Source organism: Aulonocara sp. 'chitande type north' Nkhata Bay, linkage group LG19 (genome assembly GCF_057382095.1).
Source record: "Aulonocara sp. 'chitande type north' Nkhata Bay isolate Kocher_YH1m ecotype deep benthic linkage group LG19, A_spYH_male_GT1.1, whole genome shotgun sequence".
Lineage (NCBI taxonomy): Eukaryota > Metazoa > Chordata > Actinopteri > Cichliformes > Cichlidae > Aulonocara > Aulonocara sp. 'chitande type north' Nkhata Bay.
In genome coordinates, this window is record NC_141362.1 from 21,687,157 (window position 1) to 21,896,770 (window position 209,614).

The 209,614-nt window shown below is 40.1% G+C and overlaps 6 protein-coding genes across 10 annotated transcripts; 4 read left to right on the forward strand and 2 right to left on the reverse strand.

Moving 5' to 3' along the window:
• Positions 1-8,647: 8,647 nt before the first annotated feature.
• On the forward strand, positions 8,648-35,104 carry slc7a14a (solute carrier family 7 member 14a). Of its 2 annotated transcripts, XR_015126363.1 has the most exons (11): positions 8,648-8,775; positions 20,708-21,233; positions 21,576-21,812; positions 24,840-25,057; positions 25,200-25,346; positions 27,029-27,237; positions 27,325-27,472; positions 28,397-28,892; positions 29,004-29,240; positions 30,366-30,734; positions 32,034-35,104. XR_015126363.1 is itself a non-coding variant. In XM_086274519.1 (10 exons), exons 2-10 carry the CDS (start codon positions 20,927-20,929, stop codon positions 30,662-30,664), a joined length of 2,298 nt encoding a protein of 765 aa, XP_086130645.1. In that variant the 5' UTR covers positions 8,648-8,775; positions 20,708-20,926; the 3' UTR covers positions 30,665-35,104. The 2 variants fall into 2 exon arrangements, 1 of the variants encoding a protein (XP_086130645.1); XM_086274519.1 differs by having other exon boundaries at positions 30,366-35,104.
• A 3,450-nt stretch (positions 35,105-38,554) lies between these two features.
• Positions 38,555-41,650, reverse strand: cldn11a (claudin 11a). Its single transcript, XM_086275372.1, has 3 exons — positions 41,221-41,650; positions 40,796-40,960; positions 38,555-39,949 (listed from the first exon to the last, which is right to left on the reverse strand). Exons 1-3 carry the CDS (start codon positions 41,444-41,446, stop codon positions 39,687-39,689), a joined length of 654 nt encoding a protein of 217 aa, XP_086131498.1. The 5' UTR covers positions 41,447-41,650; the 3' UTR covers positions 38,555-39,686.
• A 31,431-nt stretch (positions 41,651-73,081) lies between these two features.
• LOC147306973 (uncharacterized) lies at positions 73,082-77,782 on the forward strand. Of its 2 annotated transcripts, XM_086275077.1 has the most exons (3): positions 73,151-73,256; positions 73,489-73,569; positions 74,689-77,782. In XM_086275077.1, exon 3 carries the CDS (start codon positions 74,713-74,715, stop codon positions 76,462-76,464), a length of 1,752 nt encoding a protein of 583 aa, XP_086131203.1. In that variant the 5' UTR covers positions 73,151-73,256; positions 73,489-73,569; positions 74,689-74,712; the 3' UTR covers positions 76,465-77,782. The 2 variants fall into 2 exon arrangements, with proteins under 2 accessions (XP_086131202.1, XP_086131203.1); XM_086275076.1 differs by lacking the exon at positions 73,489-73,569 and having other exon boundaries at positions 73,082-73,256; positions 74,689-77,777.
• A 627-nt stretch (positions 77,783-78,409) lies between these two features.
• LOC147306974 (uncharacterized) lies at positions 78,410-82,410 on the reverse strand. 2 transcript variants are annotated; one of them, XM_086275080.1, is made up of 4 exons: positions 82,241-82,410; positions 81,928-82,008; positions 79,799-80,808; positions 78,410-79,122 (listed from the first exon to the last, which is right to left on the reverse strand). In XM_086275080.1, the coding sequence occupies exons 3-4, from the start codon at positions 80,630-80,632 to the stop codon at positions 78,802-78,804; spliced, it is 1,155 nt and encodes a 384-aa protein (XP_086131206.1). In that variant the 5' UTR covers positions 80,633-80,808; positions 81,928-82,008; positions 82,241-82,410; the 3' UTR covers positions 78,410-78,801. The 2 variants fall into 2 exon arrangements, with proteins under 2 accessions (XP_086131206.1, XP_086131205.1); XM_086275079.1 differs by lacking the exon at positions 81,928-82,008.
• A 5,464-nt stretch (positions 82,411-87,874) lies between these two features.
• Positions 87,875-177,352, forward strand: LOC147306975 (glutamate receptor ionotropic, NMDA 3B-like). The gene is made up of 12 exons (XM_086274197.1): positions 87,875-88,747; positions 137,733-138,433; positions 144,403-144,899; positions 145,976-146,247; positions 146,867-147,103; positions 151,678-151,824; positions 153,098-153,243; positions 156,042-156,157; positions 170,673-170,824; positions 172,026-172,190; positions 173,466-173,533; positions 174,314-177,352. The coding sequence occupies exons 1-12, from the start codon at positions 88,214-88,216 to the stop codon at positions 175,266-175,268; spliced, it is 3,990 nt and encodes a 1,329-aa protein (XP_086130323.1). The 5' UTR covers positions 87,875-88,213; the 3' UTR covers positions 175,269-177,352.
• A 3,581-nt stretch (positions 177,353-180,933) lies between these two features.
• Positions 180,934-202,524, forward strand: LOC147306976 (phospholipid phosphatase-related protein type 3-like). Of its 2 annotated transcripts, XM_086275105.1 has the most exons (10): positions 180,934-181,050; positions 181,469-181,690; positions 186,333-186,436; positions 186,800-186,985; positions 189,489-189,618; positions 190,345-190,540; positions 193,986-194,043; positions 196,195-196,368; positions 197,205-198,017; positions 198,452-202,524. In XM_086275105.1, the coding sequence occupies exons 3-10, from the start codon at positions 186,356-186,358 to the stop codon at positions 199,403-199,405; spliced, it is 2,592 nt and encodes an 863-aa protein (XP_086131231.1). In that variant the 5' UTR covers positions 180,934-181,050; positions 181,469-181,690; positions 186,333-186,355; the 3' UTR covers positions 199,406-202,524. The 2 variants fall into 2 exon arrangements, with proteins under 2 accessions (XP_086131231.1, XP_086131230.1); XM_086275104.1 differs by lacking the exon at positions 180,934-181,050 and having other exon boundaries at positions 181,141-181,690.
• Positions 202,525-209,614: the final 7,090 nt, after the last annotated feature.

Below are 209,614 nucleotides of genomic sequence, written 5' to 3' on the forward strand. Positions count from 1 at the left end.
CCTTTGATGATTTTTGGATTGAAGATAATAAGATATTCAAAGTCTTCACAGTTTGTAGATGCCGATTTTGCAGAATGACGAACCTCTGACAGTCCTAATTTCTGAGAAATTCTTCCTCCCACAGATGTTCTTTTTTTATAGTCAGTCATGGTACTGGCCTGTTGCCAATTAACCTAATTAGCTGCAAAATGTCCCTCCAGCTGTTTCATTTCTTTTGTTGCCCCCATAGCAACTGTCTTTTTTTTATACATGTGCAACTCAAATTCAAAATGAGCTAATAATTTTCATAAAATAGTAAAATGTATCTTTTCTATTCTATTGTGAAGCAAATCTGGATTTATGTGACCTGCAAAACATTGCACTCCGCTTTTATTTGCATTTTACATTTTACTGTAGCTTAAAACAGGTTATGCACAGTTTCTGATATATTTAAAGTAGCTAGAGGTGCTTTGTGAAGCAAACATATTTGTAGAGATCTGCATATCCTCATAAATAATTTCCCCCAGGGATCAATAAAGTATTCTGATTCTGATTCTGATTCTGATCTTATGGTCACCAGGGTCATTGCATAATGCACAAACAAACTCATATTTACATTTTTTTCTGTTATTGCTGTGGAACTGAATAAAAGTCTTTCACATATGTCACAATTTGCTACACTGAAAAGAATGAATTCCTCTCTGATGGCTGAAACAACTTTTTATACAAAGAAATAAATATGAAAAGAATGAACCTTATCAAGGGCAGAAGCCCTTTACTGTGCACTAATCGAACAGAAGGACGGAATGAAAAAAGACAAAAAATCTTAGACATTTATTTTGCTGTGCCAGTTTGTCATCAAGGTCCCATACCACCATTGTGTTGAGATTACTGAAGAGAGACGTACTCTTACTACAATAAAACTACAAAGAAGTGCACATTTATGGATTATAAGCACTTAAATCCATTGGTTATGAGTCATATAGGATTTCAGACACAGACACACAACCTGCACACATTGTAGAGCTTCCACACAGGATATGAAACCAACTGATATAAGCAGACTTAACAGATAAGGTGGTACTGTCCCTCTGGCTAATGACAAAAGTAAGCATATGGTTCATCAACAAATATTAAATCACAAATATAATTTCTATATTAGTTGTTACACAGGGAAATTTTAATGGCATCATCAGTCCTAGCTACCTGCATCTAGCTACCAAAAGTTATTGGTATAGACCAATAAAAAACATTTACTTATGAGGTTGTTGTCAGATTTTACTATTTGGCTTTAAAGTGTTAAATGGTTAAATAATTTAGAGCTTTATTATTTACAGAAAACATCTGCTCTTAGCTGGGAGCTTATTTTAGCAAGATTTGCACACTGCGGCACCAAAACTATGAGCTAACAGAGACTAAAAAGCTCTATAGTGCCTGTTGTTGACTGATAATTCTCTGTGGATTTGTCACAATGAGCAGTGCCTCTCAGAACGCAGGATTTAGTTTTATAATAAATATTACCAAACAGCTGTGCTTTAGGTTAATTGCGACAGCAGCTGTGTAGTCTAACAATATCTATTGCTTCTATTAACACTGTGGACCTTATGAATAAACATAGAATATGTGTGCAGTGTTTTAGTCTACTGCTCTCAGATGAGCTCAAGTATGTGTCTGGGATGTTTTGATCGAGGGATATATGCATTTGTGACTTTCACTTCAGGGTAAACGTAGATATAAGATTAATCCAGTGTTTGATCAGGGTGTCAACCTATAGGCACCTAAAATAGCCCCAATTTTCTTATTACCACACACATCTAATTACTATACAATGGTGTATGTGTATACGCACATGATAGATGTAGAGGACATTGTGTCGTCACCCAGGGTAAACACTGAATGAGTCATGCCTTGCCTCAGGTGGATTTCATTAACGGGTGAATAGCATCTATCTTTATCTTAACAATTTCTAAAACAAGATGCAGAGACAAGGAAGAAGAAGGATGAATGAAGCAAGGCTTACTGATGATATCAAATACGGCAACGTGGCAACTGAAAATTGTGCAGACGCCATAATGAAGACATTATGAAAAAAGTGATAAAGGGAAAGATCCAAGAGATAATGAAAAGCTGGCATCAGGGATGTTTTGTCCAGATTTTCATAAAACAGAACACCCCCTCCTTCCATCTTTCATCCCCATGGTGACGTGTTTATGTGTGTGGGCAGACACTGAGGAGAGAGAGGGCAAAGCTGAGGAAAACCATTAACGGAAGGAAATAAAGAGAGTGCAGAAGAGCAGACTGGTCAATTCCCCAAGGTAGGGGTGGTAAATTATTTTTTCCCCTCTCTGACAGAGCACTTATAACAATAGCAGTAGTAGATACACTGAATATTGTCTACCCCATACACAAAGACATACACACCCTGGAGATAGCTTATCATCTGCATTTTTATTTAATTACAACAAGTTCTAGAGAAATGTTGGAATGCTTCACCCACCCTGATATTAAAAATGATATTCCTCTGAGCCATCTCTGTTTTTTCGCACTTGGCTGCGTTTACAAGGCTCAGTTTACAACTTAATTACATCTTGGTCTCCGTGAGATTACATGTGACAGGACATGCTCCACATGCGAGTCATACTTACCCATATGCTTGCAACAATTGCTCTCACAGTCAATCTCCCATGGACACTCATAAGCTGGAATGTAATTGAATCATTTATTGAATCCTGAAATGTTATATTTCCTGAGCCTGCATGGAGAGCTGCTATCTGTATGCTCATTCATTGATTGCAACCTAAGGAAACAATGATGAAAGGAAGTAGGAGGACCAGCCTTTCTGTGTGGAAAGCAGAAAAGTAAACACCGCTGTAGAAACAGCCCATTATACATAACCGAAACATCTTTGTATCGATTTTTGAGATGACGGTGATTCAAATGCATTAAAGTAATTACAAGTAATAATTGTCATCTTCATTTTCATGATTAAAGTTGATTAATGAGTAATGTTTGCTTCTAACATATGTTTAGAAGCTTCTCGTGCTAAACACACACACACACGGTTGCCGTGGTTACCAAACACCACACAAGCATACATTAGTATAATTGCCTCGATAATAACACCCAAACCGAAATGTCAAGAACTCATCAGCATTAGAAAATGAGGCCATGGGCTTCATGGAGATACAAGGTTTTTTTAATCCAGCAGCTCTGAGCTCATTTTAGAAACATGCAACTCACGAGCTACCTCTGTGACAAGAGATGTGAGATATCTTCACCTGGGAGATGTACAAAGCACATTGATAATGTGAATGTGTGTGTGAGTGACACTGTGATATGTGGAAGATGAGGAGACAGGGGAAGGGAATTGAGAAGAATTTCATACAGTGAAACAATGGGATAAAATTATCATCCATTTCAAATATTCGATAGCATTTTAGGTATGTCCTGTGCGTGCTTCTTTTAAAAGAGGACACTAGCTGGGATCCTTATATTTTCTTGCTATCCATGCATCAGGACAAAAAAGATTGTCCCTTACACTTTAATGCTTGCTAGTGTTCTTGAAAATTGTGAACAGGTCAGCAGTTTCCTGTTTGTATTGGGAGACATTTGTCACAATAAATTGCACTGTTGAAGCCAACTGAATGAAACCACAATATGCTGTTAATCATCGCTGAAATAAGTAATACGTGCACAGCCAAATAGGCATACAGCGCACAGACACCAATCGATACACATCCACAGTTATAAATCTAAACTTGGTGCACTGCACAATTAGGCTGGTTCGAGTCCAGCTACACAGAGTTGTTTGTCAATTCCTGCTGAGCTGCCGAAGCTGTTTATTAAGTGTGTGTTCTTTTTTGTGGGTGCATGTGCATTGTGAGTGCATGGCTGCTGGGTCGAAGCAGCCGGGGGAGGCCATCGATAATGACCCCATGTGTGGAGCTCACACCTGTGGGAACAGCCAACCTCAAAAGCGCTGTAAAGGATCATGGCACAGGAGCCGCCATGCCTCAAAGAGACTCCAGAAACCATGGCATTAACTGACAGCGCTGCCAATTAGTGGTGTGAACCCTCTGGGTTTTGCCTTTTGCAGACCAAGTTTGTGTAAAATTGCATTTGCACAGAGATAACAAGGTTTGTTTAAATGTTGGTTTAGAGGAGGTGACCATGCGGCACAACACAATGAAAAGCACACTCTTTAAGAAGTCATGGAAAAGGTATGTTAAGATTTTTGGTAATGACTTCTGCAGCAAAACTTTTTTACTATCATATTCTGATCAAAAACCAAGCTGACTAATATGGGGAGTTCATCAGTTTGTCTATAATACCATCTGCATATGGTACTACTTAAAAATACATTTGTTTTAAAGTGCCACTGAAAGTGCCCTTAATGGAGTGTTAAACTTTTGGCCACTGTGCTTTGGAAACTTTTGCCTTCTTCAAAGAGCTAGTTTAAAAAAATGCCTGCATGTTAAATATAGAGCTGGAGGAAGAGGACCATTTAGCGTTTACTCCTCCTAGTTCTAAACTTAATTAATGTAAGTTTAGAATATCATAAAGCTCAATTTTATCATATAGCTTTCACCAACAACCTATTGTTGGTTTGGCCTGCTGTTTTCTGTCAAAGATCTCAAGTAATGTTTATTCAGCATCAGATTAGGAAGGTCGATTTTTTATCATATTATCAGCTTTGTTGTGTTTCATTGTAGAATGAAAGACTAAATTTATCTCCATGTATTGAAATTTAATGAGGCAAACTTGGCTGGCTGCAGACTGAAGAGGATAAGAAACACTCCAAAAAAGACAGGACTGCAGTGTCCTCAAAGCTTCTTCAAAGCCAAAGTGTTCAAAAATATATAAAAACATATCTGTTTAGTCTTTTCCTCCTTTTCAGCTCCCCCGCTCTGTCTGTGTTGCTCTCTTCATGGTGTATCCTCTCCTTTATATCTCGTATTCCTTCTGTTTTAGCTTTCTCAACTCATCACATTCCGTTCCTCTAATTTTCACTTCACTTTTTCACTCTTTAAGTTTTTTTTCTTGAATCCTCCCTCTTCTTAGCTCTCCTCCATCCAAAGGGAGTAAGAGGACTACTTCTTAAGAATTTGTTGAATAATACATGCCTGTTCGAGCACAGTAGAGCTGAGGAGGCTGACATGGATAGAAGAGAGACTATTGAGCTGGATATAGAGTTTTTATAACGTGTGACTATGGAGCATTTATTATGTTGAGAAATGAGCAGACAGGTTCATTACAGGGCGAAATTATAAGATTTGATAAATCTTTTAGGTTCTTCCTGGCAAAAGTGAAAATGTGTAAAAGCACATGTTTATTTTTTAGATGTTTTTAATGAGCATACAGACTTTTTCATAAACATGTTAACAGCCAGTTCAATGTGTTGATGGTTAAACCTCACTTCAAATATGTATAAGCAAAGATATTGACTCTTATCTGAGATTTGAGGAAGCAGGACGTGTTTGTGGTCTGCCCATTCCTGCAGAGTCAGATCTGTCAGACATAAAGGGTCACTCCTGCCCTGTAGCCCAGTGACCCCATCAGACAGTGTTGAATTATGGGTAGTGGCACTTAGGTCTCACAGCTGTCTCACCGCTTTGGGCACAGTGATAGTGAGTCATCTCTCTCTACCTCTCTCTCTTTCTCCCAAACACACACACACACACACACACACACACACACACACACACACACACACACACACACACACACACACACACAGCAGCAGCTGGACTGCAGAGTCGCTGACATTTAAAAGTGAGGGAAAGAGCAATGAGTGGGAGCTGGAAAAAAACAGAGCTGCAGCCATGATGGTAACAAACACATCAGAGCACCAAAGACTAGAATAGTCATAGATTTGGCCTACTTGTGTTTAAAGCGAGTGTGTGCTTTTTGGCCTGTACTTATTCTCTTTGCTACAGCATGTTTTTTTTATGTGAATTTTCAAAACATTTACAAGAATTTTAGTCATTCAATCTGCTTTAGAGATTAAAACATCACACTAAATGAAAGCAAATTAAACAATTACACTTTAAAACGACATTTAAGGTGTATTAAAACAACATTCCATTATTTGCAGATACTCTTGAATTTTAGTGCAGTCTGGAAATGCCTGTGGGAATAAATATGATTTCACCTGAGATATGAAAATCAGTAGTGAAGCTGAAATGTCTGAGATGGCCTTTAGAGAAAGTTTGAAAGCTAGTTTGGATTGAAGACCTACTAAGAGCTGCTTCTCCACTGACCTAAGCAAGTGATAAAAACGCAATAGGTCTAACAGATAAGCCATATTCAATCAATTCAAACACTCAAAAACAAGATTTTAGGTTGAGGTGGATATGATTTACACACAGTCTCTTAGCCTAGAGCAGGGGTGGGCAACTCCAGGCCTCGAGTGCAGCTGTCCTGCAGATTTTAGATGTGTCCTTGATCCAACACGGCTGATTCAAATGGCTAAATGACCTCCTCAACATGTCTTGAAGTTCTCCAGAGGCCTGGTAATGAACTAATCATTTGATTCAGGTGTGCTGACCCAGGGTGAGATCTAAAACCTGCAGGACACCGGCCCTCGGGGCCTGGAGTTGCCCACCCTTGGCCTAGAGGTTAGGTGGCACGTCTCTTGCTATATATCTGCCTTTTTATCTTGAAATGAAATAGGAATAACATTAGATATTTTCAACTAAAACCTAAACGTGAGAAAACACTTACTTTCACTTAGAAACTAAAAAGATTGATGAATGGCTAGATTAGACTTGACCGCGCAGAAGCTAAAATTATACAGGAAATGTCTTCAGCTGTAATCTTGTAGTCAAGTAGGTCAAATGAATCGACATCACAAACAACAGGGGGCACTGGTGCGTATAATTCTTTGAGATGGGGTTGTTGACATGAGTGTGAGTTAATTGCCAGCACATAATATTTTTCTATTTTAATAGCTGTTCTCTAAACAGATCAAATCTTTAAGGATATTTTTTTTCTTTTTCAGTTTTGGATCCTTGTCCTTTTATTGAGTCACCCAATTTTACTTTAAATTTATGTTTTGGGTGTTTTAGTTTATGTTTGAGTATTATTTTACATCTTAGCCTAATCAGCTCGGACTCTTCCTTTGTCAAAGGGTCTGTTATCTACCCTTCTGTTTTGCCTGGCTCATGGCGATGTTCTTTTTGGGGGATTTTGAACTCCCCCAAATCAACCACAATAAAGACTCTTTTCATTGGATCCTGTTCACGTCCATGTTATGATAGAAACTAATAAGCTATACAAAAACAAAAAAATGATTAAAAATCAAAAACTAAACTGAAATAAGGAAACTGACCTACTGTCTGAAATCTAAACAAGGCATTTTTAATACAACAGTGCAAATAACTAATGAAAAATAAATTACAGTAATGTTTTGCAGTTTGTTTTACTCTTGTCTCTACGACGTTTGGTGCGAACACCACTTTACACCACCACATCTCATCTATCTGTTTGCAAAATTGCTAAAAAATTACAAGTTATCTGGATCTGGATCCAGGAATATTTGCAAGTATTCTTTACTGTTGCGAGATGTTGCAAGATACATTTTATGAAAATATGTTTATTTTATTTATTTATTTTTCCTTGTTATTCTTTTAAGAGCAGTTTTTTCAGCTGAGAACAATCTCCAGACTAAAATATTTCTTAAAATCATGTTTTTTTTTCAAGCCTTGAATAGTCTTGAACATGTATATGTTGTATCCATACAACGTAAAGATTAATAAGACCTGCTTCCCACTCAGTATTGCCCACCTTACTTAATGTCCTGGCAGCAACAGAGAGCTTTGTTTGTTAGTTTTTTCTAAAAACATATATGTTGGCATATCTGTAAAGAAATATTGCTGATAAACAAGTGTTAAGGTCTGTGTCGGGTTAATGGCTGCTGAAATTGGTGAGTTGGAGAACAGGTTATTCACTGGCAATGTTGATGTTGCACAGGAAGTCAAATACACAGCCTTTGTCTCTCTTTCTCCTCAACATACTCAAATACACACAATGACATAAACAGGCTATCTATGGCAAACAACATAGCCATCTGTTGAATATTTGATCAGAGACCAGCGCAGCCTTAATAATTTGGCAACAGGCCTTTGCATGACTCTCACTGCTAGTGAATGTTGGGTCCACTTGGCACACTAGGAATCAATTCTGCCACTTGACTAGAAACTATTCAACAGCTGTCTAAATCTGATATCATTATATTTTACAGGCATGCCTGAATACCACCTGCTTTACATTATGGAAGATGATTTATTGCTGCAGATGTGTTTGGTAGTTTCATGATATACTGATAATCCGCTCAATGAAATTATAAAGTACTAAAACCGGCATGAAAATATTAAACCTATTTAAGCTCTCTGTACTAATTTCGGAACTAAAAAAGGGTAATTCCTGTAGTCTTAAAAGCAAATATTTTCTTAGTGAGTTGAAGTTTTTTCTTTCATACATACTGTAGTGATAATCCTTGTGTCATGGCTGGATCAGTTTAAGTCACGGGGGGGTAGTGGACTGCAACGGTGATGTCCGGTCAGCTTGGTGTCTTGGCCGGTCAGGAAATAAACCGGATGAATAATACACAGTGTCGACGGTCACATGTCGTGCAGCGGGCTCCTGAATGATTTAAAGCTTTTTACATCATCAGCCTCACCCTCCCTCCCGCTCTGTCTGCCGCTGATGCACCGCGCAGCCCGGAGATGCTGCTGCTGATGCTGGTGACCGACTGCAGCATCCGACATGGGTATCCTCTAATCCGGCCGTGCCACAGTGAGTGTTTTTCCTTCGCTTTTCTCCCCTTTGTTCTCCTTGCCATCGTGTTATCTTAAACTTGATCACCTTCCACCCTCCTCCTTCGTTTATCACCTATCCACCCCTCCTCTTCACCCACCCTTTTTTGTTGTCTTCCTTTGTGCAGTTTTTTCACGAGTGATGGCGCATTATAACGTGGCGGAAACCGTGCGTCTTTCCTATAGGGAGTGTGTTTATGATTTCGCGGAGTGGACGGAATGGTCGGTCAATGGTCCCGTCCTGTCACCTTAACGGTGAGCGTTAGAAACAAGGGGGGAGGCAGAGTTTAGGGCGGGTATCGCTTCTCCCAGCGGACTAGAGCTGCAGGAGGCTATGCTTGGAGGGTCGAGAGGAGGACAGGGCAAGACAAAGTGGCGACTTGGACCCAAATGAAAGAGGGTGGGTTCTTTAATTGAGAACATTTGCAGTTTTTAGTATGTATGCGGTTATTACCTAGACTGTTGGCTCAGTGGGTGTGTCGGAGAAAGAAAAGATTACATAATTAGAGTTAGACTTGATCTTTATGATCAGGGCAGGGTAGGAAAAATAAAGCTGGACATGTGGACATTCTATCTATCTATCTATCTATCTATCTATCTATCTATCTATCTATCTATCTATCTATCTATCTATCTATCTATCTATCTATCTAGCTATCTAGCTATCTGTCTATCTGTCTGTCTGTCTGTCTGTCCAGTAAAGCAAACTACTATGTTACTTGATTCATGTGTGTGTCTGTGAGGACAAGAGGACTAAAGCTTCAACCAGTTCAACTAGGCTAATCCCTAATGACATGGCCAGATCTCTCTCTCTCTCTCTCTCTCTCTCTCTCTCTCTCTCTCTCTCTCTCTCTCTCTCTCTCTCTCTCTCATTCTTTCTCTCTCATTTGCCATAAGGCCTTGTCTCATTTTTCTGCTCTTAATTCTTTAAAAAACACACTTGTGGTGTCGTGCTGTCCATGGTGCTGAAAGCAGTCGTCTGCAGATGGCTTGCTAATACGCTGAAGCTTGATGGCCCTGTCATCGCTCAACAGGTGCCTTTTACTGCTACAGCTACACAGAAATAAGATAAGTTGATTTCAGTTGTAACTCTGTCATTTAAAACGGGTGTTGTGATTGCATGCACTCTGAGTTTTTCTCTGAAATGGCATGCTCCTGACACAGAAGCAATTAATTTGCCAACATGGAATTATGCAATTCAAAGGGCAGTGGGCATTGCAAAATTACTGCTTTTTAACACACATTATTTTACAGATTTTTGGGTTTGTGATACTGCTCTGAATTTCAGGATGTATCAATAAGCAAAAAATCTTGGGATGATTACCATAGAATCAAGCAGTAAAAATGTATAAATATTAATATCTGATCAATATTAATGCTTAATAATAAAGTATTAATAATAATTAATACTTTATTATTTCAAACAGAAAAATCTATGCTGGACAGGCAGTAAACGTTCAGAAGCTCCTAGCATTTAAGTCAAAAGCAGTCCATCCAAACCATTGAATGGACATCCGATAGGAAAATGAAAACCATGGTGATGCTGATGATTGAGTTGGTGAAAACAACAATAAGAAGTAGAAGCAGAATATTATATAACAGACCAATTTAGCAACTGCACTATGTCTGTCTGCATATCCCTCACACACTCTGTCAAACAGCCTCCAGGATATCCAGGTCTCACATTGGAGGATGAAGTCACATGTAGAGACACACCATAAGCTTGAGGGGCAGTCGTTCCTTGCTTAAGGGCACTTTAGCAGTAACAAAGGTCAAGAGTGGGGCATCTGCACCCCCCTCCTTTTATATTTCTTTTGCACTGGCTGAATATTATCATGTTGAAGAGATGTATTGAAATTGCAGCTGAATGAAGAGGATAAGGCACAACTCATTTGTTGGTGACGTTTATTGAGCATTTCTGTCTTTAGCTGTCTTCACAATTTAACTCCAGACAGTGTTAGAAGAATCACAGGACACAGCAGGAGGCTGTCTGCTTCAGATGTGTTCTCACTACTGGAAATAAAATGTTTAGGGTTGGGATGCACTTGCAGGAAGAAGGATATAAGATGGCTATTACTTGGCTCTGATTTCACTGGACTATTGTCTTCATCGATCTCATATTGGCACAATAAACTTGAAACAGATTTGTACTAGCGAGCTGACATGTCAAAGACTGCTTGATTACTAATACGACTGCTCTGTACATGTGCATTCTCATGCATACGTTGGATAATGTTTAGAGAAGTCGATATCTACAGTGCACATGTGATAATAGCTTTTATTAGATAACAATATTGGAGATGTGGCAAAGAAGGGGTAGAAAAATGGTTCCTTCAATGCAGTAAAGTAGTACGTTTAATAAGTGTTTAAAATATTTTGTATATTATTGTTTACTTATCTATTTATTTTGTCAGCCTTTAATGTATCTGCTTGTAATAATGCTAATCTAATGAAAACACTTTTTTGATGCCACATCTTTAGGGTACCATTCATAAACTCATATGGGTTTTTTCATGTGTTACGATTTCTTCGTGTTACAAATTTTAAACAACTTTAAAACAATTTTAAACAGCATACATAAACTAACAATGCGCTCTTAACCTAGACGATGCAATATTTGATTCATCTGCCATTTTCGGGTGCTGTAGCTGGGTTGAGCAGGCGACACATATGTCTTAAGGCCACTTCAGAGGCTTGTGGGTTCATATGTGCGCCGAGGCTATTTATTGCATGTCTCCCCACTGCTCTCTCCCAAGATTCTTGTCCTGCATCGACAAAGGCTAACAAATTGTCATTTTTTCAGTATCGATTAAATAAAACTAGCAAATGCTGAAACGTGTGGAAGTGCAAGTAAAAAAGGGATAACAAAATAAACGAACAGACTTAGTAATATCAGCTTGGCAGCAATATTAATCGAAAGCTTTCGGACTCTTGCCCCAGTGAGCAACTAGAGACTAGCTGGTCGTGTCAGATGTAGTAAGGCTTCAGCAATGAAACCCCTGAATCTAAATATTGCATTCACATAAATAATATATGTTTTATTTTCAATTTCAAAACCACACTGTCTTGCTCCTATTCAAGGCTTTAGATGCAGGCAGGAACTATGTTACTGCAGAGGTTATGAAATGCTACTGGCCTCTCATTCATTTTTATTAGCAATAATAGGCGCTGACAGAAGAGTTGTGAGTGTGTGTGTGCGTGTGATAGATACAAGACACATACGAAAAAGGGAATTGATATTTATTTTTAAAATCTTTATTTGCCTTCAACACAAAATATTTCTGGTATATTGCAAATAACTACTTTAGAATAGAATATGAGCAGCACAGTGATGCACTGTTAAGCACACAACAATAGAGTTCTGGATTTGAATCCAGGAGCTAGCTGCGGCCTATGTGGAGTCCCTGTGCTCTCACTTTGCTAGCCTGAGTATCCAGGTACTATGACTCACAGTCAGTTGGTCAGTCAATTCTTAACTGACTGTAGGTGCAGCTGTGAGTGTCTTTCTCTCTTTGCAGCAGTAGACAGATGACAGGTACAGGTACACCTGAATTGGATAAGAGGTTAATTGATTTATTGAGATTGATTCTTTAGAATAGGTGATGTACTAATTTCTATACTGTAAAATATAGCTGTGACTAACCAAGAGAAAATCAGACACGTAAACATCAGCTCTTAATTTTATGGCCTCCATCACCCTTCCTCTATGAGATGCTGCTCAGCACTGACGTCAGTGAGTCTGCTTGCGCATAAAGGCTAATATAATCAGAACACACACACACACACACACACACACACACACGCACGCACACACACACACACACACACACACACACACACACACACACACACACACACACACACACACACACACACACACACAGAAAAAAGACTTGAAGGCCAGTATGTTATCTGATCTCTGATTTGAGAAAGTGACTGCTTATTTAGGAGCAGATTTGCATAAAAATAGGCTTTTTCTACTTTTCTTTTCACAGGCTTCACTTGCAATTTTGAGATCGTTCCTAAAAATGGGTGTACGGAATCACACTAAAGCTAAAAGCTGCCACTTAAGCATATGTTTCTAAGCTGGAGAAAAACACTTTGCTAAAAGGTAGCTGATGAATATAAATGGCTGGATCATGCAGTTTTGTAATCTGTATAAAAAAGTCTTCACACACTGATGTATTTGCCACTTTCAGACACAGCACCCATTTCTTCCACTCAAGGTTTGCCTTTCAAAAAACAATTGGCTCCCATTATTTAAAAAATCAATAAAATAGTGAACCAAGGCATTCTGTTCCACTGACAAATGCAGTCAATGATTTTGGAACTTTACAAAGTAGCTTCAATCTGTGGAATTGGTTGTGTAGGAATGATTGGATGCCTCTGGGGCTCTGTCCTATTTCTACCCCGAACAGTCCTATTTCCCCTCATTTTCCCTTCATTTCAGTGTTGCCCAGGGTATATTGGAAAACAGCAACAAGAAACAGTTAACTAACCTAATATTTGCATCTTTACATCAAAGAGACAATAGTAGCGCAATACAGGAATGTAAAAAAGATCTCTGAAAATAGCTCCATATTATAAAACGATATTAATACAATGCTGTCAGAAATGTATTCCTCAATATGATGTATTTCATAAATAAATGTTCACCCCAAAAACAAATGAAAGATCATTAGTTAAATGCTTATAAATGTATTAATTTGACTCAGTTTGTCTCGCTTTTTTACAATATCAAGTCAGTCACTCCTCAAAAATTGCATTGGTCTGTTCAAAACTGTCACCACTGACCATTAAGAAAGGTCAAAGAAAACAAAGCACAGAACATCATTCAGTCTTGTTTAACTTTGAATCTGGCATTTATTCGTGTGTTAACTTTAAAATGCAAGGTTGTTTTCCACTAATTCGGTCAATTCAATTTATCCATTTGCTTTCTTTGGGAAAGTACCCCAAGGCTTTCCTTTGAAAGAAGTCAGAGAAACACTGCCAGAGAGAGAAGGGGATGAAATACACCTGGGAGTGTGGAGTGGTCGAACGGGTGAAAGTGGAATCGAAATATAAAAGACTGTCAACTGGCAGAGGACTGTTTCGACATGGTGAGCAGTGCACACAACAGGCGCTACATTCATTTAGTGCTGAGCGGTATGAGATGACAAACAATTCTCTGCACTGTCGGAGCTGAAACGGGAATATATCAGAAAGGAAATGTGGAGATTAGAGAGGGTTGTGTTAAAGGCATGGTTTATGATAGATGTATTGTCAGTGATATAGAATTCTGACTGAGGAACTACAGAGTGACAATCCTGGACACAGTTGGGAGTATATTTGTATATTTTTGTATATTTTATTTATTGTTCACTCTATTTAATTTGTAAAATATGTGTATACACACACACACACACACACACACACACACACACACACACACACACACACACACACACACACACGTAGAAAAATATTTAGTATACACATCCAGAAATGCATATACTATTATATATTGTACATATATTTATTAGTTTCAGATGTAGCCATTCTTGTATTTTGCTTGTTTACATTATTATATTTTGCACAACTCTGTTGCTTGTGAAGCTCGCACACAAGAATTTCACTCACATGTACTGTACCAATGTACCTGCACATGTGATGTGACAATAAAAGTGATTTGATTTGATTTGATTTGATTTGAGAGGGATTAGCAAATTGGACATATAGTGACAATACTGTGAGGAAAAAGCATCATTTGGCTGCCACAGGCAATATTTCCTTTCCCATTGGTTCAGAGTGTTACCAGCGTTTCATGGTTTTGGAGTTATTTGTCAAAGAATTACTCAGCAGGGCACGCCTAAAGTCTGCCACGGAATCAACAAGCCAGTTTTAGGGCCAGGTCTTCAGTTGAAGTTTTAACATTAAGGGAGTCACAACTGGGGTAAGTCCCTGAGTGTGTCAGATGGCCCTGTTGTTTCTTTAGGGCTTTAGGCCACATTGACAGAGATGTCATTGATATGGCTGGTTAAGCACAGAGCCAGAGGGAATGACAGCACTGTTTTTGTTTATCTTGCAGTGTAGAAGCAGATCCATTTTGCTTTAGGCTCCAGGCCCCGACTGTGCTACATTAGGGGAAGATAGATGAGGATGTAGCACTGCAAACTGTGAGTGGAGCAGACCAGCTGACAGGTCAGTCATGCAGAGCAATTGGTCTGTACCTTTTTGGACTAGTGCCAGGAGATTCCACACTGTAAACTTTTGATAGATAGGCATTATATGTCTTAAGTTGACTGAGAAATGGAACATTTCCTCCCTGTGTTTACTGGTTTCTTAGAAATCTAGAATATGCCTCAACAGGTTTAAGGTTAATGGTTAAAATTTGCAGCGATTATAGTCCAGGTAGTCATTAAAAGAGTAATCCTGTGAGACAGCCAAAAAATTGATTCCAGTACTCTAAAGGAATAGAAATTCCAGTAACGTGGATACTATATACATAACCTGGAAACCTCGAGACATTTAACCACTCATTGGTTTATACAGTACATTAGTTGTGGTTTTTTTTTTTTGGCTTGTTTAAGAAAATCTTTGCCCAATCTACACTTGGACACAGATTTCTTGTGTTTTCCTGAATCTTAATTAAGGTTCAGCAGCATCTTCTACGAGCATGCTGTTTATTTACACTGTGAGCCGAGCCCATTTCAAGTTCCAAGGCCACACGGTCTGTCTTAATTCTGTCTTGTGCTCCATAATCATAACATTTTTATGAATGAATTAACATATTAAAAATCACAAGATTAGAATCAAAAGATAAGAAAATCGTGAATAAGAGTTTTTCTGTAGTAACAGATGAGAAAAGCATGGTAGGTGGCTCTTTTCTTAGTGATCTTAAACCAGATCTTGATGCGTGAGTCGTACTTATATTAACACATAATACAACATGCTAAAAAACAAACACCAAAAAAATTGTTTTGATCTAAATGTAGTTTATCAGTTATTACCATAAAGTCAAGCTAAATGTTTACTGTGGTTTTTTCCAAGTAAACAAGACAGCAAAAATATAGATAGTCTTAGGATAGTCCTGTTGTCTACACTTCAAATATAGGCGATCAGAATGTATATAGCTCTACATTTAGAGCTATATACATTTTATATGTGTTTCTACATATGAAATAGCTTATAAAACATATCATAACAGCATGAACAAATAAAGATATGTACTTAAGTGGCTCTTGTGCACTGTGTGTGCACCATTACTTTACAATATGTTATTTACCCCTTGATGAATGATGACGCCTTTTCCCCAGGTAGTCTCATCCTGTGTTTAAGCAAAGAAACATTTTTCATGTGTCTTCATCTGCCTAAAATAAACAGTGGGTCGGCAATTGTATTATTATGAACTGAAAATTTAATTAGTAGATATCAATCCAACAAACATCGTTGGATCATGATCTCTACTGGGCCCCAAAACCATATAATTTCAACCAGTTGACCGATGGATTCACACACAGGACCTTCTCTCTGTGATGCAACATTGCTGGACATTGAACCACCAAGTTTAAATCTCTTTAAATTAACCATATTTATCTGCTCTTCTTAAACCTTTAGTCAGTTTATTTTACAATATAAACCAGAGGAGCATGAATTGAGTGTTACCTAGTTATTTTAACACATGTGCAGTTTTCTTTGTCTTTGCTCATGAACTGACCATATTGATATGCTGTGTCTATTGCACTGGTGGTCATTTAGTTTTGTTTGACATTAAATAAAACAAATGATGTATGATATTAGCATATTCCTGCTCGATGAAACTCCAGAAAATCAAAGTTCATGTATACAGTAAAAAACAGCCTTTGGTCGTACAGGGATAGGTACAGTGTGACTGATGAGCCAGACAACATAATCAACCTGGCAGGTGGCAATTTCTCTTTTATGTCAGATTCATTAGGCTTGTCAGACAGGGACACTGTGGCCGGGGAGCCAAGACACTAAATCAGCCACACTGCCACCAAGATCAGCCATGCAGAGGAAAATGAATTTAGGACTTCCACTTCCACGTTAAAACCTTCAGTTACTGCTGATATTTATTGATCTGCTGACTGGGTCATTGTGCTTTTAGCACAATAGCTTTGCTCCCAGGTACGAGACCTATAGGAACTCATGAAAAATAGAGCTGGTTTATATAGACCAGAATATATTTAATAATAATGTATGACTAAATGGAATTAGCTGTGATTAAATAAGAGGGTATTTGCTATTAGTCATAGTGATTGATAGTAATACATTATTGTGTTCAAGACTCGATGGGGCTCTAAGCACTGATGTGTAACACTCCACAGAGGCTAGCCTCATAACTCCTAATACTGAGAGGCACTAATATGGAGATATGCACATACACACATGAATTATGCATAATAATATTTTCTCTTTTACATAAGTTGTTTGTGTGTCCGTTTGTTAAGCTAAAATGAAATATAATTTAGCATTTTTATATACTGCTATTTGCTAATTGTGCTAAAACAAAAGCAATTGCAAAGTGACAGACTTGCTCACTTGTATTTTACATTAATTTCTCTTTCAAAAAAACATCCAAATCATCAGTGACACTGACATCGAGTGTGTGATAAAACGGAAAACAAACTCACACAAAAATTGTAATTTCCCTGACTCAGGTGCTCTACCAAGAACTGCTTCCTGTTCTGTCTGCAGGATGTGAGAATGGGGCCAGGGCAGCATGCCAGGTCTAATTTTTGTGGAGGCCAGGGCCATGCATTGCAGACTGGTTTCCACGTCAGTGTTGAGTGAATTAGAAGTGCTCTCAACTTTATTAAACCACAGCAGCTCTTACTGTAAAGGCAATGAGAGCTCAATCAGGTTATTCATCCAGTTAATTCAGACACAGGCAGGGGCGGACACAGAAACAAGCTTAGTCATGGCTGATTAGACACAAGTATAGATGTTCTGACAGCTCTCTTATCTGGAGAGGAAACACACTAATGTTAAGATGCTAGAGGTGGCTGTGGTGATTATGATGACAGGGATTTAACTATTGATCTTTATACATCTGCGCAAATGGGTGTTTGTTTAAGCGTGTAAAATTATGGAAGAAGAACAAAGAAGTGTCTAGTTCAAAAATCCATTAGAGTGTGAAACAGTTCCTCCCATGCTGGGAGACGAAAGCGATGCTTTTAGCTCTTTGTGTTGTGCACATTACACATTTCTTGATACGTACGTGTTAATTTCCAAGATTTCTTCCCCTGCAGTTCAGTGACAGAAATAATTAGATCAACTGATGAAAAGATATTTAAATAATAGGCAAAAATCTAAAATGTATTGCCTGCAACCACACTCTATTAAATAATTTAGTAGCCAGTGTCACCACTGGCATTTTAGCTTCTGCACTGTACTCCGAAGAACAGCAGTGTCTGTCTCTGTTAGAGGTGCTCAGATTTTCTTTTGGATGCTGTGATGATGCACTCATTACTAATGAGGGAGGTTTTGGTTTTCATTATATAGGGTGATCCAGAAATTTGCCTCCTGGTTACAGACTCTCATTGATCCATTCATCATGCCACCTGCTAGAAAGCAAAGTGTATTTCTTTACCATAAAAAGGTCACACAGAGAACATCAACAGGACACTTTATCACATAAACCTTTAACCCAGGAACAACTATTAGCAAGATGAAGTCATTTTTCCAGAGCAGATGGAACACCTGCTGCCACGGGGCTTTGTGCGGCTCTGTTTTGTTGATCTAGAGTACGACTGTTCAAATAGCTCGCACTCAATGCAGGACAGGTGGTGGTCATCATCAATGAAAACTGGCCTAGAATATTTAAGTGAGCAGATGTTCTGAAAAGCAGAGCACTTGTATGATCTGATTAAAGATATAGACTGATGAAAGGTTGTATGTTTATGTGTGGCACTTACTCTAGTACACACAAAATGGAACGTATGTCTTCCTAATCTGCCACTTTTATGACATTTTTGAAACTGGCTGAATGTGATTGAATTCATGTATAGGTATCATTGTTTCAAATTTAAGGTATTAAGGTCTGGCTGGCTTGTCTGGACACTCATGTTCCATACACGGGCGCACACACACACTCATGAACCCGCACATACACACACATTGATTGACAAAGCAGAGCCAGGTGATCAAAGCTTAGTGCACTAACGAAACCAGATTTGCTGTTTTTCAGTCTGCTCATCATCCTCATTCTTTTCTCCTAATGTGTTCATCTTCTTCTGTCTTCTGTACACACACACACACACACACACACACACACACACACACACACACACACACACACACACACACACACACACACACACACACACGCACAAGTATTGAGCAGTATTACGCTCAATTTAAATTTTCTTATTTCTTATTGATTGCTTCTATGAGATGACGGAAATAAAATCTTGTTTCCACAAATATCAGGTTGTTTGTCCAGTGATTGTAACACATAGCTCACTTGTGCGTCACATTTTGTGACTGCGTCATTCATTTAAGTACATTTTCATATAAAACATAAATGGCACTAGAATAAATGAGTTTTTATTGCAGTAATCTACGATAATTGAATAAGATGTCATCATTTTATGTCTGAAGAGCAATAAAAACTTTTGTTAGAATGTGTGTGCAAATACAGAATAGAAGCAGAATTTCATCTACATGCCCAGGAGTAAGAACTCTACTGATCAGATGCTCTTAAACGTAAATTATTATATATGGTTATGACTGGAAATTTCTGAATTTTAATTTCAGAAGGGTTCTGCACGTCATTTATAACTACAGGGCTTCATACCAGCTCCATTAAGGAAAATCCCTTTTGTCAGAATTTAAGAGGTACCGCCCCACCCAGAGCTAACCACCATGCTCAAAGTGAATCACCTTTTAAGCTTTCTATACTGCTGCACATGTAATACACCCACTAAGTGCAGTGACAATAGCAGCCCCACTCTATCTGGTTAAATAGCTGAGTAATTGCAGTCATCATTTGAGTGGCTTATGTTATAGTTGAGGGCGCGCAGTGTGGGTCTGCTGAATGTAAGTGTGTTTGTTCAGTAACTTGAATTTGTTGTTTAAAGTAGATGAATGGTGAGTGTTAGTTCATTGCTGTTAAGAGAGACAGAGGTGGACTCGGCTACAATTGATGGCTTTAATAGCTCTCTTTTCAACAGCATCTCTAATCTGTTACTCACTCGACTCAGCTAATGCTTTGTTTAAACGTGGCAGGAAAACCTGCATTACAGCAGCACTAGGAATTTACATAGTTGCATTTGAATTATTCTGATAAATTCTACTTATACTGAAAGGAAAAAAAAACATTCAGCCCCTATGATTGCCATGGCTTTGCATGTAATATTTTTTAGCTTGTTTTGAAGTAATGCATCATATAATATGGCATTTATTTATGTGAAAACACAGGCTAATAAATTAAAAATAATTATGTAAAAAGACCCCAGTATTATTTTCACATGAGAGTAAAATGTAAATAAACGTGTTAAAGATTTCATTCTGAATTTTAATGGAGTGATCGTTAAGTATGGCGAAGATGTTGTAGTTGAAGTACATTGCCTCTGATTCTACAGTTATTTATCAGCAAACACAACAGAAGAGGTTTTGCCAAGGTTTAATATTGCTATCTCTCCCCCTTACAAACAAAATAAAATGTCATTAGGGCTGTCACTAATGAGCTTTGCTACTATAGCGACATGGCTTTGGGGAGAGGATTTCTAATTAGCTGTTTCCTCATTCAGGTACACCTCATTTGTGGACAAACTTGTAATACATTTCCCCTTTTGAACTAATATGTCTTGGCATGCATACTCCAAAATAAGCATTGTGTCAGATGAATAATAGTAGGCAATGGGCTGTGAAATGCTGTAAAAATAAATTATCCCTCTTGTGTCTTTCAGATTACTTTCTCTCTCACTATGTGGGGAAAAACTGACGTGGCATTCTACTGAGCCTGAAAACAGAGGCGTGGACTGCAAGACAAAATCAGATTTTCTTCATTTATTTGGATTAGGAATAATTCCTCACATCTGCACATCTTCTTGAAGAACTCATTCACAGAACTTAAGGAAAAACACTGGTCAAACAGTATCTTCCGCTACTCCCCATTGGCTTTCAATATGAGTGGTCTGGTAGGGAAGCTGGATCCTCGCAGGATACAGTGGGGGTCGACATGGAACACCTTTGCATCCCGTGTCCTCAGGACCAAGCCTGTGGAGTCCATGTTAGATTCAGCCATATCGGGTACAAGCTCACATGGAACCAGACTGGCCCGGGTTTTGTCTACGGTGGACCTAGTGTCGCTGGGTGTGGGCAGCTGCGTCGGGACGGGGATGTATGTGGTCTCTGGACTGGTCGCCAAGGAGATGGCTGGCCCTGGGGTCATTGTGTCCTTTATTATTGCTGCTGTTGCCTCCATTCTGTCAGGTGAGACTAGAGCTATGCATGCTCATTTATGCAAGGCTTCTCTAATCACATAAATACCAAGGGGACAATAGCCGCAGTATAAAGGTTGCTGTCCTTCTTATTACCATTAAACTGGTAAGATATATTTGAAAAGCCTTTTAATACCTATGTAATTATTACAAGGGCAATGACATTACAGGGGCACAGCTATAATAGGTTCAAGAGATAGTAAAATATACTTTAATGCTCATATCAATAGTTTCAATTCAGCCTTTCACTCTAGTGATAATGCAGTCAAATCACTGATATGTGTCTGAATTTATGTGTGTCTATATTGTACTCCTCTTCCTGTCTCCCCCACAGGAGTATGCTACGCAGAGTTTGGTGTCCGTGTGCCTAAGACCACAGGTTCAGCCTACACATACAGCTATGTGACAGTGGGGGAGTGTGTGGCTTTTTTCATCGGTTGGAACTTAATTCTGGAATATCTGATTGGCACAGCAGCGGGGGCGTCAGCTCTCAGCAGCATGGCGGACTCACTGGCCAATCACACCATCAGTAACTTTATGATTTCACACATTGGAACACTCAACGGCTTAGGTAAGTAACACAAAGATGCAGTGCTATGACAGCTTTGATACATTTTCTCTCTGGTTCTAATTTTCTCAGGATTGAAATTCATTCAAGTACTGTGTAAAGTACTGCAGGTTTACTGTGAATGCTTTTTTCAGTGTTATATTTACAATATTTCAGGGAACTGAAGCCAAAGTGCTTCTTAGAAATCACCTGTGAGATAATTTTCTTGAAGGCACATTTTTAAAGGCATTAAGAAGCAGGGTAATTCATTTAGAATCGACATCTTATCAGCAATCAGCTACAGTTAGTTGTTTTGGTTCAGCTGTCAAACATGTTTGCTTTAATGGTAAAAACATGCATTGACCCAAGTGACTTTTGGAGAGATGTTATCTTTTTTCTCCCTCCCCACTCTCCTCAGAAGGTCAGACAGAGCTCTGTTCCTTTTGCTGTAGTTGTAGTTAAGACAAATACTTCCTCTTTGAGGTCTTGAACAGACTTTGACATTTAGACTTTGAGAAGTACATTTAATAAATCCAGCCTTTGCTCTGCTTCCGTATTTGCACACTAACACGACTTGCTCCTAAGAGTCATGATTTACTTTATCAGTGTGGAATAGAAGCGCAGCGCCATTTCTATCATACAAAGGATCTCCCATTGCCTTGATAATCACAACACATCTTTCACATTTTAATAAAAACACCAAGATAAAAATGCTTACATTATCTCAGAAACCATTCAAACCATACCAATTAATTTTTCCCAGGAACATCCAAAGAATATTATGCAGCTTATCTTGGAAGTCATACTGTCACGGAAAGTAAAAGCAGGCACATCAACTTGAATTCTATATAACACAGTTTTCCATAATCTTACCATGAGGAGGATGCCTGCTTATCTTGTGCAATGCTCCAGCTGATGTGTGTGCCAGCTATGTTTCTATCTGGCTGACACTGCCTCATCAGTTGCTTCCTGTTAGCCTTTGAAAAAGTGATGGTAGTGATCACATGACAAGTGTCACGGCCAGCCGTTCCAAATGATCACGGAAAGCTGATGTTTCCTTTTCCTGTTGGAGAGAAATGATTGTTTCTCCACACCCAAGGGGAAAAAATGTGAAATCTAACTAAAATATATCTCATTCATTTCCAAATACACACAGGCTGAGTTCTTGTGGAACATGTGCATCTAAAAATTTGTTGCCGTAATGGTCAACTGGGTGGGGTGAATCTAATTTAGGAATGCAGTACTTCACTATGACGACTTATCTTACAAAAATAGTTCAGTTGATGTGCCAAATCTAAAGGTGTTTCCAACTTTCTGTTGCCAAGAAATTAAACAGAGTTGGAAAGTTCAATTTTTTATTAAACCATGGCTTTGGGTGTTTTATTGGACCATTGGGGAATGTCCTGTGAATTACACATGAATTCACTGGAATACCCTTGGATAATTATCTACACATACTCCAACATACTCTATGAGAGCGGCTGAAACTCTTGGAAACAACAAATTAGTCTGGGATTATTTATTCTGATTAATAGTTGTGGTCAAATGTTTACATAGAGTGATCATGGACATGATTTCATATCGTGGAAAGTTTGAGCATTTAATGATTACTTTGAACAGTTTCTGTCTATGTGGGTTCTCAGTAATCTCTTAGATGAGAGGTTCTTTCTCTTGGTAAGAATAATTGTACGTCAAACATCTTTCGTGACAGATTCCATGATCATCACTTCAAATAATTGTACATAAGTAAAGTTATTCAGATGGGCCACCACTTTGTCAAAGTCTGAAAAAAAGGTCCAAACTGTCACCCTCAGATGAGAGAAAATTGGTTAAGACATGTGGAGCAAGCCAGGAACCACTGAGGCCTTAACCACTTAAGCCTGCCATGAACTGGAAACTGCTGGAATACCAGGGTAACAGTTACATCGCCATGGACTGAAATGGTGATGACCTTGAAAAGACACTTTTCCAAAGTTGACACCTTTAGGCTCAACTTAAATTTTCAGCTGCCCACATGGATAAGCTAAATTTCTTATAGAGAAAGGTTTGATGGTCAGGCGAGACAAAGATTGAACTATTTGGCCACAATGACAAGAGTTATGTTTGGAGGAGTAAAGATGAGGCTTTCAAACCTATGAACATGCTCTGCATCTCTGCCACTATTGTATTGGTACAATGCACTAAATGGATGGAATGATACAGAAGCAAGAAGCTTCTTTATGCTTCTCCTCAAAATCCATCAACTTCACCTCAGATCAATAGCTAGATGACACAAATGGGTGTTCCAACAGATAGATCAAAACTGGTTTTGGAATGGATAAAGCAGGCTAATGTTAAGCTTCTGGAATGACCTTCCCAAAGCCCCACTCTCAGCCCTTCTGAAAATGTGTGTGCTATGCTTAAAAGCCGGGCCGGTGCCAGGAAACCAATTCTGCCAAGAAGAGTAGTTAAATATCCAGCCAGAATTATGCCAGAGGCTTGTCGATTGATACTAAAAGTGTCGGGTTGAGGTGAAGAGTGGTACATTTGAAGTTGTATGTTTGACCCTGTGTGGATTACAGAAAATCCAAAATGAATTCAAAATGTTGAACCCGGTTCTTGATTTTAGATGTATGTTGTACAATTATTCGACCCTGGAAAAAGAAAAATTCAGAGAAATTATTAAAAGACCAAATTTGCATTGACATTTATCCCATTAATGATTGTACTTTATGTGTACTTCTGATAAAAAACTATATTTAGTTAAACTGATTTGACAGCGCTTTGGAACTAGCACCAATAATGTGAGGATTTTCTACTTTTCTTTTTAATTTGGCGTTAATCAGACAAAATAAGAAAACGAAAAACATTTCTCTGAGAAACCTGCTTAACTGTGAGAGGACTTGTTCTTGTTCTGACAATTTAGTATTTTCTTGAAAAAATAACAAAGCACTTACTCAAACAGTTTTACGCCAAACACACAGGAAAATGGATATATTCATCTTCAGCGCCACAGGGTGACAGCACTTTTATGTCTTTCTGTGTATTCAAGCATGCTTGTTTCCTCTCCAGGTAAAGGAGAACAGTCCTACCCAGACCTACTGGCACTGCTGATAGCACTGCTGGTGACAGTGATAGTGGCTTTGGGAGTGAAGAACTCTGTTGGTTTCAACAACGCATTGAACGTCATCAACCTTATAGTGTGGGTGTTCATGATGATCGCTGGCCTGTTCTTTGTAAATGGGGAGAACTGGGACGAGGGGAGATTTCTGCCTTTCGGCTGGTCAGGGGTATGCATCCGAATGTATATATAAACACACACAATAAATAACAAACAAACAAACAGAAACCCCCCTACCATCAGCAGGGTATCTGTGCTGTTTGGTTGTTTTCTTTAGGACATCCATCAGCTCTGTTTCCTCTGTGTTGCAGGTGATGCAGGGTGCAGCCACCTGCTTCTATGCCTTTATTGGATTTGACATCATTGCTACAACAGGAGAAGAGGCCAAGAGTCCCAACACCTCCATCCCCTATGCTATCACCGCCTCACTCATCACCTGCCTCACTGCCTATGTCTCTGTGAGTTAGCTTTATAACATATTGCATAAACAAACATGACCACTCTATTCTTTATATATCTATTGTTAAGTAATCGACAAATCTATTGTTATTCACACTAATAGTTTTGTGTATAACAAAGTAGAGCGTCATTCATGTTATGGTGGTTTCCGTTGATATATTTTGTAAAATGACTTAATTTAATTATAAACCTAAAGAATATTGATCACTTATCATGTGCTGAAATTCAGCTTTAGCTTCAGCTGCCTGCTCTCCCCCAAATGTTGACAAGTTTCCAATACACGGAATGAATAAATATGAAGATGCTGTATTTCAAATTTGTGGGTGTATATCTAATCTATGATCTCCACCTTTACAGCCCGTACAGCTTTCCTGATTACATAATGTGTGCTGGATGGTTGTTGCTATGGGTGCTGTGGAACAGCAGCCTATCAGATATAAGATGTTTTTCAGCATTTTGTGTGGCAAAGATTGCATCAACTTCAAAAACTCGAGTGCTTCTTTTTGAAATCCTTGTCTCTCTCTTTCACAGTCACATCTATTCCTCCACATCATCGCTCTCCTATGCACCAGCCTCTCTCTAATCTCCACCTTTCTTTGATCTCACTCACTGTAGGCTGCTTGGAATAACTTTTCTGCTGCTGTGAGGATCCCGTGGTTGCTGCTGTTCAATCTTCAGAAATCAGCTTAAACACATTACCTGTCACATCTTTTTGTGTGTGTGTGTGTGTGTGTGACATTGATTTTTGCAGTACATTTAAATCAAAGAGTTTGCAAGGCAAACTTATGCTTGTTTGTCAGTTTCTGAGCTTTTCATTCACTGTTAGTGATGACATATCTATCCTTGTACGGCCTTGCAATACTGTGGTCTTCAGTTTAGGTTGGGGCAATGAGCAGCAAGGGAGAGAATTGTGCTGATTATTTTTTCTGGGAAGTCCTTTGCTCTGGAGATGGGTAATATGAATTTGCCAACTAAACTTAGCCGACTGTGAGCTGAAGGGGACACTGAAAAATACATTTTGGGATCGGATTTGTGCTCTAAGCAAATATGTTGTTGTAGATTTGTTTTAGATTACTTTACCCCCTTATGACTGGTTCACACACAGTGTTAGCCAGTCTTTTCATACAGTAAATAATGGATGTTAACTTCCTTTCTGTAAGGGGTTAGTGCTTTTTATTATTATCACTCCCCTTCTGTAATCCGTTGATGCAAATCTATCTGATTAGCAGCACAGCATTTGTGACAGATGGCTCTGCATGATATCACACATCAGACACAGGGACACACATATTGAGTGAGGCACGAGTAATGACCACTTTGCATGTGATGGAGCATGCTCTGTGCTGAGCATATTAGCTAAGCAAAACTAAGCTCTAAGGATGTAGCTCAACTCTTTTTAGTATCTAGGGTCTAAATGTTGATGTGACTATAGGCTCTACAGAGTTACTCTGAGAAGAGCCTCCACAAGAAGTCGAATTAGTCTCTTTTCTGCAGCATCATCCCGCAGCATTAATACACTATAATTCTGGCAGCAAAAATCTAATATTTCTGCTTGTTAACACTGGTATTAAAGTTTCTCTGTACTTTAATAGATTCATGATGAGATTTTGATTTTATGGTGAGAACTGCAGTAAAGATTTCTTAGTAATAATCAACACTATGTTTGTTTTTTTTATTCCAGGTTTCTGTGATTCTGACACTGATGGTACCATACAATGAAATTGATGAGGATGCACCACTGATGGAGATGTTTGCCATGCATGGTTGTATGTTCGCAAAGTACATAGTGGCGGTAGGCTCTATAGCTGGACTGACTGTATCCCTCTTGGGTTCGCTGTTCCCCATGCCCAGGGTCATCTATGCCATGGCAGGAGATGGCCTGCTCTTTAAGTTAGTTCACACTGTACTTGCATTTTTATTTATATGTCATTCTTAATGATGTTTGCATATGAGTCTCATCTCATCTCTTTTTTATAGGTTCCTGGCCCATGTGTCTTCCTACACAGAGACCCCTGTTGTAGCCTGTGTGGTTTCAGGCTTTCTGGCTTCCTTGCTGTCCCTCCTGGTCAGCCTTAGAGACCTCATAGAGATGATGTCCATAGGAACGCTTTTGGCCTATACCCTGGTGAGTGTTGGATAATAATAATGGAAACATGTACATCATGAAGCTTACTCTCAATATTATTTAGATCAATTTTCTTTAAAGAAGTTTTTCCTTCCACATTGAGGGGCATCTGATTGTCTTTACCTTACAATATAAAGTGCCTTGAGGCAACTGTTGCTATTTGGTGCTATATAAATAAAATTGAATTGAACTGAATTGAACTGAATGCATTTAATATATCTGGATAAAGCCCTTGAGATGTATTTAAGGATGTCTAAACAAACATACTAGCAACAACTGCTAAGCAGAACAATACAAAGCCACAATCTCACTGTATTACACTGCCTTACAGAGATCAATTCACAGTATTTTGTAACCAGGGGGCATCCATAATCCAGCAACAATTGTTTTATAAGAACTAAGTGAAGATGCGTTGCTCAGCTTTCATCTCAACTCTAAGAAATTTATAGCCTGAAAACAGAAAGATTGGTGTTTCTTCTCCTAAGTAGCTATACATTCAGATTTGACAAAAAAGCACTGCTCTTTAAAGGAGCTATGAAATACTGCACACAATAACAGATACCTTGCTAGGAAAAATAATCTCTCTAGTGCATGATTTCCTATGATAACAGGATAGCTGTATGTGTTCATAGACAACAAATCTTAACAGAGTCACCAGTATGTACAAGACATGTGGGCATGTGTTTATCAGGCTCTAAAGATTACCTTCTACCCATGGCTGCACAACACTAGTTAGATGGTAAGCAGTTAACTAAGATAATAATGAGTCACTGATTTATGAACCAGTCAGTTTTTGTAAAAACTAATTATTGAGCTGTTTGTTTTGAAATAAAACATCCACACAATTCCTGTGGAATGGGAATGTCACTACTAAAAATGGTTTTGTGATGGAGCTCCTGTTTATAAATGACATGTGTTTTGCAGGTGAGTCTCTGTGTGCTTCTCTTACGCTACCAACCTGAGGGAGACATCCATGGTTTCGTGAACTTTCTCTCTGAGGAGCAGAATAAAAAGAGGAAGGAAGGCGTTCTGGCTGAGTGTGAGAAAGACGCCTGCTCACCAACCAGCGAGGCCGATGAGTATGGCGGTCCGCCCACTAACACCTGCGGAGCCAAAAACCTGCCTTCACTGGGTGACAATGAGATGCTGATTGGCAAACCAGATAAAAATGCATACACGGCCAATCACCCTAACTATGGTACAGTGGATATGACTACTGGTATTGAAGCAGAAGAATCAGAAGGTGGCCTGTCCCGGCGGTTAAAGAAGCTGATTGGACCACGCTACTACACCTTGAGGATCCGACTGGGCCTACCGGGAAAAATGGATAGACCGACTCCAGCAACGGGGAAAACTGTCACTGTGTGTGTTCTGCTGCTCTTCATCTTCATTTTTGCTTTCTGCTCCTTCATAATTTTTGGTGAGAACAAGTTAACAAACTCACACTCACATTTGTATGATTCAGGCACAGATTGGTCAACAAATAATAAAAGCGTTGAACTGAATTGAATGAATTATTTCTTCCTTTCAGGAGCTAGCACTATTGGGGAGGGTCGTTGGTGGGCCTTGCTGCTATTGATCGTCTTCATCATTATCATTGCCCTATTAGTCATCATCATCCTGCAACAACCAGAGAATCCTAAGCGACTTCCCTACATGGCACCCTGTGTGCCCTTCGTACCTGCTTCAGCCATGCTGGTTAATATCTACCTCATGCTCAAACTGTCTGCAATCACCTGGATACGATTTTCAATCTGGTGCCTCGTGGGTAAGTAAATGATGTTTTATTTGTTTGCTTTTAAATTAACTTTAAAACATTCGGAAAGAGAAAAGATAATGCTTTTATTTAGTCAGTTCCACACCTGTCAGTCATGTAGAAGGACAAGCAGGAACTTAATGAGACTTTTGTTTTAGTTTTGTCGTGTTTAATCACTATGCAGGTTGGTTGCTAAATTATTTCTATGTTGTATGCATGAAAATAATTCAATATAATTATAGAATGTAATGTATATATGTTTGGCAATGGTTTATATGAAAACTGGCTGCTTCCATCTCAATATAGCAGTGAAACAAAAAGCCAACCAAAATATTGCACTGTAAGCAATGACTCATGACAGTTGATACTTAGTGTAACGACTGAGTAATTAAAAATAACTATTTTTTTAATTTAAATTTTGTGACCAATAAAGAACAGACTGTGTGTGACTTCTTGTTTGTTTTATTGTGGAAGACCTGGGGCATCTAACTTTCCTTTTCCTTCCTGCCTCAGTTGTATCTATCTGAGCACCTATTTTTAACTTGCCTTTATAGCTGCAAGAGTGAAAGGGGAGGTTTACAAGAAGGTAGTGAGACCTGCTTTGATATGTGGTTTGTAAACAGTGGCACTGACAAAACTTCAGGAGCCTAAGATAAAGTGACAGGGATGAAGATGCTAAGATTTTCTTTGGGAGTGACCAGGATGGACAAGATTAACAATGAGGACATCAGAGGGACAGCTCATGTCGCAATAGCAAGGCTGAAATAGCTTGGGCATGTACACAGTACATGGTGGGTATACTGGACAAAGGATTTTGAAGATGAAGCTACCAGGCAAGAGGAAAGGAGAAAGACCAAAGACAAGATTCATGGATGTAGTGAAGGAGGACATGCTTGTTGTTACAGAAAAAGATTCTAGGGACAAGGTGAGATGGAGGCAAATGATCTGCTGTGGCAACCCCCAAAAGGATACGGCTGAAAGGAAAAGGAGAGTCCAACAGAGCTTTTAGGTTGATGGAGATTTTCCTTTTTTTCTGTATTTTTATTTAAGCAACTAAAATCATGCCCCAAGGTCTAATAAATATGATCCACTGGATTATGTATGTGTGAAAAATATTAACATGTTCTGTTCTTGTAGGTGTGCTCATATACTTTGGCTATGGCATGTGGAATAGTACTCTGGAAATCACAGCCAGAGAGAATGAGGTGCATGCTTCCACCTACCAGCGCTACGATCAAGGTGTTGACGAAGGCTTCTGCGGCTTCGAAGATGATTTCTACCCACCTACCACTGACGCCTGGGGTGCGCCAGACGGGGCATCAGGGCAAACCTCGCCCCCTGTGGCAAAACCTGAAAATGATGGGATGCCATCGAAAAGTGGAGGCAGAACCATTGCCAATCATGGCCTCGCGGAGGAGGATCCAATGGATTTCTAAGGGACTGACTCTGCGTTACCCTGAATGTACTGCCTTGTCTGCTGCCTGGGGGATGGGTGGGGAAGAATATGTGAGTGCACGAATGACTCTGTGTGTGTGTGTGTGTGTGTGTGTGTGTGTGTGTGTGTGTGTGTGTGTGTGTGTGTGTGTGTGTGTGCGTGTTCATGCCAGCATGTGTGTTTTTTTGTGTGTCCAACTCTTGGGCTAGATTGTTTGTTGGCAGTGGAACTGCTTTTCTATCACTTTATTCCACCGTGCCTGGCTCCCCCGCTTCCACAGAAATTTAGATGTCAAGGTCGTGAGTGTCTTGACTCATTTTCTTGTTATTACTTACTGGAATCCACATGCCACACAAAGAAAGGCCAGACAGAAAAAGTGCAGATGTAGCAAGAGATAAAATACAATGTGGCTCTTTGAACTCTGAACCAAATGAGAGTGTCTGTTAAGCAATTTTCTTAACTGTTTATTTCTCGGAATTACGAGATACAATAGAGGAGAAGGCAACGAGATAGGGCAGATGAATCAGCATGTTCCATCCTGTTTTAACAGACAGGCAGGAAGGTTAGATGACAGCACGGCAAGCCCAAATGACTTCCTGTGGACAGCTCTGGTTTTCTCCGTTCATTTGGAATTTTCAACAGAAAGCAAAAGTGCTGTGCATACCCTCAAAATAATAATAATAAAAAAAAAGTTAACCCTCAGTGTTATTTCATGCTTTAAATGTTTCCCTGACCCCGAACATCTAGCCCAAGTGATTCTGAGTTGAATGTGGGAAAGGGTGTTGATGTTTTCTGTCACAAATATTACTTGGACTTTGCTTGCAATAGTGCCTTCATCTACTGTATGTGTACGTGAGTTTCTGATTATGTCGGTTTTCTACTTTAATTTTGCCTGCGTGTGTATTTGAGGGTGTACTGCATGTACACTCAAAATCCACCTTTACATGGGTTATTATATTTGTGTTCGTATAAAGTGTGTTCTTCAGATTGTTTTACTCTGTATGTATAGATATATTTTCCCACTCTTCCCCAGCATGAAGCTCAGCGTGAATTCACTTGCAACAAATCAACTCATCAGTATATTGGAAAATAGGAGAGAGTAGTCGATAGCAAAAGAGAATGAGCTGAATACTAACTGGTAACCACTATGGTTACTCTGAAGAAAGTCATGTTTTCTCCTGATTTTTTTTGCATGATAAGTTTACGATTTTATTTAAAATTCATTCAGAATGTTTTTTGACTTATGATCATCTGTTCTTTTTGCTTTCTTTTTTACCAAATGAAATGAAATCTAATCCTTCCTCTTCCTCCTTTCCTTTTCTTTCTTCAATTCCTCCTTCTTCTTCTTCTTCTTCTTTGCATTTTATAAGGTTCCACAATTCCTTTCTTCTTCCAAACCAACTCTACCTTCCTCTCGCTGCCACCTCACCCTCGGCTTGATATCCATCGGGCCATGTCATCCACTTTAAGCCACAAGTGATAGAGCCAGGATTGGTTTTCAGTCAGGATTTGTAACAGCAATCTGTTCATGGCCTGTCGATCTATTAGCTCCTGTTTCGCTTAAGGGTGTCCGCTATCGCTTTTCTGGTTTGTCACTGGAGCGTTTACTACACTCCCTGTGGTCCTGCTCCCACTTAGGCTCAAGCTGGTATGAGTGAACCTCACTATTTGGCCCTACTTTGTTTTTAAAGCATGTAGCTTGTGCTGAAGTCCCACTCTTCACATTGTACCTACATTGCTGGTGCACTCAGAAGAGCTTGTGAAAATCAGCTGGATCAGATAATGAGCCAGTGTGGTTTAACATGTAGGACAAGTAAGCTACAGCCAAGGTTAGGGGTTGGATTTCATAATTAGTATGTACTGCAAAGCATGTTTAAGAGTAAAACACTTTTAAACAAGAGAATACAAAGTGCTTTACATTGAAGGGATTGTGCAATGTATCCATTCATGGCACTATAACTGATTTTGGCATCAACCAAAGCACCCCCCACCCTTATAGGTGGGGGGTGCTTCTTCTATATAGCTGCTGCTGCTGTCTGCCCTGATTGTCCTACTTGTACCTTTTGCCCCTGTTGCTGCATCAGTCCCTTCCAGGGAAGCCTTATTTGTCTAATGCACTAAATCTAAGGATGCCACGCTATACCCCCACCCCACCTCTGCCCCCCTCACAACCATACACATTCCAAAAAACAAGAAAACAAAAATAAAACAAACCAAAAATGAAAAAATAAATTAAAATAATTATTATATCAACAGGCCCTTTGGTGATGTCCATTGAAGAGATTATACCAACTCCATATACACAGGGATTTATGTTCATATTGAATGATTCTGCGGGTAGCCAGCGCACGGAGCAGTATGCTGTGCAGGCAAGTGGAAGTTTAGGGAGTTGGAATTTAGTTGCAGTTGAGTGTGAAGCCTATGTAGTCTGCCAAGGTCATGACTTTAGTATCTTTTATGGAAATGTGACTGGGTTATTGACTTGAGGGGGGGAATCATATTTTACGACCACAATATTACATTAAACCACACTGTAAGTTCCAGCCATGGATGTTAGAACAACTGATATTTTATAGCAGTTTTTTTACGGTTGGCACAGGAAAAAATAATAGAAAGTTTTGCAGAATTGTCCAATATAAACATTATTCTAGGTGATACAGTTGGAAAAGCATTTGCACATTAAGTCTCGCACACATCTAAACATATTTTCATTTTGTACTTTTGAGCCAAAATACCCACTCAGATCACTTCCTAACTCAGCCAAAAGAATCCAACAGCTTTGCATTCATAGCTCAGCCAAAACAAAAAAGTAAATTCAGGCGATGCCATTCCTCTCACACTGGACTGTACAGCCGACTTTCTATATTATCTGATCTGCGTGTGTGTATAAAAACTGTGCGAATGCATGTGCTGTATGTGTGTGCGATGTGTGTTTGTGGTCTACGCCTGCGCCTCAGTGTGATCGTCTGGTGAATGTGTAGCATGCTGTCATGCACGAGGCCCAGACTATACATGTTGTACTTGCATGCGGTGACTGATCGCAATGACCTGTAATGGAACACTAAACCAAACCAAATGCAGGCTTAATTCTTATACCTGGGAACGTTGGCCTCTCTGCTCTGGAAGGACTAATGTTTAACAATTTAATAGGTTAAATAAAACCACTATCCTACAGGATGATTTTGTGCATTTGTTGCACTTTGCTGCATTTTCTATTCTGATGGGAACCCAGAATTTTACTTTATAACTCAATACTATGTTAAATGAAAGAGCTAAAGGAATATTATATACGATATCTCCTTGCCCAGGTATGAGAACCAGGACTCCATTTGAAAAAGAAGGAGTACATGTAGCAAACACACTGATGTGGGTTGCTCTTCTCACATCCTTCCTCAAGCACTTACAATATGCCTACTTCCTCTTTGTCCATCTTCTCAACCACAACCTCTGCAAGCCAAAGTCCACAATGTTTGTTTACTTTTCACGTACAGAAGGCTGTAGTTTCTTCAGAGTGAAGACCTGAGAAAAAAACAGAGCTAAATTTTTTTCTTCTCTTCTAATAAGCTACTTTATCACAAGCAGACAGATTTTTCTTTTATTAAAGTGACTTTGGTCATTGGTATAAAGGATAATTTCTGAATTTTTGCTAGTATTTCGTTAATATTTAAAGTATTAGTGTAGAATCCGATGCATCTGTTCTGCAACGACACGATGCGGTGAAAAGTACAACACTATAGGAGGAGTGAACTAAAAGAAAGGTATTTTTCTACAGCTGTTTCCCATTCACGGATCCTCCTCGGGAAGGTGTACACAGCAGAGTTGGGTGGAGTTATCAGTCTTCACTGTCTGTGGTTTTGTTTAATCACAAGGAGGCCTGGGAGAAACTGCTAAAATATATTTTTAACAGCCATAGTCTCTCTAGAATGAAAAGGCTCATTTATAAACGTTAATATTTTCCTTTGAAGGTTTTTCAAATGGTTGTTCAAGACGTCAATACGACTATAGGTGGTTTAGGAGTAAGAATACTAATAACTAATAAGAGAAAACACGCAGAAACTATTTTAATACGATTCTATAAATGGTAAACTACACACAAAATCAAAGATTGCCTCTGTTGCTTTTAAAGTCAGTTACTGTTTGTTTATTTAGTCTTGGAGAAGGTGTGCCATGTTCTTCCTGTGCTCTGTGTTCACTGTGGCCAAGCGTCCAGTCAGTGTGTGTTGGACTTGTTGAGATTGGCTTCTCTTGCAACAGCAGATTTTATTCCTTTTCACTTCTGTATATTTTGGCACAAAGCTGTATAATGTAATTGTTTTTAATTTTTGTTTTTTAAAGGTTTCTTCCATATGTGTGGTTAATTTGCTCCTGGGTGCACTGTTTTTGCTGAGTTGTTGATATTGCTTCCATGCAACAATGAAAGTTAGTTATTGCAATTACAAAACAGTGGCTTGCTCGTTTATTCGCACATTTATTCACACATTAGGTGAATGCACATGCATACACAGATGTTTTCCGTGTCTTTTCCCTCTAAAACTAAAAATTTAAAATAGATATATTTTTATTTTTTATTACATACAAATTCTTATGTCTGTGCAAAAGTATGCAGTCAAAGTTTTTGGCTGCAATGCAGAAAGCAAGCTATTTTATGTTATATTCTATTTTTAACCGAAATGAGATACAAATTTACTTCTATTGACCATTTTAAAAAGGCATACGGATTGATTTCTCAAAATATAAAACTGTTGTTTTAGCATTTTGTCATCAGTATAAGATGTCTCACTGTTGCCATGTCTACAGAGGAGGACAGCTGGACCCCTACAATGGGGGACCCAGACAATACTGTGTATATTTCATGTTTCCACAGTATGATCGACTTTATTTGTTTTGAAATACTAGTATTTGGTATGTAAAAATAGACTTGTCCTGTTTTTTTAGTGCCCTCACAGCTATATGATAAAAAAAATTCTCATAATTAGCAGAACAGAAAACATAAAACATGCTAATTGCACACTAGTCTGTGTATTCAAAGCACTGGAAGGAAACCCTTGCACATGTGTTTCCTGCACTGACTGAAATGGCAGCTCAGGTGCATTTATAAATTTATGACCCCCTTGAACTCCTCTTTTGATCTGTTTTAATTTTAGTTAGCTCTCAAAATCAGAATCAGAATCAGAAAGGGTTTTATTGCCAAATGTTGAGCAGGTTTACCACATTAGGAAATTGCTGCGGTGCTTCAGTGCAAACATACTGTCATAAATTACGCTAAAATAGACATGAAAATAAAAATAAGAATAAGAATTAAAAGTGCTAAGTAGATAGATATATACATGAGTGCAGGTGGTGATCAGTGCCAAACATGGAATGATGCAGTGAACACAGTGTAGGGTCATGTGTTAGTGGTGGGAACAGTCATACGGTTATTGTTCATGTGTCCGACAGCAGAGGGGAAGAAACTGTTCTTATGGCGAGAGGTTCTGGTGCAAATGGACCGGAGCCTCCTGCCTGAGGGGAGCAGGTCTAACAGACTGTGTCCAGGGTGAGAAGGGTCAGCTGAGATCCGAGCTGCACGCCCCAGTGTCCTGGAGGTGTACAGGTCCTGCAGAGATGGGAGTCTGCAGCCAATCACCTTCTCAGCAGAGCGCACAACACGCTGCAGTCTCTGTTTGTCCCTGATAGTGGCTCCAGCGTACCACACGGTGATGGAGGAGGTGAGGATGGACTCGATGATTGCAGTGTAGAATTGCATCATCGTCCGTGTTGGCAGGTTGAATTTCTTCAGCTGCCTCAGGAAGTACATCCTCTGCTGGGCTTTCTTGATGACGGAGGTGATGGTGGGCTCCCACTTCAGGTCCTGGGTGATGGTGGTACCCAGGAAGCGGAATGAGTCCACAGAGGTGATGGGGGTGTCAGTCAGGATGATGGGGGGGAGTGGGGCTGTGTGCTTCCTGAAGTCCACAATAATCGCTACTGTCTTCTGGGCATTCAGCACCAGGTTGTTGTGGCTGCACCAGGACGCCAGACGTTCAACCTCCCTCCTGTAGGCAGACTCATCCCCGTCCGAGATGAGTCCAATAACGGTGGTGACATCTGCAAACTTGATTAGCTTGACAGACTGGTGGGTGGAGGTGCAGCAGTTGGTGTACAGGGAGAAGAGCAGAGGAGAAAGAACACAGCCCTGAGGGGAGCCGGTGCTGATGGTCCGGGAGTCCGAGACATTCTTTCCCAGCCTCACATGCTGCTTCCTGTCCGTCAGGAAGTCAGTGATCCACCGGCGTCTCAGTTATCATAGAATACATCTCAGAATAAATTGTAGGCACTTGCACCTGCAGGCACAGCTTTCATGTCTGTGTCAAAACAGCCTCTGACCCCTGTATAACATCTGTTCCTTATATCCAGGTCACTCCTGTGCTATTTTACTATTTCACTGTTTTGAGATTCTCCCATGAACCCTCAAAAACCATGTACCTGTCTCTGCAGGAACCTGGGCAAACACAGACAGTCGTCATGACAATGTCAAGGTTCCCCTTAAACTTTATCACCATTGTCCAATAAAACATAATTTCAACTTTTAGGTTAAAAGAATGACATTTTAACCTAAAAGTTGAAATCTGGTACTTGAACAGCATATAAGGATTAAATGTACTTAAAATCTGGTATTATTTATAGTCTTTTACAGTATGAAAATACAGTGAGGGACATTCTGCATCAGTGATGAAGAAACTGTGAGAAATCCATTACATAACAGGCAGAAATAACAATGAAACACCCACATCAGCAGTGTAGACCAGTGCGTTGTGGTCAAGGGAAATCAAACATTACTATGATTTTCTTCACAGCTGAAGAAAAATTAATGGATGTTTACATAGTGGATTTGAACTGGATTCGGGACTGAAATGGAAATAGAAAAGCTAGGTTGAATGATGGCGCAAACACAAGAAGAGAAAATTAAATACTTAGTCAGAAAATAAAGATTGGTGTATGAGAATGTCCCAGGAGAGATTAAAAAAATCCCACAATTAGTTTATTCTTTGCTATAAACTGCCAACTGTGACTCCCATGATGTACCTACGTTGTAAGCATCATTAGGAACTGGTAAGTACTTTTAGCTACTGAAAATGATACAACATGGTAAATGGGAGCCATATTACCTTCAAACTTCTTAGTCAGTTCTGTCCCTGATGGACAGCAGCAATATTTATGTATAGGATATCATAACACTACAAGTCTTTTTCAGCAATACAGGACAGCTTGTATGCTTGCTATCCTCCCACTGGCCTCCTGTTGACTGGATGGCTTTATGCCTAGAACAGCATCACATTTCAGGGAATCTACACACCGACATGATCACACACCTGCACTCACAGGCGTGCCAGGAAATTCACATGCAGAGCGACAATGATATGCAGAAATACAGTAACACAGTGGAAATCTGTACGCACACTATAGATGGTTGCGTGTGTGGTAGGAGAAAAGCTCAGGACAAAGAGATAGCACATTTTGTTTTCAAAGTGTCATGTCATATCTGTGGTATGACTAAGTGACCTCGATATGGGCACAGAAGTGCACACGAAGGAAACAATTATCTTTCTTAGTTGCATATTATTTGTGTGGTTGAAACAGGCTTTCATTTACTGATTTAACTCAAGGTCACTGAGTCACATTTTATCACAGCGCGTAATGTTTTCTCATTGTCTTCAGTTCAGATTTGTAAAAAATACAGACTCATGCACAAACACGCCAATTATAGTTTGTCTTTGTAACTAATGTGCAACAAAAATCAACACAGCATGTTACATTGCAGTATATCTCACACATCCACACCACATGCTTTCTCCAGTTTCTTTCCACCCATAAATAGAAAAAAAAGAAGATAAAAAATACCCTTCCAGCATTATTCATTTCACTACTTTGCCTTTATTGCTGAAAATAAAACAACACATAAGTAAAAACAATAAATAGTCATTGCCGACGCTGCTTATGTACAGAGTTGCTTGAAAGTATCAGGCTCCATCTGTGTTATATTCTTTCACGAGAAATTAATCGACACAATGCTGCTTTTTTGCACACACAAGTTAAACATACTTTTAGCTGTAGACATTTTTCAAGAGCTAATATATGAGAAAATTTAACTGATATTTTGTGGGAAAATTTACAACACCTGAAGTTACATTTTGCCAGAAAGTCATTATTCAAACATTAAACTGTAGCAAAAGAAGGGACTAAGAAATACTGCTATCAGATGACATAGTTCAAAGTTGTATTCTACAGTAAGGTTTTTCAGTGCAAAAAGTGAGACTTTAATGAAGCCTGTAACACTGGTAAAGCTCTCCTGTAAAATTTATGACCTCATAGTTCTACCATCATTCAGTGGGGACTAGAACAGAAAGCAGTGGTACATCATTTTAATCAAGTCTATCACTCAAGAGGCTAGAGAGTTGTATAACACTGTCAAAGAAAATCAATGTGCATAAACATTGAACATGCTTTTAATTCCAAGAACAATACTGTCATACCCTGCAAAAATCAAAGCAATAGGTCATGATATTATTCAGTTTAAAAAACACATTCATTAACAAAGGCACTCAAAGGATTTCATCTTTAGGTACACAATAGAAAAAAAATAGAATACAGAATAGAATACAATGTCTGAGTGACACAAGGCCTCATCTGACTATGACCTCAGGTGACTGAGCATCCGTTGCTCAGAGATTCTACAATTATGCAACATTTGGGAATGTTTGCACCGCACCCAAGATGAGGAGGCTGGAAGACACAAAAACAGTCCACTGGTGGGAAAACGACTCCACCAAAACAGTCTTTTATGTTTGGATTTTTGTGTATGCATATGCGCGCATTCAAAAATGTGAAATTTCCATTTCATGAATGGGTGTGAGAATGGGTTGCCTTCTCTTCTGGGACATGTAAAGATTACTGCAATAAACGGGGATATATTAACACTCGTGGATAGGTCTCTATGTACAAACCACTGCTATCAACAATCCACATGGGCTTAATCTCCAATCTTAGACGTGGGCGCTTTTGGCATGATTGGTGGAGGGCGCAGCTGGTGGGTTGCTGCCTCCCTGTTTGGAGTAATAAAAATGGTTGTTCTCCTGGTAGGAGCGAGACGAGGAGGAATCGGATGAGCAGGTGACGATGGATCCACCGAGCAGGCTGAAAATAGTGCCCACCCACCCAGAATAGAGGGAGAAGCCAAATGACATGAGGCCATACTCACGATGGGCCCCAATGGGAAACCAAATAGTGGACACCAAACCGCAGATTGCTGAGGAGAAAGAGACAGACAAAATGTTCAGTTAGAAACAGGAAATTAATGTAAAAAAACATATGATTAGATTTTATGAGAACCGAATCTTGAATTTAAACTCATCCCAAAAAGCCTGTGTAAAACAAACAATGTCTAAATGTAAAAAATTACATTTAAATAGTGCACTTAAATCCATCCTATATCCAGTATCATTACATACAAGAACAAATTCTAAGTGAACACGATCAAAGATATATAAATGATACGGCTACTTATGTAAAGAAGTAAGCACAGATATAAAGATAAAATGTGGATTATAGTTTTACAGACAACAGAGTACATATAGTAACATATAGTTACAATAAGGCAACATGCCCACTGAATTTTAATTATGCTATCCAATAAGTATTTAAAAACATGCATACCCATATATGTTCCTGATAGCTAAAGAAAACTTTTTACTAGCTTCATTAAATCTGAGCTTCATGGTGAAAGAAAATCTGTCATGAGAAAAATGGGCAGTATGAAATGATTTGGTCACTAGGGTTGAAATTTCATTTCAGGGACACAGGCGCTGGAAATGCTAAAGCACCAGTGAAATATTTATAAGCACAGAGTTCATGTTGTTCAGGACAAAGACAGGGTGTGGACGAGTAGGTGGAGGAGAGGAATGTGATGGAACCTTGGGGGTGGGTTCAATGGAACAGGAACATATAGGAGTGCATGTGTACCCCAGGGAGGAAAACAGTCAAATTCAACATCCTGTGCTCGCCACAGCTTGTAAGCATCTGGTGCACGTATAAAAGTGGTCAGAATCAGGAAGGTTCAAAGAGATGTTGACGTGTATATTAACTAATCTCTTACCAACTATGAGTATAAGCACTCCTCCCAGGATGGCACGCTTGTTCTTTGAGCTCTGGGGTTCACTCCCAAGGTTGATGCAGGGCATGGACATGAGGAGCATAACCACTGCTGGGAAACCGAGGATTGAACCTGTGATCATCAGGGCACGAGTAGTCTGGATGTAGGCTATAGACGCAGAAAAGGAAAGTTATGCGAGGAATGTACACGGCATAAAAAACAATGCAGTTTTTTTGACAATCAACTCATGAATCAATAGATGAAAAATAATGAAATTATAAAGAACTTGTAGTTAGATAACGGGAAATAAAATAATTAGTGTCAAAAATATGGTGTAACAAACCGCATGAGCTCAAGTGAAGAGAATAACTCAGCGTGTATAAACAAACACTGTGCTGTTCAGACAACGTAGACGGAGCAGTGTCTACCTGGCAGATCCAGGATCTGTGTAAGGGATACGCAGTGGTAGAGCCCTGTAGAGATGACACAATGCGCCCATGGTCCCCTGGCCTCCAGCTCATCCATCTTCTTACAGGTGTTTAAACCGTATTTACAAATATTCACCCAGTCAGTGGTGGATGTGGCGATCACTATACCTAGCCACCCGAGGAAGCTGAGGAGAAACCCGCCCAGTTGGAGACAAGAGTTTGCCATGATGAAAACTGCGAGTAAAGACCACTTGTCCCGAGTTCAGAAACCGTAAGAATCCCTAAAACTAAAGCTGAGTAAAATGACAAAACAGAAATGTAAGTGATAAAGCGTTAAATCAGTTCCACCACACAAGATAATCCGGTCCACGTCCAATTGAATAATTCCATCAAATGAGATCTGTTGCGTACTTCAAAAGAAAGGTTTAATATGACGATACCTTTTATAAGGGGAAGTTCAGTAAAGAAAAAAAACTAGCCTAAAACTTTCAGCCAATCAGAAAATCACGTTTGCTATTTCCAAAAAACAAAATGTGCACTCCCCTTTACCGGATCAAGTGATGCAGACTGTGTAGGTGGCTGAGATTGAAGCACAGAATGTTTAACAAGAGGCCTGCTGCCATCTACTGGTCATTCTGCATTCTCTTCAAACGGACTGGCAGAAAGGTGCATCGTCTCCAACGAAACAATCCCTCAATAAAAAGTTGGAGAAGAATAAAAGAAGACCCGAGTTAAGGTACACATTCCTCACTATATCGCTACGTTTATTTTCCGCACTTCTATTATTGTGTGATACGTTGCGGGATAATAAAGTTATTTGAAATCCACAATTTTTATGTACTTTTATATTTTTACTGTATATAATTTTCTGTCTGTGACCGCCTGTTATTTCCCTTAAAATAACAAAAGTAGATCGGTTAATTTACTATATATTACATGTTAATTTATTATTATTATTATTATTTTTTTTTTGGGGGGGGGGGGGGGGGTTGGTTAAAAAAAAAAAAGACTCTTCCTGGCGTAAATTTTACCATTTTTGATAAATCTTTTTCTATCGTTGCTGGAACTAAGCCCTACATGACAAGTAATCTTCTTTATATAGATGCTAATTAAGGAAAGAGGACAAGCTCAGCATCTTAATTTATTGGGCAAACAGACACAAGGCATGATCAAGACCGCTAGCACAATCAACACTGTGAAATAACCTTGAATGTCTATCTGTGACAGCAGTCCAATTTATCAGCACTACATGTTCAGCATCACCCAAGAACAGTCAGTAATAATTTTATATGTTGTGCAGTGGTTCACACATTCACCTAACAAGCAAAGGATCGATTCTAGAAGTAGACACAAATCCATCGGGGGCTGTGTCAGTTAGGAAATCCACCTTAAAAATATGTCAAATCAAATATGTGGAGCTACCTTCTGTGCAACTCGTCTCCTTCTTCCTTTTTTTGACATATACAGGCTGTGGCTGACAATGAGCATTTTATGTTTGCTGGTCTTGTTTACCACCTAAACGCCAGCTTCCTCTGCCTGTAAAGTGACTTAGTTGTCTTGGGGTGTAAGGTAAACTGATTAATTTTGTCATGTGACGACGCAGGGTGGGAGATCAGAACCACATACTCAGTGTTCAGCTGAAGGAGCCTATCTATGTATCAACATACAACATGATAGCCCACAGGAATTGGGGGCTCTACCTAACAAATGATGATGATCTCAGTAGATTAAAATTGTTCAGTCATCGCAGATTAAATATCATAGCTGTTTATTTTTCTCCTGGATTTTCTGCTCTAATTTATTGTCCACATGTATATACAGTGCCTTTTCCTTAAAGCAAATTGGAGTAGATTTGTTTATTTGGCTGCTGTACCAGGGTGTGTTAGGAAGTATTTCCAGTCACTTTACTCTGTTCTTTTGTTTCCTTTGTTTCTGTGCCGGCATCTTTTCTCTTTTTTTGCCTGGCTTTTAACTCTCTGTCACCTCTCCCATATAGTGTACTACAAGCCTGGGAGAAATTTACTGTGTCCTCCTGTAGTTCACAAACAGGTGAAATTAGCTTCATTTTTTCATACCTATGAGTCTTAGATGCATGCCCACTTTTGATCTACACCCACATTCAGTATGATTTCTGCTGGTTACTCTGTGCTGTTACATGTAGACACAGTTTGGGACTTCTAACATCATGGTAAAGATCCCTCAATCTTGGAGCCACTAGTTAATGATCCAAATCATCAACAGGGGGCGATAAAGCACAGCATTGGTCCACCGTTTACATTCAGGTGTTGTATGACAAGGTGTTTCCTTCCACCCGTCCTTGCTGGATGGAGTTAAGTAAGTCCTCCATCACTCACATCACTCAGTGACGTGGCAGCAGCATAGCAATCATTCTGAGAGGAAGACTGAAACTGACTGAGACTTTTCAGATACCCCAAGGTCACTGACTGTAATGGCATCTTTGGGCTACATCCTTATTGCGTGTTTTGCCCATTGCTCTTTGCCACAGATGCACAAATCTCAGATTTTATTTATTTCAGCACATCTCATCAGATCAGGTATGATCAGAATATCTAAACAGAAATGGCCTCTCATCAGGTAGGCCTATGCTATTTTCAGCCTGAAAGAAAACGTTTCTCGACAAGTATCCTGAAAGCAGTGTTACTTTCAATGTATCTGTCATAGCTTCCAGGTCAATGGATTTTACTTTGAGAAAATTTTGACATCAGAGATGTGGGCTCGATAGTATTACCTCACCCTGCATATCAAAATTTAACACAGACTGCATACTTCTTTAAAAAAAAACTCCACCAGGTACTGTGGGGAAAAAAACAGTAAGGAAAGACTAAGACTTAAATGTATCAGCAGGACAAAAAGCTGCTGAAAAGCCAAAGTTGTTGGTATCAGATTATTCTTTTTTTGGGTAATAGCAATGTATCTTGTTAATGCAGTTTCAATATTTCTTTCAGCTGCTTCAAAGAGAAAACCTTCCACTGAAGATAATCATTTATGACTTTCACTTGGGTCCAACAGAGCTATTGAGTTATAGTCATTCAGTGTAGCTTTGTTATATTTTAAAAGAGACTACTTTGTTTCAGATCAATATTTATACTTTGTTCCATTCAAGACAGCAAAGGGGTTTGCTGCATGCACTTGGTGGTGTTAGACTATTAAAAATGTCTTTACCATTACACCATCTGCAGCTGACACCACTGACTTTTTGTAGGCTTTTGTTTTATTGTAGATTACCTTGCTTTTACTGGGTTAATCTTATATCCAAAATGTATTAATGGATGCACAGGCAGTGTGTTTAGTGGTGAGTAAATGAAAGAAATGAAAGAAAAGAAGGAAAAACACAAACGTATATCTTCAGATAGTATCTCCAACCTTATGAGACACAGTCTGTGTGCATCACATTAGTGTAAAAGTGGTGGGATAAAAACACATTAGATAAACACATAGATCATTGGGGTAAGTGGTTTAAGCCAGTCAGCCATATAAGAAGTGTTACACTTCATCTCTCCCACCATTTAACTACTCTGTGTCATTCATATCGCTCTCTGTCTCTCCCCTCAACTCTCCAGCTCAACTGCCTAATAGAAATGGATGAATGCATAGATAGAAAGATGGATGGATATAGATAGATTGCTCTTAGTAACTAAATCAAAGATGGAAAAAAGTGAGGGAGTATCCATGCATGAACGGGGGAAACCACATGGAAAAAAAGAGTCAAAAAATAAGAAATGTCCTGAACATGGGAAGAGAAAATCCCACTATGATTCCCTGAGCAGTTCGTAAGATACTGGTTGAGTCAGGCGGCAAGGGGATGGGAATATTATGCTAATGGATTAAGGACTGCAACAGTGACACTGACACAGAGGGATGATGGGATTCTATCCCTCCTAGGGAGAGAAAGAGGGGAGGGGGCAGTGCATGCAGCATGTTTGTGTGTGTGCCTGTGGACAGGGCATTTGAACACAGAAGACAGGAAGCACAAGAGAGTAACTCCTCTCTAACCCCTCATGCTGTCAGAGCTGTCAGTCAGTCAGGTGGAAGAGATGAAGACCAATGACATGCTCTTTGTCTCTGAAAACCCGGACTAGTCGTCCAGTTCAGAGGTGGAGTTGCATTGGAAGAGAATGAGTCATGAGTGGGGAGGTGAAGAGAAGCAATGATAAAGTGATTGGAAGAAGAAGGTTACCGTTTTAGGCCAGCCCACTGTGATGGAGTGGCAGCCATATTGGATGAGTCATCCCCAGCCTAAGGGAATGATGGGTACTTTTTCAAATAGATGTCAAGTCACATTCTGTGATTAACAGGAGCCAGAAGCGGAGGAGAAGACGATCATTCCAACAGTGACGTGACTTGCACTGATGAGATTTCAATCAAAGTGCTTCACAGTTGATGTGTTGAGGAAAAAACGAGTATGCATCATTTAAATGTTAAACACAAAGCATCTGCTCGTCAAAAGCGTTATCAAGAACATAAAGTATCAACTTGACTTTTTATGATGTTGGGTCATTTATTAACTATATTTTAATTACTGCAGTTATGTTTTTCTGCATAGTGACAGTCTCTGTTGTTCCATTATGCATCTCTTGGTCATTTGACAGAACTATGCAAAGACGTTTATATTTTGATATTAAGTTGAGAAACAAGGGCAGCAATTTATTTACACATTTGCAAAGATACATAAAAAATAAACCATATAAGTCTTAAAAAAGGGGTTTTATACAATTCCAGTGAACTTGAAAGTCAATATTGTTATGGATACCTTTGTTCTTCAACACCTCCTGAACTCTCTTTGGCAAGCCTTCTTTGAATATACATAAGCAGTCTTTAAAAAGGCTTTTTGGGAGGACATTTCAAAGCTTTTTTTAAATTGTCTTTTATGTGTAAACACAACACCCCTTGAGTTATGTGTTTTTTATGCTTGAATAAGTCAAAGGTCATTGTTAAATGGCTTAAAAAACAAAATCCCAGCCCAGACCTCCTTCTCCCCAACCATCTCCTCCAGCCTTTCTGGGGGAACATCGACAAGGCGTTCCCAGGCCAGCTGAGCTATATAATCTCTCCTGCGTGAATCCAAAATATATATTATATATAAATATATGTATGTAGTGGACTGAAAGTTACTGAAAAAGTAGCCAATAACCAAAGAAAATCTTCGCTCAACACCACTTAAAAATTAAAAATGATAGGAAAGCTAGATATACAGAAATAAGAGCTGGGTCAAGAATTTTGCACAGTACTGTATTTCTCAAAGCAATGTTTAAATTACATAAATTATGGTGAAGTTTGGTTAAGTAAAACTAAAGGATGTATTTTAGGCACATAGGCACACTTTTGCTGACATTTCCTTATGCAATTATAAGACATTAAAAGGAAAGATCCTTTCTTTCAAATAGACTTTAGTGCAGAGCTCCCAAATTTAAATTGCTGCTTAGTTGTACTTTTGAAAATTGTTATACATCCCTGGATTTATGCCTGGCGTGAACATGCATCTCTTGTTGGGATATTGCACAGACACAATAAAGATGGATTACACTTACATTTTCTATTCTCCTCCACTGTGTACATCCATCATTCACATCACTTCCTGTAATAATGTTGCTGAGTTATTAGATCATTTGATTGACATACTCCTGCAATTTCCATTTTGTTTTTTTGATTTTTTTTATATGAACGTTTGCACAACACCTTCACTTCTTTGGTATTGTGCTTTTTTAAATGTCTTTTTTGTGAAATTGCTTTGGTGGCTCATAATTTTTCTCATTAAAATGGGTTTCCACTAATTAACTTTATTTGAACACCAGTTAATGTTAGCCTTTGGCTGTCAGGAAGTGGATCTCACTGTGACAAAAGTCTTCAGTAAAACCACTAGTGAAGTAAGTGGCTGAGTGCTACTTTATGGTCTCACACACATATCTCTTTGATTTGACTGCACTGTAGATGGCAGAGCAGTTGGAGCATGTTGCTGCAGTTGGAGCAGAGTTGGCCATGTGTTTGCAGTGTAGCAGCCATCACTCACCACTAACTGTGTTAGCCATTAGTATCAATTAATCTCAGCAAATGCTGTTGGCCATTACACTCAATACATCACCACTGGCTCTGCTAACTACATACCACACAGAACATAACAGAGTGGTAGAACCCCGTCGCTCTCTGGGAGAAGATGAGAGATACATGTGTCGTTCCCCATATGGCTGAAGAGAGGGAAGAAAGTTACAGCTAGAGAACAAGCAAGGATAAAGAGGGAGGGAGAGACAAATGGAAACAAAGGTGATATATAATTCATCCTGACCCTCTGGGACCGAGGAGCGCAGATTCTGTCAACACAGTAAATGCACTCACAGGATTTGTCATAATATTTCATTAATGCTGGGAAGAGATTTACGTAGCTACCAGGGGTTAGGAGGGTGGATTAAGAAAGGGGTGTTTTCCAAAATACATGTTCTGAAACTCTTGTATACAAACATATTTTGAAGCTACCTGTCAGCTGGCACATGAACTTGTTTCTAACCCTGAGCTCCGTCTTTCCCATCTCGTCCTATTCCTTTCATACAGCTCCTCTCTCCGGCATTTTCAAACTGCTTAAATTAGCCTCCTCATCATTCTGCTCTTTATAATCCTCCTCTTCCCCTCCCCTCTCCCCTGTTGTCACCAGGAATAGAATAATCTATTGCTCTTTACACGGTGGGCTGTGCATTATCTAATATAGGAGATGGGAATGTGTTGGGCAGTGAGACAGAAAGAGAGAGAGATGGAGAGATATAGGGAGAAGGAGCCATGTTGTGACTCGTAAATCATTTTGATGAGAGGCTCTGCAGTAGTGGACTGAGTTGAAGTTGGGCCATATGTGAACCACAGGATTACGTTAGACCAGTTAAAGGGATAGTTCGACTCTGTGTGTTAAATGAGGTCCAGAAGTCAGGACATGTCTGACTTAGTCCGAGCAACAATTTGTGACTGCAGGCAGGTTTTAAGCATGGCATATATATCTGTACTGTGTGCAGATAAACAGAAGCATGATGGTAACACTCCTGGCAAAATTATTGTGATGACAGACTGTTGGAATAGTGCCATAAAAAGTCCTATCTGTCACTGGTTAAGAAATTGTTCCAGCATATACAGTAAGTTTCCCCAGAACCTTAAATCATCTAAATGAGCTAAAGCACTTACATTTTCCTACTTTAAAGGAAGCTGCAGGCAGAGCCATGCTAGCTAGCTGCTTTCATTCTTTAAGTTGAGCTAGCTTACGCACCAGCTCAGTGAATGTATGGGTGACTGAATTCACAAATCAAGTAAGCCCAGATTTATATCTTCTAAAATGGAAAATTTTAACACATTAATCAAAAATAATCGTACAGTGAATTCCGGCTATCATTTGCGTGTCATTAACTAATTTCTTTGGTGTTATATCCCTAAACATTACTTTTCTCACTGCTCTCATAACCCTTTTCCCAGAACAGCAGTTGGCTGTTTTCCACCATATACTACATGCCCTGCACCAAATGACAGTTAGCACACTGACCATTTAACTTTATGGACCATTTAGTAGCTAAAGATTTTTTCCTGTGCTTTGAGGCACCAAAACTAATCTAAAAGGAGAGCTTCATTCGATCGGTTTAAACACAAAACTCCAAACGCCTGCTAATGTCACATTTTCCATTTTAGAAGTATAGCAATATGATTATTAAAAAACAAAATTGGAAGAAAAAATAGTGTAAAAAATCTAGATTGAGGTTTGGATAAGTAATTAAAGTTCTTTGTTTTCATGAGGAGACCTCTACACCTTAACACCTCTACCTTTATTTTAAATATCGCAGCGACAGAAAGGTATACCGGAAAAGATCATTGGAGTAGTTAAGAAATTGTCACGGTCTGGCTGGCAGACCGTGGGGGATGTAGGAGAAAGGACCCAAAACGCAGACTTAATGGAATGAACAGTGGGTTTATTTACAGTGAGGTAATTGTACACCACACATTAAATCTCCAAAAGTGCTCCCTCGACTCCCGTGACGTGTCTTCTCCCAAGTGCTGGTATCCCGTGCTCTCTGCCCCTGTGCCTTCACACACCCCGTGTGTCTTGCAGTCCTGTGTTCCGCTGTCCTCCTGGGGAAAAACACAGACACAGCCATTATGGCACCAACTCCGGCAGGCATACACTTTAACAACACTAGAAACACTGACATGGAGTCTAACTCAACGATCCTGCGCCGGAGGAAGCTCCATCGCTCTGTTAAGTAGCTCCCCCGACGATCCTGATCAGAAGCAGGTGTGTGGTAAGCTAGGCGTGACCAGCAGCTGGCAGGGCCACACCCATCAGGCCTGCAGGTGGCTGTCCTTCATCCTCCAGCCACACACACACACACACACACACACACACACACACACACACACACACAAGAGCACAGTGCAGCAAACATACATCCAATACACTAATAACAATAAAGGTCCACACTGTTCACGAACCCCGAGTCCCCGGAACCGGGTCCGTGACAGAAATTGTGCAATCATAAGCAGTTTGTCCATTATAGTAAGATAACCAGATGCTGACAGTGAGACAAGCAATGTGTTCATGGGAAATCTGCATCAACAACGGTGGAATATTATATTGGTATATATTTCTAGGAGTTTCTGAATGTTTCAATCCTGAAAAAAAAAATGGTATTGACATTGCCCATAAAATTCAGTATCAGACACACTTTATATAAAGCAGCTGTGTCCTTCACACAGCTGCTTTATATTTTTGGTATCCTTCAAACAGGCAGGAATTGACACTTTTTAGTATGAGTGCTGACGCATTGTCAAGAGTACTGATCCACTTCAGTGTGGCCTCATAGGTGAATTTCATTATTTATTTTTCAGATAAGATTAACTATAATGGACGGAGGTCAATGACCCAAGAAGATCATTACTTATCCACTGACTCAGGCACCGGCCTATACTTTGCTATTCCTCAATTACCAGCTGACAGACAGGAGTGTGGAAAAGGGGTCATGCTAAAGCCCAAGCACCCTCACCCTCTACCCCCCATGTAAAGTCGGCTAAATCTCCTTCCTTTCACCCCTCTACCCCTATCTGGGACTCTCTGGGGAACGTGGATAAGATTGAGTGCTCCATTGTTTCAGCTAATGCGGTTTAGCTGCCTGTCAAAGAGGCAGTTGGGATCTGCGCCAGCCTTAACCACCAGCTTGTCTCCAACAATTTCCCTATATGTCTGTGTGCACATGTGTACATGTAGCGCTTTAATTTGTAGCGTGCACAAACATAGGACATGAGTCCTATGCATATTGTATGTGCAGATTTTGCAAGTATTTATTTCATTAGTCACGTCTTATGTTCCTCTGCCTATTTTATCCTACCTCAATCCTTAAAAACTTGAATTTATTTGTCGTCCCCCCCCCCCCCCCCCCCCCAGCCCCCCGTTCATAAAACCCTACAAGTGCATTTAAATGTATTTACCCCCTATCTGCCTTTGCTCCCTGACTGCCAACCCTGCTTTCTCCCTCTTAAATAAACCAATTTAATCATGGAGGCTTCTTTGCCCTCATGCATTTCTGTGTGTGTATGTCTTTGCTTGTTTGTGTTTAGAAGTGACTGTGTGTGTGTGTGTGTGTGTGTGTGTGTGTGTGTGTGTGTGTGTGTGTGCGTGTGTGTGTGCGTGTGTGTGTGCGTGTGTGTGTGTCTGATAGAGAGCCGGAGAAATCCCCACAGGCTCGTGTGGGTGCTTGCGAGCATGCACGTGCAGCCTTCCCCCTGTCAGTGCTGGGTTCAGTGATGCCCAGCATACTCATCCCAAATCGGTGTGACCTTGCCAGTCAGCTAGTCAGTCAGCCATGGCAGGGCATCTAGTACACCTGCCCTCTTATGCTGTTGGGGTGTGTGTGTGCATAGAGTTTGTGCACGTGTAGCTCATTTCCTCTTCCTTCCTGTCTTATTTGTGTGGCTTCAACTGTAGCAGACAAACAAGGCCCCATTTTGTCCCCTAAGATCAGATGATTAGCATCTGATTGGGTCTTTTAATCCTAATGACTTTTTCCACCACACGCTTTAAGATCACACCAGCTTTGTCACCAAGTTCCAGCCAATAATAATCACTTCCTTTGGGCCTGTCCCGAAGTGACTGCAGTCATTGCATAATGTCAGATCTTGAATGTTTTTGAATTTGAAAAGTTGCCGCTTGAGATTGCAAGGCAAGCTAGGATACCCAGGCAGCGAAAAATAGAAAATAAACACTCTCCTTTTCCCTTAACAATTACTATCAAAATGTCCTGAAGCATATATCAGATGCATATTCCCTTTTTGCGTTATTTGAAACAGTTAAGCAGCTGACATGTTACAACTCTAAGTGTTCTTGAAACTGCCTAGATATGAATGTTTTTAACTGGCTAAATAAATGTGAAGCAGAGTGTTACTGCATAAAGAGCCTAAGTGCTGAGCAAACCCTCCTTGGATAAATACAGATTAGAAACACACATATATACAGAGTTGGCAGCCAGGTCCTATGTGAAATAGACTAGACTCAAGGCAAATACCACACAATACAGCGTGGAGCTCCGATAATATAATTTTAAAATGAGCCTGAGTAAACCTGCCAAAGGAAATTTTTATCTCACACCTCATCAATCAATTTTTGTGCAAAAAAACAACACCTGCAAGATTTTTTGCTTTGATTCTGTTCAGTTCCGTAAACCTCCCGTCTCCTGTGTATGGGGGATTGAGCTTAATTCATTTCTCAGAAGAAGAAATCTGGCTGTGGGCCCTCCGTGTGGAAAACCAGAGCAGTGTCTCCATCAACCTAATATCAAAATGGCCCGCATCCCTCCCTCTGCCCCTGATCTGTTCTAGCTGGCACGCCTCAGGGCCGTTTGTCACACAAACAGCATCTCATATGAGACTGAGGCTGACATTGGTCCACCAGGAAAGACGGATGACACATTTCGCTACACCTTTATACAATTGCAGAGGCTTGTCTGTCAAACTGCTGCAGAGAGGAGGAATGAGTGAAAACCCAGTGGTCAAGGCAGAATTTAAAATGAGCATCGGTTCTGATTCTTCACTGTCCTCTTTGCTCTGTTCTTTACGTTTTTCTCTCTTAAATGGACCGCCCATCACAAACACTCAGAAATCAAAAATCATTACATGTAGAAAGTGGATGTATTTTTAGATAAGCCATCAAAGTTTGTAACTAATAATTTTATTATCCTGGGTAAAGTACTCCTTAAATTGTATTTAACAAAATAGCACATTAATTAGCAGTTGTCAACAACAACAAACCACCTATTATCCGATAGAAAAGTTATCTGATGTTGAGATGATAATCCTCACTGAATTATAGCCTATAAACAGCAGTTTTTCTTTTAGGAACAGGTGAAGTCTAATCATGAAATGCTTGAAATCAACATTTCTCTCTCTTGTGTGCAGCTGACATAATAGTTTTTGTTTTTAGTTTAAATTAATTTTGCTCCTTTCTTCTCCTTGCCTCCTGCAGGCTGAGATAACTATTGGAAGTGATTTAGTATCAGAAGTGCTGGTGAGGAGGAGGGAAGGGAGCAGAGGTGGAGTTGTCTAAAGGGGAGTAATAGATGGACGGGCCAAGGATCACAATGGCACGCAGGAGGGCTGTGCAGCTGACACTGAATTCTCTGAATCAGGCTTTCTCAAGGACTTTAGTAATTCACAGTTTGAACTTGGCCTGGGGGATCATAAGGAGACAAACAGAGGAAAGGTAGACAGGAGTAACGGGCCTTCGCTCTTTGGGGCTTCACTCTGGCTGAATAAATTGAGAGAGCAATTATTTGAGAGATAGGAGATGGATTGGTCACTGATCCAGTGCAACTACAATGACCAATGTGTCTGTTTGTTTCTCAGAACAACAGAAAGCAGCTGGGGTGATCTGTTATAAAAGTGTGCAGAGAGGTGGCAAGTGCTGACAATTAATGAGACTTGGGAGACTGTCCAGCACCGGAGATTAATGCTGGATATTCAAGCTAGTAGGGGATAAATCAGGCCTCACGTTGCCAGTTTGAAGCTCATAAATTACTGAGTGGCAGAGGAATACACAATTTAGTTAAAAATCAGCTCAATTGTGGCTTGGCAGACCTGTTATAAAGGCATTTGTATAAGTGGCCACTGTGACAAAAGTGACCTATCATCTTGCTCATTCAATAGACTTCTCTGTTTTAACTGTGGTGCAGCAACTTTATTGATTGTAAAACAACAAAGCACTAATTGTCTCTTCAATTTGCAGTGCATTTAAGTCTCGAGAGGATCGTGTCCTTATCAGCGCTGAGCAGGCACCAGGAAATGGTGCTGAAGTCTCACACAATAGCTCTTTCCATTGAATGTATAGACTCTTATGCATTTACACATGCAGACTTATGCATATGCATATGTTTGTGTAAGTAGTGTAAGTACATACAATGGGTACACTCTAGAACTAACACAAAAATACACCTAAAAATGCACACCCCTACCTGTCAGTGGACTACAACAGAGGCTGTTTCATGTTTCCAGTCATGTATGTGTGTGTTTGAATACCTCAAAGGCTTGTGCTGTTGCCCGCCACTCGGCTTGCTCTGCAGCCCTAAGCTGCAAGAAGCAGAAGAAAGGGGATTTGCAAGTTCACTAGTGGCTGCTGAAATGAGTGTGATGCTTTGGCGAGTTCTGCTCGTGTGGGATTTAAGTGGCTGAGAAATTCGAGGACAGTTTTTACTCCTCTGATTCAATCCACTGGCTGATCTGTCTTTGGCAAATTTAATACACAAACGAAAAATTTAAACCTCAAGGGCCAAAAAAGCTCTTGACTACTTCCTTTTCAGTATGTTGTAATAAAAAGTGTGATTGTGAGTAAAATACTCTCCAGAGCTTTATAGGTGTAATATATAACATGTCTATATATGCCACACCATGCACAGACAGCCAGTCCCCCGGATCAAGTCACAAATGTTTAACACCGGGTGTGTAGGAGGAAGCTCTACGGCACTATTGAAATAGCAAAGTTAATCACTTAGAGCCACAGATATTCTGCATTACAATATTTCTATATCTATCCAAAGTGTCCCTTCCAGTCGTTTCCTTTTGCTTATCCTTAAGCCAAGACCAGCTTAGACTGATAAGAAGAGCTAGCTGAGGGTCATCAACTGCTTATCCTCTGTTGGCCTGTGTGCATGTGTGTGTGTGCGCGCATGTACATATGTGTCCATCCATGGGCACGCCTATCCTTGCCTTTCTTTATGATACCAAGATGTGGATGTGTGGTAATGTGCATACACATGCATCAATATTCATTATGTGCCATCGCCATGTGTTTTGTCAGCAGTGCTGATAGGCTGAGGTATTCAGAAGGCTGGGGATCTGCTTTATCTTAGCTCTCTGTTGCTGTATCAGACTTTTCTGACCACATTCAGGGGCTCATCCTATACTGTCCCTGCACCTGCACTAAAATATGGCCTTAAAGGCAAAAAAATATGATGTTTTGTCAGTAAACTGAAAAAAACATGGTATCAAATATCAAATAATTGGTGTCAGTTTACAGATTTTACATTTTGTATTATAATCCTAGTTTATGCTGCGCTCCGTAACTGTTTTTACTTACTCAGTATATTATTATGTCATAATTTAAATTTATTCTATTATGTATATTGTATTGCCTGTTAGTTGTATTCTTTCTTCTCACTTTGCAGAAACATGCAGAGCATGAAGACACCAAATTACATTTTGTTTAGTCTGGAGAACTTGGGGAAAATGTTTAGCATAAAAGTTAGAAAAGGGCAGTTCCACCATTAGCTGTCTTGATTCCACAGCAGCAAAATTATGTGAAAAGACTCTTAACTGCACCAGCCATGCGGTTTAAAAGAAAAGGATGTTCAACCTTACTGTGCATCAAATGCCCCAGGGGGTCTACAGTCTCATTATCCTTTTTGTTTTGTCACCTAATGATTTAATCATTAAGAAGTAACATATATTTTCTGACTGAGTTGATACTTAAATATATTTTGTGCCTCTATTACAATAATTAGTGTAAAGAAACAACACCAACCTCGAAATGCGGCTTTAAGTAGTGTAAATGTTTCCTTAAAGAAGTGAAGACACAGAGCTGTACTCTACTCTGTCCTGCTTTATTGTAAGCTGCTAAAATGTGCTCCAATCTATTTTAACCTGATCTATGTCATAAAACTAACCCCTTAACATCATTTTGTATCACACTTTTCTTGGTTTAAGAATCAGAATACTCTAATAATCCCTAAGGAAATTTAGTATGTTTTACTGTATTATGTATGTATTAAGTATATTTTAAACAACAACATGGTTCAAAGGATATCCATAAAGCTAAATAACGCCTAAATGATATTTTTTTAACACGTTTACTGACAGTAAATGATCTGTATCCCCTTTAGACTAGTTTACTCAAGGAGGTCAGTGGTGTGCTGTCACATAAAACCAAAAAAATAATTTTTATAGTTTGTTGTTTTATCAATCAAACAAATGAGATATAATTTGTTACTTAATGAGCTTTAATTGTTGCTGTTATTGGTAGGTGACTTTTACTCACTATGGCCAGCTAAGCTGTTTTGCTTTATCTTTATGCTAAGCTATAAACTAACTGGCTGGTCTTTCCGGAAATGTAAAGATCTTATCAAGAAAAGTCGAAGAGAGGAGAGGAGAGGAGAGAATCTTTCATAATCTAATGGGGAACAGGGACTGCAGAGAAATGAGGCAGCATTGGCTGTAAGCACATTATATGGCTTTTAGATGATTTTAGATGATGAGTTTGCTTTTATGGTATTTCAGGACAATCAGCTCCTGTATAAAAGTTATTTACTATGCCCTTGTAAATCGTGTTCCTTGTTCTTTTCAAATTATTTACTACACAGTTTCATCTAAGACCCAAGTGACATTATTCTCGGAGGATTAGGGGAACTGAACAAACTTACCTTCTTGGCTTAGCTAAGCTGTCACTGGTAAAACCGGACAAGTTGCATTAACAACGCAAGTGAATGCAGCAACAAGAATCATTGTCTGTAACACTGTAATTTTAGAAACACTTGCCGGTGGTAAATAAACTACGTCTAAAAGGGTCTGCAACAGTTTCTAAACAGCAGGAGGTAATTGCATCGCTTCATTGGTAAGTGTGAGACCGTCTACTTTATCTGCTTTACATTCTTACAGTTGGAGAAATTCCTTTGATGTCGAAATTTCCATCGCAGGATTATTGATTCTCTTTAAGTCAAGCTGTGAATTGGGTCCAACACAGAAGAAGACGCATGAATGAAATACAAAGCGTTTCTGAATTCATATAAATTCATACAACACAATCTCCTCTTCAGTAATATCATACACCCCGGCGCAATTATCTTAATGCTTTTCAATTCTGTTTAGATGACAAACAATTTTTTTCATTGTCAAGACGGATCCCCATATTAGATTTACCAGGATTGAATCACGTTTCTCATTAGTTGCTACTTTTGTATCTTTTTTCTTTTTTTTTTGAGTGAGTGAGTTGACATGAGTGGATCAATAACCAGCTCTGTTTGCTATGTGATGCAAAAACACCCAGCAGGCCATCATTCTGTCTCTGTGTGATAGTAAAGATGCATTATAAACATATTCCAGCTGGCTTGATGCCTGGAAATTGATTATGATTTTATTGATAATCACTGTAGTATGTCATAGTGAGGATAGTGATATGAGGAATATTAGGCCACTGATAACACAATCTTCCTGCTCTTTTCAAAACGTTGACCTTGACTTATAAATAGGTGGTAGAACATATGATCGTTATTCAGTGCTTGTCATTTTAGCGCTTAATTATAAATGGTTAGAATTAATGCAACTCTTGTATGATGAATGCTTATCATTGTTCCGGGTGGCGCCATGTGCCGTCGGCGACAGCAGTTTACGCTCTCATTTCTCCTCTCAGCCCTTGGTGAGTTCATACCCTGTGACCCTGTGTGCCCCAAACATTTTGTGCTTCTGTAGACTGACTGTTAATCGATGGGGTAAATTGTCTCATACATAAGAAATAATGCAGGAGTGCATGGAGGTGATGAATCGGTAATGTAGGCTTGTCCCTGGGTATCTTTTTTTTTTTTTTATCTTTTTTCCCCCTGGTTGTTCCAATTCATACATTCTGTATTCAGAGCACTTCAAAGGCTTCAGTGGGAGTGGGGGGAATTCTCAGTGGAAATATACTCACCGGCCACTTTGTTAGGTACACCTGTTCAAACAGACAGTAGAATGGGTGATTTAAGGGGTTTTGAACATGGTGTGGATGTTGGTGCCAGGTGGGCTGGTCTAAGTGTTTCAGAAACTCCTGATCTGCTGGGATTTTTCTGCACTGCCATCTTTGAGGTTTATAGTGAATAGTCGAAAAAAGGGAAAATATCCAGTGAACAGCAGCTCTCTGGGTAAAAAATGCCTTGTTAATGCCACTCCTGTGGGTGCCAATCCTGTCAACTAAGAATGAGAAACTGAGGGTACAGTTTTCACAGGCTAACCCAAAAATAGACAACAGAAAAATGTGAAAACATTGCCTGATCTGATGAGTCTCAATTTCTGCTGTGACATTTGGATAGGGTCAGAATTTGGTGTAAACAACAAGATGGATGCATCCTGCTTTATATCAGCAGTTCAGTATGATGGAGATGATAGTAGGTGGTAGTGTGGCCTCTTAGAACTAAAAGCACATAACCTACCTGAGCATTGCTTCTGACCAGGTGCACCCCCTTATGATTACATTGCACAAATCTTCTAAAGACAGCTGCCATCAGGATAGCACGTCATGTCACAGATCTCAAACCATATCAGACTGGTTTCTTGAGTAAGCTGACTGTACTCAAATTATTTAGCCCCTCGACAAAAAGTGTCTAAAGGGAAAAGAAATGCATGCAAAAATCAAGACATATGGAGAAAAGAAAGAAATTACGAGTTTTTGAAAGAAACAGAATCAGCTTACTTAAAACTCTGAATCAGTAACAAATGAAATATAAGGAGGAGGATGGAGACTTGTAAGGTTGACGATACTATTTGTCCTGTTTGAGTTTCTTTTTCAAATAATCTGCTTTCAGATGTGCCTTTTGTTCCAAATGTTTGAAAGGCGAGCTGTAAATTTGAGATAAACAGTTTAATGGGGTGGCATGGGACTGGCATCTACGGGTGTTGGTGTGGTCCGGGTTTCTCGTTGCTTTAACATTTGATTGAAAACATGTATTCTTCAGCTGTAGCAAAGAGATGGTGCTCTTTGTCTTCCTGCTAGGTGTATGGGTGTATGTCTGTGTTTTTAAACGCGGGGCCTTATTTAGAATCGTCCCAGGTGATTTCCAAAGCACTTTGGGTTGAATAAAAGCACTGGTCTTTAAATGAACTCTGACAGTTTATACCCACACCTCAGTGAGTTATCAGTCACCATCAGCTGCCCCACTGCACTGGCGGGTGCAGAGGTCTTATTGGAACTGTGTCTGTGTGGTTATTGACATCAGCAGAAGGACAGAAACACCCCGAGGTTAACAGAGGATGTAAACCTTCTCTGACGTATTTTCATTTCAAACCATACCTCAAAGGAGTTACTTACAAACCCTCGTACTCATTTACAAAGCCAGACATATACACATATGCACACATCCACTGTAAGCGCATATGCACAGCCTCACTGAAATCTGAGGATTAAAAGCTTCTGTTTGGTCACAAATTAAACATGTGTGCCTTTCTGTTTATGTGTGTATTAACCAGTGTGTATAATGTAGTGTATGATGAGAGGGAGAGGGGCAGAGAGAGGGGGGGAGATTTTTTGGCAGGGTGCTGAGCAGAGAGAAGGTTCAAAGCTGTGGATTTTTTTTTCCATCTCCCTGCTTCAGCATGTGCACCACCAATGACCTCAAATAGCTCTGTGTTTGATAGACATACACACAGAGCATCCTCAGATCACACACATACAGACAGTAGCAAATACTGAGATATAATATAAAAAGGGAAGAGGAAAGAGAGAGACAGTAGTAGCGATAGGATGTAGCCCATGCCATTGAGCTGCTCAAACCTGTTTTTTGTTGGCCTCCATTTCATCATTAGAGATAAACCCTGACATCCCTGGTTGTGCTGCCTGTTGGTCATAAAGAGAAAGAGTGTGACGGAAAGGGACAGAAAACCAGGAAACAATCACGGACTCTATCAGCAATGAGAGAGGTTACGGTGATCAGAAGTTTGTTATGGCTCAAAGAGAGAAACTATAAAGGAGTGAGGTTCAGAAAACCAAAAAAGAAGACAGAGTGAAGAAGGAGGATGGCTTTTTTTTTTTTTTGAAGAAACCAAAACATGAAGGAAGAATAAGAAAAATGCTGGGACTGAAAATGGATGAATGAATGAAAGGAAAGTGACAAGGTAAATGAATGAAAAGCAGAAGGAAGGAGAATTTTTTTTAAGAACGTGAAGATGAAGGAAGATAAATGAATAGGAAGACAAAGAGGAAGAGTCGGGCTGTGCACAGATGTAGATGGCGAAAGCAGGGATCTGTCAAACGGCAGGCTCACTGAAAAACAGTTCTTTGACCTTCACGGGACAAGCTGCCGCCACTGACAACAATTTATGCAAGCTCTCACTTTGTGTTATTGGGTTAGAACAGCACGAGTGCATATACGTGTGCTCAGCCATGCATACGCGTGTGCTTTGTAGTGTGCGTGGCCATATGTGTTTGTGATGAAGCATGAATGAACGTAGGAACATACTCGAGAATGTGCGTATGCACTGTGTGTGGGCGAGTAACAGCCACAGCATGAATGAGGTAAAGAGTAAGGGTTTTCCCCTCATCACACATATTCCGATTTCTCTCTCTCTCCCCCTCGCACTCTGTCTCACTCTCTCAGCGGGAATTCCATTAGAGCTTGCACCGTGTTATCTTATCTTGGAAAAATAGCCAAACCGCCCGTGGTTCAGAGCAATTATAGTACACCATATCTCAGGGGGGGTTTACAAATTAAACATAACTTGGGTCGTCCACGTTTATCTTTAAGCAACAGCATGCAAACAAATGTTTATGTTGCAACATATTGTATTATGCATAAAAACTGGCATGGCTTTCAAACGGCTCACGCACTTTTGTAGGAAATAACTTAAAGAAGGGATTTGAACAAAGAAAAGGTCATCGTATTATATTAGAATAAATAATCCACAATCTCAAACAATGGAAATTATTGAGCGAACACTAGAGAGGTGAATGGGAGAGTCATTGGTGGCTTCCGGGGAAAAAAAAATACTTTTTTGCTTCAAATCTCCTGAAGGAGTTGGTAAATAATGATGATTTTCTGTCTGAAAGGCAATTAACTCAATTAATTATGATGTGACTCCCCTGGCACTCTTCACTACTGTAGATACAAGCTTGGTCCATGTGAGGCAGAACTGCTCAGTGGTCAACGCTATGATTTTTACCACTTCCACTGAAACACCACTGGTGCACTCTACAGTCAAAACATTAATGCCGATGGATTAACGAGAAAACTATTTCCCCTTTTTCAACAAGTGATCCGTTTGCTGTGAAAGCTTATCAATCAAATGGAAGCTCTCAAGCGAAATAATGTCTCACAACAAATTTCCAGGTGATATGGGTACTGAGCATGCACAATTAGTCATGCAATGTGAATAGTTATTACATAGAGATTCGATTTTGCTACGTATTCCTATTTCATGTTCTTAACTTACAGTGGTGGTGAGAGATGAGTTTATTCTTGCTTATTCAGCATATTTACTGAATGTTTTCAATTAGTTTTGAGGTTTATGGATAGTTACTTTACACGTCGAAATAATGCTACTGAATTAAATGCAGCCCATGGGGATGAATACAGATGAACTGTGGGAGGCACATTTTAGATGCTTTCCGCACCACTGCTGTACTTAGAGGGAATACAGTAACCAAAACAAATTGCTTCCTTGTAGCTATCCTGCAGTACTAATGCGGGATAGTTGCACGGAAGGCGGAATTTCTACAATAGCCACCGCAGCAGGTTCATTTTCAGTGGATTGAATAAATATCTGCTGCGCAGCTCAAAATGTCAGGGAACTTAAATAAATGTACACCAAGGGAGAAAAAAAGTCAGTCTGCACACTGCTTTTTTTTACTGTTTGTTCCATCTCTGGCGTCTTTTCGTATCTTGATCTGATGCTATCATCTGCACATGTGTGTATGGTTGTGATGGTAAGGCTTAGTATTTTAAAAAGTCGTATTTGGGTTGTTGGATTGTTTTTTTGTGTGCATTCTTTGCTTTAGACCACAGTTCTTCTTTCACTTATGTATACACACCCTAACATGTTGCTTATCCAAGAGGAAGTTGTCCTACAACAATCTTCAATTTCTTTATTTTTCTTTATATTTTGTTAGGAAAATGGGAAATTGGTGCACTGATTTATTGAACCATGTATAAATATACATGGGAATTTGGTACATAAGACAAAAATACATTTTCCACAATTTTAATGAGTTTAAAAGCCAACTTTTGGTATCACCATACTCTTCAACAGAGCCTGAATGTTCAGCTTTGTTGTAATTTCTTTGAGTAGTCTTCAGGCATAGTTCTCTGGGCTTCTTGAAGGGCATTTTCTTCCATCGTCTTTTACATCTGGTTGTAGACACTCACTGCTGTATCTCTCTTCTGACCTCCTACGATTTGAGCAAAAAATGTTAAATCTGGATTCATCCCTCCATAAGACCTGTTGCCACTGATATTCAGTCCAGTTTTTGTGTAATTTGACATACTTCAGCCTTTCTCCCTGTTTCCCTTTCTTAAGAATGGCTTCTTGACAACCACCCGTTCACTGAGACCATTTCTGATGAGGCTTTGATGAACTGTAGATGGCTCACCAGAAGAGCCAGATGCATCTCTCAGGTCTGTGTCAGATTTAAGGACATGGCTTTCAGATATTGTTCATCTGCTGTAGACAGATTTTTAGGCCTGCCACTTCTTCTTTTATCCTCCACTTGTCTAGTTTGCGGAATGTTTTAAAGACACACTGTACATGATGCCCAGATATGGCAAGTTTAGGGCAAAATACAAAAATACTGTTTTATGCCTGTCAACCTACATTATCTTTGGTATTTTTTTTTTATAGATTAAGACACGAGAATAAATAACAACAGGTTGCTAATAACAAAGTGTCTAAAGAAACTATTTAAAAGTGGTTCTTTACTAAGCTGCCTGTTATGTGCAGATAGGTGTCTAGGTGTCTTTTTTATGCTCGAATGATTCGCAAGTCAGTGTTAAGTTCATTCATCAGAAAATGATCAGGTACAAAGACAGAATAAACAAAAAACCAGCCGATGTCTGAATAAAATTTTTAAGAGACCTTCAGGAAGTCAGGAGAACTACTGCTCAAAAACACTCCTTGGAAGCAAAATATAAAGAACTGAAGGATGGTCAAGACTTTTGCACTGTATATTCCCAAACTTATGTTATAAATGTGGAAATTTAGATGACATTGAAGTAGCCATCTGTGGTCCTCCTCTCTATGTCCTTCCTTTGAGCTTTGTCATTGCAATATGTATCATGCCTTAGTATCAGTGTGCATGCCTGCATGTGACTTAGCGTGTGTTATCCTGATTGCAGGAGGCTCACAGGCACAATCTGGCTGCTTGAGAAGCATCTGCATCTATGAGGGCAGTCATCCACCTGTTGTGGAAGCCAACAGTACGGAAGGCTTTCCAAGAGTTTGGAGAGTAGAGAGAAATTATCATAAACACAGACTGATAGCTTTTGATGTGTGGCCATGAAGCCAGTTGGTGATTTGTGGCCACACCCCAACATGAGATTTGAAAAATTAGAAGAGAAAACTTTTCACTTCTACAACTTCTTTCATCTGTATGAAAACACACTAATACCTGCAGACACTCAGCGGGCCTTAAAACCTGCACAACACACACAGAGTGGACCCATGAAGGCTAGAGGCTGTTTTGTGACATGTGATTAGTGATGACTCCTAAAAGTTAAACTTGCCTCTGGTTGCACATACACACATGCATACACAGATACTAAACACACACTGTACACACAGACACTCAGGTAAGTTAAAAAGGTTTTCTGCCCCATGGTTGTCCTTGGGCAATATCATCACAGAAAGAATCAATAGAGCCATCGCTCAGAGTGAGTAGAAAGAAGAAGAGACACAGAGAGGCATTGAGAAATATATAGCAAGGGCTGACTGGGGAAGAGGGGGAGTAAAAGGGAAAGGAAGGGAGAAACAGCAAAAGCAAATGAAAGTAAAGGGAAAAAACAAACAGAAAAGTAAGCAAAAGAGTGTATCATTAGAGGGAGTGAGACCAGGACACAGAGGTATACGAGGAGTAAGGAGCTGGCAAAGGTGTTGGAGGCAAGCAGGACAAAAGGAAGCCAGATACAAGTGACAAGTGACAAGGACGGATTAGGGTTGCAGGTAAAAGAACAGATGTAGAAAAGGTGGTGAGTGAGTGAATAAAGGAAAAACAGGCAAGAAGGAAAAGAGAACAGTAAATTAAAAGTACATTAAAAATAGGAGGCTATAAAATGTGGGCAGAGATGAAGAACAGAGAGAAAAAGTAAGATGGAAGGAGGATGAAAATGAAGACAGGACAAAAGAAGAGGAGAAAATGGAATGAAGTGGAGAAAAAAGAGTGATTAAGTGTTTGAGTGAGTCAGTGATTAAGTGAGACAAAGAGTGACCCTGCAATCAAGTTTTGTCAGGTTTATGGTGTACAGTACATGAATGACATGTTGTTATGCTTGATGGTCAAATTGTAATGTAATTGCTCTTGTCAACATTGGCTGATCAGAGCTTCTTGAGCACTAATGAATGTCTTACAGTAAAGCTGAAAATAAAACACAGCTGGAGCTTTGGTGCAGTACACATCCAAAGCACTATTATGAGTTTTCAAAGCTGTGCCGAGGAGAGATTTTATATTCACAATGGCTCAAAGGGCTGTGAAGTTTTAACAATTGTTAATCATGGCCAACAAATAGAAATATAACCTGTATCAAAAGATTTTATTACATGTACAATGCATACAAATGTATTTCAGTTCATTGCTTTGGTTTTACAGCCTGAACTTTTATTGTTTTGGTTCAACAGATCAACTTATTTCCATTTGCAAGCTTCCAAATGATTGGCGCTCACCAAATGTTAGCAGCTGGTTGTGAAAGGGTGACAAATTCAATGCTTAAGGTCCCAAATATCTTTCTTGGGAGTTGGCAAAGACTGTCTTTAAATGAGACTTAATAATGGTCTTTTATTTAGCAGGTAGTCAGAGATATGGTTCTAAATTAAAGCAGATGTTTTCCATATCTCTTTCCTATACAAAAAACTAATAACTAACACATTCCCACATCTACTTTATAAAGTGGTCATACTGTCGTTGCTCTATTTAAAGCTAGCTTCCACTTCCACTGAAGGGCAGCAAAGATTTTAAGGGATGTTTACTTGACCTTGTATTGTAAATTAGATCATCCTGAGCAATATCCTAAACAGCAAAGAAGAATTTAATACCATAAATACTGTTAAGGGCTGTTGTCACTTGTGTGGGTGTGTGTGTGTTGATAAAGGTGAAAGGAGCTCAGACTGTTAAGACGAAAGGACGAGTAGCAGTAGTTGGATGGAGCGGATGTGCTTCTGTGAAGCTATAATTACATTGGGCCAGTTATGGCCAGGAACTGTGCCAGTCTGTTGTCAACTTCATTAGCAAGTCCCATGTTAATGCAGTGACAAATGGCCTACATGGAAAAGTGACTGATTAGATTGAAATAGATCATAGAAGACACAGATTAGCTCATATTAGCCTCATACAAGACCTCACATTATTACCCAGCTGGCCTGTGTTCCCACTCTGAGGTGAGCTGTGTCTCCCCACTCTCCCCTCCTCTTCATCCTCTTCTCACCCACTCTACACATTGCAAAGTGCTGCGAACGCTTGGGGAGAGGCATAGTGGCCTATATTAATGTAATCCCCTGCACCCAGCACTGCCAGCTCAGCACAGTACAGCCTCCCTTATGACAATGGGAGTAATGGGCACAGCTCTTACCTATTATCACAGCTCACTGTAGCCAGGAGGGACATTAACCTGTGGAACTCAACATGTACATCTTCTGCAGCCTGATGTTTTCTTTTTTTCCACTTTCGGTCACGCCGTGGAGAAACCGATCCACCAACGTTCAATATGGGCTGAATCTATACTGCTGTGCCAGGGGAATATCTGTCTTAGAGAGAAAACAGTGGGAACATTTATTTTTCCACAGTTAAGGAAATTGTAATTGAACAGTTGCAAGGTATAGCTAATCTTTCTAGCCTGTAAATGAGCGAAAAATGTAATTAACCCACATACCCCTCAGGCATGAAATGAAAACGCACAAACACTTTGCTCACTTATCAGGTTGATCAAAGACAGTTGGCTCTATATTTGTTTCGATCTGAGAGATAGTAAATCTCAGTTGAAACAGTCATAAAATGCAACTTTGAGACTTTTAAATGGATCTGCAAAGACTGTATGAAAATGGGCAAATATTGTGGATCAAAGACAATATGATGATGAAATGAAGAGCATAATGATGAAAATTAAGAAATTAAGCTTCTTGAGAAACACAAGCTTTTTTTCTAAGAGAGAGAAACAGAAAGTGTGGAATTTCAGACCAAACAGACTTTTAATAGCAGTGTGTGATAAAGTAGATAGACGTATCGAAACATTATTTATTGGAGCATTTTCAGGGCAGATCCTATATGTTTTACAGACACCGCATAAGCAACTGAACTGGAGAAACGCGTTAGCAAACGTTATGTGTTGTATATCATTGTCAAATTAATTCTTAAAGCCTGCTGTAGCCTAATTATCCCACTTAAATGAAACCATGGTTGAAAGGATTGCTGTAGCCTCTATTTTCCTGCGGTCGGTCTGTGTTGGTGCATCTCTAAATTAAGATCACATTTCCCATAAAAATTCATTACTTTTTTCAGCAAAGTGGCGCTGCAACTAGTCACTTCTCCTCCTCCTGCCTAGCATTTCCCTGTCCCTGTTTTTCTGCTTTTTTCTTTTTAATGTTTTTGGTAAGAGGATGAAGGTGTTGGAGGCATTTCTAAGCTTTTCATTCATTCTGACATCTGCATATTAAGTTCAGCTTCTCCCTCCGTCAGTTGTGTGCTGTAACATGATGTATATAATGGTGTGCATCCACCTTTGTATTTTCTTTATTTTGTAATATAATGAATTAGATCTAAAGTATTTTGTGTTGTATAGTTGCATTTAATGTGCAAATGAAGTCTACTGGGTCCAGTGAAGAACCCTTTATGTTCACCTAGAAGTTGTTAACTTTGTATGTCTGTGTTTTGTTGCTATGATAGATTGTGTACCATCACTTTATAGCTTTTATGATTACCCCCCCTCCCCTCCCCCTCCCCCATGCATATTAGATAAGTCGAGGGAATTGATTTTACAAGATTAAAGTTCTGGAGCAAAGAAACAAAAGAAATTATTATCAAAAGGCACTTTTCAGGTGAGTAAATCTCTGCGTGTTCCCTTTCACATATAATCGAATATAAATATGAAAATACACATTAGTGCTGCTTCTGTTCTCACGCAGCCAAAATGTACTTTGAACATTTAAATAAAATATGCAAAGTAACTATTGTTTCAGCAGCATTTGTGTTTAATTGTCACACTTGCTTATGAGCTGTCAAACATTTCCCTCCAGTAATGTCACAATTAAATTAACATTTCATTTCTGCTGAACTAATGTTTTCATAATGCAGTCATGTCCAATTGTCAAAGACCGGATTTGCCATGGGAACTTTCAGGAGCCAATCAAACTCAGTTTGTGACAAAGCAAGAAAGAATGCAATAAATGCCAGCAGTCTTGATCGCATTTTGCACCCAACAATCTGTGTGTCATATTATTGATGACACAAAACGTGTCTTTTCTTTGACAGCTTGCTCGGTTTTTGAGCAAATGCAGTACAGCTTCCTCTGAAGATTATACAGTCATTTCTATGGTACATTCATCCTTGGATTCTGCTAATTCTACCTTTTTATCCACTTTCCAATTCAAACATTTTCTTTCTTCCTCGTGACAGCGATGAAACAAAACCAAACAAGCTTTTTCAAGTCCTGGCCTACTACAAAACGGCATCTGTCTCGTCTTTGTCTTTTATGTACATCAGCAACAGGTGTTACGCATCAACTGAGATAAAAGACACCAGAAAATCTGCAGATGTCACTTGATACACGTGTATCTTTCTGTTGGTGTTTATGATAACAGCGAGCTTGTAATGTGCTGGAGACATTAATCTGAACGTGCTGTGAAAATCAAAGACCAGCAAAGAACATAAAAGCAAAAAGAGCTGCAGGCAAGCTCAAACTTCTACCTTGGGAAAGTTTAAATGATTAAAAAGCTCACAGCAGCCCTCCCTCCACCATCCCGTGGCTCATTATGCCTCATGTCCTACTATTGGACCTCATCATTTTCTGTAATTGCCCTCATTGGCTGGATTCCTATTTGGCCTATTTTGTCCCATTCTGCTGAGAAATTAAGGCATTCCTCTAGCGACCCTGACCTGTCCCAGGCTTTGTCATTTGACTGACAGCCCATTAGCGAATCATTGATTGGTTGAATCTTGGAATGTGTCAGCCAACCTAATTAGAACTGAGTCCCTCCTCTCTGAATGTCAATTGAGACCCTTGGAGGAAACAAAAGTGCAGGAAAATTAGGCCTTTCTAATCCTCTAGAAGGAGACTGTTTTACACAACCAGATTGGTTTGATTTACAGTACAGAGGCTAAAGAACAAACGTGTTTGTGGATACCAACGTGCAAATGCAGTCTTGCAGAATTTAATGTGGAAAACAGCATATTATGCACATATTAATCACTTATATTCATGCATGCAGCTGCACAAACAATAATTCACCTGGGCAGTGAGTGCATATTTCCTCTGTCTTGCACAAATATATTCACTGAAACTTTTCCAGAGGTCCTGATTAACACTTCACCTCAATCACCTGTACAAACCCTCGGTGTCTCACAGGGAGGTGATTAAGCGGATGCCAACACAAACACACACTTAATTACACACATCTATGCATACATTCACATAAGAAAAACGCACATTCCCACACATCTCTTCTCTCCTGAATACACAGATGCTCAGATTTTGATGTGTGTTAACATGTTTAGAGACACACACATACAAGCTTAAACACACACTGTCACACTGAGTCGGGATACATGTGTGCATGTTTTTCTGGCAGCTGCTTATGCCCACAGCAGGTTGGGAGACTATTTGGGCTAATCAGTGCAGCTCTCCACCACAGATGGTCCTTGACTGAATCTACTACTATCCTGCCATTAGTCATCCTGAGGAAACTCAGAATTCATGAACAACAATAAATAAATATTCTTCTTACCTTGAAGATCTGGGTTTTAATGTGTTTGTGAGTTCGATCATGAAAACTGAGCCACATTTGTTGTCACAGGAGGGCTGAAGATGTCCTTTTTTTCCTCCTTTTTTTAAAACCTCAGGCAAGATGCTAATGAGTTGTGGTGTTGGTGAGGGATTTGTTATGAAAAACTGGTGGCAGCGTAGATGACAGTTTATTAGGCTGGCTTAAGATAAGATTGATATTTGTGCGGCGGAATATCACTTTACTGTGATTCTAGATTATATTTGCAGGAGTAAGTGATTATTTTTGGAATTCAATTTCTGTGCAGAGCTACAGCTACAGTGAGTGTTTTCTTTTCTTTTTCTTTTGTTCTGTTTCTGAGGGTGCAAGGTCTTTTAGAGGACACAAATGTATTCTGATTTGCTGATCAGCCAAAATTCTCTTTGGAAAAGAACAGAGGGATAGCAGACCAGAAGGCACAATGGGAAATGCAAACTTAGTGTGATGCAAAAACAAGTGTAATTCAGTTCTCAGCTCATATGTATAAAAAATGTACACCTTTTGTAAAATATGCATGAATTGAAGTATTTTCAAACTCTGCTTCTGCATACTTCAATCTCACATTTAATCATTAAAATCTTTTTAGTGTGAAATAATTTACTACTTAAGAGCATTTCCTTGTTTGGATTTCTTATGAAACAACAACAGAAATCTTCATCCTGACTTGGGTAAGGACAGAAAGTTGATCATGCTGATCTCTAATATTGTCTTGTTCATTGTTTACTTTAGCTAGTATTGGCTAATTAACAATAATCACAAAGCCTTGTTAACACTGATGTGAATGCCACTGTTTTTGCAGGTATTTAGACAGAAACCACATTGTTGCACAAATAAAGTCTTGTCTCAGTGATGTTACTAGATAAAAAATTAAGGCATCTCCATGGAACGTTTTCACAATTCAGCCTGAGGGAAGCAATATTTGTTTGCCCCAAATGCAGTGCGAACACTCCATGTAAGTGTATTTCATAACATTACCGTTTCTACATTTTTGTCTAAAAAAGCCCACTGAAGTAATTATAATCTAGAGGTTATCAGAAACATTTGGCATTATAAAAATTCATTTTAAATCATGTACGCTAAATGAAAATAGGTCTTAGGTACAAATACTGAAATGTTTAATTATGAATCATAGCTGTGGACTGAGTGAACAAAAGCACTGACATACCAATACAGAAATACCCAGATGTTTGAAAAAAAAAAAAAAAAACAACCAGCAAATCTCAGCTGCTTTAAAGATAAAGATTTAGACTTTTTAAAGATCTAGTGTTTTCCATATATATTCACTCACTACTTTGTTAAGTACACCTGTTCAACTGCTTGTTTACATAAATAACTAATCGGTCAATCACATGGGAGCAACTCAAGTCACTTTGGCAGACAGGCACGCTCAAGAAAACCTGCTGAAGTTCAAACCATTCCTCAGAATGGGGAAGAAACTTTGTTTCTGTGACTTTGTATGTGCTATAGTTGTTGGTGTTTATTTGGATAGAAAATATCCAGTGAGTGGCAGTTTTCTGGGTGAAAATACCTTGTTGATGCCAGAGGGCATAGAAAAATGGCCAGACTGCTTCAAGTTGATAGGGAGGCAACAGTTACTCAAATAGCCTTTTGTTACAACCAAGGTATGCAGAACAACCTCTCTGAATGCCCAGCACGTCGAACCTTGAAGAAGATGAATCCTAGTTTCTCTGTCCATTCATCAGAGTCTGAATCTGATGAATATATCAATGTTAGATAGAAAGCACTTAGGCATAGAAAAAAAGTACATTCCTGAACGTGTGTGTGAATTCGTGAATGAGACTTGTACTATAAAGCGATTTGAGTGCTTAAGCTGAGTAGTAAAGCACAATATAAAAACCAGTCCATTTACTGTAGGAAGGCCAGAATTTGGTGTAAATAACAAGAAAGCACAGCTCCATTCTGATTTGTATCAATGGTCCAGAGTGGTGGTGTAATGATGTGGGTATATTACCATGGCACACTTTTGGTACCTTAGTACTAGTTTATTTTCATTTAAACTCCATCCTCTGACGGCTGCTTCCAGTAGAATAAAACTCACAAAGTTCAGATCATCTCTGGTATCTTGAACATGACAATGAGTTCCCTCCACAATCAGCACATCTCAATCCAATAGAGAACCTTTAGGATGTGGTGAAATGGGAGCTTCTCATCATGGATGTGCCTCTGACAAATTTGCAGCAACTGTGTGTGAGGCTATCATGTCAATATGGACTAAAATCTCTGAGGAATGTTTCCAGCAACCTGTTGAACCTGTGCCGCAAAGAGTTAAGCCAGTTCTGAAAACAAAAGGTGGTGCAACCTAACATTTGCAAGGTGTACCTAATAAAGTGTCCAATGAGTTTACATATAAATGTATCAGAATATATATATTCATGACTTAAAATAAACCAAGAAAACGCATTCACAGAACGAAACACGCATGCACACACCCACACACACACACTATGTGGATTTGCCAGACATGTGCAGAATGTTGCCAGACTGTACACATATACGATTACAAACGCAGACACACTCACTTTTTAAATAGAGGCACACACACACAGACACACACACTGGGCGTACATACACATGCAGAGTGCTTCTGTTGCTTCTAGATAAGTCTCTCTCCATAGACCACTGTCTTTGTACAGTGGAGAGAGCAGAGGGTGAGAGGAAGTCAGAGAAATGAACTCATGTCATTAATTTGTTTCAACTCCAAAGACACAAAGCATGCCAAGCCCAAATCTCACGTAAACATTCGCACTTCTCCACACTTGTGTACTCCCTACAGCCTTTCCAGCTTTGCTACAATCGATTGTCTTTATTTTTTCTGTTGTATTCTTTCTTCTTTTCTTTCTTCTCCACCGTTCTTCTCCTCTCGAGTCACTGTCTTGCTACTTGTTTGTGAATATTGTGCTAAAAGGTGATATTAATGCCTTTAGAGCTGTGCCAGGAATACTAACACACAGCTTCCTAGCATTTCAGCACCCTCTGTGCTACCTGGGTTTGTACTGCCAGATTACTTAGGATTACATTTGCACACAGCCACACAATGACACACTGACACACACACATGCATAGACATAAACCATTTCTCCTCACAGAAGAGCACTCACCCTTACTCAAATTGGCAGTCGTTGTTGGCTCACCCCTCAGTTGAACCACTATGTTCTCCCGCAGTCTTTTACTAGTGTAATTGAAGTTTCGGTTCGGGAATGAATCATTGATGTGGTTTAATAGTGTGGGTTGTATGTTTGGGGGCAAAATGGCAAATTTGCTGTCTACCTCAAAGAGACATGAAATTTGAAAGGAAGAGTAAGGCAGTGGGAGGAAAAGATCAGAGGAAAACCAGGATGAAGGTGAAGGCAGGAGGAAATGGGTGGAGCTGGATAGATAAACGAAAAGGAAACGGATCAAGAGCGGATGTGTGCACATTTAAAATGCAGAGACAGAGGGTTTGGTAGAAGGAGGGCCAGAACAAATAGAGGGCAGTAGGTGTTGAGCGAACAGGAGAAGCGATCTCACACTGTGAAACAGAGACACAGCTCCGCTAGCAAAGATGAAGGGGTGCTTAATTGGGTTTCTGATTCCTGCTTAATCCTATCCTCAATATTAATCCCTTACAATGTACATAATCATAATAAATACATCCACAGGGAGAAACTGTTAATAGGAAACCGTAATGCAGATAAAGAGTGCATGTGGGACACCTGTATACAACCTTTGGGGACACACTGAGGACGTGTCTCATTCATCTTTCCCCCGTGCAGTGTTTTGAGCACCAAATAGAGTTTGAAATCACACTTGAGACTCTAAATAACATCTTGCCCCAGGAACATATCGTGCTGATGAAATATAACTGTATCACTGTTGTATTCTTTAACAATGGTTTATATCCATGCAAGGCAGCAACAAGTGGAAATAAGTCAACTTGCCCCAAAACAAAAATCCATTTTGGGGACCTTGTTTATCAGCTCTGCTTGTGCCAATTTTGAAAAAATACTCTTTCTCACTCATGTTCCCAGTGTTTTAGTTTGTCATGTTGCCACTTACTAGCCTACGGAAGAGGATTAGGGCCACTGGAAAAAAAAAAAAAAGAATTCTGACTTTAATCTCAGAATTCTGACTTTATTCTCAGAATTCTGACTTTTTTCTCAGAATTCTGACTTTAATCTCAGAATTCTGACTTTTTTCTCAGAATTCTGACTTTAATCTCAGAATTCTGACTTTTTTCTCAGAATTCTGACTTTATTCTCAGAATTCTGAGATTAAAGTCAGAATTCTGACTTTATTCTCAGAATTCTGACTTTTTTCTCAGAATTCTGACTTTAATCTCAGAATTCTGAGATTAAAGTCAGAATTCTGACTTTATTCTCAGAATTCTGAGATTAAAGTCAGAATTCTGAGATTAAAGTCAGAATTCTGACTTTAATCTCAGAATTTTGAGGTGGGCACCTGCAGGCTTCCAGCTTCGGTGACAGCGATGTGTCCAGTTTGGCAGGTGGAGAACTAATTCACTAAATATGGTGGATATAAGTGACTTTTTGCGTGGCCGAGGGGTCCCCGAAGATGCTATTTTATTAATGGAAGAGCAGAAGGTGAGTAACTAAAAAGAGAAATAGTTTGGTGTCTCCTATTTTTACAGGAAAACAGTTACGGTACAGTTACGGTTAGCTGTTAGCATGCTTGTTAGCTTATAATGTTATATAGGAATGAACGTGTTTCACGATGTTACAGTATACTAGGTGAATTGACGTTTTAACTGTTGTTGATCGCAGGATCATCCCAGATGGGTTCGTTGCATTTTATTTTATTGTTCTACTATTTCAGAGTTTTTCAAGGCAGTTAAGCGGAGCTGTGTTACAGATGCTAGCCGCCTGCCAATATCACTGATATATTTGATGTGTACAAGTAAGTTACACTTAGTACAGCGGAGGAGAGAAGCTGTAATGAATGTTTATGCGGATATTTCACTCAGAAAAATGGGTGGCGTTCATACACAGCCACCGACACAGCCCCGGTTGTTGTTCTGACGGTGGCCGACTGACGATCCCCTCACAACATGTTAGCTAACACAAACTAATGTAGTGCATGTAACTGTGTATACGTTAGTGGTACAGTGTCGGAAGAAATGAGCAAACTGTTTATAATGTCAGAATGACATCATCTTTCTCCTATATATAAAAGTGCTGGCTGAGGAGCGCTGCCGGGTTGAACTTTGACCTCGGAGTGACGTGACGTTTGTTCGCACAACCAATAGAAGTGCAGAAAGTCGCAAATCAGGCATATTGTTCGCATAAACACAAAAATAAATAACGAAATAATCCCGATATTGTGCCAAAGACTGATTTACAATGTTACTTTGTGTTCTATGTGTAATACCTTTGCTTAAATGACTAAATGGACTGTGTATTTATGACTCTGCGTTATAGTCTTACATACATAAGTAACATTCATATGTACAGATAAAAATGTACAGAGCTATGTACACAAGCGTGTACACAAAAGTCTACTGCTGATCGAGCTGCTCAGTGGTCGTACAGTCTCATGCAGAGAGCGTGGAGGTGTTGTCCATGGTGGATGTTAGCTTAGACAACATCCTCTCCTCCCCAGTCTGCTCAGTGGACTTTAGCAGACCGCTAAAGCTGGCCCTCCCGACCAGTTTGTTAAGTTTCCCCCTGTCCCTCTCTGCCATTCCACCACTCCAGCAGACCACAACATAAAAGACAGCAGACGCCACCACAGTGTCGTAGAACATCCTTAGAAGACGTACTACCTACATCATAACCAATCAAGTCCCGCTTTTTTTTTAAATACAGAAGAGGATTTATTATTTACTGAAAGGCTATGCCTTAGTTTGCTTCTTTCATTATTGTGTTTCGCCCTGCATAAAATAGATAGCTTTTCTGATAACTACAGTCAATACTCTCCTACTGGCATTAGCGGTGACCTAAGAGGCTTAACTTTAATATTGCTTTGCAGTGTAAATGTTGCAGAAAATGACTGTCTTTTCTTTCTTCCTGTGTGCAGATTGACTGTGACGTCATAGCGCTGATGGATGACGCAACTTTGGCAAACTACATTCCCTCGTACGGAGACCGAATTGCCGTCTTCAATTTCTGCAAAAGCAAGCAACCACTGTCAAAAAGAAAACTAGGACTTCTGCAAAAACTTCGTGAGAAAATGAAAACCAGAAAAGAAAGTCCAAAGGAGAACACTTCACATACAGATGCAGGAATAAGACAGACAAAGAAGCAAAAAGCAACACGCAATGTTGAGATAGGATGGATACATTGTGATGGAAAAATAGCCAAACAGGTGAGAGCGAAGCAGGGAGGTGGCACTAGAAAAATTCAAATGGCCACTGATGCTGGATTAAAAGATATTCTTCAGGAAGGAAAGAAACTTTTTTTTCCTAATGGCATATCTCCTAAGGGATGTGAAACAGATTTTGAGTTTGAGGTTTGGGACTTTAAACAGAACCACCTTACTGATGATACCTGCCAGTCTATTGGCAATATGTATGAGGCAGCGAGACTGACAATGTTACGCTTCTACATTGCAACAAAACCAAAAGATCCTGAAGAAGATGCCAGCGAGACATCTGAAGTGGTGTTTGTCTCAGAAAGCAGTGGCAGTGATATTAATCCATTGCAAGTGGGGGAAGTCAGGGGTAATTTTGATGAAGTCATCGCTGGTTCAGAAATTTTAGATGATCCAGAAATTACTTTTGGTCCAATTTTTGATGCTGAAGAAGATACAGAAGACACATTAGTCTATGAGGGTTTTCTTGTACCCCTCAGTCCACCTAATTCAGAGAACATAATAACAATCACCATACGTCATACTGACACTTTACATGACATGATTACTGCTTTCTCTGATGAGGAGATTTTGACCAAAACACTGAATGTGAAGCGCATACTTCCAGACAACACAGAAGAACCAGGCACTGGATCAGGAATACTAAGAGATGTACTCACATGCTTCTGGCATGAATTTTATGAGCGATGCACCCTAGGTGCAACCATTAAAGTGCCATTCATTCGCCATGATTTTCCTGCTGAAAAATGGAAGGCAGTTGGGCGAATACTCCTGAAAGGTTACCAAGAATGTCAGTATTTTCCAAATAAACTTGCAATCCCTTTTATGGAACAAGTGCTTTTCAGTGGTGTTTACAGTGATCTTAAAGCACACTTTCTACAGTTTGTCAGCAGCCAAGAATGTGATGTTTTGATGGAAGCAGTAAAAGATTTCTCTGCAGTTGACTTGGATGATCTTGTGGAAATTCTTGACAGTTATGGCTGTAGAAAAAGAATCACTGCTGAGACTCTTCCTACAATCCTTGATGAAATAGCACACAAAGAGCTTGTCCAAAAACCAATGTTTGTTATTGACTGCTGGCGGGAGATCATCGACCCCCATATCTCCCTCAGTCCGGAGGGACTGACCAAGTTATTCTCTGAACTGCAACCAACTTCAAAAAAAGTGTGCCAGCTGCTGAAATTTGCTGTGGATTTGACTCCACAACAAAAAGAAGTGAAAAATCATCTCAAAAGATTCATCAGAGAGCTGGATAACATTAAACTTCAGAAATTTATGCGTTTCTGCACCGGATCTGACCTTATAGTAACAAACAGTATTTATGTGCAATTTCAAGATATGACAGAGTTTACAAGAAGACCAGTCGGACGCACGTGTGGGAATGTTCTGCAGCTAGCTAACAGCTATGAAAACTTCCCAGATTTTCGTTCTGAATTTAATGCAGTTCTTGAAAGTAATGTCTGGGTGATGGACATTGTTTAGACTCTCACAGCAATGCGCTACATTTGAACTGCTCATGCACACTAGAGCATAACTGTAAAGAGATGTTAGGAATATGTATTTTTATGTATTTTGAACTTATACAGTATACTTTTTTTAATTAGAGAGAAGTTTCTCATCTCTGTTAGAAGTCTAGTTTTGGCTAATATTTCATTTTCTTTTATCATTTTGAGTTTTACATGATACAGTCACAAAACAAAACGAACGGGTACACTGTTTACTACCATATCCAGAGCTGTCTTCACCAAATCCAAGCTTTCCAGCTGTAAGACAGAAACCTTCAGCAAAAGCATGAAGAAAGATTACTTAAGATCTATAAACTATAATTAAACTGCTCTTAAACGTTCTTTAATGCACCATGTGTGGTGTGAGAGCTCAGCACAGTCAAATACTTTTGTAAGTAATTAGTAGTAAGACTAATTCATTCAGATGGTATTTTCTTATTAGGTCAGGGCTAAAACTGAACATAGTTATAACGTAAAAGTAATGCTGTTATGCAACACTGTATTGTAAAAGGAATAAGTACAATTTTATACTTTAGCATTTGTCATGTCTGAAAACATTTTGCTTTACAGTATATGCAATTTTTAGTTAAGGTAGGTTAAGGTATCAAAGTTTGGCATTTGTTGTTGATTACAAAGGTTCCATATAAAGTTGGTGAAAATATTTTTTTAAATTCCAGTATTTTCTTAATGTCATATTGTTTCTAAGCATACCTGTTATTCATCCATCAAATTGATTCAAGCTGCTTAAAGGATTCAGTCTGTTTTGAAGATGGTTATTGATTACTGAGATCATAAATAAACACTGTACACTTCAGTGCAGTGGTCAAGTACTGTGATTATTCAGGCATCCTTTTGTAATGCCAAATTGTCATGTTCTCAGATATAGTATTAATCTTAACACCTGAAAAAATGTCTTGTTACTGCCAGAAATTATGCATTTTTATTTGTATGCATGTATGTTCTCAGTCATTCACACTTGTTTTTATTTCTATACCATAGATGACACTGAAGGAATATGTGATACCACAATAGCCAGTGTTCATGGTCTTTACAGTAAGTCACTGATGTATACTGATGCATAACAAGACTATATGAGATCTATAAGTTTGTTTTAAAAGTTGAGTCATTCTTGTTACAGGGCAGCTTATACGGTTATGAGTTTTAGCCATGTTATTGGCATTGGAAAGAACAGGTTTCTTGTAAACTTTTTCCAATAAAATGTTACTGTACACAGTACATTTGTATTGTTGTTTTGAATATGTTCATCAAACTCCATATCTATTTGAACATGCCAGAATTCAAGAGACTGCCACACATGAGCTCAGTAACATGGAAGAATACCATTTATTTTTAATTTCAAATATTTCATAAAGATACACAAATATAAATGTAAAACATGTTGCACTTAATGGGACAATAACTTGGTTCCACTTGCAGGAACTGTTTTGTTGCATTGTTGCTGGGATACTACAAATAAAAGTCAAAATATTTTTGGTATGTTTCTTATAATTTTAGGATTCATATCATGAAGGAGCCTTGTATACAACAGCTAACACTGAATCAGTATAGCAATGATTCGTGGTCATTTTACATGAAAAACCAGCTAAAATATCTTACAACTAACAGAAGTGAAATACATTAATAATTAAGTGATGGATCTTCATATGGGTAAATGATTATAATAGCTTTGCTTTAATATAATTGCACTAAAAGCTCCCCAAAAGGCATAACGACTTTAAATATTAACAATGATACGTTTATAGAAACATGCTGTTGTCAAGACCTAGAATTGTTAATGCTACTATGGTTTGCTGAAACATACCACAGATAACCCGGGCACTTAGCATATCATATGCTGGTGCCTGGGTTTCCAGCCATGAATATTAAGAGTAAAGGTTGATACAGAAAACAATGAGCAGGGAGCTGGTCAGTTTATATTTTATATACTATGCACATGTCTGGCAACAAAACACAGAAATTTATATTGCAATTTACTGGTAGGCAGGTTTACACCACTTATGATTCAATCAAAAATATAACATTTGTAAATGCAGTTTAATGTATGGCCTTTTAAAAGGATTGACATGTGTTTCATAACTGATTGATAATATCACAATATTCAGCTTTTTCAAGTAATATATAAACATTTCTGTTTAATGGTAGTGTGAATGTAGAAAAACATTTTTCATTTAATGCAGTGCAGAAATACCTGCATAAAAGGTACCTGTAAGACATGGCACCTACTATCAAATCACGTTATCAAGATAAAGAGAAATATTTTGTATTTATTTGTACATTTACACACTGAAGTTCCTTAAATACTTTGCAGTATTTCTTCTCTTAACCTAATGTACAGATCCGCAGCACCAAGTGGATCTCCTGGGGCATCCCATTCATTTTCTACCATAAGCAGACAACACAGTTCAAAGACTGTTTCATCACAGGGGTGTTGACCTTTTGGGCTACACTCTTCCATACACAAAGTGATATCCTCCATAGAAATAGGCTTCAGTCTATCCTCAGCACTGTGCAGCTCTGGAAATGAGTACATTACTACTGGTCGACCCGATGCTGCACTACCACTTGGCCGGATTTTGTGCGAGTTCCATGTGTTCACAACTTCATCAAGTTCATCCTACATGAAAAACAACACAATATAAGTACTGGTATATGAAACAGACCATGTACCAGTAGATTTAGCCAAAGTTGAGGCTTATTAACTCATTAATCAACAGACATAGAAACTGACCTCTAATTAATGTAAAACCAAGCAGCAACAACAAAAGAGCACTTTCACTAAACAGCACATGGACACAGAATGGTGCTGCATGATTCTGCTGTTGAATAGATAGCCCAACACTTTATACTCAGTGTGCAATGATTCTACAATAAATTTTCAATAGAGAATTAACCAAATGATAGAATTGCTTTCTGAAACCGTGCCCAAAGGACCACTAGGTAACAGACTCCATAGTAATTTAAACCATGTGGCAATAAATAAAAAAAAAATGCTCCATGAACCTGTGCTGAGAAAGGTGCAGTTACTTCCACTGATAACATGAATACAATTCCATCAAAGTATTAAAATGGAATCCCAAAAAGTTGATTCTGTTCATCTGGATGTAGCGTTTTCAGTGTGAGAAATGTTCTGTCAAAAAACATTCCTTACCTGGCTGATTGAGCATGCATCAAGACATATTAAAATGGAAATAAAATTCATATTTAATTTAAAGAAAAAAAATGTTCTAACCATATTTATATTTTCTATTTATGCAGCTAAGACATTACATAGCATGAGCACAAGCTTTTACCTGAATAAGATTGAGAAAGCAGAATTGGATAAGACTTTTGTCCAAAAAATCCCCTGTGAAGTGGCCATCATCCTGAAAAGTTTGAAATAAGTTCATCCAAAATTGTGCACTCTGTTTGCGTAGGGTAGCCCACCATCCTTCTATACGTTGGTTGGCCGTACTTCTTCCGTAAAGGAAACTTTTCTCACCTGCAAAACTGTCTGTGTGGTTTCTCCGTAAAAACATCTGCATTTGTTCGACACAACCATTTTCGGTACCTCGGTCAGCACGTAACCTTTCTGGACATCCGCTGATGCATGAAACTGTTTTCAGAAAATAACTTGCAATCAATTTAGGGTCACTGTTTGTAGTATAAGCCTCCATCCATAAAACATAGCGGCTAAAACCATCTATGCAGCCACTGATAGCAATACCATATGGTTTCAACTTGTCATAGCCATCCATGTGCCAGAGAGCATTTGGCCCTCTGCAGCTGTACTGTCGTCTTCTCAACCGTCGAGCTCGTCTCAGTTCCACACCTTGAGGGTCAAGCAATTTGATTATGCATCTTACAGTATCTTGTGACACCACAAATCCATGTTGAATTGCACGTAGATGTAGCCAACGATAACCTTGCATCTGTCCATTTGTCATGATCTCTTGTTGGACAAAGGCTAGCACTTCCTCCAAGTTTGATTGATTCTTCCTTCTAAAAAGCCCAAGTCTTTTACAAATTCTCTTTAGAGTTCGAACACTTATAATTGTCTGATGACTATGTGCTAAAATTGAAAGTATTTCTTTGTTACTGAAAGAAAGTCTGAAATACAGTCTTATTAAGTCATCCAAATCTGACATGTCAGCCACTGTTTCTCTCACTTTGAGAGGTGAACTTTTTGCAGAAGTCCTAGTTTTCTTTTTGACAGTGGTTGCTTGCTTTTGCAGAAATTGAAGACGGCAATTCGGTCTCCGTACGAGGGAATGTAGTTTGCCAAAGTTGCGTCATCCATCAGCGCTATGACGTCACAGTCAATCTGCACACAGGAAGAAAGAAAAGACAGTCATTTTCTGCAACATTTACACTGCAAAGCAATATTAAAGTTAAGCCTCTTAGGTCACCGCTAATGCCAGTAGGAGAGTATTGACTGTAGTTATCAGAAAAGCTATCTATTTTATGCAGGGCGAAACACAATAATGAAAGAAGCAAACTAAGGCATAGCCTTTCAGTAAATAATAAATCCTCTTCTGTATTTAAAAAAAAAGCGGGACTTGATTGGTTATGATGTAGGTAGTACGTCTTCTAAGGATGTTCTACGACACTGTGGTGGCGTCTGCTGTCTTTTATGTTGTGGTCTGCTGGAGTGGTGGAATGGCAGAGAGGGACAGGGGGAAACTTAACAAACTGGTCGGGAGGGCCAGCTTTAGCGGTCTGCTAAAGTCCACTGAGCAGACTGGGGAGGAGAGGATGTTGTCTAAGCTAACATCCACCATGGACAACACCTCCACGCTCTCTGCATGAGACTGTACGACCACTGAGCAGCTCGATCAGCAGTAGACTTTTGTGTACACGCTTGTGTACATAGCTCTGTACATTTTTATCTGTACATATGAATGTTACTTATGTATGTAAGACTATAACGCAGAGTCATAAATACACAGTCCATTTAGTCATTTAAGCAAAGGTATTACACATAGAACACAAAGTAACATTGTAAATCAGTCTTTGGCACAATATCGGGATTATTTCGTTATTTATTTTTGTGTTTATGCGAACAATATGCCTGATTTGCGACTTTCTGCACTTCTATTGGTTGTGCGAACAAACGTCACGTCACTCCGAGGTCAAAGTTCAACCCGGCAGCGCTCCTCAGCCAGCACTTTTATATATAGGAGAAAGATGATGTCATTCTGACATTATAAACAGTTTGCTCATTTCTTCCGACACTGTACCACTAACGTATACACAGTTACATGCACTACATTAGTTTGTGTTAGCTAACATGTTGTGAGGGGATCGTCAGTCGGCCACCGTCAGAACAACAACCGGGGCTGTGTCGGTGGCTGTGTATGAACGCCACCCATTTTTCTGAGTGAAATATCCGCATAAACATTCATTACAGCTTCTCTCCTCCGCTGTACTAAGTGTAACTTACTTGTACACATCAAATATATCAGTGATATTGGCAGGCGGCTAGCATCTGTAACACAGCTCCGCTTAACTGCCTTGAAAAACTCTGAAATAGTAGAACAATAAAATAAAATGCAACGAACCCATCTGGGATGATCCTGCGATCAACAACAGTTAAAACGTCAATTCACCTAGTATACTGTAACATCGTGAAACACGTTCATTCCTATATAACATTATAAGCTAACAAGCATGCTAACAGCTAACCGTAACTGTACCGTAACTGTTTTCCTGTAAAAATAGGAGACACCAAACTATTTCTCTTTTTAGTTACTCACCTTCTGCTCTTCCATTAATAAAATAGCATCTTCGGGGACCCCTCGGCCACGCAAAAAGTCACTTATATCCACCATATTTAGTGAATTAGTTCTCCACCTGCCAAACTGGACACATCGCTGTCACCGAAGCTGGAAGCCTGCAGGTGCCCACCTCAAAATTCTGAGATTAAAGTCAGAATTCTGACTTTAATCTCAGAATTCTGACTTTAATCTCAGAATTCTGAGATTAAAGTCAGAATTCTGAGAAAAAAGTCAGAATTCTGAGAATAAAGTCAGAATTCTGACTTTAATCTCAGAATTCTGAGAATAAAGTCAGAATTCTGAGAAAAAAGTCAGAATTCTGAGAAAAAAGTCAGAATTCTGACTTTAATCTCAGAATTCTGAGATTAAAGTCAGAATTCTGAGGAAAAAAGTCAGAATTCTGAGATTAAAGTCAGAATTCTGAGAAAAAAGTCAGAATTCTGAGATTAAAGTCAGAATTCTTTTTTTTTTTTTTCAGTGGCCCTAATCCTCTTCCGTACTAGCCTCTAGAGTGTTCTATACCTAGAATTCATGTAACATATTTCACAGTTAATTATTTTTATTCAGGTTTCGGATTTGTGCTCGTGTCTTTTTTTGAATGATCAAGCAAGTCTTTCAATAAATTTTTAGAGTGGTTTGTGTATTGTATTTAATTTATTTTGCCCAGCTTGTTTAACGAAGTAAATTCTAAGGTCTTGCTGTAAAAATGTTGTACATATAAAAATACAATATGACCATGTACAAATCATCCCAGTATTGGCACAAATCCAAGATTAAACTACTTTTAAACGACTATAACGAATACACATCAGCTTTATTGGTGTTTGATTGACACATCATGTCATGATCGAACAGGGAGGATTCAAACACAGGACTCTGAATAATGCAATTAAGTGAGTTTATTTACAGGTAGACAGCAAATATGGTGGGGGTGGGAAGAAAGAGAGCTCCAGGGAATCCAGGGAAGGGAACACACATCCAAACTCACTCTACACAGATGTCCACTCACACTCATGCTCGCTCGACAGGGTTTGAGAGGAAACAGGAGGGGTTCCAGGAGGGTCTGCATAGGAGAGGAAACACACATTAGAGAATCAGCATAGCACGATGAGGGATTCAGGAATTACAAAGAGAGCTGAGGCTACACTAACTGTGATAAGTACAACGATCCAGTGAAGAACATCACCCAGTAAGCCCAAATGAAGATGATGAGCAGCAGGTGAATAAATTGCAGCCAGGTGTGTTTGCCAAAGGTGGGAAACTGCAAAAAAGAGTACCCCCCAGGTGGGGGAGGAGTGAGGAGGAGAGAGAGAAACAGAAGCACAACAACAAACACTGACAGGGCAGAGGAGAGGACTGGAGGACCACACTTATGGGATGGGCCTAACTAGGAAGGGCATTTATTTGTACCACCCCTCCCTTAAAGTTGAGAGACTCCAGTTCCTCTTTTTCCAGGTAAATAACAATTTAACCCTCCTCAATGCATCATTAATAAGACTATATGATAATAATATAAAATTCTGTCCTGGAACTTTTTTTTTTTAATAACTATACATGCAAAACAATACATTTTAAGCTTTGAAAAAGGGAATCCTCCTCATATGACTTATTGTGGTTTGGTCCAGTTGCAAAGATGAGCTTAAAATTCAGGATGTGTGCAACATTGTTGTTTGCTACTAATTCTCATGAGAATAAAACATATTTATGCTTGTAGCCAGCCTGCATTTTGTTAGCTTCATTACCTCCCAGTTGAATCGAGTTTTTCTTATTGTTACCAGGCAGCCATGTCTCCCAGTGCATGTTTACAAGGTAGTAGGCGCATAGTACTTGTATACAACTGCACTTACTGAATTTTGACCCATTTTATGATTTTTGTGTTTCAGCTAAAGTGAGAAACAACCCTAGGAACATCCCTGGTCTCGTTTACATATGGTATGGCAAAATCTTCTCCCAGCATATTATGTTTCCCTCTTACTTTTAAATTGTCTATAATGTTGTAATGCCATCATAGTACTCAATACATTGCAAAAAGTAGATGAAGGGATAAAGTTATAGAGGGATAAAGTTAATGAGCCATGCCATGAATCTATGGGAAAGAGTTGTTGAAGCTACGTTACAAAGAGTGGTGATGCTCAGCAAGCAGCAGTGTGGCTTCATGCCAAGAAAGAACACTACAGATGCAATGTTTCCTTTGAAAGTGTTAATGAAGAAGTATTGAGAAAGTCAGAAGAAGTTGCACTGTGTCTTTGTAGAGCTGAAGAAAGCATTTGATAGGATGCCAAGAGAGGAACTGTGGTACTGCATGAGGAAGTCAGGAGTGGCAGAGAAGTATGTGAGGATAGCGCAGGACATACATGAGGCAGCAGTGAGGTGTGCAGTAAGAGTGACAGAACAAGTTCAAGGTGGGGTTCGGCTCTGAGCCCCTTCTTGCTTATAAGAGTGATGGACAGGTTGACAGATAAGGTAAGGCAGGAGACTGTGATGTTTGCAGACAACACTGTGATCTATAGTGAGATTAAAGAGCAGGTGGCAGTGAGCCTTAAGAGATGGAGGTATGCACTGAAGACAAGAGGAATGTCAGTAGAAGCAAGACAGAATACATGAGTGAATGAGAGGGAGACAGGTGTAACTGTAAGGTTGCAAGGAGTAGATCAAGTGTGAGTGAAGGAAGATGAATTTACACACCTGGGGTCAAAGCAACAGGCAGTCCAGGCAGAGAGGAGTGGGTGGAGACGAGTGTCAGGGGTGATTTGTTACGGAAGGACAGCAGCAAGAGTGAAAGGGAAGGTTTACAAGATGGTGATGAGACCTGCTGTGATGTACAGTTTGGAGATGGTGGCTCTAATAAAAAGACAGGAAGCAGAGCTGGCAGGGTTGAAAGTGTTAATGTCATGAATCGCTGTGCGGCAGGCAGGAGTTGGACCCAAAATGCAGGACTCACAGACTCGGGGAGGTGAACTCAAAACACAGCTTTATTTGCTGGTAGAACAAACATACAAAACTAGACTAAACTGGGAAACCATAAACTAAGCACTCACAGGGAGACACAGGGAGATCCACACACAGCATGAGGGACGACACGACACTGACTCAGAGAAACACAGGGTTTAAATACACTGGGAAGTAACGAGGGGAATGAGACACAGAAGGAGGGCACAGCTGGGAGAAATCAGGACTGACGAGACAAGCAAAGCAGGACGCATTCACATGAGACACGGACCATCAAAGTAAAACAGGAAGTATCACACAGAGACGCGAACTTGACACAGTGGAGACAGCAACTAAGAAATACAGAGACATAAACCATAAGGCAGAGGTCTAAGAACCAAAATACACAGGGAAATACTCAGCTGGGAACACAAGAGACTAGACTAGAGAGAGTAACAAAAAACCAACCATGAGAACATAATGCACAATGCAGAGTGACAGAAAACAAGAAACTCAAACATGCAAAGACACACAATTACACAGAACAGAGGGGACACAGAGAGACATGAAGGGCAAGGGATCAAAACTAGAAGCCATAGAATAAATCACACACAAGTACAATAATACAAAAATCACAAAGAACTAAAAACGCTGGGTCAGGAGACCCAGGACCGTGACAGTTAAGTTGTTTTGTTGGGAGTGACCAGAATGAGCAAAATTAGAAGGACAGATCAGGTTGAACAATTAAGACACAAAGTTAGAGAAGCAAGGCTGAGATGTTTTGGACATGTGCAGGGGAGGGATAGTGGATCTAATGGACAAAGGATGTTGAATATGGAGCTGTCAGGCAGAAGGAAAAGAGAATGACCACATAAGAGGACAGTGGAGGTTAGGGTGCTAACAATAGGGTGCGATGAAGGATGATGAGCCACTGTGGTTGGTGACACCTAACAAGAAGATTGTACGATTTTTTTTAAATTATCCAAATTATTTACTGTGCATGTTTTATGTCATCAGTTATATGTCTCATAAGTGCCAAGAAGCCATACATAATCAAAATATAAAATAATTTTTAACATTTCTTTTTCTCTTTTTATCTAATGCACATAACTACAAATAGCCCTAAGTAACAATGTAAAATGAAACCAAAGAAAAGAGAAAAATGTTTGCTCAAATTGATAATATATCATTTGGTTACATAACAGCTTCAACACCCTGGTCCGCTCAGATTTCCACATTATAATGAACTCGGTTTCCAGACAAACATTATCACATTTCACTACGTAAACAAACAGAAATATATTTGGAAAAACGCGTTTTTCCCTCTCCTCTGCCCAGCTTCAACAGGTACCAGAGGGAGAGTGTGTGAAGAGTCATGCAAGTTTAATGCTGCCGGTTTCTGCCGTACAACAAAGCCCACAGTGTTGGTTTTCATCTTTCCTCTATTTGGAGCAAGTGGAGCATGAGGCGAAGGAGGAAAGGTAAGGAAACACTCTTTTCCCCAACTGTCTCATATTTGTCAGTAAATCGCACTGGTATCACATCAGGTCACCCAGTAGGCTGTGAAATGACTTGTTGATCCCGGGAATATGTGTGTGTGCGTTAGTGATAGACAGTCAGCGAGAGGCAGTGATACTTTTATCTGCAGGTTCGCCAAGGAAACCTTTTCAAGCCAGACCTCACAGTGAAACGGCCCTGCCAAAGCCACAGAGAGTGAGAAAGAAAGAAAAGCAGAGACGGGACATTAAAGGCATCACTGGTGTTTGACAAAGAGGGAATTATCAGAAAAAGGGTGTGCGGGGACTATGAGAACCACAGCACCACCAGCCCAGATTTCACCCGGTGGACACAAAGATTTGCTGAATGTTCCGCTCTAACGATGGCAAATTAGATCCGGGGGACAGAGAAGTGAGTGCAGAATGAATGAAAGGAGTACTGAGCACTGTCCCTTGCATGAAGCCATATTAGCATGCACAGTAGATCTCTTTTATGGCATTGGCGCTGTCCGTGGTGCTGAAAAGACGTGGTTACACAACGGGTAATGTTCTACTTGGACGGTAGGAAAGAAGTGGGTATAAATCCCGGAGGAAAATTGAGATTTCAGCGAGCTATTAGCTTTGTGTTGCCCAACCTGGCAGGAACATCGCGATCCGGCCTGCAGAGGTGCTTAAAAGTGGCATATTACATCAGAAAATGAATGGCCACCTTTTCAAAAAGGATTCAATTTGAAAAAAAAAAACAACAACTTTCAGTCCTCTTTTTGCTTCGAATCAATCTTTATGACACTCACAGCAGTCTAATACTTTTTGTGCTCGGAATTTGTGCATTTCCGAAAGATCTTTGCCATCAATAGCTCTCTGTACAAATCTAAGTCATCTAGAAGCAGCAAACTTATTTCTGTATTTGATTGTCTGGCTGGCTTAATACTATTGTAATACTCTCTCTCTCTCTCTCTCTCTCTCTCTCTCTCTCTATTTAAATATATATATATATATATATATATATTCAAAACTGAATGAAAACATTAACGGCAAATTTTCCCCGGGACCCGAAGAAGCGGAAGAAAATGTTACCCGACGAATTTTCATTAAAATTCAACAAGAGGCAAGCTCCGTGAGAGGTTAGATTATTGGCGGGCAGGCTCTCTGCGCGCGCGCGCGCGCACACACACACACACACACACACTTGGAGAGACGCTCACACACACACTTCACAGCTGGTGTGCCTTCCTCCAGCAGAGACTGACAGAAGCGGGGCGACCGCACTAAGCTGTGAGCGCTCTTTTCTCCTCTCCTCCACCAAGCGCGTCTTTTACTGTTGACATAAAAACTTTGAAGAGGTGAGAGTCGAAACGTCAAAACGCCGACAAATCACCGTCGACAGCGCGCATCAACAAAGAAGAAAGGGGGAAAGAAAAGAACCATCAAGTCTGAGAAAAGCGGTGGAGCCGGGAGAAAGAGGGAGCTATGCCATCTCCCGCCGAGCAGAGCCCAGTCCTCCAGTGTTGTGTGTCGGAGCTGCAGCATGGTGTCTCTTTCTGGACTCTGGACCTACTGCCTCGCCCCGGGGAGAACTCATCTCCTTTCCTTCTCTGCCAGAACGCTCCTGCTGCTTCTCTTATTAACCGTCTCTTCCTCCCCGGACGCCTGCTTCCCTCACCCACAACCTTGCCACATTCTCGCCCGGATAGGACACACCGTGCGTCTCGGTGCGCTCTTGCCTACCCGACAGCCGGCACGGATACAAAACGCGCTCAACCGCGCCCTGGCCAGCCTCCGGCATCAAGGCGGAGGGGCAGACTCCTCCACAACAACCTCTCAGCCACCTCCTCTGCTGCCCTACAACCTGAGCTTGGAAATGGTGGCTCGATCGCCCGCGGGAGGGGACCCTGAGTCATTGTCCCGTAGTGCCTGCCAGGACCTGGTGGTCAGGGGTGTGTCAGCCGTGCTCGCCTTTCCCCGCTCCAGGGAGGAGCTGATCCAGGTGGAGTTTCTCTCCTCTTTCCTGGAGATCCCCTTCGTATCTATCCTGGAGGACACAGAACCCCTTGTGACTAAGGTAGGAATTGACGCTGTGTGTCTTTCCTGGCGTCACTGTGCACCTGTAGCAATCATCTTTGAAAGATGACAGTGAAAAATGGTTATGTGTGTATATATCATGGCTTTCATCTTTCCAGCATCTTGCACTTCAATTAGCAGCATGCCATGACCTAACATAATTTCATCTGATTCCAAGAGCTGACATTCACCAGTAAGTCATTGACTGACCCATTAGCCTGTGGCATGGATTTTGTTATCTGAGTTGGTGCAAAATGCTTCCTACTAGCCAGATTTTAAGGCAGGCTAAAGGCAAATGGACAGTGTAAAGAACTGTGATCATCAGAGCAGTTACACTAAAGAATGATTAAAATAATACAGACAGAAATGGTGATAATGTTACATGGATAATTAATTTTAAATAAAGAGACATTTTAGTGTATCAGACTTTAACTTCTAGCACTGTTGCCTTCTTCCAGCAATGTCTGCTGTTCAGACTGATTTTAACTGAGCTCTGGTGAACCTGCAGGCCCTTAACATGCATGTTTAATATCTGGTCACTCTGACTTGGTATTGGACTGAACCCCCGAGCGAGGTGAAAATTTCTCTCTTTCTAAGCTCTTTTCTCTGTGAATCTATGTGCGTATGTGTGTGTTTGTGCCAGAAAGGATGTGTGTACTTAGAGATTGCTTCTGGCACCTTTCTGAGCCCATTCCAGCAGTTGAAATACTGATAGACAGATGTCACGGAGAAGTGTGGCTCACTCTATTAGTATGATCACATATATGCTATGTTTATGTGTGTACGTGCAAATTAGGTAGACAACACAGATCTATGTGTGTGTGCAATGTTAGTATTCCCAGCAGAACTGCCAGTCAGTCAGTGCAGCTTCTGTCACATTTGCCTACATAAAAATGTCTCTATCCCACTGAGCAGCCAACTGCATCTCTAAGTCACCACAAACATATGAATGCATGCACTTTGCACACACATATTTAACTATCACCATCATGTGGGGTGGGGGTAAGTCTAAAATCTTTGTCCTGCCACCTCTCTTTGCCAACAATGGATTGCTTATTTCAATAAAGGTTGCATGAATGAGAAGTCAAACCACTTGATGAATGTGTCGGCAGAGCAGGGAGATAAGCAGAGGAGAGTAAAAGGAGAGAAATTTAGGAGATATGAAGGGGGGAATAGAAGGGGTGAGCTGGAAGAGAGAACAGGGTTCTTTTTTTCTATAGAACTGTGCCAAGCAGTCAGAGGGCAAACAACAATCATCACTCTCTTTCTTTGTCTCTCTGTGTTGTAGCGCTCCAGTATTTTTAGCCATAATTTCAAGCGGCATTTGTGAAATGAAAGCCTTTTTTGGTTAATTTTTGTGTTTAATGCTACACAAAAGCTTCTCTTTTTTCTCCTTGGTGTCAGACTAATCTTTCTTTTTTATTGAAGATAATGTCCAATCTTATGATGGCTAACAGACAAAAAAAGGACCAGAAAGTGGAAATTACTCCCCAGAGAATAGTTCTGAGTACAGCGTGTGACCAATAAGTGCTCTCCAAAACAAAAAAAGACAAATACAGCCATTTTGAAACACTTATTTAAAAAAAACCCTGCATCTACTTCATGTAAAACATTTCTACCTCCTTTATGATCTTGTTTTTTCGAACTTTCATGTCAATTGGGTAGACTGCTGAAAACATTAGCTCGTTAGTTAATAGCTGGTTTCTTGTGATTCTTCTTTTCTTTTGTGATTTCATGTTTTTATATGTGTGTTCTCATTACTGTCATAGATTTTGGACTGTGGGTGGACAAATCAAGCAATTTTAGGAGACTGTAAGAAATCTTAAAGGTCAGATTTTCAAATTTCCTGAATTATGAGACTAAAATCAGGATAATTTCACCATTAAAAAATACAGTTGGTTTGGTGACGATAAAATAGCCTTTAGTCACAGCCCAAAAACAGTTTGAATTTCAGGAGAATTGCCTGTGAAGGAGCGTAGTGTGTTTTCTTTCTCTCACACCCTAGGGTGCAACTCTATAGAAAGGGAGCAATGTGGGAAATTAAAGGACGCTGGCAGGAGGTGGGACAGGATCTTAAACACACACAGAGAGGGCAATGACGAGTGGGTTAGGTCAACAGGGAGGCAAATTGTTAGCCTGTACAAACAGGGAACAGTGCACAGGTTTCACTGCTGATAGGGGGAAAACACCCAAATCAGAAGATATGATTCTAATTAAAGATGCTATTTACATTCTAGCATCAGGAGGGCGGAGAGCTCCAGAGATGGGGGAGGTGGGCTGGAGAACAGCAGAGACAAAACAAACGGCTTGGCCAAAAAAATAATAAAAAATCTGTCACAGATTGATCCAAATGAGAAGGGGAGGGTTTTTGTTTTTTCAAAAGAGAGTCTTTCCTCCTGGGGTTTTTAAATTGTGGAAATTCTGCAGGCTACTGGGAATTGAGCCCATGTTTTTCTGGTGAACAGATACCTTTCCTGGACATCAGAGAGGGATAGAAAGACACAAAGAAAGAAAGAAAGAAAGAAAGAAAGAAAGAAAGAAAGAAAGGTTCATGCACATTTAGAAAAAAACCCAAAACTAATTCTTCCCTTTACCTGCCAAAAGAATACTACATCAATCTTAAAACACCACAGAAAGCTAAAAGGCGACTTGTTGACTTGTTTTCCTCACAGGCTAAACAGACTTCCTCAAGGTCAAAGAAAATGTCAATGAGGGGAAAGAAAATACAGTCTTTCACAAATTAATTAGTGTGTGGCACAGTTTTATTTTTCTTTCGTGACAGCTAATTTGCCATATTTCATGTTTCATCTGACGACAACAACAAAAGAAATACTCTTCCACGTCGGGGGCGTCATGTAGCATGCGTGACATTTCTTGGAGGTTGTGATGATAGATTTTCCTGACTACCTTTAAGTGCGCCCAAAAATCTCAAACCAACCAGATGCTGAGGGGTTGAAGGGTTGTCATCATTATGCAAATTTGTCACACAAATTGTCACATGAAATTCTCTATTGTCAATTATTCCCATGTCACAAGACTGAAAAATATTTGGCACCACTGATGAAACAGAGACATGAAAGGGCACAGACAGACACGGGGACAGAAAGACAGCCAGAGACAGGGGTCGTCTGTCCGTCTGCGTTCTCCTCTCCCTTCTTAGTCAGAAAGAGCTCTGGGACTATGTGATGTGTCTCAGTAAGGAAGTGCTTATTCTTCCAACCTACTTAAGCTAATTAGAACCACTGTATGACCCCTAACTGTAAATCTCTCTCATCCATCTATGGCATGCAGAATGGGAGGAGAGGAGCAAGGAAGAAGGGACAGAGAGGGGTGGGGAACGAAAAGGAAATGGACTTCTAATTCCCATTAGGGCCATTATGGGCATTTTGGAAGCTGATTTTTTGATCAGTTGCTTTTCATTGATTCAAAGTAAGTAATGAAATTGAGCATATTTGATATTTAAGCAAAAAAGTCCAAAAATAGCTTTGATTAAACCATTATAAAATGGGATGGGGTTTGAAATCGGCATTCTATGGATATGTTGGGGTGTGTTGGTAATAGTAACAATTTAATTCTGTTTTTTTTTTTTGTTAAAAGTTGGTGCAATTTGCCAACAGACATAATTGAAAAGAACATCTATGCATTTTTAATGTGGCCAGCCTTTTTTCATGCACAGTACTACCAAACAATTCTGGATTTGCTGATGATATCACAGGAATTATTTAGTGAGATCATGATTTCTTTTTTTGAAAGTGTATTAGCGGAGAGAGCCGAAGGAAATGGTTTTGCTGATTTCTGAGTGTGATTAGGTGAGAGGGGTGGTATGAAGTGAATCCATTATTTGTCATTCTCCACAATTGGAACTGAGTTCCTGCAGCTCACTTTACTCCCAGTTGCCATTGAAATAAACCTTGGATTTTTTTCCCCCATAAGGTGGAATGTACAGAAGTCTATTTCACAGACTTTAATCCTGACTAACATTCATATTTTTCCCCTTTGTAGTTCCTTTACCTCAATTATTTCCACAAGGCATTCCTCATATTATTATATTCCTTTCAATAAAGAACGGTGTTTTATTCCTATTTCATAAAGCCTATTTTGTACTAGCCTTGTATACATGCATTATGAGTACAAAGGCATATTTTGCTTGACCCAGCTTGCACCTGTTACATTGCCGGTGTGTTTAGTGATGCTGATAATTAAATCTCAATCTGAACTGAGCTGCTGAACCTCAAGTCCCACAGAATCGCAGCATTAACAGAACGCCATAACTGCAAATGCTGACTATCCCTAAACTGTAATTACCACAATACACTCCACAAAGTAATGCAGTGTATTATTCATGAGGTCTTTACTGTTTATCATTTGAAACAACCTTTATCGTTCTGTTGGTGAACTACTTTCCCTTCTGCAATCCATCCATCCCACATTCTTTCATTAAGTCTCTTCTTTTTTTAATGACATACCTCATTCTGCTTAGTAAAATGAAGATTAGTACAGTAAAAAACCCAATTTGCGACTTTGAATGAAATTACATTTTAATCCTGGGACCCTGCTGAATAAGACGCATTGTGGCTCGGAGCTAGCCCTGCTCTCAGAGGACACACATGCTGCAAACGCGTTCGCACACACATCTGCACTCCCGCATGCACATCTGCAGAGAAATGCAAGTACTGGCCTCACGCAAAAAAAAATGTATCTTGCATTTATGAGATTCATGCACGCACAGAGAGTCTGCCCTGTGCTCACTAAAGGTTATTAAGCCTAATGAGGCTTTACAAGGCCATGCTGCCTTTAGTGTTTTCTTTGAGATGATGAGGGGATTTGTGTCGTAAAACCACAGTGGAATAAACGAGTGGAAAGAGAGGGACAAAAACTTGCGCCTAGCCAGCGCTGCAGGGAAACTGACAGCTTGGGACAAGCAGGCCACTTAATGCAAACAGCTCAAAGCTTTTTCTTTATTAGTACTATGATGACAGTTCAGCGCGGTCTTGACTGAGCCAGATTAATTGAGCAGAGCAGAAACAGCGGAGTATGTATTACCAAAAGGACTCTGGGCTTGTTTGAGCTGCTCACTATGGCATTCAAGTTAGTGTTCTAATGTTTGTCTTGTGTTTTTGCCTCTGGTAAAACAAATGTCTCCAGTAGTTCCACAACAATTTTATGTTACTCAGTGGAGCTAAAAAGTAAATGAAGTAGACCAGTGATGGATGGAAGCAAAAAGCACCAGAATGGCTGTATATATCAGCAAGCAAAGGAGATGTGGTTTTCATTATAATGAGTTAATAAAGGAACTGATGGAGGTATATAGGGATAAAGAAAGCAGGAATTGGTCCATTCTATACTCAGAAAGAAGGGAAAACGTTGAATGGGAGAATATGGAAGTAGGGGAAAGTGGTAATCAGGTGCTAGGAAATATGAGAATGGACAGAATATGCGGAATTAGAAATCGCATGAAAAAACTACGCATCAAGCAAAAATTAAGGAACATTTGAAGGATGAATCTTGGAAAAAGGGAAGTATATTTCAGAGAATAAGAACGTGACTATGGAAAAAGGGAGGCACCAGGTAGAAAACAAGGAAAGTAAAGAGATAAGGGAATAAACTTAATGTAAATAAACAGGAAAGAATCAGGAATGAAAGAATGAGGCATGGGGAGAAAGTAGTTATTTAGAAAAAAGGGAGGGAAAGCAAAAGGAGGGAAGTGGGATAGAGGAATAAATAGAAAAACTAGTGAAGGGTGGAAAAAAAGAAGAGGGATCAGCAGAGGAAGGAGAGTTCAAAGGTTGCAAGAAATGAAGAAGAGAGGGTGGAGGTGCTGGGAGGGAAAGTGGTAATGCTGGGGAAGGCTGACAGCAGTCCCACGACTTGTGTTTTCTCTTCCTTTGCACAGTCTGATGGAGGCAGTTTTATCTACACTGTGCTGGTTCATTAGAGGATTAGTGAGTGATAACTAAAAGTTATCTGTGATTGAAAACACCTTCACTCCAACACGTGCACACACGTGGACATGCACACATGTACACACACATTCTGTTTACACACGAACACACACTGTGCACATATAGATTGTACTCATGCAAACTTATTCAACTTCCCAATAGGGCTGAACGATTATGGAAAATAATCTAATTGCGATTTTTTGCCCCAATATTGCGATTGCGATGCGATATGCGATTATTTTTTAAGGTCTTTGTCTTCTGTATTATTAAACAAAGACAAGCAATACATCATATAGTATGGCCAATACTATATTACATTAATTTTAAACTGTTCTTTCCTGGAAGACAGACCTCTGTTATGATGACATGAGGTGATGCATGAATTGATGACTGACATTTTTATTTAACTTCTTCAATCACAACAGTATATTTGAACATACACAATAGTTTATTTTTTAGCTTACAAACATCTGAGCATAAAGTGCTGACAAGGAACCCTGGTGTAAACATTAAAATGAAAGTCAGTACAATGTGCAGATTGCAGAAATATACATAAAAAAAAATCAGTGGCTTTACCACACTCAGTTTTTCGACATCTGTGAACTACTAGACAGTCATTCAATTAAAAAATAATATTAAATAAATAAAACTAATAAATAAAAAATACACACATCTTACTGATCTCTGCAGTCAGTAACATTACACATAAAGTGCAAACATAATAGCAATTGTATAAACACACACACAAACAAATTGGACGGTCTAGCCTTCTGATTAGCTAATCAGAACTAGCCTTCTGATTAGCTAATCAGAAGGCTAGTTCTGATTAGCGTCACCGCTGTCTCGGTGGAGTTTAATAAACTCGGCCGTCTGCTTCTTGCTATCTAAAATATAACCAGACACTGGTGTAAATTCTCGACTGTCTCATACTTCTGTTTAATAAGTTTTCTGTTTGACGTTTAGTCAGCTGTGTGAAAACCAAGGAGGAACCCACCCGGGGGATTAATAAAGTTTTATTTTATCTAATCTAATAACTTTAATCTCAGCCAAACCGATTTACTCACGAACAAACAAAACACTGAAAAAAGCCCAACAATAACATTTTTAGGTTGTCTAAGTGACTTATATATTACGTTTAACCCGAGCAGCAAAACTCCGCGGTGATCTGAAAATGATGTGCCGGGAGTTGTGCCGTTCTCGGCCGCATCAGTAATCCTCGAGCTCCCGGCTAGCTGTCGAGCTGGTGGGTAGCAGACGCCTCTGAAAACGTCGAAGCACTTTTGCAAATATGGGATATCTTGATTAACCGAGCAGATATTTGATGTTTACACAACTACTTTCTCGCCTGAAAATATGTTAAAAGTTTATTTTGTGACCCAGAAAGATTAGTATGAGTAATTTTAAAACTTAGTAGCGGCCGCCATTGCTGGAAACTGGAGTTTGGCTGGGCCGCGCTATGAATTCTGGGATATGGTAGTAATTTGGACAGCCTTATAATCGCAGTATAATCGCAGCCTTTGCGGTTAGAAAATTGCACTTGATCATGTCGCGATATTATCGCAAATGCGATATATCGTTCAGCCCTACTTCCCAAACTTATTCCATTCACCTAAAGTTAGTGCCATCTTTCCCGTTCTGCAGAACCTGCGATTGTGCAGCAGTTGTTTGCCTGCATACACACATGAGAATGTGTGTTATAGTTTTTCATTATGTGGCAACTGAGGCAGAACACCACAAATCTAGGCCAGGTGGGCTTCAGTGATAAGGGCACATCGGGAGACAACACACACACATTTTAGGACCTCCTATAGGAGATCCCATAGGCATAGGTCAGGGGTGAAAGACAAGCAGACGGGAGAGGCAGACCAGTGGCGAGACAGGGGAGAAAAGGTGAGAAAGACATGCGCTGATGTGAGATTAAACAGATGCTGACAGATGGCGTTGGGGCATAGCTGAGCCACTGCCAGAGAGACAGGTTAGCCAAACACAAGATGAGAAAATGGGGTAAATGTCCAGAAAGGGGTAAGACAAAATTCAAGTAATAAAAGCAAAAGAGTAGGAAAGAGAAACAGATAGAGAACCAAACAGAATTAGACAGATAGCAATTCCGACAGGGTGGGGTGGGAAACAAAGAAAGATTAAAAACTGAGAAAGAAATAGCAAAGTGAAGTGAGCAAGTAAGTTAGAGATAGAAAAGGAAAGGGGGGACCAGGCGGTGTCAGAGAAAGTGTGACAGAGCCAAGAGCTGTCAGGGATGAAGTTATTTGAGAGGCGGGTGAGGCACAGACAGAAGATTGAAGGATGGTAGACCCCAAGGTAACTTCTGTGTTCCTTCTGGGATATTTATGTTAGGAGTTGGCAAGAAAACAGGCATGATTTAGAGCCCATCTGGTTAGGTTTCAACACCACCTGCCCACAGAGGAAAAGCTGTCTGTAAGGAGACATACAACAGTGCACCAGTGGCACTCGTGTACACACTCAAACATGCTTCGTTACATCAGTTACATGTGTAGAAATGGAACCATTTCCCTCGATTTGGCTCTCCTCCAGTTTTGGCATTTTAAATTTGAGTCTAAATGCTGGGATTTAGGGCAATGCACAGGATCCTAAACATAAACAATATCATAAAGTTATATTTTGGTCCAATTTAGTGTATGTTTTGGATGCTAAAGATAAGAGTAAGGGCAAAATGAAAATGGTTGCATAGCAGGTCACAGCACTGAAGAAAGAGAAACCAGTTATGTTTGTGGATGGAAAACTTGATCGCCTTGTTTAAAGGAATAAAAATCTTTATGTAATGAGGCATGACCATAAAAACTATAAGCCTACTACCGCTTTAGCCAGATCACAGAATAGAATGATGATTATGGAAATCTGGAATTTGTGCAGCGTTTTTGTTCACTACACTCTGACCTCGCCACTCCCCACAAGGAAACACTCTACTCATCTCAGCAGGGAGAAGGGATTTGTGTTGGTGTGTGCAGGCATGCAGCAAAAGAATGAGCAGAGCACTGACAGCTTAAGTACACCGCTGTGATTGAAAGGGTTTCTTGAGGTATGTGATCGCTGCCTTTTGCTTGTCAGTCTGTTTGTCAACAGGAAAAACTACAGAACTGGATTTTATGAAACCTGAAGAAGTATATGGAGCACGGCCAAAACTGAACTTTTAAAATTAGGCATAAATCTGGATTATCTTGTTTAAAAATTACAAAAATCAGGGAATTGGCCTTGGTTGAACATGAGCTTGAAAGGGCCCTTTCCATTTGGTTGTGTGTTGCTTTTTTAAATGCAGCATCTAACTCAAGTGGGGCTCCTGTAACTAGCTTGCAGGTTTTAGTTTTTAATTTTTTAAGTGGAAAATTTTGTTAACGATATTTGTGAACACAGTTCACAGTTCAGCACAGCTAATATTCCAGTGCATTGTTTTGAATAATGGATTGTCCATCAAACTGGTTTGGGCCAATGGGCAAACAACGGTTTTACTACAAATCCTGAATAGACTTGGATGCTACGTTTAGTGCTCTGTATGTTCACGGTGTCAAACTACCATTAGCTCGCTTTCTTCAAATCAGTTTGTGGTGTTTGTGGTCAGACTGCAGAAACAACAAAAAACTAATACAGGTTAAATTGTACTAGTATGTCTCAAGAAATTAAAATATTATGAAAATTGTTTTTTTGTTAAATTAATTAAAAAGGCAGACCTTTTCATATTTTACATTCATGTGACATAAAGTCAAATATTTCAAGTTTGCTGATTATTGCTTTTAGCTTGACTGTAGTAAAAATGTAAATAACTGTGGTAGGACTTTTCTTTATTAAAGCCTAGAAATAATATGGTAAAGGTGGAGTAATACGGTTGGAACAAGACTAAGGTCATAGAATGTTATTACCATGTAATTACAATAAAATGATAATATACATATATATATATATATATATATATATATATATATATATATATATATATATATATATATATATATATATATATATATATATATAAACATTTAATAGCATTCTAATGTGTCATGGTGTCAAAGCATCAGTGTAGAAAAATTATCATTTCCCTCAGTTTCTGACCTGTTATTAATGTTATTAATTAACCTGTTATTATTCAGTCACTTTAATTTTAAAACTGTGTATATACTGTATATTCTGTGTATTCATTATCTCACTCTTATTGTCTGTTTATGCCCTGTCCTTATCTTCAATGTCATGCTGTTCTGTTGTATCTTAATTGCCCCTTGGGGATAAATAAAGTCTTTCTGATTCTGATTAACCATGTACATAGAGTTCAGTGTAATATTACTCAGGTAGAACCACTGTTTGTGCACAGTAGTCACTTGGGATCACCATCTATTTGGGCAATTAAGTGGTAATAAACTACTATTTCCACATTCTTGCCTTTTTGTTTCCACTTTGTTGTTCCCCTATTACCACATTATCACTGGAAGCTGCACTAGAAAGTGCAACCAAAAATAAATAAATCGGAACTGCATGTCTGACGTGAGTGAAAACACCCTCAAATTAAAGCTATGTAAACTTGGCTCTTGTTTCAGCGGCAAATGCAAAATTACGGCACATGCTTCGGACTTTTCTAAAACTCTCACACAATTCCACATTTACATTAATATTGACACGATCTCCCCGTAAAACGCATGTCCTATCCCGTGATTGCAGGGACCTACTGATGCAAATCAATACATAAACTCTAGTGTTCAAACGCCACGACAGTCGCAGCCACAGCTCTGCCCCACACATGCGTGGATAGGAATGCCTCAGTCAAACTGTATCTGGGACCATCCATCACACACAAGCAGTTGTCATTTCTTGGGAAGTCATGTTTCTCTCACCTTCTCGCTTTCTGTATTGACCTCTGCGTTTGAGCTGGCTCCATAAAGCAGAGCAGAGCGGAACGACAGATAAATCCTCGTCTGACTGCAGGTGCAGGGGAAACGTCAAGATGATCTGATATTCATTTGCACAACATCTAACACATAAATACTATTTATTGGATGAGAAGAGACATGCAGACATGACACAACAGAGCAAGTCACTACAATATACAAGGTAGCAGGGAAAAATTTAAAAGGGCGAGTATTGAAGGCAAGTGATGTGTGAATTTCAAAGTGAGTTTAAATGGGATGACCCACAAGAAATAAAGAGATGGAGAAATAAAGAGCTAAAAAAGTGCGATAGAGAGAAGAGAAATAGGATGTGATCAATTTTCCTTCTTCATTGTCCTTCACTATAGAGGACAGTCCGTCCTCCAGATAGCGCTAAAGCAGCTTCCCTGTCGCACTTATCTCCTGCCAAGTCACGCAAGAGAGCGGTGCAATATTTCACTCTAATTCAGGTAGTAGCATGCATATATCTTGCATCTAGCTGCTCATTTTCTTTGTTGTGGTTGAGGGACAACTGAAGAACACCATAAAATTACTATTTGTAAAACCTTTCAAGATAAATTGTATGACCAAAATGTGGACTGTTTGGACACTTATTGAGATAAAATGACAAATAGCATGACAAGAAAACAAATCACTTTTGTTTGATAACTTTATGCCTGACTGCCATATTTTCCCGGTACAACAGTGTAGGCGTGTAGGTGTGAACAGTCAACTAACTTCACTTGGGTTGTCATGTCATAACATTTTTATGCTGTATAAAAAACAGATTCCCTGAGATGTAACAAGGTTGTTGCACCGGCAAACAGTACAAGACTGAGCAGAATCAATAAGTTGTGAAGTACCTCAGGCAAGGAAACGGATTTTTTAATTGAGAAAAAGGGAATGAACAAATATTGAATTGTGTTGTTCTTTGTTTTCTTTCTTTTGTTTAAAAAAAGAAGAAGCTTGTGGCATTGTTTTTTTCTGTGTGTTTCAGCAGTAGAGTGGCCGTGAGGTTTTGCTGGAAACCAACTGTTTATATTTTCCCAACTCATGACACCAGAGTGAACTGGCACTGAGGCATGCAGGTGGAATGGTTTGGTAGAAAGATCCTTTTCAGGCAGGACAGCTGGGCAAAATGGTTGGGTGGATATATCTTTTTCAGGCAGCCCGCCGTTGACTACTGCTGACTGGGACTTGTCAGGTATTAAATTGGACTGGAGGAGCGATATCTCAATTTTAGCTGAGATGCCCGCAGAACGAGTGGATCGAAATCTGTCCTTTAAAAATGTAAAGTCTCATTTAGGACGATTGGCATGCGACGTGTGATAATGAAACACATTTGAAACGACTGAACTGTTTCACCAGAGTAGAAGCATTTTATGTCGCCTTTTGTCACCTAGCTGGGTATGAAAAGAAAAGGAAGGCAGTGCAGTATCTGAAAATATGAATTCCTTTTTTAGTGCAGTGCACAGAAGAAGAAAATTAGCTTTCATCAAATGACTCCTTCAACAGAAAAAATGGGAAAGGCATAGAAGTCACACTTTGTCCTTGTCCAAAAGGCTCATTGTGCTTGAATATCAATAGCAATCTAAAATTATACATCGAAATAATCAATTGCAGGCTTACAGCTTCCAAATTAATTAAATGATTATGAAACAGCAAAGTTGGGCAAAGGTTACATAAGGCATTATAAATGTAATCCTCTGAAACTCGCAAACTTAAAATGCAAGTCCCACAATTCTCCTGCTGGACAAATGGGGTTCATTTTGCAAGAGAGATTAAGTGTTGAAATTACAGTTTTGAGTTTTATTTTTACTCATGCTTAATAAATAGTTGGATTTACATGCAAGTCAAGAAGGAGAAATGGGACTTTCCTGCCATCTGTGTTTTTTGCTTTTCTTTTATGGCGCAAAGAAACAAAGCATAGCTTATGAGTCAGCAAAGCAATTGTGGCATTGGACATTCCTGCAGCAGTCACTCTCAGACTTTGTTTAACAGTGTTAATTTTCCAAATGGCACCATAGTACAGATGCAGAGTTCATTGGCACGCTTTTCAGCTGTAGTTAAAGGATGCCTGATAGACCAGTACGTGCTTGATCTGTACATTCCACTTCCTTGTCCACTCTGTCACTCTCAATCCAACCATCGCCGCTGCATCAACAGAGAGGGTTACAAGTTGACTGCCAAGGCAGAAGCTCTGCCAATAGCACTGTTTGTGCGCCTGTGTCTTTTGTTGTTATATTGGGTGTGAAAATGTTTGTTGTGTCAGCTTTGGCATGAATGCGCTGTCCTCACTTTACCGTATAAACAGTTGAGTTTGAGCTCAGGTTTTATTTTAGTTTCACACGAGCTTCCTCGGCAGATTTTATTGCCTGGATCTTTTGAAATAATAATGTTTACTTGTTCATTTCTGTGAGTCCTTTATAGATGTCGTGTTCATTTTGGATTTAAGGCTGACTTTTACTTTTGTTTCTGAAAAGATTGATTTTTTTAGCCACCCAGAGAGATAGGAACAAGCTGAAAATAAACACCGAGTTGCCCAGCAGACACTAAAGATCACACTTAGCATTTATCTGGATTAATGGCTTTTTAACTAATGCAAGCTTAACAGTCACTCTTTGCATACATGTAGTTTGATCTTGTTTGGAACAAGTAGTTCCAAATTTAATTTGCTTGGCATTTGGTGATGGAGAGGTGGAGTACAGTGGGTTAATCAGAGTCTGTTTTCAGCGTCTGGAAAGGAAGATTTATCAAATAAAGAGTTGGTGTTAAATGGGACTAAAAATTCAAAGCGTTCTTATTCCAGGATGTTAAAATGTCACCGATGTTCTGTCACTTGTGCTGGTGTTCTGGAAATACAGCGAGATATGCTCTGTGATGTCTGTGTCTTAGACACAGAGAGATAACGGTCCTCTTTTAAAGAGTGATGCCAAGTTACTTGTTTGCCCGCCAGGGTATCGCAATTCACAGCCTATTAAGGACCTAAGTGTTTTGCATTTTGTTTTCATATGCTGATTCATTGTGACTGTTGCTTGCTTTTTTACTTGCTTCCACTCACTGCTTGGGCACCAAACACTACTTCAGTGTTTCCCCTAGGCTGGCTGCATTGGATGAAGGGAACACTGTGCTTGGTTAGGTTAAGGAAAAGATCAAGATGTGGGTTAAAATATATTGTGTTAAAACATAAATCCTGCATATTATTGTAATGACGTGTATGCACAAGTTCAATAAGGAAGGAAGATATTTCCTAAGTTTTTGGCTGCTAGTCTGTTCTCTACATCACTACCACGTTCCCATGCTGTCAGTCTCAGTGCTAACACCATTACCCTAGTCCAGTCATCTTCTTGCCTGCCTTCATTGAACCAATCAGCCTCCACTCTGCATGGTTTAAATTTGTGCTCTCCGTCACTCTCCCTTTCAGAATTGTGCAACCCACCTCCTCCCATCTCCACCTCAACCAAGTCACCCAGAGCTCCATCCAAGCCTCAGTCTTCATCTTCACCACACCTCTGCATCTAGGGGGTGTCCTGTCCTGTCACCCCTGGGATATGGATCTGCCATGATGGGTCATCGGATTCTAATCACCAAATACATTCATACATTTCTCTGTCTCAATAAATCATGTTCAGTTCTTCCATATGACCTCTCCTTACTGAACTGGTCGTGCTCTACTGGTGTCTCTTGATGTAGTTCTTTGCAAGCATCTACAGTGGCTTGCAAAAGTATTCGGCCCCCTTGAACTTCCCCACATTTTGTCACATTACAGCCACAAACATGAATCAATTTTATTGGAATTCCACGTGAAAGATTAATACAAAGTGGTGTACACGTGAGAAGTGGAACGAAAATCATACATGATTCCAAACATTTTTTACAAATAAATAACTGAAAAGTGGGGTGTGTATAATTATTCAGCCCCCTGATTCAATACTTTGTAGAACCACCGTTTGCTGCAATTACAGCTGCCAGTCTTTTAGGGTCTGTCTCTACCAGCTTTGCACATCTAGAGACTGAAATTCTTGCCCATTCTAATGTGCAAAACAGCTCCAGCTCAGTCAGATTAGATGGACAGCGTTTCTGAACAGCAGTTTTCATATCTTGACACAGACTCTCGATTGGATTTAGATCTGGACTTTGACTGGGCCATTCTAACACATGGATATGTTTTGTTTTAAACCGTTCCATTGTTGCCCTGGCTTTATGTTTAGGATCGTTGTCCTGCTGGAAGGTGAACCTCCGCCCCAGTCTCAAGTCTTTTGCAGACTCCAAGAGGTTTTCTTCCAAGATTGCCCTGTATTTGGCTCCATCCATCTTCCCATCAACTCTGACCAGCTTCCCTGTCCCTGCTGAAGAGAAGCACCCCCAGAGCATGATGCTGCCACCACCATATTTGACAGTGGGGATGGTGTGTTCAGAGTGATGTGCAGTGTTAGTTTTCCACCACACATAGCGTTTTGCATTTTGGCCAAAAAGTTCCATTTTGGTCTCATCTGACCAGAGCACCTTCTTCCACATGTTTGCTGTGTCCCCCACATGGCTTGTGGCAAACTGCAAACGGGACTTCTTATGGTTTTCTGCTAACAATGGCTTTCTTCTTGCCACTCTTCCATAAAGGCCAACTTTGTGCAGTGAAATCTTTTTGTAGCCTAAGCCTGTTTTTGTCAGGCGCAGTGGCCCGTGGACATGGGATGGACTCAAGCACAGATTCAAAACCGGAGGCCAGGGGTGAGGTGTAACGAAAAGAGACTTTATTTTTACAATGCTCAGAGGCTAACAGAAAGTGCAGACTAGAATCAATGAACATAAACTAGATGTCTGAGGCGAGAGAAAAATACTGTGGTGAAAACTAGATGGCAGGGATAACTGGGTGCAGGTACTGGGCAGGGAAAACTGTGGCGGGCCCGGGCAAAGCTTGCAGGTGGGGGTTGCGTGGAGGGGGGAGGCAGGAGAGGTCCAGGTGGGTGCTGCATGCAATGCAGGGAGGCAGGCAGGAGAGAATGGCAGCTCCAAAACGGAGAGGGGTTACCGGTGGCAGCAAACTGGTATCCAGGAGAGCTTGGTAGGTGGTTTTCAGAGGTAAAGTTGGCAGATAATCTGGCGAAGACCAGTTGAGTGCGCCGGTCATAAATACTGCTGGTCCGATTGCCATCAGGTGAGGAACAACAAAGACTCCACCCAGTGGGGAGGAGCTGATGCTGTGGAAAACCACCCAGACCACGACAGTTTTAAATGTCTCAATAACTTTATCCCTGACCTGTCTGCTGTGTTCTTTGGACTTCATGGTGTTGTTGCTCTCAATATTCTCTTAGACAACCTCTGAGGCCGTCACAGAGCAGCTGTATTTGTACTGACATTAGATAACACACAGCACCATGGAGGGAACAGCCATCCATCATTTGCACTATGAGTTTAGTGCAAATTTAGTGCACTCTATTTAGTCATTAGCACTCATCAGGCAATGTCTATGGGCAACTGACTGCACTCAGACCAAAAGGGGCTGAATAATTTTGCACACCCCACTTTTCAGTTATTTTTCTGTAAAAAATGTTTGGAATCATGTATGATTTTCATTCCACTTCTCGTGTGTACACCACTTTGTGTTGGTCTTTCACATGGAATTCCAATAAAATAGATTCATGTTTGTGGCTGTAATGTGACAAAATGTGGAAAAATTCAAGGGGGCCGAATACTTTTGCAAGCCACTGTATATTCATAGCAAGTGGGCGACTGTGGCTCAGGGGGTTGGGACTCGCATCTTAACCGGAAGGTCGCCGGTTCGATCCCTGGGCTCTCTGTCCTGGTCGTTGTGTCCTTGGGCAAGACACTTTACCCTACTTGCCTACTGGTGTTGGCCAGAGGGGCCGATGGCGCGAAATGGCATCTTCGCTTCTGTCAGTCTGCCCAAGGGCAGCTGTGGCTACAACTGTAGCTTGCCTCCACCAGTGTGTGAATGAATAGTGGTATTGTAAAGTGCCTTGAAAAGCGCTATATAAATCCAATCCATTATTATTAAGTGGAAATGAGAGATCCATCTATCCTTTATTTATCACCGATTGCAATATTCATGGCTGAAGTGTACCCTGCTGATATTTATTTTTTCCTGATTCTGATTTTCTTTTTAAAAACTCTAACGTGCAGCATATACGGAGAAAAACATTGTTTCTTCAATGTAAAATATTTTTTTCATAATACAAATTACAAAAATAATTAAACCTTACAATTTTAGCCAAAATCTCAGGTACCAGATGTCCTTTCACTGGATAATAAAGAGCTCTGCTACAGGAAAGAAGTACAAATAATTCCCTGAATATGAGTTCTTGTACACCCACATTTACCTGACACGTTTTACCTTACCAAACAAGAAAAGGTGCAACAAATTATATTACAAAATGATATAACTAAATAAATGTCATGTACTTGCATAATTTTAATTTTTATAAATTAAATTTTCACCAGATAAAGGACATCAATCCTTTTCTCTTTATCACTTGTCTCCACAGCTTTAGCTTTAGCCACTTTTCTTTTGTTAGCTTTTATTAAAATCTACATGTTAAACCTGGTGAGGGTGAGTTAAGTGTCTAATTACATTTGCTATTACAAACATTTTCACAGTGTTCGAGTCTTCATTAACAACAAAGAGCTTCCACATTAATGACGTGTTCTCATGTGGTTGTGAGTGTACACCTGAGTTGCTGTGTGCATGTTGCGCATGAATGAAATAGACATTTCGCTAGAAATCACAGATTATGGTTCTTGGTTGGTCAGTTATCTTATCACTTTGTCCAGGTAAAACTCTCATTGAGATTAAAAATCTCTTTTTCATGAGTGACCGCCAAGAGGAGCAGAGATCTAATATTGCAATAACCCAGTGTGTTGCATGCACATATCTGTGACACAGCAGTTTTTAAAAAACACCAGTATTTGATGCTCCGTGAGAATGAGCATCAAACGAGAATAGATTTGAGTGACAATTCTCTTTCGGTTTGTCACTACAAGTGACAGCTTTCACATACTAATTTGATCCACTGCTGATAACGTTATTTCTAACTCGGTTACAATTGTTGAAAGCCAAATGTATTCCATGAACGATTCAGAAGTATTCACATTTAACAATTAATTTCAGCTCAGAGTTTTGAACAAATGTGATTTCACCTGGCTCCTTTCTGCTTCAACAACAAAGTCAGTGCACATATTTGTGGATATATACGTACAGCAGGCCATACACTAAAAGAAATGCTGGTCAATTCTTGTTCCTTGGTGGCACTTAAAGAATGAGATATTGATTGCAACACACACAACTTATTTTCCAGCTTTACGTAAATCAGTTTGTGATTGACAGTTTCTGGACCCGGAGCTGTCCATCCCACTGACTGTTGATACCTATATCCACTTTCCAGCCTACCAGAGGTTTAACCCTGCTTTCAAACTAGCATCAGTTGCTTCTCCAAGAGCTTTTATTAACAGTGGACATTTCCAAAACCTAATAATATTGCTGGTTTCTCTCTATAGCATGCCTGGGATTGTACAAGCCTAAGTGATTAGTTTTACAGCAGCACAAATCGCTCTGAAGTAGATTGTCAGCGGTGAGTGCAGGAGGTCCTCCAGAGGGAAAACATTCAGTCCTCTAGCTATTTAATTATGAGGGCAACAGACCCTTGGGTCCATGGCTTCTTTCTCTCACAAAAGAGGCTCACTAACAAACTCCGGTGAATGCCTTTGATTGATCTAAAGCTATTTGAGGTGGCCATGAAAAGAAAAAAGACAGTTACAGAAGGAGGGAATGGGAGAGGAGGAGAAGAAGAAAGCAGAGAGAGAGGGGGCTGGAAAGAAAAAAGATGGAAGGAAAGTGGAGAGAGGGATATCAGCAGGGAGGGAAGTACTGTATGGAGCCAGGAAGAGAGAATGAGGGATGAAGGGAAGCAAGGCATGGATAGATGGCTGGAGGGATGAGTAGAGAGAAAGAGGAGGGGATGTTGGCGTCTTTTCTGGCACGGCAGTTTCCTGCACACACAGAATCCACACAACTAGAGACAGACCCAAGAGGTGCATTTGCACACATGCTGACACAAAAACACACTTTGTTAAACTGGTGTTAGGGCTTCCACTGTATCATGGGAACAGAGATGTGGATGTATTTGCATAAGTGGGTATTATACTCTGAGCCAGTGGACAGTAGCGATGGCTAAAGTAGACAAGATAATGCTTTCATTCTCTCTTTCGCTCCCTCCCTTGCCCGGTTGCCACACACAAACTCTCCATTTATTGCTTACTGACTTTTTTTCCCCCTCTTTTTTTACTCAAGGCAGAAAAAATTTCTTCCTGCTCTTCTTACTTTGTCTCCCTCCCTCTCACCAAACAAACACATTCATCCTGTATATTTGTTGTGCAGTTAACACTTTTCACACCCTCCAACTTCTCCTCTTATCTCCTTTACTAAACTCCCAGTGTGAGAACTTTTTCAATTATCCCTGCCTCTACCTCTGAGGGTGAGGGACGAAGGCACTGTTTTGGCAGGATAAAGAGCCCGCAGAGGAGAGAGAGGGGAGAGGGGAGGGGAAAGAGAAGGGTGGAGGCAGGAGGGGTGGGAGGAAAAGAGAAGTTAAGGGAGAGATTCCGCAGTGACTCCGTTCCAACAAGTCATCTTTCATTTTTATGACTTCAATCAAGTGTCCTTGAAGCCTAAATACACCCAGATCATGCACTCTTATCCTGGCTCGAAGACTGGGATACCTTTAAGTATAATAATACCTGCACTGCCCACTGTGTGCACAGATTTTAATGACTGTCAGTCTAGCCCTGTCATTTAATAGCAAATAGTGTCCTGTCCCTGCTGTGCTTGGGCACAAATACAAAATGTACCCCATTTACTTTCATTTTTTTCTCTTTGTCATTGCCTCTAAGTGAGCCTCACTCTCTTCTACTCCTTCCCACACTTTTTGCTCTCCACATCCACCTCTCATTTCTACCACTCACATGCACACGTCTTTCTCTTGGCAGGACACCACTGCAGTTTGTCACAATATGGTACTGGAAGCAGTGAGAGTACCTTTGTTTCTCTCTATCTGTGCGTGGGTGTGTGACAGAGTCTGTGTGAGGGTGAGAGATAGAGAGACATGTGTAAACTTGCTGAGGATGTAACCTTGCCCAGAGAACTCTGGCTGCAGAAAGTCAACTGTCACCTTTGTGTGTGTTCCACTACAGTTACAGAGTTATAGGAGTGTGTAATTCCATCTGTCAGAGTCTACCTCAGTCTGTGTGTGTGCGTGTTTTACGTGTGTGTCCGCGCACGAGCACGCACAGCAGGACTCTCTCCTGTTCCTTCGGGCATTCCGATTCCTCGTCCCATTTTCATCCTTCTCTTTCTTATTAAGACTTGTCTTCTCACCTCTCTGTTTCTCCGTCTCTCTCAGTTTCCTCTCCATTTCCTCATTCCTTTCGCAGCATCGTTTTTCTCACTTCTTCTCCCCTCTCCACCTCTACTTCTCGGTCTATCCATCTTCTCTACTCTCCCTTTTTGTTTTTGCCTCACTCACCCTTCCCTCCTGCTTATCGCTTTCCTTTCCCCTATTTTCCTCCTACTCATTTCCCACCTGTATGGGACTGCTGTTCAGAGCCATCGAGCCCAGCGCTTGTAATACCCTGACCAGAGTTATTTAGCCGTGATATGACAGGTAGGGAAATGAAATCACCACTTGGGTGTGTGTGTGTGTGTGTTTTTCGTTTTGTTCCCCTTTACTGTTTCTCCTTCCCATTTATGAGACCCTGCTGCAGGGCTATTTTTAGTCAGCTGCCACCTTCTCACTGGCTTGTAAAAGCCGTCCACCAGACGTTCACTTAGGCAGAAATTCTCTATTGTGATTGCGGGATTGATGAATGTTATCTGCAGTGGTGTTTTGGAATGAATTTTAAAAAACACCTTCCCCTCTCTCTCTCTCATCGCTCCAGCATTGCCTGACATATATATTATAAATATTTTAAAACTGTTGTGTATCACATATTATATTAAGTCAACTCCGACTCTGCTTTTGGCTGACAAATGAATGATGATAAACGTATTAATTCATTTACAGGTTTGGATTTAGGGACTCATATACCACTGTCGTTTGGTTTTAGGATAGGCTTGGTTTCAGCTGGCCCATCAGCATTGTACAGAAAGAAATGCTGTCTATTACCTGACAGTGAATAGATTCACACTGTTTTGCCTCGAGGCAGCACTCAGGACCTTCTTGCCTCACAGCAAGAAGGTCCTGAGTTCAGTTCCACCATCAGGCCAGAGTCTTTCTGTGTGGAGCATGTTCTCCCCGTGTCTTTGTGGGTTCTCTCCAGGTACTCCGGCTTGCTCCCACAGTCCAATGACATGCTGTTAGTGGGAATAGGTTCATTCTAAGTTGCCCATAGGTGTGAATGTGAGTGCGAATGGTTGTCTGTCTGTATGTGTTACCCTGCCTCTCACCCTAAGAGAGCTGGGATAGGCTCTCTTAGGGTGCTAAAGTAGTGCAAACCCTGGATAACAAGGATTTTTCTGCTTTTCATGGGTTGTCTCTTATATTTCCTAATGATAATTTTAGCCGGACTGTGTTTAATGCGTTAATCACATGTCCACCTTTTTATGTTCTGCATTTTAACTGAGTTGCCCTGTCTTGTTAATTTGTATGCTTTAGAGTTAGCAATCTGATGTTTTTTAGTTTTTCCTTTTTGTATGGTGCAACATCAGCTTGTTACTAGGCTAGGCACTTTTGATAAGGTCCCCTCTTTACACTTATGCATGTCAGTAAGAACTCCAGGACACAAAAATAAAGTGCACCAGTAAGATTTGCAGTGAGATCCGTTTAGTGAGTAGTGGGTAGCAGCCCCGGGCACTCTTCAGTGCCCCAAGTTGGCCATATTGATTTGTTGATTTAGTGGAGCTGTTGTTTTTAACTATCTAATATTGTGATTGTAGATTAATTTTTAAGAAACATATTAAAATAAAGGAATAATTTGGTTTTAATTTAAATAGATTTTTTCTTCTTTTATGGCCACTCAGTCCTAATTTTGATTGACTGATTGTCTGTGTGTTTTACTGCCAGTTTGTAAAATAATTCAGCATTATTAGATTAATGTTTCATGGGGTGGAATTTCCTCGGGTGGTGGTTTTGGTCATTTTTCTTAAAACCTTTGTGTATTTGATCAAGGATAAAAAAGGACAGCTGCTCAGTTTGTAGCTATGCTATGCTGCAAACCAATGATACTAGAAAAAAACAGAGTCACAGAAGTAAAGTAAAGTAAATAAACCAGAAGAAGGGCTTTTGAAGTTGCATCCAAAGAAATTTTGTCTGTGATGCTCATGCTTTTGCCAAATCTCCGTTCTCTAGTGTTGTGCAGGTTTGTTTGGTAACAGACAAGTTGGTCACCCCAACTCATAAAAACAAAAAGTAGATTATGCTCCCTGTGGTGCCCCCAAACTCAGTGTTCGATAACCAAACAGAAAAGGAATCAGAGGTCCTGATTCTATTGCTTTTATACTCACTTCCAAACATTTCACACACTCTGAAAGGATCCCATGCCAGTCCTAGAACCATAAACACCCCCGTGGATCGATTTGCTCATGCTTCAGTAAAGCAGTAGGTGTACAACTCTTGTGGTCATGGATACAAGTTTGAATTGGACTGTTACTGCTTGGAAAAAATGTGTTGGGAGTAAAGTGTAAGGATCTTCTTAAGCAAAGTGGAAGTGGCGTGAAAGAGGCAAATTGAGAAATAGGGCGAACGTGACAAAGCTTGAATGTGATTCCTGGATTAAAATGCAGTTAAAAAGAAGAAAAACTTTTCTGAAAAGGCTCTACTCACCACAACCACTCTTTTCTGTAAATCAGAAGAGCTGGCACAAAGTAGAGCTGCTTTTGCACACCATTTCCATCTGCATGATTTTTACCAAGCTCAGGGGCCCAACTGAGGTGACAGATCGCTCCCAAGGAAAGGACAGACTGCCTGATGTTCAAGAATGGAAGACTTGTGAATTTCTGATCCGTAAATGTCATTTTATCTCTTGGCTATCTTTCAAAAATTCATTTTCTGTCTCTCTTAAGGGTGTAGCCTTTCACAGACACACTTGCACGCATTCAATCTCTCCTCTGTCTCCCTCCCTTTCCTTTATCCGTCAGATGCTTAATCTGATATTAAAGATACTCCCAAATGCGAAGCTACCCTTCAGAGCTCCCATTTACCACTACGACACATGCATACCTGCCAATTACACTCCCTCTTCTCTCTTCCCTGCAACTGCTCTCTTGCTGAGTATTTTATACATATGGGGACACACCTGCCAAAGGCACTGATTTCTCCACCACCTCCTTTCTCATGTGCATGCACGCACACACACACACACACACACTTTGACCTGCCAGTGCCACAAAGCATCTTTTCCCTTTGAGCAGACTCCCTAAATATGTCAGGTGGGGTATAACAGGAGGTGAAGGAAGAGGAAAGGTTGATGCTGGGGAAAGAAGGGAATTGAGTGAGAGATGCACACATCAGACATGAGGAGGATTTCACTTTTGCGTGAAATCACGTTATCAGACTGGTGCAGGGTATGCCAGCTGGGAGAAGAAAGCAGCAGGAGGAGGAGCTGAGAGACAGGAGGGGGGGGAATGTCTGAGACAACTGTAGGCTTTCATATCCTGGCTACAGAACATAACACATATTGAAAGGTAGAGATTTTTACATTGATGAATTATTACTAGAAGGACTTCCAGACAACCAAATGGATAATTTGGATGTGCACATGGTCGGACCAAAGGATGGCATGTCAATTTCATGGTTACTTTGTTTTGTATGCCAACGTAAGCTTCAAAGAAAAGTCTTAGATAAAAGGCGGTGCGTATAATCACCAGCACACTATGCGCTCACACATGCTCGTGCATACTATACCCAGTATTGGCATAATCTCCCCTGCTCTGGCATATGGCTGCACACTCAAGTGTGCAAACTTTTATGTATGTTTCACATTAGACATAGAATTTCAGTGCTTGAAGGGTTCAAATGTAAAATATGGTTTCAGAGATGTGGGACATATTTTATAGAAGTATGCACACAATCTCTCACCTACTGTACATTTACACATTCCGCCGTGTACTATTTATTATTTTGTTATTCTTCATTTTGTTTAGGTAATATTAATTATTCATTGCTACTGGCACCCACAAATATCATCCCAGAAGATTAATATGAAATTTATCCGTCCCACTTCCTCACCGGCATGTACTCATTCCCGTGGTGTACCTGACACTGAGCAAGAAGCCTATTTGCTATGCAGGGGAACCTCCGACAAGCCGAAGACCTAAAGTTGAGTTAATTAAACATTAGGCATTAATCAAAATGAGATCGTTAATCTCGACACGATTATCTGTGATATTTTGTAAATTATGTGCTCCTTCCCAGGCACACTGAGTCAAGGGTGTGCACACTGGGGCATGCACGCAAGCTGACAGACATATACACACAGTGGAGAGAAATTCACTTTGCCCAGTGTGTGTGTGCGTATGTGGGCCGACAATTCAGCTCTCATTGCTCTTTGATGCCCTTTACATGTTTCAATCAACATCAATCAACACTTGGAATGCGGCTCGTCATATTAATTGAGAATGAAAAATACAACTGCTGAGGGGGAGGGAGGGAATATTCACACATCAGTGAATATTGCTTTCCATTCACTTGCAACATAATAGGGTTAAATGTTGTAGACCAAAGTAACTTTGCTGACCTGCACACACCACACGCAGACACAGCTGCTCCCTTTAATTGAACGATCACACATTGCAGAGGTGTTTGCCAACTAAGGAAATTAAGTTTGGCTCCTAAATGTCTATCTACTTAGAAAGATCTGACGCATGCAATCTTTTTTATGAATCTAAATTAGAGGTGACTTTGTAGAGTGTTAAACTCTGAGTTGGCATTTACAGAAAGATTATTGCCTTCTCTCTTTTTTTCTTCCTTTTCTTTTCTGCTCTTCAGCCTGAAGGAGCTGAGCTATAGTTATCAATGGGTTTTGTCAGGAGACAGGCGAAATTTCTAGCCCCAAGGCGTCTTATCTCTAGCTGACTTTGTTTCTGGATGTATCTACTGGCTTTCAGTATACACGAAAAATGACGGCACACACAGCATCCACGGAGTGCGCTGAGATCCTGTGATATAGTCACACAAATATTAAAGATAAGTCGCACACGTGTGGACATCCGCTCACTCAAGTTAACGCAGAGCTCACAAACATTCCTACATGAGAGCACATTTAGCTTACACCACCGCAGAATTTACAGCATAATCCCTTTATTTTTCTCTGAACTGACAATAGTTGCTTTGCACATAGCCGGCCACCCTTGTATCTGTGTTGATGATAAGTTATTTTCCTCTGCTACAATTACACCCCTTGGCTAGACGTACTAATGGCAGATAAGTGATTAGGACCTGGTGCAGAGATTTGTCCTATTTATTTGATGCAGCAATTAAGATGAAAACTGAAGTAAGAGAGAGACAGATTAGTTACTTAATTTTCCTGTGGCCCAAATGGAGGAGGCGAAATGGACAAAAATGGCACAGTGATTACATTTGTACCCTACAAATGGAGGGGGGGTCCTGTTGGCTCAGAATCTTGCTGATTGTGCCAGAACTTTCTTTTCTGTTTGTTCCCATTTCTGCATTCAAAGACGCTAAGTGGAAACACTAAAGGCAAGTGAATTTGGCCTGTACAAAATACAGAAAAGATGCTTGATCAATAGAAATTCCATTACAAATCATATATGAATTAAGACTGATATTTAGTCCGTGATCAAGACTGGAAAAAGAAAGGCAGGCTAATTCCACTCCCCTCCTCCCCAGCCTTCCGGGATTTTGTCCCACGTAACAGTTTGATATATAGGCTTTGTGGCAATTTGGGACTATTGTGAAAAGAATGCTGAGAAGGTTTGCGAAAATCTAGTTTTAGCGACTTAATCAGCGCAAGTGTTACTGTTCTAACTATGTTACCGTAGTGATTTTTTCCGAATATTACAACAGACCAGGTCTGTGCCTGTTTAAAACAGGCCTTTTACCCTCCAGTATTGCTGATAGCAGTTTTGTCAATATTATTGACTTACTGCTCATCCAAGCTTAAAACTACACTGACTGCTTGGGGTCATCAAGACGCTAGCATTACAACTCAAATTAGCTGACAACGAATAGCACAGCTCAGAGAGAAGGTTAAATATGACCTTCTCTCGACACATATAACATAGCCTAGAGCACCACCTAATGACTAGTTTTCCAACTTAATCTAACTGTTCTTTTCTTTTTAGTTGATTAATGTAACAACTGTTACATAAATTACAACTGTTAAAACATAGTGTTTATTACGTTTTATAACCAATCATTTTGGTCAAATTAATCATAAAATTTAACATTTTTAACTTTTTTTGCAGTCATCCAATAATCCAATCCAATTTTCTTGTCACTGCTGTCATTCTATTCTAAAGTTAGGATGTGGGCAACATAAGGCTGGAAAAGTAAGTGGTATTAAAACAACTCAGTTAGGTTAACTGGTAAATTGGTTATTTAGCAAAGCTGGTTACAGGTTCTGAAAGAAACAGCATTAACAAATTGTGGAACAATTACAGAATAACACACGCATATTATCAAATTTGAATATTGACAAATAAAATTGAGAGAATCTGGAGAAATCTCTGTAGGAAAGGTTAAAAATCAATACTAGATCTTCAGGACCTGAAAAAGCTAGTTAAAGGTCTGACATGCAAAGAAGAAGCTATATGTGTACATGATCTAAAAATGCTGCTGTCTTCTCTGGGTCCAAGCTAATTTAAAATGGACTGATGCACCATGGGAAAACTGTTGAAATGTCAATTTTGGGGGTTTGGTCCTGTGAAAAAATTCACATTGAAGACTGATATTTAGTCTCTAGTCTGGAGGACCTCTTGTGAGAAACCATCCGACTTGTTGTCATCATCCAGTTCAAAGGAGCGCATGCCAGATGGTATGGGGGTGCATTAGTGCCCATTGGCAGCCTGCACATCTGGAAAGGCACCATCAATGCTAAAAGGTATACACAGGTTTTAGAGCGGCATGTGTCATAAGTATTTTACACAGTTTCCCAAATTGAGGTTTTAAAGTAGAAAGTTTACTGATTTAACATCACAGAACATAACAGCAGCAGAGCAGAATGAAGGTTGAAGAATTTCATACGGTATTAGGAAAAAATTAAATATCTTGCCAAAATTAAGTATGTTATGAGTTTTTCTGCATGGGAGTTGGTTTGTTCTGACTCTGTACGTTGAGGGTATGGATTCACAGCTATTATGAGCCCAGATGTTGCGTCTAATCTTCCTAGAAAAAGAGAAAAGTCATTGCAAAACCAAAACTTTATGCATTCTGTGCAGTGTGTGCAGCAGGTAGTCAACCATACTGGGACCCAGTTTCCAATGAGCCAAGTGCAGCAGCACGGGATGCCAAAGTCAGCAGTAGCAGAGAGAAGCTTTCCATCTGTTCCCCAGTCACATCCTGCCACTGCTGGCTTCCCAAGTCCCAATCCATTATGGTAATCCTTCAGGTCTTCTATGGCTTAATTGTTGTATTAGCAAACGTACATGCTATACAATGTGTGAATAAGAGAAAGGAAAACCAAAATTTGAAATAAAGAAATTTGGACTAATACTTGTAATACTTGAATAACATCTGGCATTTAAGTTTTTTTTTCATTTTATTGTGTTTTTTATAGACTTTTTATAACGTCTGTGTCTATCTTTACTGCTAGCTTATGACAGATTTCAGTTAAAATTTGCAATTTATCATTGGAGCAATGGCATGTCTACATATTCTCCTCACCATTGACTGATTCAGTAGAACTTCCTCAGTTTTTATGTATTTTGGCCAGTAACAGATTAGCATGAGAAAAATTGGTGCATGAGATCGTGCCTGAAGGAAACTAGCAGAAGCCTGACACAGACTCCTTTACTCACTTACCTTCCCTGCAGATATCAATCTTAAAGCATAATAAAATTTCAATGCAGGATAAAAAAAAAGAAAGACAGAAAGAAGAGAGGAAAATATTTTATAAGCAGTGCTGAAAATTTGGTAATGGTTCATTTTAACTCATATTGTGGGAACAGTCAAGCCACATTAAAGACTGGTATAGTGTAAAAAAAAAAGAAAAGAAAAGAAAAGCCAATCCAACTTCCTTCAGACTCAGCACTATACCCCCCACAGGGATACCTGGATAAACAGCTTAATCAAGTTCCACAACTAACTGGAAAATAAGAAACCAAGGGCAGAGATGAGATAACTCAAAATATAATGAAGCTGGCTTTTATAGGCTGACAGCCACGTCAAGTCTCCCATATTAAATGACAAAAGACATCGTTTGTCATCGCCCTGCATAATTACACATAGAGGTGTTGCTTTATCATTTCTCACTTTACCCACCCATTTTGTTAGAGATAATCATGTCAGAGGTTAACAGAAATCAGTTGTGTTTGTCAGGAGGAAACAGTCGACCAACATCCCCCTGTGCTGAAGTCTGATTTTTGTTAACCTCAGATAGTCACTGTACCCCTAGTGTGTGCATTAACCACCATGGATGAATCAAACAAGGTTAGTTGTAATGATACGTCATAACTAAAGAGACAGCACTGAAATGTCCTTTTAGGCATTCTCCTTGGGGTATATTTCGTCTATGGTGTTTGCTGCAGGTGTTATGGGCAGGAATGAAACAATGGCACATTTGTGTCTTATAAATAAATCCATGCGCTTGCCTCTTTAAGGTTGCGTAAAGGTCACATCTAAAGGGAACGGTTGCTACAGACAATTAGACCATTGTATGCAGGATGAATCATCAAAATGACTAATGGCACATTCACAAGGAGAAAGGGGCTCAGGGGCTATGTTAAGTGCATAGTTCTTATGATATTACTTTTTTAAACCTCATTCATCTCTCCAGAGTATGCTAACTACACCACTTTAGCCCTGAAAAAGTCCTTGTTTATTTAATAGCTTCCCACAGTGAGCACAGCGACAGCTTCTAATACTGCTGAACTTCCACCATTTACATCTACCGTTTAGGATTTGGCTGCACCAGAATTTCTTTCCTCTGATAATGACATTATTTGTAGTAGGTGTTAAGTCTAATTGTTGAATGTTGTCATTGGGTTTCTTACATTTGTAAACTCTGAATTCAAGCTATAGGATCAAGACATTCCTTTGATCCTGACCACCTCTCCAGCCACTCTGTGCTGGAGAGGTTTTAATGTAGATATATCCTATCTGACAGATCTGTTTCTTCTGTTGTAAGCTTCCTGCTTTTATGACCCTTTTGGTCAGCAGGAGGTCACACACACACACACACACACACACACACACACACACACACACACATTCTCACATGACACACACACACGTTCTTGCACATGCACATACGTGCTTACACATACACACACATGGTGCCTTGTCTTTGAACCATTGGGGGGGGGGGGGGGGGGGTTACAGAGGGAGGTGCTTGTGTTGTAAAGTTTGTCAATAAATAGCTGCGAGGGAAGCTGCTCTTGGAATAGGGCTGAACGATATATCGCATTTGCGATAATATCGCGACATGATCAAGTGCAATTTTCTAACCGCAAAGGCTGCGATTATACTCTGGACATGTCCAAATTCATGGGCTGCATCCTCCTGAGGCCGCATTTGTAGACCGATTACGTCACAGCGACGCGCCGAAGGCTGTCCAAATTACTACCATATCCCAGAATTCATAGCACGGCCCAGCCAAACTCCAGTTTCCAACAATGGCGGCCGCTACTAAGTTTTAAAATTACTCATACTAATCTTTCTGGGTCACAAAATAAACTTTTAAAATATTTTCAGGCGAGAAAGTAGTTGTGTAAACATCAAATATCTGCTCGGTTTATCAAGATATCCCATATTTGCAAAAGTGCTTCGACGTTTTCAGAGGCGTCTGCTACCCACCAGCTCGACAGCTAGCCGGGAGCTCGAGGATTACTGATGCGGCCGAGAACGGCACAACTCCCGGCACATCATTTTCAGATCACCGCGGAGTTTCGCTGCTCGGGTTAAACGTGATATATAAGTCACTTAGACAACCTAAAAATGTTATTGTTGGGCTTTTTTCAGTGTTTTGTTTGTTCGTGAGTAAATCGGTTTGGCTGAGATTAAAGTTATTAGATTAGATAAAATAAAACTTTATTAATCCCCCGGGTGGGTTCCTCCTTGGTTTTCACACAGCTGACTAAACGTCAAACAGAAAACTTATTAAACAGAAGTATGAGACAGTCGAGAATTTACGCCAGTGTCTGGTTATATTTTAGATAGCAAGAAGCAGACGGCCGAGTTTATTAAACTCCACCGAGACAGCGGTGACGCTAATCAGAACTAGCCTTCTGATTAGCTAATCAGAAGGCTAGACCGTCCAATTTCACGCCTTTAAACTTTAAAGGCGTGTTTGTGTGTGTGTTTATACAATTGCTATTATGTTTGCACTTTATGTGTAATGTTACTGACTGCAGAGATCAGTAAGATGTGTGTATTTTTTATTTATTAGTTTTATTTATTTAATATTATTTTTTAATTGAATGACTGTCTAGTAGTTCACATATGTCGAAAAACTGAGTGTGGTAAAGCCACTGATTTTGTTTATGTATATTTCTGCAATCTGCACATTGTACTGACTTTCATTTTAATGTTTACACCAGGGTTCCTTGTCAGCACTTTATGCTCAGATGTTTGTAAGCTAAAAATAAACTATTGTGTATGTTCAAATATACTGTTGTGATTGAAGAAGTTAAATAAAAATGTCAGTCATCAATTCATGCATCACCTCATGTCATCATAACAGAGGTCTGTCTTCCAGGAAAGAACAGTTTAAAATTAATGTAATATAGTATTGGCCATACTGTATGATGTATTGCTTGTCTTTGTTTAATAATACAGAAGACAAAGACCTTAAAAAATAATCGCATATCGCATCGCAATCGCAATATTGGGGCAAAAAATCGCAATTAGATTATTTTCCATAATCGTTCAGCCCTATCTTGGAAGGATTTTGGGCATGAGACAGGTTAGGAGCGTGAGCTCCAAGAGCTGGTTCTTGACCAAAAACTTCCCTCGTTAGCGAGTGAAAAAAACGGTTGAAGATGTTCTGTTATGTCTTGTTTTCTTCATGATGAATAAGTCTCTAAGCTAGCGGGCATGTAAACAAAAACCAGCTTTTACATCTGTAGAAATCTTTCCATCAAAATAAAATATACATTTTAATAAAAATGCACCAAAATTTTGCACAACATTAAATCAACAGACCACTGCTTTCACCTATAGATTGAGCTGCCACTCTATAAATTAATCTTTGCAAACAAATAAGGGTGTTTGTTCACCTGGCCTGAACGCATCTGCTAAAAGCAAAATATAAAATCTTTCACTCCATTCATTGCACCTGCATGATGGTCGTGACATAAACATGTAGCAAATTACTGGAGAGGTGTGAGATCCCTGAAAGTAATCCTATACTGAGTTATCTAACACCTTTTAGAAATAATTGGCACTTTACACCGGGAATGAAAAGTGTAATATTTCAGAGATTCAAATATATGCTACTATGTAAATTATTGTTTTTGGCAGAAAATGTATTCTTTTCAATTGGATTAATGAAAAACCACCAACAATAACTCAGTGGTATAAAGAAATCTTTAGAGTTTTACCAATGGAAAGACTGAGTGCAAAATTAAGTGGCAATGATATTTTTTTTGGATATATGGCACCCGCTATTGGATTACTTACCTGATGATCTGAAGAAAACCATAGGGAGAGGGGCAGCCCCACTCCAATGGCGGGTTGAGTTTGTCAGGACAAATGTGTAAAGGAGTGGTAGACCGAATTATATATACTGTATTAGTTTTCCGTTTACATGTCTCAGACTGCTTATTGTGTTTGTTTGGGGGGTTTTTTGTTTGTTTTTTTCTCTGTTGTTGTTGTGGTAGTTGGTTTTTGTCTTTTGTTTTTTGTTCTTTGTTTTTTTGTTTGGGTTTTTTTTTGTTTGTTTGTTTTTTAAATTTTGCTTTTTTTGTTAAAAAAAAGAAAAGAAAAAAAAGAAAAAACAACTGATCGGAGGGAAACCATATCCTTTGTCGTGAAATTTGTCTGCGTTATTCACCGTCTTTAGAGGACGCATGTCTTTGCCCAAATGGAATGGGATTGCATTGGAGATTTCAGTAAGCCTTTGTGAGCTGCATGAATATCCTGACTTGCTGTACAGGCTCACTTTTATGGATGTCTGAGTTGACGTTGAATGATTCACGTTAGCAAGCGTTGCATTGTTTTTCTTGGCCCTCATGCATTAATTATACTGTAGTGTATGGTGTATTCTCGAGGGATTTAATAAGTTGTGTTGCTTTGCAGTGCAGAGACACCTCGACAGCACTCTTTGCATATGGTTTGTTTCTGGTTAACATCACTTGTCCCAAGCAGCAGATGGTGACCTGCTTTGAGGGAGATGTTCTTCACCTTCTTACATTAAAACTTTGTTGTATATCTTTTAACATAGCATTACTCATCGAGTTTAGCCCAGGAAACTTCAAGCTGCATCATCATCGTCATAGCTACAAGCAGCCCAGACAATGAGCAACCAATTCCCTCTAATCAAATCTAATTCAAAGTGTGCTTTACGCTTTATGCCTGCTGTTCCATCTTGCTTGATTTGCTTTTGCTTTGCATTCTACTGGTGAAGCATGCATTTTTAGTATCACTCAGTCACATTTATTTAATCAAGATTAAAATTTGATTAATTGTGTAGCGTTAATCTGTAGTCACTAGGGCTCTAGGCTCATAAATAAAATGCTAGTTTCTTTACAACATCACACATTTTACAAAAGCACCGTATATGCGGGTTTACTTTTTTCCTACAGAGATTTGACCTTGAAACCAAGAGGAGTAATCTGCATTCCTTCCTGTGTTTGAATGAGTAATCAAGGAACCTTTAAAAATATGACTGCTTGCAATTACCCAAAGGAAAGACTAACATGACAAAAATACTGTAGAGACAAATGCTGTAGTTTGAAATCTGCATTTGACAGCTGCAGTGCTGTAGTTTATCTTTTCTGGTTTGCTCTCTGATGAAAACCATAGTGTAAAGGATATATAATTATAACACAGCTGTTAGTGCCACAAGCAGCTGGTGGTCAAGGTCACTGGTTGGAATCCCACAGTATTTTAGACTGGAAAGTGAATGCACACTTCTTGACCCTTGTGATGCGGTTGGGCTGTGCAGCTCTCTGTGTATGAATGTGTGTCAGCTGTGCTTTGCTGTAAAGGAACCTGCAGTCTCAGCATGCTCTGCAAATCATCCCTGGATAAATAAGGGCTTAAATATAGATATCGCAATTGTAGCTGTAGAAAAATGTCAACATCTATCTTGAATTAGCGCTATAGCAGGCACTGCAAGTAATCCCCTCTCGAAAGTTATTCATTAGAACAACATTAGCACAGTTTACTCACAGTTTATTGGCAGGCTGAGCTAATGACAGGCACAGATGCACAACATTTATGTGGCTATGTGCCTTATGTCTGCCCATGTGGCAGGATAGGAAAGCCGGTAAAGGAGAGCTCTGATTTCAAAGGAAATGCCAGTTTAATACAAGCTGGGTTGATCCCACTTGTTCAAATGTTCAGCTGTTGGACTGGCCAAATTTATGTCTAAGAAAAAACACATTTTTACACAAATTGTTACCCATACTTCCCATTTTTTAGACTAACTTACTGAATTAAACTTTTCAATGTGATATTTAGTTGTGGGCTTATTATACAATGAAAGATCATTAATGTCATTTTAAGCCTGCTTAATTTAAGTTTTACCAGAAAGCAGGGTCTTAGATACGTTTAGTTAAACTGTCAGTTTGTCACCTCTGTGTCTGTCTGATTGTCTTTCCTTCATCAGACTTTGTAAATGGGTTTCTGTGCTCCCCAATCTCAGACCTCACTTAGGAGAGCATTGTATAACTGACAGAACCGATAGGAAAAACCTGTAATAATCTGCAATTTTGCTTTTGAGCTTCCTTCTCTGTGTTATCAGGGCAACCATACTCTTTGAATTTTTATACGCATCGCCGTCCTTGTCCACAGTTTTCTAATATAGAGCTTATGTGTTTTAAAATTACTTTCTCTGAGTCATTGTCTCCAACTTAAAAATAAAGTTGACACTCAGAACAAATCACAACTCTCGAAGTCGTACCTCCGCGGGTAGGTTGGTGGGTCAGGTACAAGGACCAGAAGATTGGTTTGGATAAGCAAGGACATTTCAGCACCGGATGCATTTCTTTCTAAATTACTTTGTATTCATTTAGTAAACAAAACAATTTTCTAAGCAAAGGCATTCAGGTGACTCATGTTTATGGTAAAATTATTATAGTATAGAGGTGTCCTCTTTGTTTTCTTTTTCCAAATAGCCTATTTTCCTTTGCTCATTCTGCTCTCGCTACCTCTGAAATTAATACTGCGTCTGAACATGTAGCACAAGTGGTGGTGTGAGGTCAAACAGCATACTCATTTAGTGTTGTGCAAATGTCTTGAGCCATACCCCTTGTTATTTTTAAAGTAGTCTTGAGCAATAGTCCTTCAGATTTCTGAAAGTTTTACTTTGGACATTGACCCCACTTACTTTCAGTCTGGTCATTGTATCCAACCAGAAGAGTGGTTTTGTTTGTTGGCTTGTTTGTTAGACTCATTAAAACTAATGTATGAATCAATCAAGAATTAAAAACGCAATAACTCAAGGGTTGAACTAATGTTGTGTCTCCTAAACGGTTGATTCAGTTCATCTCAATGTAGCATTTTCAGTGGTCACATTAGCATTTGGAAGTCACTCATCCAAGTAACTTCTTCAGTCTCAGCAGACTGCAGGTTTCCCCAACCTTATAAACAGTGCATTTGCACAAAAACTGAAACCCATTCAGTGGGCTGGTTTTAGTTATTGTGCACTGAAACCAGCCCACTGAATGGACTGAATGAGACTGAAGAAGTCTCTTGGATGAGTGATGAAATGTTTCTCCCACTGAAAACGCTACATCCAGGTGAACAGAATCAACCTTTTGGGATTTACTTACCTGGATGATTGACCATGCATCAAGACATCAATGATAACCAGTGTAGGGACTAACGCGTTACTAAGTAACGCGTTACAGTAACTACGTTATTATTGTGGTAACGAGCACAGTAACTAGTTATTATGCCAAAATCAGGAACGTGTTAATCGTTACTGGGATTTAGATAGGGTCGTTATTCGTTACTTCGTGTGTTGCGTTCGACTTACCTCGGAAATCGGAACACGGACCTGGGAATGATGTCACACTCGAGTAAACGGCGTTCTGGTTAGCCTCGTCAGAGAAGTCGGGATTCCAATATGGCAATGCCTTCGAAAACGGTTGTTTTGCTAGCCCTCTACAAAAAGAAATTACTACTAAACACATATGCAGCCATAGCTGGACTCGGTGGGCCAATGGTGATTTGTTGTTTTGATGGGCCAATGTTTTTTTTTTCTTCTTTTTTTCCGTAACGGTATAAACAGTGAAAGGTAGTGGATTGGCCAGATGTTGGCAGATGTGTAAAAATAACTCAATTGTTTGGTGGTGGCTATCGCGGAGCTTCCACAGATTCAGTACACTCTAAAAACTAAAACTGACATTTACTTAAAATTTTTGAGGCAACACTTTTACACTTAAAAATATTGAGTAGATTGGAAACCAGTCAAATCTGTTCAATATACTTGATCAATTGAATAACTAAAGCTTAAAAATATTAAATTGAAATTAATAATTGTAGTTGTTACACAAACATGAAAAATTGAGTAAATAACACTGACATGCTTGGTCAATGTAACTGAAATATAGATGGTCAGTTAATCCAAAAATTTGTTCCATTTTCTTAATATTGTAAACTGAATGTAATCAAAATTGTACTTAATATTAAATATGGTAAATGGTCTGTATCTGTATAGCGCTTTACTTAGTCCCTATGGACCCTAAAGCACTTTGCACTACATTCAGTAGTGTGCATCATTCAGTCATTCACACACACGTTGGTGATGACAAGCTACATTGCAGCCACAGCTGTCCTGGGGAGCACTGACAGAGGCGAGGCTGCCGGACACTGGTGCCACCGGGCCCTCTGACCACCACCAGTAGGCAGTAGGCAACCGAGACTGTCGGCGCCGGGGCTCGAACTGGCACCCTTCCGATTACAAGACGAACTGCCAACTCTTGAGCCACGATCACCCCCTAACATTCAAATAGGAATGTTATTATATTTCACTGGTCTGAAAAGTCTGAAAAAACAAACAAACTAATATGTAGTTATGTGTTTCATAATACATGTATGAAAAATGACCACATGTTAAACATTTTTCCAAACAAAAATAAAATTTTCATAAACATGGCAATAACTCGAAATAAACAAGCACTAAAAAGACAAGAGCCTTTTCCCTTTTAGCTCAGAGCCTTACATACTTGAAGGATAAATGGCAAACCAGGAGAGCAAACACAAAAACTCAGAGTATTTTTTTTTAAAAATGAACAAAACTATGAAAAAGGCTCATGGTAGTCAATTACTCTAATAATTACTAAAAGGATATTCATAGATTTTATCAGGCTCATCTAACTTATATTCATAGTGATATTTACTAAGCCTCTGAATTAGACCCGAGGCGGCCTTCGGTCCGAGTGTCAAGGGAACTGATCTTCAGGTAAGAAGTTATGACCTGCAGTCTATCTGGGTCAGATATAAACCAAGTTTAGGTGGAGTTTATTTTCGTTGTGCTGACTTTTACAGTCAGTTAGAATAACTCGTACTGCGCACTAACTAGCATGACTGGGTGGGTGCTATGATGTTACTGATAGTGAACTTTATTTTATTCATAAGGTTAGTTAGTAGAGTTGCCAACCGTCCCGTAAAAAGAGAAAATATTACGCGTTTCGTATTGAGGCCAAAAGGAACACAGTTTGTCCCGTACTTCAGCTAGAATGGAAAAAGACACAAAGCTGGAGTCCTTCTGTGTCTTTACGCTGCACAGCTGTTTCTTCTTCTCTCATTCTCTCCCCTCCCTCTCCTGCTGCTACTTCAATCATGAAACTGATCAATGATCAGCTGATCGGCTTTTCTCTCTTGTTTGTTTATCTCCCACTTTGCGCCAAAAAGAGGAAACCAGCGGATGTCGCGCTAAACAACAGCACCACATTTAAGCTTGATCAGCTGTTGTTAAAATTTTGTTAATATTACCTTTTAGTATCAGCTGATGTTTGCTGGAGCCAGAGCTGTAAAAGCTGCTGGTCATGATATCAGTTTGAATATGTGGTGAGAGGGAAGCATGAAGATGATACCAGGAGATGTCCTTACTGAATCATCACTGCTGAACAGGTGATGGAGAAACAGGTTTTTAGCTTTTAGGTGACATAAATGACTTGAAAGGAAGTTAGGAACTATTTCTGAGAGACAAATAACACCAGGATCCTTTTTTTATGTAGCTGACTACTGGTAACTGTGCAGGGGCGGGTCTAGCAAAGTTTTGCCAGGGGGCCAGGTAGGGCATTAACCCTTTAAAGCCGGTCGGAGTGGGCACGCTCCGTTTTGCGTAACTATTTTTAAATCCCTGTAGAACCAGAACCGTGGAAGCTAGCGCAATAATTTTTTTTGCATATGAAACCGGGGGAGTTGTACTTACATCTTATGCCATCAGCTTGTCCTAGGTCACAGTTTCCTTCCACATATAGCTTTGCAAAAATTGCATAAAAAGTGCTTGCAGGAACAAAAACATAATATTCCAGAAACATGCTTCGCCAATCTGATCAGCTGTTTGTAACACTTCCCACATTGAAACCGATGTCAGCGCGAACGATCGCATGTCCGCCATTTCCTGCCCGAAACCGGAAGTGACGTCATTTTTGCGGAAAATGTAGTTTTTTACCTTAAAAGCCTATACTGGTGTTTTTATAAGTCATGGTTGACTTTATGCTTTTCTGAATAGTTGCTGGGATGCTTAGAACTCGAATTGCACTGCTTAAAATAGTTTATTTTGATGCACATGCTGTTTTCTTTGCAGATTTGCATCATAGGATTGTTTTTCGTTTTTCCTGCAGTATATAAAAATTGGTGTATCTCAAAAATAAAACTATGAAGACACTCAAAATAAATTTGCTGTTGTTGTAAACTATTTTTTGCAACTTTTTTGTATTTAAAGTTTTGAGGGATAAGCCTCTTAAATTTCTCCAAGTAGAAATATATGTAAAAAAACAAAAACGATTTTAAATTTTTTTGTAGTTTATTGCACATTTTTTTGCAATTAATGTAGTTACTATGGACTTAATGCATACATATTATTAAAACATGGGCTGTAACAGTTGTATTGATGTATAGCAACTTGAAATGCTCCCAAAAATGGCACTACAGCATGTAAAAATATACAGTAAGCTCTGGCGGCCTTGGTTCTATGGTAGGTCTTAAAGGGTTAACAGGGAAAGGGGGGCACAAAGAAATACTTTTCTTTCTTATTCTCATTTAAAATATCTACTTTCAACAAATAATTATCTGAATCTTACAACAAACGGTTGATAGATTGATACATATATACCATCAAGACAGTGTACATCACTGTCACAACAGCATTTGCTTTCATTCAAAGGCTTTATGGTTTTTCCTATAATGGTGGGCCGGTCTCTAGTCAAAATGCCTGGGCTAATTTTTTGTCCCAGTCCAGCCCTGTATGTGGCTCATCTGCAGTCTGGAGTTACCTACATCTCCCTACTCGGAAGGCAGAATTTCCGAGTTCTGAGTACAATCGAAAGCACCACGACTGCAGTTTTTGTGTTGGATGTAAAAAGTGCACGTGACGCTGTGACGTAGGCTAGAATCATGGCAGCAGTCGACGACGGTCCAGGCGTGGGATTTCTCTCGTGGAAATATGCACATTATTTTTTTCCTTTCTGTTGGTAGGTAGCACAGTGCACTTGTGGCAGGATAGTGCTAACATGTAAGCAAGCTAGAAGACTGGCAATCTTGCTGGGTATCCAGTTAGGGAAGCAACACATTAACAAGAGAATTCTGGGTAAAACCAAAGTTACTTTCCCTAGTAACTAGTTACTTTGAAAGTAACGAGTAACTTGAAGTAACTGAGTTACTTTTGATAGAAGTAACTAGTAATGTAACTAAGTTACTAATTTAAAGTAACTTACCCAACACTGATGATAACACATCTGACCGGCATGAAGTCTTTTTCTGTACCAACAAGGTGATTCTGGGCAGTGTGTCCTTAAAAACATTTGAGTAAACTTGGCAAGTGGAGGACAAAAGAAGTATGTACAGCATCTGAAAGTCATGTCATCAAGAATCAGGAAAAAATCCAGAAGAGACCTAACACAGGACATGAGAGATGCATCTGGCCTGTCAGTTGATCCATCTACTGTAGGAAGCTATTCAGACCATTTCTGATCAGAAATGGTCTGAATGGAAGGGTGGCTCTCAAGAAGTAATTCTTAAGGAAAGCGAAATGAGTGTCAACAGGTCTAATGGAGTGATACATCCAAATTTGAAATTTTTGGCTAGAAGAGAGCGTGAGTGTCTACAGCCATCTGTAAAACACAGGCTCTGTCATGGTTTGGGGTTGCATTTCACCCATTGGTGTTTGGGATCTTGTCAAAGTTGATGGAATTATAAATGCAGAAATGTACCATCATATTTGAATTGAAAATGCAAGACCATCTGGAAGGCATCTGACTCCTAGTGGTTTCAATTATGAGTATGACAATGATCACAAACACTGTGTGTTTGTGAAAAGAAAAAACATACCTGGATAGAAAAACACACAATGGAACACTATTAGTCATGGATTGGCCTCCCCAGGGCCTGGACCTCAACGTTAATGAAGCAATGAGGGATCCAACTAAGACTTTTATAATGTCCCTCAAGAATCCTGGGGAAATATTCCTAAAGACTACTTAAAGAAATTATTAGAAAGCCTGCCTAAGAGAGTTCAGGCTTTGCCAAAGAAAGCAGGAGGTCATGCCAAATACTGACTTTCAAGCTTGCTAGAATTGTGCAAACTCTGTTTTTGCCTTAGTATATCTCCATTTATGTTTGCGAATCATTCACTGAATCACTGCAGCTATTTGCCATTTTCCTGGCAAAATATAAAGAAATGTGGCTCAAGACTTTTGCACAGTACCCGTATGCGCCCCAAATCAACTCACCCCAAATGATCCCTTAATCGACTGGAACTCAGAGTCATATTAGAGAGGCACTTCTGGTGCGAGCAGGGTGTCATTTGTCATACATATTGCTCAAGATTTATACTTGAGGCTAATAGTCTTTTTGTTCACTTCTGCCTTTGTCACACTTGCTCCCAAATTTTTCCCTCTTCTCTAATTAGCCCCTTTATGCTTGCTCTTGCACTTGAAATCTTTCACTCTCTTCTGTGCATATTCACCCCCACACTCTGTCTGCCACTGCCTCTCCATCTCTCCGTCATCTCTCTCTTATAGAGATGGATGAAAGGGGATATCAGGGAGCCTGGGTGGAGAGCTCAGCTGATAGGCTGAATCAAGGCAGGTCATTTACTCACCACAAGCCCATCCATCCTGAAACCCACACATACCCACTTAAAAACACGCACACATACCTTTACTCACCTCATACTTTCCCACAAACACATTGCGTCTAAATGACTTCCATCTCTCTAGGTGTATTATTTCACTCCTAGGAAGCCTGGCCAGAGTTTAAATATTCAAACTGACTGGAGCAAAGGGATCTTTTCCATCAGGAATTTGTTCTTTCACACATTCTTGAGCATGCACATTCACCCAAACGAAAATGCACACATGGTCTAAGACTAAGAAATATCACACATAGTCAGGCACGCACCCTGTGCTCAAAGCTCTAGACATCTCATTACTGGCATGGTGTGCTTTCATCGCTGGGGTATTGTGAATGAATGCGTCCCTCCTGAAGTTTTTGCTGTTTGCAGCTCTGTTCCCCGTGGGCTGACTGTTAATGACATCGCGCCATTCTGCATCTGTACTTGGGAAACTGTTAGTATGATACTCCTGGTAACTAAATAATGTTCCCATCTCACAAGTCCAGCTGCCTGCTGGTCAAATTACAGCCAAGCGAGAGGCTATTTTCTGCCCTGCGCCACTGCATCTAAAACAGCTTAGTTTACCCCCAACGTGATGGCATGATTACTCCAAATGCTTGACGCCACCTCCGGCAGGTTAGCAAATCAGTGAGCGAGGAAGATAAAACTGGACAGCAAGAAGTGAGAGAGTCATGATCTTGGAAATCATGGTGATGGGAAGCCAGTGAAAGGTGTTCATGAAAGAGCAGGCGCACGCTGCCGCTCCTTCCTTTTGGTTATTGACAGATGTGCGGCGTAATCAGAATACAGCATGTATCCGCTACTGTAGGGCAGATGGATGAGGCAGGGGGAAAAATGCGATTACAGTAGCAATCATAACTCAGATTAGCCTTCCTCTGTACCTCTCTCCACTGTTCAACACGGGAATCAATCACCATCACATTCACTACGCTGCCTCATATCACACACAGGGCCGCACCAAAAGGACAAATATTATTCTCTCTGGTAGAGAAAACAACATTGTCTATAGAGCAAGGACAACAATCGCTCTCTTTAATAAATAACGGCAGCTATTATGATCATAAATAGTGAGGGGGCCAGAGGCTGTTTGTAGGGGGGAGGATGATACATGAATCCATTCAGCATATTTCTGCTGTGGGCTTGTAACTCTGCAACTGAGGGGATCAAAGGATCTCCTGACAAAAGAGGCGCAGATGCAGCGTGCTGAGATGACAGCCTTCACCAATGCTAGAAGTGCACTCAGCACTAACATTGGCTGACTAGAGACCTGACTAACCAGTCCAGAACAGCACATTTAGTCCCCCCCTGCTGTTTCCTCTATCTGATTATTATTGATGACATCAGGACATTCGCAAACCCGTGGAGGCTCATTAAAACAGAAGTCAACTGATAATGAAAGTGAACACTCTGCACTGGATTACTTAATTTACTCAACACGACTATCACAGAAGAATTTGCATGCTTTGATATGTGCTTGCTTTTTAGCTATTCCCCCTGGATCGCCATTTGATTAAACTGTGGAATCATGTAGCAAAAACTTCTTCATGAGTAAAGCCCAAAGCACTTGGCTGGTTTGAGTATGTGATCAGTCTGTCTGGATTTGTGTGTCATAATGTGCTTGTGTGTGCGTTGTATCCTCCTGGTCCTTTCTGTTCTACAGTAGCTCGCAAGGCTTCAGGGAATGGAGAAAAAACAAAACGCTGATGTGCTCTGTGTCTTGATCATTCAAATTAAATTGAAACCACGCTGAGAACAATATTCCATCAAATGGTTTGTAAATTATAGACATTCACATTCATCACGCAAATACTCTTGCAGACACCCTCACACCCAGACAAATAGTTAGCATACCTGTACACGTATACACGTTTTAACTCACACAAACACTTCCACGCTGCTACAGTTGGTTTGCCACCAACATGCACAATGAACGAAACCCCTTTTATTTCAGTTCTCTCTCTCCCCCACGCAGAACGATTCCCATAAACCGAGAGCCTGGAGATAAAGAGAAGACATGGCCTGTCAAGGCTTTTATGGCTTTTCCTACAATCGCTCAGGACTACAGTGGTATTTTTATGATGTTGCAGTACAGCCCCCAATTCTCCTAACACGCCACACCACCAAGGAAACTAACAAGGCCCTTATGTTTAATGGGCTCAACACGCTCATACCTCCAGCGGTCTTCAAATCGTCATAGCTACGAGCTGCCCAAGCAATGAGCAACCATTTCCCTCTAATCAAACCTAATTCAAAGTGTGCTTTACACTTTATGCCTGCTGTTTCATCCTGCTCCCCCAAGGGCCACAGTCTCTTGTATACTTTTCTGCTCGATCACCGTATTGAAGATGGTGGGTGGAATTGGATGGAGTCAGGGTTTTGCATATATAATTCAGTGGTGACAATCAGAAAGACATGGCACTGTCTCCATCAACAGTTAACTGTGAAACAAGATTTAGCCATCCTTTAGTCTGTGGCCAGTCCCGTGGTGGAGCCTAATAGTGTGTATCTTACTGCTTATCACTGTTTCTCTGAGCCAACAGGCTGTTATGCTTAGATAACCATAGTCATTTGCTGTGTTAAGTGGCTGATTGCTTCACAGTCGTGTTTTGCGTGCATGTGTGAGTGTGTGCCATGCTTTCATGCATGTGTGAGCACGTAAATGTAATTTGCTCGCCTGCGTGTGTATTGCAGTTAGGTGTGCGCACATTGCCACTTTTGCCTCAGCTGCATATGTTTGTGTAGCAGTGCCAGCTTCTTTCCAACACCAAGCTTAGCTCCAGTCCCCGGCAGCATGGCTGAGTAAGATTAAAGTCACCCATATTACACTTACCGCCAGGAGACCTAAGGAAATTAGAAGAAAATTAAACAATGCCATTTGCATACAATTACTCAACAGCAAAGCAAACAGCCCAGTTAGCCACTGTCTGGTCAACTAAAAAGTGCGGCTGTCAGTGTTGCTTTATGCAAACAGCTTTGACTAGCCTTATTCAGTCATGGGTGTTATTTGGACTGTGAGGGTAAAAAATTGCACAAATTCAACAGCTTTTTTATTCATTGTGTATGCGTTAATGCAAGTGTATGATGTTCAGTGCCCATGTTTTCATTCGCCAGTTGTGCACTGAGGGTTAAATCGCTCCGCTTAAGTTGGATTTAGATTATTTTATGTGTGCGTGTAAACCTGCATTTGCTGACATTTTAGTCTGACATTCAGCTTTCAATCCTCAGTTTTCATCTCAGGTGTTTGAAATGTAAGGCTGGCATCCTGCAGAGAAAATATTTCTCTGTCTTCCTCAAGACACGCATGCACTCTACCATCACTATCTCTCGTGTTCCTTTGTGTTGCAGACACATTCAGATGCAAACTATCGCCTTTTACCTCCTTTCACAAACACGGATATTAAACCACATATCAATTTCTCTTCCCGCTTTCATCTCAAACATATATTCCCATCTACATCCGAATTTCTCTTCCTCTGTCTCTCTTCCTATCTCTCATTCCATCCTCCCTACGTACAGGCAACTCGCCTGGTGACAGTCGGGGTAAAATATTAATGTGTTCAGTGAAGTGTTGTTGTCTGGAGTGCTGCCCTGACCATGAGCTTTGTTCCTGGACAGAGGAAAAAGCTAAGCAGCCATTCAGAGGCTCAGGCAGAGGTCCATGCAGCTGGATGTAGCAGCGAGGACAACTCCAAGCAGGGCCTCACTCTATCCACCACTGCTTAGCTCAATGCAAATGAGTAATGACCGCAATGTTAAACCCAACTAGAGCTAGAGTGTGCTTTTGCAATAAATCAAGCTGCAGCAAGGTAAAGTGATCCGTTGCCTGAAGCAGTGACGGAAGGCCAAGCAGAGACATCTGGTTTTTAAGTGCTTCAGCTTGGGCCTTTTTGCCTCCTTCAACAAACCAAATTCTCAAATACAAACACAGAAAATGCACTTGCTCCCATGTCCCAACCCTTTGCTTTTCCTTCCAACTTACTTTTAATAAGCTTTGAAACTGCAGGTGCTGCTGTTTTTTCTGTGCTTATTTTTTTATTTCTTTTTTTGTTCAGGGAAATCTTTTTTCCTCCCCCATTTTTGGCTCTCGAAAGTCTACAACTGAGTGCACGCCTTTGAGTCTCCCAGCTTTTCTTATGGAGACCTAAATAAGGAATGAGCTAACTAACTGAGAGCTGCTACCTCCTGTTCTGATTCAACGCACTCCTGTCGGTTTGCTTACTCCACATTGCCCAAAGATCCTTTTGGGTTTATGCTCACACCTTGGTGTGTTTGCACTGTATCTGTGTCTGCTTGTTTTTGCCTACTGCGTGTGCGCCTCTCTGCTGCCTGGGAGTGTTAGGTTTGCAGTTTGTTTGAAGACCTGAAAATCATTGGCTAACAGCACACTGGAACTGTTAAGTAGAAGCAAAGGTTTAGTTCAAGGATCCTAATTTGCAGATGTGTGAAAGGGGCTATGGATTTTATATTTCATTGGAATAATGCTGACACTCTTTTAGCTTTGCTTATCTTGCATCCTTAGTTCTGAGTCTTTCTAACCTCATGCTTGTGGATAGAGCTTTTACCTGAGAATAGAAAAAGATAAGAGCATACGCACAAAAGCACACACACATACACACACTGGAGGTCCTTACAGGTGAAAATCTAGCGCTGCTTAGCGAATCCATTACAGTTCTAACTCAGCCTGAAAAAGTCCTGTGTACTTTACAAAAAGATAAACCTGGGTCTGGACCTGAGTCGCACAGAGGGGCTCAGAACTACAGCTAGCAAGATCAGGACTGTTTGTCTGTAGCTGGTCCCTGCACTCCAAAGCAAATTCCACAAAATAGCACAGAAGTGAATCTGTGTTTCAGAAGAAGCCTGCCAACACACGTTAAACTTCCTAGTTCCAGACAGCACAGCCACTTTTAATCTTGACATCGTAGCAAATATGCCACATGTATTCCTCTAGATAATGACTCAGATGTCCTCAGGTCCGCTAAATTCAAAGTCTGGTACGTAAAATAATAAAATCAGACTCAACCCGAGGCAAGAACACCGGGATGTCAAAAACAACACAGATTCATGCAGACAGCTCGAAGTGAAGACTGTTGTAAGTATTCACAAGCCAGAATGCAACCATATACATATGCATACATTAAATCTGGTGTGTCACTGGGATAAACACTGATGTTTCCAGCTTATTTTGAAGACACACTGGATTAAGCTGGAGCGATGGCTGACTGGCAGAGCTTTCATTGTTCTGGATACATTGCAATACTTTAAAATGCTATATATAGGGTTTTGAAGAGCTTTTCAGCTTCTTCTTTTTTTTGAGAATGAGTGGCAAATGCCTCCTTTTTATAATCCAAAAAAGAACACAGTGTGCATGTGTGTTTAATAGAAAAGCATAATGACGAATAAAAGGCTGACTGGCAGTAAGCTGTTAGAAGCTTACTATGAGTTGGCATCAGCAGCTAGGTCATTGAATCATTTTATCTTACACTGCAACACTGTGACATAAGCAGGAAGATATGAGATTCAAAAGTTTGAATTACGCAGCAAGGTGTGTTTGATGTATTTGCTTGGCCAGTGCAGTGCCTTGCCAACTTACCTTACTAAGAGTTGTTTTCGAAGAATTTTGTTTGCTTGAGTCCTTAAGGCTGGCAATCGCAATTACATTTTATTTTTAATTAAGGTTTTGGCTTCCAAAATTTCTGAAAACAAGATAATTGAGGTTAGAAAAATGTGCTACATTCTGCTTCACAATGATGCTCTCATTCCTGCATTGGAAATCCAGTGCAACTGTTTCATTTACAACACTGGATTTTTTCCTTACCTAAAAGCCAAAGTTTAGTAGCTACCACGCTCTGTTTAGATGTGTTTAATGCTGCCCATGTTTATTTTTATCTCATTTTTTGCCAATTTGCAAAAGCCCGTGGAAATGAGCATTGTTATCTACTCCAGTGAAGTGTAACCACACTTTTAAAATTTTAGTTCTCTCCACAATTATCACTAAGAGCAGTGTGTCTGTGTGTGTTCTCCAGCGAGTCATTGCTACCCCTGACCCTTGAACACAGGCTCAGGGAGAGATCTCTCCTCGGGATTGGCTATAGCAAAACTGCATTACAGAAGAATTTCTTGATCTTATTGCAAAAGTAGAAAAGGAGTTGGTGAGATAAAATGGTGTTATATCAGGCTAGAGTATTTTCAGCATACAAAGCTGAAGGTGTCTGTTTGTTGGTGATCCTTCTTTTCTGATGTTGTTTCATGTTACATTACATCACCTTTGCACCAATACGCACATCAAAAACATGTCTCTTTTACTCTAATACCACAATTGTGATGAAACATTCAAATGCAGACAAGAAAGGATTATATGAATAACCAGAATAAGCCTTACTGATGTGCTTTTTCTTTTCTTTTTTTTAAGAACTTTCTCACTGGGTCCACTTGTGTGGATCACACATTCGACTTCCTACAAAACATTTTCAGAAGTCTTCCCTCTCAAGCCAAAACAGCAGAGTGCTTCCTTATCTTATGGGCTGGAACTCACGTCCTCTCGAAATGGCTCATATCGCCTTATCTCTCCAGAATCACATCACGGCCCCCATGTCTGCCTCTTCCGAGTTCTCTAATTTGCTTTCTCTTCTAACACCAGCAACTACAAACACAACTTCTTTAACGCCTTGCTGAGCTTTTGCTATTATTCTCACGTCCTCACCCTTGAAGTAGTTCTGCTGTCGTGCTCCCTGTAAATTGATCGTGAGCGCAGGCTAAATGCCTTAAATGTAATTGAAATTGTAAAAGAATCTCTTTAAAAGTCAAACAAGCTATCTATGATTGTGCTAGGAAAAAAAATAATGCTGGTACAAAACAGCTGACGCAGCAGTGAGATATCCCGCAGATGAACATTATCACAATTAATCTGACAGTGATAAATGCAGCAACAATTCGTCTCTCGTTTTCTAACAAGCTATGTAGACAAGGAACATAATTTACAGCTTTTTCTCCATTATGCAGACTCAGTCTGTTCCGATTTTTGTAGCCTCTGACAATTTTTTCAGGACAGGAATCATAACATAACCATACATTTAGTCGAATATTAATATTTAAGCGCTAGCTTAGATAGATCGTACTCAGAGGAATTTAGGATGAGAGCAGATATAGATTTACATACTAATTCCTTCAGCTGCCTTGAGGCGCTCTGTTGATCTTCTATCGTCACATTTTCTGTATATGCATAATATTAGTTTTATTCCTATCAGAAATACACTGAATAAAACTTGCACCTGTAGGCACTACCTTCCCATCTCTATTAGTCTCTGTCATCCATTACCATCTCGCCAACAACCCCCACTTACCAGATACCCCCACATTTCTAGCTCCCCTGCGGAGTTCAAACGAGAAGACCTATCTTCAGTTGTCCCCTTGCACACACCTGGGCCTTTCCGGGAAGACAAACATACGGCATTAATTCATCCATGTCTCTCCAGACTTCAAATATTTTTTCTCTGACTCTCTTAAGAGACTCAAGGACTTTCAGCAGAGGGTTGCGCTGTTTACTCTGTACTCCTGGGTGGGATATTTCCACTTGAATAAATGTGTCTCAGTGTGGGTTACATCTGTGTTCAGATAGCTTATCTTCAGATATACAGGCATGTGTGTGCTTTCCACAAGTGTTTCTGGACATAAGCTCGTAGATTAATAGTATACAGATTCAATTAGGTAACTTCTGTGTGTGTTTTATTTTATAGTGCACAGACGTCTTTCTGGATATATGTTACAAAGATCCTGAAAATGTGTATGCATTTGTGCCAGAGGATGTTCTTCTATTCATTTGGGTGGAGCCAACCAAAGCAAACTTCAGGTCATGTTAAGCTAAACTTTGAGCTCTTTATATAAAAGCAGTCTCCCCCCTCAACCTTGCCTGGAGCACTGATAGGATGAAAAATGGATAGAAACCCCAAAGGAAGGAAGGGGAAGGTCCATCTGTGAGCTGCATTCAAGGACAACAGTGTTATCCATTTTGGAACAGTATGAAACAAGCTAGTGTTTTCAGTGGGGTTTGGAAATGTGGGCTTCTGGATGAACTGTGGATGCTACTGTTGTCTTGCCAAGCCAACTGTGATGTTGCAGATTAGATGCGAATCATTGACTCCTTGTTTGTATCAGTGCGACTCTTCTCATTCAGAGTGAGAGATAATGAACAAATGTGACTGATTGTTTCTGATCTGTGTTGCTGTAAATTACTGCCGCATCAGGAATTGTTTTGCAGAGCTCTGGTGCATACAAAAGCTACGTTTAATGTGATTTTATGTTATTCAGCCCAGAGGTGTTTAGTTTTGGTGATATCTATTAATCTCTGGTCTGATCTTGCTTTTTATTTCCTCTCTTATCTTCTTTCTCTTTTTGTTATTTGTTCTGTTTTTATATTTTTGTATTTTTTCTCCTAACTCTTTCACTGATCTACTTTTTTCTTTTGGTTCTTTCAACTCTTCTTATTTACTCCTATCCTCTGTCACAGAACCGATTTCACCTGCAGATGTCAGCCCGTGTGCCTCCATCAACCCTGGGAAGTTTGCTCCTTGCAGTTTTGCAGGGGGGAGATGGTGGGAATAGGGATAGAGGAAGTCGGGGGGACAGCTGGGGAGGAGCAGCTGTAATCTGCCCAGGCTGGGACGAAGGCGGTGATGGCTTACTGACCCACCTTCAGAAGTACAGTGGTTCAACCTGGCATTTGTGGGACATAATCAACCTGACTCGCATCACAGGGAGCAGAGATAGAAGAGGGGGGAGCAGTGAGGAGAGAAGGGAGGAGCAGATGGAAGAAGAGGCTTTGAAGATCATCTCCACCCGTTTCCTGCGCTCCCCCTCACCTGTTTCGTCTGTTCTCCTCCTGGGATCCGACCCCGAGTGTCTATCCTCCGTCCTTCGGGCTGCTCAGCGTCTCGCACCATCACTACCAGCACTGCAGTGGATCATGGGATATCCCTTGTCTCCAGATTCGCTGCACACTTTAGGAGGTCCTCTTGGACTGTTAGCCTATGGGGAGGTCGGCCGCAAGCCAATAAGCTTCTATATACGGGATGCTTTGCAGCTGATTGGCCGGGCGGTCACTGCAGCAACCATGGTGAGGCCAGATTTGGCACTCACTCAGAACATGGTAAATTGCTATGACAAACCAAACCGACATGAACAGCCCTCTTCTGGACAATATCTAGCCAGGTAAGAATGTACAGGATACACCAACTAATTAAAGGGTTACTTCACATAAAAATGGCTAAAATAATGTCTTTGTTCACCTCTAATAATATTTAGCTATATAGGGTTTTTTGTAACAAATTACTCTATTTGGCAGCTTTGATCTGACTAGTGAGTACACACGACAGAGACAGCAAGTATATATTTTTTTGGTATACAGACTGACAGTGCAGGAACTGGTAATTCTTATTAGTCCTATGCAGTGTAGTTTGTTGCTATAGGCACCCTTACAGATAACAGTCGGGGGTATGGGTTGATTTGATGATGCTGATGCTGGCTATAAGCTTTCACTTTTACTTTAATCTCAATTTGGTTGTTTAGCAAAGTCTAGAATTAGTGCCTAGTGTTACTTGATCATCATTAAACCCCACTCTCTGTCAATGTTGATGCACTGAGATCAACTCCAGAGTTTTATGGTTTAGTTTAGAGATGATAGTAATACCTCCTCTAAAAATAAAATGTATTGTTTCAAATGGCATAAGACTAGCTTTATACTCTCTACACTCTATACTTCCTTGCAGCTACAGGTTCACCTTAAATGACTCCTGGGTTTCTGAATTTTTGCACATAGTTTTACTATTTAAATAACCGAATGATTCATAGAAGACAGTGAAAAACTGCATTTAAAATTCGCTGGTCACATCACTAAATACATGCTAGGCCGTTAGCTTTCTGAGTGACATTTTGACATTTTTGTGAGGAGTTACTGGCTCCACTTGTGGTACTGTATGCTCTGGTTGCTGCCCTTGTCTGTCCTTTGCACCATGGGGGTGGTAATTTCTGAATAGCACTGTCATACTGGAGGTGGGGAGGAGGTCTTTATGGCATACAGATTGGCAGACTGACACCAGAGGGGTTTTGTGTGTTTCTGTTTGCTGTTGCTCCAACTCCTGCAGCTTTCAAAAAAAGGCTTCTGACAGCTTTCACGGGTCTGACAAGGTGTGGTCTACGATGATAACCACTGACACATGGGGGGAAAAAACTGATTGAAATACACATTAAACCTTAAACATTTTCATTTGAAGCAGAAAAACGTAAATCCTCGCATTCGGACATGGAGTGCAAAAACCTATCACACTCGCATACTCTAGAAATCCTCTTGAGCAATATGTGGCTGATAGTGCATGATGCACTGAAGCCTGCTGCAATAAACTCACTGCAAAGTTAAATATTTTTCTCTAACAGTTGACATGGATATACTTCAAAGGGTACAATGGATAAAACAGCATGCATCCAAGTCATGTGATACTGGTGAGGGAAGGATTTGTGGTAGGAGCTGGGTCCACAGCAAATATTGAGCCCACGTGGTGCCTGCCAGCTGAGAGTGATCACAGACAACAGCCACATAATCACAAGCTGGATTCTCACAGCACTCTGTCTGCAAAGCAGTTTAGTTGAGCACTGGGATCTCAGAACCATGGGGCATGGAGGGCCACAGGCTTTTGTGGAAGTTGTGTTATTGAACATCCATTATTAGAGTTTGAAACAAGTTAATTAGGTTCAGAGTAGCGCCGCCACGATAGATTTTTCACTTCATGGTTATTGTGGCCAAAACAACTCACAATAATGATAATAGGGCAAACATTTTGATAAATTACTTGCCTAAATCACTACAAACAAATGCCGCTGATGAAAGCAGGGGCCAGTATGTATACAAAGTTTGAATTTAAGAGCACCAAACTGTAGCGACTCGATCAAGCCAGCAACCATGCAGATGTTAGTGCAGTTTAACAGACTAGCTTTAAATGACTCAGGCGATGTGTGACAGAGAAGCTGCAGAGACAGAAAACATGCAACAGTGGTAGTCACTTTACTTTAGTCAGGCATGAAATGCGCTGATAAGCTGAGGCTGTAGTGTAGTCCTACTTAGTGCAAGGCTGTTACTGAAATAGAAGAGACTGAAGAGGTAAACTGGAAAGAGAGTTTATAACCCTAACCGGCTTTTGATGGACCGTTTATGATATTATCATATCTATACTTTTAATATGTTGTAAAGTATTATGCAAAATTCCTTAGCCGCCTCTCATTTCTTGATATTTTGTTTCCAAGGAGCCAGACTTTAACTCATCAGTTTTTGTTAAGTGCAAAAGTTCTGAATGGCTGCTGAATGTCTTCAAGGTTTTTCACTCATTTTCACTCTTGAATCACTTATCGCTGGCCTATCAATTATTCATTCAGTTGAAGTTACAAAAAACTGGCAAAAATAGTACGGATTGACAGGTGTAAAATTACATTTTCACCATCAAGGTGATTTCCAAAGAGCTATTAGCTGGAAACTTGGCATATCCCTGCATAGTGGGCCCTTAAAAAAATTAGAATAAAATGGACAAATGGAGGATAAAAGAAGAAGTGGCAGGACTAAAAATATCCTTAAAATAGGAAGACATACAGCAAAGACCTGGCACGGGACCAGAGAGATGCATCTAGTCCTTCACATGATCCATCTACTGTTTATCAGAAACCTCATTAGAAATTGTCTGACTGGCTTTCAAGCAGCAATTTGTAAGGAATGAAAACGGGAAGAAAAAAGGCTGAGGTATGACAAATTATACAAGAACTGGACTGAAACAGTTCTTTAAGGAGTGATGAATATAAATGTGAAACTTTGGTTCAAATAATCATCAACATATACGTAAGAAGAGTGTCTACGGCCATCTGTATAACACTCTGTCATGATTTGGGCCAGTGTTTTAGCCAGTGGTACAGGTTTTTTTTGGGTGGGTGGCATTGATGAAATGAAATTGATGAATGCAAAAAAGTGCAGTCAGATTTTGATCTATGTAATACCATCTGGAAAGAATCTGATTGGTAACCGCTTCATCTTTCGGGATGGCTATAATCCCAAACACACTGCCAATGTAGTAAAAGGATACCAGCATATAAAAACACACAGCAGAATGCTGTAAGGGACAGACAGGCCTCCCAGGGGACTACAACATTATTTTCATCTTAATATCACACCAAACAATCACATCATGACTAGTAACGGCTATTTAGTAAATCTTTGATTTTCTATAAGTTGTGTTTTATATGTTATTGGTTTATTGGCTGAATTATGTTGTATTGTTTTTCTCCTCTTTTACGACTGTATGAATTTTAACACCATGGTTGTTAATCTTAAATTTGTATCAAGTCAAAATTTTACTTTGCGTAACACTTTCGTTTTTCCCCATGTGCCAAATGAATATCATTTCAAGCAACTCTTTATTACACTATATTTTAGAGACAATTAATGAAGTATTGTGCATGCTAAACTAAGACTGCATCCAAGGTATATATTTTATCAGTTCAACTTAAGCCTATTTCTATGAAGATATAAGTTTTGCTTTGTTTTTTTATTTAAAGAAGAAAAGAAAATAAGACATTTTTAAATGACTCAAACTTCATCAGGACTCTAGGGAAAAATGCAATCTTTTCGTGGGCAACCAATTGGCACATGGTCTAGCCTATCAGATTAAACTATTTACAATAGAGTTCTCCACAAAATAGTCTCAGTGACCTTTGTTCATGGCCAGTGAAAGACTGATAAAAGGGGTTGTTCTATTGCACTATTCAAACTCATGCACTTGTTCTCCAGTGTACTCCCTGATTCTTATCCCTCGCCTCCAACAGCCAGACACGGCAGTTCTCCGGAGAGCCTTAACAAAGCTGGAGGAAGTGAGAGACTTCCACATGGAAAAGGCAATTAACAGCTCAATGCCCTGGGGACAGAGTGAGGAAAGCAGGGAGGGAGGGAGGATGTCTTGAGATATTAGCAAGTAAAGAAGGTATGAGAGGATGAGAGGTTACAAAAATAAAAGTTACAAAATTACTCTTTCAAAGCAATGAAGATAAAAATATGAGAAACTAGCCAATTTTGATGTTGCTCTTCAGAATGTCCAGAATCACAGAATCCCTAGGTGCTTATTCCCAAAAGTACATTAGAGAGAAGGGAGAATGTGGTCAAAGACAAACAGACAGATAAAAGAGAGGAAGTAGGATACAGCTAAAGAAAAATAGAAGTAAAAACAAAGGAAAAGAAGGACACACTTGTGTGGAATAGGATGTGAGGGAGGAGAAAAAGGAGGAAAAAAGATAGCGGGTTGTTGTTATCAGAGTGAAATCTGCCAGTCAGTGCCATCTCACTCGACACAAGCTGCCACGCTGATTCCATCTCCCCCGAAGAGATTAAAACCAATGAAACAAGCAGGCCTTGTATCATTCCCGACAGACAGGCAGAAAAAGACGAAGGGAGTAAACTTTCCTCCAAACTGAAGGAGGTGGACTGACAAGAGATTGAGACGCATGCTTGGGACAGTCTTATAGAGTCATCATTTACCGACCACACCACTGACATTTACTCTGAGTGCGTAAACCTGGGCCAGGTGTTAGGGAAGGAAGCCATCCCTCTCTGACATTGCTGGGTGACTTATCAACCTGCTGTGAAATCCAGAGTCATCCTTTAAATACAGCCTCTGGCCTGATGCTACAAAAACAATCCGCAGGACCCATAACTAAAAGGTGGTGCAGCTTTAAAGTGTGCAGTACATTTTTTTACACCACTGCTCTTATCCCTATATTATGTCACACTCCTATCTCACCTCTTATCTCTGGGCATGAATCCAAACGTGTCACAAACAGTGGGAGAGGACCCTTTGAGACCTTGCACTTTTCTCCTTGGATAAAAGATGTAAAGCTTACAGTGTGGCTATTTTTTTTTTCTTTCTTTGGCCAGCTTAGACTAAGAGTCTGGAGTTGGTTGGCTTGATGAATCTGCTGTCTATTGGATATGATGATTCAGCCGTGCTATTACCATGAGTGATTTCAGCTCAAGGCAAGGCTAGCACTTTCACTTTATGGCCACAGAGACAGAAGGGAGCTGCCGATGAGGAAACATAAGTTAATGTGAAAGGGAACGGGGATGGCTTTCAATCAGAAGCATTTTTAATCAAGTTCTTTACAATTATGTTGATGTTATAGTAAATCACAATGAGAGGATATAGGGCAAGGAACTAAAGCGGAATACATAAAACCTTACATATATTCACATTTTTATATCAGTCGCTGTGTGGGGCAGACAGGCTTTAGTAAAGGCTAAACTTGGAGGACAGGTTAATGACCCACAAGATAAATTTAGCCTTTTCATTATCCTTTGGATATTCCATATTTAATGAAGAATATTCTCAGCTGCCACAATCTAAGCTAATGCATGCATATAACCTAGTGATGAGAGTGAGAAAAGAAGAAAAGATGGGGGAGGGAACTAAGCGCAAGAGGATAAACCTGTTTTCTGTTCTAAGAAAGGACTCCGGCTCAACCACCCGTTTCTATTATATGGAAGGAAAACTTGCCATTTCTAGCCTTGACCCAGACATCATCAACAGTCCCGGCACGGTTCAACACCCATACTGAAGTGGTCCCTGCATACTTTAACATTTAAACAACCACCCCTATGATTTACAATGACCTCATGACAATCCCTTATGATCAAACAGAGCTCGTATGGCTTGATGATGTCCACGTGATCGACTGCTAAGACATGTGCAAAAAAATCCCTGCGTGGTTCAAGAGGCCAGGAGAGAATTTATGTGCGAATGGGGATTGCTCCTCCTAATGTGTGGAGACGAGTGAGCCGAATAGCAATGACTGTCTGTATGGACTGGCAGATAGGAGGAGAAGACCCTCACTGCACTGCATTAACTTTTAATTATGACTCTCTGGAAGATGCAATTACCCATTAGAGACCAGACTTGCTTAAGCTCTGCAACCACACTGTAACTTTTTTCTTGCATTAGCCCCATTTTCCTTTTTTCATAAGCCTTTTTTCATAGACTATGTTTAGTGTCATCTGTATAATATTGCAGGCTGTACTTTTTTAAGGTGGATGTCAAGTTTATTTTCTATATTTTGTTGGCTTCCACTTATTATTTGTTCTTTGTCCTCTGTCCCTCGAGGTTTCTCTCCAACACTTCCTTCACCGGGGCCACAGGCCTGATCCAGGTCGATGCTGGTGTTTCTCGGATTCTGTCCTCCCAACTGTTTCATGTATGGAGTCTGAAGAGAGGTGCTCTGGGGCAGCCTGCTTGGGTTACTGTAGGCCAGTGGACCCGAGGTCGACTGGAGTTGGAGGGTGGCATTCTGGGACTGGTGGGAGGGTTCATGACCAGCCAGGGACAAGGTCTTGGAGCCGGGGTGAGGGGAGGGGATGGCCAGGGTGACGGCAACTTTGGAGGTCGCTGGAGGCCGGGACTTTCGGTTGAAGGGCACCGCCTCAGGGTTGTGACCCTGGTGGAACACCCATTTGTCTTCACACGGGAGGTGGACGAGGATGGATTGTGTCCAGCTGGACAGCTTTGTCTGGACCCCAAAACTAACCAGTCTAGTATAATACATGGCCTTTTTAACCAGCTTCACAACTCAAATACTACAACAGTAGACTGGGATGGCACAGGTGAGTGTTATTTTGCCATTTGTCCATAGAATACTGTCATTATAGAACCATTATACTGTAGAAGTGTAATACTTGTCAGAAACATTTTAACTTGTACTGTGAGCATCTATGACTTCTAATTTATGGCCTCTCCAAGCTTTGCTTACATAAACCCTCAGATCTTTTCCTTTCAGTTTCAGTGTTGCTGTATTTGGCTGGCCATGTCTCTAGAGCACATATGGAAATTTGAGGTAGAATCAATAAGGGATTGCACCAGGTCAGTTTAGTTGAAAATATAACAGGGTCAGGGTCAAGGGCTACACTCACCAGCTACATCTTTCATGAATGAAGAGCATATAGGAATTCAATCAATAAGAGATCAAGAGTATCTTGTCAAAGATGTACTACTACGATCTTTCTTTCACACATGAGATTATCTGCAGCTATACATCCAGTCCACAGCATAGTAATAACAGTCAACCTGACTTTCTTTAACTTTAATCAGCCGATTGCATATGGAAGCTATAGGAAAATGTAAATTTTTTTCACGATGATGCAGGTACTAAATGTTGACGTGTACTGTGAATTTATTCGGTTGCCATTGATAGGATTAATCGTTTCAATGCAGAGGGGTATTTACACCTTTACATAACATAACTTACAAAATATTGAAAATAAAATTCATGATGGTTCATTTGTAAAAGAGGTCCAGAAGCCAAGCAAGAGCAACGGGGACGCTGCTGATGTTGATTAAGCGATATTGCAAGGAAAATGTTTGCCAGAGCAGTTAAAATGGCAAACATGGCAAGAACTTAAAAATTCATATTGAGCAGCTCCATTACATCTTGCCAGCTCTACTTTTCTTTAATGAGTTTGAGGGTTGTTAATTTTTTTTTTATCCAAGTACTTAATGTGAATAAATGTAGTCCATGCCAGGTCATAAAAAATGCCAAAGCTGAAGTGTAATGTAAGAATCTATCAACATTTTCCTTCAGCTATGGTTGTTTGTAGGCAATTCCCATATGTGCAACCACATCCAAATCATGCATATGAATGTCCGGATGGATATCACACCATCATCATTTCTTTCCTCTCAGAACTACCAGAGGACCTGAGAAAGTGCTGCTATGGGTACTGCATTGACTTGTTGGAAAAGCTGGCAGAAGATATGGGCTTCACATTCGACTTATATATTGTGGGAGATGGAAAGTATGGGGCACTCAGTGGGACAGGACGCTGGACGGGACTGGTAGGAGATCTGCTGAGCGGAACCGCCGATATGGCCGTCACCTCTTTCTCTATTAACTCTGCCAGGAGCAGAGTTATAGATTTCACCTCACCCTTCTACTCCACCAGCCTGGGCATTCTGGTACAACTGCTTGAAGTCATCATTAATTGTTGGAGGTTTAAACTTGATTTTTTACGACTGTAGAATTCATGGCATGTCCTAAAAATGTGCTCTGTTTTAAGTTAAAGCACTGCAGTCCTCAGTGTTACTTTGACTTTTTATGCCTCTGCCGGTATGATTTAATCATTTGGCCTGCAGCTACTTATTGTTCACCCTAAGCCCCCTCACCTTGGTATTGTAGTAAGGAGCGGGAGATCATTAGTTGAGAGTGTATGTTAATTACTGAACTTCAAAATTGGATGCAGTTTAAGAGTGTGTAATGAGTCTAAGAGGCATTTGAGAGACAGAGTCCTCAAACATGCTGTAGCTATTCTTTGATTGGTTAGCATTTCCCTCTATAGCTGACAATCTGCAACGCATGATATGATCTGACAATACGGCTCCATTTGAAAATGAGATATTCATCATTTTAAAAAGTGATTTCTTCTCCTGGCTGAATAATAAATAGCACGGAATAAAAACAATGTGTGCATTTTTTTAAGCTAATTTGCCGAGGAGTCATTAACAGAAGTTTATACAAACAATGCATGGCAATCAACGGTCTCAAGTCAGCTTCTTGTGTTTGCATTTGATCCAACAGGTCCGTAGCCAGGACACTGCAGCTCCCATTGGAGCCTTCATGTGGCCCCTCCACTGGTCCATGTGGGTGGGTATTTTTGTCACGCTGCATCTCACAGCGCTCTTCCTCACCTTGTATGAGTGGAACAGCCCCTTTGGCATGACACCCCATGGCCGGAACAGACTACGTGTATTCTCCTACTCCTCTGCTCTTAATCTCTGCTACGCCATACTGTTTGGACGCACTGTCGCCACCAAGGTAACAAAGCTCTTCTCTCTGTGATTAATTGGCATCATGTGGGGCAGGGCGAGGAAAAGTCATTGCAAAGAAGAGGGGGAGGGGATGCTTTATGGGATGCTTATTGTCAATGGCAAAGGAAAGTTGAAAGAGGGTGCTAGAGAGAAAAATGATGGAGATCGCTAGGGAGAAGAAAAGATTGATAGTGGATAGGTTAAGAAGGTAGGCAGTGATGAAGTAGAAAGGTACAGGGAGGATAATGCGCATACAGGGACAGAAAGGTGAAAGGGTAAGTGAGTGACAGAGAGTGAAGGAGTTATGGTGAGGATGATGGGGTTCGATGAAGGTGGTGAAAATGGGAGCAAGTTGAGGTTAGCTCCCCAACGCAGTCAGACCCAAAGTTAAAAACAAGAAGGCACGGAGAAGAGGGCCAGTGAGGGGGATAGGAAGGTGAGAAGGCGAATCAGGAAATAGGTTTCAAAAAGACGGTATTAGGAAGGCTGACAGAGGGATGGTGAGATGGGGTTGAAAGGGTAAGTGGGTAAGCAGGGATGAGAAAAGCAACAGATTGACAGTGACGTGGAGGTGGGCAGAAAGGGGATGATGTAAAGGAGGGGGGGCATGCGAGCAGGCAAAGTTGAAACATGGCGACATAGGTTAATATCAGGGAGAAACAGAATTGCGAAAGATAAATGGAAGTCAAATCCTCAGACTGAGGCAAATTTATCTAATAACTTGAAAGCAACTTGAAAAACAATGTCTGTTACTTCAGAGATTTAAAAAAAAAGACAACTTATTTTCATGACATTTGTTTGGTATGAAAATGTAAATTACAAATATTAAATGTACCTTTGGAGTAACAGCATTTTTCAAAACCTTGTCAGATTTAACAGATCGTGTGACACCCACAGTCACACTGGTGCACAAACACAATCTCAATGTATTTGCCAGTGAATAACGACTCTGTCTTCTGCAGTCTTTGTTTTATATAGCCTCACATTGTTCCAGAATCAATCATTAAGATAACTTGCTTGCTTTTCAAGTTTCCGTGCAGTAACATCTTTTCCTTAAATTATTCCTGTCCTTATAGTGAGATTGCCGTTCATAATATTTAAATAAATACAAAACCACATTTTACCCTTAAAGCAAACTGAGAAAACAACTTAAGTGGAAGAACGGTCGAGTGATTAGTAAGACCTTCCCATTATTGAAAGGTCACAGGTTTGATCATCGCATTGGCGATGTGTCAGTTAACAGGTTGTGTTCATTAGCAGCCCTGTGACCTGTTAAAATGTCCTTGAGCAACTCTCTGAACCTCTGTGTGCTGGGTCACAGCCAAGTCGTCAGGTTTACTCAGGCTATGGGAAAGAAAGGGGGAAATAAATTGATTGCTAAACCTTTACTGCTGGGTTGAGTTTTACAACTTGACTTTAATGATCAGGCGAATGTCAAGACAAGGAAACCAACTGAAAAAATTTTTCTGATTTTTTGTCTTTCTGCAATACAAATGCTTAAGGAATATATTTAGGTTTTCCTCTTCTAACATAAGCTGTTATCCTCAACATACCTGACTACTACAGATAGCAATAACTGAGCATCACTTCCGCAGGCCAAGCACAAGAACCATTAATCTGTGTGGTTGTGTTTCACAACAAGGATATCACTGTATTGTACTATATGAAGCTGCCATTGTTATCAGGGTTTAGAGTAACATTAGATGCTCTGTTTTGCTCTTCATTTCCTTTGAATTTACACTCAGGCAACCCCAGGTAAAAATAACCGAGATAGCAATGTTCTTGTCAACATATCTAACCTTAAAAGCCATTTGAGATTGGAAACAAGTGTGTTAGATGATGAACTGTTGCTTTTAGAATGAATTAGCAGTCGCTTTTAAGTGATACTAGACCTTTAAATTGAACAGGGGTTTATTTTATCTGTGCATTATTAACTTGCAGGATTGTAAAGTTTTGCCAAGGAAATACAGCTTTAGCCTTATTATTTAGGCTAATAATAAAATCACAAGTTGTCCATAGTATCATTTTTGTATCCATCAAGTTCACTTTCAGTTACAGCTCCTTTAAATGATTCATGTTTTAAAACCAGTCAGCTTGAAACATCACAGAAGTCAGCCATCCCACGGGGCCAATGTTAGCGTAATTAGCTTTCTAGCCAGTACTGCTAAAATGTCAGTGAAAGCTGCATTTTTAGCAGTTAGAAGAATGCTTTTGTCCAAGTTCACACAATATATGTTATTTCTTAGTTATTTTTTTACACCCTGTGTTACATTCCCAATCTGTCAGCAATGGCTGCAAAAGGCTGCTAGCTTAGCCTCATGGGGGCAACAGAAAATCTTAAAAGGTGTTCAGTTTACAAATGCAGTTGCATTTTAAAAAGCTCACCATTCACAACCAAAGTGGATTGCTAGCAAGCAAACTCACAATATTGGAACAGAGATCTGACAGGCCATGTAAGTATGTGTAGTTCCTCACCTCTACTTTTTGATGAAGGGCATTCTCCTATCTTTCACTTTTCTCAGCAACTCTGTCAATGAAATCAAAAGGTTTCATTGAACTTGTTGCCAAGTTGCCAAGTCTCTCCTGTCCACAGGTGTTTCTAGGTAGACTTTAATCCTTTTCAGGCAGGGAGAAGACCTCTCTGCAGATGTGCTTGTAATAGGAATGGTGAGCATCAGCCTCAGCAGCTTGCACACTTCAGTTAAAGCAGCGGTCAGTTCATTTCTTATGAACGTCTCCAGCAGCTCATCCGGCAGCTTGTAAAAGTGGGCATACACACGAATGACCTGGTTTAAAAAACCTCAGGCATGAAAATGAAATCAAAGTCATTCCACTTTTATTTCAGGGCAAGATCCCATCCAGGCCTAATGATAACACATGGTGTTAAAAGCAATATTCTTTATTATCTCAAACCTCATGTACGGCTTGCACAGCCAGGTTTCTTATGTTCCACCATCTTCTCGGGTATTATTGTCCGCCTCAGTGAATAGCACTGTCTTTTTATCTGAATAGCTGAAAAAGTTGTGAAAGCTGTAACGACAGGCAAAAAGAGATTTTAATTTCTTAAAACTGTTTGTTCCCTGAGGCAGGGCTACGTTAAACTTGTGCACATGACAGTGAATAAACAATGCATACTGGCGTTTCAAATGTCTCGCTCCATCATATGCTTGACAAATGAGATTTATTTCAGGATGGTACTTTGTAATTGTCTCGATCACAACAGTCACTCTTTATCAAAGAGACCAGTCACGCACATTTGTGGACTATGACAATCAATTTGCACCTGTACATGTGCAGTATCTCTCTGGTGTCATGTTGTTTGACTACCATGAAAAGTGCAAAGAATGAAAATCCAGCTCTGTTGTGTCAGGGGAAGAAAAGAATAACAGAACTTAAAAAAAATATAATCCCTGAAGCTCTTGTGACAGCTCTGTTTACTTTAGCTCAGTCAGAGCTAAACTTAGCAAAGAACACAAAAGAAGCATATACAGTAGATGAGTTAAAACTAGTTGTGAACCCCTTACTGCACTAACAGTAGCTACTAGTAGTGTTAGTTTGAGTACCATAATTTACTGAGCAATGCATTTATTCTGTGCTGCTCCATGCACATGTGCAGCAGTGGAAACAACAAGAAGAAAGAAAGGAGCGTACCACCATGCTGTTAAGACTTTCATCCTGAGCTGTGAAGTGAATTGAGAGTATCTAGACAACATGAGTTTTGACCAAGTTATTAAGCAGCTAATTACGTGTGGCTAAGGACTGATAAAACTTTGTCCTGACCGTTGGCTCCACACTGCAGGTTAATGGCAGTGGTTCCTTAGGTTTGTTAAACATGAAACTGTGACTCTCTGAATCCATGTTTTAAGATTGTCACTGCTACACTGCAATTCGAGGGCATAAGGGTAATGATAATGTTAAAAAAAATTATTTAAGATGCTCCTCAGTCAAAATTTCCACTTGTAACTCTGCCGTTATTATTAGTGCGACAGGCTTATAGAACAAAAAGCTCACAACAAATAGAACGACAACAATTTATGCTTGTATTGTGCACGCCATTCTCTGTTTCTCCCTTTTGAATTCCCCAATTAATTGTGCAAAGAGTTCTGAAACACTTCAAAAACCTTTATAATGGGTTACAACCTTGTTTGTATAATTACATATCTAATTAATCCCGAGCCCTTACAACACTGGAAATTCATCTCTTTTCTTCTTTTAAGTGGATTTTAATTGGTGGAATAAATAAATGATCACAGTGTTCAGGTGGATTCATTCCCCGAAGCAGCCAATTTCACGGAGAGATATTTTTGACGTGTCACACTAACAGTCACATTTTGTTAGATTTTGTGTTTTGCATTAGATGTTCTTTTGCTCTGTTTTAATAAATGGGATTGCCTTTCCTTGGGGAGCAGAACTGGATGAAGAGGGTACATATCTGAAGCTGGGACACATTTGAAAGGACCTTTTTAAACACTTTTTCTTTTTTTTGCTTTTGTCCTTTCTCACATATATGTTTTCAAACCTAGTTTCTGTCAAAGGTAAGCCAAACTCAAGTTTCACCTGTCATACGTCTCCACTCTACAGACCCCTAAATGCTGGACAGGACGCTTCTTGATGAACCTTTGGGCTATCTTCTGTTTACTGGTGCTGTCCAGCTATACGGCCAACCTTGCTGCAGTAATGGTGGGGGAGAAGACGTTCGAGCAGGTTTCCGGAATTCACGATGACAAGGTTAGACCACTTTCGAGGTCACAAACATGCCACTCCAGAAATGTTAGCGTGCTACACATATATTCACACGCATAATAATCTTACACAAGGATGAACTAATGAGAAGACAGTGAAATATTTGTGAAGGCTTATTGCTTTCCATTTCCCTAAACTCTGTAGGGAGTTCAGGAGTACTGTGAATTTAATATGTGCCCCATCGTGATAGCTGCCCTCTCTTGGGCTAAAGATGATCAAAATGGGAGCTGGGAGTTTTGGAGAACCAAAATTGTTGTTGTTTCCAAACATCAATATGCATCGAAGAAAGCCTATCAAAGGAAATTCACTGAGGCAGGTTCCCAGCCCACAGTTAAAACGGTACATAAATCAAACAATAACTTTAAAAGCTTCCCGCCCAAACTATACCGGTAATGGCAAGGGTAAATTAAAACAGACAATTAAAGTTATGCAGAATTTATTGTATTCAGGCCTTGAATATGCACAATATCTATATAACAAACTATCCAACCAAGACTTAATTTTAATAAGGGAAAAATACTTTCTTCCACTCCCACTGGAGACCCACTGCCGACAATAGGGCTGTGTTCCGCCCCAGCAAAATGCAGTAAACCCATTATTTAAATGGATGCAGTGGTGTGTTGTTTGTTGTGTTTTGTGCAAGAAACACACCCATGGCAGTTGATCCATTGTGTGCACTGCCTCCTTTAAAATTGCTGGGCTTTAATATAGATGTCACTGCTGACTGGGTAGCACTTCTCACATACTCACCAATATGAGAAAACATACCTTAAAGCCTGGTATATACACTGTTTCCCATCCTTCAAGGAAACTTGTTGTTCAGCCCTGAAATCAGAGCAAAATGTGGCGCCTGGTGGAGCAAGGGGCTTATTCAAGAGAGGAATCAAAGTAAATAAATACTTAAATCAAAACTGTAGTCAAGAAAATCAGCTCAAGTACATTTTTTACTTATTTTAGCATCTGAAAGATCCTGGGTTCAAGACCTAAAGGAGACAAAAACCCAGGCTCAGGATGTCCAACGCTATTTCTGGTCTCAAGCCTGGATAAATGTGAGGGTTGCAGAGTTGCATCAGCACGGACATCCGGTATAAAAATTGATATCAAATCAAATGCGGAGATCCATCTCCTGTAGCAACGCCTTAGGAATAAGGGAGCACCTTATCTAAACTCCTAAATAGGATGATATCACCTGAATTCATCACTTAAATTACATATCCACCCTCTCTTATACTCATGCCTTCCTATTCCATCTCCACAGCTGCACCATCCGTCCCTGGGCTTCCGTTTTGGTACAGTGAGGGAGAGCAGTGCTGAGGATTACATGAAGAAAAGTTTCCCGGAGATGCACGACTACATGAGACGCTTCAACCAACCCACCACTCCAGAAGGTGTACACATGTTAAAGTAAGAAACAATCAAATCCATGGACACTGTCTGAAATATTGAAAATAACCATTTTTACCCTTTTCCTTTCCTGCTAACCTAAAATAAAAAATCTAGTCACGTTCACATCTCGTATTTGTGGCTTTCTATATTCAGTGGACTTATTTTCTATGCACATTGTGCAAAACAGTTCTACTAATTGCACCAACAATTTGCATGTTACTCGTTCTCTCTCTTAAATATTTATTTTGAATTATTATGAAGAACAAGCTACAAGCTTAATGTAAGTTTTGCTTTGGGGATGATTTCTGCTTTCTTTACACCTGCCATGCTGTTGTGTGCAACCCATTTATCAGCGTTTTCTTATTAAGAGAACACACTGTTTTGCAAGTGCATGCGACAGAAATATGAAGAAGTGCTCAGTGCTCTAGCCGCATGTATTTAAACCATGCATAATCATGAGCTTTTCCTTATCTAGACACAATTCAGCATAAGGTGTAACCGAGGTAAAAACACATAAATTATATTTCATTAGTCCTTGTAGTTTATAAAGAAAGAAATAATTAGACTTTTTTTTAATGAGGGATGAATAAGGGTCAGGGGCAGGCTGATGTAGGGAGTGCTGAGAAAAAATTATTCACTCTGATGTCGAATGGGGACAGAAAGCAGATGAAAGCAAGCACAGAAGACAAGTTTATTTTTGTATCGCATTTAATTTACAAAGGAAATTGAAAATGCTTTACATAAATCATTGAAAATGAAAAGAAAGAGCTACAACAAATTGCACTTAAAAAACAAATTTAAGTGATGGGGAAAATAAAAATGAATGGAAAACCGTAAAAAAAAAGTCAGTGTGACAGAAAGTAGTTCTGTTCATAAGGTTCATGCAAAGGATGTGGATGAAATAAATGAACCTCATTACAGAAGTTATAAAGATGATCTGAAGGCTGAAAAAAGGTCATACAGAGGAATCCAAGAAATAATCATTCTGAATAACCAGTTAATTAGACTATGTTCACACTCGTCATTCATTATATTAGTTATTCACAAATTATGTTGCTTTTGTATATTTACTTTTTTATTTATTTTACATGTCCTTCACTCCTCCACATCTAGCAAATCTGTTATTTCCGTACCAGCTGGCTTTCCTTAAGCAGTTGAGGATGAACCCACTTTGGTTTCTGGCAGCCTAAACTGTTTTGCCTTCAGCGGTCTTCTGGATTTAGCTTCTCCATCAGATTACCAGCAATCGAGGATGAGAGTGACAATACTTTTAGTATTCGCATTTAGTTTTTGTGGCATCTCATCGCTCATAGTTTTGCTGTTGAATAAAGAAAAGGGCTTATGACAGAAAGATTAAATGTTTGGGCACAAGATTCTGTTTTGAGGCAGGTTTTTACATTTTACTTTATCATTTTATTTTATGTAAAATCAGATCGTTTTACCACGTTAGACCCCTTAAACTTCACATCAAAAACACTAGACTGGATTCACAGGGTACAAAAATAGTAAAAAAAAAATAATAATAATAATTTTATCCTGCCCATGTACTGTACCAAGCACAACCACAACGACGCACACACTTCTCAGACACAATGCCTACTCCAGAGAGCACCAGCAGAGCTACTGAGATGGTGCATGTGCTGACTTTGTGATTCAAGTGGGAAGATAGAAAGCGCTTGTTCAGAGAAAGAGGATGAGAACAGAAAAGATGAAGGCGGCATTTGTTTGCGTGTGAGGCAAAGCAGAAGTCGAAGTCACAGCAGTGCAGAGAACTGGAGTAAGGCTGTAAAATACTGTGTTGGCAGAACTACTGACCCCAATACTGCAGTCAAATCTTAAAGAAGAAAAATCCCAAGCCTTCTCCTGGAGAGGCACGATACACATGCAGGTGCACACAAACATATAAGCTCAGAGGAAATTGTGCACACGTGTGCACATACACAAGCTTAGAGCTTACAGTTGTACCTGCTCACTCTCATGCCTATATATTTATAGGCATGCTCAAATACACACACACACACAACTCTTATTCCAAGGCCGTGCATCGGGTAGCTTCCAACTCTCTTTAGTCCCAAAAGAACTCTCTATCCTCACTTTTCTCCCTGTGCATAGTATTTGACAGGTCTAGACAGAGAAAAACAGACTTTCCTTCTTCCCAGCACTGCAAAGACTTTGTAAAGTCAGCCTGTGTTTAGTGGTAAATGTCCTGAATAACAACAAGTTTCAGGTAATTTGATCAGTCTTGTCTATTTTTCCATTGGACTGACTATATTTGTACACGTCTTCTTTATGCCTTTCAAATCTGAGTTTATTTGTTCATTATTATCACTTTGAAAGTCTCTGCATCGAACGTATATACATATCTGTGTGTAGGTCTATCATTCAGACCCTGTCTGTTGAGCCTTATTTCCTGGAACTAATCCTCTGCCAACCATGGTCAGCAGCACAGGCTGCACACAGAGGAACAGTCTATAATTAAGGGTCAATCAGGGTCAATTGGATCGATATTGCCAGAGTAGGAAAGTCTTCAGCAGTGTGTATAATGCCTTATCAGTCCGCGACAGAGGATGTTGGTTTAGGTAATGATGTATGTGTTTACATAGTGTATTAGAATGCAGTTAATCTTATCCCCTGTATAAATGACACAGTGGCATAACAGCCCTAAATCCAAGGTTCCTGAGCAGGTCTGGAGATTTAGGAATTGTGTGGAAACAGAATCTGATTTGTAAAACCGAAGATTAATCGTCTTCAATTAATGTTACTCTCTCACTTCTTGTGATGTGTGTGTGTGCGTGTGTGTGTTGTTGGTGGTGAAGGACAGATCCTCCTGCCCTGGATGCATTCATCATGGATAAAGCCCTGTTGGACTATGAGGTCTCTATCGATGCAGACTGCAAACTGCTTACTGTGGGAAAGCCATTTGCTATTGAAGGTACAGACACTAGCACACACACACTTGTTTTTATCACTTGTGAGGGCCCGTGGTTGTTGTTTGAAGCCAGTTTTTTAAAAAACAACTTGAAAGGCGTTGAAAAGCACTCATGCATACACATGCACACCCCAAAACTCTATAAAACAGTAACATTTATTCATGTAGTCACACACTTAGAGGTCCACTGAAACAATAATTCAGGTCAGGACTTTAACTCAGGGTTGGGGGATATATTAAAAATTTCTACTGACCTTTGCTAGTCTAGCTCTTTGACTGCTTATAGTATATATCCACAGGATATGTGTGGAAGGCCACACATGAGGTGTGGGCCACATGATCCTGCTCTCCAGAGTCAGTGCTGTGAGGATAGAGTCCTAGCTAATGCATGCATTTTTAAAGGCTCATTCCTCCTTGCTATGCTATCACTGGTCAAGTTGACTGTTCAAGGCAGGTCAAAGTGAATTTAAGGCAATGGGAGACCCATATAGATATAGATATATACAGATTCATTTCAAATGCTGTAGTCAGTCATGTAGTAGCTAAGGAAACAACATGACTGACAGAATAACACGGTGATTCACTGTGTGAACTTATAACGCTCCAGGGTAAAAGTATTCAACCATCTATTATTAACAAGACTGCCCAGTCAGAACACTTTGGACTTTGATGCTCAGACATTCCAAGAACATTTAAAAAACATGTAAAAAAAATCCACTGCCAATCAGAAAATAGCTAATGACCCCCACAGGGGGATATCAGATTCAAGTTCTTGCACACTGCTCCATGAATATGTGGGCTTACGCATGCTTATATCTGAGAGTCTGGCATTGATGTGTGTGCGTGATTCTTTTCTTGGTACACTTTATTTTTCTGCCCCAAAAACCATAATATTTTCAGAGACGTGCACGGAAAACATGTGCAGCTAAATTTGAATTTTTTTCCTTCTTTCCGGCATTTTCCTTCTGCACGTGTCACTGAGGTACTGTTGGAAAAGAAGAAATATAACAATAATAGAAGCTTTTAAATATTGTAAATAAGATTTATGTATGCAAAGAAATATATAATATATCTGTTTACAAGGTAAACAGCATTGCCCCTATTTGCAAAAAAGTCTAAAGGGCTTATATCACTCTTTTCTGGAGGCTTTAATACAAGACAAATTACACTGTGTGCTGTAGCCATTGATCATTTATATCAACAATAACTCATGTTTTTTGGCCAAGTAACTGATTACTTTACGTGATTATTATGGCCCCATATACTGGAAAAAGTTGCAACATAAGAAGTTGCAGTACTGTAGCAGTAGTAGGAGTTGCAGTGATGTGCACACACACATACGCACACACAGGAGTAAATTATAACACTTTTAGAAATAAACGCTGCTGACGACCTGCCGAAAGAAATTATGTCCCAGCGCCAATAAATCTCAGGTTCTGCCGTTCGCCGAGATAAAGCATTCTAGCTATTATAGCAAGTTTTACAGTATTCTAGTCACATGCCGTCTGCACATATACACATTCTGAAGGTGACTTTGAAGTGAAATTTCTGCTAGCGCAACACATTTATTGGATATATCAAACATTTAACCTCTAACCCATTGTAGCTTAGTCACCAGGAGGTTTTTCTTTACTAGGATAGAATTGGCGCTGGGAGCTCACGCATGACCACATATGTTTATTTATGTCCACGCATATTACTGTAGGTGTGCGTTTGTGTGCTGGTGCATGCATTTGTGTATTTGATTCATATCAGACTTCTTTTCTCCTCATATCACTGATACAGGCACAAACAGAAACACAGACGATAAATAGAAGCTAGTACGGGTGCCACCTGGGACCAGACACTATCTTTGATACTATTTCTCTGTCAATCAAAGTGTCACCTCAGAAAGACCCCACTCCCACGTTCCCTACTTCCTCTACAGTCCTTGTTCACTGGAGATTATCTAGTGCTTTCTTCATTGCATTGTACAAAATGAGCCCAGGGACAGCGCTGAGCCATTACTCATGAATGTGAAGAAGGGAAAGCAGGTCTCATTGATATGTAGAGCGTGTCAGTTTGATGACTACTTGATTCACCGTCTACACAAATAAGTCATGCAAAGAATCTACACTTGTTCGAGTAGCTATTTTGCAGGAGTGAGGGAGAGTAGGATGGGGCTAAATAAAGAAAGAACAGGAAATGACACAGACAGGAAACATGAGACAAGTAAAACAAATAAGAGGGAGAACAGAAAAAAAACACGAGACGGAATAAAAGATTTTAAAAAGTAAGTAAGAACAACAAAAGTAAAGAAATCGGGGGCCAGTGAGTGAGGTGGGAGTTGAGCATAAGAAGGAGATAGAGGGCTTTCATTTGCCCACTGCCAGTTTGCTCCTTTCTGCACAGCTAGTGATAAAAGAGGCAGCCAACAGAGTCTCCTAATCAAGACAAACCTTCACCCCAAGCAGATGGAATAAGGGAGGGGAAGAAAGGACACAGAGTGGAAGAATGGAGCAAAGAAAGAGAGGAAGTGTTATTTTGTCTGTATGTGGATGCAAGCGGGATTTATAGAGCAGTTTGTGGTCAGGAGATACAGAGAGATGCTGGAACTGGGACTGTGGAGTCGCTCCAGGCAAGGTGCTCTGCTGAAATCTTCAGGCTGCTTAAGTGGAGGGAGATGCGGGGGTGTCGCCGTGCGTCTGTTTTCGCTGAGTGCTGTTGGGAGATGTTTACGACAGCCTAGACACACCCCATTAATAATATTGCCACTGAACACGCAGCCACTAGCTGCCCGCACGCATGTGTGTGTATGGGGTTGGTGTGCATGCGGAGCATGTGTCCCTGCGTGCATAAGTGGTCTGCACAAGCTCAGTCAAGCAGAACAAAGCACGTCTGAAGATCAAAACGAGGATGGCAAAGGATCCTGTTGGCGGGGTGAAAGTATTGTTGGTCGGGCAGCTCACGTCTGACGAGAGTGACGTACAGACACGTTTTTGTGTGTGTAGTTGTGTGTGACGTGTGCGCGTGCGTGCAGAAATGTGGCAGAGTCTGAAACAAAATTAAGCATTACTGACTTGATTACGTGATTAGTAGAAATGGGCAACTGTTGTGATTAATTAATAATAATTCAGCTTGATGTCTTATTTTATGTGACAGCAGTTTTTAGATTAAAGATGTCATCTTCTGAAATATTTAGAGGACTAGCTTAACAGGGTTTTTTTTTGTTTGTTTGTTTTTTTTGGGGGGGGGGGGGGGGGGTGTTATTGAAGAAGAGATTAATCAAGAAAAATAATCATGAATATATATTTGATCCAACCCTATAACTGTGGATCTTGTTCACACATAGACACAAACCTTAAGAATCTTTTATCCAACCTGAAAAGATTAATATTTGATTGAATCCAGTTTTGCCCTCTTTCAAAAGCTAGAAATTCATGCCTCCTAGCCCCAGTCAATAACAAAAAATATTTTTAAGTTGGAATTCAGTGAAATAAAAACTCGCACACACCATGAGATCAACAGGTATAAATAAGCAGAAGCTTCAGCAAACATCCATTCATCATCTTCTACTTATCAAAAGTTGAGTTGTGGTTGGAGCAGGCTAAGCAGGATATTCCTAATGTCCTTCTCCCCAGCAACACTTTCCATTTCCTCCTGGAGCATTCCTCCCAATCCAGATGAGATATATAATCTATCCTGTGGGTTGTGGGTCTACCCTGGGATCTCATCCCACTTGGATATGTGCAGAAACACTGCAGAGGGAGGCACCCAGGAGGCATCCTAACCAGATGCCTAAACGGCTTCAACTGGCTCCTTTTAACACAGAGGAGCAGCAGTTCTACTTCAAGCTCCCCAGCCTATCTTTGAACTCATACACCCTTCAGAGGAAACTCATTACCCAGATCTCATGACCATCAGTGAGGTCTGAAATCTAGATGGACTGGTAATTGAAAGCTTCACCTCTTAGCTCAGCCTTCTCTTTACTACAACAGTCCCAAAACAACCACAAAGATACTGGATTAATCCGCTGGTCCACCTCACATTCCACCTTCCCATCACTCATAAGATCCCAGGATAGTTGAACTCCCCTTTCTGCTTCTCTCACCAGAACCCATTTTCCAGCAGAGAAACATGACCTCAGACTTTGAAAACCAGCAATATTTAAAGTGTCTGAAAACCTGTTTTCTCAGTTAGCTATTTAAAATCGAGTTAAATACAGAAATAGCTGAAGTTCGAAATGTGCTGGTTGTTTCTTTTAAAAATTGCCCCTGCTGCTTTTACCTGCACATCTCTTACCAATTTGAAGAAACAAAATTACAGATTAAAGCTGAAAGTGTCACTTGAAGGTCACATATCCATGCACCAAACAGGATTTTTCTCATATTTTAAGAGGTTGGTGGGATAACACATGCTATTTATGTTGCCTAGGAGATGCTGCTGAAACTAAATTGATGCAACCACTCTCACAGAAGCACCTGAGTTTGTAACTGCCTAACTCATGCAGGGTTACACAAGGTTATACGTTTATTTAGAGAGTGCACATTTCACGTTTTGCTTGGAGAGTAGGGCGTATTTAAAACTTTTTTATTAAATTACTGTATCTCCAAAAGACTGAAGTAAAAGTACATTAAAAAAAACATGAAATAGGGAGCATGCTCTTTGATGTTTAATGTAACACAAGTCAAATTTACAGCAAATCCATTTGTTTTTCTTCAGTGAAATTTTAGGTTGCGTTCTTAGACTTTATATAAATGATGGCTGTAGGCACCATGACATTGGCTATTGTTTGGAAGCTTCAACTTTAGCACCTTGGTCACAGTTTTTCTCTATTTTACTCATTTGGATCATCTATTACTTCACCTTGATATATATTTTATAATTAGGGATGGGTACCGGTGTCCGGTGCCATGATGGCACCGGTTCTGACATAAACGGTAGTAACCAGACCGAAAAGCAGCGCACATTTCGGTGCTTTATTTCGGTGCTTTTTTTTCCTGAGCTGTGATACACTTCTAGCCAATCATTTTACGTTTCCGAGGACAGTAGGCGGGGCCAGGTACGTACGTTCTTTTATGCAGAGCTACAGATTAAAAATGCCCAAGGCGAAGCGGTCAAAAGTCTGGCTGTACTTCACAGCAAAATATGCAAAATCAGCAGCCTGCAACAAGTGCTTTAAGCTGTGTAACAGGGCAGCCCTTCGCGGCTGGAAACACAGTGAGACAGACCAAGGCAAGTGTAGTGGAACAAAGTATTTATTTGCTATATGGCTCTCCTTACAACAATTAACTTGTCGAGCTTCTTCACAGCACAAAAAATCCACCTCTAATGACAACTGGCAGCCTTAAATATGTTCAGCTGTCACAGACTTAACCATTATTCCACTCTCAGGTAAATTCTTAAATCCCAACCTTCCACCACAGTATACAATATATCAATAAGAATAAATAAATACATAAATACATCTTCACATTTACATATTAATAAATATTTCACACTTTAATGTTACACCAAACCCAATATTATAAAAACCCAGAAACCCAAGCACAAAAAGATTCACCACACTCTCTTTACCAATGGACTCTCCCGGAACCTTTAAATGGTGTCTGGACCCCCGGGGAAACATTTGCCCAAACACCTTGAAGAGGACACAGGCAAGAAAGGTGAGTAATCATTAACTTACAAACACTTATTTGCACCACTTTTATCCCTAGATTTCACACACACATTTGCCTTAGTTTTCCTTATTGGTAAACCTTAATCACAATCTCAATCACCATTCTTCTCTCCTGACAGACAACCACCACATTCCTTGATGAGGAGCAGCTGTGCAGGATCTGAAACAAGGCTACCAACTGATTTTAAAATTCCCAATAAATAGTCAATAAATATTTAAACTTCTTGTGTGCAAATCCATGCTTAAAGTGCAATGCTACATAAAGTGCTTGATAAGGTGCTTTTAATAAAGTGAAAGGTGTGCTCTAAAGTGCTATACAGACAATACAATATAAATAAATGCAGTAAGGGAGTCCTCTTCCTTACAAGCTGATACTGTCAAAGGAAGTAACACCAAGAATCCGATGAAACACCTGGCGACGCATAGCGTGTTTTTTTTTTAAAAGCCGAGAAATGCGCCGTATTTGATGGCAGCAGCAGCCGTTCTTCTCTGCGTGAGTAGCTTAATGTTGTTCGTGTGTAATTTATGTTGAGTAGGCTAACCACGTTATTACATTAATGCATGTAAGGTGAACTAGCAAACACCATCATAGCTACATGCGGCTGTCTTCTTGTTTGATGGCAGATACTCCCTTCACCCTGGCCAAAAAGGCTAAAATGACCAAAGAAAAAGAGGGAAACAGCTAAACATGAGAGGTTTTTGGACAAAGTTTGTATTTTTTCCATTGTTTAAGCACTGCTTCCAGCTAAGAGTGATACCATATATGCCCCATAGCTGCAGAAAAGGCTAACATTGTTATCTTTTTACAAAACCAGCTGAATATGAGAGGGTTTTGGACCAATTTTGTGTTCTCCATTCTTTAAGCACCGGTTTGAGCACCGGCACAGTTTCAAAAGTACCGATTTGGCACCGGTATCGGATAAAACCTAAACGATACCCATCCTTATTTATAGTATTCCTCCAACTGTACTTTAAATTTCCTTCTTAGTAGCTTTCACACAATTGGAAAAACTACACCTACAAAGTAGCAAGAAAACCCACCTGTGCACAAAAAAATATGTGCTTTACTTTTCAAACAGTAACCAATGTAAGAGTAAAACACCTGCAAATAGTCAAACCTCAATAACAGCAATGAATGTAGGCAATGAGCCATGAAAGTGACTTAATACAACCCATACTCACTAATAAGCTGGTGTGCTTAGGGGAACATGAACCCAATATTAAATGCACTTTTTACAAAAAATGTAACTGTAAAGTTTGAACAGATCATCTGTGTTTTTGAAATAAGCTGAGCTTTTTACAAACCCAGTGCTTTTAAGTAAAACTCGACGGGCACCGGTGTGTCTTTGAGTGTGTGGGGGGATTTGAGTGACAGTGAAAATGCGAACGTCTGGGGGAAAGAATCAAAACAAATGACAAGTGACTGCCCACTTGCATTTCAGTATTTGACTGAGTGCTCTAAAGAATTGTGGATGGAGATATGCTGATGACAGAAAAATGCTCTCTGTCTGCTTGAAAGAAAAAAAAAAAGCATGAGGAGCGAGACATACAGAGACAAAGCAGTGGACTCGGGAGAGGAGCCGAGAGATAAAGAGAAGAATGAACTGAAGCAGAAATTGAACGAAAGCGAAGGGATGACAGAGATAAAGAGTGGACTAACAGAGGAAGAGACCAGCGGCAATGGTGGGAGAGAAAAGACATTGGATGGGGAAAGAGAAAGGATGAGGGGGGAAGAGAAGACGAAAGGAAGAAGAATGAGAAAGGAAGGGTCGGTAAAGGAAGGAAAGAGCAAAGGGATGGAGGCTTTGGCAGTCTTTGTCATGTAGGAAGCAGAGTGTGACAGCTACGTGAACCTTCGCTATTCTCTGTTTCTGTCCACAACCCCCATCGGGCTCATACACCTTGACAGCCCCATAACACACATACACACACATAAACACACTGACAAACAGCTGCCAAGTCTGAGCCAGCCACACACACACAGAGAGACACACACAAAACCCCTGTTGGTATGACTGTGTCTGTGACTGCAGTACAGATGAAATGAAACAAACAATCCCTGGAGGTTTGGTATAGCAATAAATTTTAAAGAGGGTCTTCTCTTTTGAGTCAAAGCTGAGGAACACATTTCTTTCACTTTTCACCTGTAGAAATAGTGGTCGTAATGCAAAACAGATCCCTTTTGAGTAAGTTGTGAAGGGCAGAGAGGCAATCCTCTCCAGCTATTAAACAACACTTGAATGTGCTGCTATAGAAATTAAAGCAATAAACACTGGTGGAAGATTGTACTTAAATGTGTGACTTAATTAAAAATATTAGAGTTATATAATTTTATTGCCGTAACTACTCTGTATTTTATTGCTTTGTCTGCTCTCATTATTCCAACTGCTGCTGCTGGTGTTTTAAGCAAAAGGGGAAACTTCTAAGGCATTACCAAACAATTGATGATGATGAAGAAGAAACAATTTCTATAAATAAAAAACAGATTAATATTTAATGCACTACAATAATGATTTGCATTACTGGCTGCATAATTAGATAGACCTTTTAAGCTATCAGTTTCACATCTGTGACATTTAACTCTAGTTGAACTGTACTGTACACCCCTTGGTTTGTCTAAAAAAACAAAGCCGCGAGGATGTGTAAAAGAATTAATATAACTACAATCATGCAGTCATTAAAAATTGTACAAACACAACAAATCACATTAAACCTCAGGAAGTAGTAAGAGGGTAATAAAAAACAGAATAATTTGTGTTTATGCAAAAAAAAACAACACATTTAATGGAGTAGCTTACAACCATTTAAAGGTGCAGTTAGTAATTTTTATTTAGGTTATTTAATAGGAAAAAAGATATTATGCTCACAAATATACTTAGATTAGTGTGTAATTACATCTCCCAACAAACTGATGCTGTCTCAAGTGTGTACATGTGCGTGTGCATGTACATGTCTATGCATAGGAATAGTAGTGGTAGAATAGTTATGTTAAGCTATATAGTTTATGTCTTGGATATTTCCACAACCATATCCATAATCACATACTGTGTATGCTACCGTTGTATATAGTGTATTATCTTACTTATTTTTATTTGTTTGTATTTTATTTGTATTTTTTGTATTTTCCTTCTGATATCTGTACCTGAGCTGAGCTAACGCAAAAATTTTCCAGGCGTGGGATCAATAAAGTCTTATCTTATCTTATTAAATAAACTATTAAAAACACATATAATAGGAGCAGGCACGGGTTTGTGGAAGCCACCATTTTCCTCATTAAATTTAAACGCAGCAGCCAAAAAGGACATGTCCCTTCCAACTAATCGTATTTGATGGAATAAGTCTTTTCTTTTTAACTTAATGTGGCTAGAGACCACCCTTATAAATAGTACACCAAAGGCAAAGAAGAGCAGATTAGACATGCAACCATTTCTGGACAGATGACAAGAGCTGGCTATACAACAACAGCTGGTTTTAAGCTAGCATTATGCCAGCTAATATTAGGTTTGAGTGTCCAAAAAGTCCACTAACAGTAGCTACGAGCAGCAAGAACAGCAGTCTTACTGACAGAAAAGTTCAGCATATCCTCAGTTCACCTCAGTATCCTTGTCATCGGTCAGAATGAGCGTCTCTGACTCATATTGGACTCGTACTGGACTCCTGTCACAAGGTTTTACAGTTTCCAACAGAGTAAATAAAGGTGGATGCTTCTCATCCGGCATTGGCAGCTGACGTAAACAGAGGATAGACAGCCTGCACAGTCAAGGAACAAATCTAGGGTTGATCCAGATTCGGTCCAGACAGCAGTACAAATACACTGGCTAGTCTCAGCCCAGCTCTTATGCCGTACAGTCTGTGCACAGTCTAAGTTTGTCCTAATAGGAGCCACCATAGCTGGGATAATGCACTCGAATTGGGCAAGGTAAGAAAACAGAACTCAGTTAACACCAATCTGCAATCTATTGACATCTAGTGGTGACATTTTTACACACAGTAACTTTAATTAGATAATTAAGATGATTTGGCATAAAAAGAAAAACAGAGGATATTACTTTCTATTCTATCTAGGACATGACTATTGAAACGGTGCATGGGAAAATACTTGACAAAATAGGATTTTGGCATCTGTGGTAAATAGTATTTAAAAATTCAGAGAATCCAGAAATAAGGCTGAAAGGGATAAGGCTGAAACTAGTAATGAATGGCCGTGATCTTCGAACTCTGAGGCAGCACTGCATTTAAAACAGGCACCATTCTGAAGTGGAAATCACTGGGTGATGAATGACCACTGAGCAGATGGATTCAAATGGCAGAGGCAGACTATGGTGCAGACCAACCATTCGGTGAGTCATTCACCCCAAACAATTTACAATTCATAGACATGAAAACATGGTGTGGCTGAGGATCACCTTTGGACTCCACCAGCATCAGCGTACATGAATGTTGGTACTGTCAAATTTAAAATTAGCTTCTTCTTTTTTTTATTAAATAAAATGAACAAAATGAATTTCTTTTGTTTCAATATTTGAAACAATATTTGAAACTAAACTAAAGATAAGGTGCAAATTATTTGCAAATGATTGCATCTATTGTTTTCATATTCTACAGAACATTTCAACTTTGTTTTGGCAGCATTCTGGAACATAACAATGACTGCATCAGTATATAGCATGTAATGGGCAAAAGATTTGTACTATACAAAGGTCTCAGACTACCCCTCAATTCTTATGATTTTGCTAGGGAAAAAGAAATGGTGATGAAGTGTGCAAAAATACGTGGAAACATAGTATATCAGTATATAAGGCAGAAACAGAGTTGGCGCAATTCTTATGAGCTTGGATGTCAGTATTTGGTATGACCACCTTTCTTCTTCAACACAGCGTGAACTCTCTCAGGCCAGCTTGTCATATCTTTAGGTAGTCCTCAGGAATAGTTCCCCAGGCTTCTTGAAGGACATTCACGCTCTTCTTTGGATGTCAGCTGCCTTTTTTTTTTTTATTCTCTGTCAAGATGATCCCACGCTGCTTTAATACTGTTGAGGGCTGGGCTCTAAGGAGGCCAGTCTATGACTGATAGTGTTCCATTATGTGTTTTTCTAGCCAGGTATGCTTTTACTGCAATGACAGTGAGATCATTGACATGCTGAAAAAATTAAGCCGTTGCCAGTCAAGTTCTTTTCAGATACTAGTGCATGATGGATCAAAATCTGACTGAACTTTTTTTTGTTCATAATTCCATCAGTTTTGACAAGATCTCCACTGGCCAGAGCTGTGGAAAAGTCCTTGGAATTGAGGGTGTTATGCACACTCATGCGTGTGTGTGCATGAGCACAGCTGGGGGTGAAGTGTACTAGAAACCTCATAGTATCTTCCAACTATAAGGTATCTTAAGACACAGCAGTCAAAACCTTTATGTATCTATTTTTTGCATTTGGCATGATGCATCCCCAGCACCCCTACTTCCCACAGCCTTGCCACTGGCTGAAATTTTACCCCAAATCATAACGGAAGCTGCTCCATGTTTTACCTCTTTCCTGACCTCCTGCAATCATATTGACAATGATCTAAACCAGAGATTTCAAATTTCTTTTTTCCCTGTTTCCATTTCTTAATAATGTCTTCTTCACAGCCTCCCTTCCACTGAGACCATTTCTGGAGAGGCTTTTACAGACAGTACATGGATCAACTGATTAACCAGATGCATCAGTCAGTTCTTTACTGGAATTTTTCCTATTTCTTGAGGAAATGACTTTCAGATAGTATTCATGTGTTGTAGTTACCTCCTTTTTTGTCCTCCATTTGTCCAATTTCCTTTTATGCTTGAATGATTTGTAAGTCAGTGTTAAGTGGCTTAACAATCAAACAAAATTCATCTGAAAATGTCCAGATACAAGGGTTGGAGTGAAAATGAGTCAAAGAAAACCTGAAGAAATATGTTCTACACCAGTTTAAAAATATATATTCTGGCTCCTTGTTAGCAAAATATAAAGACATGAAGGATGACTTAAGAGTCTTCCACAGAAGTGTATGAAAAAACAGTCTAAAACTATACCTGATTTTGACATTTTGTATATTTAATCAGATAAAAAAAAGACATACTTTTATTTATTCTGTATTTTTTTCACTTCAAGATGTTTTTTCTTCACCATCCATGATGTAAAAGTGAAAAGTACTTATTAATACTGTCAAGAAAGTGATGCGATAACTACCTCCGACAGAAAGCTACACTTACATAATTAGAAAGGAACACTATCATCAGAGCTACCCGCTGTGGCGACCCCTCGTGAATAAGGGAGCAGCTAAGGTAGCTTTCTTTCTTTTTTAGTGTCACCAGAAGAACGGGATTCATAAAAGGGCTATAATATCAGTATGGTATCAATTTCCTGTGCACATGGAGTGGAACCAACCTTTGTTTGGCCTTTCAACAAAATAAGGTCTTGTATCTGTAACTGGAGGGTGTGAATGTGAAGTGAGCCCAGAGTGGATGATCAGCATCAGGCTTTGAAAAGTGTTTTGCAGCTAGTAGCTCTGGTGAGGCTTGGTGAGAGGAAGGTGTTTTATTTTTTACAGAATCTGTAAGTCTAGTTCCAGATTTAGAAAGATTGTGCTCACTTTAAAATATATTTCAAACAGGATATGCAAATGGCGTAAAACCTATAAAAACCTCTAAAGTAATATGCTATAGTGTTATAAATCTTATTTCTACAGTGGAGCACAATGTAGTGAAATTTAAGGGAGAAAAGGCTAAAGCAGAAATGAAATGGAAAAAAGACACCATTAACATTCATTTAGAGGGGCAAGAGAAGGGAGTTTGATGCACAAGTGAAGAATAATAACACAAGAAGTTAATTTTGACATTTTCACATCTACTACATTTACTCCTCACAGCAGAACCAGAAGTCCAAGATGTTGTGTTGGACCAAGACCTCATAAAGAGAATTTCATTTACATAAAAGTAATTTACAAGACAATAATTCATCACCACGGTCTGAGCACTGCCATGTGACTGTAACCAAAGGGAATCTAACCAACATAAGAAGCAGTCAGGTAAAATATGTATATTTGCATACTTGCCACTGAAGGAACTCTAAAGGGTGGAGTCAGATTTGATCCCACTCCATTCCTTAAGCTGGGATCAGACTATTTGATATCAGCCTTAAAATGGCCTGACTCACAGAGAATGGGGTGGAGTTGGAGCATTTGGAATGGAAATGAGTATCAGATGTGACATATACAATTTGTCTAGAATGCCTTATAAGGTCTCAAGAGGCAGACCTAACTATTTTCATTATCATAAATAGAATTAAAAATTCAAGAATCATACATGTTTCTAAAACTGACTTTCCAAACAGCTGCAAACTCCATTCTGAGTTGTGTTGGCGAGAAGCACATTTTCTCTCCAGCAACGTAGCTTTCGACTTACAAGACTGATGAAGACTGTGTAAGCAAGTAAAGTAGACTGTGGAGATATAATCTTAAATTCCTTTCCTTTCCACTCTCATGTTGTTAGGGTTTGTCACCAGAACCACTTTGTTACATAGAAAAATCTCATACCATGTCACACAGGTATATTTATTTCAGCAGCAAAGAAGGGGACAGAACACGTGCATTCATCCTCCTGATAAAAACATGAAAAGAAAGAAACACCACAACATTACTCATTGAAGAAGCCTCTAATAAGGCTGGGTATTTGTTAAATCCACCAAAATATGATTATGAATTATGAGTTAATACAGCTCCGCCAGATGGGAAAAGGAGGAAGAGTTCCAACACGAGGATGTTTTTTCTTTCTCAAAATGTCTGAAAACCAAGTTCTAAGGCACTGCTGAGAGTTTAGAAAGGTTGTTCCCAGTTTACTAACTACTCTCAGAATAAGAAGAAAATAATTTTATCTTAAATCAGCCTCGATTCTCGCTCCATAAGCTCATCACTGATGCGTTTGACATGTTTCGAAATCACAGGAAGTTTTGAACATATGCGGAAATCTTTCTGAAACACATCTAAGTTACTGAGATAAAATCATTAATCATCTATGCGCATTTAAGCAATTTTCTTCCCCAAACTCAAGACACAGAAGCAGACTGATATCAGACAGAGCTGCCAGCTTGTTACACTCTGACCCTGAAGTCTGAAACCAAACAAACATAAAAGAGTAGAAAAGACTAAATCGTGTCTCAGCAGGGATGATATTAAATTAGAACATTTAAGAATAATTATTTGAAACCCTGATGGTTGGCAGCTCTTTCTGCATCTAAAACAAGCACTAGTAGGGAAAATTAATTGAATGGGAACTTTAAAAAGGAAAGACTAATGAAGAACGACTGCTACATTTTCCTGAAGGTCACACGGGTCATGAAAGACCACTTGGTTGTGTGTCTTGATCACCTATTGCTATACCTCTGGGAATAACATCTAATCTTTTCTATGCTTTAGATCTGATTAGAGTTTGTAGTTATAAACTTCTTGGGTAATATCGAAAGAAGCTTCAAACAACGCAATACTTAAAGTTGATCCACTGTGTGTTCTGTAATACAACCTCCAACAGCTTTAGCTGGGGGGGGGTTTCCACTTTTATACAGAGCTGTTGTCCAGGTGAATCTTGGGACACTGTATTTGCACTCTATAGGTGGAAATACTTTGCCAGAAAACAGTTTATTTATGATTCAATCTGAAGACTGTAAACCGTAAATCTTCTTTTTCCAGAGGCCATCTGCCCTTTGGCAAAGTGCAACTGTCTGACTTTGGTTTTACTGCAAAAAAAAAAACACCGAGTTAGACACTATCTTCCTGAGGCATGACTGTAGCTCTCAGGTTGGTTACCTTTAGCACACGTATTTACATCTGTGTCTGTGTCCTCTTTCAGGCTATGGTATTGGCCTTCCCCAGGGTTCTCCTCTAACCCGTAATGTGTCAGAGTTCGTCAGTCGCTACAAGTCTGACGGTTTCATGGACATGCTACACGACAAATGGTATAAGGTTGTACCCTGCGGAAAGAGAGTCTTTGCAGTCACTGAGGTAAGTCATCCGTGGGAGTGTGTGTTCATGAATTGTGTACGTGTGTTGTGTGTTAAGCAAAGCCTTCTGCTGCTGTACTTCTATAAATGAGTCTCCCTTTGGGACACAGACTGGATTGCCTGCCAGCTAGGCACACATACACTGACAGACAATTTCACACACACACACACACAAACAAAGACATACAATCACATAAACTGACCTTAACCAGAGTTACAGGCACGCACTGTCTGAGTGTCGATTCTTATTTGTATCGTGTGGGTGCTACAGTACTCTGAGTTCTTGCCCTCCCTTTTACTTGCACTCCTTTTAAAGGACTGGAAATCTCTAGACAGAGCAAAATGTCCGTATCTACATCTCTTGTTTGCGAATCGAGAAGCTATTCAACTCCCTTTGGCCATCTCTTTTAAATCCCACTTCAAAGTTAAACCATAATATAGCAACAAATGCAATTATGCAGTCATAGGTTTCTCCAGTGAAACGAAAACCTTAACTTCACCCTGCATCGGAAAGCTATTACTTTTCATCCCATTTGAAGCGCAGAGAGCTGGCTACTTTCTAACAATGTAGGCGTTGGTGTGAACCTGCCCTCTGGATTAGGAGCAAAAGGAGGTCAGTGTTGTCACTGATGAATTTGTGGTGTCAGCATGGGGCTAATTGCCATCGGAGACAGTGCAGAAATGAGTCGGGTGGAGGAAACATGATTAGAGAGCATTGCTCTTGTCCCTGCCTCTTCCACTTCCTCCAGGCCGATGAATGCCTCATACGAGATAGACATTATGTCAGGGTGGGTTTAGGCAAATCAAATAGGGAAAAGCTGCTCTTCAATTAACCATCGTCTCTTTTTACCATCTCTGTACTAACTGCTGTTTCTTCCTATTACTCTCTTTTATGCCTCCCCCGTTTTCTCTGCTGCCGCGCTGCTCTGCACCCTTTTCTTTCCAAAAATGTCTTTTACGCTGTTGTCCTCTTCTCTTGACTAATATTCTTATGGGCTTACACGGCCAAACTAGATACACAACAGCAGAATATCAAGTGCTCGTTTACAAAAAGTGGCCTAAATGGTAATTATGTAAATATAAATCATCAATCTCTGTATTTTCCTCTCTGTCGGCTTAAGTCTTCAGTAATCTGTGTCACTCCCCCAACTTCTCCCTCACTCTCTCTCTTTCATGCTCTCTTTCTGTCACCGCCCCCTCAGACTCTACAGATGGGAATCCAGCATTTCTCAGGCCTGTTCGTGTTGTTATGCATGGGGGTAGGTGGAGCCTTGCTGACCTTGGCAGGTGAACACACTTTCTATCACCTGGTCATCCCTCGCCTCCGGCGTAGCCACACACTTCAGTACTGGCTGCACACCAGCCAGGTGAGTAAACATAAGGCCACACCATCTTTCATGCTAGCAAGACATGCCATGCACTTGAGCACAAAGAGTTATGCTCAGACATTTAAAACTCACATGATCTCTCGTGCACACCAAAGACACGCATAGGAGCACAGTCAAAGGCTATATGTATGTGTGCTCATATGTATATTGCTGTTGGTGAGACATCCTTACCCCCTGGAGCTCACACTTTTCTTGCAGATAACCAACGCCCTCTACTGGTTACAAATTAAAAAGTCAACAATTAGACTAAATGTTCCTAAAGCTGAATTGTCTGTGATAGCAGACATATTCAATTAAACATGTCTTTCCATTAAGTTAATTACATTAATTAATACAAATTAGGTTCTTGAATAGTCAATTTGTAAGTAAAAAGTTAATAAATCTTACCACTGGCAGTGTTTTATTAATTGATTTATAAAGACACATTATGCATTCGTGCCTTTGTTTGTTTAGCCTTTTCTCAGACAGATGAAGAGACAGATCGTTATATGAAGCTATTTATACAGATTTCATCTGCAAAATAATTTTAAATATTCGTTATTTTACATAAAATTCAAATATGTTATATTTTCTTCACAAAGTCAGTGTATAAATGTGAATTGCAGGAAGTTTCTGACAGCAAATGTGTGTTTATGACAACATCCACCAAAGAAACAACAAATTGAATATTTAAAGGTCATATTTTGTTTTTTTTATGAGGCTCTGGCCATTACCAAATGAGGTGCCAGTGGCAACATTTTTTGAGTGAATAATGGAACTAGCAGTGTAAATATCAAGACTGCTCATATTGCTCATATTCGTTTGCTACATCTCTCTAAAAGGGCAACCACTCGCGGGCAGCCTCTAGCATTCATCACAAAAGAAGCTCCGCTATGAGGCGTTGGCATCTGTGTCAGACCCTCAATATTATTCTTATCTTTAGAATAAGCCTCATTTCCCGCAGGAAATATTAAAGCATAGTCACACTTTAAAGTTGTTTTTTTGATCATGCTAACCTAAGCATTTTGATACTTAAATGAAAAAGGCCTCAAGCAACTGACGCGTTAACTTTAAGCAGAAAGGAACCGTCTCTCACTGAATTGCAATTATTAGAGTAAATTATTCAAAAGTGCACTATAGCAGGAACGGCTGTCACAGATGTTCTCTGCAGCTGGATAGAATAATAACCCTTGCAAATTCATCTCTCCTGATTTATTTCAAATCTGATGGTGTCTTAACAGATTCCATGTTACTAATCATCTTCTCTGCTTGCAGAAAATTCACAGAGCCCTGCACACCACATATGAGGATGTTGGAAAGGAAATGGCCGGCCTTGATCAAAAGTAATGAATTCACTAAGTGATTAATGCACCACTATGTTGTCTATTTTCTTCTGTTTGTGTGTTTAACAGATGTCACTTTGTTGTTGGAAGCGCAAAAACTGATTATTTTACTTCATAAAAATAAAAAAAGAGAGCGTGACTTTTTGTTTTTGGGAGGCAAATGTTTATTTGTTTTCTTGCTTTAAGTTGGTTAATAACAATAATATGAAGCAGCAAGCTAAAAATAAAGCCATAAAGACTGGAAATGGACAATAAAATCTACTTACCAGCACCTCTCAGCAAAGCTCAGTAATTAAAGCCGTTATATCTTGTTTAATCTGAGCTTGGCAGCTGCTGACAATTTCATATGTACAGTCTAGAGTCTTATCAATCTCATCATCTAACCCTCTGCTAGAAAATGAATAAGCATATTTTGCCCAAACGTCAAACTATTTTTTTTCTTAAATAATCATATTAGAAGCAGGTTAGACCCTTCGTGCTACTGTGGCAGATTATTACATTTCTATGACTTGATAACAAAATTAATTGTGAAGGAGATATTTTTTTTGTGAAAGTCCTGTAATGGGTTTAAATCTTTTATTTAATTTAAAAAAGAAGCCCTAACAGATAAATTATAATTGAGACAAAAGATGTAGTGTTTAGTCAGTTAATATCACTACACTCTACATTTGGTTTACTGGGTATAATTATCCTACATTATATATAAAAGTCCTTGCATTGCAGTACAGCATATCTGATTCTGTGTATTCCCTTTGCTGTGATCTTTCTCTCTTTCACCAGCCCCTCTTGTATCTCGGAGAACTGCACCCTACACAGGAAACAGCATCAGCCTCCTCCACCATCCCCTCCCACGTCAGCTGGGGACACGGGCAACTCCTCACCATCCAATGAACCCAAGGAGAAACGTGTGCACTTTGACCTTGAAACGCTTCACAGCTACCGCCTGCGCACACACACCGCCTCAGTGCGCGGCAGGCCTGGGATGGTTGGCCGTCCTGGACTTGGCCTCGGAGGGTTGGGGCTTGGCAACCTGGGGAGTTTTACTTCTCCTCCACAGATTAGCCTCCATGTCAACGGGGGCCCTGTCTCGACTCTGGCTTCCACAGGTTTGGTGCTGTCTCCCATGGGAACCAGAGGTGCTCAGACGAGCTTATGGGAAGGGGAGCTCCAGGAGTTGCAAGCAAAGATCGAGATATTCCGCACCCAGCTGAGAGAGGCTCTGGCTAGGAGAGCTGAGATCCAGAGCAGTCTGGAGAGAGAGAGGAGTGGACTGGTACGCAGGGATACTAGTCTTGATAGGGACAGGGACAGACAGAGGATACAAACTATTAATACAGACAGAAGTAGCTCCACTCAGCCCAGGCTCCCTGAGAGAGACAGGACCAGCCAGCTGCAAACCCTGAATAATCAGCAGACTGGGCGGGCTAACCAGTCAGGTGGGCCTGGGACTGTGGAGCATGGGAGAAGCAGCCAGTTAAACACAGTTAACAGTTTGGACAGAGGCAGAGCCAACCAAGTGCGCCCTGTTAATACTTTGACAGGAGAAAGGACTGTCCAGTCGCGCACGTCCACTAGTTTGGAGCGAAGTCGAGCCAACCAACAAGGTGCTGGAAATACAACTATCCAAACACGGAATACTTCTAGCCTGGACAGACAGAAGGCTAACCTATCACGTGCACTGAACACTTTGGAGAGGACAAATGCTAACCAGTCGACTGTAAGCAGTGAGACTTGATTAACTCCTGACCTGTAGGACTGCAACAGGGTTAGTGAGGTATTGCTTGCATAGCCGCGGGAAGATGGCTTTATTGGTATGGGTTACATTTATGTGGCGTTTGCTGAACTATAACAGTACGTGTTTACTCACAATGTTACTTACTGCAACCTAATAATTTTCATGCTGAGAATTATTTCCACACTTACTTAAAAATGCAACTAAAAATATTTTTCTGCAAGTGAAGAGCTGATGTCATCCATGAAATATTAATTAAGCAATGTAATATTTAAATAAAAAGCAGAACATAACCCCATTAATATCCCGACATACCAGATCCGACAAACTGAAATGGGAATCCAGAAACCACGGTGCTTACTGTGGAAAACAGTAGGTCACATGAGGAATCGCTGTAGGAACTATAATAAATCAAAAATGTGGTGTGTTGTGCTGGCTGAAAAGGCCTACAAGCACATATGGATAATTGCAAAAGCACAGAAAAATCACAATTAACGTTAACTAAATTGAATGAATCCACATACACATCCAATACATAGGATAAGAAAAAGAAACAAATTAGCATATTTCAATTAACCAATATAATAATTTCCTAAAATTATGAATGATGAAAATAAAAGTGTTGCACAATCCCAAAACAATTCTCTTTTGGGGCAACAATCCAGATCCCATGAAACTGAAGCAAGCCTTACGTGCATTGACGCTTTGCATCTTTGCTTATGTTGTTCTGCAGTAGATATACCCAACGAGTCAAATACTCTTTTTGGATATTTTTATATGCTTCTCTCCTGTTACAATACGTCACTTTGTGAGATGGTAATTCTCCTCTGCTAGTAACTTTAAAAAAACAAACTGTTTTTGAATTTGCAATAATTTGAAAGTCTGCAGAGTGAAATAGTTTAAAGCCATTAAACCCAACTATCCTGAAAAGTTTAGTTATAAAAAGGTGACTTTCCCCTGACCCAGTGATTAAAAGACATAAGGGATTTCAGCTTCAGCAAAGCTTGTACCACAAATATTAGCTCTTAAGGCCACGGAAGGTCTATTAAAAAGATGCAGTCAGGACAATGCGGGTTCTAGTGTTGTGTTTTTCTAGTTTGGCCAATGCTAGAGCTGTTCATCTCAGCCTCTGCTGAGTTTTTAGCATCTTTTTTTATAAGCTGCCTCACGTGACTACACCACCTTTATAAAAGTGCAATACTAAATCAAAAACCCCTTTAATTTTCTGAATAGTGTGTCTGGGGTATGGGTTTGGAATAAATGTATCCACTATTTTTCATTACTAAAACAATCATGTAAAAAACACTGAGTGTGGATTGCAATTTACTCAGTACCTGCAGATCTGATAGGTGAGATTTCATCTTTTTAACATATCTTTGAAATAGATGTATGCTTTTACACATTTTCTTCTCCACTTTTTTTCTATAACGTAAATTAAGTTCCATGCTTTAAATCAGCCATTGGGAGCTACGAAGATCTGAGGTTCTTCAGAAACTGGCTGCATGTGGGACTCGCTTTCAGTTACTCAGTCCACCACTGGATGGCACTGAATCCCTGCTTCCTGCGGCTATGGACACTGGCGAGTGTGTGGATTCAGGTTTTATTCCAGCAAAATGACAAACAGATGAATTTAAGCAATTAACTTCTGAAGAAACAATGGCAGACAGAAACTGAATATTGCCATGCAGTTCTCATGGAGAGCAGAGGATCTGGGAAATAAGGTTTTACGAACTCGCTCCAGCACTATACAATGTAACGACACCTAACTGTATTGGGATAGTCAGTCTTGTGTGTCTCTCAGTTCTTTAAGCAAGCACTGGGGATGTGACAGCAAGTTTAAGAAAAAACTGATAGCAGTGAAAGTTAACATGGCTGATGATGGTACTGATGTACATTTAAATTTTTCAAAATCTGGTGTGGTGTGAAGTGGTTGTGTTCACATCCCATGGTGTCTATGAGGAAAAAAAAACATTTTAAATCTTTATTGAGAAAGAGCTTGTTGTACTGGATATTTAAAGAAATACTTTTAAAGTTACCCGTCATAAAAATTATATAGGGCATATTATTGAATTTTACCATAAATGGTCATCCTCATGTTTTGAAATAAACATTTATATACTTATTTTTCTGGCATTATTTCATATTTTGAATGGAAACAAAGGATAGCAAAAAATGTCGAGCTTTTCTTATTATTTAAGGACAGGAAACAGCAGTAAACACTGTAAGCAAGTTGCTTTAATGGATTTGAACTTAGTCAGCCGTATTTAACTGTTTTTATTATTTAATGCTTTTTACAGATAAAGCTGCTTCGTCCTGTCACAAGTGTCAAAGCGATTAAAAAGTTCAGAACCAAAAATGTTAATAAAAAAAAACTTTGTAATCAGGAAACAGCATTTTCTCTAAAGGTGTAAGAGCATAGCAGCACATCAGACTCAACATGTGTTTCCTACCAATTCGTTTTATTTTAGAACAACTATCCAGTGTGAGTAAGCATGACCCAGTAAATGATTAGCAGGTTCTTAAAGGATTGTTGGTCTGTTTGGCATCATTTATGGACAAAAAATAAGTAGAATCCTATATATATTGTTACTTTTTGGACAGTTTTTACTGACCAAAATTTTTATCTCAGAGATACCCTTTAGTTTAATGGTCAGGAGATCCATCTTTCTTTCTGTACTGATAGTCTGGGCTGTCTGCCACTGTGGTAAACAAAGCAGTAAACCTGCACTCTTTCCTTTTAATGTGCCACAGTGTTCCCAGTCCTCCATTAAACAATGACGTTTTGAGGTGTATCTGGTCTCTTGACAGAACTGTTAAAATGTTAGTAGCAGAAGGCCATTTTAGTCACAACAACAAATGCATTAAGAAGAACGAACACTGACAGCATAGAACTGCAGAGTCAAAGTCAAGCTGCAGAATATATCTGTTCTATCAAACTAACTGAACAAATCCTAACCACTGTGCCTCTGCTATAGCAAATTATTACCATGGAGCACTTAAGCATTTGATTTGTGTGAGAATTGTGGGTGATTATGATTTTTGGCTTGTCGAAATGTTGATAAAATGTGAACACTTTGTAAGCCCTCAATCAATATCCTTATCACATTTTAACATGCTGGAGCCAATAACACAGTGAAATCCTCCTCTTATCTGCCACGAGCCCTATCAAAGTAAAGTGCAGTCTGGAAACACAAAAGGAGCACAGAATCAATGGTATCACAACCTAATAGACTTGTCAAACAAATGCCAGGGTTCCTGAGGCTACTCAAGTAAAGGTTTAAGCACTACTTCACCTCAGGGTATAATGGCTTTGTTTAACTTGTCATGTAATGACAGCTCTTAGCCACACAGTGGCACTTGAAGCTGTCCCTAAGCACAAGAGCATAGACTGTGGAGTGGCATTACCTGCACAGAATGACTTACCACTGAGGACATTATGTTGACAGTGTGACAGAGACATGCACTTATTTACTTTTGGGAAAAGAAAAGCCACCTTCAGTGAGAGTGCATCCTATATTATGTGATTATCTCTGCATTCCCATGTTCATTTGCTAGTCAGCCAAACATCAACCACCCCATGAAGTGCCGGCCTACATAACATGCCAAAACAAATCACTGTTTCAGATTTCTCTATTGATTGTCTTTCAAATTACAAGGGAACACAATCAGAGCTATATTAATATTCTTTTAAAATCCCGTTTGCTATTTGAGACTGAAAATTGAGTGCTTATATGAAACCTGACACTTAGTGAAGCCAAAGCTGATATTGATACCACAACTGTGTAACACAGAAGAGCAATAACAACTTGTGTGTTGGTTGAAGGAGATGATAGATAGATGGATGGGGGCAGGCGCTGATTTAGTTCCACTACGTCAACCACGCTGGATAAAGTGAAGATCAATCTTTCATTTTCTGCACTCACATGGTTGGATTCTCCCTTATAATAAAATAAGCATGGCCTCTGTGTCAGGTGTCTTCAAAGCACGCAGGGTAAGCTGAATAGGTTGTTTAAAAAAATCAATCAGAATCGAGTTGTAAAGTTGGGGTTTGCATGGATGGATGGGTAAATGTGCTGGCATGCAATGATAGAATTAATATCTTTCATGTGCACTTGATCAACATGAAAGTCTGCATTTACTGTATTAACATGTGTATGCTATGTGCGCACTGCAAGAAGCTCTGTGCATGCATTAGCCATGTAAACATGCGCTGCAAGTCTGGGTCTGAATGTGCACATACATGTTTGTATCTGAACAGAGATGGTTGCCCTTTCGCTCAGACGAAATAATTGGGTCACATGTGTGAACACCAGTCGAGGAAAATTTTAATCAAACTTAAGAATCCCCATTGTACATCCCCTCCAGCAATCAATTACCATCCAACTGGGGTAAATGGTAAAGAGTGCTGATAGCGCACTAACTCCACTAGAGAAAATGCAATTGTGGTGATGTGTGGCTTTCACAACTTCTATAACTGTGTTCATAATTATCAAAATTCACCACCTTGAGAAAAGTGTAAGTGTCTGTGGGAAGCAGAAAAGAGCGTTCAAGCACCTCCACCCCCCTTCTTTTAGTGCTTTGTGTAGTGGGTAAATAGGAGCCAGAGAGTGTGAGTGATGAGTTTATTAGCTCCTGCCAGCTGTGACCAGCCCTTGGGTATTATTGGTGGGTTGGTTGCATGGTTTGTGTGCGATGCTGTTTAGGTGGGGGCTTCAGGCAGGGCAGGGGGGAACAGGAGGGGCGCAGGGGATGGAGGCGGAGACGGGGGAGTACCCCATGAGAACCAGAGAAACTCCCTGGCAACTGGAGACAGGATAAACACTAAATGGGGCGCCCCCATTCATCTAGCACCAAGCAGTGTCACACAGCCAAATGACAGAGATTGAGAGAGAAGGGGTGAGTGGAGGGGGTGCAAATATCTGAATGAGTGTAAAGCCACTGGAGGCTGGTCAGCAGGAGACTTCCTGAACTGCACCTACTCAAATTAGTCTGCCACGATATTAACATATGGGATGCCAGTGTCCCTGAATGTATCACACTTAATTATTGACCTGCCAGACGTGGAATAAAATATTTTTTTTCTTTAAATTAGGAAAGGTGTGTGGGTGCTGTGGGTGTGGATGGTTAAGTTCAGTTTTCACTTCCACTGAGAACTGATAACCGTGAGAGCAGAAGACTACAGATCTCTTAGAGAGCATCTTTTGCAAGCACGTGTGCCACCGACACAACACATGCACGCACGTGTGTGCGCACAGCCGAGTCTTTGATGTTAATTGCCGCAATGTCATTCATGATGAGTCAGTAAACCAGAGGTGTCGGTAGAGCTATCACAAAGTGCGTGAGCGCGTGTTCACGGTCCTCACCGCACCGGTTCCTTCAGGGGAATTTAAATGCACCACGGTGGTCATCCGCCTGCCACACCCTTTAGAGTAAACAAAGGCGGACACAACTGAGCCACAATCCTTGGGCGATGACCGAAAAATCTCAGGGCCAACAAATGACTCTGATGGCATTTACAGAAGCGCGGGGCGTAGCTGATGCTGAGCCTTAATCATATTTGTTTGTGAAACGTTCTCGTTCTAATAGATTAGAGGTTATCTCCCAAACCGCCCCCTCACTTTTACGCACACATGCGCAAGTTTCGTGTGCTCCTCTCACACACTGCACACGTACACATACCAAAATATACCCCTTTGTCTCGGTCGCCTCACGGTGGTAGCCCCGTAACAGGAATTCAGCGGAGATAGAAGCAAGTGTGTGGACCAGACTGTCTCCTCCCCCCATGGTAAGCGCACACACCATGATTCTCCTCCCCCTGTACCCCCACCTCCCCTCCTCCACACCCCTGCTCTCCCCCCACGCCTTTGTGTGTGTATGTGCGCTCTGTGAGGCTGACTGCGTAACCCGAAAACCGTGTGACGGATGCTGTGCATTTAAAATCAGATTTAATTTTTTTAATTTTTGGGGGGAATTTCTTACTTGTTACTGTTTTGTATTTTGTAGGAAAGGGGGAACCTGTATGGGCAAATAAAGGGGAGGAACCGGGTGGACGCACGTGAATCTCTCACTTTATTCAAAGCCAGGAAATTTAAAGGAAAGGAACGCGTTACCAGCAAGTGCGGCAAATTGGACTTTCCACCATCAGCAACCCTCCTCTCTCTCTCTCTCTCTTCTCTTTCGCCATCCCTGCTCCTTCTCTGTAGGTCTCCTCACTTACTTCCATCATTCCTCCAACCTCCTATGATCCCAGAATAGCCTCACGGCGGAGCTCTCTCTAAATATTAGTGAAGGTTTTGGATTTCGGGGTGACTCTGGAGATGGATTAAAGGGACGGTGCACCGCAAAACTGGAGCAGCACGCACGACCACGCCGAGGGGGAAGGGGGCGACGGGATTCGGTGAATTCGCGGAGCCCCCGGGACAGAGGTGAGTGCTGTCCGGTAGTATAGAGGTTCTCTTCTCCCGTACGCAACCCAAAGAAAGCTCAGGAACCTATATGCTTCTCCTGTTGGCAGGAGCTGAGAGGCGACAGAAGAAAAATTAGCACATGGTTTTCACGTTTCCATCGTTGATGATATCATACGCAATCTGCTGATTTCTGCTTGTGGAGGAGTAACTGCCCAGTGGTCATTTTAATATAGTGTTTAATCAGATTCTGGTTACTAGAGCCTTCAATAGATGATCTAAAACAAATGAAAGCTTTTTTTCCCCTTTTTTTAAAATCAAAAAACACATGATTCCTATCCATGAAAAATGAAATCAGTATCACCATTTACACCCATCTCAATTTATATTATTAAGATAAAGCTACATTTAAAGGACGGCTGTTTCTTTCGCTGTAAAAGCAGGTGAGTTAAACTGACCAAGGTATAAAGTCGAGCAAATAGCGCTTTGCATATGTCTGTTTAAGGGCCCTGCAGTGCACATGGCTTTACATTAGCCAACACAGCAACTTTATTGCTGAATCCATGAATACAGTGAATAGAAAACTGGTGAGCTGTGGTTCTCCACTTCATATTCATCTCATTAATTAATTTCCAAGTTCATTTTTTTGAAAACTATGCATGAATAACGAGTAGGGAGACACCACAAATCTATTTCACTTTATTATTCTGTACTGTCCTGTACTCTTCTACTCTGAATAATAGTGTAGTAACTATAGGGACTTAGGGACAGCAGACATACACGGATCAGCCATTACTCTAAGACCACTGATGATGAAGTGGTTTAAAATCATTTTGCTTTGCTTAGAACTGGATCCTGCTTCTGATTTGTCTTTCTTTGGCATGTGCCAGCCCCTTCAATTAACCTCAAACCCCCTTACCTGCAAAGGCACTCCCCAATGGCAGCAGCCTCCCTTAGCAGAGCAGTACCCTTCGGCAACTGCAAAAGCTGCTCAAAAACAGCCCAAGGAACAGTACTAAGAGCCCAAAGCACCAACCCAGCCTGCAAACTCCCCAGATCACATTCCAATTCCCGCAACCCACAGAAATCCACCGCCAATGTTCTGATACCAGACATCACAAGAAACTCTCAGCGGTCAAGAGTACATGCCCTGATGGGTCTGACATTTTCTGGCAGCACAAAGGTGGTGTGTACAGTAATAGGCAGGTGGTCTCATGTTGTGGCTGATGCTGTGAAGTATGTGAAAAAAAATTCCCTTTTGAGAAATAAATTGCTGGCTTTGATTTTTTGTTTTTGTTCCCATTTGATTCAATTTAATCCCCACCAAAAAATCCCTCATCTCATGAATGCTACAGGATGACTGCTCTATACTGTTCTATTTTGTAGTATAGAAGTAGGTTATATTACAGTGCGTGAGTGATTATTTATCAGTCAGTAGATAGAAAATAAATTTGATCTGATCACTAACCAGTTAATTGTTTTAGATATGTTTTTAGCAAATCTCATTGCATAGCCAGTTGGCTAAATGTTCATCAAAATGAGATGTGAAGATGCCAACCTGGGCTCTGGGAGACTGTAATGGCCAATCTAGACAAAAGACACAAAGACAAAACAATAAGTTCATTCTCAGCTAATTCAAATAGTCAGCCAGCACTCTTTTCTATCAAACAAACAACGACAGGATGTCTTTTTTTAGAAGAATTAAGCTCAGTTCTCCAAGAGCTTTTGCAAATATACCATAGTAGCTGCCCTGGAGGATTTTATAGTCACCCAAGACCTTGTCAGTACTGTAGGTTTATCCTTTAATTAGTCACCCATCCATACATTAGCTCACTATCTTTAACCCCACCCCTGTGCTGATGCTCCCTGAGTCATATATTTTCCTCAGTGCCTGACAGACTGTTTCTGCATGCCATGGGCTATACAACCCACTTCATTCACAGGCATACACACAGACAAGATGTACACAAATCGCTTAAACTATAAACACACTCAGACACTTTGCAAGCACAAGCATAGCAGCTCAAACTACAAACAGTGCAGCACACACACACACACACACACACGCACACACACATAAAAGATGCGCCTCAGAGGACGAATGCTGGTGTAATAGATAAACGACCCCCATTTCTTCAGTCAAGAAGCTCATTCAGTGCATGTTTGTGTGTGTAATGTGAGTTGGGGTGCGGTTTAAGTGCTGACTGGAGTAGGTCACTGAGACCAAGCTGCTGGGCGAGTGAGACCCAGACCCCAGCGTCTTCCTAAGCTGCTTTTAGCGACACTGAAATCCATCCATCCCAATATCCCCCCTTCTATGATCTTCACCCCCTTCCTACCCTCACCACCAGACATACAAATACACACACTCACACACAGAGACACACACACACATTTGGTTTTTTTTGAAATATTTTTTTTCTTTGATCTGTGCTTATCTTGTCCTCTTCTCTCGTTTCCAATACATTTCTAGCGGTCATGGAAATTAGACTGAAGTCTTTGATTCTTTGCGCCTTACATTGCCTCAGGGTCAGCCCCCCCCCCCCCCCCCCCCCCCCCCCTCCTCTGTTTCGAGAGAAACAGAAAAAAATAAAAGAGGGAGGAGATTAAAAATGGGAACGAGAGAGGTGTGCAGAAAGAGGGACAGGTGGTGAAACGTGAAATGAAGGGTGAAAAGGCAGAGATGGGGATATGCTGAGAAATGATACAAGAGAGACCAGCAAGACAGAAACAAACAAGAGCTCAGCAGAAGTACTGAGATGTAGAAGGTGACAGAGGTAGAAAGACTTACAGAGGCCATGACAGCTTTCAGAAAACGTGAGTTTGTTGAAGGGTGATGTGGATGGTATTTTTGGATTCAAGCTTCACAAAAACCTTTGGGCCTTCTCTTTTAAAGTGGACTATTTCTGTGACGAAGAAGGATATTACAAGTACAAAATGTTCATACCTTCATTAAAGACCAAAGCGCTCCACTGAAACTCATTTGGGAAAGCATAAATCCATTCAGTTGGGTCAGCAGGCCTTTGACACAAGGTGCAGTAGATTTGCATATGGGGCCACTGAGCAAGTGGCCACAGGCCAAATCTCCACATTCATCATATTAGTCAGTGCATGGATTGTAATGAAGATAAATATGGATAAAACAAAGGCAAAGTAACATATAGGAACAGGAATGTTGGTATAAAAAGAACTACTCACAAAGAAAAGAGGTCAAGAGGAAAGTGTTAGTAATGTGGTAGGGAAATGAAACCGATTGAAAAGGAGAGATAAGCAAAATGGGACAAGCAGAGCCAGGAGAGAGGGAAGATTGAGAGGGAGGGAAAGGGAGAATTGGGTAGAGGACAGAGAAAGAGGGGACAGGCTCTTATCGGGGGGGGGGGGAATGGGGTTCTGTAGAGAGAGCTGTGAATATTTAACTCTGTTTAGTTTTCCATTCCTGCCTTTGGCGTTGGCTTGTCTCTGACGCCTTTTGACTGCCTGCAGGTTACTGATGGAAGGAGATATCTCTATATATGCACGTCTATAATTTTGTGGGGGAAGATTAATTTGAAATGTAACAGGTATGTAGAATTATTCTAAATACTAAGCACCTGAGTAAATGGTAACTGGGCTTCTTTTAGGAGAGGCTTTTTTCAGTTAATCAGTTCATTCTAATTCTTTCTCATTCTTTTCCCCCATTTGTTTATTTTCCTAGTGACATAAAAAACACTTTTCAAAATATGACAGTCTTGTGTGTTTTGTTGTCTCCCTGCATTTTTGGGTGGCTGCAGCTAAGGAGGGATAGCAGTCATGCTAATCAGAAGATCGGTGGTTCAAACCCTGGCTGCTCCTGTCTGCCAAAGTACCTTTAGGCAAGATGCTGAACCCCAAGTTATTCCTGATGTATCCATTGGTGTGCAAGTGTTAGACAGAAAGTACTTCAGCATAGAAAAAAAGTGCTTGTGTGTATGTGAACATACACCACCTTGCATTTAATCATTAGGTATTATTAAGCTCTGGCTCTCTTGCACAGTGTCTGTTTTGTCTTGCCTTCCTCCTGCAACTGGTCGAGCCAGATGGCCACCCCTCCCTGAGCCTGGTTCTGTCTGAGGTTTCTTCCTGACACTGGGAAGGGAGTTTTTCCTTCCCACTGTCAACAAGTGCTTGCTCATATGGAGTGGTCAGATTGTTGGGGTTTTCTCTCTATTACTGTAAGATCTTTACCTTACAATATAAAGTGCCTTGAGGCGACTGTTGTTTTGATTTTAAAAGCACTATGTAAGAACCAGCCCATTTACAACGTGTATTCAGACAAAGTCAAAATAACAACTTTGGATATTAAGTGTGCAAAAAATTAGACTGAATTATTAAATGTTTCTGTAGTACTACTGAATTGCTAAAGCAACGTTATACCATAATTGCTTAGAATATCTTTAATGTCTGTGTTTTTTATTAGTTTTATTATTACTCTAACACTCTAATGCTTTCTAGTTCATACAGAAAACTTTGCAGCACCAACCAGCCTTTGACAACTTTTTGACCTGCTGTTTCATTCATAAGTCAGGGCCTGGCAGACTTTTGAAACATCTTTTTGAAGCTTTAGACTGATGATTGATGGTGGAAATCCATGAACCTGCTCTGAAACTCCACTCTGACATCTCTTTGCAATCTGTTATCCCAACAGGCTGTGACTGGTCCCATCCCAAGATGACATCTCCCAAAAACAAAGCCAAGAAGAAACCACCAAAAGACAGCATGACACTGTTGCCATGCTTTTATTTTGTAGAGGTATGTGTCGCTAGATCAGATGCATGAATGAGTCACCTTTTTAAAATACAGATGCTTGTTTGACATTTCTCACTGCATTTATTGAATTAGTCCCTACTGAATCATTCCTTTTTCTGTACAATGATACCAGTAGTGAGTGCCTTGTGTTGATTGCATTTGGAGGCATCTGACATCTGTTGTAAAGCAAGCAAGACGGGTATAACTTGCCCTTTTGTATGTGTTTGAAAGTGTGTATTTGTTTGTACTGAAGATGAAACATTGGATGAATCACTTTTTTCCAAGCAAATATTATCTGCGAGTCACTCTTTGCTATGTCCTTGGTCGCATTTGTGTGTGTGTTTGTGTGCGTGCATGCATATCCAGCTCCCCATCGTCCTATCCTCCTTGGTGTCCCTTTACTTCCTGGAGCTGACAGATGTTTTGTCCCCGGCGATGGTGGGCTTCCGTTGCCATGACCGCGACCTCTCCATGCCCTATGTGGAGACAGGCGATGAGCTCATCCCTCTGTTGATGCTGCTGAGTTTGGCCTTTGCTGGACCTGCAGCTTCTGTAAGTCTATATGACACACATGTGAGGATCATTTGGGGTGCTAGTTTCCTGTGTTACCGAGTCCCAGAGTTACTCCATTGGATTGTGTATAAAAATATCCATCCATCCATCCATCCATCCATCCATCCATCCATCCATCCATCCATCCATCCATCCATCACACCACAATGTTACGTGCTATACTTTAATAAATTATTCTATATTAGTCATACCTAATAAATAGGTTAAAATTGACTTCTATTAAGCATATATGTCTATGGCATTCAGTGCAATGACTATCTACAATCTGTGCAGTACTTCCTGCTTACACCCACCAGACACTTCGTTAGGTACACCTCTCTAGTACCGGGTTGAGCCCCTTCTGCCTTTAGAACTGACCGTAGTTCTTAATAACATAGATTCAATAAGATGCTGGAAACATTCTTCAGAGAAATTGGTCCATGCTGAAATGATAGTATCACGTAGCAGCTGCACATCTATGATCAACTCCACCGCATCACAAAAGTGCTCTACTGGAGACTGTGTGTGTATCTGGTGACTGTGGAGGCATTTTGATTGATTTTGCTTCTTGCTTGGTGGTTATGGGTGTGTGAATGTTTTGTGTGTTTTATGTTTTCTTTTTATGTGACATTTTTGTGATCTTCTGCCAAGAGACTGCAGATATTAATTAGCTTTTCAGGTGCAAATGGCAACATTTATCTTAATGTTATACATGGTCCTGTTTTAATTAAAAATAATGGATACACTGTCTGAACTGCTGAGAAAGGAAAGATCCATGCTTTCACATTATTTACATCAAATTACAACCAAATGTGTAACACAGCAGAAACTGAGACTCATCAGACCAGGCAATGTCCGATTTTAGCGAGCCTGGGTGAATAGTAGCCTCAGTTTTTTGTTTTTAGTTGATGCGAGTGGTAACTGGTCTTCTGTTGCTGTAGCTCGTCTCCTTCAAGGTTTGACATATTCACATTATTTGAGCTACTGTTGTCTTCCAATTAGCTCAAAACAGTCTGTCCATTCTCCTCTGTCTTCTGACATCAACAAGGGATTATTGTTCAAAGAACTTCCCTTCACTGGAAATTTTCTCTTTTTTGGATCATTATCTGTAAACCCTAAAGATGTTTGTGCAGGAAAATCCCTTCAGTTGATCAAATACTCATCTGGCATCAGAAACCACGCCACGAGACATTTTAATAACCTTTCTTCCTCATTCTGAGTTCTCAGTTTGAAGTCAAGCAGGTTGTCTAGACCAGCGTTCCCCAACCTTTTTTGCGCCACGGACCGGTTTATGCCCGACAATATTTTCACGGACCGGCCTTTAAGGTGTCGCGGATGAATACAACGAAATAAAACTAGTACCGGTACCGAAAAAAAGAAAATTTATTCATAACACACGTGAAAAGACCAAGGAAAACCGAGTAAACGATAAAAACGATAACAAAATAACGCTGAAAACCAATAAAAACCCTGAAAACTATACATTTCACACCTGAGCCTCAACTTTCACGGCCCAGTACCAAACGACTCACGGACCAGTACTGGTCCGAGGCCCGGGGGTTGGGGACCGCTGGTCTAGACCACGTGTACACATGTAAATGCATTGCTCAATGCTTTTATTTGCCATGTGGTGGTTTGATTAGATGTTTGTGTTAACGAGCAGTTCTGTAAAACCTTTTTGTAATTAAAAATATTTTTCTGCCACAAGTTTATCCATATTTAGATATTATGTAATATAATTTGACTTGTTATAGTAATACTCTGCTGCCCTGTTTCCAGACATCCAGTTTCTATTGGTATTTTGGGATTGTTTTAATTTGAAAATTGATTGAAAACTTATTAGAGCATGATTTACACAGGCTGAACTAAAACAACATGTTAAATGAACCTAAAAGTTTGAGTAATAATTATATTTAGGTTTTCCACTGAGCATTTAATTAACATTTAATGAACTCCTTATATGAAAGTGTTGATTAGCTCTACCAGAACATAATCCTGTCACAGATTCAGTGGCCTATTATATGTCTGAAGCTTTGAGGGTTTGTGAGTGCTCCACATAAACATCCCGCAGATACACTTGTGCATATAGACAAATGCATAGATCACACAAATGTACAGCTTGTCAAACACTCACAAAGCAAGATAAATGTAGACACTAAATATATACCTGACATTCCCATGCACATCATCGAACACACCACAGGCCCTCCAATCAATATGCACACTCGCACCCAGACGCACACATTCCTAATCCTTCAGCAGACCTCTCCAAAACTCATCTATCATTCCGACTGAAAGTGATCACTGTTCAATAGCACCTTTGCTCCATTCGCTCTACAATGCATTGTTTCTCATCGATCACAATATCTTGTATCTGACAATGATAGATTCAAACTTTTCAAATCTTTTTCTTTTTCATTTACTCTCGTAGTCGTTTGAAGTGTAATGAAGAAAGACTCCATATCTTTTATTCTCCTTTTTTTTTCTCTCCCTCTGTCTGCAGATTATGATGGGGGAAGGCTTGATGTACTGCATGCAGTCCAAACTGAAGACTTGTCCAAAGTCAGAAGGCAGCATAAATGCTGGAGGCTGCAGCTTCAACTCCTTCCTACGCAGGACCGTGCGATTCGTCGGTGTGTATAACTGCCAGTCCTTCAGAGCGTTTGGGCTGCTTGCAGGAGTTAAGGCCACACTGTTATTCAGAGCACACTTAGTTACATGGTGTAATAGTTCAGGACAAATTATTGATGGGCATCTCTGAGGACACGTGAGAACTCTGTTTTTCTAGTTTTTTGTTGTATTGTCACTACCCAAACAAGCAAAATAAAATAAAATAGTCATATTAATACAATGAACAGTTTATCAAACTGAGGCCAATGGAAGATGCGTAGGTTAAATTCTGTCCTTTATGCAAACCACAAAGTTAGAGCAAAATTCTGTTGTTCTTAAGATGAATATCAGTTTTGGCTCTGACAAATTATTCATCCTTCTCAGCCTGCAACTTTATCCCTGTTTTAGAGTAGAGAAATAAGCTAATTACATGCATTCAATGAAGGGTGGCTTAAAATGAAAAAGGCATGATATCATACTCTACAGGAAATATCTTGAGGCTGACTTTGAGCTTTGAAGTGAAAACAGTAATTAATTCACCTTGCCAAATTTCTCTGTCTGCGGGAAAGCTTCAAAATGTGACAAACTGAAGGCTTTTGGTGTCACTTAAGGTCGGAGCAAATTAAGCGTAGTTTGCGCAACTGTACACATTCATAAATGAATATCTCAATGTCCGGAAACCACCAGAGGCTTTTAGTTCATTTACTAAGGTTGCCTTACTATCTCTTCCCTTTACCTCTCTCCCTCAGGTGTTCATGTATTCGGTCTCCTGGCAACAGCCCTGGTGACAGATGTCATCCAGTTAGCTACTGGCTACCACGCCCCTTTCTTCCTTACTGTCTGCCAGCCTAATTACACGGCCCCGGGAGTGTCATGTGACAACAATGCCTACATCACACAGGACATCTGCATGGGCAAAGACCAGTATGCTATTATGTCAGCTCGGTAAGGCATTCATTTATAACTAAAGGAGAATAAACACCGAATGTCTCCATCTGCTTAAAATCAAAATTTGCATCATTGCACATATAAAAACAACATAAACGCTAATAAGACAAACAGATTTAATGAAGTCGTTAAAGTAAATCATCAGTGCACTTGTACAGAGTCTTACCTGTCTTGTCAGCGCTCTGGCTCCATGGTCTGTTGCCTTGTAATAAGAATAAGACAACGTTGTGCTACCTAGTTTATTGTCAACATGCCTGCAGTTGGATGCAGCTCATAACTAGAGATGGCACGATACCACTTTTTTATGTCCGATACCGATACCGATATCATAAATTTGGATATCTGCCGATACCGATATGAATCCGATATAGTGTTTTTTAATCAACAAAACTGTTTTTTAAAATATCTTGCTGCATTTTGCAAGTCTGCAAGTTCATACTCAAGTTTAAAACAACAACTACACTAAAGCTATTCTGTTATACCTGTATACAAAAAAAATATTTCATAGTTCAGCAATACTGATCAATCTAATAAACTTAGACCTACACCATTCTCCCTATTCTGGTATTTTAAAGAGTACTTAGCGTAAATATTAAGCAACCTAACTAATAGGGTTCCAACTCCCAGCAACAACAAAAATAAATAAATAAAAAATAGGGAACCACCCCTCACACTCCACCTCATGATGCTTAATCGACGTAATCAACCTTAATTTGATGCAGTGTGAAAAAAAATGCACAGAAATATTAAATAGATTCAACATCTTTCTTCAACAAAATTGCAGACTGCACAGATGGTACCTTCCCAAAGGAAAAAGTACTATAGCTTACTAGGGTATATATATTAGACTTAATAGTCACTATATACAGTAATTGACTTCTATTCGTTTTACATCAAATTAAAACTTTGGGTGTCAGATAATTATTTATTAAAAGCTAGACATTTTAAATGAGAATAAGAAAGAAAAGTATGTCTTTGTGCCCCCTTTTCCCTGTTAATGCCCTATCGGCCCCCCTGGCTAAACTTTGCTAGATCCGCCCCTGCACAGTTACCAGCGTCAGCTACGTAGAAAACGATCCTGGTGTAGAAAGTAATATTAAATAAATTCTAACAACAGCTTATCAAGCTTAAACGTGCTGCTGTTGTTCAGCCGCTGGTTTCCTCTTTCTGGTGCAAAGTGGGCCAAAAACAAACAAGAAAGACGGACTCGCTACAGAAAAGCCGATCAGCTGATCATTTAAGCAGTTTCACGATTGAAGTAGCAGCCGGAGAGCGAGAGGCAGTCGCTCGTTAAGCTTAACGTGGGAATGCTTTACAAACATTCAGAGATGGACTTACACACTTGCTTTACTTCTCTCGGGGATAACTTTGTCGGAGATGAAATGCCAGGTTGCTAGTGAAGCTCCAAATGCTATCCAGACCACCGACAGGTCCCGCATGCCACAGCCGCTCTATCAGGTGATGCATACTGCTCCGACGTGCTAACGTTCTGAGGTGAGTTACGGCGTGTTGCAAGTTTTGTGAGGTGCTTTCGTGATATTTAATGGATCGGATTACATTTTTTATTTTTCTCCGATATCCGATCCAGTAATTTAGGTCAGTATCGGACCGATACGATACGTAATATCGGATCGGTCCATCTCTACTCATAACTATACATCCTTAATCAGAAAATGTAACCCAATGTATTATGACAATAATGTTGCAGATTTTACTGAATAGGGTGAAACATCACTGTCTTGCAGGAGTATAGCAGACAAGGACTAATGACAACTTATTGAGGGGTTAAAAAGATAAAAATAGATAGAAATGGTTGCTTAAAATAATAAGGATTTTCTTTTTAATGGCATACTTGATAGTAAAGCCAAATGTTTATTTGTATAAGAAGACCTGCCACTCAGCTGCAGAATCTTCCTCGCAGGTGCTCTGACTAAGTTTGGGTTTTGTAAATGCTCTTTTGCAGTGCAGTTTCTAACAAGCAGACATAGGCTAGACAAATAAGCTCCGATCTATGGGTATGAGAGGCACTAAGCACACACACACACAGGAAAGATTATAGCTAAATAGAGTTGATACAGGGATAATCCTTGTAGTACAAGTGCATATGTTAGCACTGCTTTACTTGCCGTGACTCTTATTGACACAATGCATTCTACTTGCTACTCACCTCAGTGTCTAAAGGATTAGCAAGACATGTTCTATAAAACGCTTGCAGTTTTTGCCAAAACTAACATCATCTTAACCTAAATATAGTTCCAGCCTTGATCCTCAAATTCATCCTTTTCACCTAACATCACGTCATTATAGGCATGCCCACCCGGAGGGCAAGATGTGTGTTTTTTTTCCACTGCTTCTCAATTATTTGTGTGTGAAAATACTAAACCTGCTCACAAGAACAGTGGAAAAATCTCACCAGCACAGATTACCAATGCTCAGTCATTTACACTGACACAGAAATAAGGCCTGATTAGATTAGTCATAACATTTTTAATAATCTAACAGTATTACTGGCTTGCCACTACTGCCCTGTAACGCCGACTCCAACTGAAACTAACTACCAGTGGATCGCTGTTATATAGCTTGCTAACATTACAACCGACATTTGCTTTGACAGTGAGCAATTTCATCCTGTTGGCCGTGAAAGTGAAAGGGTTGTTCAGAGAGGAATCTATAGATCAGTAAATTGCTCTGGCAGAAACTTGGCTGGGTGGTTTCTTTGTGCTGGAAATACCACAGAGACTCTTGCATGTGGATTGATGTATCCAAAATGGGCAGTGTGTCTACATTTTTTTCTCTTACTTTGAGAAGTGATCGCAATATTCACAGACAGAAACAGAAGGAAATTTGACAGGCCTGTGCTGGAGTTCTATGGAGTGTCCAGTGTTGACCTGCATGTTTGAATGGTGTCCAGGGCTCTGTGCCTGGAGGGCAATATGACTGAAATCTATTCATAAAATAGACCTTTAGGCCAGCCAAAGTGTATTCAGACTCCAGGTCTAAAAGAAAACATGGCCTTTAAAGAATAATCCTTGAATTTAGCCTGAAAAAAATGGGAAACGATAACACAACAGCAGAAGTTAAGAGCAAACACAAGATTTCTTTCATTTAAAAAAAAATTAAATTAAATAACATTTCTGACCTCAATTCAATCACTCTCCCTTTAATGTTCCCACTAATGCCCAGTGGTATTCTCTTTGTGTTTATTAATGTTCACATCCAAGGACACACACTCAGTCTGACAACTCTCAGTCGGGCAGACACACAGATTTTAATGTCAAATGCAATCCGGGCATAACAAGAGCAGCCGCGACAGTTTTATTCAGGTTTATTCAAGAGGCAATAAACGCTCTCAGAATACACAAAGCCCTTTATGAAAACAGGAATCGAATTCTTTTTTTGTCTTTACTCTTCTGCTTCTAACTCTCCCTTTTTCTCCCTTTAGGAAAACATTCCCATCCCAGCATGCAACGCTCTCTGGCTTCGCTGCCGTATATATCTCTGTAAGCACTCCCTTCGCCTTAATTGCCGCATGTGTTTGCTTAAGTGTTGTGTATCTGCATGATGTTTGTTTGCTTGTGAATATGCGTGTGGTTCATTTGATGCTTTTTTTTATGAATAGCTGATTCATTAGAACTTTAAAACAGGAGAAAAACTATATGCAAGGTAACCATGTTTAGTTTGATACTTTTTCTAAAGCCTGAATGATACATTAACATTTTGTATCTTTGTCCTAGAACAACAATTAAATTTGTTTCATGATAACTATCCAGAACTTCCACTAATTCATAACAAACATTGCTGCTGGCATCATACAACTTGTATGATCTACAACCATATCAGCAACTTTCAACTGGAATTAACTGCCATTTGATACATAGTTCATAGATTTTCAGATTGCATATTATCCTCAGGCTGGGCTCACATCTGACTCAAATAAAAAATAACTGTAACTGTCAGATTGAGGTCAGGTTTGGGGGTTCATTGTTACGTTCTAGTGGATTTTTTTGCCGTTCTGCAATCTGGCACTGACTGCAGCAGTATGTGAACTGTACGGCAAAGTAGCACTGTCATTTTTCCACGAGGTAACACCCTCCCACACACACACTCCTCCACCAATGGCTATTGCAAGCTACTGGCCATATCACTGCTGCCTCAGTGAGCCCTGTATGAGCTCATTAAAGCTCACTGGACAGATTTCTGACAAGATAAGGCAGGGGAGCTGGAGAAAAGCAGCTGTTGGGTTTGTTAGCACTACAACATGTTGTCGGATCTTCGCGCTGATGCCAGGTCATTTTTTTTTCAGTTCTGGTCATACCTGTCCAGCAAATTTAGACATTCATGTATTTATTGTGTTCAGTATAAAAAAACTTTTCTGCTAAATTTAAATGAAATCAAATAAAGAAAATACCTAAGAAAATTTCTCCACAAAAGGCAGATAGTTGGTTCAAGAAGTGCCGAGAAAATCTGCATCGAAAATAACTCGCATCTCTCCAGGCTGACAGATTTTCCCTCTTGCATCAAGAAAAGCAGGATTTTTATGCACAGCACTAGATAGACAAGCTTGTTAGAAAGGAAATTTTTTGCAAAGCCTGCATTCTGTCACTCAGCTGTCCTCCGTTTTATATAATCGAAATATGGTGTGCATGCAGAGAATGCGAACGGCCAGTAACTGTAAATATATTTTCCCCCTTTCACAGCCTGACTTTCTCACTCATCGACTTTGCTTTACTGCCAAGACATTTGAATTCGAAACTACTTTACCACATGAGCTAAAAAAGAAATATACAAATAAGATCAAAATAAGTTCATTTCCCTTTTTCAAGACAATATGAGTTATATTAAAGAGAATGCTTCGAGCTGCACAGGAAACAAGTGCTATTGTATAATGGATGTCTTTGGAATAATTGTTATTAAATATGAATCTATATCCGCTTTACTTTCGCTTTTCTTAGTACAAAGGGGGATTAAAGGAGGAAAAGCCTGTATCTTTAAAAATACTTTTTTAACATTTCAGTATCTTAACTGTACAGATAAGACTGAAAAACTTTTTAAGTGTTGATCATAGACTGTATTTGCAAAAGTGACCGTATTTGAACAGAATGGTCCAAGGAGCACCTAGTATTTAATTAGCCTGTTAATACAATTTACAGCATAGCCAGCCGTATTAATTGTCAGGTAATTGAATTCAAAAGGTAGCAACAATGCACACATGCTCAGTTCAGCTTAAGTGGTGCCAAACAGACAGCTTGTGGCTATTTAACTGGCTGTTGCATCCAGCTTTAACTGGCACATCCTGGTTGGCTTCATTTTTCAGTCCTGGAGTTAACTCTTGGAGGTAATGGGCAAATTATTCGTCTTTAAGAATGCAGCCTGGAGAGCTGTTTCTCCATTTATGTTAGGCTAAGCTCCAGACTTTGGCTTAATATCTAATAAACATATGAGTTTGGTGTTGATATCTCTTCTAACTAGCATATTGTTTTATTATTAACCGGGTAATGCAATCTACATTTGCACTACACACTGTAAAGTAATTGTCTATGTGCACCTGAGGTAAAATTATCGTAATGCCTTTTAATCTTAATCCCGGGCTTCATATGTCTCAAACGTCTGCTCTTTGCTGATATGCTGTGTGTGTTTGTTTCTCTCTGCAGATGTATTTCAACGCCAGCATCAACAGCACTACTAAGCTGCTGAAGCCGATGCTCGTCTTTGCTTTCTGCATGGCAGCAGGCCTCGCTGGCCTGACGCAGATAACTCAACACCGCAGTCACCCTATAGACGTGTACGTGGGATACGTGATAGGAGCCGGCATTGGAGTCTACTTGGTTAGTTCAACAAAGTGCACAAAAATGTTTGCTCCTGCTTTTTTCCCCAATTGCTTTATATCTAATAATAGAACTTTCTAAAAAGAAATCTGAATTAATGAAGATGTCTACAAATCTTCTATTTTAGGCCTATGTTTGTGAATTAAGCATCAGCATGTGTTTGGATCCATTCAGGGATTTGTTTGTCTGTGAGGAGTAGTTAACCATCAATATGCAGCAGGGTGGGAATGACAAAATGCACATAAATAGATTTTCTTATTAACGTGGTTTAGTTGTTTTGCTGCGACTGAACTGTCCCATTGTATTATTCTAACAGTATCACAGCATGTGCTAACAAACGCTTCTTTCTTTCATCACCTCTCCTCCCTGTGTGGCTTCCATATATTTCTCTCCGAGCATTTTTTTTTTTTTTACTGGCAGCCTATATATAGCCTTTTCTATTACGGAGGGAAGGGAGAGGGAATGAATAATCCGATAAGAATTTTCTGGAACAATTTCACACTTCGTTTTAAGAAAACTTGTCGTTGCCATTTTCCACGCTCCCCTCCTCCTCGCCTTCTCTGTCTCTCTCGTCTTTCACTTTTCAAGAGGGGGAGTTTTTCTCCTTGTCATTAAAGGATGAAGAGAGGGGTTAGAGAGGGATTCACGCTGACCTCAGGAGAATAGCAGGAAAGAGAGATGTCTATTCACGCAAACTCTCTCCACTAATATGAAAATCTAAATTTTCCCTCCTAATGATTAAAGAAAACACAATTTCATGCTCTAGTCTTTATTTAACACCCTGAGTGGTTCTATTTCCTCATTTATTTCTCCTTTGTCCCTCTGTCCCTTGTTAGGCTGTGTACGCAGTGGGAAACTTCAAAGCCTCGGAAGAAGATGCTCCGTCTTTACAGAGACTAGCTTCAGCACAGCAGAAGGATGGCCTGAGGGTGTTGAGTCAGAGGAGCCATGACTCCTTGTACAGGAAGACTCCCAGGGTGTCTGAAAGCAGGGAGGAGCTGGGGTTGGGATCTGGAGCACGGAGTAAGGTGAGGAGGGAGAAGGCATCCCTGGCCTCCCTCAAACGAGCAAGCGCTGATGTGGAGCTTCTGGCGACCAGTCGTCCCATGGGCAAGGAAACCATGGTAACCTTCAGCAACACCTTGCCTCGAGTTGCAAACGGCAACAGCCCCATCTCACCCTCAGAGGAGCCAGTCACCACCCAGCGTCACATGACGTTCCACGTGCCCTTCGACCCACAAAGGTCTCGGCAGCTGGTGTCAGAGTGGAAGCAGCGCTCGATGGAGCTCCGTAGCCAGAGCTCACGAGATGAGGAAGAGGGAGGAGATGGAGGAGGTGAAGGAGGCACAGCTGCAGGGGAAGGGGGCGACCAACAAATGCCGTCTTCTCTTTATCCCACAGTGCAAGCCAATACCACCACACCGACTGGAGCCAGGATGGTGGTGGCACCCCCACTTGTTCACATCCCTGAGGAGGCCTCTCGGCCACCTCCTGTTTCCCCTAAGAGTGCCAAGACACGGGCAAAGTGGTTGTCACTCACAGAGGGAGGAGGACTAAAAGAGCCTGGAACAGGGCCCATTGCCGTGTCGACTCCCCGTGTGCCCAACACGCAGCCCAACCAGCCTCCCAGCCAGCAAAGAGTCACACAGGTGAGGTAGAAATTAGAAAATGAAAGCCTAAAAACGATCACAACGATATTATCTTTAGCCATAATTTTTCATACTTTATTGTCACGTGGCATGTAGCCAATTCAGTTTAGACAGGAACGGAGATTTAACAGCTGCCATATGCTGTGTAAACTACACATCTATGATTTATTTTTGCTGGTATAATCAAAACAACACTGGTGGGAGCAATTTCACTGATTAGTTTCCAACATAAATCAGTCTCATAAGACTTCAAATGCTAATTATAACTAGAGTTAAATCTTCTGAAAATATTTTAGAGGTATATAATAGGTTATTATCATGCTCTGCCATGTCCACGCCAAAAAATGTCCCTCTTCCTGGATAGTTGTTGAGTAATTTATTTGCAGCTGCTCTTATATATGGATTACCATGAGATTTTTGTCTCTTTCTTGCAGGTCGTAGCCATGTCAAAGCAGCAGGGTCAAGGACCTACTACTCCTTCCACTAAGACATCAGAAGGCGGCTCCTCCTCTGGTCCTGGCTCCAACTGCTCAGAGTCACCATACTACCGGATACCATCTGATCGAGACAGCTGCACTGGGAGCAACCCAGGGAGCATCGCTGGCAGCGGGAGCATCGTCACAATCGACGCTCATGCCCCTCACCATCCGGTGGTGCGTGTGTCAGCCACTAATGGCAAGCCGTGGGAATGGAGAAACACCATCAGTGGCAACATGATGGCCGCTGACCCGACGGGTGACAAACACCGTGCCGCGCTGCAGCGACAAGACAATGTCAGTCATTACCGGGACTACAGGACACTCCCAGTGAAATCAGACTCCCTGTGCTCCTCCTCGGTCAGCTGCAGTGCCGAAGGAGGAGCTGATCTGCCTCCCCCACCTTTTCCCACCTCCTCATCCCCTCTTCCGCCCCCACCTCAGCTGTCGTCATCCCCTATCCCACCACCGCTTCCTCAACCATCTTCCTCTCCCTTGCCTCCCCCTCCACCACCAAGCTCCTCCCCAATGCCTCCGCCTCCCATTCACCCCACCTCCTCTCATATGCCTCCACCTCCTCACCCATCCTCTCAGATGTCTCCACCACCCCTCCCATCTTCCTCTCAAATGCCTCCCCCTCCTCACCCCTCTTCTTCCCAAATGCCTCCACACCCACACCCATCCTCTTCGCCCTTGCCTCCACCACCGCATCCCTCTTCCATGCCTCTACCTCCTCACCAGTCTTGCTCCAGCATGCTTCCTCCACCTCCCCACCCTGACTTACTGATAGATGGCCACAACCAGTTATTGTCCCGCACTTCCACCCTGCCCCGTCGGCCGTCTGTGTCCGCCCGAAGCCATGCTGAGCAGGAGCACTACTACAAGGCCATGCAGAACGAGAGGATGTTATAGTGAAGCGTGAAGACAAGAGACACCATTGTAAAATCACAGATTGTACTAGAGAAGGGAGGACTCTTCTCAAAGAGACACTGAAAAAAAGTAGGCAGCGATAGGTGAACAGAGTTTTATGACTTTTGAGAAATGATAAAGTGGTTTAGAGATCCTGGATATGGAATTGAGGACTAGGTGAAAGTCTGGCAGAATACAAACTCAGCAGGGGGAATCTTTTTTTTTCCACTTCCTGCATACACAAACTACCCACAGTGTTAGCTCAGCAGCCCTCACTGAGAAAAGAACAGACAAGAAAAGAAACGGATGTTAAATAGAGCAGGGAGAGAAATTAAAAACCCCAGTTTACCTCTGGTTTCAGCACGCACATCCTCTGTGTTTCAAAGGAGTCGAAGAGGCTGCAGCTGAAAGAGCTGAATGAATGGATTGGGATTTGCTAAATCAAGTTTCCCTTGAGATGGGGATGAGACTCAGAAAACAAAACAACTACAAGCAATACTAGCTTTTCTTGAAGTTGAATAACTGTTTGAGATTGCCAGCCATTACACACAGAGAATTTGCTCTTGTTACTAGCTATAAAAATCATCCTTCAAAGCATTCAAAAGCTATAAGGATGCCGTAAAGTCAAGTTCAAACACAGGTTTAAGAGTACTTGCCAATAGCAACAACTGACAAAACCACAAATTCTTATACCTCCAAATAAACAAACCACATAACAAATTCTTACATTTGAGATCAGGCAGATGCGCTTGCATTTACCAGAAGAAGCAGATTTAGGAAACATTGCTTCTGGAAGGTAAGCAAGAAGGAGGAGAAAGGATGATTGGATGTGGGGAGGATCGTGCACAGTTGGGCACCCCTATACAGACGTCACTGAATGGATTACTGTAGCAAACATGAGAGGCAGTCAAGTGGAAAGAGAATTATTCCTAACATGAAGAATGTGGCTGGACACAGCACAGCAAGCCAGACAGACGGTCTGTCTTTTCTGTGCACGAAACCTTCCACGGAACAGAGCTTGAAGCCGCGCTAAGGAGATTAACGTGTTTATCAAACCATGCTAGTACACTCTTTGTATTTGGCCCTCTTGCAAATCGTAATAGTAAAGGGAATGTTAATGGAAAGCTGCCCAGCCAGTAGTGTTGCCCACCGTAACCTTGGAACAAAGTGGCTTCAGTAGGTACCAGTTGGATGGGCGAGCTGGCTTTATAGCTCAGTAAAAAAACATCCTTATGAGTAGATTTTAAGTTTTCAGGTCTTGAAAGTCTTTTCACTAGCATTTTGGCTTTCACTTTGCTTCTAATTTATCAGGAAAAGCCAAACAGAAAGACCCAAATCATTCTATTCATAAATTACTAATACCTGCAAGGTCAGACTTCACCTATCCATTATCTATACCATTTTTTTCGTTGCAGTTTTAAGAGATTATCAACTATACCTTTTTACAATATGAGGCTAAATTATTCTATTTTATATTTAAAAACTTCCCAGTTTAAAAAAACAGCCAACCAGCACTATGATAAGCTAGGATTTCTTTGAAATAAATGTTGGTAAAACAATCTTAACTCAAAAATTCACTTCCTCTAGACTTTTCATCAGCAAATGTAATTTTCTACTGTAGAGCTATAATCTTCAGATAAACTATGGCCAACATGCATTTGCTGAAGACAACCATGTAATATGTTGGAAAGGCCCAGTACAACTGAGCAAGAGGGCCTTGAAGTGAGATTTGCCCACTGCACTGGAAAATGACTCCAAATCATAGACAGTTGTAAAGATGGATGCATCTACAGTAATGTCACCCACTGGTTTCTGAAGACTCACCATCGCCATTGTGGTTGCAAAAAAATTTAAAAATGGATGTGATAAGGAAAAGCAGATCATACTGTGAAAATGCATGCTCATTGAAGTGAATATTGTTATAGTTTGGCAATATATACAAAAAAAATGGAATTAAATTGAATTGAACTGAATCATTGGCTAAAGACTTTAAATTGACCCTCATTAAGAAATGAGCGTGCGGTTTCATAGCAGAGATAATTGTCTATTTTAAAACACAGAACAAGCAAAATCTACAAAACAGCCTTAATTTTTAATTCATTATGTCCCAAAATGAGTGACTGAGCCCATAAACATCAGTCATTCATCAACTGATGGGCAACCTAAGATTTTTTAGTTTTCATTTTTATACTGTCTCTGGTCAAATACAGTTCAGTGAGTTTAGGCCTTCAATAATTAGTTTACAGAAATGATATTCAAACCATATTGATAACTGATTAACTCCAGTCAGTTAAAGAAAAAAAATGTTGTTTGAGGATTTCACTTGCATAAACATGAGGATTAGGAATATGTGGTGGGTTTTTAATTGGTTTCTCAAAAAAGGCACTCTCAATACGCCACTTAGGGCTCTGGAAAACCGTGAGTGACGTTTTTCTTGATTAGTCAGAAGAGGCGGTGGTGTTATCAGTCAGTTAAACATTTCTTTAAAAAATAATCATTTCAGCCCTAATTATACACTTCGGAGCAAGATCTGTGAGCAGGAAAAGTGAACACAACTAGTTTGGTGTTCCTTCAGTGCACTCCTGCCCTTTCTTTGTAATTATACTTTGTTGTATAAAGTTGTTATCCAGTTCATTTTTTGTCAGCAGATATTCTGTCCAATGACAAGTGCTTTATATGATGCCATTATTTGATCATACCTTAATCAAATACAGACTCAGACACACAGATGAAGTTGGTTTGCACCCATGCACCACAACACCTGAAGGATACATGGACTGATACTTTGTAAAGTAGGAAGAAGCTATGCTAAATGGAACAAGTTGTATTTTGTAGTGGCGCTCCTCAGGCGAGGAGCTGTTAGATAAAGTTGCTCGTCAGTTTGTGCTGCATGTGTGTACGAGTGTGTCCTTTTTTTATAACCTGACCTTTTGTGCTTCGAGTCTGCGATGTTACATTTTGACAGACAGACATGCCGGTGATCATGCCATTTTGACTGTAAAAATATTTGCCATTACTTAATATTATTAATACTTATTATTCCACAGTCCTCTTTTTTGGACTAATGTTTTCTATCTGTTGTGATGTGTAACATTAATAACCTCATTGAATAAAAAATAAGACTTCTTAAATACAGTTTTTAGCTTGTGGTACTTGAAAGCAGAGTCGGGGGGATGTATTATGGTGCGGCTGAAAATACAGAGGGGGTCAATGCCGAAGCAGCTTACTGTTACTCTAATGAAAAAGATCTTTTTCATTGATTCCTCGAGAACGTGCTCATTCATGCGCTCGCGCTCACACACTAACACAAATACGCATGGCCAGATGGATGCAGCAGAGCCACATTTGCGCCTTTCCTGTGGGCTAGTGTCAGGTTTCCATAATGAATTCTGCAAAGAATCATGGTAGATCCCAGTTAACCTGCAGGGATTCAGTGCTCAGTGGTCTTTTTTTCCTGTGTGTGTTAGTATGGAAAGAATTGTCCAAATATGTACTTTTACATAAAAATGTCATTTTTAAAATATTTGATATTTTTCCAGTATAAAGCTGAGATGATTTTCTTTTTATTTCTAGATCCACATGCATCAGATTGGATGATTATTAATATATAAATGAGAGTTTTGGTGTTTTAGTAGTGCATGGCCCAGATTTAGCAAGGTTGTGAGTCCTTCCAGATATGTGTCAGATGTGGGCATTTGTTTCTTTCATTTGAATCCATGTCTGTCTGTCTCTGCATGTATTCATATTTGTGTGTGTCCGGTGCTGTGGAGCATTGAGCTGTGTGATGAGGGTGTAGAGGTAGTGGGGGGTGCAGATGGTGTATCGAGGCCTGAGGACAGTCAGCCTGTCCATGACTCACACTCAGCAAGCCAGCAGCTCTTTTTCCCTGTCTTCTCCCCTCTCTCTCTCCTCAGTGGCCCAGAAAGCACGAGACAACAAGTGTGTGTGTGCGTGTGTAAGTAAGTATGTGTGACTGCAGAAGGCAACAGAAAATGCAGACTGAGCTGTCTGTATGCATGTGTCTATTTTTGTGTCCCTGTGCTTGTGTATGCTTATACTTTTGTGTGTGTGTGTGTGGGTGTGAAAGTGGCTGTCCAGGAGATACTGGTGACATCCTTTTCAGCACTGGTTTACCACTGCAGAAACGCACAAAAGCCTTTTGTCCGCGGCTTTAATTTTATCGTGCTCTCTTTGTCACTCTCATTCTACCTGCTGCCATCTCGCCCAGCTCCTTATGAACCTTTACACACGGAGAAAATGGATTTAAGGCTTTGAAGCTCCCACAGTTCTGCTATGAAATTCCTCAGCTCTCAGTGGCTTGAGTGAGGGAGTACGGTTCAAAAGGATCGTAAAGATCATTTTACTTTGAGTCCAATCAATAAAGAGGGTTATTTTTCTGAGAAATAAAGTATTGATTCCTGTGTAGCATAGCAAGGTTGTCACATACAAAATATTGCCTTCTGATTCACATCCACATGAAATAACTTGGCCCGTTGCTGAAATACTCGAAGAACCTGTGTTTAATGTACTTGAAAGGCTTCATCAATTATGAAAAAGAAATGAAAGTGATGCTTTTATATTCCCATGGTGTGATGCTTGTTAAAATTTTCAGCCTGGGATCCTCAGAAAATTAAATTTAGTCTCACTAGGGACGTTTAAATCCTTTTATTTGTCGACCCACCAGACACAGGCCTTGTAGCGAGCTCTTTTGGAGCTCCAACTATAACGGGCCTTAATGTGCCAGTCAGCTGTCTACCACCACAGCTGGGGGCTAAGACTGACATTTCTACTTGGTTGGATTCACTGAGCAGCTTTACTTCCAAAGCTTGTTTCTACCTTGGAATCCAGAACAAGAAAGCAAAATCTGTAATATTTCAGGTTTTGTGTGACTAATAACCTGCCATAACAGTTATGCGAGTAGCATAAACAACCAGAGGAATTTCCCAAGGTTTTGCTTGCAGGATCATTAAACTTCATATGGATATATAATTGAGGATATTTGCTACTTGTCTTACTGTTTAACCCACAGGGTATGGAAGGTGATAAATGTCTTAGCAGTATATCCACTATGCTGTTACAGTCCAGCTGGAGGCTGACATTTTTTAAGACTGGCTTCACCTCACAAGGAAGCTGCTGCTGCTTGGGTTTCAACCTCACTGATTATTTATATATTCTTAGAAAGGATCATTTTTTATTTTCCTTTTCTTTTTTAACTAAAGGTCAACAATCATGCTAGCAGCTCTGTGAGACTCTGCTGGAGATCATAGTGGTTAAAGCTATGTGCTAAAAGGTTCACAATGGCCATGCAAACATGAAGCAGGTGCAGTCTTTACAATGACTATGATTTTAGGGTGTTGACATTTACTTTTGCTAAAAGCAGGTCATTAATCTGCTCCCAGGATTTGTGATCTTGAGATTTATATAGCATTTAATACAGATATGAAAAAGGATCCTGAGTTGCGTGGGTTTTCTCAGAGGGTCCTCTGTTTTCAAGGTGTTCCAAGGCACAGGAATAACAACTCTGTGATAGGCTCAGGGACAGATTTTTTGGGGTCCTTACTGCTCCTTACACATGGGTCCTTACACATTCTATCTCATAAACACACACACACACGCACATAAATTTTTGCAGTGTGTAAGTCCAAAAAGAACATCTTAGCAGTAACCAGAAATGTCAATAGTATCATTCCAGAACCACAGATAACAACCCCAGTCAGCGGCTGGAAAAGGCTAGGCTACCATAAACCCAAAACAGATTTACATGTAGACTTGATAAAGTGAAACATAGACAGCTGTCAAGGAACAAATAAGAGAATCCCAGTAACCACAGGTCCTCACAGACTGACTGGACTTGGTCACCATACCAAATAATTTCCAGTGGACCACCGTCTAGATATCACACACGCACACATTAGTGCACAATGTGTAAGGAAATGGTATACTGGAATTCCATTATTTTATCAGGTATTTGGGGATTATTCAGTGGGAACTGAAATTAAAATTTCATCTTGACATTTGATGAAAAGCCTGATAATCATCATATACGTTACTACAAGTCCTTCTGAGGGAGACGTGAGTGTTTGTATGAAATGTCAGTCTAGTAGCTTTTTCCCTCAAAATGACCATTGATGACCTACTCCTGGTCCTTCACTGCCCTGGAGTCCTTGGATGATTGGTAACAGCTGTTGAGAAATTTCACTCTGGATCAAAGGAGCAGACTGACCTGAGATGCAGCACAAGCATAGCTAAAAACTCGTGAAATTCATCCACCTAGAATTAAAAAAATATATATGCAGAAAAATGTGAAAATAAAGCAGTATTCTAAAAATTCCTTGAAAGTTGACTCTGCAAAGTTGCAAGGCTTTCATGTGACAGTTTAAAGAAACACTCTGCTAAGCAGAGAATGTATGCAAGTCGTTCGCTCTGCCTCTCTCTGCTTCTCTAATCATTGTTGATGTGTGTGCTTGGCTGTCTGCTCATGCCTCATCTCCACAAGTCTCCTAGGAGACTTGTGGAGATAATGATGGAGATGGAAACAGTGTTTTCCTGTAGCCCACATGGGTACATACAGAACATACACATAAGCACTTGTACACTACATATAATATAGCATCTTTTGGGGATGAAGTTTCAACTTAATTAAAGTTTCAACAATAGAACAGAAACAGAAGACCTGTACATGGCATTCATTTTACCAGATGTCTTTATGCAGGAAACTTAGCTGCTAGCTGTTAGTTAAACTTTTGCTAATTCACTTCACTGGAATTGGGTGTTTTTGAGCATTGTTAAACACTCCATTTTTGGTGACTGAAATTCTAGTGATTTATTTGTCTCTTTCTTTTGGCCATTCACCTAGTATCTGTGTGTGTGCACTGCAGGTATACGGTTCACGGATTCTCATCTGAAAAGTTCAGTCACTAATCTTGGTGTTAAACTTGATTCTGCGCTTACTTTTGAAGGTCATGTAAGTGGGGTGGTAAAATCAGCTTTTTATCACCTCAGACGCCTGTCGAAGGTTAAGCCTTTCCTTTCCAAACCCAATTTGGAAACTCTTATTCATGCTTTTATCACCTCACGTCTGGACTATTGTAATTCCCTTTTAATAGGGGTCGGGTCGGGCACCTTGTCACGCCTGCAGTTAGTGCAAAACGCGGCGGCGCGATTTTTAACCGGTAGTAGGAAATTCGATCACATCACTCCGGTTCTGGCTTCCTTGCATTGGCTTCCCATTGATTTTAGGGTTCGTTTTAAGGTCCTTTTATTGGTTTTTAAATCTTTAAATGGTCTGGCTCCTGTGTACTTAACTGACTTGCTGAAGTCACATGTTCCTCCTCGCTCGCTCCGTTCAGCTGAGCAGCTGCTGCTGTCGGTCCCTAAGTCGCGGCTGAAATGCAGAGGAGACCGTGCCTTTTCAATTGCGGCTCCGATGCTCTGGAATAACCTTCCCCTCCAAATTAGACAAGCGTCATCAGTGCAGGTCTTTAAGTCCAGATTGAAAACCTATTTTTATTCCCTAGCTTTTAACTCTGTAGGAAACTGACACCTTCTTATTTATTTTATTGTTTGTAATGATTTTATGGTATTTTTAATTTGGTTGTTGTTTTGATCTGTGTTGTTCAGCACTTTGGTCTGCCTGGTGTGTTCTTAAAGTGCTATACAAATAAACGATGATGATGATGATGATGGTTCACGGATTCACATATAAACATACATATACATATACAAATACACTGTGGTTTTTTCTGCATGTATACAGAGAAAATTGGGGGGATGGAGTACATGAGCATTGAGCACTGATGTTGCTGTGGCCTTACATGCATGAGTAAGACTTTACAGTACATGACTTCAATACCCTCCAGGCTTAGGAATTGGTAGTAACACACTGACACAGTTATCAGACCAGACTAATTGGGTCAGGGACTATGGGTATTTACATGTATGCAGGGGAACCTTTGTATATTATTAATTTAATTGTTTAATAATTTAGGATCATTTTAGGACTTTTGGGGTTTTTGATCATTTGGATATGGTAAAACTGAAACTGTTATTTTTAAGTTAAGGTTAAAGGATTAAAGTGAACTTGTCACGGTTTGCGAGGCAAGCCGTGTGGAGTTGTAGAAAAGGACCCAAAAGGCGGCAGCTCTGGTGCAGGTGAATATTTATTTACAACGGTGGGCACAAAACAGCACTGGTGGAAAAACAAGAAACCGGAAACCTAAACTGGGTAAGCTAATAACACAAACCAGAAACGAGGATGCAGGGAGACCGAGGGGAAACAACACAGACGAACCAGTAACTACCATAACAGAAGACACAACTTAAATACACCCAGAGAACACAGGGAGATTACACACAGGTGGGGAACACAGGTGACACTGATAAACATAACGAGACAGGGCAGGAGTGAACACAACATTACGCATACTGACGAGAGACTGTCAAAGTAAAACAGGAAGTACACAGAGGTTCAGACAGGAGGGGCACAAGGGGGTAAGAGTCACAAAGGGAAAAACACTTAGGGAACACCACAACAGGACACCTCAGAAAACCTGGCCTAAATAAGGAGCGAAAATACAAGGAACCAAGAATACTGGGCCAACATGGCCCAGGACCATGACAGAACTGAATCCTGTCTAGAAGATACAATGCCGGTTTTTCAAAGCTGTGAATAATTCTTAGAGGGAAAATTAGTGAGGGTTGAAGGAGTAGAACAGCTTTGATTTCTTTTTGATTAAAATGTTAAAATGTTAGTGTGATCCTTTCGTGCATTGGAAACCTTGTGCACATCACTGCATGCCTGTTCTCCTTCACCACTCTTTCACTTCTTCTCAAATGTGGGCAAGAAATCAGACTGTGAGGATATGCATGTCATTGCCCAGCTGCGCTTTGTGTTTGCATCCCTTTACACATCTATAATGACTAGATATACTGTCTCAAATGTCCCTTCTGTATCACCTCTACTCTTCTATGTCTTCTCATATTCATAAATATTTTTCCAGCCAGGAAAATCTCTTAGATGTGTCAGAGTTTCTATGGAAGCTCTTGGCAGAGGATCATGCACTCTTACAACTGTCTGACCCAGTTTTAGGTCTGACATCCCTACGGTTAAGATGCTGGGGGAAATAATGCATAATACACAAAAAACACAAACATTTAGCTAAGGCTTGCTCACTGCACAATGCACCACAGTTGCTATGCCATGATAATATGCTTCACCAAATCTGCAGCATGCACGCATGCACATTGATGTGGCTTAAATTTGAAAAAAGAAGAAGAAGAAGAAGTTCCATCGTTAATCCCGTCTAAATCAGTCGGTCTGGGAGCATCAATTTAATGAGTAAATTAGAGCGCTGTGGCACTGCACTCATCTGTACTCAAGGCTGTGATCCATCCTATTTTATATCAGCTACAAGCAGGGGAGCGGAGACAATGACTGCATGTTAATGTATGTGACTTGATTTAAATGCGTGTTTCCTGGTATTTTCCAACCTGGCTCCCATCCTCCATCTATTTGCAATGACAGGACTTGTGGGCTGTGATCAGAGGTGAAAGATCTGAATTACAGTTTTTACAAAATAATGGAAATTGATGAGCTACAGACCTCAGAAAAGAAAGAAAAGGGGAACAACAAAAACAATGACACGAGAGGGAGTACAAGAACAAGTAAGGGAAGAGGATGGAAAGAGGGATTCAAAAGAAGGAATAAATGATGGATAAATGGGCACAACACAAAGAAGAAACCTATACAGGGATGAACAGCTAATCAAAATTGGGATGCACAGAAGGATGAAATTATAAATTAAAGAGAATGATTAAAAGGGAAGAAGTGAGGGTGACGTGAAAAGGAAACAGAATGAACAAAAGCAAAAGAAAGATGAACAGAAGGGAAGAAAATGAGAAGTATGTGTAGGGAATAAAGATGGAAAAAACATCAAAAACAAGAGAAGGAATGTGGGAATGACTGAACACGTTAAACATAAGGAACAAATGGAATAATAAAAGAATAAACTGATAGCAGTAAAGATGGAGCACTTAAAAGAATACAAATGAAAGACAGAATAGAAAAGTTTAAGGCAAAAGCGAGAAATGGGAAAAGAAAAGGCAGACATGGAAATTGAACTGATGTAAAGAGGCGGGTGGGAAAGAGAGGGGAAGCAGAAAAAAAGAAATGGCTAAAAGATTACTGGGGAGAAAAGGTTCTTTTAAAAGTTT

Excerpts from the sequence above, each read along its gene's own strand:
- LOC147306974 (XM_086275079.1), bottom strand. The coding sequence starts at position 80,632 with ATGTCAGATTTGGATGACTTAATAAGACTGTATTTCAGACTTTCTTTC. Across the intron at positions 79,123-79,798 it reads GCTTTCTCAATCTTATTCAG|GATGAACTTGATGAAGTTGT; the intron begins GTAAAAGCTTGT and ends TTTTTCATGTAG.
- LOC147306973 (XM_086275076.1), top strand. The coding sequence starts at position 73,182 with ATGGTGGATATAAGTGACTTTTTGCGTGGCCGAGGGGTCCCCGAAGAT. Across the intron at positions 73,257-74,688 it reads TATTAATGGAAGAGCAGAAG|ATTGACTGTGACGTCATAGC; the intron begins GTGAGTAACTAA and ends TCCTGTGTGCAG.
- LOC147306975 (XM_086274197.1), top strand. The coding sequence starts at position 88,214 with ATGGTGTCTCTTTCTGGACTCTGGACCTACTGCCTCGCCCCGGGGAGA. Across the intron at positions 147,104-151,677 it reads GACGCACTGTCGCCACCAAG|ACCCCTAAATGCTGGACAGG; the intron begins GTAACAAAGCTC and ends TCCACTCTACAG. Across the intron at positions 156,158-170,672 it reads AAAGCCATTTGCTATTGAAG|GCTATGGTATTGGCCTTCCC; the intron begins GTACAGACACTA and ends GTCCTCTTTCAG.
- slc7a14a (XM_086274519.1), top strand. The coding sequence starts at position 20,927 with ATGAGTGGTCTGGTAGGGAAGCTGGATCCTCGCAGGATACAGTGGGGG. Across the intron at positions 21,813-24,839 it reads TGGAACACTCAACGGCTTAG|GTAAAGGAGAACAGTCCTAC; the intron begins GTAAGTAACACA and ends TTTCCTCTCCAG. Across the intron at positions 27,473-28,396 it reads CGCTTTTGGCCTATACCCTG|GTGAGTCTCTGTGTGCTTCT; the intron begins GTGAGTGTTGGA and ends TGTGTTTTGCAG.
- LOC147306976 (XM_086275105.1), top strand. The coding sequence starts at position 186,356 with ATGACATCTCCCAAAAACAAAGCCAAGAAGAAACCACCAAAAGACAGC. Across the intron at positions 186,437-186,799 it reads CATGCTTTTATTTTGTAGAG|CTCCCCATCGTCCTATCCTC; the intron begins GTATGTGTCGCT and ends ATGCATATCCAG. Across the intron at positions 190,541-193,985 it reads TATGCTATTATGTCAGCTCG|GAAAACATTCCCATCCCAGC; the intron begins GTAAGGCATTCA and ends TTCTCCCTTTAG.
- cldn11a (XM_086275372.1), bottom strand. The coding sequence starts at position 41,446 with ATGGCAAACTCTTGTCTCCAACTGGGCGGGTTTCTCCTCAGCTTCCTC. Across the intron at positions 40,961-41,220 it reads ACAGATCCTGGATCTGCCAG|CCTACATCCAGACTACTCGT; the intron begins GTAGACACTGCT and ends CTGCGTCTATAG. Across the intron at positions 39,950-40,795 it reads AGTGCTTATACTCATAGTTG|CAATCTGCGGTTTGGTGTCC; the intron begins GTAAGAGATTAG and ends CTTTCTCCTCAG.